The sequence below is a fragment of the Gopherus flavomarginatus genome, chromosome 19, assembly GCF_025201925.1.
Source record: "Gopherus flavomarginatus isolate rGopFla2 chromosome 19, rGopFla2.mat.asm, whole genome shotgun sequence".
Taxonomy (NCBI): domain Eukaryota; kingdom Metazoa; phylum Chordata; order Testudines; family Testudinidae; genus Gopherus; species Gopherus flavomarginatus.
In genome coordinates this window covers 23,393,747-23,676,616 of record NC_066635.1, presented here as the reverse complement: position 1 = coordinate 23,676,616, position 282,870 = coordinate 23,393,747, and the positions used below count along the sequence as shown (strand labels likewise).

At 55.0% G+C, this 282,870-nt stretch overlaps 4 protein-coding genes and 1 long non-coding RNA gene across 21 annotated transcripts; 3 read left to right on the top strand and 2 right to left on the bottom strand.

Annotated features, from left to right (window-relative positions):
• Window positions 1-25,693: 25,693 nt before the first annotated feature.
• PIPOX (pipecolic acid and sarcosine oxidase) lies at window positions 25,694-36,119 on the top strand. Its single transcript, XM_050929279.1, has 8 exons — window positions 25,694-25,819; window positions 26,768-26,916; window positions 31,939-32,152; window positions 32,597-32,779; window positions 33,606-33,749; window positions 34,080-34,238; window positions 34,765-34,840; window positions 35,656-36,119. Exons 1-8 carry the CDS (start codon window positions 25,694-25,696, stop codon window positions 35,784-35,786), a joined length of 1,182 nt encoding a protein of 393 aa, XP_050785236.1. The 3' UTR covers window positions 35,787-36,119.
• Window positions 36,120-45,716: 9,597 nt separating this feature from the next.
• On the bottom strand, window positions 45,717-181,197 carry MYO18A (myosin XVIIIA). 16 transcript variants are annotated; one of them, XM_050929238.1, is made up of 47 exons: window positions 169,345-169,618; window positions 164,408-165,515; window positions 115,857-116,582; window positions 112,448-112,525; window positions 110,403-110,438; window positions 105,044-105,106; window positions 103,803-103,890; window positions 103,156-103,265; window positions 102,822-102,998; window positions 102,000-102,210; window positions 101,415-101,557; window positions 100,150-100,250; window positions 99,618-99,681; window positions 98,843-98,987; window positions 96,530-96,541; window positions 95,155-95,328; window positions 93,843-93,933; window positions 93,141-93,333; window positions 91,692-91,778; window positions 88,825-88,966; window positions 87,818-87,977; window positions 86,433-86,619; window positions 85,222-85,459; window positions 82,662-82,771; window positions 81,114-81,179; window positions 78,444-78,572; window positions 77,535-77,678; window positions 77,054-77,143; window positions 76,725-76,844; window positions 76,323-76,434; window positions 75,845-75,972; window positions 73,432-73,586; window positions 71,816-71,939; window positions 71,516-71,716; window positions 70,064-70,174; window positions 68,650-68,754; window positions 67,878-68,024; window positions 67,480-67,593; window positions 66,816-66,932; window positions 65,966-66,049; window positions 65,236-65,373; window positions 63,473-63,658; window positions 62,792-62,931; window positions 61,675-61,719; window positions 56,826-56,948; window positions 54,165-55,564; window positions 47,107-47,199 (listed from the first exon to the last, which is right to left on the bottom strand). In XM_050929238.1, the coding sequence occupies exons 2-46, from the start codon at window positions 165,419-165,421 to the stop codon at window positions 54,169-54,171; spliced, it is 8,325 nt and encodes a 2,774-aa protein (XP_050785195.1). In that variant the 5' UTR covers window positions 165,422-165,515; window positions 169,345-169,618; the 3' UTR covers window positions 47,107-47,199; window positions 54,165-54,168. The 16 variants fall into 16 exon arrangements, with proteins under 16 accessions (XP_050785210.1, XP_050785209.1, XP_050785211.1 ...); XM_050929239.1 differs by lacking the exons at window positions 96,530-96,541; window positions 169,345-169,618 and adding an exon at window positions 181,156-181,197; XM_050929240.1 differs by lacking the exons at window positions 112,448-112,525; window positions 169,345-169,618 and adding an exon at window positions 181,156-181,197.
• An 18,055-nt stretch (window positions 181,198-199,252) lies between these two features.
• Window positions 199,253-211,376, top strand: CRYBA1 (crystallin beta A1). Its single transcript, XM_050929282.1, has 6 exons — window positions 199,253-199,283; window positions 203,612-203,676; window positions 204,828-204,946; window positions 207,923-208,064; window positions 210,195-210,337; window positions 211,229-211,376. Exons 1-6 carry the CDS (start codon window positions 199,253-199,255, stop codon window positions 211,374-211,376), a joined length of 648 nt encoding a protein of 215 aa, XP_050785239.1.
• An 8,410-nt stretch (window positions 211,377-219,786) lies between these two features.
• NUFIP2 (nuclear FMR1 interacting protein 2) lies at window positions 219,787-243,874 on the bottom strand. Of its 2 annotated transcripts, XM_050929269.1 has the most exons (5): window positions 243,659-243,874; window positions 234,460-236,178; window positions 224,289-224,321; window positions 222,885-222,939; window positions 219,787-222,597 (listed from the first exon to the last, which is right to left on the bottom strand). In XM_050929269.1, exons 1-4 carry the CDS (start codon window positions 243,861-243,863, stop codon window positions 222,887-222,889), a joined length of 2,010 nt encoding a protein of 669 aa, XP_050785226.1. In that variant the 5' UTR covers window positions 243,864-243,874; the 3' UTR covers window positions 219,787-222,597; window positions 222,885-222,886. The 2 variants fall into 2 exon arrangements, with proteins under 2 accessions (XP_050785226.1, XP_050785225.1); XM_050929268.1 differs by having other exon boundaries at window positions 219,787-222,939.
• On the top strand, window positions 243,680-266,833 carry LOC127037490 (uncharacterized). Its single transcript, XR_007770374.1, has 3 exons — window positions 243,680-243,767; window positions 244,591-244,637; window positions 264,159-266,833. It is a non-coding gene; the product is annotated as an uncharacterized LOC127037490 (long non-coding RNA).
• The last annotated feature ends 16,037 nt before the right edge of the window (window positions 266,834-282,870 follow it).

The window sequence follows — 282,870 nt, the reverse complement described above, 5'->3', positions numbered from 1 at the left end:
GGAGTCCCTGGAGGCATGAAGCCAGGAGCTCTTCTCAAGCCAGGAGGAAGGTAGCCAGTCGCAGCAGCCGGTACTTGGTGGAGGACAAGCAGAGGAGCGGGCTCCCGGTAAGCAGCTTTTATTTTCAGGATGGAAATGTTTCGGGAGAGGAGGGGGGGTTAGGGCTGCATGCATGCATGCCTAGATGTGGAATAGCCCATTGATGTGGTCTGTCACGTCGCGGTAATCGGCCTCGGTAATCTCTTCAAAAGTTTCAGCCAGAGCGCGGGCAATGTGCTTGCGCAAGTTTATTGGGAGAGCCACCGTAGTCCTTGTCCCGGTCAGGCTAACTCGTCCACACCACTGTGCCGCGAGGGGTGGGGGGACCATTGCTGCACACAGGCAAGCTGCATAGGGGCCAGGGCGGAATCTGCATTGCTGTAGAAGATCCTCCCGCTCTTCCTAGGTGACCCGCAGCAGTGAGATATCTTCCAGGATCAACTCCTGTGGAAAATGTTGGGAGACTGTTCAGCGTAGGTGCCCCCGGCTGCAGTTTGCTTTCCTCAACGCACAGAAACCCCAGAACAACCCAGAAGCAATCAGTCCCCCTTCCCAGGTGACCCGCAGCAGCGAGATATCTTCCAGGATCAACTCCTGTGGAAAATGTTGGGAGACTGTTCAGTGTAGATGCCCCCTGCAGCAGTTTGCTTTCCCCAGCGCACAGAAACCCCAGAACAACCCAGAAGCAATCAGTCCCCCTTCCCAGGTGACCCGCAGCAGCGAGATATCTTCCAGGATCAACTCCTGTGGAAAATGTTGGGAGAGTGTTCAGTGTAGGTGCCCCCTGCAGCTGTTTGCTTTCCCCAACGCACAGAAACCCCGAGGACAGTACAGCCTGAAGCAATCAGTCCCCCTTACCCACCATTTCGGGGCTCCTGTGGGTTATGTGCGCTCTCTTTGGTATGGGAAAATTATGCTATTGTGAAGAATGTTACTCCTTCACTGTATGGGAATAACTGTCTGAGATATAAACAGTGCTGCCTCTGTTAACTGTTGCCTTTTTTGCCTTTCCACAAGCAACCTTGAGTTCTTGGCTGTCCATGTTATCAACAGCTCAAAGACACCAAAACATCCGGAAGAAGCCGCGAAAAAGCACAAACGACCTGCTACAAGCAGTTAAGGATCACTCTGCCAGAGAGAATCAAAAACTGCAGGACTGGAGGGAAAGGGAAAGCAGGATCTGCCAGAGAAATGCAGCGGCCAGGAAGAAAAGCACAAAGCAGCTAATAAGCATCCTGGTGCGCCAAGCGGACTCTATCCAGGCGCTCGTAGCCATGCAGGCAGAGCACTACTGTGCCGGCCCCCTGCCGGCCCAAAGCTCTTTCCCTTGTGCCCCAATGTCAGCTCCACAACCCCTTCCACAGCATCCAGGTTCTTACCACCACCAGCTGCCCCCAACACCTGTACGTTTACCAACCAGCCCTGAGAACTACGACCCTTACCCTCTGCACTCAACCCCCATCACCATGCAGTATTTTCATCCTGAAGCGCAGCAGTCATTGCACAGCACTCCAGACAGGACATATTCAAACCTGTGACTGTACAGTTCCCCACCCGCACCCCCCTGCCCTTTTAGGTTCTCAAAATGTTGTGTGTCTGTCAAGAAAGTTATTTTCTTTTCAATAAATGAATTCTTGGCTTTGAAAACAGTCTTTATTATTGCAGAAAGTCAAAAGATACCGTAGCCCAGGAAAGAAACAGGCACTGCAAATCAGCTTAGGAAAAACAGATTCCTACTAACCACTGCACTTCACTCCCATGCAAGGCACCAAACACTACAGTTGGTTTTCAGCCTCAAATTCCTCCCTAATCCTTGAAGCCCTGTGCTGGGCCTCTCTAGTAGCCCTGCTCTCTGGCTGTGCAAATTCAGCCTCCAGGCGTTGAACCTCGGAGGTCCATTCCTGACTAAATGTTTCACCCTTCCCTTCATAAATATTATGGAGGGTACAGCACGCGGATATAACCGCAGGGATGCTGCTTTCCCCCAAGTCTAGCTTCCCACACAGAGATCTCCAGCGCCCCTTTAAATGGCCAAAAGCACACTCCACAGTCATTCAGCACCGGCTCAGCCTGTAGTTGAACCGGTCCTTGCTCCTGTCAAGCTTCCCTGTGTACGGTTTCATGAGCCAAGGCATTAACAGGTAAGCGGAGTCTCCAAGGATCACAATGGGCATTTCAACATCCCCTACTGTGATCTTCCGGTCTGGGAAAAAAGTCCCTGTCTGCAGCTTCCTGAACAGGCCAGTGTTCCGAAAGATGCGTGCATCATGCACCTTTCCAGGACAGCCTGTGTTAATGTCAATGAAACGCCCATGGTGATCCACAAGTGCCTGGAGAACCATAGAGAAATACCCCTTCCGATTAACATACTCAGATGCTAGGTGGGGTGGTGCCAGAATAGGAATATGTGTCCCATCTATCGCCCCTCCACAGTTAGGGAAACCCATTTGTGCAAAGCCATCCACAATGTCCTGTACGTTCCCCAGAGTCACGGTTCTTCTTAGCAGGATGTGATTAATGGCCCTGCAAACTTGCATCAAAATGATTCCAACGGTCGACTTTCCCACTCCAAACTAGTTCCCGACCGATCGGTAGCTGTCTGGAGTTGCCAGCTTCCAGACTGCAATAGCCACCTGCTTCTCCACTGGCAGGGCAGCTCTCAATCTTCTGTCCTTGCATCACAGGGTGGGGGCGAGCTCAGCACACAGTCCCATGAAAGTGGCTTTTCTCATCCAAATGTTCTGCAGCCACTGCTTGTCATCCCAGACTTCCATGATGATGTGATCCCACCACTCAGTGCTTGTTTCCCGAGCCCAAAAGCGGCGTTCCACGGTGCTGAGCATTTCCGTGAATGCCAGCAGCAATTTCTTGTCGTAAGCATCAGGCGACTCGCAATCATCGTCGGACTCCTCATCACTTTGGATCTTAAGGAATAGCTCAGCTGCCAAACGTGCTGTGCTGGTGAGACTCATCAGCATACTCCTCAGGAGTTCGGGCTCCATTTCCCACAGAAATCGCGCTGCACAGAAACCATTGAGAGAGTCAAGATGGCGCCAAACGTGGACGGAAAAAACAGGGATTGCTGGGATGTGAAGCGATGCATCACGGGGCGTTGGGACAGGAAGCAGAATGACCCGCACCCTCTGCCCCCTTCCCACAACCCACAGCACCAAAATGGGACGAGGTGATCTGTGGGATTGTGATGCAGTAAGGACTGTCTGTGTGGGGAGTGGGAGAGCAGGGGAGGACTTTAGGGGATGGACGATGCCAGGGCCTGTAACCTGAGCTAGGTAAGGGAGGGGAAAGATCAACACCTTTGCCGGGAAGGGGATAAAGGAAGGGAGTGGCAGGAGGGAAGCAGTTTGAGTTTGGGCTTGGGGCTGTGTGGGCGGAATTCAGGGTATCCTAGCTAGGATCCAAGCACCCTGAAAGCCCAGAAGGACTCGGTGGAGGGGTCCTGACTGTGCCTGCAAGCTCTGCTGTAACCTGTGTTCCTGTTGTCCAATAAACCTTCTGTTTTACTGGCTGGCTAAGAGTCACTGTGGGTCCCAGGAAGAGGGGTGCAGGGCCGGACTCCCCCACACTCCGTGACAGGGATAGCTGCCCATAATGCACCATTCCCAACAGCGCTGCAAATGCTGCAAATGTGGCCACACTGCAGCACTGGTAGCTGTCAGGATGGCCACACTGCAGCGCTTTCCCTACACAGCTGTACGAAGACAGCTGTAACTCCCAGCGCTGCACACCTGCAAGTGTCGCCAAGGCCTTAGTGGAATGTTTGTCAGTTGCTGGCACATTAACCTTTGCATCCCACGCTGCAAGGCAATACTGGAGCATTTGCATTGGAAGCGTCTGTGAGGGAGTAAATCACCAGCCAGGAGAGACCATTAACTAGTGTGAAGTGCTGGGCAGATAAGGAAGGGCCATTGACACCAGATGGACTAGAGCGAACATTAAAGAGAACAAAAGACTTTGTTGTCCCTCCCCTCCCCCGCACATGCAGAGGAGTGAATTCCTCTCATCAACCATGTCTGCTGCTCAGAGAAGAAGGGGGAAAGGGAATAAAAAAACCCTCTAACAAGGAGGAACTCAGGGCTTGTCTACATCAGAAAGTTGCAGCGCTGGTGAGGGGGTTACAGCGCTGCAACTTAGGAGGTGTACACATCTGCAGGGCACCACCAGCGCTGCAACTCCCTGTTTGCAGCGCTGGCCGTACTCCCGTTTTGTCTTGGGTGTAGAGGATCCAGCGCTGGTGATCAAGTATAGACACTTACCAGCGCTTTTCTTGACCTCCGTGGAATAAGCAGGTATCGCAGCATACCTGAGGAAGCCTCTGGTAATCAAGCTGGTCTCCTTCCCCGGCTTGCTCTCTCGTTCCCCGAACCCCGAGCAAGCAGGTCTCCTTCCCTGAGGTTTGCTGGGTGGTTCCGGGAACGCGAGAGCAAACCGCGGCGAAGCTGGTCTCCTTTCCCGGTTTGCTCTCTCGTTCCCCGAACCCCCGAGCAAGCAGGTCTCCTTCCCTGCGGTTTGCAGGGTGGTTCGGGGAACGCGAGAGCAAACCGCGGCGAAGCTGGTCTCCTTCCCCGGTTTGCTCTCGCGTTCCCCGAACCCCCGAACAAGCAGGTCTCCTTCCCTGCGGTTTGCAGGGTGGTTCGGGGAACGCGAGAGCAAACTGGGAAAGGAGACCAGCTTCGCCGCGGTTTGCTCTCGCGTTCCCCGAACAAGCAGGTCTCCTTCCCTGCGGTTTGCTGGGTGGTTCGGGGAACGCGAGAGCAAACCGCGGCGAAGCTGGTCTCCTTTCCCGGTTTGCTCTATCGTTCCCCGAACCCCCGAGCAAGCAGGTCTCCTTCCCTGCGGTTTGCAGGGTGGTTCGGGGAACGCGAGAGCAAACCGCGGCGAAGCTGGTCTCCTTTCCCGGTTTGCTCTCGCGTTCCCCGAACCCCCCTTGAAGCCACCCAACAGCGCTGCAGCGTGGCCACATCTAACACCACTTGCAGCGCTGGTTGCTGTAAGTGTGGCCACTCTGCAGCGCTGGCCCTATACAGCTGTACTAATACAGCTGTAACAACCAGCGCTGCAAAATTTTAGATGTAGACATGGCCTGAATCTTTATGCTGCCTGGACTCTGGGGAGCAAAGATTACTAGGAGTAAGCAAGGGATCCCCAGCGCTTAGCCTGGGTAAGCCCTAAAGGACACGTACAGCCTACTTATCATAGAAGCTTTAATTACCTTCTGAAACTTGAGATTGTGACCATTTGGGTCTGTACATTTCCCTGCTTTAACCTTGTCAATAACGCTCGTATTTCCTTTCCCTACATAATAAATCTGTCCACAGGTTTTTACAGGACTGGCTCCGCGCGTTGTCTTTGGCGTGAGAATGGAGGGCCATTGACCTGGGGTAATTGACTGGGCCCTTGGGGCTGGGAGTAACAGGAATATTGCTGTGATCCTTGGTGGAAGGGACCATCTATCACACAGGCAGGCTCAGATTGAAGAGCTCCGAAGGGACTATCTGTGGCTCCCTGCTGAGGCTGTTATCCTACCTGAGGTGTTCACACCTGATAACTAGTTGATGAAATCTACCTACAGAACTCACAGCCAACAGGAGTTGGGCTCTGGTTCCTAACAGTCTGCCCTGAGGTTGGAACTCACTTAGAGTCACTGCCGGACAGCTTGCCAGCTGTCATTTAAAAAGCCTTATAGTGTAAATCTCCTGATTTTGGGGGCCTGCCCCCTATCTGAGCACAGAGGGGCTGGGGCTGAGAACACAGCACCCAAATTCTATTGGTGGCTTGGCAAAGCCCAGCCCAAACCTTCGCCTAGAGCAAAGCCACCGGCATGGCCCCACCCACCCCACTGACAACTGGCACTGCTGCCAGTCACAGAATCATGGAATGGTAGGACTGGAAGGGCCCTCGAGAGGTCTCTAGTCCGGTCCCCTGCACTCATGGCAGGACTAAGTATTATCTAGCCCATCCCTGACAGGTATTTGTCCAGCCTGCTCTTAAAAACCTCCAATGATGGAGAATTCACAGCCACCCTAGGCAATTTGTTCCAGTGCTTAACCACCCTGACAGTTAGCAAGTTTTTCCTAATGTCCAACCTAAACCTCCCTTGCTGCAGTTTAACCTCATTGTTTCTTGTCCTGTCCTCAGTGATTAAGGAGAACAATTCATCACCCTCTTCTTTATAACGTTTTATATACTCGAAGACTGCTATCATGTCCCCCCTCGGGACTTGTCTACACAGAAAGCTTATGTCTCTCTGCGGTGTAAAAAATCTACACCCCTTAAAGTAGTTTTGTATCATCTGCAAATTTTGCCACCTCACTGTTTACCCCTTTTCCAGATCATAAATGAATAAGTGGGTATTCACCCACGAAAGCTCATGCTCCAAAACGTCTGTTAGTCTATAAGGTGCCACAGGATTCTTTGCTGCTTTTATAAATGAATATGTTGAACAAGACTGGGCCCAGTACAGACCCCTGGGGGACACCACTATTTACCTCTCTCCATTCTGAGAACTGACCATTTATTCTTACCCTTTTTTCCCCTGCCTTTTAACCAGTTACCAATCCATGAGAACCTTCCCTCTTATCCCATGACAGTTTACTTTGCCTAAGAGCCTTTGGTGAGGGGCCTTGTGAAAGGCTCTCTGAAAGTTTAAGTACACTCTATCCACTGGATCCCCCTTGTCCACATGTTTGTTGACCCCCTCAAAGAATTCTTGTAGATTGGTGAGGCCTGATTTCCCTTTACAAAAACCATGTTGGCTCTTCCCCAACAAATTATGTTCATGTATGTGTTTGACAATTTTGTTCTTGACTATAGTTTCAACAAGTTTGCCCGGTTCTGACATCAGGCCTACTGGCCTGTAACTGTCGGGATCACCTCTGGAGCCCTTTTTAAAAATTGGCATCACATCAGCTATCCTCCAGTCATTTGGAACAGAAGCTGATTTAAGTGATAGGTTACAAACTAGTTAGTAGTTCTGCAGTGTCACATTTGAGTTCCTTCAGAACTCTTGGCTGATACTATCTGGTCCTGGTGACTTATTACTGTTTAGTTTATCAATTTGTTCGGAAACCTCCTCTACTGACACCTCAATCTGGGACAGTTCCTCAGATTTGTCACCTAAAAAGAACAGCTCAAGTTTGGGAATCTCCCTCACATCCTCATCCGCAAAGGCCGATCCAAAAAATTCATTTCGTTTCTCCGCAATGGTCTTATCATCCTTGAGTGCTCCTTTAGCACCTCGACTGTCCAGTGCCCCACTGGTTGTTTAGGCTGGCTTCTAATGTACTTAAAACTGTTTTTTGCTATTACTTTTTAGTCTTTAACTAGCTGTTTTCAGATTCATTTTTGGCCTCCTAATTATATTTGTACACTTCATTTGCCAGAGTTTATGCTCCTTTCTATTTTCCTCACTAGGATTTAACTTCCACTTTTTAAAAGATGCCTTTTTGCCTCTCACTGCTTCTTTTACTTTGTTGTTTAGCCAGAGTGGCACTTCTATGGTTCTCTTACTATGTTTTTTAAATTGGGGGATACATTTAAGTTGAGCCTCTATTATGGTGTCTTTAAAAAGTTTCCATGCAGCTTGCAGGGATTTCACTTTTGGCGCTGCACCTTTTAACTCCTGTTTCACTAACCTCCTCATTGTTGTGTAGTTCCCCTTTCTGAAATGAAGTCCTACAGTGTTGGGCTGTTGTGGTGTTTTCCCCGCCACAGGGATGTTAAATTTAATTAGATTCTGGTCACTATTACCAAGAGATCCAGCTATAGTCACCTCTTGGACAGATCCTGCGCTGCACTTAGGACTAAATCAAGAATTGCCTATCCTCTGGTGGGTTCCAGGCCTAGCTGCTCCAAGAAGCAGTCATTTAAGGTGTCAAGAAACTTTATTTCTGTATCCCATCCTGAAGTGACATGTACCCAGTCAATATGCGGATAGTTGAAATCTCCCATTATTATTGAGTTTTTTATTTTAATAGCCTCTCTAACCTCCCTGAGCATTTCACAGTCACTATCACCATCCTGGTCAAGTGATCAGTAATACATTCCTACTGCTATATTCTTATTATTCGAGCATGGAATTACTGTCCACAGAGATTCTATGGTAGTTTGGTTCATTTAAGATTTGTACTTCACTTGATTCTACGCTTTCTTTCACAAATAGTGCCACCCGATATATTTTGTACCCTGGTATTACTGTGTCCCGTTGATTAACCTCACTCCAACAAGTTTCTGTAATGCCTATGATATCCATATCCTCATTTAATACCAGGCACTCTAGTTCACCCATCCTGTTATTTAGTCTTCTAGCACTGGTATATAAGCACTTTAAAAACTTGTCATTTTTTAGCTGTCTGCCATTACAGGATGTAATTGAATGAGACTTTTTTTCATTTGACTGTTTCTCATCAGATTCTACCTGTATTTTATCATCTTCCATCCTCTTCTCCTTACTAGGACATAGACAATCTCCATTAGCAGATCCTCTCTAAGGGATGTCTCTGTCCGAACCATGTGATCCTCCGTACCTGTTGTCTTTGCCCCTGCCCTTAGTTTAGAAGAGTTAAATGCTTGATCCTCAAAGGGGTGGCTGCTTGTGCATTTGATGAAGCTGCAAACTTCCCTGGAAGAAACGGTGGAGCATGAGCTCTGCTCAGAGAAAGTGTAACCCTGATCTGCAGAGCCCAGAGTAACTTCAGTAATGGACAAATAATGAAGCAATCAATCAATTTGCAAACACCTAGAGGACCATATAGTAACAGGCAGTGTGGAGGGTCCCTGACAGGTTTGTACTGGGGGTTGAGGCCTGGCCAGCTAGAGTGAAGCTAGCCCAGGTGTGGCTGCCTGCACGGCACTCACAGCAGCACTCTCTGTGCAGAGGTGCCCACAGTGCGAGGCCGGGCAGGGCCCCTTGCACACGGGAGGATTCCACCTGCACTCAAAGCTTCTCTTGCACATTTGCACCCGCTCTCATGGCTTCCCTCTTAGCTGCACACCAACTGCCTCCCCCTCCAGCCACTCGGCTCCTCCCCCTCCCCCACATCAACAGCCACTTGGGGGCAGTTTTCCAAAACACCAGATCTGTCAGAGAGCGGAGCACGGTTGTGAGCCCAGAGCCACTCTTCTCCTTTCTTTTAACCCTCTGAGCCTCGGCCGCAGTGCCTGCACCTCCAGGGAAGCCTTTGCTTACTCCAACTCTTCTGTAGTTCTATATTATTATTACTGTTATTTGCAAAATAAAAAAGAATCATTCACAAAGCAAACTGTTGACAGCTCCACGCTGGAGCCCTCTCTCTGGCGCAGGGGAATATGCTGGGGATCAAACACAGCTTGCAAAACCCTTAAAATGTATTATTCATCGCACCAATGAGATGCAATCTTTTCATTTTTTTAAATCAAAAAGAAAGAAAAACCCCACATGTACACTGCACAGATGCCAAAGCGCTTGGATTCAAGGACCTCCGGATTTGGGTGTCTGCAAAATTACACAGTTCTTACTGCCCCCCAAATTATAGAGAGTGTCATAGCTAACCACATAAAGTTACCTTAAACTCTGTAGGGCCCTAAATCAAACTGTTTGCTCCTGGAAGAAAAAAAAAAAAGACTACAAAAATATTTTATGGACGTAATAAATTGCAACCAAAAAAACCATTTCCCGTGAAACAAACTGCATGCTTTGCTAATCTGTAGACAAATGTGCTTTCATAGATAAAATGTGAGAGTTACAAGCAGCCCCTTGTAAGGGCCCTAACGAGAGCAGACAACAAAACAGTGGGAAGGGAAAGGGAAAATTTATTGGAAACAATTTTCCATTACATTTATACCACCCACTCACTCTAATCTTTCATTATTCTTTTCATCGCTAGATTATCACTCACCTTCCATTTGCAAGCTCACCCAGAGGGTTTTACCCCACCCATTCCCTTTGAATGCGACATAATTCAGGTGACAGAATAAGGCCAGAACTGAAGCACAAATGTGAGTGCTTTGAACATCGATTGCAAAGTTCTAGCCGCTGACACCAAACAAACAGAGAAATAAATGAACACGATACAAACAAAATAGCACCATTTCCCAGGCCAGGTACAAAATCAACTGGCCCAGTCTTTATCCCCATGGGAAAACAAGGGGCTTCTCAAAAAGCCCAGCAAGTTGGGACTTGCCCCAGCTGACCAGCATTTGCAAAGTGCCTTTAGGGTCCTTGCCCTCGTGCAGATGGTTAGCCCAAGGCCGGCGTGTCGGGCTGCCATCGTCCTGCAGAGACACGTGCGATTTCCGCATGCAGTGAACCAGGGCAAGGCTAGAGACGGAACGCAGGCATGCTGGCACCCAGCCCTGCCCTAGCCACGGAAAGCTAGTGCCCGGGAACTGTGGCACAGACTAGTCCAGCGGCCACCAGCACATCAAGTGACACAGAACCCAAAGCAAGCCTGTTCCTCCCCCGCCAATCGGGGACAGAGCAGAGCCGGGAGTGAGATGCCGGTGGACACAGCAGAGCACTGTAATCCCTGCCCTCGGTTAATGGGATGGAGGGCTGGGAGTGGCTGGGAGAGATGGCAGGCAATATGGTAGACGTGGAATCTTCCTGCTGCCCTTCTCAGCTCTGGACATGTCCAGCAGCAAAACCAGGCAGTGAGGTGCAGGGTCTGGGGCTGCAGCCTGGGGCTCGTGCTATGGGGCAAAAATACCTGTGTAGATGTTCAGGCTCGGGCTGGAGCTCAGGAGTGGGGTTTCAGAGCCCAATTTCCAGCCTGAGCCCGAACACCGACACAGCTCTTGTTAGTGTGAGCCTGGGGCTGGAGACTCATCGCTGCAGGCTTTCCTGCCGTGCAGATGTACCCTCTGCCACTAGCCCAGACATGGCCCTGGTGCAGCTCGTCCCCTCACACAGCAGCTCCTCGGACACACGGGGATGAGCCGTGGCCTGTGGCCTGAGCCCACAGCTGGGAACCAGGAGCGCCAAGCTGCCAACCTGGAGCCCCAGTGTGATGCCGGGGTGCGTAAACGAGGGAATTTCGGGTAGGAGCAGGGAGGTTATTTTAGCATGTGGCACTGCCGTACCCGCTGCCAGAATCCTGCGCCCAGTTCTGGTGCCCACGATTCCAGGGGGCCGTGGGTGAATTGGAGAGGGGTCGGCAAGAGCCACGAGAACGAGTGAAGGGTTAGTAGCCCTGCCTCATGGTGACAGACGCAGGGAGCTCACAGCAAAGGGCTATGATCCCAGGCTACAAGCGCCTACAGGGAGACAAACAGTTAATAACGGGCTCTTCAGTCCAGCAGAGACGGTTGGACCCGATCCAGCAGCTGGAACCAGACACTAGATAAATTCAGACTGGAACTTAGGTGTAAATTGTTAACAGCGAGGGTAGTTAACCCTTGCAATCTCCATCCCTGGCAAGCTTTAAATCCAGACGGACTGCTGTTCGAAGAGATCTGCTCTGGGAATTATCGCAGCCAGGTCGCTGTGCTACGCGGGAGCTCAGATGAGATGATCACAGTGGGCCCTTCTGGCCTTGGAATCCATGAATCTCAACACCCTCGGCAAGTAACTTGGTGTCTCCGTGCCTCAGTTTCCCTGGGTGTAACTGGGAGCGTGCTCCTTGCTGCGTGGAGGCTGGTGAGGAGAAGCCAGCAGCTGTTCGTGGTGTCCTCCGAATTAGATCTGAGCAGGGCAGTTGCATGGGGAAATGTGAGCTGCCCAAGACACGTTGCTGGCTCCCCAAGGGCTCCAAGGCTGGCTGAGAAGGGGCCTGCACTCAGATGCTTTAGGGCCACTGCACGTGCCTGGTCCTCTGGACAGCATGCCCCGTGGGTAGATGTTGATAGACGTTTGGCTGCATGTGTGTGTTCCTTCTGTGTGCCGCCCCAGCCCTGCGTAGACAGCTGGCACGGCAGACCTCAAGCAAACTACCCAATGACCACAAGATCTGTTAAGGGACGAAGGCACCCAGCCAGATTTATTGTCGACAAAGCACGGTACTGGTATCCCACAGACTTTGCTAGACCACTAATACCTGACCACTAATACCTGTATGCCCATGACAATGGACCAGCTCCATGAATGGCAGGATTTCCCATTCCTCCCTAAGGCCAAAGACACTCCCTGCGAAATACATCTTTACACCCTGGTACAAACAAGTTGGTACTGCCCCTCGGACATAGTTAGTTTACTGCCCTCTGATGTGGCTAGTTATCACCCATCATCTTGAACATCTTGGTTGGATCAAATTGGATCATCTCTATTACGTACTGTCATCCTGACCTTACCTTTTCGGAGGGGTCAGTGTGTTCGTTATCCTTGGGGGATGTTTTCGTACCATCCTTGGTAGCAGGATGTTTGCGTGAGTGCTCTGTGACTAGCACGGCTTAGGAGTGTGAAATTCTGCAATATCAGCCCTGTTCTTGCCAAACCCTGTGAACAGGGCCTGCCTCATACCAGTCTCCAGTACAAGGGCTTATGTCTCAGGCTCTCTTCTTACTACACCCGCCTCAGGCTGCTCAGTGTCAGGCACATTCAGCAAACCTCCCAGCGTGGGACCAGGGCCCCAGGCAGGTCCAGCACGGACTGCACCCAGGGGACACCAGTACCCGCGGTGCCACACTCCACAGTACTAACATGCACTCCTGGACCTATCCATCACAGCCGGTGTGGCTAGGCAACGCGCGTCCCTGTGCTGCAGACAGCCCATCCAGCTCACAGGGAGCAAAGAGCCTGCCAGAACGGGGGTGGGTGGCCCAATCAGTGGATATTTCCAGAGTCACCGGTTACCCCTCTGGCACCTCTTTGGATGCTACTTGGAGGGGCTGGAGAGCGGCAGCATTAGCTCCTCTGGGCTAGGGCAGAGCCAAGCTAAAAATACCACAGCTGCAAAGCGGGCGATGCAGAGGAAGGGCCAGAATGCCATTAGGCTCAAATCCGCTGCCTTGCCGAGGAGGGACCAGAGCTGCCTCGTTTGCAAGTGTCACTGCAAACCTTGGGGCAGGCAGAGGCAGGCAAAGAGCCAGCTTGAGGGGAGAGTCTTCAGCCTGTCGGCACCAAACACCCGGGCCAGGTGGCCCTGCATAGAGGAACAGAACGCCATGGCACACACACACACACACACAAAATATGGGTGCACCCCCATGCACGCACACGTCGCACACTCACACACATCTGCATGCACATCCATGCACACACACTCCACATATTCATACACATCCGCGTGCACACACACCCACACCCTCTCACTCACCTGTGCACACTCACCCACTCACATGCATGCCACACACCCACACCATCCATGCACACACCCACAAGTGCACACTCACACACATCTGCACACACTCACACACATGGGAGCCTGTCGCTCTCGCAACTGGAATTTCACCCTGAGCGTGGAGGAAGGGCCCAAGTGGGCCCAGCTCAGCTCACATCAAAGCAGAGAAAACTAGGGCTCAATTAGCTTTTCAGTTTCAATGGAGCAAAGAGAAAGCGGCAAGTACCCGTGGCTGACAGGCTCGGGAACCAGAACGTTGCCGCGGTCTGGGGCGGCTGGATCGGGGCCCATGGGGAATTCGTAGCCTCCGAGACCAGTGTAAATACAATCAGCGCAGGAAGGGAAGCGGTGCAAGGCAAGCTGAGGAAGGCTTTAGGGTGCCGAGTGGCCATGAAGAGGCTTCTGGGGGCAGAGCTGGGGCTCAACTTCTTCCTCCCCCAATAAGCGCCAGAGCCGCCGGCCTGCATCACAGCCCAGCTCCTGCAGAGCCGCACCAACACCCTGGCCCAGCTGTCACTCGGCTGCACATGCCCAGGGGGCTCAGCAGAACAGGCAGCTGCCCATGGAAGGGGAGGTGGGTGGCAGCCGGGAGTGCTGGGGGAAGAGACTTTGTGCACGGTTGTTTCCTGCAGCAGGCTGTGGATGATGACCTGGCAGAGCAGCTGTCAGGGTGTGTTATGGGGGCCAGCACAACACACAAGGCAGCACCCTCGCACCACACCCTTGGGTGCTCAGCCCCTCATTGTAGGCAGGGCAAGAACCCTCACTAAGGTGCACTGCCCCCCCCCCCGAGGATCGCTCCCACTGGCCTCACACTCCAGCATGCTGCTTGCACCTCCACTGCACCCCTCACAAACCTCTGTGTGTGTGTGTGTGTGTGAGATGTATACACTGCACCACACAACCAGTGAAACCTGCCCTCTGCGCTGGGCCAGCCCCAAGCACCATCAGGTTTCAGTCCCGCTTCAGCCCAGAGGGTGCACGGCCTGGGGAGCTTCTCAGATGCAAACGTCCTATCCTGAAATGTGCAGATTCACTCCCCCAAGACATGTGTTCTGGAGGCAGGCCTCAAAACCCCACACGATTAGCTAAGTATCAAGAGATTTAAGAAGTGAATGGGGGTGGGGTGTGAACTGTCTGCACCGTGGATGGGAGGGCAGGGGCTGACTTTAGGGGATGGACAGCACCTGGGCCTGTAACCTGAGCCAGGTGGGGGAGAGAGGGTCAGCACCTTTGCCCGGGAAGCTGGACAAAGGAATCTGCCGGCTGGAGGGAGTTAGTTCAGTTTCGGTTTTGGGCTGGGTGGTTGGAATTCAGGGAATCCCAAGCTGGGGACAAAGCTTCCTGAACCCCCAGAAGGGCTTGATTGAGGGGTCCTGGCTGCGCCTACAAGCTCTGCTGTAACCTGTGTTCCTGTTGTCCAATAAACCTTCTGTTTTACTGGCTGGCTGAGAGTCACTGTGAGTCCCAGGAAGAGGGGTGCCGGGCCGGACTCCCCCACACTCCGTGACGGAGGGGGGAGCTCTGCCATTGGCCTTGTCTCAGAGCCTCAGGTTACACCTGGGTCACATTTTGCAGCTTTTCTCAGCACCACCAGGGCTAGAAAGATGCCTTCAAACCAGCTGAGATGCTGATGTCAGTCACCTGAGACCAACAGGTGGGACTTTAAGAAAATACTGAGAGTCTCATGTTAAAAGTTTGGAGTTGGCGAGATGCCCGCGCCCCTCCCGGCATGCAGAGCGCTGCTCCAGGGAGATCAGGGGTCAGCACAAGTGCGAGGAGCCGGTGCCTTTGCACAGAGCAGAGCTCCCTCTCTCTCCTGGCAGCAATTAAACCTGCACATGTTCAGCAATACAAATTGGAAAATTACTTACAGGCGAAATTTTGTACCCAGTCAAACATCTCGCAAGCCAAGCCAGCGCGGGGTAAACAGCCGTTCCTTTGCTGTTCCATTGTGTTTCCGAGCTGGCTCCTCGGAACGGCTGGTTATTAAGATGTTGATGTGTAAACACAGAGAAGTTGACTTTCCTCACCCCTCCTCTTTCTTCCTACAATTAAACCACCGGGAACAAAATTAAAAGCTACTTGGCGATTTGCAGCATCTCCCCGGGGAGCCTGGCAGCCCCAGGGTGGCCAGGAGAAACTTGGGGAGAGCACAGCCTAACGCACAGCCTCTGCAGAGATCGGTCGCTCCCCAAGGGCTGCTCAGGTCCTCGTGCATGTCCTCGATGTGCAGCTTGCAGGAACTACAGCTCCCAGCATGCCCTGCTGCCAGGCTCAGTGCAGGGGCCTGGCAGGTTTGGAGGGGTCCCCCCAAGGAGACAGTGCAAGTGGTTCTCTGTGGTGCACATCCACAGGTGCCATCAAGTGCCCTGCAAGTTGGCAGCGAGGCCCCAGTGTCCCGCAGCCCCAGGGCACCCCATGGGTCGAGGACAGCAGCCAGAGCGAGGCTCTGTCTGCACTGAGCTGGGTGGGTCTCTGCTCCACCCAAAGGTGCTGCTGAGGGGCCCCTGGAGGGCGGCTTCAGCTGAGGGGCCATAGAGCCAGCCTGCGCCAGCCAGCGCTGTACCTGCTTGGTGGGGAGCCGAGTCTCCAGGGCGAGCGGTCGCTGGCCACTGCAGCCTCCCAGAGCTCACCTGTCCCCACGAGAGGTGGCGTCGTCGGGGCAGGAGACCCAGCTGCTGCTGTGACTCTCCATGGCATGGCGCCGGGCTCTTCCCTTTGGTCCCGATGATCGCCAGGCTGCAGCGCTCTGCCCCCCGCCCCCACTTTGTACCTCAGGAATCTGCTTCCCCAAAGCTTTGGTCGCACTCGCTGGTCAGCCTGGGTCTTCTGAGATGGATCCTCCTGGAGGCAGCTTGGCATAGCCGCCCAGTACCCTGCCCACCACGTACCCACAGCCCTTCTGCCAGAGCTGGCTGCAGGAGGCCACTGGCGGGCATTTCAGAGCCTCACGTAACCCACTGGCAAAGGCAGCAGGGGCTGCGTTCCAGAGTGTCAGCCACAGCTCCGGCTGTATCCGCCCCTCTGACCCGGCTGGAAGGACGCGGTTCCCTGCTTGCAGACCCCCCGCAGCTCCTGGAGCAAGGGGAGTCTGGCCCCAGGCCTGCACACTGCTGCCGTCAGCACAAATCCACTGAAATCAGAAGGTTCCCACGAGGCACCAGGTGCTGGGACTCCTTAATATAGCACCAGAAGGACCCCGGCTCCTCACCATCTGGAGCCTCTGGCTGAAAGCAGCTGGATCCCGGACAAGACGCAAGGCCAGGAACCGGAGGAACAACCTAGTGCCAGGCAGGGGGGAGTGGGGGAGAGAGCAGCAAATTAACATTTTTACAACCACCCAGCAAGTCACCTGCAGAAATTATCCTCCCCGGGTCTTTCATTTATCTCATTATCTGGTTCCTAATGTGCTTTCTCCCCCTTTTCTTTCCTCTCCACACTTCGGGCAGAATCTTATTAGCTGCTTTTCACAGGCCAGGGTTTCTCTCCCCCGCGCCCCCCTGCTCCATTTTTCATTAAATTCTCTAATAAAGGCAATCACAGTTATTACGTGTTCAGAAGCATTAAACGACCGCATGTGCCGGGCCAGCTCACCAGCATCACAGCGGAGCCGGCCCTGGGCCAGGCACAGAGCGAGGGTTAAGCCCAGTTATGGCGAGCGACCAGAACCTGGACATGGGATGGGGCAGCAGAACGTCAGCATGGGTCAGGAGTACCTGGGTGGAGCCGCAGAGTCAACCCGTTTCAACAGAGATTGGCTCCAGCCTCAGGAACTGCCCTGTTTGGGTGGCCACCAGGGCCCTGACTCCAGCCCTTTCTGGAGATTTACAGGACAATCATAGAATCATAGAATCTCAGGGTTGGAAGGGACCTTAGGAGCATCTAGTCCAACCACCTGCTCAAAGCAGGACCAGCCCCAACTAAATCATCCCAGCCAGGGCTTTGTCAGGCCGGGCCTTAAAAACCTCTAAGGATAGAGATTCTACTACTTCTCTAGGTAACCCATTCCAGTGCTTCACCACCCTCCCAGGGAAATAGTGTTTCCTAATATCCAGCCTAGACCTCCCCCACTGCAACTTGAGACCATTGCTCCTTGTTCTGTCATCTGCCACCACTGAGAATAGCCGAGCTCCATCCTCTTTGGAGCCCCTCTTCAGGTAGCTGAAAGTAGCTATCAAATCCCCCCTCACTCTTCTCTTCTGCGGACTAAATAAGGCCAGTTCCCTTGGCCTCTCCTCATAAGTCATGTGCTCCAGCCCCCTAATCATTTTCGTTGCCCTCCGTTGAATTGTCTCCAATTTGTCCACATCCTTTCTGTAGTGGGGAGCCCAAAACTGGATGCAATGCTCCAGCTGGAGGAGGGCGAGAAACCAGCCAGGACTCTTCAGACCTTGGCAGGAGTTTGGGGCTTGACTCCTGTTGGTATTGGTATCCCCGGCCGTGGACTCCCCTCAGGTGCCGGTCTCAGCCCCAGAAGCTGCGACACCAGGCCTGTTTGGGTGTGGAAGGAGCAGGGTTGATGGGCAGGCTCTGTCCGGGGCACATGGGAATTTCACTGGGGAGACAGACTCTGGCAAAGTCAGGCCACGTGGGCTTGTGATCTAGGCCAGAGAGCAGCAGCCTCCTGCCCAGTGTGGCACACCTCACTTGCTGGCACAACCCCAGCAGGCGAGGGCGGCAGGCGAGCTGTTGTATTTCTCTGGCACTCAGCACCACAGTATCAGAGCACCTCCCAAGACCCCTGTGAGGCAGAGCTGGGCTATCATCCCAATTGTACAGAGGGGAAACTGAGGCACTGAGAGGCTAAGTGACTAGCCCAAGGGTGCACAGGGAGCCTGTGGCAGAGCAGGGAATTGAAGCTAGGTCTCCCTAGGCTAATGCCCTAACCAGTGGGCCATGCTTTCTCCCCACTGGCCTGGCCTGGCCTGGGTAGCACAGCCTGCCCCCAGGGTGCCACACCCCACCCCGGCTGAGCAATGGGAAATTCACTGCAGCTGCATTTCACGCTCACTCGGCACAGGTGCAGTTGGCTACACACAGCAGGGACTCAGATCCACATGCTCTGCAGCTGCAAACCCCATTGCCCAGCGAGAAACGGGGTGTGGCAAGCCACGTGTTACCTGCTTCCACACTGGTGCTAGCAAGCTGCAGGCTGAGAGTCCAGCCCCACCGTGTGCTGGTCAGAAGTAACTCCCCAGGGCTCCAGTGGCTCCGTTTCCAGTCGCTGGAGGCTTGTGTCTCTTCCTTGCATCTCGGCGAGCCCGGCAGCGCTCGGGAGGGCACGGGACTGGATTCATTTCTTGCACAGTTACACTCAGCCGCCGGGGGGTTCTTTTAAATATAGTTCCCAACCTTTTCTCATAAATTTCCCTCTTGCTCTTGCTTGTTTAGGGTTTTTTCTGCCTTGGCTTTCATTTTCCCCCTGCTTTCCCACACATCCCGATGGTATCAGCGCCTATAAATCAAGACCAGGAGAAAACTTTATCTGCTGCTGAGGCTGGAGGAATCTCCTCAGCCAGGAATGGGAGCCGCCCCTGTAAGTTTCCATGCTGAGGTTTATAAATGCAGTGTATAATATAGGAGAGAGCTAAATAAATCAAATTGTTTCAGAGTACGAGCCCAGGCGGGCTGCCGGGGCTCATGTTAATTCCCTCCCCGCTATCCCAGGGCCCTGCATGGGACCCACTAGATTTCTTCATCTTCAACCTTCCACACCTCGCAGGCCATTGATGGTGCAAATCGAGAGTGACCCCGGGAGGCACCAACGCATATGGAAAGCGGAGGGAATTCCCACCTCACTCCCTGCCTGATGTGGTTCCCCACAATGGTGTGTCCATGCCTGGCCATCTTCTCAGCACATCAGTGAAGGGCATCGGGGGGGGGGGGGGGCTCTGCCGAAAGCTGAGAACTCGCTGAGCATCACAGTCATTGCCAGAGGTTTGTACTGGAAACAACTTTAGACCCATGGGACAGGCAGGTGGCTGTGGGGAATGAACCATGTCCCGTGAGCAGGGCAGTCTGTGAGCTGGCCTGGCCACCACCTCCCTGGCTGAGGCAGTCTGGAGTGGGCTGAGTGGCTCATTTACAAAGACAGAAGAACCCCAAGAAGAGTCGGAATAGAGCCAAGAGGCTGGAACCGTGCAAGGGGAAGGAAGGATCTGGTTCAGCGGGACAGGTCCCAGCTCTCTGGGCCGGACGAGGGCTGCCAGGACTGACCAGCGGGTAACAGAAGAACGTCACTTGGTCACAGGTATAGGCTGGAGATCGTGTCTGATGTTTTCCTTACCTGTGATGTCCAGATCTTTGGGCTGGCTTTTGTCTGACTCTTGAGTGCTGCTCCTCGAATCGGGCTGTCTGTCCTCTCGACTCGTCTAAGGACTCTGTGCCAAGGGCGGTAAGCTAAGGTACTGCCAGCGGTGGGGGGGCCCATCGGGGGGTGCAGAGGAGGACGGGGTCCCCAGGAGAGGGAGAGCAGGGCTCGCGGTGCATGTGTGATGGGAGCAGACCGGGCTCCCTCCTGCTGTGAGTGGATGGCAGGGATTCACCCCGGACACCTCGGTTCACCCCAAGAAGTGTCACAGCTGGGGCCCCCCTCACAGTCCGGCGCTAGCAGATCGGGCGCACAGCCTATAGCCCCACAGCGAGTCCCCGGGGCACTGGGGTGCAACACATCCCTGGAGCAAGGCAGCCCTTGGCAAAGGCAGGGGAGCCCTACTCTGCCAGACAGCGACGGCTAGGCCAGGCAAACCATCCGGGGCAGAGTGACGCCCTGGCTGCCCCCACAACTGACACAGAGCTGAGCACCAGCCCTGGTCATGCTGCCCTCGCTCCTGCCCCCTGTTCCGAGCCACGCTAGCGACGCTGGGGCCTCCGCAGCCATGGGGGCTGCATGCTGCTCCTGGCAGCGCTCGCCAGCCCTGCTCTGGCCAGCGGCGGTGCTGGTCACTGGGACCCTGGGGGCGTGGGAACGACACCCAGAGCCAGGTGCAGGCACAGCTCTGGTGCCACACTGGGGATCTGGCCCCTGCCGCGGTCCCGGGGTGCAAAGCAGATTGGTAGCAATTCCCCCTCTGTTTCGATGCAGACGCTTTCATGCCCCAGCTCTCCCCAGAGAGCAAGCATGTGTTCACCAGCTAAAGAGGGAAGAAGGATCTGAGGCAAGAAGTGACTTGGTGTCTCCAGGGAAAGTTGGGACCAGGATACGCAAACAAGCACCAGCCAGCTCCAGGCCAGGCCAGGCCAGCAGCAAGCCGGTGGGGCCAGGGCGGGGTCTCCAGGGGGCAGCTTTGCATTGGAGTTGGAAGCTGAGGGAGGGAGGGAGGGAGGTTGGACTTGGGGACTTGGCTTTGTCTCAGTTTCCTGTGCGTGACCTTGGTGGAGTCACTTCATCTCTCCGTGCCCCTTTCCCTCTGGGATGCGCTGCCCTGGGGAAAAGGTGACCAGCTGGGAGCTGGCAGCAACGGGACCCCAGCTAGACTGGAGATGCCCGGGCAGGATGGTCTGCGCCTGCTTTCCAAGCCCCAGAGCCTGAGATGGGACATGGTCCTGAGGAAGCCAGAGGGGCCAATCTAGGGGCTCTCCGCGGGAGCGGGCTGGGCAGGTGGGGAAGGGAGCCCTGCCCTGAGGAAGACGCCTGCGGGTGGGTATTATCCAGGAGCGCCTCAGGCGGAGACAGAGCTGGTACTGGGGGAGTGTCTTCCACACGCAGCCCCAGCGAAGAGATGCTGCAGCCTCCGGCTGTTGGCAGCACCCGAGAGAAAGGAATGAATAAAGTGGAGGGCTGAGAGCGTCGCCACACAGCAAGGCCCACTCTGCCTTTTCATCTCCCCCCCTCCGGCCTTTGATCATCTCCCCATTCCCCGCATCAGGGCTAGGGCTGCACAACACACAGCAATTAGCCTGAGCCCTGCTGGCTGCTCCACGCCAGGGGAAGGCAGAGCCCCAGCCAGACACACTCCAAGAGGGGCACTTGCTGAGAACGGCAGGAGTGGCCCCCTCACCAATGGGTCTTGCAGGCAGGCGGCGCTGGATTCATTTCTAATGGCAAGTGTGGAGTTGCTGGAAATCCACCTCCCCGTGGCGCAGTGACATCTGTCCAGAGGACTAATTGCAGCAAAGAGGTCTCAGTGCCCTGCTCTGGTGCATGTCCCCTCTGCAGCGGAGCTGGCTGTGCCCCCCAGCCAGGGAATATAAGCATCCCCAGCACCAACAGAAGCGTCCCTGGCTCAGCGCGCGTGGTGCGATCCCTATCTCTGCCCGGTTTAATGGCAGGAATACCAATGAGTGACGCTGGGAGCTGATCCCTCTCCCGCGCCTCGCTTTGTCTGTCCGTCGAGTGTCAGCCCCATTACAAGGGAGATGTGAACCTGCACTCGGCCTGCCTGCTCCCTTTGCCCCACATCGCTGTCAGCAAACACCAAACCCTTCCTCCTGCCTGGGCTGCGGCCGGAGAGCACAGGGTTTTGGTGGTAACGTGCTCCCGGAGCTGAGTGCTTCGCCCTTGAGGAAATAATGCCACACACTCCGTCTGGCTCCTGGCACAGTGCAGATGGGCACCGCCATGGCTTGGGGGGGTGGCACTTGGAATCACACCCCTAGTGCAGGCAGCATCTCCTCCCCCAGTTCTGTGCTTGCTCCAATCTGCCAGGACTCCAGTGCTCAGCTCCCCCAGATGCAGGGCCTGGGCCTGACCCACCCCGGGTTCAGCCCACTAACGGGGATACTGCTCCTGGGATACACGTCGCAGCAGAGGCCAGTTACTGAGAGCTCTGGTGTGGGGTTTGCTCTGCACCCCCTGAACCCGACAGTCACCGGATCGCTCCGTCCAGGCCCTAGTCTGCTGAGCACAGCTGGGGCCCTGGTGCAGACTGGCCCGGAGACGGGCCCTTCTCCTCGCGCCTGGGGAGGAATCATGAATCATTTGCTGTAGCTGCCGTAGGAAATACTCACTTGGGCTCATCCTGGAGACCCCACCCCAGAGGCTGCCTCCCGGCCCCGTGCCCCTCTCGGCCCAGGCCCGGCCTGCTTCGGCTCCGCGAGCCCTGCACCCCCAGCACAGCCGCCATGGGCTGGAGGGACGATGCTCTGGGCTGCACGCTAGAGCCTGCCGCAGGAGGTGAGGGGCCACCGCCAGCACAGGACATGCAAGGGGGCTAAGGGAAAGACAGGCTCCATTTGTGCCAACACTCCCAGGGAGGTGTTTGTGGCTCCTGCCCCCGCAGCTGCAGTCAGGTATGTGCAGCCCCCAGCTGATAGCAGAGCGAACAAATAGAACAGGGGGATTATGGAATGATCCGGCCCCTGGCGTTCAGGCCCAGCTTCAGGCAGTCAGAGGCTTAGGGACACCCAGAGCATGCGGTCGTGTCCCTGCCCAGCCTGGCTAATGGGCATTGATGGACCATCCTCCATGGACTCATCTCATCCTTTGCTGAACCCAGGTATACTGCTGGCCTGCACACCACCCCCTGGCAAGGAGTTCCACAGGCCGCTCATGGGAGACATACTTCCCGGTGCACGTTCTACACCTGCTGCCTATTCATGTCAGTGGGGGACCCCTGCTTTGTACGTTATGTGCCCCATTCACTTCCTTCACACCAGTCATGATTTCACAGACCTCAATCACCCCCCTTCGTCGTCTCTTTCCCAAGCTGAACAGTCCCAGTCTCTGAGCTCCCCTCAACTGGCCGCTGGGCCAGGCCTCTCATCACGTTTGTTGCCTTTCTCTGAACCTTCCCATCATTTCGGAGCTGGGAGGCCCAGCACTGCCTGCAGTATCCCAGAGGGAGGTGTTCCAGGGGGTTCTATTTACTGTCATATCTGTCCCTTTCCTAATGCTTGCAGCCCACGCTCCATGTGCACGGCCCCCCGGGCTGGCTCCAGCCCCTTAGCCCCTGCCCCGCAAGCAGAGACTGCAAGTGGTGGAGAGCGACCTCCAGAACTGCCCGGCTGCCCCCAGCTGACACTCAGGCAGGCCCCACTGACTGTGCGTTCTGGCCGTTTCCCAAGCCGTGCAGGCTATTTTCCGGGAGCGCTGGAGGGACCTCGCAGCGGCTTTGCTTAGCCGGGATCGGCAGTTACACAGATTTATGTATTTGACTGGCTCTCTCGGTTTCCCAGTGCTGGCGAGTTCGCCTCCTGCGCCAGCTCGGTGTGCTCAGCACTGCACTATTCCACAGCCAGCTCTCTCCTCGCCCGCACTCCTGCCCCAGGGCATAGACTGTGATTGCTGAGACATAAGTGCCGTGATGTGCAGATTTTTGTATTACTATTATTCATATCAAGAACTGATGTAAAAATGTAAATAGAAAAAACCCGCTATCTAGCTACACGCTCCTCTCCGCAGCCTCCTGCCAGGCTGAGCGGTGGGAGAGGGCGAACGGCTCAGAAGTCAGGTAGATTGGTTTCCTTCTACGCCGCTGAGGGCAAAGCGGCCTTTCTGCAGCGGTTGTTTGCAATGGAGTGCGCAGAAAAGGTGGGGTTGTTCCACGTACGTGTCCAAACAAAACTATTCAGATCTTCCCCCCTGATCCTGCTCACTTGTGGCTCATGACATGGTGTCACGGAGTTTGGGGGAGTCCAGCCCTGCACCCCTCTTCCTGGGACCCACAGTGACTCTCAGCCAGCCAGTAAAACAGAAGGTTTATTGGACAACAGGAACGCAGGTTACAGCAGAGCTTGGAGGCCCAACCAGGACCCCCCAATCGAGTTCTTCTCAGGGTTCAGGGGGCTTGGATCCCAGCATAGGATTCCCTGAATTCCCATCACCCAGCCCAAAACCGAAACTGAACTGCCCCTCCTCCAGCCAGCCAATTCCTTTGTCCAGCTTCCCGGGCCAAGGTGCTAACCCCCTCCCCCTTACCTGGCTCAGGTTACAGGCTTAAAGATCCTGTCCCTCACCTAAAGACATCCCCAGCTCTCCCATCCCCCACAGGAGCAGCCCCTACTGCATCACACATGGGACTCCGCTCGCTGCTCTGGAGCTGGGGGGCAGGGGGGACCAGGAGCCTCTGGCTCTCTAGGGCGAACTCCACCACCCGCAGAGAGGTTAGCACGGGGAGCAGAACACAGGCTTCATGGCTGGAGTGGTGGCAGGTCTCTCTGGACAGGGGGCAGGTTAGGGCTTTGCATCACCTGCTGCCCCCAGCAATCCCACACTCATCCAGCACCCGCCCGCGCACAAGGATTTCAAAGCACTTCCCAAACACTAAAGGCTGCCCACTACATGCCTGGGTGGGAATCATAGCAAAGTCAGAACTGCTTAGGATGCCCTACTTCCCGCCATGCCAGGGACAAAACCAGGGTGGACTGGTACTGAAAGCACAGTCCATGCCAGCTGAGGTAGTGGAAAATCACCACCAGCTACTAGCAGTACAGGGCCAATGACACAAAGTCAGGCAGTTCCAGTTCCGCTCAGGGGAGGACAGTGATGCACTCACAGCAAGCTCTGAGGCAGAGACAGCTTTGGTTGATGTGGGGCCAGAGCTCAGAAATAACGACCCTCAAAGGGCCCGTTACTAAACGTGGCCACTTCTACCCCAGTGAGATAACAGCACTTCTCTTCCAGACACAGTGTCTGTTCTACACAATCCCCCTTTTCTGGGGGCAGGGCAGGGGGGCTGCAGGTCGGGATTGAGGAGCACTGGCAGAGCAGGGAGGAACTGAGGGCTAGGATGTGGGGGCTGTGGGTCGGGATTGAGGGGCACTGGCAGAGCAGGGGGGAACTGGAGGCTGGGACGGGAGGCTGCAGGTCAGCATTGAGGGGCACTGGCAGAGCAGGAGGGATTCAGGGCTGGGATGGGGGGTGCAGGTCAGGATTGAGGGGCAGACCAGAGCTGGGGGGAGCTCAGGGCTGGTACAGGGGGGCTGTGGGTTGGGATTGAGGGGCAGGGCAGAGCAGTGCATGAGGGAAGTTTGCCCAGTGCTCCTCATCTTGCTCCCGGGGGCCCTGGATTCCCCCTATGCCCTTTGCTGATGGTGCCCCAGGGACTGAGCTGGCCGGGCGGGGGCCAGAGCTATTTGCATGGCATGGCTGTGAGGGAAGCAGGAGTCCTGCGGGTTCCAGCAGCTGAGCAGCGCCCGGGGACAGTCCCTGGCAGGACAGGCCTGGCAGAGGCCACATGATGCCCTGCTCAGGGATGGGGTGGGTGGGAAATGCCCAGTGCACTTACGCCCGCCGAGGGCTGGGCTGCTCCAGGTCCCGTGGCAGGGGAAGCAGCCAGGGCATATGCTGGGGAGACAGGAAGCCCCGGGCACTCAGATGCAGAAGGCTGGCGCTGGCTGCTGGAGTCAGTTCCACACAACTTCCTGCCTGACCATTCCAGGAGCCTGAACTTTGCTCCTGGCTCCCGTTCCAGGCCCCTGCAACAGCTGAAGGACTGAAGATGGCGGCTGCAGGCGAGCCCCACAGCTCCCTCTATGACACCATTGTGGTGGGGGCTGGGATCCAGGGGTCCTTCACTGCCTACCACCTGGCCAAGCGGGGCAGAGAGACCCTCCTGCTGGAACAGGTACCCCCCTTCCCAGGCACCCCCTCGGACACGCAGCTCCAGGGACACTGCAGGGCAGACAGCCCCGCAGGCTCCCGCTGCAGGCCCCGCTCCAGCACTGAGCCCACACAGGAGCGAGGCAGAATGCGCCCTCCGGCAGCTGGGCACCGGGACCCCGCAGACACCCAGCCAGAAGGACGGAAATCCCCCCAGACACAAACTGCACAGCACAGCTCCGCTGCAGGCTCCGGCCCAGCCCCCAGAGCTGGGGGAGCTAAGCCCCTGCTCCCCCCCTCCAGGTGGGGTCCCTGCAGCTGGGAGGCACACCCTCACCTGCCCCCCGACAGCACTTCAGGGGCAGCACCGCCCGTATGCCAGGGGCTCTCGGTAGCCAGGACCTGCCATCTGGGAGAGCAGCGGCTGGCGCTGTGTGACGCTGCTGCATGGGGGCCCTGCAGTGGAGATCAGTGACTGGAGCAACAAGATGACCCCACCTGGCACCTAGGACCCTGCATGGCTCAGCACTGGCCAGAGGTGCTGGGGTGAATCATTGCATTCCCGGCGGAGCGGGCAACACCTGGGCAGCCCTGGCCAACAGGCTGCAGCCCCCGCGAGCTATCACACCAGCCAGGCAGGGTCGTGTGGCACAGCCGTGCCCATGGGGTGCCCCACAGCCAGGGCAGAGAGCAGCTGGAACCCAGACACTCAGGAAGTGATGGCAAAGAGGGGGGAAGGTCTGGGTACCTCTGCCCACTGCGCCAGGGCAGCTGCTGCCCCCAGCTTCCCCTGCAGCATGGGGAGGGAGCAGAGCTCAGGGGGGCTGGCTCCAGCGCTGCCCTAGGATCCCCTGCCCCAGCCCAGGTGCAGGCTCCCAGCAGCACCGCAGACAGGGCTGGGAGAGGGAACCAGCATCCCCAGAGCAGGCTGGGATCCCTGGCTAACCCTCCCCATGTCCCCCCATCCTGGCAGTTCCCCCTGCCTCACTCCCGAGGCAGCTCCCATGGCCAGAGCCGGATAATCCGCCACGCCTACCCCCAGGAGCACTACTCGCAGATGATGGCAGAGAGCTACCACCTGTGGGAGCAGCTGGAAGCCGAGTCTGGTGTCTCACTGTACAGGTGAGGTGCCACGAGTGGGGGGTGCTGCCCCCCGGGGGCTGGGCTTCCTGGCAAAGGGATCTGCGGGAGGAATTCAGCCCTGACACCTCAGAGCTGGGGGCTGGGAGGCAGAGGGCCGGAGCTGCCGCACTCAGCACTTACTGGTGCTGCTGGGCCCCAGCAGAACAGCAGCCGGGCCGATGCCAAGCCAGCTGGCCCCACGGCCCACACTTAGCATCATGCTCCAGGCCTCGGCCCGGCTGTCAGAGCCGCAGGGGCAGCCAGCCTGGCATGGGGGCCTGGGGAAAGGGAGCCTGCCCCAGCTCCTGGCCCCCGCTGGGTTACTCCACCCCAGCTCTGGCCAGACACTGCAAGCAATGGAAAGGAACGGGCAGGCTGCCCGGAGTAGCTGACACCAGAGACCAAGCAGAGCATGAAGGGGTCGTTGGCAGAGCGGCTCAGCCCCTCGTCGGGGCAGGGGCAGGGGCAGGGGCAGGATTTTACTGCCCCAAGATTCAGCAGTGGCTCCGTTCGCTGCGGGGCCTGCCCGAATGAGAGCAGATTGAACCCCGCACTCCCAGGCCAGCCCCCCTTGGGCCTGGCCCGAGAACACAACAGGGCGCTGTGCCAGCCCACCAAGGCATGCCTCGAACAGCCCGCCCCCGGCCAGGAGGAGAGGCTAGCAATCCTGCCAGGCTTCGGCTGCTGTCAGCACAGGGAAGGGAACCGGGAGTGGGAGATGCAGGACTGTGTCCAGCCAGGATCCTGGAGCATGGAGGGGCCCATCCCCCACTGGTCAGGGTGCCCAGGCCAGCGAGCGCAAACGGGGCCCAGCAAAGAACAGCAGAAGGAGCAAAGTCCCTGGCACTGAGTATGAGCCACATCTGAGCAATAACAACCCCTGCCCTGGCCTGGGCCCTAGGCAGTGCGAACTGGTTTCTTCTGGCGACCGCCACAAACAGGTGGAGCCGGAGGCGGGGCCAAGCAATCCTGCTTGGCAGCGCTGCCCGGACGCAGGCTGGTGAAATGCAGGGAGGGTCTCGCTGCTCCTGCAGCCCCCAGCCCATGAGGATCTCCCGGGAGCGGTACAGAGCCGCTACTTGCCACGCTGCTCTGAACGGGGCGGGGCCCTGCCAGGGTCCTGCCAGCTCCCGGGATTCCGAAGTGTCCCCTAGGGCAGACCCTACAGCTCCTTACTCCCCTGTCACGGAGTCCCTGGGCGATGCTCTGGAACAGCTCCCCACAAAGCCAGGCAGGACTCTGGGGAGCCTCCTCTCCCTGGGAGCAGACTTGTTCAGGGCAAGAAGCTCACACGGCTTCACCTCCTGGGTCTCTCCTTGGAGCATTCAGCATCCTCTGCCCCTCCGTGCGCTTCCCACAGCAAGCCCGCCCCAGCCACAGGGTCCTGCCCCTCCACTTTGCAGTCAGACGTGACTCTCAGCCAGCCAGTAACACAGAGGTTTATTCGATGACAGGAACAGGGTCTAAAACAGAGCTTGTAGGTACAGCGAACCGGACCCCTTGGCCGGATCCATTCTGGGGGGCAGTGAGCCAGATCCCCACATCTGCACTTCACTCCTTGTCCCTAGCCAGCTCCAGACTCCAAAACCCCCTCCAGCCCCTCCTCTCTGCTCAGCTCCTTTCCCAGGCCAGGAGGTCACCTGATCTCTTTGTCTCCAACACCTTCAGTTGGCACCTTTGCAGAGAAGGGGCCCAGGCCATCAGTTGCTAGGAGACCGAGGGCCAGGCATTTAGGTGCACTGGCCCTTTGCTCTGTAGCAACCGTGTACCCTGATCCCACCGCCTAGACACTTAAGAACTGCCATGGGGACACTGAGGCACCAACACAGTATTCAGAGCAAACATTAAGAACATTCCCAGTTGGTCACATCCCCTGTGCCAGCCCACATTGCCAGCAGCCCCTGCGAGCCTCCTCAGCGCTGGGGAGCTGAGCACTGGAAGGGTCAGGGCGTGACCCGCTCCCAGAGGGGAAACCAGCAGCAGCTCCGTGCTAGGCCATGTTAACAGGCAGGGGAAAACAAATGATCAATTTCCATCCGTCCGGTCCTTGGCTGACTGCTCAGCTGCTATCAGAGAGATGGGGCCCCCCTCCATCCAGGCCACAGTCCCACAGCCCAGGGGGCTGGTAGGGGCTGCAGTGCAGGGCTGGGCATGGATGGAGAGCCCAGGAGGGAGGTTGCAGCCCACCTGTGAACATTGGCACGAGGCTGCCAGCAGCTCAGAAACCCCTTCCCTCACATGCCAGCATGCAGAGCTCCTGGGGCAGAGCTGCAGGGGACCAGGCCCACAGGGCGAGCACCTGCACCACTGCAAGAGGCCTCCGCATTAGGGGGGGTGTCCCAGACCTCGATACATCCTCCACTTCCAATCATGCCAGCAAGGGCCAGGCAGTGCCCGGGCACAGCAGCCCAGAGCGCACCCCCAGGAGCGAGCCAGCCAGCATGGCCCAGGCCTGGGCTGCAGCCCCCAGGAGCTCACAGCCCCTGGGCCACTGAGGCCCTGCAGGAACCATACCAGGACAGCCTGTGCTCAGCCTCCCGCTCATCTGCTCAGGAAGGGGCCTACTGCACTGGGTGCTAGGTGTTGGGTGGGGCCTTACTGGACTGGCTGCACTCCCACCTGGCCTGGGGTGCAGCCACAGACTCCGCCCCCAGCACACCTGGCCCAGAGCTGCCAGGATGTAGGGGAGGGGCAGGCAGCCAGAGCCTGCTCTCCAGGCCAGTGCCATGCTGAGCACAGCAGCGAGGCTGGGGGCAGCCCCTGCCGCCAGCCCTGGGAGGTTCTCGAAGTATCCTTAGGGCTCAGGGTGAGGCCCCCCCCCCCCAGCCCACCCATCATCATCCTAGCACCCTCCAGCCCCACTTGTCTTAGCCTTCCCTAGGCACTGCCCAGCCAGGGTGGGCCTGGGGGAGAGGCCGGGAGCAGGTCTGCTGGATGAGCCCGTGGACTCCCAGCCCGGCAGAGCTGCTGCTTGTGCCCCAGGAAGCGGGTGACTCTCACTGGCTCATGACTACCCCAAGTCAGCCTCAGCCAGACCCTGGCCTGACCCAGTGGGGGAAATAACCTGCAGCAGGGGGCCAGCGAGGCCTGTTCCCCCGGGCTCAGGGATGTCCAGTTGCCTTTAATTACCAGCTCCCACATGGCCCGTGAGCTGGCTTTAGACTTTGCCAGCCACCTGCAGCCACCTCTGGGGTGGGACATGGCAGCCACTGAACAGCATGCAGCAACACTGCCCACCTGACCCTGGGCTCCCCGTCTCCTACAGACAGTGTCCGCCCCCCCACCCCCGCCCAGCACAGGGCAAACTCATGGCATACTGAGACATACTCCACAAGGGAGCACAGGTCTCAGGCTGATACGTTACCGCACAAACTGACTGCTCACAGAGGCTCCAATCATGTGATCTACAGCACTCCTGCCATTCCAGACCCAGACCACCCCATTACCCCTGTTCTGCCGGTGCTCCACACTCCCGACCCACAGCCCCTGCTAGCCCAGTCCTCCCCCAGCCAGTTCTGCCGGTGCCCCTCACTTCCGACCCACAGCCCCTGCTAGCCCAGCCCTGCCCTCTCAGCTCTGCTGGTGCCCCTCACTCCCTACCCACAGCCCCCTGCTAGCCCAGCCCTGGGACATTCCTCACCCCTGCCCTGCCGGTGCCCCCTCACTCCCAGCTGGCAGCCCCCTGTTAGCCCAGCCTGGCTCCAGCTCCCCAGCTCTGCTGGTGCCCCCTACTCCCGACTCGCAGCCCCTGCTAGCCCAGCCTGGCTCCCCCAGCTCTGCCGGTGCCCCTCACTCCTGATCTGCAGCCCTGCACCCCCGACATACTTCAGCAGCACTCACCGCAGACAGGTGCAGTAGCAGCCAGGCAGCCTGAGAGCCCCAGACATTCTCCCTGGGCTCCAAATGAGGCTTTGAACTCCGTCCCGGACGCACATTTGGGACAGCAACTCGTGGGGCCACCCAGCCCTTGCCCTGGCTCTGGCCTGCCCTGGGGGCACTCAGCACTGTGGCCGGGGGCTGACTCCGAAGGCAGCAGGGCGCATGGCGGGTGAGACGGACGCCCAGTAATTTATCGACTCTATAAAGGACGAGCCATTAAGGAAATAAGCATATAAACGATTCCCCATCTAGCCAGGGTCAGAGCTAATGGAGCCATCCATCTCATTAGACGGGAGCCCGGCAGAAAGGCCCCTTCCGCTGTCCCTGGCTGACTGACTCCCAGATCCCTTGGCCTTGCCCCACAGGGCCCTGCCTGTTCTCCACACAGGGGCTGGGCTGGCCCGTGGGCTGGCAGGGCTCAGGGATCTCTCATGAGGGCGCGGCCTAGGGAGAGACTCAGACCCAGTCTCTTGTGGGGCAGCAGCAGCCGCGGTTCAGAGGGGAGATTCCCGCCCCCTCCCTGACTGCTGGGAGCAGGAATTAGCACTGCCCAGCCGCTGGGAAGGGCAGGAATCACCCCCATGGCATTTAGTGATAGGAGGGATCCAGGTCAAGCTCCCTGCATGGCCACAGGACAACCTGCCGCCGTGCAACCCCCAGCTCTGCCAGTGCCCCTCAGCCCCCTGTTACTCCAGCCCCGGCTCCCCCAGCTTACAGCTGGGCCCTGCAGGTTCCCCCCTCACTTGCGCTGAAGATGGCGGCTCAGGCAGCGCCTGGTGGGTGCCACGTGGCACCATCACAGCCTGGCCCCTTGGCCCCTAACCTTTGATTTTTTACCACGTCCGACTGCAGGGGTGGCAGCCTGCACCAAGCACCCGATACTGGAACATGGGCAGTGCTGCCTCTGCAGTCAGCTTCCCTGGCAGCGTGGTCCAGTGGGTAGGACTGGACCCTGCCACCCACCTGCTGGCGGCCCCTGTGCAAGTCACCGCCCCGCTCTCTGGCTCCACATCCCAGCCTGCCAGAGGGGGCTGGCAATGGAGGGGGCTCGTGGCAGATGGTGGCACACCACACACGGGGCCGGGACGTGGGCAGCGACTGCCCAGTGCCTTAACACTCTGCTCCCCCGGCCCATCTCCGTAGGCAGACGGGGCTGCTGGTTCTGGGGGCCAACACCAACCCCGAGTTCCAGCGCTGGTGTCGGACGCTGGTGAAGCACGACGTCCCTGGCGAGCTGTTCACCACAGAGTCACTGCATGAGCGCTTCCCTGGCATCCGGCCCTACCACGGGGAGGTGGGCGTGTCTGACCACACTGCAGGGGTACTCTCCGCGGACAGGGCACTCCGGGCTGTGCAGGTACCGGGCTAGGCCTGGGGCAGGCGGCTTCTCTGTGGCCAGGGACCGGGGACTCTGCCCCAGGAGATAGGGGTACCCACAGCATCACCTCCTGGGACAGGTCCGGCCGGGCCACAAGCCAGGCCAATGGCCACGGGATGGGGCTAAGCTGGAGTCCCTGCCCCGGTGGGGAACACCCAGGGGTGCTGCCACACGGTGCCCGGAGCTGCACTGCTTTGCCTGGCATTTCTCATCCCCAGCACGTGCCCTCTGCACGGCCCTGGGCAGCCAGCACCCCGCGTGGGGCCCCAGCACACACCCATGCTGAGCCCAGGAATGAAGGGTCCCCTGGCCAGGCTCACCCCCACTGACTGCAAGGGCTGAGCACCAAGCTGCACCGCTCGATCCCTCGGGCAGGGCCCCCCCGCCCCGCCCCGCCCCAGGCTGAGCCGGCTCCCTCCCCAGGACGGGTTCCAGCGGTGCGGGGGAGCCCTGCACGACGGTGAAAAGGTGACTGACATCAAGCCGGGGGTCGTGGTTACCGTGACAACCAGCAGAGGTGTGTACCAAGCCAACAGTCTGGTGATTACAGCTGGCCCCTGGGCCAATAAGCTCCTGGCCCCGCTGGGACTGCAGCTGCCTCTCCAGGTAAGGGTTGGCGCCAGCTGTGCCAGGGTGACGTGGGGCAGGGCCAGAGAGCACAGGATTGTTACCCAGTTCTCTGCTGCTCTGCACAGCTCACTTCCACCACGGCACCTGCCTGCAGCCGGGTCACCCACGCATGCACGTCCGTGGGTGGGCACGTGGGGCTCCGTGTCCCTGCCCTAGTTCACGCCTGGCTGGGCATGTGGGGCTCCGTGTCCCTGCCCTGGTTCACGCCTGGCTGGGCATGTGGGGCTCCGTGTCCCTGCCCTGGCTCACGCCTGGCTGGGCATGTGGGGCTCCGTGTCCCTGCCCTGGCTCACCCCTGGCTGAGCACGTGGGGCTCCGTGTCCCTGCCCTGGTTCACGCTTGGCTGGACCCGTGGGGCTCCGTGTCCCTGCATGTGCCTGAGGGCTGCATGCCTGTGCGGACAGGGCTGGGAGGCACTAGTGCACCTTGCCAGGGGTGGCTGTGTGGTTGGTCAGAGCCCTGCAGTCGCTGCCTGGAGCTGCTGTGACACGTGGCATGGGGGGCACTGGCCTAGGAGCTCAGCTGGGTCAGGGTAAGCAGATGGGCACAGGGCACCAGGCGCCAGCCAGGAGGAGACCTGGCTTCCCTCCCTGCCTGCCAGCCCTGCTGTCTGTGCTCGGCACATGGTAGTGGGTCCGGCTGGCCCCGAACCTCGCTCACTGCACTGCCACTCCCACATGCTCCCGCCTCCACGGGAGCCACATCGCTCTCGCCCACATCTCCCCGCACCCCAGGACCCCCTGGCAGGGAGGAGACAACTCACCACGGGTGGGCAGCAACCCATGTGCTCCCTGCCCCGCAGACGCTGCGCATCAACGTCTGCTACTGGGAGGAGAAGGTCCCCGGGGCTTACGGGGTCTCAGCGAACTTCCCCTGCTTCCTGGCCCTCTGCGCCCCCCACCACATCTACGGACTGCCCTCCAATGAGTACCCAGGACTGGTGAAGGTGAGACGGGGCAGCAGGGAGGGGGCCCAGCTCACACACGCACACACACGGGCACACACACACACCCTTGCACGCGTGTGCACACACACCTCCACACACTTTGTTGGAGGGCAGGCAGGATATGGGTGCTTCCCGGCCTGATGCAGCCCCACTGCTGCAGCCCTGAGCTTTGCCAGCCCTGCCCTTGCAGGGGTGGGGGCGGGTGCAGAGCTTCGGGGGGAGGGATCCTGGGGGCCCGGGCAGTGGGGGAGAGCCCAGCGCTGTGGTGCTCCACGGGGCTGCGCTGGGAAGGAGCAGGGCTGGCCTGACCCTCCCTCCTACCCCCCCCAGATCTGCTATCACTCTGGCAGCCTGGCAGACCCCGAGGAGCGTGACCGGCTGCCCGAGACCTCAGCCCTGCCCGACATCCAGATCCTCCAGGACTTCATCAGCAAATACCTGCCAGGCCTGGTGCCAGAGCCGGCCGTGGTGGAGCACTGCATGTACACGGTGAGGGGCAGACGCTGGGCCTGAGAACTCCCTCCCCACGCCTGCCAAACCACATGGTCACCCCCTGCCGGGAGCCAGGGCCAGAACCCAGGAGTCCTGGCTCCCGGTCCCCCTGTCCCCAACCTGCTAGCCCCAACTCCCGTGCCAGGCCAGAACCCAGGAGTCCTGGCTCCTGGTCCCCCTCTCCCCAACCTGCTAGCCCCAACTCCCGTGCCAGGGCCGAACCCAGGAGTCCTGGCTCCTGGTCCCCCTCTCCCCAACCTGCTAGCCCCAACTCCCGTGCCAGGGCCGAACCCAGGAGTCCTGGCTCCCAGGCAGCCTGGCCTCTGCTTAGGCGCCTGCTCCCAGTTCATGCCCCACATGGGTGGTGATGGACAGGCCAGGTGATGGCCTCCAAAGTCACTTGGTGCTCCCAGACCCTCCCCGCCCCAGCAGGAGCCAGGGCACCAGTGTCCCCGTCGCCCACCCTGGGGGGTGCTGAACTGGTGGGGCTCTGCCCTCCTTGACGCACACTGGCTCCCCACAGAACACCCCAGATGAAGACTTTGTTCTGGATCGGCACCCCAAGTTCCGCAACATCATCATTGGGGCAGGGTTCTCGGGTAAGTGGGGGTGGGGTGGGAGGGGGGTTCCTTGGGTAAGTGGGGGTAGGATGGCGGGGGGTTCTTGGGTAAGTGGGGGTGGGGTGTTGGGGGGGTCTGAGGTAAGCGGGGATGGGGTGGTGGTGGGGTCTCTGGTAAGCGGGGGTGGGGTGGCAGGAGAGGTCTCAGGTAAGCAGGGGTGGAATGGCAGGGGGTTCTCGGGGAAGTGGGGGTGGGGTGTCGGGGGGGTCTCAGGTAAGCAGAGATGGGGTGGTGGTGGGTTCTCTGGTAAGCGGGGGTGGGGTGTTGGGGGGGGTTCTCGGGTAAGCGGGGTGGGGTGTCGGGGGGTCTCAGATAAGCGGGGATGGGGTGGCAGGGGGAGTTCTTGGGTAAGCCCAGGTGGGGTGTTGGGGGGATTCTCTGGTAAGCGGGGGTGGGGTGTCGGGGAGTCTCAGATAAGCGGGGATGGAGTGACGGGGGGGGTCTCAGGTAAGCGGGTCAGGGGCTCAGTGCCTGCCCCCGGTGCCAGTTCAGTGCTGGGGATGGCTGCCTCGGGACCGGGGTGTTCCTCAAAGGGCTGGGATGGCCCAGCTGCCCCCTGTCCCCGCAGCTCCATCCCCAGGCCCCGTTCAATCTGCTGCCACAGCTCAGCCCTGCCCCAGTGCTGGTCCCACCCCACGGGGACAGGTGTGGTGCAGCCCCCCCCCAGCTGCAGGGTGGCCAAGGCCTGTGCCAGCCCGGGGGCAGGCGGGCGTGGGCAGTGCCCGTGGCACAGGGCTCGCTCTCGGGGCGGCTGTTCCCAGACGACTGGAGTCTCTGTGCTTCTGCCCACACAGGCCATGGGTTCAAGCTGGCGCCCGTGGTCGGGAAGCTCCTGTGCCAGCTCAGTGCAGGGGAGGAGCCGTCCTACGCCATGGAGCCGTTTCGCATCCGCCGCTTTCCAGCACTGCCTGCCGCTGCCCTGTAGCCTGCCCTGCGCCTGGGCCGCCCCGGGGCTGAGGAGACCAGGGGACAGCTGCCATCCACCCTCAGGTTTCACGGGCACGGCCATGCTGGAGCTGGGCCAGGCCCAGGGGCTTCTGCTACCAGCATCGCTGGCCCCAAGCTCTGCAGGCTGGCCGAGCCCAGGCAGAAACAGGGGGCCTGGCTGTGGGTCTGGGGGGGGTCAGGCCTCTGCCTGGGCTCTGTTCTCCGGTTTGTTTGGGTCTCAGCATCCCCCTGTGCCGGGCACACACAGACCGAGACAAGGGGAGCACAGGGCTCCCCCTCCTGTTCCAAGCAATAAATCCCTGGCAAGCCAGCCCCGTGTGCCAGCTCTCTCTCACCCCAGCTGGGGGGACCGCGGCTGGCGTGGAGGGGCTGGGGGCTCCCTGGGCCTCAGGAAACTGAACAAGCCCCACCATGCTGGGCGGGGGTGGCCCTGACGGGTGGGAGTGGGGCTGGACGGGTGGGGGTAGGTTGGACAGGTAGGGGTAGGTTGGCCGGGTAGGGGAAGGTTGGACGGTGGGGCCAGACAGGTGGGGGTGGAACCGGATGGGTGGGGGAAGGTTGGACAGGTGGGGGTAGGTTGGACGGTGGGGCCGGATGGGTGGGCGTAGGCTGGATGGGTGGGGCTGGAGCCGGACGGGTGGGGGTAGGCTGGATGGGTGAGGCCGGATGGGTTGGGGTAGGTTGGACAGGTGGGGGAAGGTTGGACGGTGGGGCCGGACGGGTGGGGGTGGAGCCGGATGGGTGGGGGTAGGCTGGATGGGTGAGGCTGGACGGGTGGCGGTAAGTTGGACGGGTGGGGGTGGGGGTGGGGGTGAGGGTGAGGCCGGACACATGGGGGTCCCTGGCTCACTCGGAGACCGACCGACGGCGCCGTGAGACCCCAAGCCCGGTCTTGGCCCCGCGTCGCTCCCTGGCCAGCCAGCGGTGAGGCCTGGGCGCGAGCTCTCGCTGGAAGGGAGCCTGAGCTGCCCCCGCCTGGCCCCACACACGAAACCGCCTCCTCAGCAGGCCCCCCCCAACACGTGTGCTTTGCAGCGGCACCACTGGGCACACGCTCCTCCCGGCGCGGCGTCAGGCTCAGGCCGATGAAGCTGTCTGAGCCGGAGACACACTCGCTTAGGGGGCAAGTGACTGTTTGAATGTTAAATGTGCCATTTTATTATCATTCGATTGCTCCCACTTAATGAAAGTGCATTAGTGCAGCGCAGGCTTTATGGCGCCGCGTGCCCAGCCTGCCCCATTCGTTTCCCGGCCCGGCTCCTGGCCTGGGCTCTGGAGCCGACGGCACCAGCATGGACGCAGCCCCGTGCGCCAGGGCCTGCCCCGCCCGTCTGCAAGGACCCGAGGCCCAGGCCAGGTCGTGCATGGGGCAGCCCAGCCTTGCCCTGGGTTTCTGGCGTAGGGTTAAGGGCAGCGCTGGGCGTGAGGAATCACTTCAGAGGGGGCTGCGGAGGTGCGAGGGCCCCGTGCCTGGGCAGGGGCAGCGTGTGGTGCACTCACCCCGCCCCGGTGGTTTGGTTCTCTGCTGCACTGATCCTGGTCCTGCCTGGCATGACAGGCTGAGCTGGGCATCTCCCACGGGGAGCGGGCGAATCCGTGCAGCAGGCACAGGTAAGGCACCTGCAGGTCCATCACCCAGGCTGAACTGGAGCTGGGCATGCTGGGTGGACGGTGCAGCCACCCTGCTGCCTGCTGCCAGAGCCGGAGCTGTGCAGCACCCCTGCTTCTTGTGGTGCAAGGAGCTCTCGCTGCCAATGGCCGAAGGGATCCGGGGACCCCTGGCTCCAAGGAACCTGCCTCACAAGAGTGCTCGGTCCAGGGACACTCGAGGAGCTCCGCGGAGATGTGGCAATCTCCAGGCCTGTTGGATCAGGCAGATCACTCAGAGGCAGCAAGCTGGGCGTGTGGCATTGTGTATCTCACACGTGGACCTGAAGCTGTGGTTGAGGGACCAAAAGCCAGAGAACCCGCGACATGCAGGGCGGCTGGCTGATGAGTTTGTGAAGAGCCGGTTGAGGGGTGGCAGGGAGGAGTCCCAAAGGAACAGGCCCACCGCGATGCAGAGAGAGAGTCATCCTGGGACCTCCCAAAGGGGGAATAGGGAGAACCCCCTCCCAAGGGGAACGCCCAGCGTCAGAGACAACCGACCGGTTCGAGGGGACCAACGGGACATGAGCTGCTATCAATGTGGCCAGAGGGGCCACATACGGTCCCAGTGCCCCAGGCTCAAGGACAGACTGAGCAGACCGACCCCACACCTGGTTAACTTGGTAGAGACCCAGCCAAATGAGGGGCAGCGTTCGCAGGAAAGGGGGGCTGGCCGCGTACCACCTGCGAAGGAGGGAGTAGGGCTCCAGGTCAGCTCCTCTGGGGGGCTGGATGCTCCAGGCTCTGAGTTTTTGGTTTACAGGGTGGGTGCAGGGCTGCCCCTCCAGAGAGAGTGCCTTGTTCCCCTGGGAGGAAGGTCACTGGGTATTGGGACACGGGCGCAGAGGTGACGCTGGCCCAGCCAGAGGTGGTGGCCTCAGATCAGATGGTGCCCAACATCTGTGTCTTAAGCCGGACCTGGGAGGACCACGTGTCCCAGGTTAAACAAGTGCTGGACTGACTCCGAAAGGCTGGGTTAACCATAAAAGCTGAGAACTGCAAGGTGGGGATGGCTGAAGTATCTTACCTGGGCCATCGGGTGGGGAGCGGCTGCCTGAAGCCGGAACCAGCCAAGGTGGAGGTGATCAGAGACTGGCCTGTCCCCTAAACCAAAAAGCAGGTCCAGGCCTTTATTGGGACGGCGGAGTACTATTGAAGGTTCGTGCCCCACTATAGCGCCATAGCCGCCCCCCTCACTGAGCTGTGCAAAAAGGGGAAGCCAGACAAGGTGATCTGGACTGAGCAGTGCCAGCAGGCTCTCCGGGCGCTGAAGGAGGCTCTGGTTAGTGGCCCAGTTCTAGCAAACCCAGATTTTGACAAACCCTTTACGGTGTTCACGGACGCCTCGGACACGGGACTGGGGGCGGTGTTAATGCAGGAGGATGAAAAGGGGGAGAGACACCCCATCGTGTACCTGAGCAAGAAGTTGCTACCCCGGGAACAGAACTACGCGGCCATCAAGAAGGAATGCCTGGCCATGGTGTGGGCCCTTAAGAAACTGGAGCCATATCTCTTCGGGCGACACTTCACCGTGTACACCGACCACTCTCCCCTGACCTAGCTGCACCAGATGAAAGGAGCCAACGCCAAGCTCCTGAGGTGGAGCCTGCTCCTGCAGGACCATGACATGGACGTGGTCCATGTGAAGGGAAGTGCCAACCTGATAGCGGACGCGTTGTCCCGGAAAGGGGGCCCTGAACTTCCCCAGGTCACTGGGCAGAGTGACCCCGCTCAGTTCAGTCTCGAAGGGGGGAGAGATGTTATGGAGTAGGGGCTGTCTGTGTGGGGCATGTCTTTAGGTGAGGGACAGGATCTTTAAGCCTGTAACCTGAGCCAGACAGGAGGGAGGGGGTTAGCACCTTGGCCCGGGAAGTCAGACAAAGGAGGGACAAAGGAAGGGGCCGGCTGGAGGGGGGTTAGTTTTAGTTTCGGTTTTGGGCTGGGTGGTTGGAATTCAGGGAATCCTAAGCTGGGATCCAAACACCCTGAACCCCCAGAAGGACTCGATTGGTGGGTCCTGGTTGGGCCTCCAGGCTCTGCTGTAACCTGCACTCCTGTTGTCCAATAAACCTTCTGTTTTACTGGCTGGCTGAGAGTCACTGTGAGTCCCAGGAAGAGGGGTGCAGGGCTGGACTCCCCCACACTCCGTGACACAGGTCCCCACATTTGCTCTTCACTCGCTGATTAGGATTCGGGGTGCCCCAGAGCAGACCAATGAGCCTGCAGCACAGAGCTCCCCTCGCAGCCCGGTAGCCAGTGAGCGAGTCCTGCTGCGCTGTCAGGAGGGCTGAGCAAAGGGCCGAGGCCTGGGGCAGGAAGGGGCTAGCGATCGGTGGGCGTACTGGCCCTGCTGCTGCAGCATGTGAAGGCACATCTACCCTGCAGCCCTGTCACCTTATATTAGGTCAACTTAATGGCTGCCATGGCCGATGGCCACATTCCCCTGCTCCAGGCGCAAGTGATCGCTTCCCCCACTGAAGGGGGACAGCATGGGGGGGTGGGGCAGGGCTCTGGGTCCATGCAGCTCCCCCTGGGAGCCCAGCTGCCCCCACGGGCTCTCGGCTCCCTTTTCCTGTCTGGGAGCGGCAGGGTGAGGGAGGAGGCCCGTAGAGCTGGGGGTGAGCCCCCGCCAGCTCCTGTGCACACACTCCCCCCAGCCCCTGCAAAGAGCCGCAGCAGCACAGGCGGTGATCCAAACACCCTGAACCCCCAGAAGGACTGGGCTGCCCCTTTGCAAACCTGCCTTGCCCCAGTCCGTACCCCTGGCCCTGGGTGCAGGCAGCCAGCACTGCTGGGACTACCTGCTGAGCTGGGATTCACCTCCAGCGCCTAGCATAGACGGAGCCTCCCTTACAGCCAGGGGCGGCTCCAGGCCCCAGCACGCCAAGCTCGTGCTTGGGGTGGCCTGCCGCGGGGGGCACTCTGCCAGTCGCCAAGAGGGCGGCAGGCAGGATGCCTTCGGCAGCATGCCTGCGGAGGATCCGCTGGTCCCGCGGCTCCACCGAAGCTGCGGGACCAGCGGACCCTCTGCAGGCACGCCTGCGGGAGGTCCACCGGAGCTGTGGGACCGGCAGAGCGCCCCCCGGGGCATGACGCCGTGCTTGGGGAGGCGAAATGTTTAGAGCCGCCCCTGCTTACAGGCCCTGGGTCATCCAGGGAGTCTGGGGCAGGGAAGGGAGATGAACCCGGGACTCCCCTGGCCCCAGCCGGCACCCCAACCCCAACCCCAACCCCAGGGCCAGCCTGCCTCGCAAACAGCACGTGGTGCAAGGAAAAGGGGCTGGAAACAGGACTCCTGGGCTCCTCTGCCTCGGTCGGTCTGTCTGCACAGCTCTGGGCAAGTCCCTTCCCTGGCTCTGTCCCTCTGGGGCACAGGGCGTGGGGCTCCGCACTCCCTGGCTGGGAGGAGGGGCTGGCATGGCCCCACTCCTTACTGCTGTGGGCAGAGGGCACGGTGTGCCCTGGGCAGCAGCTTCATGCCCAGCTGCCAACCACAGCAGCAGCAAAGTGGAACAAGGTGAATCTCCTGCCAAGGCGTGGGGGAGGCGCAGGGGCTGGCGTGCGCCTGGCACCTGACTGGGCACGCGTGGTGACAGATGGGTCAGCAAAGCCAGCATAGGAGGGATGGAGCAGTGACCCCCCATCTCCCCGGGGCATGAGGGGAGCCCTGGCAGGCAAGGGGGCTCCAGCTGCAGGGCCCTGGGGAAGGGGCAGGCAGGGAGCTCTGCCTCTCCCCGCTCGAAGGGCCCCAAGGGCTCTGGGACCCGTCTAAGCGCAGGGCAAGAGCTGGGGGGCAGGAAGTGAAGAGCGTCTGCACCCGGCAGTGGGGGGCTGCTGGTGGCCTGTGGGTGCCCTTCCCGGCCTAGCCAAAGGCTCTGGTGGCCCCCAGGGGCCTGCTGCTGCGGGCTGCACGGGCCCTCCAGCGGAAATGCTCAGGGAAGGGGCCAAGGCTGGGCCCGGCCTCCACTACCCAGCAGACACCAGGGCACCGGGCTGCAGAGATTATGAGTGCGATTATGCAAATAAGTGGCTCCTCCAAATTACCATAACTTAAAATAATTAACACCAGCCACTGAGGGCTCCTGGGCCCTGCTTCTCATCTGCATATTTATTGGGATTTATAAATGATTCAAACACCCTCCATGGAGGGCCGGGGGGGACATGCAGCCACAACCCCTGCCCCTGATCTGGGGGTGGGACACGGAAAGTGGAGCAGACCGGGAGCCAGGGGGAGCCAGACTGGGCCAGCCCCACTCCCCACCCCCATTGCACGGGGGCTCAGCTACCCTAGGCCATGGCCCAGGGCAGAGGGCGGGTGGGATCAGATCCAACAGTGCAGGGCCAGGCAGGGGTAGCGTGCTGGGAGGTGGAGGGGGGGTAGTTGAGCTGGGCAGTACAGGACCAGGCTGGAGGGCAGCATGCAGGGGGGGGGTCTGGGTAGTACAGGGCCAGGCCGGGGGCAGCGTGCTGGGGGGTGGCAGGGTTGGGATGGGCAGTGCAGGGCCAGGCCGTGCAGGGCAAGGCCAGGAGGCAGCGCACTGGCGGGTGAGAGAATTGGGCTGGGTAGTACAGGACCAGGCCAGGGGGGCAGCATGTGGGAGGAGGGGTCTGGGCAGTACAGGGCCAGGCTGAGGGCAGTGTGCTGGGAGGTGGAGGGGGGGTGGTTGAGCTGGGCAGTACAGGCGGGAGCGGGATGGTGGTCCTGAGCTGCCTCTGCGTAGCCCGTGCCAGAGTCCGAGCCCATGGGACAGAGCAGGCTGGGCTGGCCAGGACCCCCGGGATTCACCTGCATAGCCGGCAGGCTGGAGGGCAGCATGCGGGGGGGGTGGTCTGGGCAGTACAGGGCCAGGCCAGAGGGCAGCGTGTTGCGGGGGTGGGAGGGTTCGGCTGGGCAGTATAGGACCAGGCTGGGGAGCAGCATGCGGGGGGGGGTGTGTGTGTGTCTGGGCAGTACAAGGCCAGGCCAGGGGGCTGTGTGTTGGGGGGTGGGAGGGTTGGACTGGGCAGTGCAGGGCCAGGCCGGGGGCAGCGTGCTGGGGGGTGAGAGGGTTGGGCTGGGCAGCGTGCTGGGGGCTGGGCTCTGAGCCATGGCAAGGCAATGCCGGCTATGCAGGTGAATCCCGGGGGTCCTGGCCAGCCCAGCCTGCTCTGTCCCATGGGCTCGGACTCTGGCACGGGCTACGCAGAGGCAGCTCAGGACCACCATCCCGCTCCCGCCGGGCTGACAGCAATGAAGCCCTTGGCAGGCAGCTGCACTAATGCACCATGGCAGAGGCAATCGGGGAAGCGACAGCAGCAGCAAGTGCTGATGACAAGGGCGTCTCGGGGCCCTGCCTGTGTGGGGGGGGAGCCAGCCTGTCTCCATGCAGGGAGGTGGGAACGCCGACCCTGCACGCTACCCATGGGGAGTGCCTGAGCCAGCTTCCCACTATTCTGTGGGGCCAGGACCGGCTGCCTGCCGTCCCCTAGAGCTGGCAGAACCGGGCAGGGCGATGCAGCTGGGCTGGGCCTTAACGGGAGGAGCCCAGGTGGGTGTGTCCAGGAGCCCACGGGGGATGGAAACAGGGTGGGGGAAGCAGCAGGTGACATCAGCAAAAATCACCATGGGCAGCAGGGCAGGCAGGGGCCTGAGAGGGGATGAGACATGGGCAGGGGTGGGCGGCAGGGCAGTGGGGGCCCGGGAGGGGATGAGATGTGGGCAGGTGGGTGCCTGGGAGGAGATGAGGGGTGGGCAGGGGAGAGCAGTGGGTGAGTTCTGGGCCCCACAGGGCCCCAGGAGGACGGCCGTGCTGGGGTGAGTGAGGGCTGGCCAACTGGCCTGGAGCACAGCACTGGGGGCAAGCAGGCTGCCCCAGCTCAGGGTACCCCAGGCCTGCCCAGCCACCACCTCCCTCCCTCTGCCATGTGCCTGGCTGCTCCCCCCAGCTCCACATGCCCCTATCCTGCCCATTCCCCTGTGGGCCAGGAGGGAGCTATGCTTCTGGCTGAAGCACTGGGAGGGCAGGGGGCCTGCGGTGGAGCTGGCTTCCCTCGGCCAGCAGCTCTCGTGTGTCACGTAGCAAACATTCAGCACATTTTTTCTCCCAAGCATTCTGCAAAGGCACCAAGCCATAAATCAGGCGTGTGAGCGGCCGGGAGGGAACGTGCTGTGTGCCGTCTTCCTGGGGAGGATTCAGCCAATTACCCCTTTAAGATGCCCAAACTGACTCCAACCAGTGGCATGAGCCCTGCCCCGGCTAGTGAGCACAGACCAGCCCCCCTTGGCACTCCAGGGGCTCACCCCCACCGACAGACCAGAGGCCAAGCCCCATGTCTCCCTTCCCCGCTCTACCACCTTTCAGTCCTGAGTCATGGGACACAGCCCAGCTGGGGCCGGTGCCAGCCAGAGCCAGGGTTTGCCTGCACAGGCCTTGACATCCACCAACGGTGCTACCCAGGGACACCACAACACGCAGCAGGGGAAATGCAGCATGAAAAGAAACGGTTTCCTCACTCCCCTTGTTGCTGCCCACTGGGCGAGAAGGGTGCGGTTCCTAGGGCTAGGGCAGGAGGCACGAGGCAGCAGACAAGTCGTAGTGGGCTGAATGAACCATCAAGGCCTGCCCTTGGCGAGACAATGGGAGAGCAAGGACCAGGCACTACCTTAGGGGAGGCAGGAAATGGAACCGGAGCATGGCCGGCTGCGGCTGGCACAGAGACAAAGCAGGGGGCTAGGGCCGGGGGGAAGAGCTGGGCTGCCCATGCAGGGAGAAAGGTGGCCTTGCCCCGGTGCAGAGATGCTGCCGGCTGGGGCTCTTCCATTGTCATGCAAGGCCCCAGGGGTCCTGCATTCTTCGTGCTGCATCACTGCAAACGCCCAGCCCCCAACAGGAGCACGGGGATTATGGACTCACTGGAGGGTCACGGCAAAGCAGGGCCTGGCACATGGGCATTCAGGCCTGGCCCAGTGCTATTGTCTCTGCAGGGTGTTTGCCTGGTTCCCACATCAGCAGGGATAGACGGGAGTGAGGCCGCCCGTGCAGGGAATTGGTGCTGGTGCAGCCGGGGGTGGGACGGACCCGTTGTGTAGGTGAACTGAGGGGGGCAGAGAGGCAGGCAAGGACCAGAGCTGTGATGGTGAGAGGAGCACAAGGCCCTGACTAAGGGGCCGAACTCCTGGCCAAGTGGGCCTGGCTCGTGCACAGGCCAGAGGCTGGGGCTTCAGTGCTGCGACTCCTGGGTGGCTGAGCCACGCGGGCTGCTCACACTGGGACGTGTTTCTCTGGCTGATTACGCTCAGCAGCAGCCAGGTGGGTCAGCCCGCGGCACTCGAGCGCTTGGCATGCACCATCTGCTCCAAACAAGCTGAGATTTGTGGCAGAGATTTCCTGCCCATTCCTTGGGCATCTCTTCTCCTGCAGCACCTGGCACTTGAAACACAGTGAGCCCCACTCAGCCTGGCCCTGGCTCCTCTCCCCAGCGACAGCCAGCGGGCTGGGGATGCCAGCCCAGAGCAGGGCACAGCTGCACTAGCACCCGTAGGGGTTGGGGTGGCCCAGGCAGGTCCTGAACGAACAGAGGCAGGGCTCCAGCACGGGGCTGCTCTTCAGGACGGGCTAAGGGCCTCCGGGAATAGGAGTGAGTGGGAGGCAAAACTCCAGGACAGTCACAGCTCAGCTGGGCCTCAAAGCCCTGCCAGAGCCTCTGCTGCCCCTAGCCACCCACCCCCAGCCTCAGCAGCTCCCAGCCCACCCCAGGGAGCTCTAACAGCCAAGCGGCTCTGCCCCAGCTCGGGGGGGACTCCAGCCCCCTCTCTAGCTGCTGGGAGCGAACACGCCCGACCCTGCACTTAGCATCCGACTGCTGGGTGACCTGAGAACGAAGACACGAGCCTGCACCGCAACCAAGGCTCACCTCACAACGAAAGCCCAGGACCAGGCTGTGACGCTGCCTGGGGGTGCATGGGAGGGAGTGCGGAGCCATCACACAGGATGACAGCCCAGAGGTTGGTTCATGAACATCGCATTCTATTACAGGCGTAGGGGGGAAGATGCACTGCTGCCACGCTGGGTTAACTCAAATCACTGCACCCCCCCCCTCCCCAGATGCTTCGCCCCCACAGGCGCCACGCACCACGCAGCTTTCGCACGGCTGCCCCGCAGGAAAACCAACACTTCCTGTCCGAGTGCTGCCCCCGCACCCAGCACCCACCTCGCCTCCCTTCCCCCTGCTGGCAGCAGCAATCCTGTTGCAACAAATAACCCGAGGGGAGGAAGCGGCGTCACCAGCCATAAATGACATTTAATATTTAAACGGATAGGAAAAGACGCACAGCCAAACTAGTGCAAACCAGACAGGCAGGGCTGGGCAGCTCCAGTGTCCAGTCCAGCCGCTGAGAAGTTAGCAGAGATGACCGTACCCGTGGCTGGCTCTGGGGACTGAGTCCTGGAGGGAGATAAGCTGCTTCCTTGGCATTGACGAGGGCAGTGGAGTCAGTAAGGGGGGCAGCTGCGGAGACGAGCCCTGGCACACTCCCAGCTGAGCAGATGCAGTTATTCTGGACCTCCAGCCCCTTGTGATCAGAGGGGTGCTGTGGAGCTCCTGCCCACAGGCTCCACAGACAGGGCAGGTGTGAATGAATGTGCATGTGCTGTGCAGCGCCTGCCCACGTATACTCTCCAGACACCGTGCGCGTGCGTGGGCACATGCGTGTGGACAGGGGCAGGGGTACATCTTATTTCAAGGATACTTTAAACAAAACTGTGCTAGGCACCAGCCCCTGGAAAAAGAAATGACCCAAAATCAATTGCCATGCCTGGGAAAGAGAAAACCATGTGCAACGAAACCCCACATGCAGCAGCAGAGTGAGCATGAGTGTGCAAGATGAACACCCAAGCGTGCCTGGACTGTGCTGTCACACACAGTTCCCTGGGAAACCAGCTTCATTCTTCGCTTGGTTTTTAAGCCAGGTAAGAAAGCGTCCCCTTTGGCTCAGCTGAACGGGAAAGAGTGACGGTGGAAACGGGGGCTGCCAGGGCCGCTCCCGTCAGTGCCGGACACACACGGGCTGGGGAGGGGGGTTGAGTTATAACATAAAAAGACAGCAGGCACTGAGGAGGAAAAAAGCCCCTGAAGACCAGCTCAGCTTCCCCTCCACTGAGAATGGAGCAGTGCCCAGGCTGGAGCAGCATGGGGGTCGCACTGGGGGGCAGGGTGGCAAGCTGGCAGGACCTCGGGGAAAGAACACTGAACAGTCCCACAATGCACAGTCCAGTCTGGAGGTGCCAGCTCATCCCATCCTAGGGGACTGCAGCCGCTGCCGGCCAGCCTGGCTGGTGCTTCGCCCACGCAGACAGGCCTGCGTTCGCTCTGAGGGAGGGGTCGGAGAAGAGGACTTTAGATTAACATTTTCCACCATGCAGGAAACACTGGGTGCACACAAGACAATCTGTAGACGCAGCATTTCCCAGGCAAGGCGCTTGTCGAGGGGCCACCAGGAGCTCTCTGGAGGCCAGTCAGAGGGTCGCCGAGGTCTGGCATGGGCTGGCTCACGGATATACGAGCAGAGTATTTCTGAGGCTGTGGAAAATGCGTCCCTCCAGGCAGCCTCCCAGGGCTATGCTGAGGTCTCTGCTGGCTTGCTCTCTGGGTCGCTGTCACTCAGGTAGCCCCTGGAGGAGTACCTGGACCTGGGCATGCTTTCCAAAGGGGCTCGCTCCTCCTCTGATTTGTCGCAGGCGAACGCTCGGCGGTAGCCTGGGGGGCTGCACACAGGGAACAAGGCAGTTAGCAAACAGCCAGGGAAGAGCAGACATCACCTCAGGAGACGCAGGTCAGACCCAGCCTTGGGCAGCAGTGCACCCCCCATGGGGCTGGGCTCCCTCCCACGCCCACCCCAGGGCTCAGATCCAACCCCCCAAACCTCAGCGTGGGCAGCAGGGAGGCTGCCTGGCCATGCTGTGGGAAAGTGGGTTGGTGGGGTGGAGGCCAGTCTCCGCAGGCACATGAAGGCTCTTATCTTATCCCCCCCACTCACCCCCCATGCAGGCAGGCCTGCCAGCAGAGGGGGACAAAGGGGGCGATTGCCCAGGGGTCCGGGTGACTTAAAAGGTCCTGGGGGCCCCAGCTGCCACTGCTGCTGCAGTAGCCGTGGCTGGGCGCCCCGGGACATTTTAAATCATCCAGGCAAGCCGCAGGACTCGCTCTGCAGAAGTGGTGGGCTGGGGAAGTCGGTGGCTGCCACGCACCGCGCCTGCAGGGAAATGCCTCCTCTCCACTGCGGGCCCCAGCACCAGGTAGGTAGGGCTGAGTAGGGGCCCGGGGGATGTCACCACTCTGTGCTCCCAAACTTCAGCTCTTCTGCCCCCTAGGACTGTGCTGGGAGGGGGATCCCTGCTCTGTGACGGCTCAGTAGGGCTGGTGAGTGTGGCTAGGGGGCAGGGCATGGGTCTCTGTGGGGAGGTGCTGGGCTGTGAGGGGGAGGGGGCACTGGGGGGTCTGTGTGGGGTGCTGGGCATTGGTGGGACTGTGGGTGCTGGGTAGGGATGGGTGTGCAGGGCACTGGGCAGTGGTGGGGCTGTGGGGGTCAGCATAGCGGGTCTAGGGGAGGCTGAGCATAGGGAGTTGGAGGGTGTTGGGTGTGGGGGCTGTGTGACGCAGCATGGGTCCATCCCCAGAGAGGAAAGGGCCCTCTGGCAGCAGAGGGTTGGGCGGGTCAGTGTGTGTCTCCCGGCTCAGTGCGCTATTATCCTGTGCTGATGGCCAACCGAGTTCGCAGGCATCTGAACTCCCTGGCGCAGCTCTGCTCCTGTACGCAGCCTTCTGCACCGCCATCTCCTAGTGCCCCCTTCTCCCACCCGAGCGTGGGCCCCCAGGCACTGCAGTCAACCAGCCGGGAGAGCCGAGTGGGACGGTGCCCCGATGAGTGAGATAGCGAGGTGGCATGTCCATTGTGGGGAGAGCCCACTGGCACACCCTGCCCCCAGCCCTGGAGAACCCCCACCTTAGGAGATGGGCTGTCCTTTAGCGGTCCAAGCACAGGCTCTTGGGATTGGTCTCTGCCTCAGTTTCCCAGCTGCACTCAGGGGTACCAGCCATGGGGTGAGGAGTAGCTAACATTTGCAAAGGGCTTTAGACCTCAGATCAAAGGGACTCCAGGGAGACCAAGCCTTACTACTGCACCCCAACATTTACTGGGCACTGGGACCCACCTCGGAACAGCACCAGCAGCCCTGCCTTGGGCCCGGGAATGGCTGAGCAGTGCTGCCATCACATGTCCCTGTGAGCATCCTACAGAGACAATAGCAAATATGCCCAGGGATCTTGCACCGCTGGCACTGCCATCTCTCCTCCAGTACTCCGCACAGGACCGAGATACCACTAGTGCCATATCAGGGGCTACCCAGACCCTGCTCTGAGACAGGAGCCCGTTTTATAGATTGGGAAACGGGCAGAAAGGGGGGAATGGACTTGCAGCCAAGAGCTCTAGAAGAGCTGGCTGAGGAGCTTGCTGCGTTTTGGATTTTCAGAAAGTCCTGGAGCACTGGGGAAAGTGTCCAGAAAATGGAAGAAAGCAATTTTTTAAAAGAGTAAATGAGATGACCAGGGTCATTATAGGCCTGTCAACCTGACATCGATCCCAGGCAAGGTAATGGAGCCCCTGACACAGGACTTGATTAATGAAGAATTCAAGGAGGGTAATATAATTAATTATATGGAAAATAGGCCTACTCAAACTAATTGGATCTCTCTTTCTGACAGCGTACAAGCTTGGCTGATAAAGGTCATAGTGTTGACATCATATACGTAGATTCTCTAAGGTGTTTAGTTTGGTACTGCACTAGAAAGCTATCAAATTAAGATGGCACAGGTTACATAGATTAAAAGCTGGCTACCTGACAGGCCTCGAACTACAATTTGAAATGGGGAATCGTCATCGAGCGGGTGAGTTTTTAGTGGGGTCCTGTTGGGATCAGTTTTAGGCCTGTGCTGTTTAACATTTTTATCAATAGAGAACATAAAATCATCACTGATAAAGTTTGAAGATGACACAAAAATTGGAGGAGTGTAATGAGGAGGCCAGGTCACTGATTCAGAGCAATGTGGCTCACCTGGTAAGCTGGGTGCACGCAGATAATGGGCTGTACTCTAACTGTAAATGAATACACCTAGCAGCAAAGGTGGCAGGCCATATTTACAGGATGGGGGACTCGGAAAAGGACAATAGGGGCTGTGATGGAGAATCCGCTGGTTGTGGCCAAAACAGCTAATGCGACCCTTGGATATATGAAGAGGGGACTCTCTAGTAGGAGCAAAGAGGTTGTTTTACTGGACTCCCGTGGCCAGTTCTGGGGCCTGCAATTCCAGAAGGATGTTGATAAACGGGAGAAGGTTCAGAGAAGAAGCGCAGGAATGATGGAAGGATTAGAAATCCTGCCTTAGAATGCTGAGAGGAGCTCAGTCTATGTAGCTGGACATGGGTGACTTGTTTAATCTACAGGTGCCTACACGGGGAACAAACATTTGATACTGGGCTGTTAAACCGAGCAGAGGCAGGTCTAACAGGGTCCAGTGGCTGGAACTTGAAGCTAAACAAAAACTGGCAGTAAGGCATAAATTTGTACCGGTGAGAGGAATTAACCACTAGGACAATCTACCCAGGGGTGGAGCAGGGCTGGGGGTGGGGAGGAAGAATTCTCTATTCCTGACCATTTTAAAATCCCGACTGGATGTTTTTCTTGCGGCTCTGCCTTAGGAATCTCGTTGGGGCAGGTCAGACTACATGATCACAGCGCTCCCTTCTGGCCAGGGAATCCATGAACTGCCCAAGAACACCCAGCAGATCAGCAGCAGGAGTTCCTGGCTCCAGCTGGGCCTTCTGCTGGACAGGGATGGCCACTCCCATTGGAATGCAGGGGCAAGGAGGAGACTTTCCAAGTTTCTGTTGTTCCCAAAAGCTGGTTGTGTGTGGGGTGGGGGTGGGGGTGGGTAAAGTACTAGCATTCAGCTCTGGATAATTGGCAGAGCTGTGCATTTATATGGAGGCTGCATTCCCCCAGGACCGCCTCTGCCACAGCAGACTGTCAACCTGGCAGCTTTCTTTACGAGGGCTCATGATTCTTTTTTATTATTTTTAAGACATTTTCAGACCATTTGGAGAGATTTACTCTCCCCTGGAGTTAGCAGAGCTAAGCAAGTAATCTGCAACAAATCAGGCATTTGTTGAATTGCACCTCTATCTGCTCAGGAAGCGTTTGCGAGAAGACTGTGAAATTGCAGAATTTGTTCATTATTTAAAGTTTTGTGCCTATTTTTTCCCTGTGAAAAGAAATTACAAATGAGAAAATTCACTATTTGAATTTTGCACTTTGCGCTGGGTAGGCAGTTACTTAGGTCATGTGCAACAGTTTCAGTTTCCTGATTGGATAACTGTTACTAAGCAACAGCGCAAATTTTAAATAAGGACTTTGCCATCAGCAAATATTCACACTTGAAATTTGCTTCCGGTGAGCGTCTGTGCTAGAGAAACTCATCTGCTGGAGGGTCTGCGGGGCGAGCGCGCCGACAAATCCAACTTCACATTCCCATCCAACATCTACAGACACTTCCTGGCCTATTCGCCCAGCTCCAGGAGTCCAGCACAGCCACCCAGTCCAGGTGGCCTGGGGGAGCTCACAAGTGGATTTCACCTTTATTCAAGGAGCAGCAACAGGAAGGTGTGAGGCTACATTATCTGTCACTGCCTGTTAATCTGTGCTGCTCACCAGTCATCTAGTGTTCACAGCCCTTCCCCTCACCTCCACCAGCCTGCGCCTTCCCCTGCTTGCATCGCCTCTGAGCGCAGCCTTGGCCAGACAAGGGAAACGGCCCCCACTCTGGGAACCGCCGGCTCCATTGCTGTTATGGCAGCTCTGGCGTCACACACGTTACAAACAAGCAGCGTGGCAGCCCCAGCTGCAGGGGATTGTTCCAGCAATTGAACACTTTAAAAGAATTGTTTAAAAAGCTGCTTTCCTTCTCAGATAATTCTCCATTCAAAGCTGTCGGAAACAATTTAATACACAAATAAATTCCTGCTAGAAAAAAACCAGGCCCTGACCACAGTCGCTTCCCTTCCCCCTCTCTGCACTGCCTTCTCAGAGCTGCTGTTCCTGACTGGCCTCTCCTGCAGGTCTCTAACCCACCCCCGAGTGCTGTCCCCCGTGGGTTCCTGGGGCATGATCCTGGGACCATTCGGCACTCCCCATGCCCAGCCGCTTCCAGCTCATCCCTCCTCATCTCCCACACAACTGCCTGCTTAAGAAAGAACCAAAAAGTGACCAGAGCTACAGAACAAGGCCCTGGTTCCTCCAGGGAGCCCAGCCACAGTCAGCCAGAGCCTGACTGCCCCAGCTCAGAGCAGTGCCCTACTCCTACACCATGCCATATATACCTGTGCGGGGGGGGGGCTCTATTTCTAGGTAACTAGCTGCCCCATAAATCCCAGAGCGGTCAGGGCATGGGGATGGCATTGGGGGGCTACACAGAGGAGGGCGACGACCTCTAGCCCTCAGGGAATGCCCAGGACCCTATGGCACTGCTTGCTTTCTGTGCGCAGCACCACACCGGCTTTGCTCATGGGACGTCTGGGGAGAATCACATGGCCCCATCCCCAGCAGGAGGAATTCACGTAAAGTTTTCCATTTCCAGGGCAGGGCCTGGAGCCCAGCAACTCTCACCCCACCTCGCCCTTGGAGTGCCTCTGGCACAGGATCAGTGCCACTCACTAAGCTGCAGTCACACACGGCTGCTCCCACCCCCCTGCACAACACACAAAAACGGGCGTGTCAGTAACTCCAGCCTGTGCAGGGGACTCCCTGCATGCGCATGCCATTCTGCTGTAGGCTTCCGGTCCTCGTCCCCACCCTTCGCAAGCTCACAGTCCCCGCACAATCTAGCCCATCGTCCAGGGTGCTGGGAGGGAGGACAACCCCATCGGTGTGCACGAGTAATATCCCCGGCTCAGATGGAAACTCAGCAGCAGCAATCACATGGCGAGCACCCCTGGCCCACAGTGGGCCAAGGGGAGTCTCAAATCACCCCTCAGTAAACCACTCTGCCTGGAATCCCAAAAGTGGGGGAAAGAGTCTGCAAAAGGGGACTCCGATACAGGGCAGCCCAAGGGGGCTGGGAACCAGCCGGCGGAGCCACCTCCTCCTTACAGAGCTGAGATGACAGGCACCAGCTTGATTGGAGCAGCACTGCATGCTGGGATGCGTAGTTTCTGCTGGCCACTCTCCATATCGGAGCAGATGGTAGCTGTAGCTGGTTCTGCTTTACGCAGAGATGGCTCTGAACCAGCACCCTTGAGCTGAACACCCCTGAACTCTGGGAAGCCTGCACTGTCCCATCTTGGTAACAAGCAGTCTTGTCTCTCACCACGTGGTGGAGGCGCAGTGCATGACATTACACAGCACAGTCAGTGTGGGAGCTTGAGAGAACCACTGGCTCTGTGTCCAGCTGCCTCATCTCTAAGGGTGCCAAGGATCCCTCAGCTGGGGCCAGCGTGGGTGCTGCTGGCTCAGAGTTAAAGCACCCCAGAAGCAGCCAGTGTGCTCAGGGCTTCCGACAGGCCAGCAGGGAGAGAGCAAGAGGGCAGGGCGTGATGACATCTGATGATTTCCATGGCCTTTTAAAGTTTGCCCCTGAGAATGCAGAGGCTGTGCAGCAGTGGGGTGTGGGAGCTGTTCATGCCACGGCCGGTTTATTCTGGCAGCACATGCTCCTTGTTAGGGCCTTTTTAAATACAGACTGATGCTCCTCTTTCCCGCAGTAACTAATCCCCGGTCTGAACTGGGAGCGGGGGATCCTGCAATGCACTGTGACCCATTAATTTCTGCAGAAATAAATATAGCCGCATACTTAACAGTTTCTGAAAGGCCGGGAGGGATTAGTGCTTCTCAGTGTCCTGCGCGCGCCAGCCGCTAATCCTTGGAAGGGATACACTAGCAGAAAAAAGGCGCCTGCGTTGACAAACCCTTTGTGGCTATTGCCAGCGCTCTGCGCTCCTGCTGTCTTTGCCTGGGTTGCATTGTCACAGGAGTGTGCGAAAGCTAAAGGCAGGCCCCACACCTCACCCCACAGCAAGTTACATGGGGTTGAGCCCTACGCTGTAGCAGCTGGAGCTGCGTCCTTCTCCAGCAGGTTTCCAAACGGGCTGGTCACTGCCAAGCGGCAGCACCGGCCAATCCCCCCAGCAGTGATGTGGCCTCATGCTGAACATAGGCAGCTTCAATGCAGCAGTGGGGAGGAGGGGGCCCACGCCAGGCTCAGCCCTGGCAGGGTTAGTAATTCAGGGCCTACAAACCCAAGAGTGCTTTGCCAGCGTCTGCACTGCGGTGAGCCCCAATGCCTACTGGCACATCCCTCACTGAGCAGTGCCAGGCTGGCGGGATTACAGCCCCCCCTCCCCATGGTAAATCAGCAGCTGATCCCTCCTGCCCAAGGCCATTAGGGTTTCCCAGAGTGATTGATTTATCTGGAGTAGCCAGCTTAGCTGGGCTCTATCCCACAGAGTGGCTGGGCAGCTGGAGGGGCGGGGCAGAGAGTTCAGAGGCATTCCCCGAGCTGGAGACATGCTGCCTGGCCGGGCTGGGGTGAAGGGTTAGGGGCAGCAAGGAGTGCAGGGTGAGGGGGGTTAGTGGCACCCAGGCATGCTGGCATGCTGCACTGCACACCACTCAGCACCTACTGCCTTAGTCGCTCTCGGGCCGGTAGAGGTATTTCATCATCAGGCTGTCCACCTGCTTCTTTCGCTGCTTCTCCTCCTCCTTCAGGCGCTTGCTTGATTTCTCCGCGTCCCTCCCCTCCGTAGCTCCCTCCCCTTCGGAGGCTGGGCTCTTCTTGGGGCCCTTCTTGACGCTGGAGCTGCTGTGGTAGGAGCTGGACGAGGAGTCCGAGGAGGACTCCGAATCCAAAGGCAGTTGCTTCTTCTTGGACTTCTTCTTGGCCTTCTTCTTGGCGTGTTTCCTGGCGCTCTTCTTGCGCTTCTCCTCTGAAGAGTCCTCTTCGGAGCTGCTGCTGCTGCTCCTCGGGCCCCTGCTGCTGCGCGGCCGGGAGCAGTCCAAGGCTGAGGCGGAGCGGCGCAGGTTGCTGAAGGAGCGCTCCGAGCTCTCCGGTCGTGCAGCGCTCCTGGCGCTCCGCACGCTCCTCTTGTCCTCCTCCGAGTCCGGGTCGGGGTCCGGATCCAAGCTGGAGCGCTTGAACTTGATGGGCTTGTAGTTGAGGACCTCGTTGATGGCAGCCTCCAGGTCAGGGTCCAGGTAGGAGCAGTGGCTGACGGGCCGGATGTCCGAGTCCTCCAGCTGCATCTTGTCGGAGGCGGAGGTCCTGGGCCGAGGGGGCACGGAGAAGCTGCGCCCGAGCGAGTGCTGGCTGTACAGGGAGCGGGTGTCGCTCAAAGCCACACTAGACACGTCATCCAACTCCTCCAGCCGGCTCCTGCTCCGGCAGAGCCGGGAGTCAACCCGGCTGCCCAGGGTCGAGGTCTCCAGCCCCAGCTCTGCCCGGCGGCTCAGCTGGGGGCTGAGGGCGCCGGAGACGCCAGCCAGCGGCTCGCTGAGCCGGGATGTGCTGCGCCGCAAGCTGCCCGGGCTTGAAAGCGTGAAGCTCAGTGTAGACCTGGCGTCGGCCTCGTCAGCCTCCAGCCCGTGCCGGGAGGAGGCAGCCCGGCTGGCCGGGGCAGACAGGGCAGAGGCCTGATCAAAGTCAGCCGAAGTGACAGACCACCTCTTCTCCAGCCCCTTTCGGGCTCTGCTGCTGGCCTCTGAGAAGGCTTGTGAGATGACGGAGCCCCTGTCATCAGGGTCCTCGCTGCCCAGGGACTTCCTCCATGAGCTGACAGAGCCGGTCTCCTCCTGGCTGCTGGCTGCCGAGCTGCGCTTGGCCTTGCGGAAAGACCTTTCCGGGGAGGCCGGCCGCTCGCTCAGGGTGGAGAAAAGTGTCTCCGAGTCCCCCTGGCCACCAATAGAGTCCTTCAGGTTAAGCCGCTTCCTGTAGCTCAGGGAGCTTGTGACAGAGACCGGGCGCTCCTCGACCTCCTTGGGCTCTCTACCTTCCTTCCCCTCCTTGGGGGCCGAGTTCAGGGCCGGCCTGAGTGACCAGCCGACAGCAGCAAATGGGGAGGGAGAGGGGAGAGAAATAGCAGGTGAGGTCAGAGAGACACACTGGGCACAGGAGAGAGGGAGGCAGCAGAGCAAACCCAGCTACATAATTTGCGTCAGTGGAAAATAGCTTCCTGGGAAATGTCATGCAAATGAGGGAATTGTTCTATCCCATCACTTTCATCCCCCTTTCAAATGTTTCATTCAATTATTTCATTGTCAGCTACCTGGAGCCGCTGTCTTTGATAGCCAGCTGCCAAGAAGGTGGAATTATCCCCAACACGAAACACTCTACATCTGCACTACTGAAGAAATTAAACCAACTAAGAGAAAGAGCCTTGGCTCTGTGGAGGGAGGAGAAGCCCCTGGGATCCCTGAATCCATAGCAGGAAATTGGTTTGGTATAAAAGCAATCTGTACTCAGCAGGCAGCTCTTTCCCCAGGAGAGGCTGCTCCAATCTCCTTTCTCCTGGCCCCGGTACCACTCGAGGCGAGGGGTGCCAGGCCCGCCCAGCCCCGCGGATGCTCCCGAGGCACAGGGAAAAGCCACGGCCAAGGCCCTGCTCACAGCAATCCCACCTGCTGAGTGAACCAAGGGGCAGAGCAGTGGGAGCCGGGGGCTCGGTTGTGGCTCCAGCACTTCCAGCTCAGACGTCTTTGGTACCTTCCAATTTGTATTTTTGAAATTCAGTGCGCTTAGTTGCCATAGCAATGAGTGCTCTATCCAGAGATCAATACGCACTCTCCGTGGGGCCCCGGGGCTTGGCCTCTCAGGGGTACAAAGCAGGAGAAGCTGGATACTTCTACTGCTCTGCCCTCCAGCATCACGCCAGCCACCGGCCCCTGGCCCGGAACCCACGGCTCCTGGCCAGCTGTGGGAGCCATCACTGCAGGCCCAGCCCCGACGGGCCACTGTTCTCTGCGGGCAGCACGTGGCAGGGAGTGGTCTGTGCTTGGCTGCTGGGGTGCACCCTTCTGGATGGCACAGCTGCTCCGGAACAGGCCAGGCTGAGCCCAACGGCAGTGCAGCTCGACCCCGCCCCTCTTGTGCGGGGCTCTGCCTGGCAAGCGACAGCTCTGTCTCCTGCTTGAGTGATGGAGACCAGCTCCCTCCCCCACGGGGCTGCTGAGCCGGGGTCCCTGGAAGGGAGGCGCCGTGAGAGCTGCCTGGGTGACAGCCCCCGCCCGTTGCTATGGGGAGAAGTGATGGCAAGTGGCTGTTTCCCCGGGGACGCCGACCCCACACTGACCTGGAACTCTTCCAGCTGCCATCATCAGAGACTGCTTTGGAGGAGCCTTTGTTCCTGGAGAGCCATGATTTCACTCCATCCACCCGGTCCTCCAGCTCCGAGTCCACGTCTGAGTCCCCCTCACTGCCAGAGGGAGAGATCCGGGTGGGAGAGATTAGCGCCTGAGGCAGGCAGCCTGGCTCCCCATGCAGCTACGTGCTCCTGCCAAGCGGGGTCTGAGTGTGCTGCCCAACGCACCAGGACACACTGCAACGCAGGCTCACCTGGCATCTCACAGCCTCCCGCTGGCAGGCCCCCAGAGTCCCATCCCATTGCCCGGACAGCCTCTGCCCTGCAGCCCTTCGCGCCCCCAGAAGAACGTTCCCGCCTCAGCCTGGAAGGGGAAGGGGCAAACTTCTCACTGGGCTCCCAATCCCTCGAAGTGGGGCAGGAGGGCAGGACTTGGCAAACGTGCAGCTACCTCTTGGGGCAGGGATCCTGCCTCGGACCACGAGTCGATTGAATCACTCCTGGCAAAGCCCATCTCCCACACCTCCAGCCTGGCTGCGAGCTGGCCACGAGTGGGCAGTGCAAGCCACACTCCTCCCTGGCCACACTTGTGCTGTGCTACTCAGTGACGCAAGCCAGGCGGGGCCGGCTCGGCTCCCTTCAACAGGTTCTGCGGCTACGTTGTAAGGACAAGCCTGTGCGTGTAGGGAACAATGTCATGTGCCATGAATGGTGAGAACCAGGGCCCGGCTTCAGGGTACATTGGGGATTTACCCCCCAACTCGAGAGCACGCCCTCTGCTGGGGCGCCAGGACAAATGCCCTAGGCATGGGGCCTGGCTCTCAGGGACTGCCCCTTTCTCCCACACCACTGCAGCAGCATCCCCAGACCTAGGCAGCGGGGGCTCCACATTCACTTCCCCTGCCGGCCAGGCACAGCCCGAGCTGCCACGATGCTTCTGCATGGCTGGGGAAATGTTTTCATCGACTTCAGAGAGCTCCAATGGGCTGTGGATCTGCCCTGCCCACGTTGGAAACACACCCACAACGGCACCAACGCCGCAAGTCTCCCGGCGCCAGGCCCACTTCTTGTGGCGTGGGGCAGCGCCCAGACAGGGACTGAGTGGGTGACAGAGGGATGAACAGCACTCAGGAGTCCTGGCTCCCTCTCCTGTGCCCCACCCATGAGCAAGTGCTGCCTCTGCCCGCCTCAGAGCTGCGTCAGATGCTGGCTGAGGTCCCGTTCTGTTTTCATGGTGGGATGGTCAGGGCCTGGCGCAGGGAGACTGCAGGACGTGAGCCGGCCTTCCCAGCACTCTAGGAATGAACGCCCAAGCAGTAAGCCCAGCACTGCTCCCCCGACATTAACCGGCTCCGCAGACCTGCAACGCACCATCAAGGGGCCAATGGGATTCCCATTAGCAGGCAGCTCAGTGCGCTGGCTAACTGGCCATGAGGGCCCACATCTTGGACAGACACTTTTACTGACCAGTTCTCACTGCTTCAGCAATTTTACATCTCCACAACTGTGCTCTCAATTAGACACAGGAAGTCTGTGCAAAGGGCTCACGTTAGTTTCATTTAAATGCTGCTATATTATGAACCGGCTGTGCCCTTGGATCAATCAGAGCCCTGGGCTCAGAGCTAAGGTCCCCTCTAACGGGAGACAGGCAAAGGGAACTCTTCAAAACCCTTCCCAGAAGGCCCTTGGACCAGGCTGTGGGGCCGGGTGTGCAAAGTTTGCAGAGGAGATGCTTGGCGACACAGACATCACCCTGCCATTTGGAACACTGATCTCTGCTCCAGGCAGAGCCGGGAGCGAAACAGCAAGGGCTGCTGCAGGTCAACACTGTGATGCACCGGCAGAGCTGGGGGAGGGGGGCAGGCAGGAGCACAGGGCTGGGCTAGTGGGGAGGCTGTGGTTGGGATTGGGGGGCACTGGCAGAGCTGGGGGAGCCCAGGCTGGGATAGTGGGAACTGCAGACTGCATGCATGTGACAGAGAACACACACACACCCAGGCTACAATAGGGGATTGAGGGACACTCAATTTCTCCAAGGGCAGCCAAACTGTGCCTCTGTTCAACTGGACGTTGTGCAATTCTTCATGCCCTGGTGCGGCTGCCTGTGCACTGCCCATGGTCACTGCAGAAGCACATTGGTATGGCACCGGGACGGCTGCAACACGAGGCTCTGAATAAACCTGGGACACCTGAGCTGGTGGCTCCCGGAGCAGGGTCGCTAGGGCCAGCCAGCCAGGCAAGCCCTGTGTTTTTAAGGTGGAACGGTGACCCCAGCAGACTAGTCCTGGGCACAACAGGAGCCAGCCAGTGGGTTGTGCTCTGCACACAGCTTCCCCCAGCGATTACACTGAGAGTGGCCTGGGAGGCAGGCTGGGATGCTTTGTATAAATTTAGAAAAATATTGTTCACCACATCCCTCACTGTGGATCTGCTGGGCTTCCCCCCAACCCAGGGGATACATTTCCTTTCATCCATATCAGCAGAAGAGGCCCTTCTGTACAGAATTATGTCCCTGAATAAATAACAAAGGGGAGAAAGAAAAGCAAGAAAGAGGTGGCAGTTCTGGGAGCAAATGAAATTTCCAATCTGCAAAGAGCAGGGGGTTGGGAGGGAAATAAGTGGGCTCATTTAATAGGCCTCTGTCAAGTGCAAAATTACAGCAAGGAAGAGCGATGTTGATGTCTCTGGGTAAACAGGAGTTTAGCACACAGAACGGAAATGACTCTGGCAGGCTGGGTGCCCAAGTGTGGCGGGCAGATTTCCAGTGGCAGGTGAGCCCCTCCGTAACGACAGAGCCGCCTGATTTATACACACACACAAAGCAAGCCTATCTGGCTTAAAGCAGCCAATTTATAACCACCGTTCAGAACCCTATCGATTGCCTGTAGAAAGGTGCTGCTGTATGCACTGCAAAATCTCTCTCGCTGTGTTAGATGCAGTTCTGTATAAATCTCTGTTAATACATAACTGTTTACTACTTTCATTAGGGTTATAGCAATAACAACTGTATCTCTACGTAAATCGAAACATTATTTTCCTTCCCACCTCACTCGGCTCGATAACTCTGTCCTGGCTTCCCCCAGCATTAACTGGCTGATAAAAGGGAAGGAAGTCTCTCGGGAACCCCAGGGAACTTTGTTAGAATTGCAAGTGTGCCTGGGAACAGATATATAATGTGATCTTAAATGAGCATTTTATCTGCCTAGCCTTAGGGCCCTTCTCTGCCTGGGGAGCATGGGGCGGAATCGCACAGGGGACGGGCTATTACAGACCCAGACTATGAATTCTCCTTGTTACATTCAAAGCAATGGACTGTACTTGATCATACAAACGTCTCCCTCCTCTGCAATATAGCGCAGGCAACGCTTGGTTATTTTCCTTAAAAACAATAAGCCCCATAAACAAACTCTGGGGGCAGCTGAGATTTTAAATCGTCGGAATTAAACTTGATGTCAAACACAATTTATGTCCAGACTAGTGTGTCATTAGTTAACTGGGATCCAAATCACAAGGGAACAAACAAACGGAGACTGAGCTGCGGAGGATATTAATTGTGTGTGACAACAAGGCTCCAGTGGCCCTCTATCACTGTTACACACTATTACATTTATCATTAGCTGTTATAGATCCTTTCACAACCAACAGCCCCTCCTGGCTCAGGAAAGAGACCTCACTGGCAAAGCCAGTCCAGAGATACCCAAGCCTCGGGTTCCAGAGGACGGCACCTGACCCCTCGTGTTCAAACCTGGGGCATGTGAAACAGAGGAAGGCTCTGCAAGGCACACAGAGCCCGGCACAGCACAGAGCCCCCCGGGGACCCTTCCATCGGGGCAGGACAGCACCTAATGGCACTCCCTTCACATGCCTCCACACAAAGAGAATCACTCACTCTCACCCGCACGCAATTGCTCCACTGGCCAGGTGCATCATGGGGCTTTATACTTTCCTCGGAAGCATCAATTATCAGCCAGTGCCATGGGCAGGAGACCAGCCCAACCGCTCTGACCCAGCATGGTATCTGAAACCAGACGACCAATATCCACTCCCCACAAATCCCCACGCCCTCCCAGCTGCTGCACTGGGGCCTGCTTCCCCACTGGGGGCGCGGTTCTGGCTTTGGAGAGGTCAGGAGCCACTGAGACGGCAAAGAACTGGGGACCTTTTTTGCCATCTGTCTGTTCCCAGGCAGAACACACTGCTTCTCTGACAGGGCTTCAGGGATGGGGAGCCTGGGGGAGTGGTCACTCTGGGGGCAGGGGGCACTTATCCTAGGTGTGCACGGCTTTGCCTGCTGCCTTGTGAGGAGAAGGGATGAATTATTGTCTCATCATATTCCCAGGACATCCAGCTTTATAATTGATTTCCTCTCCGTTCCAGGAGCGGCTATGGAAGATGCTGCCGGGACTCCCGGGGGAGAGGCGCAGCCTGTCAGTTACGCTGGCAACGTTACCTGCGGAGCCTGGTGTGACGTGAACAGCTGCTCCAGGCATGGCTGAAGTGAGCCCGGCGGGCTGAACGCTCACAATGCAGCCCCTGGAGACTGCCAACACCGGCATGCAACGGGGCCAGCCAGGAGCTGTAGGGGCTCAGGGCACCCCCCCACTCGGTGACAGCCCCCCTCTAGCTATGGAACTGTGCGATGCGGCTCCAGCACTGGTCCCTCAGGGCACTGAGAGGCCCCCCACCGGCGGGGCAGGGGGGTTAGAGGGTTAGGGCTGTGCACATGCATGGAGAGCGCTGTGGGGGCAACATGCAGGGCCCAGCAGCGGGCTCCTTCCAGGCATGCTCAGGGTTAGGAACAAGGGGTTATTTAATTGGAGAGGAGAGCTGAGATCCTCACAGTTTATTCTTTCTTTTCTGATACTTTGTCACCACGTCCTGCAAACTGAGAAGGGAGGGGGGGGCAGGAGGACAAAGAAAATAAATGAACTTAAAGAGGCAAAATGGAAAAAACCACCACAGAAACGAACCAGGGCAAGCCAACGAGCACAGCCGGGAGGGGGTAACGAGGTGGGGTTGGTGGCCCCTAGCTCAGACAGCAGCCCACAAATGCACCACAGCTTATAGCACGCCAGGGCCAGGACCAGCCGCCAGGTCTGCTGAGTGCTAGTCCGGAGCCCTGGCCCGGCACTGGAGTCGCTCACGATGCTTTCTGACGGCGCACGGGTGGCTGCTTGTGGTGCAGCAGGCAGTCCTCAGCTGCTCCCCCTGCAGGCGTGTCCCATCATAACACCCAGCTCTTCGAGAGCGTTTTCCATCCACTGCTCTCCACACACTTTCCCAAGGTCAGTTTCAATACGCCCATTTAACAGATGGGGAAACTGAGGCATAGAGGTGAAATGACTTGCCTAGAGTTACCCAGCAAGCCAGTGGCAAAGTCCCAGTCCAGTGGTCTATCCACTAGCCCAACCCACCTCCCAGCCACTCTCGACAGGTGCGGACGCACTCAGCACCATAAACAAGTGCTTGGTTTGCAAGCAGCAATGTGAGGCCAAGGCGGGCTGGGCGGAATTTGTTGCGGTCAGAAAGCTGGGACTCCCCAGGGACACAGGAGCGCGCTGGCTCGTCTCATCATTTCCAAGTCTCTGGGAAACAGAAGCTGCTCTCCCATTTTATGGCAAGAGGAAGTGGGAGGGAAGAGCCTGAACTGGAGCAGGGGGAAGATAAGATCTGACCTGCCTGAATTGCTGCAAAGATCCAGCCCCACCAGGCACAGAGCAGCCCTGCACCCGACCCGCTGCTATCCAGGCACATTCAAACCCGGCCATGCAGAGATGCATCGGTGATGGTGCTTGGGGGAATGGGGGAAGGGAGGGGGCTGACTGCAGCATGCCCATGGGGGACCCACCAGCCTCGCCATGGGGCAGCCCTGCCTGGTCTGTTAGGAAGGACTGAGCAGGATGTGGGAGTTTCCCGGGCCCTGGCGGGTCTCCGGCAGGGAACCACACAGCTCCCACCTGTTGATGAGGTCCTCGTTGTCGTCGCTCTCCATCTCATCCTCAATGGCGGCCTGCAGGTCCCCGATCCGCTTGAATGCCAGCTTCAGGTCCGACTGCAGGCTCTGGTTGGCGGCCTCCAGGCTCTCCAGGTCCATTTCCTTGGGGAAAGCGAACCCAGTGAGCATCGGCTGCAGCCCCATGCCGCGGGGAGGCAGCCAGTGCCAGCCTGGAACTGCCATCTCACCCCACAAAGGACAAAGGACAGCCACAGCTGGAGCGCAGCATCCCGTCCCGTCCATAGGCAGGGACGGACCAGAGGTGTGCCCAGCATGTCACAGGGCAGTTACACCAGGGGCAGATTTGCCCCACCACCCTCGGGGCAGTTACACTGGGGCAAATTTGCCCCCTCTCCTCTCCAGGATAGTTACACCAGGGGTGGGTTTAGCCCATCTCCCGTTTCTAAAGGACTGTTCTCAAGATACCCAGCTCCCAGTTTCCCCTGCCAGGCTCTGTTTATGGGAAGGACCTATGCTAAGCAGCCTGGTTTCATAGCGATGTTTGGGGATCAGTGGCATGACCTGTCCCGGCTGCTCTCTGCTCCCAGCCCTGGGCACATCACCATCTCAGCTGACAGCTCAGTGGGGTGGGGGTGAGGTGGGGCTGGCTGCCCCGCCTCGCCCTCTGGCCAGGCTTCCTCACCAGCTCATGCTTCTTGCGGCTGGCCTCAGTCTCCTTCTTGGCCAGCTCGCCCATCTCCTCCTTGCTGTCGCGCAGCTGACGCTGCAGCCGCTTGTTCTGCTCCTTCTCCCGGTTCTCAGCGGCTGCGCGCTGGTCCCGCTCCTCCGTCAGCTTCTCCATGTTCTCCTTCAGGCGGCCGGCCAGGTTCTGGGGGCGCGGGGAACGGGCCACAGTCAGGCTGAGTTACCCCAATCCCCAGGCAGGGCAGGGAACAGAACCCAGGAATTCTGGCTCCTCTCAAGATCAGCAGGGACATTTGGGCCTTCCAGGACCAGGCCAGCTCAACAGCCACCCCAGGTGTGAGCCAGTCATCAAGGCCCTGCCAAGCCACAGCGGCTTCCGGGTGCCCTGCCCAGACCAGGGGTGGCTCAACCGAGGGCCGCTGAGTCCCCAGGCTGGCCCCCTCCCACGCCCACCTTCCCTCCCCGCAGCAGGTGACGGGAGACAGCAGCCCTGACAGAATCAATATTCACTCATCAAGAATAATCGCAGCGGAGAGCGGCAATTACCCAGCCCGGCTCGGGAGCGAGCGCCGCCCCGTCGCTCCCCACTGAGCACTAATGGAACAAACGAACCCAGCGCCATGCATTTACATGAGGGGGCTGGGGCGGGGGGGGGGGGGCGGAGGAGCCGCTTCCCCCAGGCAAGGGAGGGGGCAGAACAATCGCGGAGCTTTGGCGAATTGGAAAAATAGATTTAACTTTGTGTGAAGTAATTACAGCCTGTAACGCCGAGAAAAAATAGACTAGATCCTTCCCAGCAGCTGAGCCACCCGCTGCATATTTATGGCCCTGCCAGCGAGAGGGGAAGGGGAATAACGGCAGGAAAATACGGCGAGGGAGAGCTGAGCGCAGTGCCTCGCCTCCCGTGGCAGGAAGGGCCTGCGAATGCAGAATATAAAGCAGGCTGCGCTGGGAGTCTATAATTTCACTAAGTCAGTGCAGGCGAAGAGCAGCACTTTGCTGCACGCCGGCTGGACAGCGAATTATTGTTATCAGTGCCCGCCGATAACCAGCCCAGGCAGGCATGGAGCCAGGCGGCACGCGGCCGGGGGGGGCGGGGGACAGGGCCTACAGGGTGCTGACACAGGTAACAGGTCATGCGCAGCAGGAGACCCAGAGAGAGCTGCCTAGCCAGTGCCCCCAGTCCAGAGCTCTGCACAGGCCACTCTGGGGCGGCATCAGGAGCCCTCAGCATCCCCAGTGGCACCATCAAACCTGCCCAAACCCACAGCACCTGCTCTGAGACAGGAGGACCTTTCGGTCCAGGCTTTGCATGGACGGCATGTGCCGGGGTGACGACTGTGCCCCACTGGCTGCTTGATGGTGCCCAGTGGTTGGAGCTGCAGCTGCGCCTGCTGCACAGACTGGCCGAGAGGCTCTGTGGGCTCCCCTCACAGCCAGCCCCACAGAGTGAGTGGAGCAGCAGCTGCCAACCTCCCTCCATGGACACTCCTCCACGGGCGCTGGCTCCCAGCTGTGGCTGGGCTGGAAACGAGGGGTGGGCTCAGATCCCCAGATGCCCAGGGAGCTCTCAGCCAGAGTACAGGCCAGACTAGGAGCCACTGGCAGCCGACCTCCTCGTTGGGGAGCCTACTGCGCTGATGGGGCTGCCCTGCTCCCCGCCATGCAGGACTGGCATCAGAGTTGGCTCAGAGGAGTTCCGGCTCCCCTCCTCCCCCAACACTGCGACGTGCGGGGCCAGGACCATCCGGAGCTCCCTACCTCCAGACGTTTGACTTGGGTCCTCTCGAACTCTAGCCGTGTCTCCAACTCCCGGATCTTGGCTTCCTGTCGGCTGACCAGAGACTTGTCCACCATGGACTGTTCGAGGAACTCCAGCTGGCTCTGCAGCCCTTGCAGCTGGGGACAGGACAGGCAGCTGCTCAGGTCACGCCAAGAGAAAACCCAGGCTTGGCCCCGGTTCAGGAGAAGGGCCAGATGGGCCAGCCCATCCGGCAGCTCTCCAGCTCAGCCGCAGCCAGACACAGCCCCTGGGGGCCAGCGTAGTGCCATGAACCAGCACCCGGGTGCTCCCTTCTCTCCAGCTCCCTGGCAAACTGCAGGCTATGCACCCATTTGAGAGAGTGGCAGGTGCTGGTACCTTTGGGCAGTGCCACCCTTGCGGGGAGCCAAGGGAGGCAGGGGCTCTCTGGAGGCAGTGGCCATGCTGGGTGGCTGTCCCTGTGCTTGCTGCTGGGGTTGGACTCACGTGGTGCAGCGTGGGTGGCTGGGGCCAGCCATTTCCCCCGTCTGGCTCTTGCAGAGAGGGTCAGGCTAAACCTGGAGCAGCACGTGGGGCTCCGCAAACGGCCGGACTCACACTGCTCACGTCCCGCATTGCAGTGCAGGGGCCCAGCTCCTCCCAAACTCAAAGGCTGGGTTCTGGGCAGCAAGACCTGCCAGCACACTTTGCCCCCTCCCCCCCGCCGACGACTCAGGGCCACCCTGCTACCTTCTCCTGCAGCTCCTGCTTCTCTTTGTTGGCGTCTTCCAGCTGGGACTGGAGATCATTTATCTGGGCCAGATCCCGGGAGGCCTGTGGGCAGAGAGTGTCTGGGCTGCTCAGAATCCAGTGCCAGGCCAGCTGCCCTCTCCCAGCCCCAGGGCCATGGCTAAGGGCACATCGCCCCTAGGGCAGGCAGTGGGACTTGCCAGCCTCCGGGCAGCACCCCCAGCCAGCTCTCTGCGCAGGCTCACAGCAGAGGATCCAGCGGTGCCCTTTGGGTGCCAGGCCTGCTCTCCAGACGGGATGCCAGGGATGACCAGAGCTCAGCTGAGACTACAGAGCAGCTCACCTCACTTCCAGCCTCAACAGTGAGGTGCCTACGAGTGTCTGTGGGGCAAGGCTAGGCTAGCAGGGTGCGGACGGGGTGCCCGGGGGTGTGCATAGGGTGCCGGGGGAGGGGGCTGCCTGGGGGCTGGGCGGGGGGTGTGCATAGGGTGCTGGGGGAGGGGGGCGCCCGGGGGTTGGACCAGGGAACGTGCACAGGGTGCCAGGGAAGGGGGGCACCTGGGGGCTGAGCCGGGAGGCATGTACAGGGTTTCGGGGTGCCCAGGGGCTGGGTGGGGGGGGCGTGCCCAGAGTGCCGAGGGTGGTGGTGGTGAGGACGGGGTGCCCGGGGGCTGGGTGGGGGACATGCACAGGGTGCCGGGGGAGGGGGGGCCCGGGGGCTGGGCCAGGGGGCATGCACAGGGTGCCGAGGGGGGTGGTGGTGAGGATGGGTGCCCGGGGGCTGGGGATGCCAGGGGAAGGGGCGCCGGCAGCACACAGGACTGGTGGCGCTGGGCGCAGGTGGCATCACCTGGGCCACTGATGCTTTGTGCTTCTTCATCAGCTCGTTCATGTCCTCCTGGTCCTCCTCCAGGCGGCTCTGCACCTCGTTTTTCTCCCGCTGCAGCCGGCTCAGCTGCTCCTCCAGCTGGAGGGGGAGAGAGGAGAGGGAGGTGAGGCTGCCCAGCCCCACATACACCAAACCTCTGCCCCCAAACCTCTGCCCCCCAGGCTCCTCCCGCCCGCCTGGCACCAGCGGCAGGCACCTCTGAGCTCCTCCGTCCTGCCATAGCTGGGCACCAGACGGGTTCTGCCTGGGGCAGGCCAGAACCCATGACAATAATGGACCTTCCAGCGCACCAGACCGCCCAGCCTGAGCTGGACACAGGCCAGAGACGGACTGGATTTTGGGGGTGGGCTCAGGTGCTTTTCTCTTCATAAGGAAGATTGAAGCCGAGAGCCAGGAGGAATTAGCTTGAGGTGCTCACACCTGCAGGAAGCTGGTGCCCCCTTTGCCTGCCATAACCATAAGGCTCTATGATGGCCATGATCCATGGGGCTCGGAGCGGCCTGCACAAGCCTGCCGGGCACATTGCATCGGCAGAACGCTGGGGTGAGGGAAGGAGCCGCTCGGCATCTGGCTCGGCGCAGGGGAGCGGAGCCCCGTGGGCAGGGAACCGGGCTCAGGCACTCACAGCTGCCTTGGCTTTGGAGATGTCGTCGATCTGCAGGTGAAGATCCTCGATTTCCACCTCCATGGACTTGCGGGCTTTGACCGCAGCCGCGCAGGTGAATTCAGACTCCTCCAGCTGCAGAGAGAGCCCGACACGGGGATTGTCAGCACTGGGCACGGCATGGGCGAGGCAGGGGGCAGCAGCCGCAGTAGCCTGGTGTGCCCAGGAGCCGTTTCAGGAGTGGCAGGCGCGGAACGCAGTGCCAGACACGGCCAGCGCACACCGTGGGGAGCGGGATGGCAACCTAGAGCTCCCCCGGCTCTCCCTAGTTCAGAGTCACTGAGTGCCCAGGGCTGGGAACCCCCTTCAGGGGACACGGAGGACAAGTCTGGCCAGGGCAGGGCGCGGGCAGTGCACACCTGGTTTCTGAGCTGAGCGATTTCCCTCTTGCTGGGTGCGTTGTTCTTCAGGTGATCCAGCATGATCTGGGCATCCGCCAGCAGCGCCTTGGTTCTCTTCAGATCCTTGCGTAGCCGCTTCTCCGTCTCCAAGTCCCGCTGGCTGACCTGGGTGTGGGGAGGCCATGCAGGGGCTCGAGGGCATGCCCGCTCTACACGCTCCATCTCAGAGAGATGCCCCGCCGCCACAGCAACAGACACGGCTCCCCCTACAACCTGAGCGCCACAGCTGCGATGGCCAGAGCCCCAGCCCAAGGGCTCTGCCCCAGCCCGTGGGAGCTCAGCACTTGCAGGGGATGGTGCCACCTGGGCACAGAGTGAGCGCCGTACTCCCTCTGCTCCGCCTAGCCCGGCCTTTCACCCTGCATGACCAGGCACACTGCTTGCCAGCCTCGGCCTCTGAGCTCCCAGCCAAGAACCTGCGTGGTCCCCACAGCCCGCTCCACCGCAGACAGCGGCAGGCCAGAGGAGTGCTCCTGGGGCAGACGCAGTGGGGCCAGCTCTGGTTTAGGGACTAGCCAGCTGGGGTGCCCATGCCCCACTCTGCCACCCTGGCTCCAAGCCGGGCCAAGCCTCCTACTTCCGGCACTGTCCCCGGGATGAGAGTGCCCGGCAGGGCAGCCGCTGGAAGCCAGTGACTTTCGGCTCTGCCTGGGTTTAGTTCTGGCCATTAACCCCTGGGAGGCCCAGCTCCACACTGCACCCCCGACGGGGTCCCTGGCCCGGGCGGTACCTGGTCGCTAGCCGCAGCCAGCTTGCTCTCCAGTTCTCGCTTCTCTCTCAGCACCTTCTGCTTGTCCTCGTACTCCTCCTCCAGCTGCACTTCCATCTGCTTCAGCTGCGCCCGGCACCCCACACACAAGAGCAGGAGGGTTTCCATGAGGCACACTCGGGCGGGGGGGCTGAGTGAGCAGTGCTGGGGAATGATGGGGGGACAAGCGAGGGGTGTGCAGGACAAGGGAGGGCTGGGAGAGGGGTGCACGGGATGGGGGGTGGGAGCCCAGTGAACGGTGCTGGGGGGGCCGGGCGAGTGGTGCTGGGGGATGAGGGGAGGGGGCCCACGCGAGTGGTGCTGGGGGATGGGGGGGTGAGCGAGGGGTGCACGGAGCGAGGAGGGGCAAGGAGAGGGTTGCGCGGGGCGGCGGCGAGCGATGCTGGGGGATGGGAGGGATGAGTGAGCGGTGCTAGGGGACAAGGGGGGGATGAGCGAGGGGTGCTTGGGAAGAGGGGGGGCCGGGAGAGGGGTGCCGGGGGACAAGGAAGGGGATGAGCGAGGGGTGTGCAGGATGAGGGGAGGCCGGGAGAGGGCTGCCGGGGGACAAGGAAGGGGATGAGCGAGGGGCGTGCGGGATGAGGGGGGGCCGGGAGAGGGGTGCCGGGGGAGAAGGAAGGGGATGAGCGAGGGGTGTGCAGGATGGGGGGGGGCCAGGAGAGGGTTGCTGCGGGATGGGGGGGCCCAGCAAGTGGTGCTGGGGGACGAGGGGGGGCAGGACAGCGAGCACAGGGAAGGCCCTAACCTGTACTAGCCAGTCCCCTCCCAGCTGGGGGCCCCTCGGCAAGCCCTGGGTCCCTGTCCTAGGCAGGCCCCCCTGTCTGAGCTCCTGCAGATGTGATCCACGAGGCAATCTGGTGATACTGACTGTCCTGGCTCAGGAGAGACCCTAGGACTGGCATGCGTCGGGGGGCCATGAATCCGGATTGAGGGCACCGCAGTTACCCGGTCCCAGCCTTCTGGGAAGCGGGGAGATGGTGGCTCAGCCTGCCCCAAGTCCCTGGGCCATTGCGCTCGGTCGAGCGGAGAAAGCGCTGCCTGAGCCAGCTAACGCAGGCAGAGCGAGCAGATGGGGCGAGCGACTGGTTAAACTCGTCAGCCCAGGGGCCAAGCCAGCTGCCAGCTAAAATCTGCCTGGGAAGCCAGATTAACACAACCCACCTATTGCATCACGAGGCCCTCCCGCCAGCCCCACAGCACCGGTCTTAGGGCCTGGGGGGGCATTGTGCAGCAGGGCAGGGATATTATGGTGTGGAACAGGAGAGAGGGGATTAATCTCTGGGAAAGAGACCCCCCCTCTTGTGGGTACGTGGGTGCCAGTCGGCTCTCCACCAGCCCCTGCCCAGCAGCGAGGACAGCGATGCCCTGGCCTCACCTTCTTCTGGCATGACTGCCTGATCTCCTCCACCTCCTCATCGCGGCTTTCCACCTCCTTGGAGTGGGTCTGCCGCAGGCGCTCCATCTCCATCTCCAGACGCAGCTTGGCCTGCGGGCGGAAAGCAGCCCCGGTCAGCCCGACATGGGTGGCCTGGCTGCCTCCCTGCTGGCGGAGCGGCCCTCTGCTGATCACTTCCATCCCGCCCAGGCCGAGCGAGCGTGGGCCAGAGCACGGCCACTAGCCCTCGGGGCAGCACATGGACAGGGCCAGCCCAAGGCCGTCGGACCTTCCATAGCCCTCAATCCCCCTCACACCCCGCCCAACCACCCAGCACACTGTACAGCAGCTGTCTGCCCTGGTAACGCCAACGCCCTCTCGGCCGACACGGCACGGAGCAACCGGCCTGCACCCAGGGAGAGGTCCTGTGTTATCCCGGCTACGAACTGCCAGGGAGCGCAGGGATGGGGCGCCCTCATCCTGGGGAGCTGAGGTAACAAACACTCCCTGCCCGTCGCCAGGGCTCAGCGCCAGAGACCGGGGGCCCCCCCAGCTCCCTGTCCATCGCCGGGGCTCGGCGCTAGAGACGGGGGCCCCCCCCGCTCCCTGCTCGGCGCCAGAGACAGGGACCCTCACTCCCTGTCCGTCGCCGGGGCTCAGCGCCAGAGACGGGGCCCCCCCCGCTCCCTATCCGTCACCGGGGCTCAGCGCCAGAGACGGGGCCCCCCCCGCTCCCTATCCGTCACCGGGGCTCGGCACCAGAGACTGGCCCCCCCACTCCCCGTCCGTCGCTGGGGCTCGGCGCTAGAGACAGGCCCCCCCACTCCCTGTCCGTCGCTGGGGCTCAGCGCTACAGACGGCTCCCCCCGCTCTCTGCCCATCGCCGGGGCTCAGCGCTAGAGACGGGCCCCCCCACTCTCTGCCCATCGCCGGGGCTTGGCGCTAGAGACGGGGCCCCCCGCTCCCTGTCCGTTGCCAGGGCTTTTCACAACAGTGACATTCACAATGTCCCGAATCCAAGGCCCGTGCTGCTGCTCTGCCAGCCAGCATCTCTGTAGCCCTTGCAGGCCACTGCTCCATGACGGGAAGGCAGCGTTACTGTCTCTCCAAGCCCCCGGGGCAGGCCTGGCCCCACACACCAGCCGGCCGCCCCGCTCTCTAGTCCATTGGAGGGGGTTTCTGCAGCAGAGGGGAGCGTCCCACCCACACTGAACGCAGGCTCACCCAGAAAGCCGGCTGGCCAGAGCCATGCAGCCAGCATGACAAACCCACATGAAACCGGCACACCCAGAAACCAGCCCAGTCTCAGGCTCAGCCTGCCAGCCTGGGATGCCTGCCGCCCACTCGAGGAGGGAGCCGCACTCTGTTCCCTGCATCGAGCCAGAATTGAATCCAGTGGGTCACCCCCATCGCCCCGAGCTGAGTCTGGTCTGTGCCGGGCCCCCTCCGTACCTGCTCCAGCAGCTGTATGGTCCCGGCCTGCTCATCCAGCTCCTCCTCCTGGTCCTTGGCCTTCGCCTCTAGGTCCCGCAGCTGCTTCTTCACCTTGGCCAAGGAGGCCTCGTCCTTGGACTCCTGGGAGGAGACATCTTGGAGCTCGGCCTCCAGGGCTTCCACCTTCTGGGTGAAGCTCATGATGTCAGAGTCTTTGTCCTGGAAGAGAGTGCAGGGAGAGCCTGCTGAGCCAGCCGCACCGAGCGCCTAGCCGCGGCCCCACCGACGAGGGGCAGGGAACGGGGTGGCTCTGCTCACCTCCAGCTGCTGCTTGAGGCTGAAGACCTCTGCGATGAGCATGTCCTTCTCCCGACTCAGCTTCTCCCGCAGCAGCTTCTCTCGCTGGGCTTCTTCATGAGCCTGAGCGAGCTCGCTGTCAAACCTGCGAGACACCCACGGCCAGGCCATCAGCTGTCCACACGCCAGCTCAGCTCAGGCACCAAACCCCAGCACTCTGCTACGAAGGTGCTGTACGCCCAGCATCTGCCCCGTCACTGCCCGAGGCAGGATCCGGGCGGGACGAAGACGAGACTGGCTGGGGCAGCAGCTCCGGCTGAGAAGGTGCACTTGGCTCCAGCCCAGAAGGGCATGCATCTTTCCCTGCCCCCCAGCCTGGACCCCCCAGGTGAGTCCTGTCCGGCACTGAAGCCCTGGGGAGCAGGGGCTGATCAGCACCAGGCCGTTGTCCCTGTGGACAGGCAGCTAAGCACCTCCCTCCTGGGAAGAAGACCATAGTGCTAACGCAGCCAGGACAGAGTCATGACAGCCTGAGGCTGCACAGCGTGGGAGGCAGGTGCAGCATCACCTCCTTCCTGCTCAGCTCTGTCCTGTCACTGTCTAGTCTGCTGGCAAACCAGATTCCTGGAGCTGTGCAAGGAGCCGGCCTGCACCGGACAGCCAGGAGAGCCCTGGGTGACAGCAGATGCCCTGTGGAGCAGGACAGTGTCCTGGCCTGATGCACAGGGCCAGGAAAAGAGGGAAATGCCTCTGCAGGGTGTGTGGACCCTGGGACTGGGGGTGAGTCCCAGCTCGAGATGACCCTGCGCTACCTCTCGGCGAGTAGCAGGAGGGGACACTGCCGAGCATGCGCCTAGTGTCTCTGACGGGCACATACTCGGGGCAGCCTGCACCTCCCTCTGCCACGGCGCCGCTCTCTCTAACTCGTCCAGGTGCTGATCCTGGCCACCGCAGGCAGCACAGAGAGCAGATCCCTAGGGGCAGGGGAGCCGGCTTGGTGAGCACGTCACCCCCTGGGAACAGCTCCTGCTGACTGGCCGGATGGGGCCCGACGCTGGGAGAAGATAAGAGACGATCGGTTTCTCATTGCTGGGCCCTCATCCCCGCAGTACCGTCAGGGGAACTGTTTCAAAATCGGCACAGTGACTCAGAGGACGTCTACACTGGAGCTGCAGGTGATTCCCCACTGGGGCAGCTGTACAGGTGCTAGGTCCGATCCAGCGCGATGTGCCTGGGGTGTTGGACAGGAGCGTGCCGAGCCCACCTGGACACCTGTAGCGCGCCTGTTTCATTGGAGCTACTGCGGGTACGGCTGCCCAGACTGGGAATCACCCTCAGCTCCCCAGAGACATTCCCGCAGGAGCCCAAGGCTGAAAACGGACGTAGGCTCCTAAGTCCCTCGGGCCCTTCAGAAAAGGTCACTCCAAAGACAGACGGCGAGTCCACGGCTGAGCCGGGAACTGAGCCCGGGTCTCTCTCACTAGAGGCCACTGGGCTTCCTCATGCCCACCTGCTGGCTCTGCCTCTGGGGCTGGCACTGGCCTGGCAACATGGCACATTCAACCAGCCCCCTGCATTGTGCTCTCCAACGGGGCCAGGGAGGGAGGAGTGCCCACTTCATGCCCCACACTCCTCACCTTCGCTGCTTCTTCTCCAGCTCATGGTTGCGCCCCTGCTGCCCCTCCAGGTGCAGCTTGGTGTCCTGCAGCTCTGCTGTCAGGCGCTGACACTTCTTCTTCAGCTGCTGCAGGGCACGCTGGCACTCCTCGTTATCAGCCTGCAGATCTGCCAGCTGCGGGTGGGGCATGGATTAGGGCTCTGCAGGGGGACGAGGCTGGGTATCCCATCGCTGCCACTCAACCTCCCGACTCAGCCACAGAGCCTTTGGGGTGAGCCCCTTCCCACTCCCCAGCCTTCCCTGGGTGTGTGGGAGGGGAGGGTGAGCAGACAGACTCTGTCCGGCTCGGGCTCTAGGCGTGTGACGTTATGAGTGTAATTAGTATCTCATTGAAAGGTGGCATAGGGCCAGAAAGAGTTAATTAACTCACCTACTGACCTGACCCAGGGCCCAACTTTCAAGACTTGTTAGGAAGAGATATAAATGCACAGAGCTTTGAAATGCAGCCTGCATTGTGAGCGAGAGAAAGGGAGCTGTTTGCTCACGTCTTGGGATGTAAGCAAACAAGTCTTGTCTATTGCTATAGTTTTAATTCAAAAATCAAAACGGAAGTATTAGCATTTATGATGACACTTGAGTGAAATAGTATTATTGTCTATGTGTCTCTTTGAAGGTTGTGGTAACCTGTATCTGAACTGTTTAATGGATAAATTACACTGTGCTAATCGCCAGGATGTTTGGGAGACAGAAGATTAAGCTTATTCTCTCAGGCCAAGAGGTTGCTGGAAAATGCATAAAACCCTGGGACACCAGCCTGTTTGATCTCAGATCTGGTTTGGGTTTCAAGAGGGGGAAACCTTAGGTCACAAGAATTGAGATCCTCAGTCACTGACTGGAGTCACCTTGAGTATGGACATTGGGCTATAACCTACGGACTATTCCTAAGAGGACTTTTGGCAACTACAAGCTCATCTCTACTATGTATCTGAACCTCAAGAACTGAATTCAAGTCTGTGTGTATATTGATCTTTTAATCAACACTCTCTCTTTTCTTTTTTAATAAATTTTAGTTTAGTTAACAAGAATTGACTATAGGGTGTATTTGGGGAAAGATCTAAGTTATAATTGGACCCGGGTGTGTGGCTGATCCTTTGGGGTGAGAAGAACCTTTTCTTTTATATTGGGGGAGGGATATCTCACTGATTTGAGCATTGGCCTGCTAAACCCAGGCTTGTGAGTTCATCCTTGAGGGAGCCATTTAGGAATCTGGGGCAAAAATCTGTCTGGGGATTGGTCCTGCTTTGAGCAGGGGGTTGGAGGAGATACCTCCTGAGATCCCTCCCAACCCTAGTATTCTATGATTCTATATGATGAGATAAGATTTTCAGGAATCATCATCATATCTGACGTGTGTCTGGATGGAGGCCTGGGGCTGGGCACTTTAAGGGAACTGCATTATTTGGACTTTGGAGCAACCAGTGCGGTAACATAGAAGCTATTTTGGGCTGGCTTGGTAAATCTAAGTACACCTCTACCCCGATATAACACTGTCCTTGGGAGCCAAAAAATCTTACTGCATTATAGGTGAAACCACGTTATATCAAACTTGCTTTGATCCGCCGGAGAGCTGCTTTACCGCATTCTATCCGAATTCGTGTGATATCGGGTCACGGTATATTGGGGGAGAGGTGTATTGGAATATCCACCAGCTTAGTGGTTTGTCTGCCCCGTTCTCTTTGCCATTCACCCTGAGTGACCTCAGCTAGCTCCTGTGGGCAACATCATCAGAAGGCGCTGGACTGGGGTGAATGGAGCCAGAAGAGCTGGCACAGAGAGGCTGAGTTCTGAGTACCCCAGTGAAGGAGATGCTCTGCAGTGTGCAGCCTGGGCACCCTCGCTGCCAGCCTGCCAGGGCCCCGGGCCGCACAGCATGTGGAGACGACAGGTGTCCTCAGCTCATACAGGGCAGGGCCTGCTGGGAACTGTCGGCTCAGCAAGATGTACACACTCCTTTAACAGTAAGGGCGGCGCAGGCCGCCATGTCGGCCACCGGGAAGCTAAATAACCGGGCACCTGGTGGGCTTGCAGGGAGGTGGTGTCACTGGTGCACGCGGGGGGGGGGGGGGGGAGCCTCACTGGTGCATGCGGGTGGGGGAAGAGGAGGTCACTGGTGCACCTAGGGGGTCACCAGCGTATACAGGAGGGAAGGCAAAGGTCAACGGTGCGTGCAGGAGGGAGGCAGGAGGTCACTGGTGCACATGGGGGAGAGGATGTCACTGGTGCACGTGGAACGGGGAAGAAGAGGTCACTGGTGCACACGGGGGGAAAGGGAGGTCACCAGTGCACACAGGGGGAAGGAGAGTCACCGGTGTACGCAGGGGAAAGGAGGGTCACCAGTGCACGTGTCACACACCCCGGCTAGGCACACTCACTCTTCTCTCCTGCTGCCTCTTGCTCTGCTGCTCCAACTCCAGCTTATCCTCAAACTCCTGCTGCATGCGCTTCTTGGTGAAATCTACCTCGCGGATGGCTCGCTCGTACTTCAGCCGCCACTCACCGCCTGCGGGAGGGAACCAGAGCCCCGGGCTGAGGATCTTTCATGAGCAGACCCCAGACTGGGCTTGTGGAGCACATAGAACAGGGTAGGGGGAAGCAGAGGTCTCGCTGCTGCTGCCGCCACATGTGCTGAAGGCGGATAGTGAGAACGCCCCAGGGGGCAGGGGGTGACCCCACTGATCAGTAACCACGATGCCCTGAATGCAGGGCGAAACCGAGGCATGGCTCAGGAAAGTCACCTGCCCAGGGCGCAGAGTGAGATGGGTAATGTGTGTGGAGAAGGAGGGGAGCGGACGGCAGGGAACTAGAGGGGCTCCAAGGGGTCTCGGGGGGCTGCCTAGTGCAGGCTAGCACCTGAGTCATCGTCATCGAGGTCTCCATTGAGCTCGGCCGCCCGGATGAGCCGCGCCTCCATCACCTCCATTTCCATGGAATCCATCTGCTTCTTCAGCGCCTCGTACTTGATCTGGGAGGGGAAAACAAGGCCCAGGTCGATGCCGAGAGGCAGAGCAGGGATTTGTGGGTAGGCACAGGGGGCATTCCCAGACCGGGGGTGGAGCCCAGGGCAGGGAGAGAAGGCGGCTGGTGTTCAGGCACAGGGGGCAGTGCCAGACCAGGGGGAGCAAGGGGCACTGCCAGTGTGCGGCTGAGTGTCCTGCTCCAGGCTCCCACAGCCCCAGTGAAAGGAGGCTGCTCACGGAGGGAACAATGGAGTGTGCCGGCCGCCAGCCCCCCTTGGACACAAGAGACCCTCACCTGCAAATCCTTCATCTCCTTCTCTGCCCGCAGCCGCTCGGCCGTCTCCGCATCCAGCAGCTGGGAGGCCGACTCGCCTGTGTGCCGCTCGTCCGTCAGCTCCGCCGTGAGCTCTGCCACCTGGGGAGCATCAGAGCCAGGATGAGCAGGCGCCACGGCCGGGGTGGGGGGAAGGGGCAGTGCCCAGGGATCGCAGCGAGGCGGGGCCTGGCCACGGGGCCAGCACAGGGACCAGGAAAGGAAACCACCCCTTTGCCCTGCACCCCCGGGTCACGCAGTGAGCCTGGGAAAGCAGCTGGCACCGCGCCCACGTGCCCAGCCGGACGTACCCTGCTCTCCAGCCGGTCGCTGCCCAGCCGCAGCTCGTTGCGCTCTCTCTCCACCTTCTCGAGCCTGCCCTTCAGCTGCTGGATCTCCTCCTGGAGCAGAGACGCAATGAGGGGAGGAGCCCATGGCTGGGACAGCAGGCCCCTCAAGGCATCACCAGTCTGGGCAGCAGGGAGCCCAGGGCTGGGATAGCAGAGTCCCCCCAGGCAGCAGGAACTGAGCTGTTAGTACCTGATGCCAGTTTGGGGGTCTGAGCCCCCCACGTCAGTAGGACTGGAGCCCCCCCAGCACTGGGAGGGGCACGCAGGGGGCTGGGGGTCTCCACGCGGCCTTCCCCGCAGCCTGGTCTATGACAGGATGTCGCTTTCAAACCCAACCTTGGAATGCAACCCACCGACCCCCTCGCCTCCCCGTCGGGGATGGGGCAAGGCCAGTTTCCCATTTGCACTCCTCTCCCCCGAGCGGCTGCAAGATCCTACGCACGTCTTTGCCGCGGATCTGGTCCTCTGTCAGCTGCACCTCGATTAGGGGCCGCACCGTGGTGAAGAGCTTCCACCAGGGCCAGTCCTTCACCCCCTTGTTCTTCTGGATGTTCTTCTGCACGCAGCGGATAGCCAGCTCCTGGATCTGGGGAGAGCAGCCAGGGTCAGGGCAGGCCCACCCTGCACCAAGTGTCTCCAGCCGGGGGAGCCCAGCGCCCAGCTTTGCCAGGAGCAATCCCCAGGCAGTACACCGAGACCTGGGGCCCTGGGCCAGCGGGGAGGCATTGCCTGCCAGGGGCCTGGCGGAGCAGAGCCCCCGCCTTCCTGCACAGCCACTCCTGTCCCCCTCCTTCCAACAACTGCACCTGGATGAATCCAAGCACCCACGCCTCATGTAGCCACCAAAGCTACTCCTGCTGACAGCCCCGCGAGCTCTGCTTTAATAATACAAACAAGAGCTGACACAGCTACTTAATCTTAACGGAAGAGCCGCTGCCCCGCAGGCCGCACACAGCCCCCTTGCAGTGCAGGGGTGCCAGCTTCTGGGCAGTGCCTCTGTACCCGAAACGTCGGCTCCCGGCTCCGGCGGGCTGCAGCCTGGAGTGCACAGAAACCAGCAGGAGATACCTCCTCCTCTCCAGCCCCCACGCAGGCCTGCTGCACAGCTCCTCACGAGGGGGTGGCTGCCGGCACGCTGGGACTGCACCAGAAAGCAGGGGAGAGCAGAGGCAGCTCCGTCTCCTCTGCGGCGGGTGCCCCGCAGGCAAGATCCCCCCTTCCTCCCCCGGGGGGAACCCAGCTCGGAGGGGGCGGCGCTGGAGGCAGAGCTGCCCATTTTAGGCGAAGTCATGCAGCTGTAAACGGGCAGGGGAACGTGGGGGGGCGGCAGGCGGGCTGCCCTGCTGAATACCTTTCTCTTCTTGAACTGCTGGCGTGCCAGGAAGCCCCTGCACGCAGCCTGGAAGTGCGCAATGTTCTTGCTCGTTTGCTTGTCTCGCTGCTCCTCAAGCTTGGCCAGGGTCCCTGCCCGGAAAAACACCTGGGGGGAAGAGAGCAGTGAGCAGAGCCCGGGGGGCAGATAGGGCAGTACAGCTCAGTGCCTCTTTCCTCACAGGCACCCGGCATCGGCCACTCTCCGAGCCAGCCTGGCCCACTTAGGGGAGCAAGCAGCCCTCAGGCAGGGCAGGCTAAGGAGGTGCGTGTACAGAGGGGCCCAAGCGTGGGTGGGGGAGCCGGAGCGGATCTGCACAGCTGTCAGTACCAGGCAGAGCCGCCACGGTGACAGCACGGCCTCCCCACTGCTCCCTGCAGCACACTGCCAGCTGCACCGCAGACAGGCAGCTCCCTCTGTCTCTCTGGCTAGCACTGCTCCCCTAAGCTCACCTCACCGAGAGCAGACTGCCCTGGGTTGCGCCCCTACCCCCCACAGCACTGGAGTCCAGAGGCCCAGCCCTGCAAAGTTGGAGCCAAGCAGGGGTCCGGGAGGCAGAGGTATAGGAGTGACCCCCACTGGGCTGGCCTCATGGACAGAACAGCTCCCCTGTCAGCTTGCTGCCTTCACAGGCAGCCTCTGTCACTGCCCGGGGCTACAGTGCAACCTGCCGTGCTGGGGCACAACGTGCAGCCAGAGCACCCTCAGCCCTGCTCCCGCTGGGGCCGCGCCCTGGAGATGGGCTGTGACTAACAGCACCACCCGTTACACAAGATGGGTGCAAATGCCACAGCTGGAGCCTGATCGGGACCTGTGTGCTCTGGACCAGATGCTGCTGTGGCTGGGAAGCAGACAGATGAGGGGGACGGACGGACAGCTGGGGAGCAGATGGGGAGATAACCCGCCCCAGGGGCCGTGTAGAAGGCTAGTCTGCCAGGCCGGGCAGAGGTGGTGCAGTCGGCACTCCTTGGCCCTCGCTCCACCGCAGTGCCTCCCATCACCTCCTTGCTCTGGGGGGCCCCTGGCTCAGGCCCCAGACACCTCCAGGTAACAATAACCCAGAGGAGTCACTGCAGAGTGAACCAGTCTGTCTGACAGCAATGGCTGCGATGTCCCGTCTGCAGACCTGGGATGGGGGGTCCCTGGTGCTGGGCTGGGAGAACGTGAGACGTTCACTTCCACCCCCACATTCTCTGAGGCCCCGGCTGTCTTCTCACACGAGCCACGCGGCCCAGAGTGGCCTAGCCTCTTTCAGGAGACTAGCTGGCCCTGGGGGTCTGCTGTGCGGCCCCAGACCAGGGAGAGGTGCCCGTCCCTGACAGAGGCCCCCGCAGCGTGAAATGCCAGTTGCACCCCGCAGTCAGTGCCATGGAACAGGCCTCAATACCACGTGGTCCTAGTGCTCAGCTCTCCAGCATCCCCCACTCCTGAGCAGGAGACCCTTTATGGCCCCTGTGGCGATACTGGCCTGGACGGGGGTGGGGTGGGGTGGGGAGCAGGCACTGCGGCCGGGCGGAGCTCGCCTTCGGCCCCCTGGAATTCCGCAGGCGGGATGCACAGACCCAGCTCCTCCTGTTCCAGTACCCAGCGCGGGGAAGCCCGACGCCCGGAAAGACAAGGAAGCCTTTGTCTCCTGGAGCTGCCTGACCTCCCAGCCCCCTTTCCACGCTGCACTCAGCCAGCCTGACCACGCTCCCACTAGACTTCATCTGCTCCAGGCTCTGCCCAGAGCAATGCACCCCGAGAATCCCCTGCTCCCCCTGCCTGCACTGACCTAATGGGTCTGGGGAGGTGGGCCCAGGCCGCCTAGTGCCAGGGACTCGAAGCAGGACAGGGGAGAGGTCTGCTAGGCTCCGGGGGGGGCTCGCAGGTGTCTGAGCTGCCGCTGTGAATGCTGGGCCTGAGATCTTGCACGACTCGGCTCTGGGGTGAGATGGCTGCTTTGTGGCACACTCCGCCCCACCCCCCCGATCGCCATACTCAGCCACTCAGAGCTGGGGGTGCCAGTGAGCAGCACCCCACGCCCCCAGGGCCAAGCAGAGATCCTCTGCTGCTCTCAGTATGCTGCAACCCAACTCACATGCTCCTCCGGTGCTACTTCCAGAGCAAGGGAGGGTGGACAAAGTCCCAGGGCCAAGCAGGCCTTCCCACAATCCCAGCCCTATGCTGGGAGCCACCGACAGGACATGGGTGAGAGACACAGATGCCTCATGGCTGCAGCCTGTGCCCCCAGCAAGGTGCCCGACGGCCCAGCTAGCACACGAGGTTCCAGGAAGCAGCCTGGGCTGAGTGGCCAGGAGGAGGCGCAGCGAGTCGGCCTGCCTGAGCGAGGCTTTGCAGAGGGAGCACCGCTGTTTGTGCTGGTGCCATGTGTCCACAGGGACTCAGCCCAGTCTGCTGGGAGTGTGACTGGCTCTGAAGGGCCGTCAGCCTGGCCCCTGCTCTGCTGCGTTCCCCTAGTACGCAGCATGGCCAGGGGGCCCAGGGAGCATGGTGCATTATACAGCGTGTTTGTGACTGGCTTCACCTCCCCGAGGGGCCTCGCTGGGGTGCCGAGGCTGCCAGCCCGCTAGAGTGAGGGACTGTGCAGAGCCCGGGACAGGTCCCCAAGGGGCTGGCTGGGAATGGCAGGACCGCCAGGAGGCTTACCCGGCTCAGGCCCATGTGGGAACTGCTCTTCTCGAGGTCCAGCGATTCCAGGAGCTCTTCCACAGCCTGCAGGGAAAGGGGGGAGTCACCGCTGTGGCAGGGCGGCGTGGCAGGAGTGCATGGCTCGAGCTCGGCACTGCTACCGAACCCCGCTGAGAGGAAAGGGGCACCGAACGCAGCAGAGTACAGACACACCCCTATCCCCCCCAGCAGGGCACGTGCCCTCTGCACTCAGGGGACTCCCTCTCCCATGCCCAGGCAGCGTGCCACACGGGCTGTCTCCAGGGAGAGCTGCTTGCTCCCATGTCCCCCGCTGCCCAAGCAGACACGTGCTGCCAGCTCTGAGGTGCAGCAAGTGCTGTCCCAGCCCCAGGTCCCACGTGCTCTTCTAGAGGGAGGAGGAGGAGGTCACGGCTAGTCAAGGAAGCCTTTGTCTCCTCAAGCTGCCTGGCCTCCCGGTCCCCTTCCCACGCTGCCCTCAGCGCATCACTCAGCTTTCCCGCTGCCCACGCAGCCAGTGCCCAGCCACCAGCCAGCCTGCCACGGGACACACTAGACGGTAGGCAAGGCTAGAGAGGGGCCGCCCACCTGCCCCACTGGGATGTGCCGGCCCCCCCTTCTGCAACCTGCGTACGTAGTCCTGGGAGGCCGCCTGCTGGGTTCAACCCTCTTCCAGTGCTAAGCGGTGAAGCAGGGATCACGGCCCTCACTGGGGACCAGGGTGCAGCAGCCCGAGCAGAGGCTTCCTGCGGCTCCGTCCTGCATTCCCGTCACAGGCTAGAGCCCTCTCACACCCGGGCGTTCACAATGCTGACAGCTAGACCCCGCTGCGAGAGCGGAAGGTCTTTGCCAGGCTGCATGGCTGGGCTCAGGCCAACGGGGAGCCCTCAGTAAAACCCAGCCCGTGGGATCAGTCCTCTCCCCTGCAGAGCTCAACCAGCACAAGTGCCCAGCACAGAAGAGCCAGCTCCCCACTCTGTGAAACGTACTGCGCTGCGCCCCGGGGGTCTCTGCCAGGGGCTCTGGGACAGCAAAGCCGCACGGTGCAGAAGGCCCTGCCTGGTCTCACAAACCCCTGGAATCTGCCGGTCAGCACCATAAGCCCCCAGGCCACACCACTCCCTTTCCATCCTCGGCTGTAGCACTGTACCCAGCCTGTCCCCCTTTCACAGCCACTAACAGCTCCTTGGGGGGCTCCGGCCCTCCCCACATCCCCATCCAGCACCGAGCACAGGAGCCATGACAAACTGCATGCCACTTGCCGGGAACAGAGAGGAGTAGGGGCACACGCCAGCTGCAGGTGGTCTTCAAAGAGGAGGGTCAGCAGCAGCAGGCTGAAGGGAAGGCGCCTTGGCTACAGTAGGCTCCGGGGGCACTCTTCTCACCATTCACTTCTGGGGGCAGCCTGGCCCGGGCAGAGAGCACTGCCCATCTCAGTCTTCATTCCTCCACCCACCCCATGTCTGCAGCGAGCTCTTGGGAGCAGGCAGCACCTGGCACAGTGACTGGGCATTGCCATCATGCGGCCTGCCCGGCTCCGATACGCACCCGTTTCTCGTCCGTGACGATGTAATTCCGCCCGTGTTTCTTGGTCAGGTGAGGGGCCAGAACGTCGAAGCGCCGCCGGAACTCCGAGAAGACCATGTGATCCGGGTAACCTGGGGGCAGAGCACAGGAGAGTGGGCATGTAGAGACTCGAGTCTGCAGGAAGGAGCTGGGTGGCAGTGGTGCACAGGCTGCCCCTCCCAGCCCCAGCCTGCAGAGCCATGCCAGGACAGCAGAAGCCCAAGGTGGTGAGCAGCCCCACCTGGAGCCCCTGAGCATGGAAAGCAGTCCCCATGCCCCGCTGCCACAAGGCACGGGGGGCAGCCAGCTGGGCTATGAAGCCCAGGGGAAGATCCTGCCTGCCTGATACGTGGCCTTGAAGCCCTCGCCCTCCAGCAGCTCTGGGCTTGCCCCTCCCCAGGTCTCGCAGTGCAGGGACAGTTGGGCAGGACGCTGCAGATGCAGAGACCCCTCCATGCCCAGCGTGGAGGGCCACCCACCCAGGACATCCACACACTGGCTCTCCAGGCTGCACCTCTCACCCAGCCCTCCGCCAGCCAAGACTCAGCCACACAGCTGCCACGGGCACTGGCTTTTGGGAGCACCCTGCCACACACCCCAGTGCAAGGGGAGCGCCCTGCCTGGAGCCCGCCAGGCACAGCAGCAGGCGTGATGTGGCCCAAAGGGCTCATTCCCTGCGGAAAGGCCAGCAGCAGGGAGTGGAACGGAGGGTTAAACTACAGATAGCCACTGAAGTGCAGCCACCTCTGGAGTGGGACCTAGCAGCTGTTTCAGAGCAGCACTGGGTGCCCAGAGCCACCCAGGCAATTCCCTGCTGTTGCGGAGGGTGAGGTGAGGGCAAGAGGGCAGGGGAGCGCCTGGAGATGCAGCCTCTCCTGCCATGACTCCATCAGCTCGTTCAAGTCCCACGAGGCGAGGCAGGGCCGGCACTGGGGAGGGAGGCCCCATTCCCGAGTCACCGGACAGAGCCCAGCCTAGTGGCAGGGCTGACGTGGCACATAGCACGTTGCCCCTGCGGAGAGCACTGGCATCTCGAACAGCATGCAGGTGAACATGTCCACGCCCAGCCTCTCGGCAGGGGCAGGCACCGGCCAACCATGCCACCCTCAACAGCTGCCAGAGCCTGGCTGTTTCTCAAAGGTGATTTTACGCAGACCTTGCTTGGCAACATTGGCTGTGGCTTTCTGCTGGCTCCAGAGAGAAACCAGCCAAGCGTCTGACTTGGGGAGAGGGTTGGGGCGAGTGTGTGTAACTGGATCAAGTGACCAGGGATCTTACGAACAGACCCTGCTCCGGACTGCAATTAAATCTATGCGCAAAGATAGCAGAATTGATGCTTCACATCTTAATTCATCCTCAGCGCTATCGATGGGGCGTGGAGCCCAGCACACTGAGCCAGGTGGCCACGGGCCATCGATCCCAGGCTGTGCGAGCCACATTGATTTTGGTTCTGAGCAGTCATCTGCTTCCTAAATAATAAACCCCAAGTCCAGGGCAGGATGTCTGTGCTGATAAACAGGTCTCGTTCTCTCCCCCGCCGAGCAGGGAGCGGCCCACCTGCAGAGTTAACACCGACCAGTTGTAGCCCATTTGTAACTAGGGAAAGGGGCGGAGCGCCATGGAGAGCAAAGGCCTCTCCCCACAAAGCAGGCACAGCCAGGGGAGCAGTGCTGGCTCACCCGCACTCCCCTTCTGACCACGCAACCCTGCCGAGGGCCCCGCACCGGGACCTCAGAGGTCTCTTGTGCTCTCCTGCTTTGGGAGGCAGGAGCAGGCACTGCTCTGCAGTCCGAGCTCTCCGGGAGCGAGGCTCAGCCCCCCAGGCCTGCCTGCGGCAAAGGGCAGGTGGGCTGTTCGCCCGGAGGTAGCTCTCATGGCAGCTCACAGGCACCCGGCTGACGAGGGCCAGCTCAGAGCCCAGAACCATGAGCGTGACCTGCTGTCTCCAGTGATAAAAAGGAGCTCGTTCTCCAGGAGCCAGGTCCGTTCTTAGCGCCTCTGCCAAGTCTGCCCCCTGGCATTAACTGGTCCCCTGCTGTGATGTGCCCCCCTCCCCCCCAGAACTGAGCTGGGCCCCACCTCTCTCCATTGGGGGCCTGGCTTACAAGCAATGTGACAGCCACGTGCCTCCTTCCTGGGGGGAGGAAGGAACGCCCCAGTATTTACCTTGGAATCCAGTTAAGGGATTTGCCACCTCTTCATTGTCCACAGCTCAGAAAATTCCCATCTGGCTTCCCTGGTCCCTGAGGGCAGCGCCCGCCCTAGCAGAGCTGCACTGGTGCTAGCAATGGGCAGAGGTGGGACTCACCACGTGCCAGTACCCACTACCTGCAGTGCTGGAGAATCAGTCCCTGGGCCCCGCTCTGCATCCCACAGTCACAGGGTCCCTGCTCGCGTCTCTGGCCCTCCCATGCATACCGCAGTGACGTCCAGCACGCTTGTTAGGTTCTGGGTGCTGGGGCTGCCTGTGCAGCCAGGACCTGGCACCCCACGGCTCCCGCAGAACAGCCCTGGGCCCACCGCCCTGGAGGAGAGCACAAACCTTGTCGGTACATGCGCAGAGCGTCGAGGAGCCGAGAGCCCCTGACCTGGGCCCTCAGCAGGGGCACGTCAAGCTGCATGAGCCCCGCCTCACAGTGCTCCCCGTGCAGGTCCAGCTCACTGCTGCTGATCCGCCGGGCCGCCAGCCCCTTGGGGTCCCCGCTCCAGCCCTCTGCTTTAGGCAGGAGGCAGTGCACAAAGTGGATCTTCGACTTCTTGATGGTGTCAACCAGAGCATCCTGGGGGTAGGGAGAGAATGGCTCAGCCTGGGCGTGCCGGGGGCTCAGGCACAGCCTTCACCCAGTGTGGCAGAAGCTGGGATGAGTGACCTTGGGGCAAAAGGAGAAACTGCCCCTAGGATCAGTCATGATCTTGCAGCTTTGTCTGGGGAAAGCTAAGCCCCTGAAGCTGGAGTTTGCTGCAGAGCGCATGGTGCCGTCATGCTAGGGGGGCAGGGTCACTCTAACCCCACCGGGGGCATTACCCAGCAGCCGGGAGCGTGGGCTGGGCTGTAGGAGGCTGCCCGAGCATGGAGTGCTGCACCCAGCAAGCTCCCAGCAGGTCAGATCCCCCAGCTCCCACATCTCTGCACTGGGGCTGACCAGCCAGTCGCTCGCTTTCTAACCCTGCGCACACAGCGTGAACGGCAGATGCTGGTTCCAGCCCAGCACCGGGTGGCAGCGGCAGCTCCTGCAGGAACCCCGGTACCTGCTGCCAAGGTTACTGGGCACGGAACAGAGGCTGTCCCAGCGAATGTGAATGGACCAGATGGCAGAGGGGACCACCACCTCTCCAGGCACACGGCTCCTCCAGGGCCCGCGGGCACAGGGGTGCAGTGAGGGGGTGATGGGACAAGGGGAGACCTGCAAGCAGGAGAAGGGGGAGATGGGCACCCATGGCCTGGCTATTTGGGCAGATAACTTCAGCATTGACTCCTGCAGCCAGGCCCACGAGCAATGCCTGTGACCGGTGCAAAACAACGATGTGTGCACAAGCGACAGTTTGACCCACAGAGCCCATATAAAGCAGCGGGGCAGGGAAATGGGTGGGCCAGTGCTTAAGGCCATCGGCTGGGTGCAGGGATTCCCATGGGCTCCTAGCTCCATCCCTGGCTGTTGCCTGCCTGTGGGAGAATGGGGCCGGGGCCCTGGCCCCTGGGAGGGGTCATTGGCGCTGGCTCTGCTGTGCTCAGGCTGCAGCTCACCCACTCACCACTTGCAGCTTGATCTGAATGCACAGCGACTTCTTCTTCACCGCTGCCACCCCTGTGGTGAAAGTCTTGCGCATGCTGGTAGCCCTGCGCAGGGCCAGCTGGGATCCGCCTTCCAAGCCGGCGATGGACCCCGACAGCACCATGGCCGTACCCGCCCGGCCCATAAACAGGCTGCTGATGATTTTCCTGCCACCAGAGAGAGAAGGTGACCAGCCGCCCCACGCCTTTCCCTGCCATGGCCCAAGGAGGTGATGCAAATCCAGCTACACAGGCTGAGTGTGGCCATTCCCGGGCACCGCACAGGACTCAGTGCCAGGTCTCACCTGCCCTGGGGAGTGAGGGAATGCGTGTGTGTAGCTGCTGTCAGTGTACGAGCTCCTGTTTGTTTTAGGTCGGCCAAGGGAGTGCACGTTATCACCCATAACCCCCGGCCCCAGCTGAGCGGAATGCCTGGGACGCACGTGAGCAGAACTGGGCAGCTGGAGTCCCACCACGCACTCAGCGGGCAGGCAGCAGCAACCCCATTGGGAAAGGCACAAAGCCAGCAGAGAGGCATCTGCACGGGCACTCGGAAGGGGGGCTGACGAAGCCCAGTGCTCCCAGCCAGCCCAGCAGGACACCTCTGGAAGATTTAAACATGGCACCCCCCTGCGCTGACGATGCAGAGAAACCCCCCTGCAGCTCAGACACCGGACAGGGCTGGAAGCACAGGCTTCGGCCGCGGTAGCACTGCACACACCTCTCATGGGAGAGATGGCTCAGGCATGCTAACTCTTCTAGCCGTCCCTGGCACAATCATATCACTGCTCTCACTGCTGGCTCAGCTCCACAGACCCCGAGGTGAGCGGCGCGGCAGTGGGACATTACAGGCATGGATGCCCGAGGGGGATGGGAACACAGGGGTCCCCAGCCCTGAGGCAAAGATGAGTAATTTACAGGTTTGCAGTGAAACCAGGACTCACTTTCCAGAGAGCCTCTTGGGGCCCTTTAAACCAGCTCTGTGGAGAGCAGCGTGGCTCAGGACCACAGCCCATGTGCCACACCACGTGCAGTCTGTGGCGAAAGGCCATACGCAGCCAGCAGCGTGACCCAGCCAGGGGGGCAGAATGGTGGAATGGGGTCTGAGAGGTCACCCAGCCACTGCAACCACGTTGCTCAAAAGAAAGAGGCTGTTTCTCCCCTGCCCGGCTGCCAGCGCCCAGCCACCCCTGCTCAGCAGCTGCTCCTGGGGGACTGAAAATTAAGATTTTGCCTTTCAAAGAGCGTGAACCACCCTGGCAGAGCGGCCACGCCAGCCTCCCCACTCCCTGGGGCCGTGTCTTGTGCCCACTGACCCCAGGCCCTCCCCCCAGCCAGAGCCTCTTACTGCATAGTTGCTGCTTACTTCTGAGAGTCCTGCAGGAGAGCCACGGCATTCTGAGACGCTGGGTTCTGCCGGACGTAATGCAGCCAGCCTGTGGCGTCGTACTCCACCCAGTTGGTGCCGTAGCTGTGACCCAGGAAGAAGTGGCGGGGCTTGTCGCTTCGGAGTAACGGGCTGTGGCCTGTAGGAACAGAAACTCCATTAGTGAACCGGTCCCCAGTGGGGCTAGAGTGTCCCCCGGCCCCGCAGGCCAGGTACCAAGAGGGAATCCCTATCCTGGGCCAAGAAGGCACAAGAGCAGTGCTCCCTCGAATCTGTCCCACCCATGTGAGGAATGAATTTTGTTATGTGCACCAATATAGAGGCCACAGGATTTCTGGGCCGGCAGGATAGGATAGGGAGCAGGTCTGGGCCAGGGAACGGCTGCTCCGGCCACACTACCCCGGCAGGTCCAGGCCCCAGGTTGAGTTGGGGCTAGGGGAGGAGCAGGTTAGGGGCTGGATTAGGTGGGGGCTAGGGGAGTGGCAAAGTCCTGGCAAAGCTCACACACAAGGAAACAGAGGCTAAAACTCTGTGCCAGCGAGTCTCGGAGCCCAGGTCAACTGTTTCGGACTCAAGCTGCGGGGCGCAGAAGTGTCCGCTCGGGCTCTGGGCCTCCTGCCTGAGCCCGTACATCCAGTTGGCTATTGCTAGCCCTGCAGCACAAGCCTGGGGTGAACAGCACCGACCACTCCAGCAGCCAGAGCTGCCAGAACTGGAGAGCAGCCCTATGCACAGGACAGGAGCCTTCCCTCCCCCATCTCCTGCCCAGGTGCCCCACCCTCCCCTGGAGGGGTGCATGGCCCTGCCCCTGAGCCTGCGGGGCCCCTGGGCCACGGCTCCTGGCACGCACAGGCCACATGCGTTGTACATTTCCTGCACGAAGGACACAACTGGACTGAAAGCCTCACTTCGGCGCGAGCCCGGAGTGGGGAGGGGAAGAGCGTAGAGGGCCTGGCTAGGCCTGCGGAGGGCTGGCTCCCTCCTACCTTTCTTATCTCCCTCCTGGGGCCCGTAGTAGGCGAAGAGCCGTTCCAGCAGTGTGTCCTCGTTCCCCGCAGGCTGCAAAGCCTCCTCCTCAAGCAGCCACAGGAGCCCACGGGCCTCATCCGTGCGGGCCAAGGAGCGCACCTGCAGAGACGGTCCCAACCGCATGCATCACCTGAAGCGTGTCTGCTCCCCACCTGCTGGGCACGTGGGGACTGGCAGCATGCGCCCTGCTTGCCCTGGGCTGAGAGCCCCCGGAGAGGGAGAGAGGTGCCGAGGGTGGCTATGTATCTGTCCTAGTCCCAGCCCTCGGGAGTCTGGGACACGTTCCCTGGGACCAGTCAGAGCGAGCGGCAACGCCTCGCGCTGAGTAACACTTAATGGATTCTTTGCAGAGAAAGAATCAATACTTCATACCCGAGCCAGTAAAACACACATCAGCCAGGAGCGTTTGCACTCAGCCGCTGACACGCGCCACATCCAGAGACAGGCCAAACCACTGTGCAGAGCTCAGAGAGATGCACCCACCACATCTCAGGCCCACGCTCTCCCACTCTGCCGCTGGCTGCTCCCCAGCAGGCCTCCCTGCTCCAACTATCTGAGCTGTCAATCTCTGCACGCACAGGCCTGGGCACAGAGCGGAGCCACTCCGGTTACTCCAGGAAGGCAATTCCTGCCCTGCAGGCCGGGGGTGCTCGGCTCCCGTGGTCTCAGTGTTACTCGATGGCATGCGCCCCTGGCTGGCTCACTGCCCTGGGCCTGCACTCGTTTCATTCCTTTACCACTTCGTGGCATTTACTACCGAGCCTGTGGCAAGATCTCTGTGCAGGGAGAGTCGCGTCCCCAAGTGCCTGCTGGGCCGGCGGACAGGGCTGCTAACGCAGCTGACCCCTCTGCCGCCTGGCGCTCCCTGCACTGCAAATCAGGCTCCATGGTAAGGTCCCCCTGCCACTGCCACCCTGAGGATCAGCCTGGCTGCCTTCGTCCCTCCCATCCTGGCCCCATGGCGCCAGCGCGCCCCAGGCAGACGGCTCCTTCCCACTGTGCCAAGCCCTGGTCCTGCCCATTGAAGCCCTGCTGGGGAAGCTCTTAGAGCCGGAAATGCCACTGGGCCTCCCTAAGCTCCCTGACATGCCAATAGGCCACAGGACCCTTTGCTTTCCAGTGCTGTTGCGCTGTGCTGTTCAAGTGCTACTCAGTCCTGCCCCAGAGACAGCTGCCTTTCAGTGCCGGGGGAAGTGACCCTACGCAGTCAGGAGGGCAGGCCCCCATGTGTCTCCCACACTCAGCCCAGCAGCTCCTGGCAATGGTGCCCATTTCCCAGGGAGCTTCCAGAGCCCCACGGGCAACAGATACCCAGCAGCACTCTCCAGCACTGCCTGGTGATCAGGGCAGGGCCTCCCCCTGCCGTAGTCACCACTGCTAGCAGGGAGGAAAAGGGCCCTGGCAGCGTTGGTCTGATTCCGAAAGCTCCATGAACGACAGCAATGGATTGGTGCTGAACGCAGCCCCTCCGTCGCCAGGGGAAGTGGCAGCAGTAGCTCTCAAGCCTGCTGTTCTCCTGCTTCTTCATTGGCCGAGGAGTTAACGGGAGACGTAATTACTGGTGACATGGCCCCACCGCCCCAATCTCCCCCCGCTTGCCTTGAGCCATCTGCCCAGCCCCATCGCCCTCCCCAGCACGCCGAGCAAAGCCACCCGCGCTGCTGCCCCATGGCAAGCCCCAGCTCGGCAGCACTGTGGTCAGGTGCATGGCTGGGCTCCAAGGGAAGCAGGGCCATTCCCAAGCTTGGGCACAGAGCGCTGGGTGGGACGGGGCTGAGAGAGGTCTGGAGTCTGGCATATGGAAGTGCAGCAGACAGCAAAGCAAGGGGGGCTCAGATCACCTCTCTTCCCCCCGACACTCCCAGCAGAGAGCTTCCCTCAGGGTGACCCTCAGCCGCCCACCCCGCAGAGCCGCCAGCAGGATGCAGGGAACCAACAGGGGAAATGGAAACAGTCCTCCCACCTGAGAGCTGGGCAGTCTGGAGACGAGTGAGGGGAATGCCAGCCCCACGAGCTGACGCAGAGGCCATGGCTCACCCCAGAGAAGAGGTCAGACTGGGAAGGGACGGCTGTTCCTCCCAGGAGGGGAAGAGACAGACTGCCTCCCCGCTGAGCCCTCCTGCCCCAGCATGGGGAGGGCCACCTTCCCTGACAGCTCTGTAGACATCAGGACTAACTGCATTGCCCTGAACTGGCTCTGCCAGCACGTGGGCAGATCAACGCCACCCGGAGCAGATCAGAGCAAGCCCCTGCTAACAGCAGCCTCCTCACCCAGAGCCAGAAGCCTCTCGCTGTTAGCGCCAGGTAACCAGCTAGATGAGTGCTGCTGCTACCAGGCAGCTCCCAGCACAGCTGCAATCCCAGCTTGCTTCGCGTGTGACACTGGAGTTAACTTGGCATCTCCCCACCAATGAAACCCCAGGAGTGCATCTGCCAGGGGACTGAGGGGGTCTCCTTTGCATGCAAGCAAAGGCAGCTGAACCCCCTGCAGGCTTCTGGGTGCTGGTGACTGGCTGGGATCCTCTGGCTGTGTTTCTACTGGGTGTAGCTAGGAACAGGGAAACACCCTGCTTTGGAGGGGAGCCTGGAGCCATGGAGTCTCCCCTCACCCTGTCTGCACACAAGATACCTCCCAGGTTCCCCTGCCCAGCCCTGTCAAGATCCGGCCCAGAGCAAAGTGCAGCTCCCTGCTCACTGCTTAGACAGGGGGCCCTGCAAAGCTGCAGGCTCAGGAGCAGGTGGTGCTCTGGGCCTGGAAAGCAGCTTTCGACACGGAGGGGAGAGAGGAGAGAAATTCTTGCCATGAAAGCGGGCGTGTGCTTACCAGTGCTTGGTGTGAGGCTTGGTCTACAGTGGCTACAGAGCCAGAGGTACTGGGCTCTATGTCATCTAATGCAAGCTCTATGCTTTCCTAGAGAGGACGGACAGACGAAGGGTTAGTGCCTGTGTGACTAAAGATCACAGTTACGGGACCCAGCGAGGGTCAGTCAGTACATTAGTCTGAATAGAATCTACAGGCCAGTTAGACCACAGGGGTTTCCCTGGAGATCCCCAGCCTCCCTCCCGGTGCACAGGGGAAGGGTTCGGTCAGCCCACCGCCCCGGGCTGCTCAGCTCCGGAAGGGGAGTCCCTGGGGCAGGGGAGTGAGGTCACGGCCCTGGCCAACGTGCACTATTCAGGGGTGAGCGGAGGGGACCGGGCTGGGCTGTAATCACACCCGGGGAGCACTGCCGTGTCCCCCAACAGGGAAGGCAGAGCAGTAACCAGACAGCGTGCCAGGTGCGAAAGGAGTCGGCCCCCTGGGCAGTGCAGGAGGCAGAGCAGGAGCTCCCAAGGCTGGGTCACTCCTCCAGGGCTACGGCAGAGCAGCTGCCGCTGGGGTGTTTGTTAGGGGCTGGGAGAGGGCCCATGGTCCCCAGTGAAGTGAGGATGTGGGGGGGCCACTGGGCAAAGCGTCCCTGGGGAGCCATCTCAAACAGACGGGGGAACTTGGCCTCCAGGGTCTAGCCAGTCCTGGAGTCATCACCAAAGGGTGGTGCCTGGGTCACAGACACCAGCACCCCAAGGAGCTGGGCTGAGACCCAGAGCCAGGGCCAGGAGCAATGACCACCCTGGGCTGGCTTCGCACCAGGCCCTCGCTCCCAGAGAGCCCTCCCCAGCCTGGGAGTTCAGGGTTAGCTGGGCCGTGCACACAGGCAGCGCAGCAGAATGGGTGCACCTTTCCCATGTGGACACAGAACCTGCCCAGCCATGAGCAAAGGAGGCTGGGCCCAATTAGCCCGACCTGACTGGTGCACATGGCTCCCCTCCCACCCTGGGGCGTTTGCCAGGAGCCACCCCTCCATCGCTGCCAGAGGTGACTGCAATGCACAGGGATGCTAGCAAAGCCACCAGTGCCCAGGGCAGGATCAATGGCAAACGGCCTGTTCCCGGGGAAACCCCTGCTTCAAGAAGAACCAGATTCAGAGCTACTGATTAGCTGAGTCCTGTCTAGGCGTGACTGCCCGAGTCACCTACAGGGTTAGAAATCAGCTGGAATCTAGTAGATGCTAGAGCAGAGAGGAGACAGCAACATAACTAAGGAAACAGCCTCCGCTGCCCCTTCCACACGCCCTGTACAGCCCAGAGCCACCGTGCCCTGGGCAAGGTCAGCGCCTGCAGGCTTCTCCGCAGCGGGGGGGCTCTCCAGTCCCTCGCTGGGCTCCTGCCGTGTCTGCTCCAGCTGGGGAGCAGGTCTTTGCCACGGGCCAAGACAGGGATCCTCAGGCAATACCTCCTTGTATCTCTCCAGCTCTTGAGTGAAGGTGCGCTCATGGAACAGCATCTGCAGCCGCTCCTGGGCGTAGTTGTGGCACAGCTCCTCAAAGCTGGCCCCGCGGCTCTGGTTTGCCAGCTCGGGGTTCTGGAAGCCTGGGGTGTCCACAAGCATCATGGAGCACAGGGAGTGCTGGCTGGACTTGAGAGCCCTGCACATGGGGGGAGAGAGGGGCTAGGGCACACAGGGCTCCATGCAGGGCCTTGTCAGGAGCAACGCCTGCAGCTCCAGAGGAAGACAAATGACCCAGAATGCCATGGCTACATGTGTGAGGTGAACCACTTCCCCCAGCAATTACAGCTGGGCAGGAGGGCCCCTTTCCTAGCACCCAGATGCCCTAGGGTAGCGCTCTCTGCTGTCCTTATGCCTTGCCTGGGCCTCGCTCCCGGCCCCGGAGCACACAGTGGGACGGCTGCAGGGGCCGGGACGGAGAGCATGCCAGATGAGGTCCCTTCCCCTAAGGGGAGCCTACACGGGCTGGAGCACGGAGAGGCAGGGCGGGATGCTGAGCTCCAGCAGCAGGACAGCTTGGTGCTTCGGGCTTGGCCAACGCACACGGGGCCAGGACGGCTCCTCCCAGCAGGTGGAGCGAGGCTCCTGCCCTACACCCCCTCTCCCCCTGCACTGGGTGCTTGGCTTGGCCTCGGTGCAGGTGCGTACCGGTTCAGCAGCGAGATGAGCAGCGTGAAGAGCTCTGAATACAAGCCGGAGGCCAGGCCTTCCAAGCACTCCAGAGCAGTCAGCTTGGAGCCTGGGGGGAGAAATGGTTCCAGAGTGAAGGCGACTGCACCCTCTCCCAGCGAACACCCCCTCATATGCTGTGCAGTTCAGGGCCAAGGCAGGGCTTGGGAAGCTAATCCAGGGGCTCTGGGGGGCAAGATCTAGAGCGCGGGGGGGACTGGGAATGGCTGCACGTCAGTGCTACACCGGCTCCCCGGCTGACACCCTCTCTGGGCCTCTGTCCTTGCCTGTCAAGAGAGGGTGGCGACTCGCAAGGGCCTGGATCCCTTGACCTCAGTGGGAGAAGCTGGAAGAGGGCAGCAAGCAGTGGCTGTTTTGAAGGAGGAACCTGGGGTAGGACTGGGGCCCATCAGAAAAGGGGGTGGGATTCAGGGCCCTCTGTTTTCTGGACTCAGACTGTCCTGTGTTCTTGTCCACAGCTTGGGCGGCTCCGTGCTGGGCGGGGGGAGAAGGGGAAACCCAGGGTTCAGCATCTCCAGTGAGCAGAGCCAGGTAGCCTGGGCAGCAGCTCCCACATCACCACCCTCCTTGCAACCCAAAAGCAACGTGCTTCCAAAGTGACCCCTGGTAACAGCAGGCACCCCCAGAATGCCAGGGCACGGAAAGGAAGGGCAGCTCACTGCTTTGGGCGCTAGCCTGGAACTCAGGGGATGGGGCCCGATCCCCGCTCTGCCAGAGACAGGCTGCATGGCCTGGGGTAGTCACAGCCTCCCTGAGCCTCGGCTTCCCTCGGTACCAGGGGAACAGCCGAGCCCTGTCTCTCCCGGGGCTGGGTGGCTACACACACTGAGGACTGTGACATGCTCAGACAATGGGACCCAGCTCAATACCATTCAGAGATTCATGGCAAGGAGATGAACGGGTCCAGGGGAATCACCTTGTTTGAGGTGCCTCACAATCTTATGTGTTCATAGGGCACTGCTATTACCCCCCATGGGAACAGACCCCAGGGAGGCAAAGTGACATGCCCAAGGTCGCACAGGCAGTCTGTGGTGGAGCAGGGAGTTGGAAGAATCCAGGTCTCTCAAACTCCAGGGCAAAGTCCTACCCACTGGCCCATGCTCCTCTCCCACTTGGCTAGCAACAGACCCAGGAGGGCGTTAGCTGCAAAGGAAGGCAGATGGGCGGGGGAGGGAAGACAGGCTCCGTGCACCTGTAGGAAGTGCCATCACCTTGCTCGATGCTATCGGCTGATACCACCCGCGCTTCATGTGCGGCAGCAACCCAGTACCTGAGCCATCTCCCAAGCCGGCTTCCTCGGGCCCCTGGCGGAAGGACGTGGATCGCTGCAGGCTCCCTTTGGGCTGGTGCTTGAAGACAGATGAAGACAGCTCCTCCAGGCTGCAGCCCAGCAGGTAAGCAGCCTTCTGGGCCCACTCGTGCCGAGCAAACTGCTTCCTCCCAGCTAGCAGGGAGGGAGAGAGTATTAGTGCTGGGAATGCAGCCAGTTCCCCGAGGGGCTGTGGCTCTTCGAGGGACTGGGGGCTGTGTAGCGTCAGGGGCATCCCAACCCAGGCACGGGGCCGGCGGCAGGTGTCCTCAAAGAACAGCAACGCCGGGGAAAGAGATTCAGTGCTAGACAAAGCAGCAGCTAGGAGTGGCTAGGGAGCGCGGGAAGGGACGCAGTAGTGTCAGGGCTCGGCGCAGCCAACTCCGCTGTCCAGCCTGGCCACTATTCACTCACGCAGCTCGAAGAGCTCGGTGGGAGCGGGGCAGACTGGGCCGTAAGGAACACGGAGTCAGGAGTTTGAGGAGAGGAGATTGGTGCTCAGTGGCGGAGGCCGATGGCTGAGACATGCCGCCATGCTGGGATAGCAGAAAGGCGCTCTCGTGTTCCCAGCCCAGCCACAGAGCAGCCACCCGGCAGTGCCCCAAAGCCAGGGCTCCACACAGCACCCACCTGGGACGGAGGATCCACCTCGGCAGTGGGGGGATGAGCTCGCTTCAGTGCAGGGCAACGCAGTGCACGTCCCGCCCCCCACCCCCGTGTCAGGGAGCTGCCCTGGATCCTGGCTGGGCTGCGTCTTAGGGGCCTCTTGAAAAAGCGGGAGGAGTCGAACTCCCAGCAAGGCGCTGGGCAGAGCTCTCGCTGCAGCTCTTCCTCCAACCACCGCCCCCAGCTGCCCTGGGGTACGGGAAACGCAGGGGCACCTGAACCCGAATACCTCCGGCTGCCCCGGGGGAGGGGAAACGCGGGGACACCCGAACCCGAACGCCCCCGGCCGCCCCAGGGGAGGGGAAACGCGGGGACACCCGAACCCGAACGCCCCCAGCCGCCCCAGGGGAGGGGAAACGCGGGGACGCCCGAACCCGAACGCCCCCGGCCGCCCCGGGGGAGGGGAAACGCGGGGACGCCCGAACCCGAACGCCCCCGGCCGCCCCGGGGGAGGGGAAACGCAGGGACACCTGAACCCGAACGCCCCTGGCTGCCCTGGGGGAGGGGGAACGCGGGGACGCCCGAACCCGAACGCCCCCAGCTGCCCTGGAGGAGGGGAAACACGGGATGCCTGGCACCAGGGAAGGAGCCGGGGACACACAGGGAGAGGGAGTTAATGGGTAACACGTGGAACACAGCCGTGGGGAAGCAGAGAGAAAGGAGGCTTTACCTTTGTCGGTGTCTGCATTGCCAAGGGACGGCATGCACCATGCAAACAAAAACAGGGGGTTAGAATGCAGCGGTGACAGCTGCTGCCAGCATACACCTGCACTGGGTGGACGGGCCACCCCTGGGGTCAAGCGTGGTAAGCCAACGCACACTGGCACACACACACAGACAGACAGACACGGACGTGTCACCCCCTGCCGGGACCCCTCCTCGGAGCCAGGCAGCCACAGAAGGCACACGCCAGCCCCCAATTCAAGGCCTGGCCCCCATCTTTCCACTCACCCCTCTGCCCCCCATGTCAATCCGCTGCCTGCTCTCACCAACCCCAACCTGGGGCAGGTTTGGGCCCGCACAGCCCCATGCGAGGTGGCACTGGGGCCCCACACAGAGTCGTCAGGCTCCGCGGAGTCAGCGAAGACCACCGTGCTGGGAGCCTCCCATCAACAGGGCAGCCAGTGGGCCACGCTCGCAGACAGACGTGCTTTGCGGGCCCCACGGCTCAGGAAGCCCTGAGCTTCTCTGGGGCCATCCTGGGACCTTTCCACCTGGCCCCGCTCAGCGTGGATCAAAGACAGCCCCTCCTTCAAGCAACTGCCCATGGAGCTGCTGGAACGCGGAGGGCAGCATATCTAACCCCAGCTCCAGGGCAGAGCGGGGGCAAGGTTGGGCCTGGATTGAGGGCTGGCCCGTGTCCCGAGGGTCTGTGAACCAACCTCATGGACTGCCCTGGCTGCCAGTGGGGCAGGGGCAGTCACGCCACAGGGGATGGTGGGGACACCGTAACATGGGCCCTTCTCCCCCTCTCCAGCAGGGCCTCTCTCTGCTTAGTGACACACCGCACAGATAAAGATCACCTTCACGTCCCCGAGCAAGGTACCTGGCAGAGCAGGATCTGCAGCATGCAGACCCTGACTCCACTCCAGCCCCCTCCCTCGCCACCAGTGCCACACTGCCCTCTAGCTATTAACTAACACCAATGCCGGGGGGCTAGTCTCTCCCCAGGTCCCCTCCAGCTGTGGGATGTTATGACATCACCTTCCCCTGCCCCTTGCACCCACTGCAAAACTGCCCCTGTGGTGCAATGGTCTGAGGGGCCTTGCCCGGCGGTGCTCTCTGGGCTGTAAAATCCAAGCCCTTCTAGTCACAGCAAGAACCTCTGGGACACCCGTCTCAAAAGGGAAATCCCAGGGCGCCAGCGTGACCCACCACCCTCTGACACTGCTGGGGGGACGGGGCGAGAGCGTGGACAGACAGACTTCCACAGAATTCCACCTCGCATAGAGAAGCTGTTGCAGACGCGACCCAAGCCCTGGAATCTATTCTGGCCTCCCCCATCCTGGTATCTGACATGGCCCAAGGCACGGGAGAACCCCAGCTCAGAGAGAGCCGCGCGACCTCCCAGATCACGGCCCCTGCTAACCCAGCAGCTCTGCGTCTCTTCACATGGAGCCCGTGGCCCTGCACTTGCACCTGGGGCTCTGCCTCTCTAGGCATTCTCCCAGCTCGAGAACTGGGCCTTCCAGCCAGTGCCGAGACACAGACCTGGCCAGAGAACCTGCCGCATGCCCTGCCAGGACAGACACAACACACCGGGCCTATGACCACACCAGCCTGGAGGGGCTCCTCAGAACTAAGGTCTGTGCAGGACAGTAGCAATCACCCCTGTGGCCACTAAGGCTTTCCCCGAGCCAAGGGCTGGAAACCCAAATATCTTCCCAGCACTGCTGCCTCAACTCAGGACAGGCCTCAGGTCTGCTCTGCTTAGCCTCAGCCCCAGCCCACGTTTCTCTCATGCAGCAACCCAGCATCAGCAGTAGCATGCCCGTGCTGGGGCTTCCCTGCTCCCTCCCATTTTGGGAGGGAGGGAGGAAGCTGGGGAACACTAGGGCTGGAGCCAGAGCCATGCAGCGTCTCCTCCCGCTCCCAGTGTGTGCACAGCCTTGCACAAGGCTGAGGCCAGTGCTGAGCTGGTGATTTCCCTTGTGAATGACGGGGTGAAAGCTGGGTGGACCAAGCACTGGGGATGATCCTGGCCTCAGAACATGCCCAACGGGCACCTGACCCACTGAGTGCAGCCAGGCAGCACCAGGTCTCAGAGCACACAGGGCTGCCGAGAGGGAAGTAAGGAAGTTCTACTCAGGGCTCACTAACCCCCAGGAGTAGTTCTGAAAGCACCTCCCCTGGGCACTGACCCGCCCTGTGAGGATAGGCCTTTCAGTGACCTCTCGGGAAACAGCAGCGCACTGAAAGGCAGTTCAGACCAGCAAACCTCGGCTTATTGAAGTGCCCAGGGAAGTTCTGAAGAGTTCGTTACCTTTGGTGGCTCCTGCGGCCCCCAGATGATAGATGGACCCCAGGACAAGCCAGAACGCCTTCTGCTCATCGCTGGAGATGCCCAGCACCTTCATGGCAGCCTGGAGCTTGCTGAATTGCTGGGCTGCCTTCTGCTTTTCTTCTGGCTGGAGAAGGAGGGAACACGGTGCCACTGCCTCAGCCAAAGGGCTGGCTTTTCTCACTGCTGGCTAACAGCCACCTGCTCTGGGCCAGAGCTCCAGGCCCTGCCCTGCTCCCCTCGCCCCAAGGCCAGGTCTGCATGGATCTCAGCCGCCAGGGGTGCCCTGGAGAGTACCTAGGCCAGGGCAAAGCAGGTGCCCCTGCAGAGGTCACGCTGCCCCCGTGAAGGACAGAGCGGGGTGTCGGGCACGTGCAGGGAAGTCTTTAGTTAAGCTTTTAATTAAAAATCTACATCAAAGGCTAATCCTGGGCTCAGGCAGAGAGCAGAAGAGTAAACAGATGGAGCCCAGGGGACACAGGGTCCCTCTCTCTGGGAAAGTCACTGTGCTGCATCGCTTCCTGGGAGCTAGCAGGCAGCAGCAGCCCTCAGTGGACAGCCCAGGCCCCCAGGTCTCTGCACCTGTTCCAGCAGCCCTGAGGTGACTGTCAGCCTTGGACGTTGGTCCGAGGGCCCCCCTGCTCAGCCAGGCCCCCAGGGCCCAGCCCATGCTGGGTCAGACCTGGGGAGGTGAGCCCTGCCCATGCAGAACTGCACCCTTGTAACACCAGCCCCGCCCGGCTCTGCCCTGAGTCACCTTGGATAGTGGCACAATCCCAAACACGCTGGCCTCTGCTAAGTGGTTGAAGTGAAGCTCGGTTCTGTGGGGATAAAACACAGCATTACAGGGCTACGCTGACAGGCCCCACGCCAGGGCCGGGTTCCCCCGAGGCCTGATTCAACTCGGCCACGCAGGCTGATCTCAACACACCAAGCCCTGCCACAGGGCACTGAGGCAGCTTCTGGGACCCTGGTCTCTCTCTCTGACCCCTGCAGGCTATGTGCCTGATAGGGCAGCCAGCCCACACCATGCCAGCTGCACTGCAGGCCCCGCTCTGGCCCCTGCCATCTCCATGACCTCACAGAGACACCCATAGGCTTGCAGCCCTGTACCCACAGGGCTGAGGCTGGCTCTCAGGCATGGGCGAAGCAATTCTTGGCAGGGGAATGGCTGGAGCAGAGCTTAGAGACCCACCAGTGTTCAGACCGTCACCACAGCTGGGTGCAATGGACACCATTGCCAGGGGAGGGCAAGAGGCAGTGATGGGGGCAGGTGGCACAGGGCTCACCTGAGGGCATTGTCCGTGCCAGCCAGCAGGTAGTAGAAGACATTGAAGGTGGCCTCGTTGGTCGGCCGCTTGGTGACCCTCAGCTTCTCCAGCAGCATCGTCTGGGGACCAGAATGGAGACATTTGGGGCAGGGCTGTGGCACACTGCCAGCTGCCCACCGGCCAGGCAGCACCAGTGCAGGCCCAGCTCTGCTCACCAGGGCTGGGCCTGCTGCAACGGCAGCCCTATGCACCAGGCTCTGCTGGCCCCTTTCCCGCCCACCCTTACTCCCCAGCTTTGTGTTTTCTGACTCGTGGGCAGGCTGGGACCATCTCTGGGCTGCCTGTGTCTGCCTGTGCCTGGCATAATGGGGCCCAAGGCCCTTCAATGTTATCCCAACAGATGCAATCAATTACACCCAGCCTGTCTCTAGCAGGAGCCTTCCAGCTGCCTCAGTGGGAGGTAAAATCCCAGTCACACGCTGGGTGCCAAGCCTTTCCTGGGAGCTGAGCTATTCCTGCCTGCCCGCCAGCGGCTGCCTCTGCCCCATGCTCATGGTGACACTGCAACGCCCCTACCCCGTCTAACCCCAGGCCAGGGTCGCTCTCCATAGGCAACAGCTAATGATGTCAATACAAACACTGGGAAAGCGACAGACTCTTTGAAGCCTCCTCAGCCTCCCTGAACCAGCTGATCAGCAGCTCTTGTTACACAGGTGTACAGAGGCTGCGCTCTCCCTACCACGCTGGTGCCAGCTTTTATGGGTGGCGGAAGGGAGAGAGACGCCTTGTTACTGGAGACTAACTAAAGGAAATCAAGGCCATCTGCGAGGGGCCTTGCCACTAGCTGTGCAGTGCTCCAGATGTGAAGGAAGAGGAGCACCAGCAAACAAGGCCAGTCATCCCGCAGTGCAGCTGCTGAGCGTGGGGGTGAGTACACAGCTCCTTTTCCAGAGAGAGCCCAGGCAGGCAGCCTGCCAGCACCAGGCTAGCCTCATGCTGAGACCAGCAGGGGCAGCTTCAGCTCTGATCTGGAAGGAGGGAAGTGCAATTTCCAGCCCCACTGGGTCCCTGGCTTCCTGCTGAGACTGCCAAAGGCAAGTCCTCATTTGGGGCTGGTGGGACAGGCCACAGGTCCTGTTAGGAGTCACATGCCAGGGACAGCCCCAAGCTCTGAGCTAGGTACCAGGTCCCTGTTCTGTGGTCACTGCCCAGAGGCATTCAGGCCCCCCCAGCCATACACTCAGCACACCCCGTGTGTGTTCTTCCCCCGAGCCCCTTCGCACCTGTATGGAGGCTGAAGCCACCTGGCCAGCCTGATCGAAGTCCAGCGAGATGATCTGGGAGAAACGAGTGGCATTGCCATTCATACTGGTGCTGCTGTTGCCAAAAGCCTCCAGGATGGTGTAGAGCGCCTGCCACTTCTCCACTGTGGGGACACAAGCAAGAGGGCGTGTGCACGGCCAGCCCCATGGCCCAGAGGGCTGTGTGAGTTACAGAGCAAGTGCCTCTGTGCCCACGGTGCACAGACAGAATGGGCAGTAGCAGGGCAACCTCGCCACCCAGGGACCCCAGCGCCACACTAGAGGGAGCAGGTGCCCTTGGCCCGAGCTGTGTTCCCCAGCTCACGCCCGTGGCCAGGGACCCAGAAAGCAACCCCCCAAGTAATGGGGGGCTGGCAGGAGTCAGCAGTACTGCAAAGGAGCCTTCTAGCTGCCCCAGGAGCAGTGCAGACGGGTTCCAGAGAGCTGCTAATAACCCGCCTGGGCCAGTCCTTGGCGAAAGCAGTGAAGGGCCCATCCAGACTGCAGATCTTGGCAGGTCAGCACGCTCTTATCGCCACGGCCCGGCCAGCACTGCTGGGCACTCACCGGAGAAGACCTTCCCTGTGCTGCCAGCTATGGTGGCCAGGTACTGGATCAGGTGCTGGCAGCAGGTGGTCTTGCCACTGCCGCTGCTCCCCAGCAGGACGATTGACTGATCCTGGCGGCTCATCAGCATGTCGCGGTAGGCAGCTTGGGCCACGGCGTAGATGTGTGGAGACGTGTCTTCCCGGCGGCACCCTTTGAACATGTGCATCACCTAGGGAGAGTGCAGGAGGCTGGGGGACCTAGCGCAGCACTGGGCGGCCAGGCCACTCCCCCCCAGCCATCCTTGGCAGGGCCCTCAGCCCACGTGCCAGCGTGATGCATGCAAATCACTCCTTCCCCCGCTCCAAGGCTCCCGCAGGCAGGAGCAGCAGGCGGAAGACGGATGGGACAGCGTGCCCACCTGCTGGCACTGTCCAGCCACAAGTCCAGCAGGACCTCTCCTCAACACAGGCAATGCAGCCAGGAGAGACCACAGCTAATAACTGCACCTGGGGCTGAACCTGCCCCCACACCCGCAGGAGAGTCTGCCCTCGCCCCTGGACCGGGAGCACAGACCTCCCCTGTGAGAGCCAGGAGCTGTCTGCTGTGCCTGAGAGGCAGGGCAGCACTACCATCGCTGTTACAGACTGGCAAGCGGGAGAGCCTGGCGTTGCCCAAGGCACTGTCGCAGAGCTGGGAACACAGCGCATACTGGCTCCCAGCCCTGGGCTCTGTGCCCCGGCCACTCTTCTAGCCTGCTGCCGGTGGAGTGGGACCCCCGTGGATGGAGTGCAGAAGCTGCGACAAGGGTTCATGCAGCCAGGCCCTGAGCTGCAGCATTACCTTCTCAGAGTACATGGAGGGGGAGCTGAGCGGGTTGACGACTAGCATGGTGGGCCCTGCGTAGGTGTGGATCAGGTTACCGCCATAGCGCTGGCGCACCGTGTGCAGCACGCTGGATTCATTGAGATAGACAAGGTTGGCCAGGTCCTCCACCCGGTCACAGGACGGCGGGTTTGCCTGGGGACACAGAGGAGACAGGCAGCATCAGGCAGGGAATCCCAGCCCCCACCCCACACAGCCCCTGCCACCGCAGGCCCAGATCCACTTCTCATCCACCCCACTGCCCTGCTCCTGCCCTGCCCCCCCAGCCAGAGTCAGGGCCCAGGACTCCCACCTTCTCCACGTCATCCTCGTCCACTTCCAGCACGGCCCCATCGTGGTCCAGTTTCACCTTCACCTTCCCTTCAGGCAGGAGGCTCGTTTCATCTGCTCGCAGCTGGCTCGCTGTGAAGGGAACACGCCATGCATGGGCAGGCTCTCCCGGCACCATAGCCCCTCGTGTCCCCCCCTCCATCTCTTCCCGTGCCCAGGGACACACTGACACCTAGTGGTGGAGCTCTGGCACTGAGGCTAGACTGCTCCTGCACACCAGGCTCCACTTCTTCCAGACAGCAGGACCGGGCACTCCCCTGGCCGCGTCTCCCCACGCCGGCTGGAACCCAGCTGGGCAGCACATGACAGGTAGGTGCCAGGGACCTGGCTGGTTACCACTTGCCTCCCTGAGCCGTGGCACGGGCATAGAGGCTCAGGAGAAGGCACCCTGCTCTCACGCTGCAAGGGCGCACTAGTGATACCTTCTGGAGTCTCTGCTCTTCTGCCTGTCACCTGGCAGGTCAGAGCCAGGCTATAGCTCTGCCTCGCGCCGTTAGCGGGCGAGCAATGCTCTGGAGAGCAGCAAGGGGGGCTGTGGTCTAGCCCCACTGCATGGCACTGCCCCAAGGACGCCAGGGCTCCCCATGGAAGGTGAAGGACAACACTCACCCAAGGAGAAGCCATCCTTGTGGACCAGCCACACCTTGTCCGTCTCATACCAGGCCTCCTCAGCAGTGATCTGCTCCTCCGTCTTCGCCTGCCAGAGTGAGAAGAAAGGGGAAGAGGTCACGGCTTAGGCTGGGGGGACTGGACCAGCGTAGGCCATCAGAGACTCCAGCACCACCTCTCATCCTGCTGCCCTCCCCTCTCCCCACCCAGGCGCCCCGATCACCAGGACAGCGAGCCCAGCCCTGTGCTAGGGCTCCCCCCAGGGAAGAGCTCAGACCCCAGGGAGCTCGGCGGTGACCCAGAGGTGGGAAAGCTGGTCCCTGCTGTTCCACATGACAGATCCTGGCTCTGGCCATCAAAGGGAGCATGGCAGCACCCCTGTGCCGCTAACAGCCAGAGTGGTCTGCGCGACACTAGCTCTCAGAGCAGCCATCCTGCTCAAGCCAGCCTCACATCGGGTCCTGGACCAACACAACCAAGTCACTCGCCCAGGTGCAGCTGGACAAGCTGAGTGTGCGACCCCCTCGCAGCAGAATCCACACCCCAGAAAGGAAGAGCAGAGCAGGGCAGTGAGGAACACGGTGCATCCTGCAGAGCAGAATTAACACAGGCCATGTGGACATAGGGAGAGTGCAGAGAAGGGACAGCCCTAAACCTCCAAGCCAAGTGAACAATGTATGCAGCCTCTGCCCCCCTGCACAGGGCATGGAGAGCACAACGGGCAACTCTGCAAACTGAGACCACACTAACGACACCTGGAGTCTCACAAAGCAACACCCCACAGCTGTGCAAACAGGGCCCTGCACAGACAGCTCTGCAAACCAGGCACAGCTCTCGGGGGCTCGCGGGACAGGAGAACTGCTGAGGGTGGGCCACAGGGGAGAACCAGGGTCAGGCTATTGGCAAAGCTGCCCAAGAGCAGGCTCTGCTGGGTGGAGGAGTCGTCCCGAGGGCAGGCCCTGAACCCTGGAGTCACTGAACAGGGCCATGTTCCTCCAGGGAGCAAGCCCAGGCTGGCTTGTGGAGAGTAGATTGGCTGGGCCCAGGGGCTTTTCCAGCTGTCCTGGCTAAGACCCTGCCCCACCAACGACCTCATGCAAACATGCAGGGCAAAGGCCTCGTGCAAACACAAAGAGGAGGAGCAACACACCAGCACACAAACAAGGCAGTGCCCCCACTCCCCAGCATCAAGCAAATTCACAGACACTCCCGGAAACGTTCGTGTGCTCAAGCAGCCAAACCTGAGGCAGGGATGCAGCAGAGGCTGGGCCAAACGTGGCTGCTGGGGCATCGTCCGCCTGTCCCTATTGAGGCCGATGGGGAAGCAAGGTGTAAAGGGTTAATGTCCTCTCCCCCAGAGGAAGGCGCAGAGAGCAGAGGAAGCTACTATGAGAAGCAATGGAAGTGAATGGGACAAAACCTGCTGACCATGCAACGAGGGGCCAGTGGCACAGCGTCGTTCCCGACCCTTAGGCATGCTGTCAGCATTGCCCCAAGCACCCCCTGCCACGCTGCAGAAGGGGCGGCTGCACCTGAAGGAGAGTTTCTGGTGCCCACACTGCGCTCAGGGTAGGGCTGTGGGCAGGGTGGCAGTGTCCGGCAGCCCCCATCCACAGCTCCCCTGCTCCTGGGCTGTTCTGAGGGTCACAACAGTGCCCTGCGTTTCCCAGCACGCCCCCCCAAGTGCTTTGCAGAGCGGGGCCTCTGGTGAGAGGCCACTGACCTGCCCACCGTCACCCAAGGAGTAAGTGGTAGACCTGGAGCGCGTCTCCCAGGCCTGGGCCTTGACCTCAATGCTCTGCCCCACCACACGGGAGGCTTGGGGGCAAGCCCCTCTGCCTGCCTTGCTGTGCCCCACAGATATCCAATCCACAAGCAGCTGGGAAAACCAGGAGCCAGTGGGAAGGCGGGTCCCACCTAGGCTAACAGGCAGGCAGGCGTCGGGCAGGAAGTGATAAAACCGGCATGTTCTCCAGCACGTGGAGGAACCCTCACCCCCTGCTCAGAAGGGTGAATGGGACCCCACAGCATTGCAGATTCTTGCTCCCCAAACGCAGCTGCGTGCGTGTCTGGGAGCGAGTGACACGGAGAGTCCAGCTTGGCGGCTGAAACGGGCAAGAGGACAACGCTCCAAAAGACGCCCAGCCACAGCCCAGCGCCCTGCGAAGCCCGCCTATCCACGGGTGATTGCCCAGCCAGGAACAGACCAGAGCCCACCGGGGCTGGGCGATGGATCGATCCCACCTCCCCCTAGAGCCCAGGAGGGGATGCAGCTTTCACTGCTGACCAGCAGGGGGAGACAGCGACTGCACCCGAGGCAAGAGGCTCTGGGTTACCCATTTACCTGCCTGGCTGGGTCCCTCGCCCGTCTACAGCCGCTGGGCTCGTCAGACCAGCCCTGGCTGGGTCCCTCGTCCGTCTATACCCGCCGCTGGGCTCGTCGGACCAGCCCCGGCTGGGGTCCCTCGCCCGCCTACAGCCGCCGCTGGGCTCGTCAGAACAGCCCCGGCTGGGGTCCCTCGCCCGCCTACAGCCGCCGCCGGGCTCGTCAGACCAGCCCTGGCTGGGGTCCCTCGCCCGTCTATACCCGTCGCTGGGCTCGTCAGACCAGCCCCGGCTGGGGTCCCTCACCTGCCTACAGCCGCCGCTGAGCTCGTCGGACCAGCCCCGGCTGGGGTCCCTCGCCCGCCTACAGCCGCCGCTGGGCTCATCAGACCAGCCCTGGCTGGGTCCCTCGCCCGCCTACAGCCGCCGCTGGGCTCGTCAGACCAGCCCTGGCTGGGGTCCCTCGCCCGCCTACAGCCGCCGCTGGGCTCGTCGGACCAGCCCTGGCTGGGTCCCTCGCCCGCCTACAGCCGCCGCCGGGCTCGTCAGACCAGCCCCGGCTGGGTCCCTCGCCCGTCTATACCCGCCGCTGGGCTCGTCAGACCAGCCCCGGCTGGGGTCCCTCGCCCGCCTACAGCCGCCGCTGGGCTCGTCAGACCAGCCCTGGCTGGGGTCCCTCGCCCGCCTACAGCCGCCGCTGGGCTCGTCGGACCAGCCCTGGCTGGGTCCCTCGCCCGTCTATACCCGCCGCTGGGCTCGTCAGACCAGCCCTGGCTGGGGTCCCTCGCCCGCCTACAGCTGCCGCTGGGCTCGTCAGCCCAGCCCCGGCTGGGTCCCTCGCCCGTCTATACCCGCCGCTGGGCTCGTCAGACCAGCCCTGGCTGGGGTCCCTCGCCCGCCTACAGCCGCCGCTGGGCTCGTCAGACCAGCCCTGGCTGGGGTCCCTCGCCCGCCTACAGCCGCCGCTGGGCTCGTCAGAACAGCCCCGGCTGGGGTCCCTCGCCCGCCTACAGCCGCCGCCGGGCTCGTCAGACCAGCCCTGGCTGGGGTCCCTCGCCCATCTATACCCGTCGCTGGGCTCGTCAGCCCAGCCCTGGCTGGGGTCCCTCGCCCGTCTATACCCGTCGCTGGGCTCGTCAGACCAGCCCCGGCTGGGGTCCCTCACCTGCCTACAGCCGCCGCTGGGCTCGTCGGACCAGCCCCGGCTGGGGTCCCTCGCCCGCCTACAGCCGCCGCTGGGCTCGTCAGACCAGCCCTGGCTGGGGTCCCTCGCCCGCCTACAGCCGCCGCTGGGCTCGTCGGACCAGCCCTGGCTGGGTCCCTCGCCCGCCTACAGCTGCCACTTGGCTCGTCAGCCCAGCCCCGGCTGGGTCCCTCGCCCATCTATACCTGCCGCTGGGCTCGTCAGACCAGCCCCGGCTCGGGAACCTCGCCCGCCTATACCCGCCGCCAGGCTCGTCAGACCAGCCCCGGCTGGGGTCCCTCGCCCGTCTACAGCCGCCGCTGGGCTCGTCAGACCAGCCCTGGCTGGGGTCCCTCACCCGCCTACAGCAGCCGCTGGGTTCATCAGAACAGCCCTGGCTGGGGTCCCTCGCCCGCCTACAGCCGCCGCTGGGCTCGTCGGACCAGCCCCGGCTAGGGTCCCTCGCCCGCCTACAGCCGCCGCTGGGCTCGTCGGACCAGCCCCGGCTAGGGTCCCTCGCCCGCCTACAGCCGCCGCTGGGTTCATCAGAACAGCCCTGGCTGGGGTCCCTCGCCCGCCTACAGCCGCCGCTGGGCTCGTCAGACCAGCCCTGGCTCGGGAACCTCGCCCGCCTATACCCGCCGCTGGGCTCGTCAGACCAGCCCTGGCTGGGGTCCCTCACCCGCCTACAGCCGCCGCTGGGCTCGTCAGACCAGCCCCGGCTCGGGAACCTCACCCGTCTATACCCGCCGCTGGGCTCATCAGACCAGCCCCGGCTGGGGTCCCTCGTCCGTCTACAGCCACCGCTGGGCTCGTCAGACCAGCCCTGGTTGGGGAACCTCACCCGTCTATACCCGCCGCTGGGCTCGTCAGATCAGCCCCGGCTGGGGTCCCTCGCCCGCCTACAGCCGCCGCTGGGCTCGTCAGACCAGCCCTGGCTGGGGTCCCTCGCCTGCCTACAGCCGCCACTGGGCTTGTCAGACCAGCCCTGGCTGGGGTCCCTCGCCTGCCTACAGCCGCCGCTGGGCTCGTCAGACCAGCCCCGGCTGGGGTCCCTCGCCCGTCTATACCCGCCGCTGGGCTCGTCAGACCAGCCCTGGCTGGGTCCCTCGCCCGCCTACAGCTGCCGCTGGGCTCGTCGGACCAGCCCCGGCTGGGGTCCCTCGCCCGCCTACAGCCGCCGCTGGGCTCGTCAGAACAGCCCCGGCTGGGGTCCCTCGTCCACGCTCAGGTGTTTGCAGCCTTGGGGACCCAAGAGCTGACGCAAGTCCCCACTGGGGTCTAGGGGAGTTTACTGCCTGTACCATTCTGCTGCTCAGCCTGGCCCTTCACCTTAGGGCGCTTCGTCCAAGGAGCAGGCCAAGTGGTGGTGCCCGTACAGTCGAGAGGCAGCCTACCCAGTACACAGGGCCTACAGCTGGGAGTCAGGACTCCTGGGTTCTCGTCAGGTATTTATACCTTGCCATCTAGCCACCAACACCGCCGTAGCTTCCTCCCTCTCCTCCTCTGTTGTTAGTTTTAACCCTGTCGGTTATATGATGTTACGTGATCAAGTGCTGTTTCAATCCCTTGCTATTGAAATGCTTGCTAATACTACGGCCAAAGGCCTCTCCTTAGTTAATCAGCAGTTAAATTCCCTTGTTCAGTATAGTATTCAAAATAGATTAATGATTCAATATTTCTTACAATCTCCCTCATTTTGTACTAAATTTGCTGAAGTATATCCCGAGTTTGCTGATAAATGTTGTGTTTCTTTGCCTTCTATTTCTCCTAATTTGTCCTCAATTGTTAAAGACCTGCAAACGTTGAGCTCTACTGTCAAAGAGTCACGAGAGTCCTTCCAGTTTTGGTCATGGCTTGATTGGTTTGGCCTTGCGCCCTACAAATCCTATTTCCAATCCCTGTTTGTGTCCCTTCTGGTTGGGCTCGCTCTTCTCTGTCTCGGATGTGCCTTCATTAAAGCCTGCATTCACAACTTTGTTGCCTCGGCCTAAACCGCTTCCACTCCCGAAGCGCATCCCCTCGTAGGTGGGAATGAGGAGTCAGACTCAGAAGTTTAGGTTTTCGGTCAAACTATTTCGGCCAGGGCACGGGGGCATGTTAAGATAAGTTCCTGTCTGCATCCTAAAAGACTTGCCCATACCGGTATTGCCCTGGCCTCTTCCTTTGTCAGTCAGTGCTAAAGGCATTCTGAACTATATGCATTTCCTCACCTTTTGGGGGCGAAGCCAGACTTTCAGGCACCTGCTCCCCTACTTGGTGTAAACTTTGCTTGTACCAATCAGAAACGAACACACACAGTTTTTGGGCCCCGTCCCCTATGACACTTCTATGATGTCATAGTGGGTATTTTAGGCTGGTCTGCCATGTGCAGGCAGAAGAGGAGAAAGAAAAACGAATCCTGTGTACCTTGTGCACACCCGTAACCGAGCCTGATCACCTCGAAGCCTCTCTCAGCTCACGTGTTTTAAGCAGAGTTTCAACGTTTGCCAGTCGTTATGAGTTGGTTTGTATTCGTAAGTATTGGTTATTACTAAATGCTGTATCTGTGTTTATAAATATTGTTTACTGCATCTTTGTTTATAAATATTGTTTAATAGTAAATACTTTAGCCATTGTATGTTTTAAGTTCCATTAACCCTATTAGCTAATCATATGCTGCTCCCCTACCCCTTGTAACTATCCCCAATAAAACTTTTAATCAATTAATTTTAGTTGTGTGCGTGCCTGCAGTTTGCATCGTGACCCAGACCCTCCTTGCATCCCTTACCTATACAGTCTATTGCCACGTGCAGCCTGGTAAATAACAGCTCTGCATTTTTCTTTCGCCCCTAAAGGATGTGGCAATCTACAATTAATAACGCACAAGCCCTTGCCCGCAGGTGGGGAGACTTGGGACTACTAGAGAATGGCTCCAGAGCAGGTCTAGCTAGCACGATGGCAGGAATGAGCAGGGCAGAGAACCAGACAGGTGAAGAAAGCCTTACACTCCAGCATGAGGCGCGTGCACAGACACCAGCCCAGAGGCAGACAGACGACGGTGGAAGGTCACCGGTGGAAGCAGAGAGCTTCTGTGGGCAGGGGTACAGTACCTGACTCTGTGCTGACGGGGAGGCCACAGGCTCCAGCTAATGGCAGCAAAGCAAGAAGGGGAAAAAGGAGAAGAAAGAGGGTGAGATAAGCAGAGACGTGAAGGAAACGCACTCCGGCCAGCGACCCCAAACAGAGCAGACGTGCAACTGCCCAGGCCAAAACCCCACATCCACACCCAACCACACACTGCTCAAACCAACCACTTTCCCATGGCTCAGGGGACAACCACCACCCTTGTCAGGCCAGTGGTGCCTCACTCGACCAGCAAGGCCAGGTCCCAGAGCCAGCCAGTTTCTGCCTGGCACCTCTCACAGGCTTCGGCGTAGGCAAAGGAACTGCACAGCTGTCTCTCAACAGAGCCTGGCCTCCAAATCAGAGCAGGAGTCACAGCAGCTGGCTCTGCTCCCTGCCGAGAAAACCCCTCGGTCGAATTGCTAATTGCCTGGTACAGCCATGAGTGAGCCAACAAGGATGTGACCTGGGCTGGGTCCACAGTGGATGGGTCTGATCCCAGGGACTGCAGCCTGCATCACAGAGCAACCCTGCCCAGGCCCTTTAAACCCCCCCGCCCCCTCCCCGCAGGGTACAATCCACTGCCTGACAGCTGTCTGAGCCTTCCCCTACTGCAGGCCAGATTGGATTTCCAAGAGCCAGTGTTACAGAGTGGACCCAACAAAGCGAAGCCCACCTCTGACTCCAGCCAGCTACCAGCCTCACTGCTGGGCGGCCCAAAGCTCTCTCTCCTGGAGGAGGAGGGTGGAGGAAGCAGGTCACCCCACTGGTAATCAATGGCCCTGCTACGAATGGAACCACTCCTGGTGCTGACCATGGCCAGCCCCAAGCGGAGGCCCAGGGAGCTCGCAGAAAGCTGGCAGCACTGGCCTTTCCACAGACGGCTGCTCCCCAGGGTCAGTACAAACAGGGACAAGTTTAACTCTCTACAGACCTGGCCGACTCCGGGCTGCACCCACGGGCTGCACTGCTCGCTGGCCAGCAGCCCAAATGCCCCCCTGGCATAAACCCAAGTGAGTAACTGTGGCTGCTGCTGTCCTCCTCAGCGAGTGCAGCCGGCCTCGAGGCCCCAGCGTGCCATTCGCTCACCCGCCAGGAGCGGAGAGACCAGTAGGCCATTGGTGGCAGCAGGCGTGGGCTGCCCCTTGGCACAGGAGGGGTGGCACGCTTCCTTCTCCAGGCTGCAGAGGCCAGCAGCCTCACCCCAGCGTTACTCTTCCACATGTGGAGCAAGTCCGCCTGGCCATGGCCTCTCCCTGATGCTCAGCTAACTCCCGCCCCAGGGAGTCAGAGGACAGGGTCCACACAAGGGACCCGTGTCGGGACATCCCCTGCTGTGCTCTGGGACACTTGCCCCACCCCCCACAGGTGCAGCAGTTAGTCGGTGGCAAGCAGCTGAGGCATTGGAAAGAAAGCGCAGGCCTCTCCTGCGTGGGCAGTGCCAGGATGAAAGGGAACGGCAGGCCCCCGAGCCGCACACATCCTCCTACGGGCAGTAATACTGGCAAGGGATAGAAGAGGGACACCCTCAGACAACAAAGCACAGCTCCTACCCTGCCTGCTAGCCAAGCACCCCGAACCCCTGGGCTGTGTGCCCCTGGACTTGTTAGTGTAGGAAGCTGGTGCTGACACATATTTTAAACACTGAGGAAAATGGTTTTTGTGGAAGAGAATCCTGTGACCTCTGCAGCCAGATGTGGGGGGTAAGAGGGGATTTGATCAAATCAGGGAGCTCCAGCACACGACACTCTGTGCCTCGAAATTTGAGAGCCGAGGCTTTTCACCAGACGTAGCCACACAGGTTAGAAGCTCCTGATGGCTCCCAAATGTAGAGGGGAGGTCTGAGGTGCCTCCCGGCAGCTCCCAGGCACACAGAAAAGCCAAGGGAGCAATGGGAGCACACCAGCCCAGTCCCGGAGGCACTTCGAGTCAGAGCTGCCACATGCATGGAGCACAAGCAGCGGGGAGCCATAGCACGCTGGCGGGGAGAGCTGAGCAGGTGCATGTACACAGGAATAAGTCCGTGAATTACAGCAGCCATGAAGATCCTCTCCAGCCTTCTGTGAGCTTCCTCCACTGGGGTCAGCTGGGAACCGGGGCCGGCTGCAGCCTAAAGGTCAAACCAGCATTAGCATCACCCTTCGTGCCACTCCCAGCCCTGAGCAAAGGAGGCAGCTGGAGAACTGGCTGCTGGCAAACTACTGGGGTGCTTTGCCAAAGGCAGGAGGAAGCTGGCCTCCTTGAGCCCTCAGAGCTGGTGACAAATGCAGAGGGACTGTGTGTTTGCCCCCTCAGTCGCCTGCTGCTGCACAGCATGGGAGTTCGCATGCCCTGCACACTGCAGGGAGAGGGCTGGGGCAAGGCTCCCTCAGGCAGGTCTCAGCTCCAAGCAGAAACCGCCTCCCAAAGCCCCTTCTCCAGGCCTTCTTCCTCTGGGCACAGCCTGCAGCCAGCACTCCAGAGGGGGATGAAGGCACACAGCATTCCCAGCTCCCATGGCACAGGCCTCACCGTCGGTCCGGGCATGGCACACTGGCCCAGCTGCCCACACAGGGCACCGAGGGGTCAGCACTTGTAACGCACTCCACCTACACTCCGAACTAGCTGGGGGTTAGCCCTGCTGAGCTCACACGCTCACCATGCGGCCTGGGGGTCAGCGGGGAAGGGCTCCATGGTCCTGAGTCACTGCGCGGGGATCCAAGCTGCTGGCTGCGCAGAGGGGATGCTGGACGGCCCCTCACTAGAAGAGGCGGGAGCTTGCTGCAGTGCTTGGCAGCCACTAAGGGCAAGGAGGAAAGGAGGGGGCCGATCCAGTGCTCCCAAGCTAGAGCGTTGAGGTGTGCGCCCAGCACGAGGGGCCCGTGGGGGAAGGGTACGGCCAGCCACACTGGAGAACCAGTGAGCAGCATCCAGAAGAGGAGGGGGCTTGGGGAGGGGGTTCTTTAATGCCACCAGCTCCACTGGTTGCTGTACCAAGACAGACCTGAACCGGGTTAGCGGCTCCCAGGCCAACGCACAGGGCGGCTCAGGGCTACATTTAATGAAGCATAGCAAAGGCTTCCTCATCTGCCCACAAAGTCCGCGTGCGCTCGAGGGCAGCGATACGAGAGCCAAAGGACTGCGCTCGCAAGCAGCGACCCTTCCGCACAGCCTGACCAGGCAGGCCGGGGCCGGCAAACTTCCCTCTGGGGGAGAGGCTGGAGCCAGGCACAAGAGCTGCCGTGCAGGCAGAGCTGCCAGCCAAAGACCTTGGCTCTCTGGCCACATTTCTGGAACACACGACACCAAAGCAACTGTCCCAGGAACACCCTAGTTACCGGGGGTAGCTCGGATCCTACGGTGCAAAGGATGGCATGCCCCACACTTGAGTGCGCCCTGGGAAAACCAGCAGCACCCACCTGCTAGCAGAGCACTCACAGGAGCAGGCCGCTTCTCAGCCATTCACAAGGAGTGTTTGATTCCCCACTGACGCCAGCCCCTTGCCCCCTCCACCCCCAGCTGCCCCTGAAGTCAGAGAAGTGCCCTTTTACACACACGGCCAGGCACGGCCACCTCCAGGTGTGTTCTACCAGCCAGGCTGGCACGCTCTGCACAACTGGGGCACAGTTCTGTACTCCTGAACTAAGAGCTTCGCCAGCTACCGTCTCAGTGACAATGCCCAATGGGATCACAGGCCTTTCACAACCACCAACAGCACTGGCCTCCCCTGTCCCCAGCTCCCCCACTCAGCAGCTCACCATGCACGCCTGCTGGGGGGATCCCTCTGCAGCTCCTGGGGGAGGCAGCTGCTTCTCTGCTGGCTGGGGTTCCTCCATGGAGCAAGCCAGGTCAGAGAGAGACAGGGACGCTGAGTGACTGGGATTTGTCCTTAGGAATCCCGATAAGGAGACCAGGCGAGGTTCCACCTCACATGCTGGGCCAGGCCAACGCTCAACCTCACATACGCTGCACAGCACACGTCAGGCCTGCAGACTAACGAACATTTCACACAGCACCGGGCTAGCACCACAGGGGCCGGGAAGGAGCATGTGGTTAGGATGCTGTGCTGGCATGCAGGAGACACAGGTCAGGCTCCGGGGGCAGAGGGCTCATGGTGGCACGAACACCAGGGCCAAGCACTCAATGCCTTGGCCAGGAAGGAACACCTGGCTCTGCAGTGTCCCCTCCTGTCACTCCAGGAGTGGCAACGATGGCTCAGAGAGGGACCTGCGGAACCGATCCCCAGACCTTGAGAAATGAACAGCATCAGCAAGAGGTTCCCAGGAAGCCCTGGGGGTGGCAGGGGTGTGCTTTTCCGTCCCTGGTTTGGAGCAGCCAGGGCAGGGCACCAGCGTCTGGCACAAGGACCTGGCTCCCCCAGGCAGATCCCAGAGGCTCTGCCCATTGGAGGAAGGGGGCAAAGCCTGCACCCAGCGTGGAAGCCTGCTCTGCGAGCCCCCACTAATGCAGTGCTCTGAGCAGGCTGCTTGGCCATGGTGGAATGAGCTCTGTCCCTAAAACACAATCCCAAAAAAAGTTCTTTGGAGACTCGCTACCTGTGATGCAGTAGGGACTGTCTGTGTGGGGAGTGGGAGAGCAGGGGAGGACTTTAGGAGATGGACGATGCCAGAGCCTGTAACCTGAGCTAGGTAAGGGAGGGGAAAGGTCAACACCTTTGCCCGGGAAGGGGACAAAGGAAGGGAGTGGCAGGAGGGAAGCAGTTTGAGTTTGGGCTTGGGGCTGTGTGGGCGGAATTCAGGGTATCCTAGCTAGGATCCAAGCACCCTGAAAGCCCAGAAGGACTCGGTGGAGGGGTCCTGACTGTGCCTGCAAGCTCTGCTGTAACCTGTGTTCCTGTTGTCCAATAAACCTTCTGTTTTACTGGCTGGCCGAGAGTCACTGTGGGTCCCAGGAAGAGGGGTGCAGGGCCGGACTCCCCCACACTCCGTGACACTACCAAACAGAACTGGGAGGGGAAAGGTCACAGCTGACCGCTGCTGGACCCACCCCTCTCCTTATGACATCTCCGGAGCTCTACAAGGGGAACCAACAGCCAAAGGGGCTCCCGTTGCTGAGCAGCTGCAGGGCTCCTCCTCCAGCCCTGGCTCGCAGGGTAACAGTAGCAAGCACACACATTGGGATAGGTCCGATAACAGGCCCCGTGCACTGACCTGGGAGGAGCAGCACCAGCACGGGGCTAGGAACACGCAGTAAGTTACAGTGAGCAGCTCACACCACGCACCTGTCACCAAACGGATTGAACGGCATGTCCTAGCACTCCTGTGAGGAAAAGCCATGCACTCCTTCAGCCAGGCACCGCACGTGTGCACAGACACACACCCAGACCCTGGATGTGTGCTGGCAGTGATCACCACATCAGCCCCACGGCACTCACAAGCAGTGCCCAGACCACACACCGGTGCCATGCATCACCAGTCTAGACTGCACACACTTGTGCATACCTTGGCTTGCCCCAGGGCAGCTGCATTCAGAGGTGCAACTTGTACTGGCTCCACTTTGGCTCCTGAGGGTTGCACAGTCTGCTCTTGCTTTGCTCTGGGGCCTGGGGTGGCTACTGGCCCTTCCTCCTGTGCAGGAGACGGGGAGCCAGGCTTCTCGGGTTCCTTCCCCACTGGGGGTGTTTTCAGCTCGGGAGGTTTCTCCTCCTCCTGCTTCTCCGCCAGCCTAAGGCGAGGCCTGTGCTGTTTGGTTTTGCCTCGGGACATCAGGCTTCTCAGACCCACCGAGATCTCATCCTTGGGGCCAGTCTCCTTGGGCTCTGGCTTCAGGGAGGACGCAGGCAATGGAGGTGAAGACATCATCCTGGGTGGCGCCTTCTCTTCCTTCTTGGCTGGGGAAGCTGGCTCAGGAGACTTCCCATCCCTCCCCAGCTCCTTGGTGCTGCCAGAGTCCTCGCCAGGCAGGACTTTGCGCACCACCTTCCGCACCACCCTCACCACTCTCTTCCTGGACAGGCCCTGGCTCTCCTCTCCCAGGGGCTCGGGCTGGGCCAGCGAGCCAGCCCTGGATCCTTGCAGGCCATTCATGCTCCGGGCAGGTGCCTGGGAGGGCGGCTGGTTCTCGCCGTTGAGCAGAGGCTCTGGGCTCTTCACTCTCTCTGGACACTCTGGAGGCTCTGGGCTTCGAGAAGCGGGTGGATCGTCTTTCCCTGCATTTGGATTTTCTGACTACAGTTACAAATACATGAGCACATTACAGGAGGGCATCCCCTTACCACAACACACACACACGCACACAGAGACCTCGCTTCAGTAGATAACCCAGCCTCAGCCTCCCCTGCCAACCCTCCAGTGCATCCACATGGCAGTTGACACAGAGAGAGGAGAAGAGTGTTCTGGTCTCCATCCTGTGCCCACTGCCAGCAGCAGCAGTTCTGCCATCGGCTGCAATGGGCACAGGACTGGGCCTTGGAGCTACAGACACTTTGTTTAGTGTTCACGATTTTCCCAGGCCAGGACAAGCTTGTTCTGAGACCTCGCCATGTGACACAGCTTACGAAGAGCACCAGTAACAAAGCTGCACCCCTCACAGAGTCCAGACCAGCCACTGCTCTGCAGGATGCTCCCCAAGGGTTTGGAAAAGGAGCCGCGGTGGATGGCTCTTTCTGGAGAGGGCCTTCTCCATGCCGCTGCTGCTTTGAGCTCTAGTGCCAGGGCTAACAGAAACACTCCCAGAAAGTTTCACTACATCTCCAGGTGCAGGCAGGAGAAGATGATGTCAATGTGCGACCCTACCTGCTGGAGCGTCTACCACCACAATGTTGGGGGACACCTAAACTTGCAGATGCAGGCTCCACCTCCCTCCAACGGGGGAGAGGGGCACCTGCAGCACAAGGGATGGAGGACAGTTGGTCCCCACCTCCTGCAAGGGCCAGTCTGGTGGGTGATGGGGGAGAAACCTCTCTCTGCACTTTAACTGGACGAGACAACCTGCAGACGCCTAGACCAGCAGAGCTCCCCCCACTCTGGGCTCAGCTGCTCAAAGCACGTACAGATGGCTGGGGCTCCTGCCTCCGCCATGACAATACCAGGACGCACACAAGAGTCCTGCACGGGTTGGGGGACTCCTCTCACAGGTTTATGTTGCTGCCAGACTCCAGTGGGACCAGCCCAAGACGTGGGCATTTGAGCCGAACATAATTAATTCAAGGCCTCCGCTGAGACTTTCCATGGTGAAGGGGGCAGCAGGGGTGGGTTCCACCCTGCCCTCACTGTCTGCAGAGAGGCAGGTGGATAAGGAACCTAGGAACTGCCAATTCCTTGGCAAGAAGGATAAACAAAGGGTTTTGAACTAACGCCTGGAGCCAAGCCCCGTGGTGTCTGCTCTGCATCATGTCGCTAGCGGTGGCTGCAGCAGGAAAACCAAATTACTGAGAAATACCCCTAGGCCCAGATGTCTGCTCTTCCCACCCTGCCAGGAACGAGTGGCTCCCACCCACCCTCCCATGATCCAGGCAGGGAGAGACGCAAGAGCCTGGGCCAGCACAGATCCCGCTGGGTGTCTCAGGCTGCTGCCCCTAGTCCCTCTCTGTATGTGGCTCATTTGGTGACCCAGCTTGTCCTGACCATGCCCCTCACCTGTCCCTCATATGCACCTGCCAAGACCTTTGTCACTCAGCTCTGGGCTTCTCTCCCTGTGAATTATTTACTGCCCTGGTGATAGCGAAACGGATCCCACTAGCATGGCACTGCCGGTGCTGCCTTCACCAGGCAGTCCCTGTTTGATCTCCAGGTCTCCAGGCAGAGGTAGGAACGAAGCCAGCTAGACTCTGCATTCGGGCTGGTTCCATGCAGGCAGCATCTCCCAATCCCACTGCAATTTTCTGTTCCCTAAATGCTGCCAATAATGCCCCACCATTCAAAGCTGAGCGCTCAGAACAGCCTCCCCAGCCTCGTGCAGGAAGCTGCACGCTCCATTTAGCTTTCTGTTTCAGAAGAGGAGGCTGGGGGAAATCAACCTGGGCGGCAGGTTTGGAACAGCAGCAGGGGTTCTGCAAACAGGGCACGCCTTGGAATTTCCTTCCCAGCTCTTTTACCATCGCGTATGACGTTATTCCTGATGCAAACCACACAAAAACCTTTTATCGCCCCCCAGACAACCCCACCCCCCAATGCTCCAATTAAAGCCAACACAGGAAAGAAGAGATGTGCTGAAGGTGGAGAGAGACCAGCAAGCAGCAGAGTGCCCATCTGAGTGAGCAGCCAAGCCACCAACGGGTTAACCTTGCACAGCAGGTGGTGACAAAAATCCAGGTTAAAGAGACCCTGTTTGTGTCACTGCTCCTAGCCAGAGCGGGTCGCATGCCGGTGAGATCTGAGGCAGGGACAATACCTTAGACTTGAATCCAGCCTCCTAACAGACTGCACTGCAGCACAGCCTGGCTTGGGAAGTACGCTGCAGCAAGTAGACTGGGAAGGCAAAGCATTCACAAAAACAGCCTCTCCGGGGTGCCCACCCTGCACTTCACTCCCCACCGCTAGGGCACTGCCCCAGGCCCCTGCAGACAGGACAGGGTCCCACAGCAGAAGGCATTCAGAGGGAACGGGGCTTGTGACTGGCAGGTGAAGGACCCTTGCTCTCTTGTGCACCATGCAGCTCTGGGGAGCAGCTCCCAAGAAAGCCAGCTCAGCTCTGTGCCTATGGGAAATGCTGTGGCAGTCGCTTCAGGCTGGGCAAATACCTTATGGGCAAAGTCCTCTCTGGCGAGGGACAGGGATCCCCTGGAAAGGCGAGCCACGTCCCACAGCCCCTGGACCCGGTGGCGAGCGGGTGGCCGGTCTGTGTCGAGTGGCTGCCAGCCAGCCCTCTTGTCAGCTGGGGAGGAGCTCTCAAAGGGTCAGCCGGCAGCAACCCACATGGGATCAACGTTCCCAGCGCCAGGGACCTGCCTGCTGATACCGCATCAATCGAGATGTGGCTGATTAATGCCACTGAAGTGAGAAGTGACACTGCTGGGTGTCAGAGGGGCAGCATCTCCACAGCTCCGCTATCGCACCCTGCGCTCTGTCTGAGCAGCAGGATAGCTCTCTGGACACGGGACTGGAGGAGAGGAGGCTGCACCCAGCCCAATCTGCCAGTCATGCAGATTAGTGCTGATGCTGTATGTATCTTTCTGTAAGGTCACTTCCATAGCGATACAGTCCCAGCAAGATGAGCTGGGACTTTGGTAAGATTACCACTTTACCAGCACCGTTTGTCATTTCTTTCCTCCAGAGGGGTCCCACACAGCTTTGCTAATCACCAATATCCAGGAATCACTTGATCCACCTCTAGAATTCAGCCACCTTTGGGGAGGAGCCAAGCAGCTCATGCCCACAACAAAGGAAAGAAAGGAAAGTTTGGTGTGGGGACAGGAGACACAGGGACACTGATAGAACATGTCCCAGGACCTTTACTAGCCCTGCATAGCAGAGTAAGCTTGGGCTCCTAAGGGTGCATGTGAAAGACCATCCCAATAACCTGCCACCACTCCATGGATCGGCCTGGTGAGGAGCACAGAGCAACCCTGCTGGGACATGAACCACCTCTTCCAGCGGCTCTGCATCTGAGCCTTAGCACAACAACCAGCCATCCCCTCTCAGATCAGCTGATGCCCTCTCCTTCGGCTCCACCCTCATTAGCACAGAGGGATCTGCCCCCAGTCTCTGGGCTACAGGCACTATGTGAATGCAGAATGACACGCCAACCTGCTCGGCGACCACTTCTACCTGCAGCTCATGCTCAGCCAATCAAATCCCCATTCGACTTCCATCCCGTCTCCAAGGTAACAACCCTGCAGCCACAGAATCACACTCCCTGACCCCCAATAAGCGAGGCACTAGGCAAGGGATGCAGGCTGGCCTGATGGCTCAAAGCAGCACATGGCAGAGGCAGCCTGGGCACTGCCACATGGGATTCACCCCGGAACCTCTACAGGCCTCTGTGACCTACCGAGGGGTGTGACCAGCTGCCTCCAGAGAGAGCCGCACCCAGCCCACTGCGCCTGGGGAGAGCAGCTTCTCCTCACTGGATAAATCCCACCCTCAGAAAGGAAAAGCAGCAGCAGCTTTGCTGAACCAGTTGCTCACCACCTTGGACGGGTAACGTTACAGACCCCAGAGCCAGAAGCAGCACACCACCCTGGGTCCAACTCTTTGTCACCAGCAGTGCTAGTACCAGCCCAAAGACTGGGCTGCCCGTCAAGCAGAGTCGGTCTGGTACCTGCCGTTAATGGCCTTTGGGTCTCAAAGGAGGTTGTCTGGGCCTGTGAGTTAGCACGAGCTGGATGCAGCACTCAAAGCTAGCCCCCTTGATCCCACAGACACTTACTGCCCCATCCTCTTTCCCAGTTTTTTTCACAGATAAAACTTTGTCCTCGTCCTTAACCTGGGGGATAAACAGAGAAGAGGGGCACATTTCAGTCAGAGCTCTCCAAGGGACTTCCAGAGTTTCTCTTGCACACACTTTGCACTAGCACGTTCTGAGCACACAAGCGTGGCCAAGATCAGAGCTGTGGGGGTGAAGCTGCTTCCAGAGACTTTGGCTCTTGTGCAATTCACTGCTGCGACCACAAGAGTCAAAGCAGAAGCAGGACCTCTGCAACTCACCGCTGCAGGACGCTGGGGCAAACAGCTTAGTAAGGTTCAAGGATGACAACAGTTATGAGAGCAAGAGTAGCATTTGCAGCTATATTAGCATGGAGAAAGTTACAAGGCCTGCTGATACTCATGCTTCAGAGCAAAGAGCGGCTGCTTGTGGGGCTCAGGAGGCAACAGCCGCCCAAGAGATGCCACTACACAATAGAGTGTGTTGGGGGGGGGTTGTGCCTTCCTCTGAAGCATAGGCTGTGGCAAAGCCAGGGACCTTGACAGTGCATTCAGTACACAGTAAAGCTTATGGCTTCCCTGACATTCACGAGCATTGGAGATGAGTGCAAAAATGTTTCCCAATTATTTCAAAATCAAAAACCACACCGGGCCTGCTGCGGGGGAGAAAGCAGAGATGACACTGAAACACTCCTGCTGTGTGGCTTTGTAACACCACTCGGCTGCCCTTGGTCAGTGACGTGCCGACATGCTCCATAGTTCACAGCAGCTAAGCTCCGTCGAAAGGGACGGACTGTATTTGCAGTTGGTGACGTGGCTGGCACATAAAGCCCCATTTCCCCTCCCCAGGAGGGTTTCTGGCTTTCTGCTTGTTACTCAGTTTAGCTGTGACAAGGGAGCTAAACTGAGTAACAAGTGAAAAGCCAAGTGCTCAGATAAGGAAGGTGAGCTGGCTTGGGGCAAGCTGCCCCTGCTCTTACCACATCAGATGCCGTATTGCAAGTTAAACGTCATCAGCTAATCTCTCCAGCAGCCATCCCTTTGGAAGCACCGGCGAACACAAGCATACGCCTCTGCCTGCCCTGGAAAACTCCAGGGAAGGCACACAGTGACCAGGGCTGCTTTAAACCCAGCAGTGCTCTGAAAAGGCCTCTCTACAGTAGAGGATAGACAATACGGAGGAAACTTTCCTTGGCCTGTGTGACTGTGCCCCGCGCTGTTTTAGCAACAAGGGGTCGCTGGCAGCAGGAAGGACAGCAACTCCCCCAATCAACAGCTGATCTCTAGTCAGGGTAAGCCACCGCCCAAGGTGTGCCATCTTAACGGGGACAGCCCAATTACGGGCCTGAGCCAAAGCTCACTGAAAACCGTGGAACACTTCCATGGACTTCACTGGTTCTAGGATCAGACCCTAAGAGAGGCCATTAAAACAGAAAGCAGCGTGAAAAGCCTTACCATGAAACACATTACTGGAGTTACAGAGGCTGTTTCTCCTTGAAGCCTACCGAACCCCTGTGCCCCAGCTGAACGCACCCCCAGGAAGTGGGATTTCAGCTATTCCCATCCCTGTGGAGCAGCATTCACGGCTGACTGCTCTCCCCCAGCTTCAGCTGAGGAAAATACAGTGTCCACCCCCGCACAAGGCAAGTGGCAAAGGTTGCAATTAAACGTGGTGAGGAACATCTTCCATGAAAGGTCAGTGACGAGCGGGCCACTGGCGGCATTAGTAAGTCACCCACTCAGGCCATGCATTAGTAACCCCTCCTTGGGGTAATCCCCCTGATACCGTGGTACAAGGGGGAACTCCGCTCCCACCCCACATGCACAGCTACTGTAAAACTTGGGTTCCAGGATGTAACAGGCTTCAGTGTCTCACCATTTCACTGCTTCCCGTGCACCCAGCCTCTCAGCCAGCGAAGCCACGGCTCCCGCACGGCACTTGGCCCCCAGAGCCCGGTGCTCTCCGGATCAGGAGCTAGCAGAACACCTTGGGAAGCTTCTCCGGAGCATTTAAACACCCCCCAAGGACATCCCCCCCCCAGAGCTTAGTGACTGCGTTCAGAGTCAGCCTGACTCATGGTACCGAAGAAGTCTCACAAGGTGAGGTCAGTGCACAGAAGGGAACCCTTCCTCACCAGCTTGGGTTACTGCTGGCACCGGCGAGCACAGCTCAGCCCCGCTACCCCAAGAATGGCTCCTATGGCTTGGGCATTGCTCCTGCACATTCCACTCCAGAGCGGCCAAGTCCCTTCATTTGCAAGAGTGACTGACCGCACAGCAGCTGTGGGCTCTCCGCTTTCCTCCCTGCACAGACCCCAAAGCCAAGGTTACAGTCATGTTCTTACAGCACAGCTGGACTAGGAGGCCAGATGTTAGTGCTGCTTAACATGGGTTTAGAAGACACAGAGTATTTACCAGGCACAGGTTAGTGATGGGGGGAGCAGCTCCCAGTTTGCTCAGTTCACGGGGAGGAATTTTGTCCTGGTGCAGAGGACATCACTGAAATCCCACGTCAGGCCTTGTGCTGGCCTGCTGCACTGGGGGGACTGCACTCAAGGTGAGCGGCACATCGCACCAGGCGGAAGCTCACAGCAGCTGTTTAAAACGAAGTGCCTGAAGGACATGCTGCGTTGCTGTGCCCGCCCTCCCAGGCCCCACCACGACTCCTCTCCTGGCAAGCTCCCCGAACTGGGCAAACTAGGGGCAGCTTCCTGGTAACATGCTGTCTGCTGGGCACACAAACTGCACAAAGGCCGAGCACGGCAGGGACGGCAAACACAAAAGAGACTTCCCTTTTGTTCCCAGAATGCAAAGCGTGAAGAAAAGGCCATGGCGATGTCACGTGGAGCTGGAACCGGGACAGCTACCCTGACTGGGAGGAAGAAAGGGGAAGGTGAAACTTACGTTAAAGCGATGACCTTGCTTCTTCCATTCAGCAAACGTGCTGGGCCATGCCTGGGATGCACACGGGGGCAAGGCAGGGAATGGGGGAAGCCCTCCAAGGACATTTACAATAATCAGTTCTGTAAAACGAGAGGTATTACACTAGGAAGGCATGAGAGCAGAGTTGGACTGAACACTCTGCACACGGGGAGAACAGCCAGGCAGAGAACCAAACTCCAGCCATGTCTCCAGACAGCAGCTTGGGCACAGAGTACTGGGAGATACATTTTCTTCTGTTTTCCTGTTAATTAGCTAAAAGCTCTCCTGCCCTTGCTGTTCTCAGCACCACCGTTACAGGAGAACAGCAGCACAAGACAAGCAGCCAGCTAGTAAAACAGACAGACACAGCCCCAGTCAGGGCTCAGCTGCTGGTATGTCCCCAGCAGGAACCCCAGCACTCACAGGCATATCTACCATGAGGAGTTACTGGAATTTAAGCAGCAGCTATAAGTAAAACGCAAACACAATACAGATCTATACTAAGTGCCCCAATTACGCCCTCTAGGACTAGGGCAGGGTCACTCCCCTCCTGACCTGTCCTGTACTGAGGGGAGAGGCACACACCCTGCCAGCTCTGACATACAGCTCTGGCCTTTGGCTAAGAGGAGAAATTGTGCAGTGTAAAATAGAGATCTCAGCATTTCCACTGGCTACACAGCGGTAAGGCAAATTACCGAAGAGACAACTCAGCCCAAAGTCCAGCAGCTCAAGGAAGTCTGGCTGCTCCAGTGCCTGGAGAAGAAACGAGCTTCCTAGCTAAACGCGCCCCTTCCATGTCATCGCTAACATGTGGCACCGTAAGCATGCACAGTGCTACGCCTGCCCCAGAGAGCTCCCAGCCCTGGAAGTGCAACACCCAGCAACACAACGGAGCGAACACACACACACACACACACACACACACAGTGTCACTGCAGCCGATAACGTGCAGCCACGCCGTTACCGCACTGGCGACTCCCGGGAGCTACACAAGTCCTGACAAGGAAACCTCTACAGCACACCTCTCCAGTCACACCACAAGAACGAAAACCAACAATGGAGTGAACTAGTGCCGGCTTTCTGCTCCATGTGCCCAATTACGTCTGCGCTGCAGGTGTGGCTAGAAGCTGAAAGGCTCAGCCAGCCTGCCTGAGGGATGGAGACGCGAGAAGTGCTGAGCTCCAGCAGGGACCACATCGCATGGATCAGTGGAGGGCTTGGTTGGACCTGCACGTGGTGGAATTGTTAGAGCACTGAGCGAGGCTCAGAGCCCAGCATGGCAGGAGCACACAAGTGACAGCCCTGCACCAGCAGAAACCTGGTGAACTGAATACAGAGACCTCCTGGCAACTGCCACAGCCTCCATTGGCACGAACTGTCCTAAGCTGCCCATCATCATGGCACCAGTCAGCCAGAGCCAGGCTGTACAGAACTTAGCTCTCGGGAGGACAGGTGGGGTGCTGGCCTGTCCCGTAGGCGTTCTCAGCTTCTCTAGCCTGGGAGAACCCAAGTGAGTGCAGAACTAGTGAAAGTAAAGGGGACGCTCCAGCCACCACGAGGGAAAGGGGCTTTCCCAGGTTTAGCAGAGAGAGCAAACCCTCCTGTTTAATGCCAGTGCCCCAGGCCCTCCGGAGAATGGATTTCACCACCCCCCATCCCTTAAGCTGAGGAACCCTCTAGCAGCAGCAGCAGGCTGCACGCACCCCACTTTTAAAAGCACAAACCAAGTAGATTTCTTAAGTTTTCCAGCCGTTCCATACCCTCTCCTCAGGCCTCAAGCCGCTAGAGAGAGCGAGCTAGGCAGAGCGGAGGGCACCCTGTTGGGCAACGGTGCCTTCGCCCCATCCCCCAGGAGCGTGCTACACTTGGCTCCCCCCAGCGGATTCAGAGAACAGCCTTGCCTCCAGCACGCCCTGTGGGATATGCAGTCACCCTCCTGCCCGTGATAGGAGAGGCCAGGCAGACAGGAAGGTCCTGAAGATCGCTTCCCCCAAACAAATCCAGAGAGCCCCACAGGATCCTGTCTGAGCTGCGCTCTGGCCACTGTCACCCAGAGAAACAGAACAGGGCTCTCACCCTGCTAGTGTGCCAGCGACTCGGGGGCTCAACAGGGTGTACGCCAGGAGGGAGGTTTAAATCCATTCAAACCCAAACGCTGGGCTGGCACCAGTTGGGGGGCCACCCTGCCCCAGCGCCCTGCAGGGGGAACCTTTTCCAGGGGCTGGGGGCCACCCTGCCCCAGCGCCCTGCAGGGGGAACCTTTTCCAGGGGCTGGGGGGCCACCCTGCCCCAGCGCCCTGCAGGGGGAGCCCTTCCCAGTCGAAGCTCTCCGGCGCCGGGGCTGAAGATAGCACTGAAATCCCCGTGGAAAGTGCGTTTCACAGGCACTCTCACTCATTCTGAGCCAGAGTGAATGGAACGGCCCCACAGCAACAATGGACCCCTGGCCCTGCCCCAGGCTGCTCTGTGCCCCCCAGCAAGCCCAGTGGGTCCCCTCCCCAGGGGAATGTAGCGCTGGGGGAGGCTGCCAGACAGCTCTGGAGACGTGCAGCCAGAAAACTGGCACAGCCTGGGCCGCAGCAGGACAAGCTCCCCACCCCAGCCTGCCTCAACCCTGCCCTGCAGCAAAGCCTCCGGAGTGAGGGGACCGGTCCCTGGCCCCCCTCTGCCGAGAAGAGACACAACGGGTCATTACAATGAGTTGCCTGGGACACTGTGGTGTCAGGGGCACTGGCCCACTCAGGCACCCACCAGAGGGCAGCTGACGTCAGATAACGATATCCTGTGGTCACTGTCGGATCTGGACTGCGTCAGCCTGTGGCATGAGCTAGCAAACTCCAGTGGGGCAAGGTCCCTCCTCCCTGGGCGCCCCTCCCGTCTCCAGCCAGCCCCAGAGCCGGCACTCACCATTGACTCTGAGACGCTGGCTGCGTGCCAGTGCTGCTGGCTGCCAACCACCAGGGCCCCAGGATTTCAGTGAGCCCAAACAGGGCGATGAGTGGCTTGGGGACAGCTCCTGGCCAACGACTGTATGAGGGCTGTGGCAGGCTGGCCAGGCAGGGACGATCCGCCCAGACCCCTGTACATGGGGCTCAGATCGGGCGGTGGGAGGGAATCCCTTTGGGGAAGTGAGCTGCTCCCTCCCCTCCCCAGAATCTGAACTTGTTATACTTGTCAAAACTCTGACCACAAATTTGGAGGCAGAGGCATCTGTCTGGTTTCCTGCTTCCGGCTCTGTCAGACAGTCCCTATCTGAGACCAGCCCTGTTCCAGAGAGGAGCCTCCCCGCAGAACTCCAGCCAAGCACCGAGTTATCCAGGGGGTCTCCCTCTCACAAGAACAGCATACCCCAGCTTCACTACTCAACCAACCCGGCAGCAGGGACCAAAGGGTCAGAGCTGTGTAGTCACAGCTGGCGATGGGGACACCAGCAGGCTGCGTCCTGGCTCCTGGCTGGCCCGTGGCTGCCGTTAGCCTTGTGCCAATGCTGGGCAGCCCCACTCCACAGCCTTGGTTGGCCAGCAGCAGCTCCCACACAGCCCCAGAGCAGCAGGGCTACATGCAGGGAGGTACCGCTGCTGCCCCTCAGCACTGCCAGGGTCCCTGCTAATGCATCCGCCTTGGAAACCGTTTTCCTTATACACAACGGTGTAAGCCAGAGATGCTGACAGGCTTTACAATCCAGAGCTCGTGCCACAGAAAACTGGCTCCTCTAAGTAGCATTTTATCCTCCTGCGTTCAACTGGTCTCCAGTTCTCCTACCTCTCCTTTTATTTGTACCTGATGATTTGTTCTGTTCCACTTTGCTTTGCTTTTGCCAGTGCTCAGCCTGCTCTGGTTAGCTCCCCCAGACACAGCAAGCAAAGGCTTCTGCATGGGTCTGCTCTGTAACGAGAATGATCACGCAGGCACCAGACTGCGCCTGATGAGGTGGAAAAGGCTCCAGGCTGGTCCTTTACCAAGCAAAGCTTTAAGCCAGAGTAGTCAGCAGGTGGACCCGGGCCAAAGCCAGACCTCCAGACACTTTTGAACCGACTGCAAAATCTTTTTATTTACTTTTATTATTATTATTATTTTCTCTGGAGTCTGGACCTTGACCAAGAAATGTGGACCTTGACAAAAGATAACTGCTTCCCCCTAGCTTAAGCCAATGCTGCAATCCAGAGGGGAACCCAGCGACGCCCAAGAATGAACTCCCCAGCCCCCAGACACCACGGTGGTGGGCACACAGCAACGCCCCAGGCTGAGGAAATCCCTGCCGTGGGAGCAGTTGTACTCAGCCCCCTCACTCACTGCCACCGCAGGCCCTGTCTCAGCCTGGACCCTGACAGCCCAGGGATTAGGAGATGGCCCTTTTCACAGCAAACATCACCATTCCAAGGCTCTGACTCCTCCCCACACCTGCCTGCACTACAGCCCTTTCCGGCCCTGAAAAGCTACTCCAGCACGGCCCCTCTGACAAATAAAAGGGCTTGGAGAAATAAATCTGCAGCCAGCACATCTCAAGGGCAGGACCTGCAAGCAGAAATCTCCAGCTGTCCCAGCACTACAATGCAGGAGCTGGTGCCAAGGCTGAGCAGGCTCAGTGAAATGCGCCTTCCAAAGGAGAGCCTTCCCTGGAGCCCAAGAGGCTGCCCCGAGAGCCCTCCCAGCTCGGGGGGTTTGCTCAGGCGCCAGCGAACTCACCATGATGGTTCTCTAGACATTAGCAAGTCTGTGTTAGAGTCACCAGGATGGTTAACCAGGGCTCTCCTACGGGGACCACACTCCCCGTTCAGCGGGCAGGAGCTGGCCGCACTCTCAGCAGGCCACAAGGGAAATCACACCTTGTCCCACGTGTTGCAAACTTCCCCAAGGGCACCTGCAAAGCCTGAATGCCCGTTAGACTGAGCCACGGCAAGGCAAATGACTGGGAAACATCAGCACGTCTCCAATACACCCTGGGAAGGGTCTAAAAATAGGCCAGCCTTACAATGGTGGCCTGCTGGCCCCCAGAGAGCCGACAGAGCTCCACCTCTGAGCTGTGGGCCCGTCCCAGGCACTCATAGCAAGGGGAGGGAGCCCTTACCTGGAGAGCCTACCACCTTACCAGTGAGTTGGGGCTGGGGCCCTGGCAGCACCCGAGAGGAGAGTGCCGAGCAGGCAGCCGGGCAGGGTGTCCGTGCAAAGAGAGCGAGTGTAATGCGATAGGTAAGCCAAGTGTCAGTTCCCCAGGGCTGCAGCCGGAGGCACAGGGACAGCTGGGCTGATACAGCCACCCTAAAAATAGCCGAAGAATGCAAGGCAGAGCGCAAGCCTGCCCCGCTCCCTGTCACCAGCCCCCATCCCCAGTCCCCACTCGCCTTTGCCTGGCCTTTGAATGCACACATGGGAAGAGCTGCACCGCCAGGGTAAAGGGCCTCGCTGCAGGGAGAGGAAGTGATGTGGGCGTCTGGCAGCCGGGCTGCTAAACGCTGCTCTGCGGAAGGAAACCCTCCTCCAAGGGGAGCGTGGCCGCTGCGAGCCCCTCACCCACCACGCCGCCAGCTACACAGGGGAACCAGGACTGGACCGCACCTGGCCCTGCAGAAGAGCAGCTCTGGCTGGGGAGCCTTTGGACACAGGGAAACCAGCATGAACAGGGGAAAGATAACCCCCACACAAGAGGGGCCAGAGTCCTCCTGAGCTGAGCTCACCGGCTCGGGCTGCGACAGCCCCACTGGTTTCCACATGCTGTGCCCGTGCCAGTGACTGCGTCCTGCTCCGGCCCTGTGCCATGGCAGGGTGGTGGAAGGAAGAAGTAACTGCAGCTTTTCCAGAAGCAGCAGGAGGAGGAGCCTGGTGTGCAGGCCCGACACAGGCGACAGGGAGCACACAGAGCACAAATAATGCCTCCGGGGAGCAGGCAGGAAACAGGACGGGGGGAGCAGCAGAAATGCAGCCACGCTCCCCAGGCGGCCGCTTGCTCTGCTGGCAGCCAGAGCTCCTGGGGAGCAGGGGCAGCGTGTGTGACGTGTGTGATGAAGAGCTCCTGGGATCCAGCGGCTCAGGGAAGGGATTACCCTCTGTGTGTCTGCTCCAGATTCAGGGGAAGAGTGTGCCCCATGCAGCCAGGTTGGGTTCCTTCTTAAAACGCTTCCCTTGGCTGCAGCTTTGCCAGTGACAGAGCTAGATTTTAACCACCACATCCTCTAACTGCTCAGCCTGGGGGGCAGTGATCAGAGCCTGTGTTAGCACCACCACCAGGGAGACATTCCCGCACACACGGCCAGCGTCTTTCACACTATGGCATTACCCTATGGATTCACACATACTCCTGGGGCTCCAAGTGCTAAACACTGGTGTCCCCCAGCCTGGCTCACTGGGGTACCCGCAAGCAAGGCTTCCAGATCCAGCCAGCTCACAGGGTCTGCGGCTCTCTGGCTGCCTTTCCCAAGTGGATGCCCACACATATTCCAGCCTAAATCTGGAGGGGTCCATATGTAGGACTGTCCCAGAGAAACCCAGTTCAGGCCCAACATTTGGTCTGCATTGGTAAAACATTTGACAAAGCCTCATACGAACGGAAACAATGCCCTGACATTTTACATATGCGGTGAAACACAGGGTGGGAGAGGATGGGGGAAGTTAACTCTTGTCCTCCCTGAATCCAATCCCAAGAACACAGGAACCGGCCATGGAAACTATGGCGGAATGGCCTGGTTGGTATGTATGGCCCGAGAAGGCAGTAGCCAGGGGGAGAAGCCAACCAGAGCCGCTCTACTCTGCTCTCCCAGTGGGGCTGGGAGCAAATGGAGGACCCCACGTCTCAGTGCTAGGGGTACATGTCACGGAGTCACCGGGCGATGCTCTGGAACTGCTCCCCACAAAGCCAGGCAGGACTTTGGGGAGCCTCCTCTCCCTTGGAGCAGACTTGTTCAGGGCAAGACGCTCACACAGCTTCACCTCCTGCGTCTCTCCTTGGAGCATTCAGCATCCTTTGCCCCTCCGTGCACTTCCCACAGCGAGCCCACCCAGGCGGGGTCCTGGGGGGGCCACAGGGTCCTGCACCCCTACTTTGCAGTCAGACGTGACTCTCAGCCAGCCAGTAAAACAGAGGTTTATTCGATGACAGGAACAGGGTCTAAAACAGAGCTTGTAGGTACAGCGAACCGGACCACTCAGCCGGGTCCATTCTGGGGGGCAGTGAGCCAGACCCCCACGTCTGCCCCCACTCCTCGTCCCCAGCCAGCTCCAGACTAACAACCCCCCCAGCCCCTCCTCTCTGCTCAGCTCCTTTCCTGGGACAGGAGGTCACCTGGCCTCTTTGTCTCCAACACCTTCAGTTGGCGCCTTTGCAGAGGAGGGGCCCAGGCCATCAGTTGCTAGGAGACAGAGCGTCAGGCATTTAGGTGCACTGGCCCTTTGCTCTGTAGCAACCGTGTACCCTGATCCCAGCGCCTAGACACTTAAGAACTGCATAGGGGACACTGAGGCACCAACACAGTATTCAGAGAAAACATTAAGAACAGTCCCAGTTCACCACAGTACAACAGGACCCTCTCCTCACCAACAGGCACCTGGCGAGAGTCCAATAAGCCCATGGTGTTTGCCAGGGAGACAGCCTGGGTGTTTGGGACCAGCCAAGGAGAGGGGGCCAGGATCAGAGAGTCCCAGCAGGGGAGAGAAGGTGGCAGCACTAATCTATCCGGCATGGGTGGGAGGAACATGGTGCAGCAGCTCCCGAGTGTGCAAGTACCCCCGTGAGCACAGCCAGCACGTGGAGGGCAGCGCACACGAAGGCACAAAAACAATCCCCCACTTTTTAAGTCTGCCTTAGCCTTTCAAAACCCACTGTGCCCAGCAGATGGCGCAGGCCTCCCACCCCCAGCTGGCTGCGCTCTGCACGCGCACCCTTCGCCAGCCGAGCCGTGACAGGTTTGTGCAAGGCTCACAGATTTGCCATGGTGAGGACACCACCCATTCCTGGAGAAGCAGAGGAGCCCGGCTCTGGAGCACTTCCCTCAGGGAGACGGGGTGTGGGGGACACAGGTTGCTGTGAAAGCAAAGCCACTAGAGCTGAACTGTGCAGCTGAGCCCTGGTGCTGACACAGACAAGCACAGTCCTGACGGCTCAGTCACTAACGACCCCCTGGCCCTTTCCCCACAGGGGTGCCAGCCCCCAGCACTCTGGCCAAAGCCCAGTCGGAGCAACTGCATCCAGCCATGCTGCAGCTTCACGTCCTGCTCAGAGCTGTTGTGTAACGCTCCGTGTTAAACATCTACTGCATTTCGCTTTCAGAGGTGGCTGCTGTCAGTAGCAGATGCAATACTGCGTAGCCGGCTTAGCCGAAACTCCACTCCAGCCAAGTGGGCCAGAGGTCACAGGTCCAGACACAGAGCTTGCAGAGAGCTTCAGGATCCTCCTGGAGGAAATGTCACGTATGAGCATGTTATCACTACAGAAACCAGGAGGCCATCAGAAAACACCCAGAGAATGCTCCTGTCTGCTCCAGGACACATCAGGCTGTCTCTAGGGGACACCAATACCCCCGGGGCCATTCCTAATCCTGCAGTATCCTCATTCTAGTCCTGGGCCCTCACCCAGCTTTGCCAATGCCCCATATTTGCTGGCATGTCCCCAGATTACACAGTCTTTGAAAGGGGCTCCACTCAGTGAGCCCTGAGCTTGGTGGCACGTCTCCTGTATAACATTGGGGGGGGGCAGTCCATGAAGAACCGCAGCCCGCAACGCCTGAGGCCGTGACACCCAAAACAAGAAAGCCTGTGAGAAGAGTGATCTGTCTGGGAGAGCAAAGCATGAGTTAATGACCTACAGTGAATTGCCCTGTGTCCCAGGCCAGTTTTACACACCCCTGCTGCAGCCAGCAGGCCTCCATTGTCATTTGTTCCTAACGAGCGCTAATTACCAGTAGCTGGGTTAGTTGCATGTTCCACAGGCAGCCACTACTCCCCCAGCCCCAGACATCAGGGTGGCAGGGAGAGGTCAGCACTGGGGTGCTGGGACAGAGAGGGACCAGCACTTCCCACTGTGCCACCTACTCACTTGGGTGGAGAAGGAGGGGCGTGGTGCTGCATTCTCCCACCAGGCACCTCCCCACGTTCCCTTGTGCCCCCCTCAAGGCCACAAGCTCATGCTGGGATCCTTAGGGTCTCAGCAGCAGAGGGGAGGGCAGGACAGGCTATGCTGCAGAACCCCAGGGGTTACACTTGGCCCCCCCATCCTAGAGGGGAAGAGCAGAGAAGGGAGCATCAGGGCGGGTCCATGGTGCCTTAGCAGCATTCCCTCCAGCCCTCAGAGGGAAGGTGCCTCGGGGATTAGGGGCTCCCCGGCCCCAGGTTCAGAAATATGCCTGAACTGCAGCCCAGAGCTGGGCCCACAAAGCCAGGTCATTCTCGCTGGCTCTCTCCCCACCCACACCAGCCAAATTGACAGTAAAGCAGCTTTTGCTGCAAAACTTGGTAGTGAACGTACAACCGTGTCCATGGCAACAGACGGGAATAGAGCCCTGGGAAGGTGAATGAGAACCGGGGGGTTCCTCCCACCTACTCCAACGCTTGCCAGAAGGGGGCAGGACAAACCATGGCACACGAATGGCACAGGCCAGGAGATGGGGTAGCCCTGGGCAAATTCTCAGCCCACAGGCAACAATGCTCTGGGGTGTCTCGTGCAACCCCACTGCTGAGGATGGGCCACCAGAATGCCAAACTGTCCAGCCTGCCATGCAGGGCCCATGGCAGCTCTAAGGGGTCTCGCTGGATCCCTGCTGAGACCTGCCTTCGCCCAGGGCCTAGGGAGAGTCCCCCTCTCACGCACGCCCTCAGGCAGCACACTGCAGGTTCCTGCCACCCCTGCAGGCAGCATGGCCCAGGTTCTATATGAGGGACCCGCTCGCATGTGGCACAGCAATAAGTTCAATACTTGCCATAAAAATAAGACACCCAGGGCAGGGAAGCCTGTCAAGGTGCAGGGTCAGGCCTGGGATGGCTGCAAAGGCAGAGCCCATCTCCCTGGGAACGGCAGAGGGAGCCGCCTCCCTCCCCCTTCCAAGCCCCCAGTGCAGTGGCCAGCAGTGGAGTCAGGCTCCGCTCGCTCGGGAGGGTGGCTGGAGGACACTGCAGTCGGGTTTTTGCTTTCCAGTCAGAGGCAGCCTGAAGTCCCCCAAAGGAGCATTTCAAAAGGGCACGTACGTCACCACCCAGCCCCACACACGCAGTGTGCCCCATTCTGCTGGTCCTAAGGGACACTGCAGCATGGAGTCAGGGGACCCAGCAGCCTAGGGGTTAACAGGCCAGCTACAGCTGGCAGCAATGACTGCAGCGATGCACTTGCTTCCCAGGGAAGGAACCAGTTCTGCTCAGATGCCAGGAGACAGAAGAAGCTAGTAGCCGGTTAGACCTGTTTCCAGGCAGGTAGTGTGCAGTCCTGGGAGATCCTGGCTCACCAGGCCACACTGGCTTCCCATGGCCAGGATCCACGGGCACCAGGCTGAGGTGAAGAGACAGGGCTGGGGGTTTCAAAGCAATACCCACGCCTTCTCCATCCCCCCTCTCCACCAGCGCAAGAGATGTGCACAGAGCTTGAGAAATACAGCAGGCCCCGGTAGCCCAGATCACAAAGAAACATGCTTGGGTTGGCACAACAAACAGGCCAGAAAGGAGCAGCTGCCCCACCTGCGCAGCTGCAGTGGTTAGCTGCAGTCCACACCAATACACCAAGAGTGGGGAGGAGACTCTTCCTCGTGCTGGACAGCACACACCAGCCCTGCAGCTGGCACTAAGCCACCTGCTCATTTCTCCCCCCCGGAGCCTCCGCTGCTGATTGCACCTTCCATTGAGAGCATGTCCTGTTCCCAGGCAATCTGAGGGGCTGCCCGAGAGGCCTGCACTGCCCTTCGTCCCTTCAGCACACAAGCAGCTGCCAGGGAGACCAGTGGTGGCTGGCAGCTCCCTACTCTCAGGGCAGGCCCAGCCCTGGTGGCAGCGAAGCGAAATTCCCCTGTGCTCCCTGGCCTGCAGCCCCACAGGTTGGACTGTGAGCCCAGAGGGACAGCTAAGCTCACACTCACAAACACAGCAGCCACTGAATCAGAACCAAGACATTGGCCCACTTCACCCAGCCACCTGCCTCCAGCACCGATTCCTACATGGATGCTTCAGAGACAGGAGCGCCCCTGGTCATTGCACACTGGTGTTCACAGGGCGAGGAGCGGGTTCCCTCCTGACCCCTGCAGGGGCAAAGTGGGGCACTGAAGCAGGAGCTTTGACCACCTTTATCCTTAGCCCGGTAGCTGAAAAGCTCCAAGTACTGTTAATGCTCACAGCAGGGAATGAAAGCCTCCCCCACGGCACCAGGCTAACAAGGAGCTGCAAGGCCAAGTGCCCCTGTGCCCAGGGGTGAGGGTGGGCTCCAGAGCTGGATAGGAACAGACTGAGGTTTTCCTTGACGTCGGGTAAAGGCTGGCACCCGCTGCCGAATGGGGTGCTCCAATCCCTGAAAGGCACCGGGCCAGCACTGCCAGGCATCTCCCTCCGGTGCTTATGGGAACGAGCTCTGTGTTGCAGGTTTGTCCTTGCGAACCAGGCACTTCCCTGCCACGGGAGAGCCACGTGTGCTGCAAAGCGGAGAGGGAGGCACAGAAGACAAGTAAGTGGCTCAGTGCCCCGGGGGGCTGCGGAAGGGAACAAGCAAGCCCCCCCGGCCAGAGTCACAAGAAGGGGCAGACGGGGGAACAGGCAGACACAGACCAGAGGAAAGGCTCTTAGATACCACGGTGAGGGGCCCCTGGAGAATGAGGGGGACAGGAGAGGTGTGAGGGCAGAGTGACGGCAGGAGTAGGGGAAGGGAGGTTGGACAGTCTCCAGAGAGCAACCAACAGCCCCATCCCAGAGCTCCTCCCTCCAAAGGAGCCAGCTCCCCACTCCAGTCCTTGCCCTCACAACTTCCTCTCCCTCCAGCTGAGATCTCTTCCTGCTGCTCAGAAGTCCTGGCAGGGCAAATTCCCCACACTCAGACATTCCAGATGGCGGGCAGAGGGACAAGCACCCCGAGAGGCTGCATTCCAGACCCCCAGGACTTGAGACAATGTGTGCACAGATTCCTGCTCAGTCCCCAGGGAGGGACAGAGGGGGCAAGTCACTCATCAGCATAGGCAAAGGCCAAGCGCTCGGGGTTTCCTGGAAAGCAGGGATTGGGGGACGATGGCAGAGGCTGGGGAGCAGCATGCAATGTTGGGGGCCAGGCCTTACACCCAGGGCTGTTCATGTCACAAGGTAGCAGCCAGGACACTGGGGAGCGAGGCAGAGCCCTGGAGGGGGGGCTGCATCACCAACACCCCCCACAAAGCAGAGTCCTAGTGTGTCCCAAGGCCCTGAGGAGTAACAGTGGGGCCCACACACTCCCAGTAAAGCCCTGCATACCTGGAGAAAGTCACCAACTCCCCCATCTGGGCCTCTCCTGGGGACAAAACACACACCTAGATGGGGACAATCCCTCATCTGTGCCCACCAATGTACCAGCAAGCAGAGCACCCCTCCCATGGAAGGTGCCCTTTGAGACCCAGCTGTTCCTGCCACACATCCCCTCACTGGGGCAGCACCCAAGGAGTCTGCCAGCCCCACCTGCTGACCTGGACAGGGTGGGGAGCTGTGACCTGCCTCGCTCAGCACAACCCACCAGCTGCTGGTGCAGAGCCCAGGGGACTCAGCTCCCACACACAGGAAGGAACTCAGAGCAAGGTCCTGTTCTGGTGACTCCCCCATGGCTTGATTCCCTGCGATAAAAGGAAACAGGGAGAGAGCCCCAGGCCTCTTGGGGCAGCGGGTTCATGAGACTCTCCCACATGGAGAGGACGATAAACCAGGAACACCTGCAGCCCAACAGGGAAAACAAGCTGCCCTGTTAATCCAACTACCTGCCTGCCTGTGCAGCCCTGGGAGGGGCAGGCTGTATTGCAGAACAATCCCAGCGGGAGAGCCCTGATTCCCCAGGCTCCCTCCTGGGAATTATGTTGGCAGCCACATGCAGCAGACTGGGTTCTGACAGAGCCGAGCAGCCCTGGTCAAGCACCTGCAACCACAGTGCTGCATCTCCTGCTATGCCCCAAAGGTGCTGCTACAGACAGAAACACACAGCCACGCATGAGAACGGGCGGAGGCTGGGGACAGACGCTTTCCCAGCCCCTCGGAATTCACTCGGACATGTCTTGCTGGGAGAACAGGGTTTGCTATGTGGAGAACTATCCCACTGGGCTGAAATCCGCAAACTCATTCCACTTGGCCCCCCAAGGAGGTGCCTGGTAGTGAGAACAGTCTAGCCCGTGGTCTAGAGTCCAAAGCTCCTTATCACTCCAGTTATCGCTTTGTTACATGATAGTTTTTTAGTCTGAGACCTCATCAGCCGCAGCCTGTCTGTTCCCCAGCGTGACGAAGTGGGACTGTTCTTAATGTTTCCTCTGAATACTGTGTGGGTGCCTCAGTTTCTGGCTGACACTCTGTCTCCTGGCAACTAATGGCCAGGGCCCTACCCCCCTGCAAGGGGATGCTAAAGGTGTGGTAGACAGAGAGATCAGGTGACGTCCTGGCCCGGGAAAGAGACAAAGGCTAGAAAGGAGGGGCTGGGGGGGGTCAGTCTGGAGCTGACTGGGGACGGGGAGTGAGGGCAGACGGGGCTGTCTGGCTCGCTGGGCCCCAGAATGGACCCGGCTGAGGGGTCCTGTTCTCTGTACGTACAAGCTCCGTTTTAGACTGTTCCTGTCATCAAATAAACCTCTGTTTTACTGGCTGGCTAAGAGTTACGTCTGAGTGCGAAGTGGGGGTGCAGGATCCTCTGGCTTCCCCAGAACCCCACCTGGGCGAACTCGCTGTGGGAAGCGCACGGAGGGGCAGAGGATGCTGAATGCTCCAAGGAGAGACCCAGGAGGTGAAGCCGGGTGAGCTTCTTGCCCTGAAGACAGTCTGCTCCGAGGGAGAGGAGGCTCCCCAGAGTCCTGACTGGCTTTGTGGGGAGCAGTTCCAGGGCATCGCCCAGTGACTCTGTGACACCCAGCAATTCAGGAAGCTCTCTGCCTGGCTCCCTCAGCCAGCCACGGCTCAAGGGAAACAGGACAGGGACCTAAAAGCGAGAGGAAGCAGTTCCTTCCTTGGGCATCATCATTGGCACTTCCTACCACACCAGCCTGGCAATTCTTCAACTGCAATACAAGCAATTCTCTCTCTTCCCTCCCGCAGCACATGTGTGCAGCCACCAGCTGCCCCCTGGGTAGGCCTGGACACCAGTGCACGTAAGCATGCCAGACATCTATCCATGTCTGCAAGTAAGTTATTGCATCAGACATTTTCTCAGCATAGCCAAATCCCCTGGGAGGGTCTGGCCAGTCACTGGGCTGGAAGTACTCTTTGGACCAAGCTCCAGCAGAGCTGCGATGGAAGGAAACACGCCAGACTCAAGCTCTGTGCAGGGTCTTTCCCTGGAGTTCAGTGCACTGGGGGAAGACAAGGCCAATGTTCGGAGCTCTGCTTTGCCAAAATTTCATCAGCCCTATGAGGACACTGGCCTGTTTTGCTCCACCCTTGGCTGCTGCTCTCGTTAGAGAATGAGCCGTTTTCTACAGCAGTGAATGGTGGAGACACGCTCCATGCGGCACTGTGAAGCACTGGGACTGGACAATACCCCTGAACATTTCTGAGGGTCTTTGGCAAAGATTCATCATCTGAGTGACACCAAATTCCCTTAAAGAGCAAGAAAGGGTGTGTGTCCCCAGCTCAGAGGACATCTGACTGCCATTGGAGCACAGGGCCCTGAGATCAGCTTGACTGCTGCAGTTCATCCCAACTCTTCCCGTGTCTAGGTCTTTAGCTCATTTACCATGCAATGACGCTGGCCATAACATTCCCAGAGCCTGTGGCCCAAGAGTTCAAGACATTTCATATTCTCCTGACTGGCTCAGGATTTCTCTCTGCAGCTGGTTGGCTGCTGACCAGAAACCCCAAGGGACAAATTACGGGTGACCACAGACGACTGTGGAGGAGAATACCCTGAAACCAGCCCTCTGCCATTTGCTGACCAATATTAATACTAGGATTTGCCAGAGTCTTCCAAAGAGCCGCCTTTACCCGTACTCTGCTCAGCAGGAGAGTTTGTTCTAAGCTGGTGAGAAAGGTGCCCTCCTCGACCTGTGTGCAATAGGGCCTGGCCCCAAGCAATGGGACAATGCACAAATCTCAGGCTCCTGGCTACAAACATTCCCTCCCATGTCCTCTTCCTCGGGACCAGCATGCCAGGTGGTAGGGCAGTGAAGGCTGGGCTCTGGCCTAGGCAGAGAGAAACATGACCCAGCCCCAGATCTGAACTCCCCTAAGCTCTGGGGAAGGTCACAGCCAGAAGCCCAGCAGGCATGACAGAGCTAGGGCTCCCCACTCCTAGGCCCCCAGACCTTCGCAAGGAAGGAATCTCTCGCACCTAGCCCTGGAATAAGCCAGGTCCATGCCTCCTTGGCTGGAGGGAGAGTGACCACGACATGGGCAGGTAGTGGTGGAAATCCAGGGCACTGCAGGAGAAGTTTCCCAGATCGGAAAGGGCTGGGAGGACATGTTGAGATGAGTTATTAGCAGAAAGATCAAGACCATTTGGTGTCCATTGGGGAGCACTAGACTAGCCAGGATATGGTCAATGCACAGGAATTTCTGCACATAAACATTTCCATGTCCCAGCCGGTGGGCATACCTCCCTCTGCCAAGGGGAGGAGACAGGCCAGGACTGAGCAGCCACAGAGCAGGGCTCTCCAAATCCTACACCCACAGAGCAGGGGGCAGCAGACTCACACGGCCTGAATGTTGGAAAGTGATGCACGGCTCAGGAATGTGGGGGCGGCTGCAGCCGGGAGGTGCCTAGGGCGATGGGAGCCAGGGCAGGCAGACTGAGCAGAGTCTGGTGTGCCAATCCCATCTGCACGGATGACACTGGTGACTCTGCGGAGCTCAGACACGCCCTGGGTTGCAGGCCATGAGCCCTGATCTCCCACTGGAGCAGGGGAGACTGGAAGTGGGTCCATCCTCCCCTTGTTCAGTCACTGGGGAATCCCATCAGCTACTGCAGGGAGACAGTTCTCCCCCTCCGCAGCGAGCAGAACAGTGCTCAGACAATGACTGCCCAGCCCAAAGGTGGGGGGGGGTCTCTGCCACACAGAACACCACAGCCTGCTCTGGGCAGCTCAATGGGCCCCTGGCCAGGCTGACAGAAAGCAGGAAGTTTTCCGGATGGCAGCTGCTGGGACACGCTGTTTTTCAGAGGATTAGCTCGGAGGCCAATGGTGCTGACAACAGCTCTGTAGCCCCCACAGCAGGACACCCTGCTCGACTCCAGACGCACACTGCCTTCCCCTGCCATGTTCCACCAAGGCTTCCCACGCAGCCCATCTTACTGGGGGGCTGCGGAGGGGGTTTGCTCTGCAACTTGAGGAATCCTCCACTGATCGCCCAGCATCTCCAGGGCCGTACAGCACTGACGAGGGCAGGAAAGCGGCCCCGGGGGTCCCTCATCAGACAGGACTCACCTATTGGAGCAGGATCAAGCTGCCACCTGAACTCTGCACTGCAGAACCAGAGCCCCAGGGAGTCCCCCACAGGATCCATCCACCTCATTCAGGTCTCGTCACTCCACTCGGGGCCCTGCACAGAGCCAAAGTCACAGCAATCCCAGACAAAGCTTCCTCTCTCCTCATTAAAGTGTTCTGTTCCTTCACACTCCAGAGGGCGGGGATGGCAAACGGCAGCTGGCACGGTGCGGTCAGGGGTGACGTGGGTCTCAGCCTGTAGCATTTGGACTCACCCTTGTGCCACACTCCCTTAGGGCAATTCCCTCCGTTCTTTGTAAACAGGAGCAGCCCTGAGGCCCCTGCTACCTTGGCGCGGCTAACTGCGCCTGGTCCTGCATTACAGATTCAACTGCACCCCAACATGGGCTTCAATCCACTAGGGACAGAGCAGGCTAAGAGAAGCGCTGGCTGGATCAATCGCCTTCCCCGCAGGCATGGCAGAGACACGTTGCTTCCATGCCAGGGCGTGCGTCAGGCAGATGGAGCTCTGCATCCAGTGTCCTTGCTACAAATACAAGGCAATTCACTCCCGCGATCAAGTCAGCAGGCTACAGATGCTGCAGCAGAAGACGCAAATGCCAGGGTGGTGGAATCAATTTCTCCTCAACACATTGGTTCCTGACTCTGCCGTGGTGCCACAGCACCTCCCGCTGCCCAGGCAGAGAGGGGAGCGGGGAGCAGTGGGGCAGGGGGCTGAGGATGCTCAGAAGGCTATTGGGGACACAGATGGGTGCCACAAGGGCAGGAGTGACCCTCGCTGCTGTGGAGACACTGGAGCAGCAGAGGCGGCTGGCAGGGATCAAGGGACGCCTGCAAGGTTTAGGTGGAGGCAGCTGGGAAGACAACATAAGCGTGCCGGAGCGCAACAGAGCAGGGGGACAGTCTGGGAAAGAGAAAAACCAAGCGGGGTGGGGCAGCCACGTTCCCGGCTGCGATGTGAAGAGAGATGCAGCGGGACAGGGAGGCTGTTACCTCCTCCCAGGCACTGTACAGGAGCCCAGCATACGCACTGCTCAATCCTTTGGCACCTCTCCACTCCACCAGGGCTCAGAGGGCCGACAGCCCAGCCTGCCCACGCAGCAAGGCACGGCAGGTTAGCCACAGAGGGTTGCCAGGAGGCAGAGAATGGCTCCGACCCAGCCGGGCATCAGGGGACGCTGGCAACAAGCAGAGGGCTGCAGAGAGACTGGATCCCCCCCACCACTCTGATTCTGTGCTCCAGAATGCCACTCTCAGCAGCTCAGCCTCTCCCTTGGGCCCGAGCTGCTCACAATCAGGATTTCTGCTCCACCAGCAGATTCCTCTCATTCCTCCTCAGAGCCTTACAGAGCAACTGCAGCAGATACCACCCAAGCCCAGCAGCTAGAGACAGCTCCCTACTCTTCCTCAGCACCACCTGCCACCCCTCGCCCCAAAGCCCCCAGCCCAGTGGGCTGCAGCCCTGACCTCACCCCACCAACGCCCAAGGCCTCTCACAAGTCTATTCAATCCTGGGTGGGGCGCATGGTCTAGGTAGGGAACTGGGGCTTGGGAGTGGCTCTGTTTCACTAGGAAGCTGGAGCACTTACTGGGAAGCAGCCGGTGCTGCTGGGCCAGCCGGAAGCAGGCTAGGGAACTGGCCCAATCACATTGGGAATGAGACACTGGCCTATAGGATATCATTGCCACAGAGCCCTGAATGCATTGGACCACTCCATCCCACCAGCCTGCTCCCTTTCATGGGACAGGGGGGATCCATAACCCATTGCAGACCCTCTCAGAAGGTATGAGAACCATTTCCCTAAGGGAGACCGTGACCTTACCCCATGGCTTGGGACACTTCCAGCTAGGCAGAGACAGGATGAGCAGGGCAGGGGGGGACAATCCTGTCCTGGCTCCCACGAGCTGGCCTGGAGGGACAGAGCAGGGCTTTTCCCCTCTCCTCTGGAGACCCACATTCAGACCTGCTCAGTTATCACCAGGATGAGGCCCCTCCTCCCATCACTCCTCACCTGCTGCTCCTAAAACATACCAGAGCAGCCACTCCACCACCTGCCCCTTCCTTCGCTGCCATCTCCAGCAAGGCTCCCCTGCTCCACACCCAGCAACGTGGGATCCAGGCAGCTCGAATGGTGGCTGAACAGGGAGAGACATTACAAACTTTCCTTGGAGAAATACGAAAAAACCCAAAAAGTATCTCCAGGATAATAGGAGCCAGGGAAAAATCCAGAGTATTTCCTGTGTCTCCTGCAACCTCCATTTCAATACAGCAATACGGGCCAAGCCAAGGGCTACAAGTGGGGTCTCCAGCGAGCACTGTAATCAGAGAAAGCCCCCTCCGACCAGCCCTTCGCTTAGCTCCTAACAGCCTCAGCTCTGGGGTTGTGTGTTCAACAAGCCACATCAGACCCAGACATTCCTTGCCTAATGCTGAGATGTGGTCCCTGTGGGCCAGCACTTGGCACCGGGAAGACAGGGAAGTCAGTAGGCTCTCAAGGAGAGAGTATCTGAGCCACTATTTGGCACCTTTGGCCAGCTAATGCACAGCCAGACTCTACAGTGATATGTTTCACAGTGCAGAGACAGGAAATCTCAGCAGTGCACCCCCAGAAGGTAGGAAGAGAGGGGCTCCCAGAAATCTTCCTCTGGAGTGGGAGATGGCTGATCCGACCACTGAGCAGTGCACAAGCACCATGTGCACATCTGATGGTGCAGTGAGAGATGACTCCAGAGATAGCGATTTGTGGGGGCACTCAGGGCTCTGCTGGCGCAAACACTGAATATTTGTGGTCTCTCTGAAGTGCTATAGTGCTCTGGGGCGCCTCTGGAATATTTCTGCCCCTGCCAGAAGAGAACTGCGCATACCTGCTACTTACCAGAAGAATTTAAATGGTAAATAAACAAATACAAAGTTGGAGCAGAGCCAGCCCGGCAGAAGAGGTCAGGGGTGAACTTTGGGTGCGAGGGGGCTCTCTGCTCAGAGGCCCCGGTGCATTGCATTGCAGCACCCAAAAGGGCATATTCCTTCCAGCAGCAAAGAATCCTGTGGCACTTATAGACTAACAGACATTTTGGAGCATGAGCCTTCATGGGTGAATATCCACTTCGTCAGACGCAAATAGTGGAAATTTCCAGGGGTAGATATATATATATGCAAGCGAGCTAGAGATAACGAGGTTAGTTCAATCAGGGAGGATGAGGCCCTGTTCTAGCAGCTGAGGTGTGAAAACCAAGGGAGGAGAAACTAGTTCTGTAATTGGCAAGCCATTCACAGTCTTTGTTTAATCCTGAGCTGATGGTGTCAAATTTGCAGATGAACTGAAGCTCAGCAGTTTCTCTTTGAAGTCTGGTCCTGAAGTTTTTTTGCTGCAGGATGGCCCCCTTAAGGTCTGCTATAGTGTGGCCAGGGAGGTTGAAGTGTTCTCCTACAGGTTTTTGTATACTGCCATTCCTAATATCTGATTTGTGTCCATTGATCCTTTTCCGTAGAGACTGTCCAATTTGGCCGATGTACATAGCAGAGGGGCATTGCTGGCATATGATGGCGTATATTACATTGGTGGATGTGTAGGTGAATGAACCGGTGATGGTGTGGCTGATCTGGTCAGGTCCTGTGATGGTGTCGCTGGTGTAGATATGTGGGCAGAGTTGGCATCGAGGTTTGTTGCATGGATTGGTTCCTGAGCTAGAGTTATTATGGTGCAGTGTGCAGTTACTGGTGAGAATATGTTTCAGGTTGGCAGGTTGTCTGTGGGCGAGGACTGGCCTGCCACCCAAGGCATGTGAAAGTGTGGGATCATTGTCCAGGATGGGTTGTAGATCCCTGATGATGCGTTGGAGGGGTTTTAGCTGGAGACTGTATGTGATGGCCAGTGGAGTCCTGTTGGTTTCTTTCTTGGGTTTGTCTTGCAGTAGGAGGCTTCTGGGTACACGTCTGGCTCTGTTGATCTGTTTCCTTATTTCCTCGTGCGGGTATTGTAGTTTTGAGAATGCTTGGTGGAGATTTTGTAGGTGTTGGTCTCTGTCTGAGGGGTTAGAGCAGATGCAGTTGTACCTCAGTGCTTGGCTGTAGATAATGGATGGTGTGATGTGCCCGGGATGGAAGCTGGAGACATGAAGGTAGGCATAGCGGTTGGTAGGTTCTCAGTATAGGGTGGTGTTAATGTAACCATCACTTATTTGCACCGTGGTGTCTAGGAAGTGGACCTCCCGTGTAGATTGATCCAGGCTGAGGTTGATGGTGGGGTGGAAGCTGTTGAAATCGTGGTGGAATTTTTTCAGAGTCTCCTTCCCATGGGTCCAGATGATGAAGATGTCATCAATGTAGCATAGGCAGAGAAGGGGCGTGAGTGGACGAGAGCCGAGGAAGCGTTGTTCCAGGTCGGCCATAAAAATATTGGCATATTGTGGGGCCATGCGGGTGCCCATAGCGGTGCCACTGATCTGGAGATATATATTGTCATCAAATTTGAAATAGTTGTGTGTGAGGATAAAGGCACAGAGCTCAGCAGCCAGTTGTGCTGTGGCATCATCAGGGATACTGTTCCTGACAGCTTGTATTCCATCTGTGTGTGGGATGTTTGTGTAGAGAGCCTCTACATCCATGGTGGCTAGGATGGTGTTTTCTGGAAGGTCACCAATGCATTGTAGTTTCCTCAGGAAATCAGTGGTGTCACGGAGATAGCTGGGAGTGCTGGTGGCATGGGGTCTGAGTAGAGAGTCCACATATCCAGACAGTCCTTCAATGAGAGTGCCAATGCCCGAGATGATGGGGTGTCCAGGATTTCCAGGTTTGTGGATCTTGGGTAGTAGATAGAATAACCCTGGTCGGGGCTCTAAGGGTATGTTGATTTGTTCCGGTGTTAGTGTAGGAAGTGTCCTGAGTAGATGGTGCAGTTTCTTAGTGTATTCCTCAGTGGGATCTGAGGGAAGTGGCCTGTAGAATTTGGTATTGGAGAGTTGTCTGGTGGCCTCCTTTTGGTAGTCAGACCTGTTCATGATGACAACAGCACCTCCTTTATCCGCCTCTTTGACGATAATGTCAGGGTGATTTCTGAGGCTGTGGATGGCATTGTGTTCTGCACGACTTAGGTTATGAGGCAAGTGATGTTGTTTTTCCACAATTTCTGCCTATGCACGTCGGCGGAAGCATTCAATATGTAGGTCCAGACTGTCATTTCGACCCTCAGGAGGAGTCCATGTGGAGTTCTTCTTGTGCTGTTGGTGGGAGGGTACCTGTGTATCACTGCGCTGTTCAGTGTTGTCCTGAAAATATTCTTTGAGTCGGAGACGGCGAAAGTAGGCTTCCAGATCGCCGCAGAACTGTATCATGTTGGTGGGGGTGGCAGGGCAGAAAGAGAGTCCCCGAGATAGGACAGACTTTTCTTCTGGGCTGAGTGTGTAGTTGGATAGATTGACGATATTGCTGGGTGGGTTGGGGGTACCACGGATGTGGCCTCATGTGGCAGGTAGGAGTTTAGACAGCTTACAGTCCTTTTTCCTTTGTAGAGAGGTGAAGTGAGTAATGTAGATCTCCTGTCTTATTTTAGTGAAGTCGGTTTGTATGGAAGTTTGGTTATTAATGAGAGTCTCCAGCTTGGAGACCTCTTTCTTGATGTTTTCTTATTTGCTGTATAGGATGCTGATCAGGTGGTTCCTCAGCTTCTTTGATAGAGTATGGCATAATCTCTCATTGTGATCTGTGTAGTATGTAGATAGCAGTGGATTTTTTACCTTTAGTCCATTTGGTATGATGTCCATCCGTTTGCATTTGGAAAGGAAGATGATATCCTCATCCTCCCTGATTGAACTAGCCTCGTTATCTCTAGTTCGCTTGCTTATATATATACCTGCCCCTGGAAATTTCCACTACTTGCATCTGACGAAGTGGGTATTCACCCACGAAAGCTCATGCTCCAAAACATCTGTTAGTCTATAAGGTGCCACAGGATTCTTTGCTGCTTTTACAGATCCAGACTAACATGGCTACCCCTTTGATACTTGATTCCTTCCAGCGACGCAGACACATGCCCTGCTCTGCCGCCAGTTGCTCTCGTTAGCGCTGTAAACAGGGTTGCCCCGGAAGTCAGGCTGACACTCACTGCAGCATCCACATGACACAGATGGGATGGAGGACATGGGGACAGTGCAGCTGGGCACCTATCGTCACAGGTCAGAGCGACAGGAAGTTGCTCCCCACGGCGGCTGTTCAACGTGTGGGTTCTCAGTCCAGTTCCCAACAGACATCACAAAATACCACAGTCAGCACTAACTAACCTTCACTGAAAAGGCAGGGAATGAATGGGCCCCAGAAACTGAACTTGGAGGTATTGCCAATACAGAGAAGGACCAGGATATCATACAGGACGATCTGGATGAACTTGTAAACTGGAGTAATAGTAATAGGATGACATTTAATAGTGAACAATGCAAGGTCATGCATTTAGGGATTAATAACAAGAATTTTTGTTATAAGATGGGGAGGCATCAATTGGAAGTAACAGAGGAGGAGAAGGACCTTGGAGTATTGGTTGATCACAGGATGACTATGAGCTGCCAATGTGATATGGCCATGGAAAAAGGTAATGCGGTCTTGGGATGCATCAGGCGAGGTATTTCCAGTAGAGATAAGGTGGTGTTAGTACCGTTATACAAGGCACTGGTGAGACCTTATCTGGAATAGTGTGTGTAGTTCTGGTCTCCCACGTTTAAGAAGGATGAATTCAAACTGGAACAGATACAGAGAAGGGCTACTAGGATGATCTGAGGGATGGATCATGTCTTATGAAAGGAGACTCAAAGAGCTTGGTTTGTTTAGCCTAACCAAAAGAAGGCTGAGGGGAGAGATGATTGCTCTCTATAAATATAGCAGAAGAATAAATACCAGGGAGGGAGAGGAATTATTTACGCTCAGTACCAACGTGGACACAAGAACAAATGGATATAAACTGGCCATCAGGAAGTTTAGACTTGAAATTAGACGAAGGTTTCTAACCATTAGAGGAATGAAATTCTGGAACAGCCTTCCAAAGGGAGCAGTGGAGGCAAAAGACATATCTGGCTTCAAGACTTAGCTTAATAAGTTTATGGAGGGGATGGTATGCTGGGATAGCCTAATTTTGGCAATTAATTGATCTTTGATGGGACGTTAGATGGGGTGGGATCTGAGTTACTACAGAGAATTCTTTTCTGGGTGTCTGGTTGGTGAGTCTTGTCCATATGCTCAGGGTTTAGCTGATCGCCATATTTGGGGTCGGGAAGGAATTTTCCTCCAGGGCAGACTGGCAGACACCCTAGGGGTTTTCCACCTTCCTCTGCAACATGGGGCACAGGTCACTTGCTGGAGGATTCTCTGCAACTTGAAGTGTTTAAACCATGATTTGAGGACTTCAAGAGCTCAGAGACGGGTTAGGGGTTTGATACAGGAGTGAGTGGGTGAGATTCTGGGGCCTGCGTTGTGCAGGAGGTCAGACTAGACGATCATAATGGTCTCTTCTAACCTTAAAGTCTATGACCCTATGGACTCTCTTCTCAGTGCAGGCAGGAGGGGCACCAAGGTAACAGACTAGCAGGCTGGGGGGGAAGAGGCATTGCCACAGAGCCTGTGTGCTCCCCTATGGCCCAGATGCCTCTCTGAACAGATCCAAGTCCACATGCCAGGCTGGCAGTCCTGTAGGAACAGGCTCCCACAGGAGGGGTCAGAGCCTGCAGAGGGGCCTCTTGGGGACGTTTAACCCTTCCGCTTCCCGGAAACGGGAGTGAAACACAATTAACATTGCCCCTTTCTGACCCAGGCGGCGAGTCAGAGTCTGGGGCTCAGGGGCCCTTCCAGCTGGGAGCATGATTTGGTGGTCGTCAGGTATTGCTCAGAGACAAGAACGTACCAAGTCTGGTCCCTCTGTAGGGAAGATCAAACAGCAAGACAGAGCTTCCTTTGCTCACAGGACCCAGAGTGCTCTGTTCAACCTGTGGCCCCACCCAGCTTTCTCCAAGGATGACGCGGAACTTTCCAGCTGCCCAGAGGGTTCCAAGCCCCAGCTCCTGCCCAAGCCACAACTTCAGAGCGCTGTCTCCACAGCTATTTTGAGAGCCCTGGTGCAACCCCCGTTAGTCAAGCCTGTCAACTCAGTGCTGTGTAAACATTTCCCATGTGGCCCCTCAAGTGCCTCCTAACCATGTCAGTGAAGGGTGTGTTCACATGTCCATGTCAACGAGGTGTGAACCCCACCCATAACAAGGCTGAATCCAGCTCATCACAAGACAGTCACCCAGCTTTCCCAACCCTCCGAAGACTCCACTGGCGGCCAGGGAGAAGGGTCCGGTGGGGTCTGATTGTAGCTGAGCCGCGGCAGAGACCCCAAACTTTCAGCCCTAGATGCCAGGCATTGGCAGCTCTCCGGCTCAGCTGGACTAGAAGAGTCACTGGTGTCATGCAACACCCTGCTTTATAGAATGAGGAAATCTCAGGAGCACCCACAATGCCAGAACAGCATTGAGGTGCAAGTCCCCAGCTCCCGTCCCTTGGGCCTTTCCCAAAGGAGGCAGCCTCAGCACTGGGGGGCCTCTATTTACAGCGTGAAATGAACATACCCACACCCTATACAGCCGTGCGGGGGCACTACGGGCCTGCCTGGTATTATGGCATCTCTCAGAAATCACAAGCATCTGAGAGAACAATTGTTCAGGTCTGTAAAATATTCTCTCTTCCAACATTGCTCCTGCCCGGCTCTCACTTCCCAGAAGAAACACAAGACTTCATATCAAAAAGAAGTGGGCTCCAGGTGGGGCTGGCCACACGGCCACGTGTGCTCAGGGAGTGCCCAGGATCAACGCTTACAGAGACTCTAAGCAGCTCACCTCTCAGACACCCCACAACTGATCAGCTGCTGCCACTAATGCCAAGCGCCGGAACTCAACCATAACTCTTCAACAGCATTGTAAATGAGGGGCCTGAGGCCCGTGGCATCCCGCTCCACACAGAGGCATGCTTCCCCACTGCAAAACAAGGAGGTTTCTAAAGCAATGGCCAAAATATGTATATCATTTCCTGTTTCCAAAAAATGGATCATTTTTATTTAAATTAAGAACAGAAACATTCCTTGCAGCTTTGCAGGGCCTTGGGGAGAGCACGGGCCTCTCTGCAGCAGGGCTGCACCTTGAGCAGCTCCAGCAGAGCATTCAGACATGAGCAGCTGTCACAGAGTCCCCGGGAGATGCTCTGGAACAGCTCCCCACAAAGCCAACCAGGACTCTGGGGAGCCTCCTCTCCCTTGGAGCAGACTGTCTTCAGGGCAAGAAGCTCACACGGCTTCACCTCCTGGGTCTCTCCTTGGAGCATTCAGCATATGCCCCTCTGTGCGCTTCCCACAGTAAGTTCGCCCTGGCAGGGTCCTGGGGAAGCCACAGGGTCCTGCACTCCCACTTCGCAGTCAGACGTGACTCTCAGCCAGCCAGTAACACAGAGGTTTATTCGATGACAGAAACACGATATAAAACAGAGCTTGTAGGTACAGAGAACCGGACCCTTGAGCTGGGTCCATTTTGGGACCCAGTGAGCCAGACAACCCCGTCTGGCCTCACTTCTCATCCCCAGCCAGCTCCAGACTGAAACTTTCCCAGCCCCCCCTTTCTGGCCTCTCTCCTCCCTTGGTGTTCATACCTCAACTGCTAGAAGAGGGGGCCTCACCCTCCCTGACTGAACTAACCTCCTTATCTCCAGACTGATTCTTGCCTCCATATTTATACCTGCCTCTGGAAATTTCCATTACATGCATCCGACGAAGTGGGTTTTCACCCACGAAAGCTCATGCTCCAATACATCTGTTAGTCTGTAAGGTGCCACAGGACTCTTTGCTGCTTTTCTGGCCTTCGTCTCTTTCCCGGGCCAGGAGGTCACCTGATCTCTTTGTTCACCTTTAGCTATTCCCTTGCAGGGGGAAGGGTCCCAGCCATTTGTTGCCAGGAGACAGAATGTCGGCCATTTATGCACGCTGGAGACTTAAGAAATGCATAGGGGAAACTGAGGCACCCACACAGTATTCAGAGGAAACATTAAGAACAGTCCCCCTACATCACAGCAGGGCTCTGGGGTTTCTCCCTGGAGAGCGTCACAGAGCCGCTCCGCCCCAGGAGGGGCTGCAACAAGCCAGCAGTGTTTCACTGTAATCAGGCTGAACACGCTCACCTTCACCCTGATTTCACAAGAGCCACTCCACTCGCTTTCCACTCCGGAGGCAAAATCCTCTCCCCAGCACAGGGTCTTTCTCAAAAGCAGCAAAGGCACAAGCTTTACTGGAGCACGGTCCTTAGTGCGAGCAGGTAACCCAGCCTCCACAGCCCGATCGCTTCATTCCTGTAAGGTGTCACAGCTACCAACACAGCCCTCACGCCCCATGCAGGAACCAGTGAGCCAGCACTGCCTTGCGAGTCACCGGCTCTGTGCTCCCAAATACTCTGGCTTGCAGTGGATTCTATTCACAGCACTGTCTACAGGGGGAGAGCTGCTACATCCTCTTTAGGCCAGAAATGCCTGAGTACCCAGATTTAAAGGCGCTCTTTACAGCAACTCCCCTCAAAGCACTTCTGCACGGCAAGGCCACATCCAGGCGTGGCAAGTCCCCCATGGAACCCCCCAGTGTCTGGAGCAGAAGACAGGAGTGGGCTATCTACTTCCACCCTCCACCCTCCAGTGCAAGCAGGAGGAAGACTGAGGGCCTGGGACACTGCTCACGTGGAGCAGAGCACAGCAGGCAGGCAGTGAAGGTCTCAGCTGTTCCCCCTCTTCCTTTTCTGTCATTAAACTCGCTATTCTGTACCCCAGCTATGGAAAGCCAACAATCAGCACACGCTTGTACATATCCTATCTCCTCTTACATGGCCCCCATCACCCCAGCACCTGAGCACATCTATCCTCCCAGCACCCCCGGAGTAAGGGAGTGCTATTAACCCCACATGGGGAACTGAGGCATAGAGAGGAAGAGACAGACTTGCCCAAGTAACCTAGGGAGGAGGGGACTGAACCCAGCACCCCCAAGTCCCAGGCCAGCACCCTAACCCTGGACCATCCTGCCTCTCCTATTGAGCTAGTCTACGGGTAACCATACGCTAACCCGTGAGCATTAGTGAATGATCAGGGTGCACACACTGGGAACGAACTAGGCCATAATTCTGACAGCTGCTCATTGGCGTCAGGTTTGCTCTGCAGAAGTGTTCAGCACCCCTGGAGCTCACCGCATGTTGATATTTCCACCACTGGGGAACCCACTCCCTGTCTCACGCATGGCAGCTTTCAGCTGTCCTGAGCTTTCACGTGCAGACTGTGTGTGTCACAGGGAAAGCGGCAGCAACAACCAACCCTGCTGCTAACAAGCTGTCTCCCGAAGGATCACAACATTCTGTTACTGCATTCCCTCAGAGGAGCCCACAGAGCGAAGGAGGCCCCAGACCCCTGCTGCCAGGTCCCTCAGGGCATGGTGCTAAGCCTTATCCTCTCTCACAGCTCCAACTCCCAGCCCTGCACTGACAGCTCCCACCCATCCTGAGCGTTGTCCCTCTGTTCACTCCCACACACCTGACATCTCCTCACAGAATCACAGCATATCAGGGTTGGAACATCTAGTCCAACCCCCTGAATACTCAAACCCCAAATTCCTCGTCCCAGCTGGAAGCACCATCATCCTGCCAGCGCCTCCTGCCCAACTCCGCTCTCCCCTTCACTCCTCACACACAGTCACTAAATTCCACCTCCTCTTCCTCCAGAGCATCGCCACAGACCCCTCCCCTAGGCCATGCGACTCCCTCCCCTAGGCCATGCACCTTTATTTACCTAGTGTGAGTGTCCTAAACTGACTGCCACACAGGCCGGCCACTGAAGACTGCCTGAAGCTTCCCCCTTCTGGAAAAGGGCCACTCCACCAAGCCCAGGGAGAGGTTTCCGCTTTCGGGATGGAGGGCAAGGAATAATAGAATAATCGACCCAGCAGGGCCTTCCAAGGGAAGCATAAAACTCACCCACCACTAACACTGGGGCTGGGGGAGTTCCTCCTTGTTCTCCTCTCAGCCCTTTAACACTGAAGGCTGGCCTTACACAGGACAGGTCTGTCGCAGCCAGCGGGACCCACCAAAACAGGGAAGTCGGTAAGAGACAAAGGGTAAGCGTTCAAAGCACAGTGTCAGCCAAACCCTGGGCTGCACATGCCTACCATGAGGAATGCAATATGCCCAGTCTATAAATATATCAGAAAGATAAATACCAGGGAGGGAGAGGAATTATTTACGCTCAGTACCAATGTGGACACAAGAACAAATGGATATAAACTGGCCATCAGGAAGTTTAGACTTGAAATTAGACGAAGGTTTCTAACCATCAGAGGAGTGAAGCTCTGGAACAGCCTTCCAAGGGGAGCAATGGAGGCAAAAGACATGTCTGGCTTCAAGATTAAGCTTGATAAGTTTATGGAAGGAATGGTATGATGGGATAGCCTAATTTTGGCAATTAATTGATCTTTGATTATTAGCAGTAAATATGCCCAACGGCCTGTGATGGGATGTTAGATGGGGTGGGATCTGAGTTACTACAGAGAATTCTTTCCTGGGTGCTGGCTGGTGAGTCTTGCCCACACGCTCAGGGTTTAGGCTGATCACCACACTCAGGGGTCGGGAAGGAATTTTCCTCCAGGGCAGATTGGCAGACGCCCTGGGGGTTTTCCACCTTCCTCTGCAGCATGGGGCACGGGTCACTTGCTGGGGGATTCTCTGCACCTTGAAGTGTTTAAACCACGATTTAAGGACTTCAATAGCTCACACATAGGTGTGACGAAGTGGGACTGTTCTTAATGTTTCCTCTGAATGCTGCAGGGGTGCCTCAGTTTCCCCTATACATTTCTTAAGCCTCTAGGTGCTGGGATAAAGGGGAGTAATTGTTGCAGAGCAAAGGGCTGGTGCACTTAAATGGCTGACACTCTGTCTCCACATGAGTGTGTGGGTGAGATTCTGTGGCCTGCGTTGGGCAGGAGGTCAGACTAGATCAGTGGTCCCCAACGTGGTGCCCGCCGGGGCATTTATGTGTGCCCGCCTAGTGCCCAGCAGGGGAGAGAAGCTGCGGCCCAGCGTCTGAGGAGACAGAGGACTCAGGCTGCAGGCACCGGTGCTCTCTGTCCCTGGTGCTCTCTGTCCCTGGCAGGCGCGGGGCTGAAACTTTTCTCCGGCTTCTCCGGGACTGCAGGCACCGGCGTTCTCTGTCCCTGGCAGGCATGGGGCTGTGGCTTCTCTTCGGCTTCTCTGGGGCTGCAGGCTGTGGGCGCTGGTGTTCTCTGTGCCCAGCAGGCGCAAGGCCGCAGCTTAAGCCAGAGAAACTGCAGCCCCACGCCTGCCGGGGACAGAGAACTCCGGGCTGCAGGCTGCGGGCGCCAGCGTTCTCTATCCCTGGCAGGTGCGGGACTGCAGCTTCAAAGTCGGAGAGAAGCTGCAGCCCTGCCCCTGCCGGGGACACAGAACTCCAGGGCTGTAGGCTTCATTCTATGTTAAAGTAAGAATAATAAATATATTTGGACCAGCAGTTCAACAATGTTTTACTTTCTTTGAAATAAATAACATGAGAACTGTTCATGATATTTATTTTGTAAAATTTTTTGTAGATAAAAAAGAGCAAATTCAAATGGTAAGATGAAAGGGTAATTGCCAAATAATTTAATTAATACCTTTTACATGTAAAATTACCCTTTTTATCTTATGGACTCATATATTATGTAATATTAAATATGATGTTTTTCGTATTATTTAATGTACAAACAGAAAATAAGCCTTGAAAAATTGTTGGCGCCCGCCACTCCTGAAAACATGATTATGCTACTGGCCACAAAAAGGTTGGGGACCACTGGACTAGATGATCATGATGGTCCCCTCTGACCTTGAAGTCTATGACTCTATGACAGTCTGTTTGCTTTGGCAGCCTGTCTATTGCTGGGAGATCCTGCAGGCAGTCCTGAACAGCCGAGCATAGTTCAGAGCTGAACCCTGATGCCCATCTCACTGCGGGGCGTGGAGGAGAGCGGGGAATCCATCACTTCATCTGGGTGAAACATTCTGAGCGGGTGGGGTGATGAATAAGACGTAATCCCCTCTTCCAGGGAAAACCCCTCCCTCTGCTGACCTCATTATATGGGGTGGGGGGAATATCTTTCATTGGACCAGCTTCTGCTGTTGAGAGAGACAAGCTTTCAAGCTACACACAGAGCTCTTCTGCAGGGCTGGGAAATGTGCTCGGAGTGTCTCAGCTAAATACAAGGTGCACAAATCGTTTAGCATAAGTAGCAACACCCTGGCTACATTTCCCAGGCCTGCAGAAGAGCTCTGTGTAGCTGGAAGGCTCATCTCGTACACCAGCAGAAGCAGGTTCAATGAGAGATATTCCCTCACCCCTGTCTCTCTCTATCCTGGTACTGACATACCTACCACACTCCCCAGCACAACAAGCAGGAATTGGGAATGGAGAATGGAGTCCCCCAAAGCACTTTCACACACTTGCGATTGCCATGGAAGCTATGGGATGCAGCAAGGAGCTCTGAAACGCCACCTCTCTCCTCTCACTTCCAGGCCCAGAGTATCAAACCCCCCCGCATGCTGCCCCCCCGCTACAGCCAGGGATCCTTACACCACTAGTTCTCTCCGGTGCTCCGGGCAAAGCACCCTAACCCTAACCCCAGATCCTCTCCCGTTGCTCCCCAGTTTCCACATGGCATTGGCTCTCCCATTTCTTGGACATGCCTTCCAGCCCCTTAAGAGTGCAGAGCTGGGGCCCCTGCTCCAGAAACTCTCTGGTGAGACACTCCACGCTCCTGAAGACTGGGTGCAATCAGGCGTTCAAACAAATAGGTGCCACAAGACCCTTGCTGCCCAAAGGAGCTCTCCCAGCATGAGCAGTCACCTTCACCATCTCGGCTTCCTCAGCCTAAGAACCAACGAGATCCATTCCAAGGGTTTATTTGGGGCACCAGCCATGGATTCCGAGCTCTCCTCTCTCACGCGGGCAGGAGAGATTCCAGCCCACCACAGGTCTGTTCAGACCCAGCCAACAAAGCCAGTTAAAAACAGCAGCTGACACTGTATTCTAGTGACTATTAATCAACGAACCTGCACAAAACAAGGGCTTCCGCCCTCTCCGGAGGCGGGACACACATTCCGAACTACAAAGGGAATGAAAACCTCAGACCTAAGCTGCCTTCACTCTCAATAGAAACAGCAACAAAGAGTTATGAAAACACCAGAGTTACAAACTGACCAGTCAACCACGCACCTAATTTGGAACCACAAGTACGCAATCAGGCAGCAGCAGAGACAAAAATAAAAGCAAATATAGTACAGTACTGTGCTAAACGTAAATAAACGGAAAGTTTAAAAAAAGATTTAACAAGGTAAGGAAACTTTCTGTGCTTGTTTCATTTAAATTATGATGATTAAAAGTGGCATTTTTCTTCTGCATAGTAAAGGAAAATAGAAAGGAACATAAACTCTGGCAAATGAAGTGTACAAATATAATTAATAAACCAAAAACGAATTTGAAGAACAGCTAGTTAAAGACTAAAAAGTAATAGCAAAAAACAGTTTTAAGTACATTAGAAGCCAGCTTAAACAACCAGTGGGGCACTGGACAGTCGAGGTGCTAAAGGAGCACTCAAGGATGATAAGACTATTGCGGAGAAACTAAATGAATTTTTTGGATCGGCCTTTGTGGATGAGGATGTGAGGGAGATTCCCAAACCTGAGCCATTCTTTTTAGGTGACAAATCTGAGGAACTGCCCCAGATTGAGGTGTCAGTAGAGGAGGTTTTGGAACAAACTGATAAACTAAACAGTAATAAGTCACCAGGACCAGATAGTATCAGCCAAGAGTTCTGAAGGAACTCAAATGTGACACTGCAGAACTACTAACTGTAGTTTGTAACCTATCACTTAAATCAGCTTCTGTTCCAAATGACTGGAGGATAGCTGATGTGATGCCAATTTTTAAAAAGGGCTCCAGAGGTGATCCCGACAGTTACAGGCCAGTAGGCCTGACGTCAGTACCGGGCAAACTGGTTGAAACTATAGTCAAGAACAAAATTGTCAAACACATACATGAACATAATTTGTTGGGGAAGAGCCAACATGGTTTTGGAAAGGGAAATCAGGCCTCACCAATCTACAAGAATTCTTTGAAGGGGTCAACAAACATGTGGACAAGGGGGGATCCAGTGGATAGAGTGTACTTAAACTTTCAGAGAGCCTTTCACAAGGCCCCTCACCAAAGGCTCTTAGGCAAAGTAAACTGTCATGGGATAAGAGGGAAGGTTCTCTCATGGATTGGTAACTGGTTAAAAGACAGGGGAAAAAAGGGTAAGAATAAATGGTCAGTTCTCAGAATGGAGAGAGGTAAATAGTGGTGTCCCCCAGGGGTCTGTACTGGGCCCAGTCCTATTCAACATATTCGTAAATGATCTGGGAAAAGGGGTAAACAGTGAGGAGGCAAAATTTATCAGAGAGGTGGCCATGTTAGTCTGGATTTGTAAAAGCAACCAAGAGTCCTGTGGCATCTTACAGACTAACAGACGTATTGGAGAATGAGCTTTCGTGGGTGAATACCCACTTTGTCGGTGGCAAAATTGGCAGATAATACAAAACTACTCAAGATAGTTAAGTCCCAGGCAGACTGCGAAGAGCTCCAAAAGGATCTCTCAGAACTGGGTGACTGCTCAACAAAATGGCAGATGAAATTCAATGTTGATAAATGCAAAGTAATGCACACTGGAAAACATCATCTCAACTAGACATATAAAATGTGGGGTCTAATTTAGCTGTTACCACTCAAGAAAGAGATCTTGGAGTCACTGTGGAGAGTTCTCTGAAAACATCCACCCAAGGTGCAGCGGCGGTCAAAAAAGATATATATACACATACAGAGAACACGAAACAATGGGTGTTCCCATACACACTATAAGGAGAGTGATCATTAAGGTGTGTATATAGTGTGTATGGGAACACCCATTGTTTCATGTTCTCTGTGTGTATATCTTCCTACTGTATTTTCCACTCCATGCATCTGATGAAGTGGGCTGTAGCCCACAAAAGCTTATGCTCAAATAAATGTGTTGGTCTCTAAGGTGCCACAAATACTCCTGTTCTTTTTGCGGATGCAGACTAACACGGCTGCTACTCTGAAATCTGTCATAAGGAAAAAAGTCATTCAAATTTCAGGCCTGCCAAATCAAGAGGGTTCTTTATGGGCCTTTCCACACTGGACTTTTAACTTCATTTGAACGCTTGACATTTGCACTTGGCTTTAGCTCAGTTCCAGTTCAACAGGGTTGAAACAGGGTTTGGGTGGGCAGCATAAACCAGACCAAACTGCTTAGCGCCATTGCCAAGGTGGGAACACAAAACACCGCAGGGAGCTGTCCTCAGCTAGGCACTTACAGACAGAGAGACAACTCTGCAGCATTTCGGCAATGGAGGTCCTAGTTTCCAGCCTACCTCAAACAAGGATACCCATAGGAAAGGCACACACACCGCAAGCAGATGCAAAGGGTCTCATCACACCTTAGGTTTCACTGTATGTTACATTCTGAACTTACATGTTCAGCATTTGCTTTCTAACTTTTTATTGGAAAGCTACATCAAGATGCTCATGCCATGTGAGCGCAGCTCAAAGCTCTATTGCTGGGCAATTTCTCTCAGCAACCACAAATCTCTACACACCTTTAGCAGGCTAGGACCATGACTTGGAGCAAAACGCAAAGTAAGTGGGAAGAACAGCGTAACAGAGACAGGAAGAGCTACTAAGGCTTGCTCTCCACCCCCAACCTCTCCAAAGAGGAGATGGAGACATTTTGACGCAGAAAGGTAATAGCTGTGATTCAGGGCTGGCTCTGGAAAATGCCTAGGCTCCCTGGGTGTTAGAAGCCAAACTGTCAGACACAAAGCCCTAATGCACTGGCCACTTGCAGAGCTGCTGGAGGTGCTCCCAGAGTTGGAGACAGCTCGACAGACTCTATGCTCCAGTGGAAATCTCGGCCATCTCATGGCTGCCACAGACCAGCCACTTTCCACCTGCAGCAGGCGTTGTGCGTTCAGATTCAGAATGCTCCACGACACAGACAAGCCACAGCTGCATACGAAAGAGCAGGAATTGCTCCTGCCAGCAATGAGTAGGTCAAATCTGCTCATCTACCCTACAAACCCTTCTCTCAGGACATGGCCAGCAAAGTGTCATCAGCACAGAAGGCAGCTATCCACAGCGCAGCAAACTGCTCCCCAAGACGCACGCTACATCAGCATCACCACCCATCCTGACGTTGCCTCTTTCATAATCAAACATGCACCTCTGGCTACAATGATTTGAAAGATTCCAATCAGCTTTCTTATGATTTTGAGAAGAGGTCAACATACCGAGAGAGAGAGCTGGGGGGCAGGGGAAAGGTGTCCGCAACCATCAGAACTTTCCTGCAGCCTAAATACACCGGAGCCACAGGAGAGGAGGGAAAGGAAGCTAGACTCAGTCAGGGGGACTGCAGGCACATGTGGGTACATGCTACTGGCTTCTCAACAACTGCAGCTCCAGCTGCTCTGACAGTACCTGAGTCTCTCTTTATTTTCCAATTCAGCATAACTCTAGCAAAATCAGCCTGAGTGCCTGGGCTGGTCTCCACAGGCTGACCAGGAGGCTTCTGCAAGCATCACATTCAGCAAATACCTGCCAAACAACACAACTGTATCACAACGTGCACTACAGCATAACCCACAAACACAAGCAATGAGGTCCAAGCTCAGTAGTCACTCGGGGTGGAATTCGCCCCTCTGTGCACAAGGCCAGCACAACGCCTATGCTCCACAGGGCCTAGCTAGCAATGCTCTGAGGCCTGAAGTAGGATCCAAGTAGTAGTTAGGCCTTATGCTGACCCTCACTCCCTAAATCGGCCCATTGGGGCAGCCCACATAGACTGTAGCTTAATGCACCAATTTCTGCACTGCCTCCTAGGCCCCAGGTGGAGGTGCTGCCTTAACTCAGAATCTCTCTGCTTGTATGTCAGCCATGAAGTACACTGTTAAAGCTCTCAGACAAAGCATAAATCCATCCACCTGAAGGCCAGAGTGTCTGGCTGGACCCATCTGCTCAGCAAAGCTGTGTGTGTTAAACCAGGGCCTTGCTCCTTCCCATCTCTTCTTCTCTGCCTGCTTGATCCTGCAGCGAAGGGATGGCATTTCATTCATGTCCACTGCAGCAGGCTCTCCAGTCACAAACGTTATCTAAGACTCTGCTGTAGGATGAAGCAGAAGAAACCAAGCTGAGGGGTGGAGGCAAGTGCTAATTCAAAACACAAATATCTGCCAAGTGGTTGCACAGAACATGCCTGGCCCAGGCAGCTGATACTTGCATGTCCCATTGTGCTGACTCCATGAGAAGGGCTGCCTGCAGTTAGTTTATCGCTTGTGGGAAGGAATATCTCCATTTTTGAAAAAGGGGAGAGTGGAGGGAGGGTTAGTTGGTTGTTAATTATTCCAGAGCTATGTACCAAAAAGCTATGCTTCCTGTAGGGCCTACCCAATCAAAGCAACAGGCACTACAAGAGTGTACACAGTACATGCTCCCAGAGTTTTCCTGCTGCCATCTCTTCCGAGGCCCAGGTTACAATGCTGACATCTGTTCTCATTTAACTAAGGAGTGATTCTGAACAGATTTAGCTAAATTGATGCAATTTTGTGTGTGGACATTCTGATTTAAACCTGGTTGATTATGGTTGCAAGTTAACTCACCACAACCAGTTTTAAACCAACGGAAGGGTCTGCACCAATGTAACTCCTCCTGTTCAGTATGGATATAGACAAGCCCTGCGGAACAAATGGCAGCAAGTGCATCTGGGACCCTTCCCGCCAGGTGACACATGGGTCTCCGCCAGAGATGCCCATAAGCTGTCATCCTGCACTGAAGACACTGCCTGTACCTCGTGATATCACCCGCTGCACGCAGACCTTTGGCTCACCCTTTGGATCCTGAAACCATTTTGTTGTTCCCCTGGCAAGGCAAAGACCCCAGCAAAACCTTGGCCCACCCAGATGCTCAGAACTCCAGTGCAAAACGAAAGGCAAGGCCCTTTGCTGATATTTGCTATGAGGATGATTTGCATTACAGAGAGCTCCCTGTCTGACAAGACACAGCAGGTCTCCTGCAGCCCAGATCTCCCCCCCAAGCTGGTCTGAAAGCCACCAGGATAAGAGTAACATTGGGAGCCCAGGCCACTTCCACATGAGCTGAGGGTCAGGTGCTGAGAAATGCATGCATGGCCCAGAGACCGGCTGCCTTTCCTCCCCACTCTAACTCAGTACCAGGCAAACATAGCCGTTTGGCTTTTACTTGGAGAGTTTCCTTGAACACACTCTCCACTGAAAGAGACTTCTTAGATTTTGTCGGTTTCTATTATGCTGCACATTTCCTTAGGACTTCCTACTCGTTTCTGCACCATAAACATCTGGCAGGTCATTTAGCAGCTGATCCTACACGGCTGGCTGCATGCTTTACAATACACATCCCTTTGGCAGAAGTCTGAAACAAGGCCAATCTTTTATTCTTTTTAGACGTAAAAGGGTATTCTTGTACAGGCAGTTGGAGGTAAAATGTAAGTGCATCTCTCCGTGTCAGAGGCTGGCTTAACTCTTCAGGTCCTCGCATTCTGGGGGGCTCTGCCCAAACTTAAAATGACCCTGTCAGAACGAGAAGCTGTTAGTCAACAAGCCAATTTAGAGTGTAGCTGGGTGGCCACTGTACCAGGAAGCAGGATATGGGCCACCAAGGCATCACATTATCGTCTACACAGCACCACAGTGCACTTGGTACATCATAAACGATGCATTGCGATTTATAAAACACACCTGTCCCACCCTGTGGTATACATACGACACTACTTCAATAATCCCCCCTTGGGAGACACCTCCATATACCCAGAGCGGCTCAATGTGGCTACACTAAAGCACCCTTTCTGCAAGGCAGGACTATGGGGATGCCGCTGGCGGTCAGCAGCAAAGCTTATTTCCCTCTAGGATCAGACTACTATATGCAGAAACATTCCCCACTGAAACTACAGGAGACATCTAGACCTGGAGCCACCACACACACATATGGCTCACAGCTGCAGAACAGGCTCTGAGCCAGGCGCCTGACACTCCAAAACCTCAGCACCTGCCAAGCTCCCCGGCTCTCTGCAGCAGCAGACACGCTTTGGTTTGTTGTGTATCTCCTCCAAACCAGCTTCAGGAAACTCATCAGAACCTCCCTGTCCCACCAGCCTCATTCCACTCCCCTCCACTGCTCATGTGAGCAGAGCAAAGCCAGACTCTGGAAAGGGATTCTGCTGCGCAAAACCAGTCCTGCCCCACACTGCTAGCACCTTCCTGGGTTGTTGAACCCTGACCCTCATTTAGCTTCCCACCAGGGATGCTGTTTGTTTTCTTTATACACGTCCCTCCCTGGGAACAATAAAACCAAACTAGTCAGCTTCACTTTTGTTCACACACAGGTTCTCATGCCCCAGCCCCGCAATGCCAACACACTGGCAGAGGAAGGGTTAAATCCAAGCAAGAACACTGCTTTCATTACACTCTAAACAGGAAAATGCCAGGATTTGATTTCATTTATTTATTTTTACACAAAGCTACACACTGGACTTAAACCACTAGATCATGTCCCTTTAAATAGCTTATCCTGTTTTGCAGGGCTAATTACCCAGGAGGCTCTCAGCTCTCCGGGGTCACCAGGAGCCGGAATTAGTGAACCAGGCACAGAGCACAGCCACTCTGGAAGCAGCACAGAATGTTATGGCAAAACTAACCCTTTGCAGGTGGCATTTTCTATCAACCAAACAATAGGTTCTATCAACCATGCCATAAGCATTTGCTCCTCTTCATCAGGGATGTAAAAGGTTAACTGGTATGCAATAGTCTTACCGGTTAACCTGCCTTAACTGTTAACCCCGGGTCGGCCGGCCGACCCTAGCTCCGCCGGCAGGATCGGCCCCAGCCTCTTAATTGGTTAACTGCTTAAATGACATATTTTTAATCGTTTAAATGGTTAATTTTTTAGATGGTATTTACATGAAAGCCTGTCAGTATTTAGTATCTGGATGACCTGAACAGCCAGAACAGCAAGTGAGCAATCTTTTCACTTTCCTTTAAACAGCAACAAGACACTCAGTTATCTGGTACGTACAGCAATCCACTCCCTTGTTCAAGGGATTCAAAGGCATTACAGAGCTGGGCTTTCCAAGACTGCTTCCTGCAACACAAAGTGCTACTGGACCCTGCAGAGCTACCAGGAAAATTTACTGTTCTCCGGAAGAAACAAAAAATCTATTGGCCTCCATTCCACAACCAAGATTCTAGTGAAAAAACTAGGGATTTTACTTGCTTCCCCCAGTGAGCGGGCAAGAGGAATTTTGCATGGTTGTGCTAGAAGGACACAATGTTTTCTTAAGGGCATGTTTACACTAGAAAATCTCATTTCAGTTTACACCTGCCCTGGCAATGTCAAACATGGCTTAGCACTCAGTGTAGACAAGGACCATTCTGCTGAAAGTCATGTCAGCTGGTTGCAAACCAGCTGAAGTGCAATGTTAACTATGACACATCTCTGCCCACACAATGAGTGAAACCTGGCTAGGCCCTGGCAGGTAGCAAAGCTAACAACTGTAGCCAGGGCAGCTCTGTTCCCATCTGACCAGCACCTTATATCCTCCCAGTCCTTCACACCACAGGCAAGGTATTTCCAAGGCCCGACTCCAACATGTAATACCTCCCCAGGGGGAAGAAGAGAATTCAAATAGGTCAAGAGATCCAGATCTCAGCTACTGCAATGGATCCAAGTCTGGGTCCTACTGGCCTGTGGGAATGAAGAACAGCCTTTAACTGAGGGAACCTCTGACCATATTCTCCAGTTCCCCTCCCCTGGCTCTCTGCACATCAGAGTATATGAGCTAAGAGACTACATGTGTCACCACAGAGAAAATGGGTATGAACCCTGTGGTTCTATTTCCCCACAATCCACATACAGCTAAGTAGCTGGCTCACTCCACAGGCCTGAATCAGGCCCCAGGAGCAGTCCAGGATGTTACATTTATAATGCAGGCATAAGGAGCACCAAGAACAGTGTCTATATAGAGATCTACCCCAGGGAGCCCAGGCAGACCCTGCAGGCTGCTGTGATGACTTGCCAGGAGTCCAGGGCACCAGTCTGTGGAACACACAGCTGACCACAGAAACTATCATCAATATGATAAAAAGAAATGCCTGCACGAGGTGCCAGCAGACACACCAGGACCAGAAGGCTCTCTCCCACCAACAGCTGTGTCACAGAGTGTGGGGGAGACAAGGCCCTGCACCCCCGGCTTCCTGCAATTCACCGGGACTCTCAGCCAGCCAGTAAAACAGAAGGTTTATGGGGGGGGGGGGGGGCGGAGAGAGAGGCCAGTGCCCTGTTGGGAGGCCAGAACCTCATCTGGACTCCCCTCCCTTTTCCCAGCGAGCTCCAAACTGAAACTCCCTCCAGCCTCTCACTCAGCCTCCCCCCGGCTCCTCCCCCAGCCTTTGTCCAGTTTCCCAGGCAGAGGTGTCACCTGGCCTCCAACCCTCGTCCTGGGTTCTCATGTTATGTGCTCAGGTATCCTCCCTCAAGGAAAGTCTCCCATCCCCAGTGCAGACAGTCCCAGCAAAACTCCCCTGCAACCTTCCCAGGCCAACACTCCCCACTCAGCATTCAAAGACCACACTAAGAACATTCCCACTTCGTCACAAGCTGCTCCGAGTTCTCTTTTCAAGGGGCACCTCTCAAACCTGTGAAGGGCGGCGGTGACTGGCCCAAACACACACATCCGCTCCCCAAAAGTCTCCAGCAACACCAAGCAAAGACTTTCAAGCTGCTATTACATTAAATTGCCAAACCTAAGCTACGCTGGGGGCCATACACTGACACCATCTCCCAGAATCCACTGCTCCTCGCTCCCTATTCCTTTCAGATGGGAAGAGCTTAGGGCACTGCCCCCTCCCTAGTCACAAACCAGTGCCCATGTGCGCCATCCCCCAACCTCAGAGCTGCCAGGGGAGCAGAGCTGGCTACCCCCAGGGCTGGTCAGCACTGCACGAACCAAAGAGACGGACACGCTTTAGCAACGAGCAACAGCAATGGTGGCTACTCACATCCAAGGCCGCTCTGCGCAGCCCCTCGCTGCTCCTCAGCCAGCAGCGGCTCAGCTCGCTCAGCTCCAGGATGGGCTGCACTTTCAGCCGCACAGTCTCCCCTGACTGCCGGATCATCTCCACTATCTCGTCTCGAGATTTGTTCTCCACATTCCGGCCGTTGATTTCCACCAGCCGGTCCCCCGGCACCAACCCCAATGCCAGGTCCTTGGTGCCAGCACCCGGCTCCGCAAAGTGTACCACCCGTCTGTACACTTGCCCATCAGGGGCCCGGTCCAGCATGGTCGTGCGACGCAGAGAGAATCCAAAGTCACCAGTGTTACGCCGCTGCAGCTCCAGCTCCCGGGGAACTGGGGGCTGGGGCGGCACCACGATGGGAAGCCTCAGCTCAGCAGCAAAACTTTTGCTGACCACCTCAGGCACCCTGGCTCGCAGCGCCGATGATGAGGGGGCCCTCAGGTGGCCCATGGGTGCTCCCTGCTTGCTGAGCTGAGTCTCCAGCATGCGCACCTCCACCTGCGGGGAAGGGGCTGCAGAGTGCTCGGAGGGCGTGGAGGTCTCCGAAGCACTCTCGTCCCGGCTCTTCTGGGAGAAGGAGAACCTCTTGACAATCATTTGGGAGTTCTGTTTGGCCAGGGAGCCGAACTTGGCCGCCCGCTGCAGGACTGAGCCCTTGAAGTTGGTGTCGTCCACCTTGAGGTCATCACTGGAGCTGGCTGTGCTGAGATGGCCCGAGTCCAGGATCACGCTGCCTCGGTTGCTGTCTGAGTCTATGTCAGTGAGGTGCAGGTCTGAGCCACTGGCCACCTTGATGGGAATGGGGTTGGAGATCTCCAGCCGGGACTTGGACTCTCTCTTGGAGGTGCGGCTGAGGTTGAAGAAGCCCCTGCGCAGGCTCATCTCCTCCAGGCTCTTGAGCTCGGCTGCAGACATCCGCTCCTTTTTCTCCTTCTTGTCCTTCTTGTCCTTCCTCAACCCATCTTTGTCTTTGTCCTTTTTCTTCAAGTTAAACATGTTGGAAGGGCTTCAAAGGGCAGAAGGCCGCTGAGGGCTAGCGGCAGCCGCTCTACAGCCCTGGATCCTGCTGCCTTTTTTGCTGGGTCTCCTGCTGCACAAGCAAAGAACAAAAACAAAACATCTTGTTAGCCAGAGGAGCTCACGCAACTGGCACCTCCCAACTCCCCAGCCTGGACCTATGGCCCAGCCCCCCAAACCCAGACTCTGCTGCTCTCTGGCTCACGCTGCCCACTCCCCACCAGGGCACATACCAGGCTATCAGCCCACGGCTCCTCTGATGGCAACAGGAGCTGCACACATGGGTCGAGGTGTGACGAAGTGGGACTGCTCTTAATGTTTTCTCTGAAAACTGTTGGGGTGCCTCAGTTTCCCCTTCGCATTTCTTAAGTCTCTAGGTGGTGGGATAAAGTCCAGTGTGCATAAATGGCCAACACTCTGTCTCCTGGCAACTAATGGCCCAGGCCCTTCCCCCCTGCAAGGGGATGCTAAAGGTGGGGGAGAACAAAGAGATCAGGTGACCTCCTGGCCCGGGAAAGAGACAAAGGCCAGAAAGAAGGGTCTGGATGGGGTTTTGAGTTGGGAACTGGCTGGGAATGAGGAGTGAGTACAGACGTGAGTGTCTGGCTCACTGCCCCCCAGAATGGACCCGGCCGAGGGGTCCTGTTCTCTGTACCTACAAGCTCTGTTTTAGACTGTTCCTGTCATCTAATAAACCTGTTTTACTGGCTGGCTAACAGTCACATCTGACTGTGAAGTGGGGGTGCAGGACCCTCTGGCTTCCCCAGGACCTCGCCTGGGCAGACTCACTGTGGGAAGCGCACGGAGGGGCACATGCTGAGTGCTCCAAGGAGAGACCCAGGAGGTGAAGCCGGGTGAGCTTGCCCTGAAGTCAGTCTGCTCACAGACAGGAGACTTCACCAGAGTCCTAACTGGCTTTGTAGGGAACAGTTCTAGAGCATCGCCCGGGGGACTCCGTGACACAAGGGCACAGGGCAGCCCACCTTTTCCTGTGGCCTTTGAGATAGACATGCCAGCGAAGCCATCCCAGGGATGGGATTCCAAACACCTCAGTCCTAGGAGGCCTGGTGTTAAGCAAGCTACCGTAAGCGTTCCATGGGCTCACAGACAGCCGCAAGTGGACAAGGTCCCATGACACAAGATACATCGTTCGCTCCCTATGGCCTGACCCTGGGAGGCAGCGAGCATCTGCATCTCCATTGGACTCAGGCCCCGATTAACAACCCCAACTGAGACGCCAAGGAACAAACGAGCCACTGGGACCAAACACCCCTCACCCCAACAACAACTGGATGAAACAGCATTCCACACACCACCCCTTGCCTCCTCGCCCCGGTGCACAGGCGGGGCTGAGGAGCATGGGTGGAAGAGGCAGAAAAAGCTCATCTCCATGGCTGTCAATCTAGCAGCCTCAACAGCACTGAAGATTCTTCCCAGTAAGGAGAGGATGCGGGTGTCCTGCAGAGCTTTGTGTGCAGCCCACCCACACTCCTCCTGGATGCCCGAACACAGCAAATGACCCTCTGCCAGAGAGAGAAAACATCAGGACAGGGTTAACAGAAGGCTCCTGCATACAAGCTTTTCTGCCCTCCCCTCCCACTCAAAGGTAACAGTACTGGGAGACCCAGCATGGCGCATCACAGGCAGAAGAAGTTGGACGTCAGAGGCGGACAGAAAAGCTTCTTCCAAAGACAATTTCAGATCCCAAATCAGCTCAGGTCACATGGGCACATCTTGAAACAAAATCCCCTTCTTCTGCCCCCATCCCTCTACCTGTCAAGACCTGAATTTCCTCCCCTGCTCCCTCACAATGGATAGCACCACTAACCTCTAAAGGAGAATTTCCCATGCATCCACCCCTGCTGTGACTTAGGCAGGGCAGGCCAGCAGCTGCAGGGGCATGCAGGTCTCGCCAAGTAAAAGAAATTGCTTTTCAGAGGTCTGATTTTACTTGCAGGTTTAAGCCCGCACAGAGATTCCCTCCTTGATACAGGACTGCATACAGCCCATTCTTGCTTTGCTGTAGCTGTAAGAGTCTCTTGCTCTCTCACTCAAAAAGCCCCTTGTTAAAATAAACAGAGGCTTTGTTAGGATGGGGAAAGCCCTGCCCTAGGCTTCTGTCCTGCGCCTTTCAAAAAGCAGCAGTGCCTCTTTCCCTCTGTCACAAAACCCCTGAGCACTGAGGCCCCTCCCCTGGCAGTGACCCAGAAGAAAGGGGATCTGGGCTGACAGCAGCAGCTAGTTGTCCCTGCCTGGAGGAAGGGAAGCTTCCTGCAGGGAGCACGGAAAACATAGCCCTTACTAGTCATTTTTAATTTTTATTATTATTATAATAATAATAAACAGGATCCCGGAAACTCACAGCCCTCTGAGACAGTGATAAGTGTCTAAAATTAGCCTCTGCAACACAGAACCCGTGATGCTGCCAGGCGACCTCTAGGAACAGTCGCTCTTTCATTCGGCTGCATCTCCCTGACTTTCAGGGAGGTATCCAGCCTGCTGCAAAGACGTAACAGACACATGAACATCCTGGCTCACTCCTTAGCGAATCAGTCCCAGCTAGAAGCAAAAGTCCCTTCCAGGGCTACTGCTTCAACTGCCTTCTCCAGGGCTGCCACAGCCACAACCACAGCCACAGCCAAAGAGGAATTGCTGCATTACTCATATAGGGAGGGTTATTTCTCCTCCTCTTTTATGGGGGTTTTAGACAGCACCCTGATAATAGCATACATCCAAAATCAGTGGGCCAACAGGTTTGAGCTATTCTATGTGCCCAGAGCCAAAAGGAAGTCCAGACAACACCAGAGGTGCACGCTCTGTGGCGTCACAAAACCCTACCCTGTGATCACACCCTTCGCTGTCAGGTAAGAGACATGGCTCTCTCAAGACAATTCTTTCCTCTTCAATATTGCACACACAGATTCTGCCCAATTACACGCCAAACTCCACTGTGTGATTTGTTTACAAAAACAAGACAAAATCAAATAGCTGTATGGAAAAAAATGGGCGATATAGACCAACAACTACATGTAAATGTAGCAGGAAGTCACACAGTTAAAGAAATTACCCTTACAACAATGTATCTGATGGGCGAATACTCCAGATTGTAAATATCTGCTTTCAGAGCTGTCAGTTCATGTGCTCTGAAAAACAGAAGCAATTTACATAGCGCGCGCACACACACACACACACACACACTCCCCATTGTGCTGGGTTCCTGAGCTTCCCCTTCTGGCTGTACAACAGCTATAAGGTGAATCCTGGCTGCATTGCGCTGCACTGACACCAAGGACAACGCACGCACAAGGCAGGACAAAGAGCAAGATTATTTCAGCCCCATTTCAAGGCACAGCTAACACACAAAACCAAAACTCTGAGCTTGCCAAACACAAGAGACACATCAGGAGGCCCAGGGATGTCAATTAATGCTGGGTCAACACTGGAGAGCACCAGCAGCAGCATTTTGTCCCTCCAGAGTGCCTTCCATGCCTCCTACTAGCTACTACCATTAATCTGCACTGCCTTCCTGTGGGCAGGAATTGTTAGACCCATTTCACAGATGGGAACACTGAGGCACTGAGCAGAGATGGGAATTGCCCAAAGTGGCAAAGCTAGAATGGAAGCCAGGAGTGCCGAATCTCACTCCACCACTAGACCAACACTGCCTTCCTTTTGTTTAAGTATTCATTAGTTAAGCTTTGAGCAGGGGATTGGACTAGATATCTCCTGAGGTCTCTTCCAACCCTGATATTCTATGATTCTTGGAATTCTATGATTCTAAGTACTGAGCACCTTTCCTCTGACTCCTGAAACCAGCAATAGAGTAAGGCCTTGTCCACACTTGGAGTTATTCAGCAATATCTACTGCATTTTAAATAACACCCTCCCTTAATCCAAATTACCTTTCAAATGTAGACAAGCCAAAGAGCAATTCCAGCCTGCGAGTCTCTTGTTTAGGCACAGCAATGGCATGCTCCCTGCTGGGCAGTCAAATGAAGAGCCACAGTCCCTGCCTCAAGGACCAGCTATCCATGTACAAAGTGCTTTTCCTTTGACCCCTCACCCTTTAACAGACCCTTCGGCCTGGCAAGTACAGAGCTCAAGGGTGAGGGGAATCTGGATTCCCAGCTGGCAACGGCCAGGACAAGGCAAGAGAAAGAGAAGCAGCTTGTCGATGGTAAGCTCCGGCCCCCAGGCTCTGCCGCCAAGTGCTGCCAGGGGAGGAGCTGGTGAAACATGTCTCCTCCCAGTACCGACCAGCCACATGGTCACACGCCCACACAGACAGACACAAGGAGCCCGGGACACCCGCCCACAGCACATGCAGCATGGCAAATACCTCTGAGAACTCTTGTCACACGCTGAGAGGGTTACAAGGCCAAAAACCACAGTTTGGCTTCACCACTGTGTTCACCTGCCCCCAGCATCCTGCTAACTGCCACAACATTGGAGCCTTCATCGGCCTCCTCCTGCAGTGCCCGCCCTAGGTCTGTGCAGCGGGGGGATCATTTAAGGTTTATTCTCTGTGCTGGATTTGACACCAGAACAGCAACTCTGCACATGTGTGCAGAGCACACAACTGCTCCCTCTCCTACTTCTGCCTCCTGGCAAGAGAGCCAGCGAGGCACGCTGGAACCCGTCACCTACGCCAGCCACACCTCTGCTCTGACGATGAGAGCGGCTGCAATTTGCTCTTTTTATGATAACTAGGTGCAGCCCTGGAGCACCAAGAGAGCTGCCAGCCTGGCTCTCAGCTGTGCACACAGGGCATATACCACAGTGACGCAAGCAGCAGGGTGACTGGCCAGTCAGCAGAGCTGCAGAATGAGGGCAGATTACACACCAAGGGGCTACAGCACGAGAAACAACAATCTGCAGGGCGTGAGAATAAGCAGACCTGCCCTCTGCATGCTTTAATCGATCCTCCCCCATTGGTCTCCCCCTTATTACACTCCCTGAGCAGCTACACAGCTGTGAACCCTCACCTACACCTCGCTCACCCTCCGTTCCCACCACCCAGACCGCAGGGGAGACGCGTCTGCTTGCTCCAGACTGAACCAGGCCACATGTCAGAGCAAAGCACCCAGCAATTCCAAAGGGGCCCACGAGACCACCCTCTTTCCTCATCTCCTCAGGCACCTCCTGTCTCCAGGCCAGGCTTGTGCAGCACTGGCACATTGCACCTGGCTCAGGCAGACCAGGGGGCAGATCACAAACCCCCGTTCTTATCCCACCCCAAGGGTAAGATGGGCAGAGAGTACAGGAGTCCAAGCAAGGTGCTGCTGGTTACACAATGTGACCCCGAGCACACAGCCCACGGGGGCAAAGCCTCTGGCAAAGAAATGAATGAAAAATGGAAGCAGCAGTGGATGCCAGCAAGGCCCCAGCCAGGCCCTGCGTTTACAATAGCAACATGGAATCTCCTGTCACTGGCACAGGCTGCTTTGGGAAGGGCTCTCACTCACCCCCAGGGAGCGGTTCTCCTCACACACCCCAGCCAAAGGCACAGCGATCTCCTGGAACCCTTCCGAGAAGCATGACTAAGCCACCTGCCCAGGCTGAGTGTGTGGCCTGGGCAGGAACACACAGGCCAAGGAAGGAGAACTGACACTTGAGATTGTTCACAGCACAGTCTGAAGAGCACGTGTATTTCCTTTGCTCGTCTGAAGCTGTACCCGGGCCATGCCGGCTCTGTACTGAACACGGCAATGTCATTAGTCCGTTGACGTCTGCATTCTTCCAGTGTGTGGAGCACGAGAGTCCCTTGTCTCTCTCACCAACAGAAGTTGGTCCAAAAAAAGCTATTCCCTCCCCTGCCTTGTCTCTCCATTGGTCCATGGACACCTTTCATTTATCAATGTTCATAACCTTTAACACAACATTTGGAAACATCCCACACTAGAGCCTCAACCTGCCCTGTAATGCACACTGAGCACTCCTATGCGAGAGAAGAGAAACAAACAGTCACAAAGGTCAGACACCCTCCTGCTTTTTGGGCATGAATCACCACTAAGTAATGGGGTCAAGAGGGAATGCCCCAGAGGCAAGTTATTCCAGGACTATCCACTGTGGGCTTCCAAGACATCTGGTACTGTCCCCTGCAGTAGGTGGATCACGAGTCCAACCCACTGTGGCAATTCCCATGTTCCTGTGCTATCACTTTCTATCTTCCGTAACTAACTAATCCACACCAGGTACGTCTATGCTGCATTAGACACCCACGGCTGGCCCATGCCAGCTGACTCAAGGGAAGAGATTCAGACTAGGGGGTTGTTTAATTGCATGTAGACATTCAGGCTCAGGCTGGAGCCTGGGCTCTTGGACTCAGCGAGGTGGGAGAGTCCCAAAGCTCCAGCTGCAGTCCCACCCAAATGTCTACATTGCAATTAAACAGCCCCTTAGAGCCAGCCCATCAGCGCCACAGGCCAGCCACGGGTGTCTATCTGCAGTGTAGACATACCCTGTGGTCTCTGTGCGGCAGGGCAGCATTACCTGACCCTCCTTTGCAGAGGAAGAAGCTGCGGCACAGGAAAAGGAAGTGACTTGCCCAGGCAGCAGGTCAGTAGCAGAGCTGGGTACAGAACCCAGCAGTTCCTGACTCCAACCCACGTCCCTCTCACCCAGCACCCCAATGTCTTGTGGCCCACACGCAGCTCGTCTGAAACACAACAGTGGAGAGCTCATGCTCTTTCTCTACGTCCTCCACGTTACCAGACGCTCGCACCACCTAGCAGTCACTTGCCTGCTTCACTTCCATTCCCACAGCCAGCCACAGCCCAGGAAGTCTGTACTGCGCTGCAGGACACTCCTCACAACCCCTAAAAGGGGAACATATCAAGTCTGCCCCCCCCCCCACACCAACTCCTTCCTTCTCGGCTTCAAGTCCTGAATTCTGCAGCAACTGACCTGACCCTTGACCCTGCCCTGCATTCTTCCCCCTCCTTAGACTGAGCAGATGCCTTTCAAGAGGAGCCCTCAGGCTAAGCAGCCAGGAACGGAAGGGGGGAAGCCGCCAGGCTCAGCACAGCCACAGTAGAACTCAGGCAGGACAGAGAGACAGGGATACTGACAGAAGGCACCGTCTCTCCAGGCACTCGGGGGTCTCAGCCCAACCTCAGGCCAGGTGGGCCCTTCCTCGCACAGGGCGTGAAACTTGGAGGACTTTCAGGCTGCCAATCAGGCAGGAGTGAGTACACTGCTCTGCCCTAGGGGCTCTAGGCCTCCACTCACACAGAGCCACAGGGAGCTAATAAGATGCTGAACTTCCCCACGTGATTCCCACCCCACTCTCCAGCTATAGCTCATCTCAGCAGAGCAGCCCCTGCCTGCACAGCAGCCAGCACACTGATGGAGCTATTCTACACACAGAGTTGTGACACTGCACAGCACAACAGCAAAAACCCACTTGAGCACTATAGTTACTGCTCCAGTCCAGAAGGGTCCCAGCCCCCAGCAAGGCCGGGTGGTTATCAGCCGACAATATTACCACTATCAGTTTAGCCTGACATGGCAGAGGTGCTGCCCCAAGGCTTTAGAGGGGATGCAGCCAGGAGCGGGGATAGCGAGGCTCACACAGAAGAGAGAGACTAGCCGACGGGTCTGATCACACTGAACAGCCACCACCTACCAGCCCCACATCTCCAAAACGTTTACTGCAGGGGTGACTGCAGTGGCCCCAGAAGGAAAAAGGCTCCTGATATCAGCAAGGCTAATGAGAAATCTTCCGGAGGGCTCCAGCACATTTTCTCAGGGACCAATTGCGCTCCCAGCACTTCCAGTGTCTCAGACCCACACCAGTGGGAAGGAAGGACAGGAGAGGTGATGCCAGGGAAAGCACAGAGGTTTCTTCCACAGAGGGCCAGGTTCCAAGTGAATCAAAGCAATGGAGATCTCAGCTCAAACCACCAGGACGCAATTGCAATGCTAAGACTCTGAGCATCTCAGCCACAGATCTCACACAACTACTATCATTAGCCCCATAATCCTCCTCCGGGAACCATGCCATCCTCAGAGCCTGCCTTTCTATGGGGGAGGGCTGGAGGCTGGCAGTTTCCTGCACAACCAGCACTCAAAGCCAACACACCTGGATGGACGTGCCACCTGAGACATCAGGGATTTGAGGGGTCTGGCAGGAACACAGAGAGAGTGGACACATGGGTAAGCATGCTGGGCCTCACTCTGCTCCTGAAGTGCGGCCTCTGGTATTTTGAAAGGTTTGAACCCCATTCATGCTAGAAAGGCACCAGTCAGATCTTGGCACAAGGGTCATTCAGCACTCTGCCGTGGGTCAGGACTGCTTCCCTTGCACCAGGCAGAGTCACACACGCAGAACAGAATATGACAAGGAACGATGGGATCCCAGCCTGGGACCATCGTCACCAGCTCCTATGAACCACAGATAGTGATCAAGATACCACTGCTATCATCACACCGCAGTGCGACTCACTCCCGACCTCAAGTCCCTCGAAGGGCAAAAAACATCCTTCCTAAAGCAACCCTCTCCCTCCCTTCCCTTCTCCCCATCCACACACTCCAGCCTAGTCTTTGTATTCCCCCAACAGATGGGGAAGTAAGTGTTACAATTTGCATTGCTAATCAGCCAGCATTGCCAATTCATAGCACAAGCTACATGCTCCCAACTTAAAGCCCACTCCATTATTCACAGCAGGGCAGTAGCAAGGCAGGGCGCTGGGGGCCTGGAGAGCCAGCCAGGTTCCTTAGCTGGATTCCACGGACAGCAACAAGAATGCAGAGGGATGGGGTACAGCACAGGGCAGGAACATCTCCTGTACATGGCCTTTTCAATGAGATACAGCACTTGGGCAGCCTGGCCAAAGGGCAACCCAGGACAATGCAGCCCAGTGGTACCCTCCTCTATCACATGGTGGGGGAGCCCATAGGACTACAAGTCCCACCATGCACTGGGCCCTTCTGATGCCATGCTGGGCCCTGCTGAACCTCTGGGAGGAAGAGAAGAGCAACAGTAATTTGTTCCTTTTGATATAAACGGGGTGCAGCCCTCAGGCTTCTGGCAAACTGCCAACAGGGCCCCTGTTGGAGCCAGGTTTGGGGGGCGCCTGTTCTAAGCAAACATCCCTGGCTGTTACAGCCTTTCTGCTAGAAACACCAAAGGCTGTTGGGCTCTTAGCTGAGGAGGAAGATACACTCGTTCCAAAGGGAAACTGTGTCATCAGCTGCTTATGAAGTCAGGCTGAAGAACACCCGTCATACTGGTGTAGAGAGAGGACGGTACCTTGAAAGGCAGCCCTCTCCCAATGCCCCAGCTGCTGAGCAGAGATCTCCGGCAGAGCCGATTTTCATGGGTCTCGTGCGCTCTATACCCCCAGTGAAAGCCCAGAAGAGAAATGATCCTTTCCTGCTGAATTGCACGCTCTGAGCTTCAAGTGCATCTCTCTCACTGACTCACTCTTGTGTCACATGGAGCTTATCTGGCCCTAGGTATGTTCAGAGCAACTGCATACTTCAGGCATGATCTCGTGGAGTGAGCCAAGGAGAAGACGGAAGGAGAGGAGATGGCAAGCCAGAGGCCTTGCTGGAGGGTGAAGGGGCCTATTCAGAAAGGACAAACTCTCCAGGGTGCAAGGGACGGAGGGGAAGAACACAACGACACTTCACACAACAGCATGCTCACGCTCCAGTCACCTTATCCAAGGTATCAGAATGCCCATGGGTGATGCAGTAGGGACTGTCTGTGTGGGGAGTGGGAGAGCAGGGGAGGACTTTAGGGGATGGACGATGCCAGGGCCTGTAACCTGAGCTAGGTAAGGGAGGGGAAAGGTCAACACCTTTGCCCGGGAAGGGGACGGCAGGAGGGAAGCAGTTTGAGTTTGGGCTTGGGGCTGGATGGGCGGAATTCAGGGTATCCTAGCTAGGATCCAAGCACCCTGAAAGCCCAGAAGGACTCGGTGGAGGGGTCCTGACTGTGCCTGCAAGCTCTGCTGTAACCTGTGTTCCTGTTGTCCAATAAACCTTCTGTTTTACTGGCTGGCTAAGAGTCACTGTGGGTCCCAGGAAGAGGGGTGCAGGACTGGACTCCCCCACACTCCGTGACACCATGTTACAGAGAGAGAGCCTGAGGCACATGGCAAGGAAACCATTTGCCCAAGCTCCCCGGAATCAGAGCACAGCCTGGAGCAGACTCCAGAAGTCCTGATCCCAGCCAAGTGTAACACAGGATTGGGGGGGGGGGGTGTATCTATACACAGAGTTAAAATACTCAGCCACTTCTCCCTTGTGCAAGTTGTCAGACTAAAATATGGCAACAGTGTCTGCACAGCCCAGCTTGGCACTACCCAGCTCCTGCCTCACCCTGCCACTCACCAACTCCACTGCTTGCTTTCTACCCTCAGCCGCCCAATTAACAAACGTTTCTCCGGAGCACTCATTAAACACTCCCAAACCTGCGCCGTATCCTAGCCACTCCCTTCCCCACGTTTGTGCTCCGAGGGGTGTCCTGGAAGGGGCTGCTTTCGCCATTTGTGGCAGGGCACCCATTCTTTGACACATCTTCCCTACAGCCCCGAGTGCCTTTACATCTCGGAATTGACATTGGCTTCTGGCACATCCTTTGGGCTGGCTCTCTCTCCCTGGGGGTGCCCCAAACAAAAGTGAATTCAGTGCTGCCCTGGCAAGCCTGGAGACTGAATCTTCTCTATCCACAGAGCAAGTCCACCAGCAGACTGAACTCCCCTAGGCACCACTGCCTCATCCCCGCCCTGCAGGGACCACCCATCAGTCCTTGATCTCTCCACCCAGACCACTAATACAGGCGCCAACGACAGTAGCAGGTTTTGTGACGTGGACACCTGTCTCACTAGGAAACAAAACGAGACCCACCAACTTGTTTCACAAGGACTACAGAACAGCTGTCTGATGGGAATGGCTCCCAGACACAAGTCAGCCTGGCCCTCTGAGGTGAAATTCTCCATACAAACCAACCCCAACTCACCCAGTCCCCCCACCACCACCTTCGCATTCTGGATAAAATAATGAAAATGACAATCTGCTGCTTAACACTGAAAAATCAAAAAGCCTTTAGACCTTCTGGGGGAAGCACCTAAACCGAGACTCTCACTAGGCAACTCCTCTCGAACAGAGTACATTCTTGTTCAATGCAGTGGTAACAAAACGACCTTGAAGCACCAATTTGTTGCCAGTCTCTTTCTTTCGGGCTCAGTAACATAAAGGTTCAAGCCCTCTGTTCTGAACATTGGTTGCACTTCTGCTCTCATCATACAGAAGTTTTGGCACACAGGAAAACTGTCTTTCAGGCCCTGTCTAGCCTGTCCTGGGAAGTTGTTGTAGCACCTCTTGAGCAAACCATGCTAAGGGCTCATCTATAAGCAAAGCAGCACTGGTTTAACAAGAGGTGTGACACTGAGGGTATGGCTACACTTGCAGGTGTGCAGCGCTGGGAGTTACAGCTGTCTTCGTACAGCTGTGTAGGGAAAACGCTGCAGTGTGGCGACATTTGCAGCGCTGCTGAGAGTGGCTGAACAAGCATTCTGATACCTCCGAATACATCTGGAGGCCAATTACAGCGCTTTCGGTGGCCACACTAGCGGAGCAGCGCTGCATCACCAGAGCTGCAATCGTTATACCCCAGGCAGAGCAGAGTACAGCCAGCGCTGCAGCCAGGGAGATGCAGCGCTGTATGTGCCTTGCAAGTGTGGACGGCGAATAAGTTGCAGCGCTGTAAACCCACCACCAGCGCTGCAACTCTCCAGTGTAGCCACGCCCTGATTTTGTTAAACCAGTGCAAAAGGCTACATGGAATCTCTCTTAAAACGATATAAACCTGGTTTATATCAATTTAGCAGAAGCAGATTAGAATCGGGTTTTACGCTAAAGAGAAATAAGCTACTATGAAACCAAAACTGAAGTGTCTACACAGGGGTTTGCACAGATTTAACTAAATTGGTTTTAAAATCAATTTAAGTTAAATTGGTGCATCTTGTGCATGGACCCATGCTGACTAGGATTCTTACCAGTATGGTGCTAATGCTGTTTCCATGAGCAGTCCAGACAGAAGGCCCTTGTCAGAGGTTATACTGCATATTTAGATGGGACCTTGCGTTACTTGCACCAGCATAAAGGATGGGTTGAGAGCACTCAGGATCCACCAGCAGTAGCGTTCATTGACTACTCTGAGGAAATCTGAATTTAGTGTTTCCCTGTAATAAGGAAGATTAATTATAAAACACTCTTTCCCAGTGTCCATAGCAGATCTCAAGGAGTAACTCAGTGTCTGCCTAACCTTATGCATATGCCAAGATGCACCTGAATGAGACAGATTCCTTTCCACCTAATTCCCACACAGGAGCTGCCCTTCTCTGAGACAGTTTTTGATGTATTTTGCAATGGCCACGGCCCTGTGGTGAGCTCACCCTCCAGTAGACAACATGGGGGCAGTGAAGGAAACAGCCCAGCTGATTAATTTGTTCCTTTCCGCTGCTGTTGCTGCAGATAAACACTCCCCAGCTCTGGTTAAGGAGGCTAAAACAAACAAGCACAACTGTCGACAGTCTGAAGTGTCACTCTCTGAACTGGTGACACAGTCTGGAAGGATTTCCATAGTATTTGCACATTAGCACTCCACCCTCCTCTGAGAACCCTATACAAGGCCATAACCCTGTCCGCTACACCCAGGTCTTGTTTGCAATACCTGCTTCAGCACAAACAGGGGCAGTTTTGTAATAAAAGCGGCTATAAACAAAGATTGAATACTAATTACAAAATGTACATTGCAGAGAAATTATTCACCACAGGGTTAGCTTTTGGGTGGGAGAGAAATTGCAAGCAAATATTCAACAGCATTTAACACAGTACAACCTGGAAAGGTTGGGGGAAAATGCAGGTTAGAGGTTACAAGGAAGTAGACCATTCTCCACACCAGTTTCAGTTCTTCTCCCACAAGAGGAACTGTGACTCAGACCCTTCTTGCCAGTTGCCACAATGCAAGGTCTGCACCTAGGATACATTTCTGACACTTTAAGCTTCAGGGGTGAGCAAATGCAGCTCTTTTCTGCAACAGCAAACAGAATCAACGTGGCAAACAAAGGTAAAGCGAGGAGTTGATTATTGTTCAAAGTTCAATGCTTTGTTTGAATTAGACCCTACAAATACAGAAGTTTCTTTTCATATGTTGTTTCCAGCCAGAGAAACATCTGATCTGTATCATACAGCTATTTCAGAAGTTAGATTGTACAGATCCATGGCTAGCCATGGCTAAGAAAATTTCCTGTACATTTTTTTTAAACGCACCCACCAGGCTTGGAGCGCCTCAGCTCCATTTGATAGAGGGAATTCTGAGTCCCACTCCATCACGCATGCAAGTATTGTTTAAGTTTAGTTCCTTGTTGACCAGCTAATTTACATCTCACATAATTGCCTGAAACCACAGAGTTTTTGAGCCCCTCAGCAGACGTTTGCTACTCTATATATTCCTACCGAAGTAAGTCAATTTACAGCAGGGGTAGGCAACCTATGGCACACGTGCCAAAGGCAGCACACGAACTGATTTTCAGTGGCACTCACACTGCCCGGGTCCTGGCCACTGCTCTGGGGGGCTCTGCATTTTAATTTTAAATGAAGCTTCATCAACATTTTAAAAACCTTATTTACTTTACATACAACAATAGTTTAGTTATATATTATAGACTTATAGAAAGAGACCTTCTAAACATGTTAAAATGACTGGCACGCGAAACCTTACATTAGAGTGAATAACTGAAGACTCGGCACAGCACTTCTGAAAGGTTGCCGACCTCTGATTTACAGTCACCCCGTGGGCAGGAGGCAGGCAGCTCAAACCTCAGCTATCCCCAATGATACTCTTGGCTGCTTTCTAGCTATTAGGCCAAAAGTCACAACCCGGCAGCACAAGGGCTACAGGCAACTGAACAGGTTCCCCTTATCCCCATCAGCCTTACCCAGCCTAGGCAAGCCCACTCCAGTTCTCACTGGCGACAGCCCTGCAGCAGTGAGACCAGCACTACAAATCAGTGCCATGTGACCCAGCCCTGGGGAGGAACGAAGGAAGCCCTACACTGGTGGGAAATTGCTCATTACGCACGAGGAGGATTTCCCTACCTTGGAAACGTGAGCTAAACAGCAGGCAAAGGACAAGCAGTAACCGCAGCACAAGGAACCTGGAATAGGTTTGCATTTCCAGTCCCCAACTATCAAGTATTCCCCAGGATCAGCCCAATTAGCCCCCTCCACATCTTGCTGCAATGTAGCAAAGCAACTCAGCGGCCTGAGAGGCAAAGCAGCAGCTCCTTCCTTCTCCCCCCCCCCCCCGCATTGTTTTGTCCACAGAGAGAGAAAGGGGGACCAGGTGCCAGACAGCTGCTGCTCTTCGAGCAGGCGGGGAAGGCAGGCCATCTCCAGCAGCCAGAGAGTTAATGGCACGCTGAGATAATGGGTTCCCATGCAAAGCCTTGTGCGGCTGCCACCCAGCACACACCGCCTGACCCAGTGCTGAATTTGTCAGGAAAGAGGGGCTGGGGCTCAAGCAATATTTTTATATTCATAAGTAATGCAGCAGGCCCGGAGGAGCCCGGGGCTCGGAACCGCCAGGCCCGGAGGCACCCGGGGCTCGGCTGTGGCACAAATTAAGTCTTGCCCAGAGCCCCACGCTCCTGGAGACCACAGGACCTGCCCTGCTCTAAGGGCACAGCAACGGTGACCCCATCCCTCACCACCTTGCTGCCAGCACCCAGCCCCCCAGCGTCCCACAGCTGCCATGCACAGCCCCCCAGCACCCAGCCCCCCAGGGTCAGGGCACAGCCTCAACCCCCACTCACAAATGAGGGGGTGGCACAGCTGGCCAGGTACTGGCACCACCATGGACCGCGAAACCAGAGCAGGTGACACCCCCTACATCCCCCACACGGAGGGGCACACACGGGGTCACACACCCCTACATCCCTCACACACAGGGGGTCACACACACCCTAAAATCCCCACCACACAGGGACACATACACACACACGGGGTCACACACCCGTACATCCCCACACACACAAAGGAGGGCACACACCTACACACACACGCGGGGGGCACACACCCCTACATGCCCCGCACACACAGGGGGGTCACACACACACACAGAGGGGATCATACATACACACACGAGGGTGTCACACACGGGGGCACACCCCTACATGCCCCACACACACGCTGGGGGCACACACCCCTACATGCTCCACACACATGTGGGGGGCACACACACACACACACACAGAGGGGATCATACACACATGCGGAGGGGGACACCTACCCACACACACGGGGGTGTCACACACACAGGGTCACACATGGGGACACACACGGGGTCACACACTCCTACATGCCCCACACACACGGGGGGGTCACACACACACACAGAGGGGATCATACACACATGCGGAGGGGGACACCTACCCACACACACGGGGGTATCACACACACAGGGTCACACATGGGGACACACACACGGGGACACACACCCCTACATGTCCCCCACACACGCGGGGGGGCACACCCCCACCGGAGACACACGGGGGGGGACACACGGACCCGCCCGGCGCGGCGCTCCCCGCCCTCCATGTCGGCTGGGCCCGGGCCCGGGCCGCCTCTCCCGGTACCTGGCGCCGCGTCTGCCCGGCTCCGCCGCCGCCCGCAGCCCGGCCGCGCCCGCCCGCACTTACCGGCCGCCGGAGCTCGCGGCGCGCGGCCGAGACGGGCCCGGGCCGGGGGCGGGGCGGGGAGCGGGGCCCAGCCCGGATCGGCCCGGAGCCGGCACGCGGCGGGGGAGGGGCCCGGCCCGGCCCGGCCCAGCGCTACCCCGGCACACGCGCCGCCTGCACACCCAGCCCCCCCCAGCCCTGCACACCCACCGCCGTGCACACCCACAACCCTGCACACTCACCCCCCTGCCGCCCTGCACACCCAGCCCCCAGCCGCCCTGCACACCCACCGCCCTGCACACTCACCCCCCGGCCGCCCTGCACACCCAGCCCCCCCCCAGCCCTGCACACCCAGCCCCCAGCCGCCCTGCACACCCAGCCCCCCCAGCCCTGCACACCCACCGCCGTGCACACCCACAACCCTGCACACTCACCCCCCGGCCGCCCTGCACACCCAGCCCCCCCAGCCCTGCACACCCCCAACCCTGCACACTCACCCCCCGGCCGCCCTGCACACCCAGCCCCCCCAGCCCTGCACACCCACCGCCCTGCACACCCAGCCCCCCCAGCCCTGCACACCCAGCCCTCCTGCCGCCCTGCACACCCAGCCCCCCCAGCCCTGCACACCCAGCCCCCCTGCCGCCCCGCACACCCAGCCGCCCCCAGCCCTGCACACCCAGCCCCCCCCCAGCCGCCCTGCACACCCAGCCCCCCCCAGCCCTGCACACCCACCGCCGTGCACACCCCCAGCCCTGCACACTCACGCCCCGGCCGCCCTGCACACCCAGCCCCCACAGCCCTGCACACCCACAGCCCTGCACACCCAGCCCCCCTGCCGCCCCGCACACCCAGCCGCCCCCAGCCCTGCACACCCAGCCCCCCCCAGCCCTGCACACCCAGCCCCCAGCCGCCCTGCACACCCAGCCCCCCCCAGCCCTGCACACCCACCGCCGTGCACACCCACCGCCGTGCACACTCACGCCCCGGCCGCCCTGCACACCCAGCCCCCACAGCCCTGCACACCCACAGCCCTGCACACCCAGCCCTCCTGCCGCCCTGCACACCCAGCCCTGCACACCCAGCCCCCCTGCACACCCACAGCCCTGCACACCCAGCCCCCCTGCGGCCCCGCACACCCAGCCGCCCCCAGCCCTGCACACCCACCGCCCTGCACACTCACGCCCCGGCCGCCGTGCACACCCACCCCCCTGCCACCCTGCACACTCAGCCCCCCCCGGCCGCTGTGCACACCCAGCCCCCTGCACACCCACCCCCCCACCGCTGTGCACACCCACCCAGGGCCAGTGCTTCCCTTTAGGCGACCGCCTAGGGCACCAGGATTTGGGGAGGCAGCATTTTGCCACCCCTGGCGGCAATTTGGCGGTGGGGGATCCTTCCACGCTCTGGGTCGGCAGCGGCAATTCTGCAGTGGGTCCTTCGCTCACTCCGGGACCTGCCGCCGAAGTGCCCCGAAGACCCGGAGCGCAGAAGGACCCCCGCCTAGGGCGCCAAAAACCCTGGCGCTGCTCCTGCATCCGCTGCCCTGCACACCCACCCACCCCTGTGCATATCCAGCGCCATGCACACTCAGTCCCCCACCGCTTTCCACAACCACAGCCCTGCACACCCAGCACTCCCCACAGCATTGCACACACAGACACCACTTACACATTCTGCCTTGCCATTCGCTTGCACACACCAGCCAGCCTTACACGCTCATGCACACAGAGGCACCAACTAGCCTTAGACATCACACACACAGTGGTCTTGCAAACTCACTCTCCAGCTATTCTTACACACACTCTCACATACAGTGGAAAGCTACACACACACACCCCATATAGTATCACACAGCCCCGTACTGGCCAGCATGACACACAGAGACATGGACATGCACACTGGCTCTCATAACTTGCTGCCGATACAAACACATACCTGCACATGCACACACAAATGGAAGGCAAGAAGAGGGCTGGGTAGATCATCGTTGGGATTCAGGGCCTGCCACAGAGCCCACGAGATCAGGGTACACTCTCCAGCTGTCCCACAGCCTGGCCACAGGGCAACTCACTTCATTTCTCTGGCTTTTCAGTTCCCAGTATTCATAGATTATTAGGGTTGGAAGGGACCTCAGGAGATCATCTAGTCCAACCCCCTGCTCAAAGGGGGACTAATCCCCAAATCCCTAAATGGCCCCCTCAGGGATTGAACTCATAACTCTGGGTTTAGCAGGCTAATGCTCAAACCACTGAGCTATCCGTCCCCTGCAGTATTTCCCTGCCTCCTGGGGGCTCATGAAAATAATTCCCCTAATGTGCTCAGATACGACACAGATGGGCCACACAGAAACCCCAGCGCAGGACAGGTAAGGTAACAAATACAATCATTTGTAGTTTCAGTTAGATACAGTGTTTATTTTTTATGTCTTGTCATAAAGAGCTGCTGTGGTCTTCCCCAGAGGTGGCTGCAGTCCAGGGCTGAGGCCACTGAGCTCTGTAAAGCACACCCAGGTCTATCTGGCTAGAATTGCACAGCATAACAAAACCAGTCTGATCTTAGAACAAAGGAAACATGCCAAGGCTCCTGTGATGGGGACGGAGTGTCTCTGGAGTGATGTACAGACACTGGATGTTGGGATGGTCCCGGTGTGAATATATTGGGTTGGGCTCCTAGAGGGCTGTAAGGAAAAGCCCATAGGAAGTGAAAGACTAGCTCAAGATACGGCAGCCACCTCTCAGCAAACACCTGAGAGTTGTTAAGGGACAATTGTAGAGCCACTGGCTCTGACGGCTCTGACTCCATCTCCTGCTGAGCTCGGGCATAAGGGCCGCAGCCCAGGAACACAGACGAGCAAGCAGGAGGACTCTAGCAGCTCAAAAAGGACAACTTGCAAGAGTGGGAGAGTTGTTTGGGGGAGTCCGCTGATGGAATGAACTAGTCCAAAGGAAGAAAATATTCTTTCCACACCAGCAGAAGAAGCTACTGCTGTTAAAAGTGAGATCATCACTTCAACAATCTCTGAATCCAAGTACTTAAGTGACTTCCACCAGTTCGCTGGTGTGACTTTCTTTAAAGCATCATCAGCAAACATATATTTCTTGAATGGTTCTTATTCCCAAACTGGGTCTCTCTTACGGCCTGCTGCCATTATAGGTTTTCCCTTCTAGTGGGAGAAGGGTATGGTAGATCTCAAATCAATGAAGGCCACACTCAGAAAGACCTCAAGACTTCTGGAATGTGCTGCTCAAACAGTTTCGCTTTTGTTTCTACTGCCTGTCCCTCCCTTCTCACATTTATCTCCAGACTTCTTCTCCTTGTCCAGATCTATTCCACCCCCAACAGTCTTCTATTTATTGGACTTTTTGAAACTTTGCGCTTTTAGAGAGAGGTAAGAGATTGACTCCACGTACATAAATTTGCAGAGGGACAATAGGGTTGAGGTCTGTTATTTCTCACCTCCATGTATTATTTAGTTATTTAAAAACATTTTTGCTGTTAGCAAGCATGTTATCTCTGGAGACACAAATCCGCAGTCTGAGAACTGCAAAACTTAGCATCTCTGATGGTATTGTGTAGACTGACCACCGAGTCCCATTGGGTAGATAGAAAGATTGACCTAAATAATTTATACATGGGTCCCTAATCCATGAACTATTGGAACTCATTTACAAAACTTTTCTTAAACATTACATTAATATATTGTCTTATATTATAGAATTAGAATTTACAATCCCTAGTCCATGATGAGATATCTTTGAGCTATAATGTATCTTCATTAAAAGTATCTTTAGATAGTTTTTTCCTCTAAAAGCATTTTATTAAAAAAATCCGATTTAAATAAAAAAATTCGATTTTTTTTTTAAATCATTGATTTTTATCCACCCTGGTCGTGGTGCTCCACTGGGCACAGACTCCTGAAGGGTGAACCAGAACTCAGCCAGGCCTCCAGGTAAGCATGGTGGATGCCACAACTAGTCTGGGAGTGGGAGAATTGTGGAATCTGACCCCAGGATAGGTAAAGACACATGGCCTGATACTTGGGCAGTGGAGCAGGTAGCCCTGCAACTGGGATATCTCCCATGTAGATGAAGCGGCTTATTGGGCACAGCTGCGCACCTTCAGGGACTGATACAGCCCTGCCATGGTCAGAAACACCCTTGAGAAGTGGGGCAATGCAAACTGGAAATAGCTGCAGAAACCTAAGGGCCAGGGCTGGGCTTTCCAAAGGAGCATAAGGGAGGTAGAGGCCCAGGTCCCAGTGCAGTAGCGTAGCTAGCGGGGTTCAGTAGAAGCAGCTGCTTCCCCTCAGGGCGGCAGGCGCTGCCCACAGCACAGACGGAGGAGCTGTGGGGTGGCAGGCGCAGAAGCAGTGCCTGCCGGAGGAGCCATGCGGGGGCAGCAGATGCAGCCGGAGGAGCGAGGGGGCTGGCTCCTCGGCTCAGGGCTTGGCAGCCAAGCTCTCCCCGCCCCTTGCTAATGCGGCGGGGGGTGTGGAGGCGAAAGGGGCCCTGTGCCTTTCAGGCCGCCTGGCTGGCGAGCCCTGCCTGGAGTGCGCCGAGCACTGGGAGCAGGCCGGGGACAGGCGGTGGTGCGGAAGGGAAGGTGAGCGGCGGGGCGGGGGCTCCGGTCAGGGAGTGTGGCCAGAGGAGGAGCCAAGGGAGGGCGCCTTTTTTATGTTTGGTCCCCTACACTGAAAACCTGGCTACACCACTGTCCCAGTGCCTCCTGTCAGATTTAAAATCCCTGCTACCCGAAGCAGCACAGACCTCTGCTCCTGGCAGCAAGCCTGTTCTGCAAAGTCGGTCAAAGTAGCTGGAGAACTCTGGGAACTGAATTTAGGGGCAGAGTTTTAAATGGGACTCTGGGCTTTTTCAGTGGGTGATCAAGACTGTTAACTGCACGCCTCTGAGACAGGAGCATCTAGCTCAAGGTGGCCTGAGGGATTTGGCCACCTAACGTGGTTAAAGCAGTCATTTAAATGACCCTTGTGGTGCGTGTAGCAATTAGTTCTGTAGCGTAGCTGTTACCCAAGTCTGTTGTACGCGTGTATTTCTATTGTGTGTTTGCAATGGCCATTGCCAATGTAACCACAGGCCAATAAATCCACAGATCATGGTATGTTCTAAAGCCAGGGAGTTCTAGCCCCGTTTCCAGACTTGCATTTGACGTCGGGCTTTTCTTTGGGGAAGCATCGCCGGGATCATTTCTGAAGGAGACTGTGGTTTAAAGAGAGTTCTCTCCTGAGGCAGCATCAAGGAGGCCTGCAAGATGGAGCCCATCAGCGGCAGGAGAAGGGGCTCTGGTCTGCAGTTCTAGCCTCCTGCCTGGTGAGTTTTTGCATCACCTATTCCCGATTCTTGGATGCTGCTTTGCCCTCAGGCCAAACATTAGGTCCTTGACTGAGGTCACACTTCCCCTGCAATTGCTCACTGGCCACCAGACTTTGCAGAAGCTCAAGGACACGGACTCCCTCCAACTCCACCCTTTTGTCCGTGGCAATCTGGCAGAGCACGGACGGGGGGGAGACCAAGGCAGTCGGAAAGGTGCAGAATCACAGGCGGTGCAACCATGAAACTGCCACAGCTAACGGTGCAGCTAAATTGAGACCATCAGCGCCGTCACCAGCAACTCCCACCAAGTTGACCAGAAGGCTTCGGAGAAAGAGAAGTGTCATTAGCCATTTCTTCCCGCTGGCAGGGGCATGGTGCTGGGCTGCCATAAACAGCTGACCCAGAGCTGACCGGTGCCTACGTGGGAGCCGGTGGGGAACCAGTGAAGATGCGGAAAACCGACAAGTTCACAAAGCCAGTTAGCAACTCATTCATGTCCCTGGTGCTCCCTCCGTCCCTGAGGTACCCATGAGCTGATGCTGTAGAACACAGGACCTTGAGGATTTTGCCGGGATCCATCTAACAGGAGGTGAAATGGGCTCTGTGATGGCAGCATTATCACAAACGTGTTCCAGCTGCAATGGCAGTTAATCCATTGTTACACACATTTCACAATGCTGCGGCCTCTGGACATTTGGACCCAGATCCCGTGCTGGTGAGCTAATTACAAATATTCAGACTGTTAAGATCTGTTTGTCTGTCCTTTCTTTGCTCTTCACCCAGTTCTTATACAGCCCTGTGAAGTGACCTGGGTCTCCAATTCTGCCCAGTTCCGTCCAGGAAGAAATAATTTACCACCAACCTGGTTGGGGCCAAAGCAAAGAAACACACTTTGCTTAGCACATCTAGATGTGAAGGGTCAATACACTTTGATCGGACAAAGCCCAAGGCAGGAACGCTGGGAAACTGATTGTGGAGCGACATGCAGCTGCAGGAGGGACTTTCCTTGGAGAGAGCTGGATTCCTGCAGTTCAGATGCTCAGAAAGAATCATGCGGGGTACCACTGATTTAGAGACAAAGGCTGCAGCGCTAATTCAGGCAAAATCCTTGTTGTACTCAAGCAGTTATGGCAGCGATTGGGTCCTGGCTGAGCCTTCACATGAACAGACAATGTAGTCCCTGAGGCCCATCCCCGTAATGTCCGTGCATGTCCATTTATGCCATGCAGTTAATGCCGACTCCATGAGCAGGACCAGTAGGGATGTAATTGACTCTAGCTTCACATGCAGCCTGTGCTCAATAAGGATTTTAGTCTGTATTTTATCTGCTGCCAAGCCACTAAAACAGCTTTGGGTGGCTCATGCATGAAAAAACACGCATTCAGTATTGCAGGACTGGCTGAAGCAGCACAGCCAGGTGAAGGGATAACCCTTAGGAGCCATGCTGAGACAGACATAGAGGAACCCCCTTTCAGAGCAGGGGCGGGGCTGGCAGTGCCCTGCTGAGAAGGGTCTGTTCTCTGGAGTGGAATGTGAAATAAAGCTGAAAGGTGCAGCTTACCTAAGGCTCTGTTGTATTGCTCCCCTGGCCAGGAGGCGAGGCTTGGGGAACAGGCCGAGCAGGTCACTAAATGGCCTCAAACTTTCATTGTCAGTGGTTGGCAGAGGACGAAAAGGGCCAGTTTTTGCAGACACGAAAGTACAATGGGGATCAGCCCTTCTGTTCAGCTAGGCAGCCGCTAGAATCCACCAGAACAGCAAACTCCCTGGCCTAGTGCTGGCAGCGCAGAACGCTCTCTGATGGGAGGAGGGGCACTGGCCAGACTAACAGCGTGCCGGACAGGCTGCGTCACTGCTAATAGCACTAGGGTGACCCGATATTAGGGGCTTTGTTTTATATATGCAACTAGACCCCTCCATCCCCCCAAAAAGTGTCCCGATTTCTCACACTTGCTATCTGGTCACCCTAGAGAGCACCGGTGACGGGCAGCACTCTCCTGCGCCAGTAAAGTGGGAAGGAGGCACCACCCCAGCTGTGCTAAATGGACATCCCGCATGGGCATCGAAGGATCTCAAAGCTCATTGACCTAGATGGACACAGATGTGAGGAGCCAGCGCCATTCCTGACATTGAGGGAGTAACAGCTGTGGGAATGTGGTGATATCCTACCTGCTCTTCAGGCGGCTGTGAAAGGAATAACCTCTGCCTAACAAACACCCCAGGCTGATCCAAACCCAGGGCCGGGTTGAGAAACTGGAAGCCAACTCAAGGAGGCAGGAGCCCCTGCAGAGAACAAGACTGGGATTGCTTTGGGGTTATTGTCTTTCAGGTTTTGGAGGAACCAGGAATTCCACTCCCCTGCACATGTGTCTGTCTGTGGCCAGCGAGGGCCCAGCTCTCACAGAATGGCTGTTGCCACTTGTGCTTGCATCTGAATTTCAATTTGCAGAGAAGTGTGGAACTGACCTGGTGCAGTGTGAACTGACAGGGGACTTTGCTCCTGCACGGCATTACCAGCCAGGTGTGGAAATGAAAAATACACACCAGCCATCATCTTCCCACTGGGGCCCCTGCCACACCAGTGCCTAGAGCACTCCTCCGGGCTCCTGTCACCTCCTGTTCCATTGCGTGTGCTCTCACCAGCACAGAAGCTGAGGCTGCTCCAGCCGCTTCCCCCATGAACTTGCCCAGCCTAGCTCTGTTGCGATCAGAGTACACAGCGCTGAATGGGAGGCATAGCCCTCAGTCTTGCATTTCTCACCTGGGCATTTCTGCAGCACGCACCCACCCTGCAGAATGAAAGTGCCCTCGGGGGCAGTTACCCCGAACAACAGGAAGCTGTTGCTCTTGAGTGGCTTCCTGCCTTGTGTTGTGCACCCCTGAATTTGCAGTAGCATAATGAGGCACTGAGTGCACACCCATCCGGCGTAGGTGCTCAGAAGGGACATGCACACCCAGGGCCGGCTTTAGGCCAATTCGCCCGATTCCTGGGAATCAGGCCCCGCGCCGAAGAGGGCCCCACGCTTTAGGCGCCTTTTAAATTTTTTTACTTACCCTGGCTGCGGTCTGCTCTGGGGTCTTCCATGGCCCCGCTCCCCTGACCAAAGCGCCGGGGGAGCACGGCTGCCCCACAGCCCTGCTCTCTCAGCTGGAGCTCCGGCTGGAGCGCAACAAGCCCCGCGGCCCCGCTCTCTCAGCTGGAGCTCTGGCCGGAGCGCGACAAGCCCCATGGCCCCGGCTGGAGCTCCGGCCGGAGAGCGACAAGCCCCGCGGCCCCGGCTGGAGCTCCGGCCGGAGAGCGACAAGCCCCACGGCCCTGGCTGGAGCTCTGGCTGGAGCGCGACAAGCCCCATGGCCCCAGCTGGAGCTCTGGCCAGAGCTCGACAAGCCCTGCTGCCCCGCTCTCTTGGCTGGAGCTCCAGGCCCTTTAAATAGCCCCTAGAGCCCTGGGTAGCAGGGGCCTCTGGGGGCTATTTAAAGGGCCAGGGCTCCAGCTGCCTCTGCCACCCCGGTCCTTTAAATAGCCGCCGGAGCCCCGCCGCCCCCATGCATTCCCCAGGGCTCCCATGGCTATTTAAAAGGTCCGGGGTGGGGTAGAAGCAGGGGAGCCCCGGGCCCTTTAAATAGCCCCCAGAGCCCTGGGATAGCGGGGGGCTTGGGGGCTTTTTAAAGGGCCGGGGCTCCAGCTGCCTCTGCTGCACCCCCTGCCCTGCCCGCATCAGCCCCGCCCCCCCTGCCTGCAGCCAGCTCTGCACCCCCTGCCCACAGCCAGCCCCTACCAAACCCTCTGCCCTGTCTCCAGCCAACCCATGCCACACACCCCTGCCCGCACCAGCCCTGCACTGTCCATCCTGCCCTGTCTCCAGCCAACCCCTGCTGCACCCCCCTGCAGTGAAGCCAGCCAGTCCCATACTCCTGTCTCCAGCCCTGCCAACCCCTGCTGCACCCCTCTGTGGCCCTGCCTGAAACCAGCCTGCCCCACACTCTCCTGTCTCCAGCCAGCCCCGCACCCCTTGCCCTGCCTGCAGCCAGACCCTACCTCCAGTCAGCCCCTGCCCTGCCTCCAGCCAGCCCCGTGTCCACTGCTGCCCTGCAGTTCCCAGGCCCGTAACCTGCACACCTGCTTCAATGAGGGGGGCAGGAAGCAGCAGGAACCCACACATGTACACGCCCCCAGGGAGTGGCGAGGACCCACACATGTGAAACGGCAGTCATTAATAACCAATCAACAGCATATATGATGCAATGTACATAATATACAATTTTATTATTTATATAGTTATGGAAAGTAAATAATACATGGAAGAAATGGAAGGCTTTTTTTTACACTTTTTTCTTTTTAAGACATCCCTGCCAGGGCCCCGCCGAAAGTGTTCGAATTGGGCCCCGCACTTCCTAAAGCCGGCCCTGTGCATGCCCTTGGAATACTCTCTGTCCAGCCCGAGGTCTCGTTAGAAATCCCTCCCGCCCCCAGACACAGCTGCAGAGAGCAATGGGCCCTGTTTCAATGCTCTCAGCCTCTGAATGCAGGGAAGAGTGGAGAGACCAAGGAAGGTAATTTCTGTGTAATATATTAACCAAGGGCCCCGGTGCTGCTGAGACCAGGGCCATGGGCTCTGCCAGGCTGCTCCCAGCAGTGAAGTGCAGCCCCAGGAGAGAGGCAAGTTCCATCTGTACAATCCCAGCATTGACCCCCTCGGATTCACACCCAGCTCTCAGGGCAGTGCATTCCCTCCGCAGGCCGCTGCCCCACCTCGGTTTCACCTGTTCCCTCCGCCTGGTAAAGAAAGAGAGAGCCATGCAGCAAGTGCCCAGACAATAGATTGTTCCACCGCACCACGGCAGCCCAGCAAGGAGCAGGGAGTTAATGGGCATCACCAGAGAGCCAGCAGCACACCCTGGGCCGCTCCACCAGATGGGCTCTGGCCGACAGGCCCAGCATTGAATAGGCAGATTAGACACAGGCCTTGCAGTGGGGGAGGGGACTGTGACGCAGCAGCCTGCCTTTGTCAGCGTTGCATGTTATGCTTTCCTTTTGCCTTGGACACGTGGGGCTGAGACGTCCAGGAGCCACCTGTCCAGCTGGAGGTGCAGCTCCTCAGGGGCTGGGGCTGGGGCTGGCCAGGAGAGCAGGGTGCCTGGCTGCTTTCCAGTGAAGGCACAGTAGCTGGTTATGCTGCTGCAGGTTTTCCCCTTGCCTGAATGGGAAGGTGTCACGGATTCCCCGGGCGATGCTCTGGAACAGCTCCCCACAAAGCCAGGCAGGATTTTGGAGAGGCTTCTCTCCCTTGGAGCAGACTTGTTCAGGGTAAGAAGCTCACACGTCTTCACCTCCTGCGTCTCTCCTTGGAGCATTCAGCATCCTCTGCCCCTCCGTGCGCTTCCCACAGCGAGCCCACCCAGGCGGGGTCCTGGGGAAGCCACAGGGTCCTGCACCCCCACTTCGCAGTCAGACGTGACTCTCAGCCAGCCAGTAACACAGAGGTTTATTCGATGACAGGAACAGGGTCTAAAACAGAGCTTGTAGGTACAGAGAACCGGACCCCTCGGCCGGGTCCATTCTGGAGGGCAGTGAGCCAGACCCCCATGTCTGCACTTCACTCCTTGTCCCCAGCCAGCTCCAGTCTAACAACCCCCTCCAGCCCCTCCTCTCTGCTCAGCCCCTTTCCCGGGCCAGGAGATCACCTGACCTCTTTGTCTCCAACACCTTCAGCTGGCACCTTTGCAGAGGAGGGGCCCAGGCCATCAGTTGCTAGGAGACAGAGGGCCAGGCATTTAGGTGCACTGGCCCTTTGCTCTGCCAGATACTTAAGAACTGCCATGGGGACACTGAGGCCCCAACACAGTATTCAGAGCAAACATTAAGAACATTCCTAGTTCATCACAGAAAGGCACATGCCTTGGGGTGCAATCAGATTTCTCCATCCACGGGTATCGGATGGGGGAAGCAGCCCTGCATGCCAAACTGACGGGTAACCCAAGCTTGCTCCCAGTCTCCGGTCAGCCTAGCAATGGGTCACCGTTTGTTTGTGGCAGCTCACACCAGGCAGGCTGCCGTTTGGCTGAAATCAGTGGCAGTATCCCAGCTGAGCAGTAGCCGTGGCCCTTGGGTAAGGAATGGGGATGGCTGTGCACTGTTGCAGCTCCTGCCTTTTAGCTCTCTGCGCTGGCTTCCCATAGCATGCTGCATCTCGGGTCTGATCTTAGAGGTGCTCAGCGGCCAGGGCTCATCGTCTCTAGAGGGGCCTTTGGCTCCGGGCTGGGGACCGAGGTCTGTAACTCCAGCCCTCGGGCCCGTGGAACTTTGCACCACCAGGGCAGAGCCCAGCTGGGCAGCAAACAGAGCATCCCACGGGCCAGTCCCAGACCGCGGAGCAAACCCCCAGGAACTCGGAGCCACCCCAGACTCCCCAGGGGCCCTGCTCCCACCTGTCTCTGACCCAAACCCGGAGCAGTGCGTATGTTAAAGAGAAAAAAAACTTCCAAAACAAACCACTCTGCTGCACGCACAATCCTCCCCCTGGGGAGAGGACAATAGCAAAGCACAGGTGAGAGGTGCATTGCTTAGTGCTCTGCTGGACGGTGTTCAGATACCGTAGTGGTCGGGGGTATGAGAACCTGTAGAGACTAGAACAGGAGGGAATTCATTCTGTGGTGGTAAAAGGTTTCTCCTTTTGGGGATCCCGAGGATCTAGAAAAGCCAGTTGCCCTGGGCTCCAGCTGGATCTGACAGCACGATCCTTATGTGAGTCCCATGCAGCCTTCGGCAAACCCCAGCCCATCTGAGGTGTATCCTCAGCTCCAGCCCAAGAACTTAGATCTGGCCCATGGGGAACCTGCCTTTGCAAGGGGCTGGCTCCTCTCAGGCTGGGATATTGCATCAGGCTTCAGCACAGAAGGGAGGAGAGCTGAGCTTTTAGGAGAAAGTCCCCCAGACTCCTGTGCTAGCAGAGCCTCTTGCAGGAGCCGAGACGGCTTACAGGCCCTTTGGGGAGCCCTTGCAGACAGTGGCATTCCCAAGGCAGAAAAGGCACCTCTCTCGCCTCTCTGAAGTGGGGAAAGCTGTGGGGTGGGTGGGAGGGACACGTGTAGGCCCTGTTCTTCCTGACCGACCTGAGGTGAACTCAAATGACCAGAAATTCAACCAAATGGCCAGCAAATGTACACAGTGAACGGGCAAGCTGACAACAGAGGGTGTGACTGCTTCTGGGGCTGTGCTGGCTAGGGGAGAGCAGGGCGGGCAGGGAATTCCCATGCTCGGGCTGTGGGGTTCAAGGGACAAGCGTGTGCCCTGTACCCGCCAGATGGGCACATGGCTCCTGCAGGGGGTGTGGTGGAGGCAGTAACCTGGAACCATAGAGGGAGCTGATATCAGCGGCAGGGATAGAAGCCGGGGTGGGCTAGGCACAGCTGTATTGGTGTGGAGACATCCAAATGGTCCAGCCCCCAGCATGGAGCCGGTTCTCCTGGGCTACAGGGGCTGAGACCAGGGCAACTGATTCCTGCCCGTCTCCATCGTAAACATTATGGTTCAGCCCAGCCCGCAGGGCTCAGCTCCCAGTATTCCACACGACCACCACTGCGTCGGGTTTGCCTTTGCCGTTCCTGGCTGTTCGTTACTATTTGTATTGTGCTGGTGCAGATCAGGCCCTGGTGCGCTGGGCGCTGGACCAGCACAGAGCACAAGGACAGCCCCTTTCCCAGGCGTAAGGGGAGGGGCAGCTGGTGGAGGCTGATGGACGGGGAGCACAAGGCACATGAGGATCACAGGGAGATGCTCTATGCCTGCTCCCCATTAACAGCCTCTGCCTTTGGCTCCAAAAGTAACTAAACCAGCAGCTGGAGCACAACAGCGGCTTTACAAAGAGCATTTCATTGGTGCGGACGAGCCCACGTCAATCTGCCCAGCCTGGGTCCCTCTGCACCTCCCTGCTCGAGGCTGAAGAACCAGCATCCCCTCTCACCCCCGCCCCAGACGAGACAATCAGGGAAAGTTTCTGCTCTCCCCCCCCACCCCCCAGGCTCTCATTGTGTCTGGCTGGCGGGTGCCTGGGTGGCTCGTGTAGGGGACAACACTCTGCAGCCAGCAGGGCCACAGGCCACCTGGGTGCATATGTCCACTGCCAGGCCTGGGCACAGACGGACCAGCTCACTTCTTGTGACTCGCTCTCCCTCCAGTGGCCAGAAGCAGTACGGCAACTCCAGGGGGCCCGATTCTGCACTCTCTGTATCCCCCTTCCCGTGTTTCTGTCAGAAAAGGGAGCAAGCAGCGCTTGCACACCTGCTGCTGACTAGGTGTATCACACGGGACTTCTCCAAGTCTGCTGGCACATATAGGCCACCTGAAGTTGCAGCTTAATTAGCCACAGCCTGTGGCTGTAATTAAGGGAAGCTGCGTTGCTGGTTGAACTACAGGACAGAGGTGGTAGGAAAGGGACAGAGTCTGGAACTGTTACTCACACTGAGTAGTGCTTTACTCCCCCAGGGTACTTGCAGGGTGAGGTGCTACTTACCATGAGTAGGGACGGCAGAGTCTGGCCTGAGATGACTTCAGTGCACACTGTCCGTATCTCAAGTAGAGGAGAAGGTCTCTAGAGCACGTGTATGTCCATAGATCTGCTGGGCCTTCCATGCTCTGAAGAGCACCTGAGCACCAAAGGAGGGCAGCGATCTCACACATATCTAAGGCAGCGAGGAGATTGTTCAGACAGGATGCTGACAAACTGGAACTGGTTCAAAAATGGGTTTATTGCTAGGAGAAGGACTCAGGGTCTGGGAACTTGCTTTAGAGTGAGAGACTAAAGACATTATCTCATCCAAGAGAAGGCTGAGAAGTAATTTGATCATGGTCTATAAGGACCTACCTGGGGAAGTGATTTTTGATTGTAGGCAGCTCTTTATACTAGCAGCAAAAAGCAGAACAAGATCTAATGGCTGGAAGCTGAAATTCAGACTGGAACTAACTAGAGCTAAGGCACAATTTTCTAGCAGGGAGGGGAATTAACCATTAACAACTCACCAGGAGTTCTGGGGGGTTCTCTGTCACATGACAGCTTTAAATCCAGACCCGAGGAATTGTGGAAGGAAATGGATCTGGGCTCAATGCAAGAATCCCTGGGTGAAGCTCTTCTGGCCTTCAAACTCAGTGAGAGGATGTGATTGTCTGTCAGGCGTTGCATGTTCCTTATTGTTCTTGTTGAAGACAGTTTAAGACCAAGCAACTCTGGGATGGTGCATCAGCACAGATTCCTCTCCCTCCTCATCTACTGGGGGCAGACTTTCTCCAGGTTAGTAATATGCAGTTTGTAAAAGCCATTCTGAGTGCAAAGCCCTGAACCAGGGGAGTGCAGGAGCTGTACTGCCCCAGGAGTGTGCCTCAGACGAGACCCTCCAGGCCAGGGCCGCCCAGGGAGGGGGCAAGTGGGGCAATTTGCCCCAGGCCCCAGGTCCTGCAGGGGCCCCCACAAGAATATAGTATTCTATAGTATTGCAACTCTTTTTTTAAGGAAGGGGCCCCCAAAATTGCTTTGCCCCAGAACCCCTGAATCCTCTGGGTGGCCCTGCTCCAGGCACACTCAAGGAGGGCAGGACCATGCCCCTTGCAAGCTCAGCTGTGCCGGCTGGTGTTTTAGGGGTCAGAGCCCGGTCTCCACCCAATTCCCACTTGCCCCAGTGCACTGTGTAGCCCACATGTGGGCATGATGAAGGGTTTAGTCCCCTGCGTGGGCTTGTGGCCCAAGTCACCATCAAGCCCTAGTTCTGCGACAGTAAGAGCAATAACCCGCTTTGAGGCTGGCTTCTTCCTCCAAGCCTTCATTGGTTCTCCGTGCTGGCGTGCTCCTCAGCCCCGCCTGCTTCCCATCCCTGGGGGACGGTACGCAGCCCTCGGCCCTTAGGGCAGGCACTGGGCAGTCACACTGCTGCTTGGCATTTTCCTCCCCAGCGGTACTGAGACCTGCTGTGCCCTAACTGGGACTTCAGGCTCCCCCATTTCCCCTCCACACGCCCAGAGCATAGAGCTGCCTCCTGTTGCATCAGAGCTTGCTGGATTTTGGAATCTCCCATCCCCAACCTGCTGCATCCTAGATATTTATTCCTGGCCCTAGGGTCCCTTGGGGGCGTGCTTTAGGGGCTCAAACCCTGCAGGGAAACAGCGCAGGGGGCAGTCTGAGGGGCAGACACCACACTGGGGGCTGAGGAGATGGGGGAGTTTGAGGGCAGGCACCCTGGGAGGACATTTAGAGGGGTGGGAACAGACACCATAGAGGAGGCTTGGGGCACTGGGGGCAGACACCCCAGGGGAGGCTTTCTTGTTGAAAAGACGGCTGTATGCTCCCCCCGCCCCAGGAATGTTCCTGCGGGGTGAGGGCCCCTCCCTCAGCCCAGAGCCCTGTGGCAATGGTGGCTCCAGGCGAAGGGCGCTGGGGAGAGCCAGGTCCCCTGTGTGCCTCTTGGCTGGGGCTGGGGAGGGAGCCCAGCCTCCAGAGCCCTGCGAGGACAATAACCAGGCACAGGTGGAGCTGATGGGGCGCTTTGTCCCCTCGCACTGCTTAGTGCCAAACAAAAGGGGCAGTCAGACGTCACAGCGGCCGCATTGTGCCGCAGGGAGCAAAGCGCTGAGCCGGCAGCCTGCGCATGACCTCACTTGTTTGGAGAGTGCTGCAGGGCACGCAGCCACCTCGGTGCAGTCAACGCCAAGGCCCCAGGCCCTGGCAGCCTCACAGCAAACGGGGCTGGCCTGGCATGTCCTGGCCCAGGGCCTGGCCACAAGGAGCCCTGCCCGTCCAGCCTAGGGGACTCATGGCCTGCAGGGATCAGCAGTTGAAACCCGCTCACACCAGGCCACGTGGGATAACCCCAGGGCAGGGATGGGACAGAGAGAGATCTGGTTACTATGGTTACCAGAGAGTGCCGGGGCAGGCAGGATCAGGGCCTGGGCCCAGTCATGGCGTGTGAGGCCACCAGTCTAGGCTGGAGCTGGGCTTCTGGTGAGATGCTTTCTGCAGGACTCTGGTAGCTAGCAGGAGAGTATTTAACAGGGTGCCCTGGCTCCCAAGCACAGAGCAGGGCCTTGCTGTGCTAGGCCCCGCATCCACACAGGAGAGACAGCCCCTGCCCAGAGAGCTCACAGGCCGGGGCTCTGCAAAGACACAGCAGGTCTCCTGCAGCCCACAAACATCCTCCGAGCTGGTCTGCAGGGCACCAAGAGAAGGAGTCTCCTCCGGCACACACTGAACCATCTGCCCGGCTTGTATTTTAGCTCAAAGGCTCCTGTTACCCTCCCCATAGGGGAAGCAGAGCTCTGTGAAGCTCAGAAGCCTGTAGCTTCCACACCAGAAGTTGGTCCAATAAAAGATATTCCCTCACCTCCCTTGTCTCCACCAGGACAAGGGTCATTCTGAGAGCCTGCACCCACCCCGGTTAGCTGAAGGTCAGGTGCTGAGAAGAGCATGTGTGGCCCAGAGACCAGCTGCAGATTCCTTTCCTCCCCTTGACTCAGCATTGCCCTGAGCAGCTGGGCGTTGGCCTGCAGAGCTCCTGGGAGGCCCTCTGTGCTGCAGGATGTTACGCACCCTGGAGAGACCCCTCTGCTCAGCACCAACTGCTGTGAGCCAATGGCCCTGGAGAGCCGGGCTGGGGAACTACTGAGCAGGGCCTTGGCACATGGCCTGACATTCACACTGCACCAGGCCTGCACTCAATGGTATGGACCTGGGGTGATGCACTTTATTGTCTCTGTCAGTGTCCAGTGGCTGCCTCTGTCTCGGAGCCTGCAGCTGGAGCCCATCCCAAGCTGGTCTCAGACAGCAAACCTCCAGGAAGCCCCAGCTCACCCCTGGGAGGGAGGTTAATTAACACAGAAATCAAAACCCAGGTAACATTCAGCTCTGATGCCTTTACCCGGTTGGGGCTCCCAGAGAGGAAGGACAGCCCAGGGGTCAGGGTGCCTGCCTGGGGCCTGGGAGACCAGTCTTCAGTTCCTGGTTCTGCTACTGATTCCTGCGTGGCCTTGGTCTAGACACTTAGCCTTTGTTGGCTTCAGTTCCCCATCGAACCCATGGGGATAATTCCACTTCTGGGATAATCTGACGGGTAAATCCATTAAAGATGGTGAGGTTCTCAGATACTAGAGTGATGGGGGCCGTCTGAGTACTAATATAGATTGAGACAGGTCCTCCTGCAGGGTCACTCAGCTCACACCCTAAATCTTCTCTGCCCAGAGAGCTGCTCCCCTTCCTTTACATGCATGTGGGGTAACAAGCCCTCTGGCTTGGTCGGGCAGCAGGGCTCACCCCTTTCCAAGCAGCTGCTAGCAGGGTGGGGTGCTTCAGGCTGGGTATCATCCCTCCTTTGCTCTTGGTCTCTTTTTCTTCTCTTGCTAGGGAGAATCTTTGTCCCATTCTGCAAGGCTCGTCTCTGAAAACAGTCAAAACACTGGTCTGAAAAAGCAAATACCAAGAACCTTTCTGAGCAACCGTGGGGGGTGTCCTGGCAGGGGAGGGGGGAGGGGACAGAGACAGAACCCCAAGCTTGTCTCATGACAGAATGATGCTGCCAGGCTGGAAGGTACCAGAGCAACGAAGCTGTTGAGTCATTTGTGACCAAGATTAGCCGTGCAAACAGCCGATCCGTGGCTCAGACTATGGGGCTGAGCTGCTGGAATCTCTGAGGCTCAGCAGAAAGGATCTCAGAGAAAGCATAGTGCTGACTGCTCTACAAATGCTGGCCTGGGGTCCCGGCCAGCCGTCTGCTATATAACCAGAGGCGCTGGAGCAGGCAGATATTACATGGAGGAAGCAGCAGTGCAGGCTGAGCTAGGTGAGTCCTGGGGCTGAATTTTCAACTTTTCCTATCACCTCATCCATTCTCTCTCCTTTTCCAAGAGCCAGGCAGACACAGCCTCCTTCCTGCCTAGTGCCAGGAGCTGAAATCAAACTGCCCGGAAGTGAGACAGATTCATACACCACAGCTCTCAACTTGGGCCTTTAAACCCGTGACCAAGTGTCTCAGGTCACACATAGGGTGTGACAGCCAGAGACACGGACAAGGTAGCTTGGGAGGTTTCAGGTTAATACCCCTGCCCAGGAGCCTGGGGATCAACCTCCTTCGTGCTCTGCCATTTTCAGTAGCAATGATTTCCTCACCTCAACCATCTGTTGAGGGGCAAAGTAGTCAAGTCTCTAGCGGATGTGTGGACGGAGCAGGGAATCCGTGCCTGGAGGATGCAGCAGAGCATAGCTGGGTATGCAGGTGATGTCTCTGTTATACCTGGGCTGCGCTGTCTGAAGATAAGCTGTCACTTGTAGCGTTTAATATCTATATCGTGGTAACACTCCCATGCCCCACTCACTCCAGTAGGTGCTGTGCAAACACTTAGGAAGACGTCTTCCCTACCCCACAGATCTTCGCACACCCAGACATGGAATACACCAATTCACACCCACTCAGACATGGAATATGCCCACACACGCACACACCCGGACAGGGAATACACACACACACACAGACCCATACACCTCCCCACTTAAACACCTGCTCATACATACACACAAATTATAAGCTCTTCCTCCTACAGTCTCGGAAGGAAAAGAGAGAGAACTTGTTTGGGTTCTGGTTCTGCATCGGGCGGTGCGCCAATCCTGCTGTGATGGGGGCATATGGGGGGGAGGTAGTAGTCAGAATTTCTCAATGACAACGTTAAAAACGAAATTGTGTGAGACAGACTCACAGAAACAACAGCCAAGCCAGGAGTACAGCTGGACTGAGGCACTCGTCAAGGTTTTAGTATTTGCCATTTGCCAGCATTTCTGCTGTCAATTAACAGTGCTGCCAAGCAGGGGGATAACACCACGTCCCCTTGGGGAGGAGGTATCTTGTAGCCATCCCTGGTGGGTGTTATTACTTGTGCAGAGGTGCAGGCCAGGGAAGGGGTGATGTGACTGATCTCATACACCACAACCCCCAAATCCCTGCCATTTGGGGGGGATGCTCATTGCCAGCAGATCTGGCTGGAAGATCTGATTCTACTCGCAGGAACTAACCCTGCCCAGGCTAGCAGGAGGCTCCTGGCCACAGCAGGTGTCTGGTCTCCGCTGAGAGATAGCCCTGTTTGTTTAACAGATAAAAGAGCCTTGAATGAATCAGCAAATAAACAGGGTCTCTGGTCTCCGCTGCGTGAATTCCCGTCGGCTGCAGACCCAGGGGCAGGTGGGAAAAGGAGGTTTTCAGGTGGAGAGTCTTCTTTGGAAAGAAACCTCCTCTTCCAAGGGGCACTCCAGGCTCAGGGGACCATCTCTGGGCACCAGTAAGAAGAAAATCAGCTGCTAACATAACCCAGGGCAGGCTTCCTACAGAGCAGGGGGTACGAGCAACCAGAGCACTTCCTTGGTGAAAGCCAACCCGGGAGTGGGGCGGGGGATGATCTCCATATGGCATCTCGAGCCCACACAAACCCCTAAGCCACCAGCTCAGAACCTGGCTGGTCTTGCAAGAACCTCTACCCTAACACGCTGTGTGTGTGTGTATATATACCTGTACCCTAACACGCTGTGTGTGTGTGTATATACCTGTACCCTATCATGCTGGTGTGAGGGTGTGGGTGTGTACCTGTACCCTATCGTGCTGTGTGTGTGTGTATATACCTGTACCCTATCGTGCTGTGTGTGTGTGTATATACCTGTACCCTATCGTGCTGTGTGTGTGTGTGTGTGTGTGTGTGTGTATACCTGTACCCTATCGTGCTGTGTGTGTGTGTGTATATATACCTGTACTCTATCGTGCTCTGTGTGTGTGTTTATACCTGTACCCTATCACGCTCTGTGTGTGTGTGTGTGTACCTGTACCCTAACACGCTGTGTGTGTGTGTATATACCTGTACCCTATCGCTCTGTGTGTGTGTATATATACCTGTACCCTATCGCTCTGTGTGTGTGTATACCTGTACCCTAACACGCAGGTGTGAGGGTGTGGTGTGTACCTGTACCCTATCACACTGTGTGTGTGTGTGTATATACCTGTACCCTATCGCACTGTGTGTGTGTGTGTGTGTGTGTGTATACCTGTACCCTATCATGCAGGTGTCTGGGTGTGGGCGTGTACCTGTACCCTATCACGCAGGTGTGAGGGTGTGGGTGTGTACCTGTACCCTATCGCGCTGTGTGTGTGTGTGTATACCTGTACCCTATCGCGCAAGTGTGAGGGTGTGAGTGTGTACCTGTACCCTATCGCGCTGTGTGTGTGTGTATACCTGTACCCTATCGCTCTGTGTGTGTGTGTATATACCTGTACCCTAACATGCTGGTGTGTGGGTGTGGGTGTGTACCTGTACCCTATCGCGCTGTGTGTGTGTGTGTATATACCTGTACCCTAAAACGCTGTGTGTGTGTGTGTGTATATACCTGTACCCTAACACGCTGGTATGTGGGTGTGGGTGTGTACCTGTACCCTATCGCGCTGTGTGTGGGTGTGTATATACCTCCACCCTAACACACTGTGTGTGTGTGTATATACCTGTACCCTATCGCACTGTGTGTGTGTGTATATACCTGTACCCTAACACGCTGGTGTCTGTGTATGGGTGTGTACCTGTACCCTATCGCGCTGTGTGTGTGTGTATACCTGTACCCTATCGCGCTGTGTGTGGGTGTATATACCTGTACCCTATCACACTGTGTGTGTGTGTGTATATACCTGTACCCTAACACGCTGGTGTCTGTGTGTGGGTGTGTACCTGTACCCTATCGCGCTGTATGTGTGTGTATACCTGTACCCTATCGCGCTGTGTGTGGGTGTATATACCTGTACCCTATCACACTGTGTGTGTGTGTGTATATACCTGTACCCTAACACGCTGGTGTCTGTGTGTGGGTGTGTACCTGTACCCTATCGCGCTGTATGTGTGTGTATACCTGTACCCTATCGTGCTGTGTGTGTGTGTGTGTGTGTGTGTGTGTGTGTGTATACCTGTACCCTATCGCGCTCTGTGTGTGTGTGTGTGTGTGTGTGTATACCTGTACCCTATCGCGCAGGTGTCTGGGTGTGTACCTGTACCCTATCACGCAGGTGTGTGGGTGTGGGTGTGTATCTGTACCCTATTGCACTGTGTGTGTGTGTGTGTATATACCTGTACCCTATCACACAGGTGTGTGGGTGTGGGTGTGTATCTGTACCCTATCGCACTGTGTGTGTGTGTGTGTATATATACCTGTACCCTATCACGCAGGTGTGAGGGTGTGGGTGTGTATCTGTACCCTATCGCGCTGTGTGTGTGTGTGTGTGTGTATATACCTGTACCCTATCATGCAGGTGTGTGGGTGTGGGTGTGTATATACCTGTACCCTATCGCAGTCTGTATGTGTATATACCTGTACCCTATCACGCTGGTGTCTGTGTGTGGGTGTGTGTATACCTGTACGCTATCATACTGGTGTGTGTGTGTGTGTGTGTTTTTATACCTGTACCTTATCACACTGTGTGTGTGGGGGTGTGTATAGCTGTACCCTATTGTGCTGGTGTGTGTGTGTGTGTGTGTGTGTGTGTGTGTTTATAGCTATACCCTATCACGCTGTGTGTGTGTGTTTATACGTATAACCTATCGCCCTGGGGTGTGTATGTGTGTGCATGTATATACCTGTACCATCTCCAACCACAGTGGGGTGTGAGGGAGTGTGTGTATCTGTACCCAGCCACACTGGTGGGTGGGTCTGTGTGGGTGTGTACGTGCACACGCCCACCTCTACCCAACCCCACTGCTCTGTGTGTGTGTGTTGGGGAGGGGGTTCTGGGTGTATGCTAGTACCTGTGCCAAACGTGTTGGGGTGTGTGGATGTGTCTCTACCTGTCCCCAGTCACCTCACAAGGTTGCAGCTGTCCAGGAATAGTCTCGGCCCCGACCTGCTGCCAGGTGCGTTTTCTTTCACTTGAATTCATGTCAGACATGCTCAGTGGTGGCCACTGAGAACAGCGCCACCCTCTGCGAGGGACACCGGGGAGTGCATGGGGTCGGCAGTGAATGAAGGGGTGACCCAACGAAGGACAGGATGTGGGCGCCAGCAAGCGCCTGCCAAAAAGCTTTTTCAGAGCAGCCTGTTTGGCTCTGCACCAGTGTCATTGTGATGCGAATTGTGCTTTTCCCTCCTCCTTTTCAGGCACCGGCCCTGCAGCAAAGATGGCTCAGACCAACCCTCTGCCTGGTCCCACGGGCCCGTGGATGGTACGTCCCAGCTGTACTGCACGTTATAAATTGTATCATGTAGGGTCTCGAGGCCCTTGCTGAGTGTGCGCCGGGCACTGCCCACACAGGGGCACTGCACATACAGGGCACTGCCCACACATTAGATGCAACCAACAGGGAGGGGAGAGGAAAGAAGAACAAAAAATGACTTGGCCAAAGTGACCCACCGGTGGCAAGAGCCCAGTGCCAGCCTGCTGGACCACGATGAGTGCAGCCCGTGCTCTTTGCACAGAAGGCAGGTGGCAGGAATTCCCTGCCCTGGGTAAGGAGTGGACGCACACTGCTTGTTTGGATGCTCACGTGCAGTCCTTTGCTGGGAAGGCATGTGCCTGTCAAGCGCAGCAGCCCACTGGTGGAGGTGTGAAGGTGAGGGGAGCAAGGATGGTTGGAGCAAAGCCGGCTGAGGTCTGACAGAGCTGCCACCAAGGGGGCTTGCTAGCGTATTTGCCGGGGAGCAGCTGTGGTTCTGGCTTGCTGGTTTGGAGAGTGAGAAGGAAGAAGAGAGGCAGGTGTGTAAATCTAGGATGTGGATGAAGAAGCTGCTGCCACAGATACTGCTGTGGGGAGTTGATGATCCTGTGCACCAGCCCAGGGCACTGGGAAAGTCCCTGCTCTTCCTTTCTCCACCTAACCCTCTTTGCACTGGAGAATTTGGAGCAGAACTAGCGTGAGTTCTAAGCGCAGCCCTAGGGCTGTCGACTCTGCAGCCTGCCTGGCATCAGCATGTCTCCGTGCACTCAGCGGAGTGTGGTTGCTTCCATACCCCTCAAGGGAATGCCTCAGCCGAGTCCGGAGCTCGTCACCAGAGCCCAGCAGCCTATGTGGTTCAGGAGAGTGTGCCGTAGGGGAGGGGAGAAAGAACACATCCATGTGGCCAAGGCGGTTCTGACCACCCATGCACCTGAGTGCTACAAGTCCCAGCTGGGTGACAAAGCCCCATAGCTGGAATAACAGGGCGCTGGGGGCCAGCATTGAGGGGCACAGATGCAGCCCACGCAGTGTCCAGCTGTAGCCGGGGCATTAACCTTAATTCTTGGTCAATGAGCACCTAGTTCACCAGGACTGTTAACGTGCACCACACCCTTCCCCTGCTTCAGTGACACTCATGAGGAGACAACTCTTCCTTTCAGATCACAGCCTACGATCGAGAAAACTTCCAGGGAAAGAAGATGGAGTTCACCTCAGCCTGCCCCACCATCATCGAGTGCGGTTTCCAGAACATCCGCTCCCTGAAAGTGGAAAGTGGCGCGTAAGTACCTCAAGCTCTGTCCAGCTCCTCCCATGTGGCTTGGGGGAGCTAGATGGAGCATGGCTGGGCCGGGTTGTCATCTTACCTCAGGAGAAGGAGTTTGGCTGTTATGCTAAACCACAAGGCCTACTAACCAGGTGGCTCCTGGGCTCCACTTACCTGGGGGAGTGGGGGTGGAAACTAGTGTCCCATTTCGGGTCTTGCAGCGCACGACTGTGCCTGGTGTGGGATGGAGCAGAGCGCGGATAACACCAACATGAAAAAATAGGTAATTAAAGCGAGCAGCAGGGACAGCATCAGCCGTGGCAGGCTTGTTTCTGGAGAAGGAGGGGGCGGGCGAGGGGCAGGGAGGAATAGGGGCAGATTTTGGACAGTTGAGCCTGTCACACACCCCTTGGCTGAGATGGGGGTTAAGCCCATTACTTCACTTTGAGAGCGGATCTGAAGCTGCAGCCAGGGCCTGCAGTCTATGGTCACCTACAACACATCAAATCAACAGCTGGAGTGTGGGTTAGTGTGATCCCATTCCCAATCAGCATGAGCTAACCCCGCAAGCCCAGCTAGTGCCCACCCAGGGCTCTGCACCAGATTAACCACGTCATTTTGAAATTGCTTAACCCAGTGCAGCTTCCTCATGCAGGCAGGCCTGCCAGGTCCAACACGTACTCAAGGCAACCACCAGTGGAGAACAGAGGGCCCTGCACACAGGCATCTCCCCTTCCCAGCATCCCCACAGACAGCATGACCCCGTTTGCACCAAAGCCCCCTCCAGCTCTGCGGCTAGTGCTCCACATGGCTAAGTGGAACCTCCCGGCTTAGCAAGCCCTGCACTGAACAGTTCTCTCAACCCAGGAGAGCCAGTCTAGTCCTGACCTGCCTGCAGAGTGACTGTTGGCCTGGGGCCCATGACTGCTTGGGATCCCATCAGTCAATGACATCGGCTTGGCCTGTCCGCTGCCGAACAGGAGAGTTGGCCCCAGTCACCAGGATGCGTCGCACAGCACTGCGCTGGTCACATGCTCTGCCTAGTAGCAGCATGCCTGCCACCATTCAGCAACACAGCCAGCTAGGTAAGCAGCAGCACGGAGAACGCTGAAGAGACGCCTGCCCCATTGCTTTGCCTGGAAAGGTGGGGTCCACAAGATGGGGTGCACAGCAGAAAAACGTGGAGACACTCAGGGCTCCAGGAGTGATAGGAGCCCCTCTCCACCAACCAAAATGGGGAATCTGCTGCACAGCAGAGGGACAATTTCTCTGCCACTTCTAGCCCCTTAATGCTGAGAACAGGCCTTGCAGTGAGAACCCCGCTGCAGTTAGGGTTGGGGAAGAGGTGGAGAGAGGCTGACACTGCTAATGGGATTAAGGCAGGAGGCACACCCTAACCAGGCAGCATGTTACTAACTGGTCCACCTGCCCGAGGCTGCAGCCAGGATGCCCACACAGCTCATGCCACTCAGCCCTCAAACCCCCGTGCAAGCTCTGGCGAGCTCATTTTCCCTCAAACCCTCCCTGTGCCCAGCAACCCGCCTCCACAAATTATATCCAGCTGAAGTGGGGAAGCCCTGTTAGAGATTCTAATACACAGAGGACAGGAGGGGACTGTGGGTGGCCCAGCACCAGCGCAACCTGACAATGCACCAAGGGGCATCTCTTCCCCATCACACCTGCCAGCTGAGTCATTGCTCTCCTAGGCAGACACGTGCAGGGACGCAGGGTGGGTTGGGGGTTTTAGAGGCTCAGGTTCTCGCTCCTGAAGGAGCAGAAAGGAAGAGAAATTCATCCGGCCTCTAACTGCAGAACAGAGATGGGCAGAAGCAGCTGTCCCTAGTCACAGCCGTGCTGTCTGCCGGGTGCTGTGCAGGCCTCCGGTGGGCAGCGTGGGTACTGGCCTCACACAGACTCGCCTGCTGCGTGCGCTGTAGACACATGGGCACAAGAGGCAACTGGGGAAGCACCTCTCAGAGTGGGGCGATGCTGGAGTGGTGGAGAGAGGCAGGCGCGAGTGGTTGGGAGAACTGGGGCAAGGGGGGGCGACGTTTCTGACATTAGGAATTCAGCCCGTCGATGCCTCTGGAGTGCCTGGGGAACTAGCCCCATGACAGCTTTGCAAGAGAGCGAAACCTGAGCAACTGAGGAGTGGAGCCAACATCTTGTGTGTTAGTCGCCCATAACTCCTATGCCTAAAGAACGTGCTGGCGCCTCTTGGGAAGATTAAACCTCCCCCAGCTCTTTGGTGCAGGGTTCGCTATAGGCAGCAGAGACCTAGGGCCTCCTCTCGAAACATCTGGGAGCAGCAGCATGTGACAGGCCCCACATTTCCACAGTAAAAAACCAGGTGAAGAAAATCTCCCTTGCGGACCCTTGTAGAGAAGCGAAGGAGGGTGGAGCTGTCAGAACCGGCGCAGGTCACCTGTCACCCAGGGAAAGTGGGGACTCCATTCCCTGGAGCCTCCCCCTGCTCTGGCTTGGCAAACGCTGCAGCCTGTGTGCTGAAGACACCCAGGCATGTGTAATGAGCCTGGCCAATCCCTGGCCCAACCAGCAGCAACGTACCCGGGGCAGGCACTAGCCCCTGAGCTAGCCGTGGCACCAACTCAGCCAGCTTGGTGCCATACCGCCTCCAGCTCACATGACTATTAGAGCAGGGCCTGTTCTAACCCTGGGCACAGCTAGCAGCCCTGGGTGCCATGCACGCGCCATTCCCCTCGGGCACTCAGCCCAGGAGAAGCAGCAGCTCGCAGCCAGCCAGACCGACCTGACAGCACAGCGGGAGATGGCTGGGGCCATGCCTGGCCTCATCTCTCTTCTGGCAGGGAGGGAGCCCATAGGGATTTTCTGGGCCCCTTCTCCCTGAGTGACACACACAATGGTGGAGCCAGCTGGGGCAGGCCTGCCTGCTTCCCCCCATGCTTGTGTCTGGGACATGGACTCCAGGCCCAGAGCTGCCCTAGGAGGACCTATGCTCTGTCGTTGCAGCTGGATCGGTTATGAGCACACTAGCTTCTGTGGGCAGCAGTTTATCTTGGAAAGGGGACAATACCCACAGTGGGATGCCTGGAGTGGGAGCAACGCCTACCACACCGAGCGTCTGATGTCCTTCCGCCCCATCTGCTGTGCTGTAAGTGCGAGTCCTGGCCTCTTCAACCCTGTCACATTTCCCAGCAGCAAAGGTTTCCAGCATCCCGCTGCCTTCATGCCAAGTGTAGTGATGTAGAAAGCACACCTCCAAAAAGGTGCTTCCTGGGCTCAGGGCTGGCGGATGGGGAGGGGAGGGTTCACATCTCTTTTAGAATGAAATAGCCTAAAACTTTTAAGAGCTGCTGCAAATTAGCCTGACAGTCGCCTACTCTTCCCTTTGCTGGATGCGTCTGGGGGGCCTGGCCGAGAGACAGGGAGACCATCACGCTGGTGTTAAAGAGAGTCAACAGATTACTAACGGCAGCTGGAGAGTGAGCAAATACAGCCACTCTGATTAAAAACTTGTCAGTCACTCCAGTGAGTAGAATGGTAGGACTGGAAGGGACCTCGAGAGGTCTCTAGTCTAGTTGCCTGCATTCATGGCAGGACTAAGTATTATCTAGACCAGGGATCGGCAACCTGTGCCGAGTCTTCATCTATTCACTCTAATTTAAGGTTTCACGTACCAGTAACACATTTAACATTTTTAGAAGGTCTCTTTCTACAAGTCTATAATATATAACTAAACTATTGTTGTAGGTAAAGTAAATAAGGTTTGAAAATGTTTAAGCAGCTTCATTTAAGATTAAATTAAAATGCAGAGCCCCCCAGGGCAGTGGCCAGGACCTGGGCAGTGTGAGTGCCACTGAAAATCAGTTTGTGTGCCACCTTTGGCACCCATAGCACAGGTTGCCTACCCCTGATCTAAACCATCCCTGACAGGTGTTTGTCCAACCTGCTCTTAAAAGCCTCCAATGATGGAGATTCCACAACCTCCCTAGGCAATTTATTCCAACGCTTAACCACCCTGACAGTCAGGAAGCTTTTCCTAAACCTCCCTTGCTGCAATTTAAGCCCATTGCTTCTTGTCCTGTCCTCAGAGGTTAAGAACAACAATTCTTCTCCCTCCTCTTTGTAACAACCTTTTATGTACTTGAAAACCGTTCTCATATCCCCCCCTCAGTCTTCTCTTCTCCAGACTAAACAAATCCAGTTTTTTCCATCTTCCCTCATAGCTCATGTTTTCTAGACCATTAATCATTTGTGTTGCTCTTCTCTGGACCTTCTCCAAATGTGGTGCCCAGAACTGGACACAAATACTCCAGGTGAGGCCTAATCAGCGTGGAGTACAGCAGAATTACTGCTCATGTCTTGCTGACGACACTCCGGCTAATACAGCCCAGAATGATGTTCGCTTCTACTTCGCCTCACCTCCAGCAACAGTGTTACACTATTGACTCATACTTAGCTTGTGATCCACTCTGACCCCCCACATCCCTTTTCGCAGTGCTCCTTCCTAAGCAGCCATTTCCCATTTTGTGTGTGCACAACAGATTGTTCCTGCCTAAACCGAGTCCTCCAAAGCACTTGCAACTCCTCTGAGCTTGGTATCGTCCACAAACTTCTGAAGTGTCCTCTCTGTGCTGTGTAGAGCACAGGGAAGTGTGGTGCTGGATGAGCCCACTGGCCTACCTCTCAGGAGTGCATGCAGCACCAGCGCTGGCAGGGCCAAGCTCATGATGGGCTGTAAGCATAGGGTAAAGCAAGGAGGCTCAATGGAACAGTTCTCCTGGCTATTTGCCACCAGTCGTGTGATTATGCAGCAGGGCTAAGCCTTCAAGGCAAGTAAGGCACCACCAAGTGGGTTTCAGATGCACTCAGATCCCCTCCCCCCACCTGGCTCTAAAATTAGCTGGGTTGTTTTTTGTAGAGGTGTAAGGCAAGCTACAGCCAGGGGTTGCTGAAGTCTGATGTGATTGGGAAGGGAAGTGCAGAACCATGGGCTGTCCATCGCTGCAGTATCTGAGTCCCCACACAATAGGGCAGAGGACGTAGATGGCCATACCTCCCTTGCTTTAGCATAAATGTTTTCGTCCCTTCTGCTTCAGACATGGATTTCTGATCCTGGTTAATAGATAGGAGACAGCCGGTCCATGGGGGTCAGCAGCCACGGCGAGGCTCTGGAGCGAGGGGCCCATCATTAGGAGCTGCATCTGTTTCCCACCACACAAATCTGTTTGAAAGATGCTGCTAGCTTCCTTCTCCTGTCTGCTCTATTCTTGTGGCCCAGAATCACAAAGAGTCCAAGATGACAGTCTTTGAGAAGGAGAACTTCATGGGACGCCAGTGGGAACTATTGGACGACTACCCCTCCCTGGAAGCAATGGGCTGGGGAAACAACGAAGTGGGCTCCATGAAGGTGCAGTGTGGCGCGTAAGTGAGACACGCGGGCTTAGCGCACCAGGAGGCTGGCTGTAAAGCCCAGTGCTCGGCTAGGGGTGGGTGAAGATTCCCAGGCACGGCAGGGCATCCTAAAGGGACAGGCCTAAGGAAAGCTCTCCCCCGCTGAGGGAGCCCAGCTCCACCACTGGCACAAGACCTGCTGGAGATGTTCTGAGCCAAGTGCAGAAAGTGAAGATAACTTGGGTTTGGTACTGGACTAGGTACACCCCATTTTTCTGCCAGTGCTGTGTCTGCATCAGGGGCTTGCTCTAGTTTAACTCCATCGACTTGGAAATTCTCTTAATATAGGCAGAGCCAAGGCTATCCAAGCAAGGACCATCTCCATTGTTGAAATGGAACATGCAGAATTCAGCCTACAAGCCACAATGCAGTTCTACCCTTTCCTTAGTACCTCAGCATGTGGGAATGGGCAGCCAAGGGGTTTAAGGTGAGGACAGCTCTACATATTTTTCAGAGGAATGCAACCTTAAAAAATAGCAGATCTAGTAGGAATTCTGCAGCAGCCAGAACGCTGGTTGCACTCCAGAAAGCACCACAAGCTGCAGTCCTGTTGGACACAGCCGCACATGGGTTCACATCTGAGCACAGTGACAAACTCCTGAGTGTTTGCAAATGGCTTACCCACAATAAAGCTGGAAACTAACTTCAGTTTGACAAGAAAAGAGTATTTTCTTCTTTAGTGCCATGTAGGGCCTTTTCCTCTCCTGGTTTTCTAGGTGCAGATGATCTGGCTCTATTTCTCTTTCTGGGTTTGGGTGAGCAATTCACCAAGATACACCTAGGACAGTTCTAGATTTGTAGGCCAGGGGATTTCTCCCCTTTCCAAGTCCAACAGCTTTCTGACTCTTCTGTTTGTTCCAGCTGGGTTTGCTATCAGTATCCTGGTTACCGTGGCTACCAGTACATTTTGGAGAGTGACCATCACAGTGGAGATTACAAGCACTGGAGAGAGTGGGGCTCACACGCCCAGACCTTCCAGGTCCAGTCTATTCGGCGTGTCCAGCAGTAGATGTTTGTGTTCACAGGCTCTCCTCTTCCAAGAGCGTCTTCACTGGATTTCTAAAGCACACTGATCCCTATGGTGCTAACACTTCCCCTTCCAAAACAGATTCCTTTCTTGTACTGTGACTGCTGTTGGGACATCACTTCTTCATGGTACTAATTGCTGCAATTACCAATAAATGTCACTGAAAGAAAATGCTACCGTTTGTTTGCAGCTTTCCTTGCTGGACAGTTTGAACTCTGTCACTCCAGTGTTCAGAATTAACAAAGAGTATTGAAACTTGCACTAGGTCATCTCAAATTCACATCACAACTAGCCAAGACATTGGGCCCAATTCTCCTTCCTTTCAAAGACTTTACACATAGGTAAGTCCATTGACTTCAGTGGAGTGTCAGAATTAGGCAGATCTTCTCACAAGCACGCTACTGCGGCCATTAGTCTGTCAGTGGGCAGGTCGTCAGCACACCTGGCTCCTTGCAAAACCAACCCAATATAGGTCTATGGTGGAAAAGGGCTGCAGTGAAAACAGGGAGACAACATTGCTACATCATCAGAAGCCCTCAGTGTTCAAACCACGTGGAGCAGATATGGTCTCCTGGCCACTGACCTGCAGACAGATGTTCTCCTCCAGTTATTAGCGGTTCTCTCTAAGATGGGCAGATCCACTCATCGCAGCCCTACAGCTACAAAATGTTTGACTTTTTTCTCTGCCCCTCTCCCCTGAAGTGACAGACCCCAGAGCTCTGTCCTCCTTCCCTTGCACTGCAAAAGGCACAGCACCACAGTGAGGGAGGCTGAGCTGAGTCCACATGCCTCCTCAAACCTGTTACCAGTGCTGCATTAGTTGGCAATTAGGCATTACTGACCAGCATTGCTATCGGGGGGCATGCTCCCAGTGGGATCCTGCAGGGACTGGCTCTTAGCACTATACTATTTAGCATTTTATCAGTGACCTTGAAGAAAACGACACAAAAATGTGAGGAGTGGTACACAATGGAAAGGACAATAGGTCATTACCAGAGAATGAGCTGGATCACTCAATAAACTGGGCACAAGCACAGAGCGTGTGTTTTAATACAGCTACATGTGCACATCTAGGAACAAAGAAGGCAGGCCATACTTACAGCATGGGGAATTCTATCCTGGGCATCAGTGACCATAAGCTCCCAAGTGCGATGCTGTGGCCAAAAGAGCTAATGTGATATTTGGATGCATAAATGGGGAAATAGTGTAGGAGCAGAGAAGTTATTTTACCTCTGGCACAGATGCAGCCACTACTGGGATCCTTTGCCCAGTTCTGGTGTCCACCATTCCAGAAGGATGGCGATACACTGGAGAGAGTTCAGAGAGGAGCCATGAGAATGAGTAAAAGGATTAGAAAACACGCCTTAGAGCAAGATTCAAAGAGATCAAGCTATTAACTTAAAGAGAAGGTTCAGGGTGACTTGATTCCAGTCTTAAGTACTGACTTGGGCAACAGATAGTCAATACTAGGCTCTGCAGTCTAGCAAAGAGCAGTATAACAGTCCAATGTCTAGAAGCTGAAGCAAGAAATTCAGACTGGAAATAAGGTGAAGATTTTTAACAGTGAGGAATTAACCGTTGGATGAATTTACCAAGGGTGCTCCATCACTGACAATGAAGTCAAGATTGGATGTTTTTCTAAAAGCTCTGCTCTAGGAATTATGTTTAGGACGTTCTCTGGCTTGTGCTATACAGGAAGGCAGACTGGATGAGCACAGTGGTTCCTTCTGACCTTGGTATCTCTGAATCGATATTATTTGGGTAGCAGCTGGATACACTTGCACTAACCCACCAGGGCAGCTCTGTAATGGACAACTCTATACTCTGTTCTGTGCTTACATCCACAGACCCACTATCTTCATGCCAAGGGCTCTCTAATAAAGGGTTATGAACATTGCTGCAATGTTGCATTTTGTCACTGCCTGATAATGCACAAGAGTAAAACTCAACTAACCAGCCCCAGAAGTTTTGTAAAAAGAAACTCTGTAAGAGAGAATGAGAAAAACACGTAGACAGCTACAAATTTTAAAATTTTTATTCAACAATTTACATCACTTATTGTCTGTCAATGTATTTGAGCTACACAATTTTCTGTTTTCTTCCTGATAAAGTAGTAAATTTGGGTAACTTTTGAAGACCAGTTGGTGCAATATAGAATAAATGAAATTAAGGTAACTTTTTAAACATTTAAAGTGTAAAGTATGACATCTTCAGTAAAGATCTATTCTGCCATTACAGCTCATGGACAGTATCTAGCCTTACATTCCGTGACATCACTCTGTAACAGCCTGCACTAGATACAGCTACAGCAGGTATTTACACATTACACTAAATGCTCTAGCCACCCTTCCCACAGTCTGGAAAATGTCTATGTTTGTAACTGGGTACACAATAGTTTAGCCTATTTCAAATTATTGGGAAGGGGACAAGAAAACAACTCTCTTTAACATTATGTGTGGTAGTATGTAGCTACCCCACCGGTAACAGAGAGGGGCTACCCCTCTTAGACATGACGAGGTGATTCAGCTCCTGAGCAGCTAAGACAGGATCTGCTGTGATTTTAATACACATACCAGGAAACTGAAAAGAAATGAGAACGATTGGCAGATATACGCGCACAGGCTGTTATCCATGCAAGACACCGCCTGCTGTGCTCCTGCAGTTCTGCCACGAGAGACCACATGTATGAGCCCAACTGTCTGGCTCTGTAGTATGCAGCTGAGTTTCAAAGTGCCATTAACACTGAAAGAGTCAGGAGGGATTGTGGTTTTATATTCCCTTAAGTAAACATGTTGAGAGCCTCCAAGCCACTTGGTGCCTGAGCCACTGAAGGCAGTAAGTACACGTGTGACAGATAGAAAAGCAGCCCTGTTCTGTACAGAAAAAAAGCTCCTGTAAAATGAGTACGAATTTCAGCCACAGCTAAGGGAGCACATGGAAGAAAGGTGTTTGGGATACGGTCTCTAACATGAAATCCAGCCACTCCTACACACCAAGGGCTTGGGCAGGATCACAGAAGAGTTTTCAAGGATGGTTCAATCAAACCAATGTAGCGCAGCCACACATCTGCATAAACAAAAGTAAAGACACAGGGCAAACATCTTGGCTTCCTGGAGATCAAAGGGATTTTTGCCATCAGCCTCAATGTGGCCAATGTCCCCCATTTACTGCAGGCATTCTGCAGCAATCAGAAGAGCTGAGCATGTCTCTAGCCTTGCACTATGGGCAAAGACTAAAGGGGTTGAAGTTGTTTCCCCTCTACATAGCTTACAATTAGCCCACCCTACACTTGTCTAAGCAAATGGGTTGTTCAACTAGTTTCAAGTTAACATCCCACAATCAGAGCAGTCCTTTCAAATGGGATTGAAAAGCAGCAAGTGTAAGCCTTCCCCCACGCTGCAACTTCTCAGCTAGTCTGAAGGTAACAGCTCCAGTCATGTCTAACAGAATGGACACACTTGCTCAATGATATCAAGGGATATATCCAGCAAAATGACACACCACACCCTTCTCCCTCCTACTTAAATCTCTAAATTAGGCTTTTAAACAACCCCTTCCCCCCCTTCAGGCTACTAAAAGAAGCACCAGTTTTCTGCTAGTGGACTGATAGCACAGAACTGCCATCATATGTCACACCCTCAGAGAGATGGGAAAGCCAAGGTATGCAATGATAGCACAGGAATGCAAACAAGAACAGATAAGTCACTTCTGGTAATGAGACACAAATTAAACTTTCAAAACATGTGCATAGCTTTATTCATCTGCTTAGGACTAACCTTTCCACGGAGCTTCGGTGAAACCCGAGTGTGCAAAATGCATTTCTAAAAAGTAACGCAAGCAAGCTTTCACATTTACAGTGGCAGAAATACAGAGAGGCTTAAAACAGAAAAAAAATCACTTTGGGGAGATTGAATCTAGAGAGCTGCAGAAATGGAGAAAACAAGAATTGCACAGTTTAATATTCTGAGTCAATGGTTGCAAACAAGCATTTCTTTTTATTTTAAGCAAGGTGCATTTTCTTTATTCCTTTACAAAACTTAAGGGGGGAAAAAAAACGGGAGGAAAATCCTGCCCAGTAAATGGAATTTTCAGCTTCTGCAGAAAACCTGCATTCCAGAGTGTAGTTGATTCCAGACCTTCCAGTTCTGCAGACAAAGCATTACAACACCTTCTTTTGGTAACAGGGGAAGAACAGCAAGCCAGGGTTCCTTTAAACACACACAAATATGGGTCACGTTCAGATAGAAAAGGTGCCATATCATAGGATTTGAATTTCTCCCCAAGCCTGTAAAACAGCCACTATTCAGAGTCAATTTAAGATTATGCCCTTGTTTTGACAGCTGATCCAGCTCGTTACTGAGAACTATAGCCAATCCCAGATTGCGGAAGGGAGAGTTCGTTATGTCATACAAGAGGGTGAGAAGCCCAGAATTACCAATGCAAAGCTCCACAACAAATCACTGGTGAGTTTGACTTTTTTTTTTTTTTTTAATTAAATAGGCATGCAAGGCACGTTATGTTAACCGGTTAACAAAAAATACACTGCTGAGAAGCTAATGAAGACAGAAGACTGCTCTATATTTACCTACCATATTGCAGTTTGACTTGTTTCAGAAGCATGATCACATACATTTCAGACCCCTCAATTCTTCCCTCACCCTACAAAAATTTCTACCCACTTTTTTTTAAAAAAAAGGTTTTCTACAACAGAAAGATCAAGTAAATTCCCTTTTGTTCCTCCAGCAGTCTCTCACTTAACGGCATGCAAGCTCTCCTGCAGAACAGGAGTGCATGGCTTGTGAGTGATCTGGCTGAGAACCACAAAGGTGAATAGCTCTGGTGCGTCTGTCAAATGAGCCAGTGCCATTATACCAGAGACACGATCCTTCTCACTAACCCGTATGCCTTCATTTATTTGTAATCCTTCACATTTTTGTTCTGTAGCTAAATAAAGCAGAGACCCCAATCTCAAGGTCTCACTGCACTAGTGGAACATGGGAAAAGACAGCAAACCTCAGATGCCAGCTAGGCTCCCCCCATCAGCCTGAGAGCAGCCAGAGAAGACACCAGGCAAAAATAAGAGTGTTTCACAACTTTGGGAAAGCAGAGCTGCCATTGGCTAGGAAGGTCAGATGATTCAATACTGCTGGTTAATCCTCGCCAGAAATTTCACATTGAGATTAAGCATTAAAAATATTATTTTGCAGCCATCAGCATTTTCCTTCCGAAGATCTACATGGCTAAAAAACAGAACATGCTTCAGCTAGATTTCTTTGACCTAAGGTTGCCCTTAGCTGTATTCCCTGTTTCAGCCAAAAAGGAAGAGAAAGTGACATCTCAGGCATTTGCACCACTTTTCCAATAGCAGTCTGAGGGAGGGATGATGCACAGTGTTCTTTGAAGTTAACAGTTTTCTTTCGCTTGCATTGCATAGTAATCCTAATAGATGGTTCAGCACCAAAATTAGTTACGCTCATCTTCCAAACCCTGTTATTTCAGTTCCTAGGTTACCCTCAGAATTAGTGGCTGTGTTACAGGAGGGGTCAAACCGTCCTTAGAAGAACTATATGGTCATGTAAAAAGTGCATCACATTCTTGATTTTCAGAGTTAATGATAGCAGCAGTAGCATTAATCCAAGACGTGAACAATTGTAGATTCATTCTTAAACGCAACACTTAATGAAATGTCTTCAAGGTCACAAGAAAGTCCTTCTCAAAAGGATAAAGGAGACTAACATAGGCCCAAATGAGATAAAACCAAACCAAAGAGGCATATTCTTATTTACATATTAAAATAAAAACATTCTTGTTAAAATACTGAATCTTTATAACACCTAAGCAAAAAAAAATAGGTATTTTAGGAATAAAGCAGAAACTCCTAAAGCAGTATCAATTTTTTTGGAACCCTTATTTAGCACCTGAGGAAAGACTGCATGGAAAGCAGACAGTTTTTAAGGAAAAACTGCAAGTTTGAGATTTGCTGAATGTTCATATGTTCGCAGTATACAATGCTCATACCACAGAAAGAAATTGAAAAATTTTTTTTTTAAAGAAGCTACTAAACTTATTAATAAGGCTGTAGAAAAGGGATACTACTATGTTACAAAATGGCTTTAGAACTCTGGACACAAGTGAAGTTTTCTGATTAACAGTCAGTGATAAATACAACTCAGTATCCCCCAGTGAAAGCAAAGCTATGACTTCTGTTCCTTTAATGAGATTTCCATTTCACAACAGCAACTCAACAATCCTAGCAGCGCATCACCGAGGAATTATTACACTCTGAACACAAGGTCACGCAATACAACACTCCTGTGCTGCCTCAGACATCCACTACCTCTAGTGTCATGGTGCTAAGTTATACAACTTCGAGGACTTTAGACAGGATATAAGGAAGTCAGCTTTACCCTGGTGATATAATACGAATTGGGCAAATTTCTGAAGCTCTGTAATGCAACGTGTCTGTAGAGGAGCCGGAGATCTTCCAATCCTTTGCATCAGTCCAGATTCATGGTTCTCAACTGGTTTCACGTTTTCACATGGGTAGGCATACTTCCATTAACCCTATAGTGCCAAAAGCCAGGATTTCTATCCACTCCCCCACCATTCCCTGCTTCAGCCACATCACACCGGTTAGCGAAGTTCTTGCAACCATCAAGTGAATCTTGCCTTGTGCACAAAAACTCTTGTAGCAGCTTGAATCATATTTAGCCTTGCTCTATCCTCTCCTAATGCCGCTCACCTCCTCCCTTGTAAACAGCCTCGGTAATGAAAGTGAACACTACACATGTACAAAAACATCCCAGTGATAGGATTACTGAAAGCACCAGACACTGGAGTGAGTTATTGAAAATGCTGTTACCAGAAAGAGCGAGACCTTAACACACAGAGACACTATTAGCCACGTACAAGTTGTCCTGCAATAATTATGCATGTAACAACTTTCTGCCATGCTACCATCAAGAAATGTTTCTACTACCACCACCACCACCACCTTTTAGCAGCTGTTAACGAGGAAGGTGCATTTGCATCAAAATCCTGGTCTTTGAAAGGAGTGGTAGAAAAACACTAATTGCCTATGAAAGTTAGAGAGGACAATTTCCATCTCTCTGAAGTTATTTTCTCAAAGCAGAAAGTGATTTTGGTTTTGATTGTAATGGCCGGCTCTCTCTAGTCCCCTTCCCCAGCCGTTGAGTACATGACAGTTCCATTTTGCGGTTAAGATTGTCTTTTCCATATTGAAAAGACGTTTGTAGCAATTAAAGGCGTCAAACAGTCAGATTTATGGTTCAAAATGGGTTAGTGACAAACCAGAAGCCATCTACACTACACAGGTAGTTCTCAAAAGGTGCACACCAGATCTGCTAGGCAACTGGCTTCTGCAGCTGTAATCAGGGTCCCCAAGTGACTGAGCTGGAACTTTTTTTTTTTAAATCAAATACAAAATCAAAAACTTGAGAGTAACCACAGCTGTCAGTCTGATGGGATACCAGATGAGGACAGCACAGAGGCCAGTGCCAATGAATGAAAGGACTGACATTTCCATCACAGGAGGGAAGAGGGAACACAGGGCAACTGTTAAGCCATTCCTTGGCGTGGGCAAAAAACACACCTCAGTCCACCAAAGAGAAATAGCCACGGGTTTATTTTGGTACACATTCAGGTTTCATTTGTGCAAGACACATTACAGCTAATACCCCAACGAAACCTGCCACTAGAGGGATGAGGAAAGGAGAGAGGTGGTGGTGGGGTTCAGATTTTAGTCAGGAGGAAGGAAGAGGACACATGTGCGCACGCATGCACCCCCCACCCCCTTGTGCTGGAATAGTCAAATAAATATAAAACTTCACTTGGTAAGGGAAGGGGGAGGGGTAAGGAGTAGGTTGACTCATAGGGCCTACAATCAAAAGAGAAAGTTAAAAGAAGCCTTTAACCTGAATTAGTATCTTCATAGCTATTAAAAAAAATAGATCATGATTTCATTCTTAGTGCCACTTCCCAATACTACATGTACTTTAGGGTTTTGTTTTAAACTTATTTTACTCAGTGTAATAAAAACAAATGGCACAAAAATAAATACAAAGTTCGTTCTCCAAACAGGAATAAAACGCTTGCACACACACACACACACACACACACACACACACACACTCAGTTCCTAGTCTTCATGTCCCACCTCCCTGCATGCACCCCCACACTGTGTTCAGTCCCCAGAACGGGAGACGGTGGCACCTTTTCTAGGCTGTATTTGGTTTATGCTACAGTACTAATACTCTGAGTCCAAGGAAAATTCAAGGGATCTCTCAGTAACACAATAGCATTGTAAATGGACTAAGTTAGTCACAGCTGAATTTGTTTTTATAAATTTACACAAAAATAATCAGAAAACAGATTAACTCTTAAGATTTTTTTTAATAAGTGCTCAGTAAAGAATTGTGTGAGGACTTAAGGAGAAAGACTGCAGACACAGAGAGGGTTAAGTGTTACAAAACAGCACAAAGGAAGTTTATTCCATGGTCCTGCCTGTCCCTAGGCAATAAAGTTTATCCAAAGTTTCTGTTGCCCAGAAATACTGCCTTTGTTAGCAAGCTGGAACTACAGGGCTCTCAGAAAGAGAATTTCCTAACTGCTTAAAGCCAATGGTACAACCAATGGAGCTTTTGAGTGGAGGAGGCAGATGGTGAAATATTTTAAGAAATGAGATGCTCAGAAACACAATGGAGAGAGCTGTAGAAGGTGTTTCTGCGTCAAATACCAATGGGCCTAGGGAAGGGGCAAGATGTGAGTAAAAGCCGGAGGAACAAAAACATTTAGAGATTATTTTATTCTGTTTCGGTTGAGAACTTATTTCATTATTTGAAAGATGCACTGGATCAGCTAAGGTGAGTTTCCTCAATACTCATCAAAACTAAGACACATTTCTAAACTCTAAGGGTCAGATTCCATTTCAAAGATATTGCTGTTCTGCTCTTGCGTCACACCAGCCCCAAAAGCAGATGTTGTGGGGAGCACAGCTTTATACCCCATGCAGGCAAAACGGCTTTTTTATATGGAATCCAGCCCTTAAGCTGGCAAGTGATTACACAAGGCAAATAAATATACAGCGGAACTTTAAAGCCTGTAAAACAAACTAGAGACTTTGCTATTGACCTGAAAGATTTAAAAAAAAAAAAACAAAAAACATTTTTCGCCTCAACTTTTAAGTCATATTTTCCAGTTTGTTCAACACTTTAAAGCTCAAGAATGCATCATCAGTTCTCTTTCACAGAGAAACCAACAGCGATTCCAACTTTTGGCAAGCAGTCAGGAGACTTAACAGAATTAAAAAATAGGAACGTGGGAGGACTAGATGCAGGGCACATCTGTAAACATATTGTACATCTGAAAGTTACAAACACCTGTAAAGGTGATACAGTTTATAGGTGAAATAGAACTATTCCGCAACTGGCCAACCACAAGTTTCTGAACCTGGACTGATACAGTAAGTTATTACTATATATATAGTATATATAGTATAGTACTATATATATAGTATAATACATAAAATGGAGTAGGCAATCCACAGTTATACTTTTAAAACTAAGCATGGCAGAAAGCGAACAATTTTAAAAAGGTACAGGAAAAATTAAAGTTTCTTTGTCCCACTATGAACCTGAGAGCTTCATTCAGGAACAACCTCAATAAAAGCATGAAACAATTAAAAAAACGCATGCTACATACCTAATTATTTTCATTTAAAAAAAATAAAGAGTAGATACATCTAAGCACAAAGAGTAGGCAAAAGTAATGGGGTTATTTCTGTCCCCATATACCTCATGGGGTCCAGTCTGATTTTACCAGATGCTAACTCCTGTCAATCTAAATGCCCAAATATTGTAGCCAACACTCAGCTGTGAACATACAAGAATATTTAAAAGTTGTGTCTGTATGGAATTTGGACAGGCCAGAAAACTTGTTTTGTTTCACTAATGATTAACTGATCAGTCTTACATTGGACCCCAGGAATTTTGCACCAAAAAACAGAACAAAAAAAACCCCACACACAAACCAAAAAAACCAACCCCAACACATTTTTAACATGCTTCACACAAGCTGCAGCGCGACAGGATGGGTTACACAATTGGAGCCTGCACTCTTCTGCCTTCTCTGCTATTGCCAGAAAGCTTTCCTTTGTTTTGAATTTTTTTTTAATTTTCATTCCTCCCCCACCCCCCATTTTGCTCTTGTAATAAAATATATTTTAATAGAGCTATAATGAGAAGCAGCAAAAGAGCTCAGAAATACACAGACTGCATTAAAATATAAAAGACTATTTCCAATGGCCGGGACAGTATTCCCTCACCCATTGCTTTCAGGGACAAATGGAAAAGAGTTACGATTCCCATAGGTTTTTTCTCTTTTTTTCCTTTTTCTTTTTTTTTTCCTTTTTTTTTTTTTTTCCTTTTTTTAGAACTTATTTCTAAAGAGAAAAAAATAATTGAAGAAGGGTGAAAGTTAGCAGAACACAATTTCTCTTCAGGTTTTCAGTGAAAACAGGAAAAAAGCACATTTAGTGTTGAGACAGACAGAGCAAATATGAAGCACCTACATTTTGATAGCAGGAGATATATATATGTATATATATATTTTTTTTGCTCCCAGTGATACAATGGCATAAAAGTGTGGGAACAGGGTTTTTTCCATATTAAATGCCTAAACCAATTGCTTGTTTTGCATGTTGTCTTTTAAAATGACACTCATGAAAGAGCGCTTCAGTTGTAATAGTCCAAAATGTAACCGGAGTTGTCAACTCTGTATCCCAGAACTGCAGAATTACAATCTTTCCCCCCAGAAGAACGATGCTTTAAGACAATTTTCTCAGCACCTGATGGGCTGGTTGACTCCTGGCAAGACATGCAGATTATATTCTCTGGAAAAAAGGAAACCCTGCAAACTTCAAGGCGTTTCTCCAGCATTCGCACAGGGTTCAAAGTGAAACAAACTAAAACGAAAAGGAGGTGGAGGGGAAGGGGAGATGAAGGATGGTGAAACATCCCAATTTCCCTGTCATTAGTGTATCACTACAGTCACAGAACAAGAAACAGAAACCTTGTAAAGTGGAAATGCCTCTCCAACAGTCACTGTTGCCCACGTTGATGACAGCAGGAACTTTAGAACCAGGCTTGTGAACTGAGTCTGTATTCGTTAATCATTTGCATTCGCTCTTTAAACAAAAACAAAAAACAAAACTAAAAAAACCTATTCAGTACCGGAGATTAAATAATCACGTGTGAAGTCTGTTGAAATAAATTTTCAGATTCCTTAAGAAGTCTAATTACTTTCAGTCGCCATTTTTTAAATAACTATATATAATTTGTATATATTATCCTGTGATTCTAGTTATGGTTCCTCTGCTGCACTGAAGATTTAGAAGGCGCATAAAAGCCTTTTGTCCCCTGTGAACAGCATCAGGCTGCAGAAAGGTTGAAACAGGTAGTCTTGTCCTGCTACCTTCATTGATCTGGACATTCCATGGCTTCATCGTAAGTGATTATCCTTTTGGGATCTGAAAAGAAAAATTAAATTCTGCTTTAAACAAATTAAACAAATGGTGTTCAGGTTCTGAAGCAGAAAATATTTGTGACCCAGAGACCCAAAAACCAGCAAAACACTTAGCCAATTGTTAAAACCCTCTTTTTTTCCCCCTCACTGAACTGCCACAATTTAAAAGGCAGTTTCCTCTTTGCTGACAGGTCAGTGATCTACTTCCTCTCTACAAAAGAGCTGTGCAGCGTTCCAGTGGACTCCCAGCAACAGCGCCTCCAGCCAATGTATTCAAGGGCCTGTCTGGAGTCAGTTAGATGAGTGCTCGCACCCGCATTAGATCAGTGCAGTAATACAGCAAAAAATACAAAGATCTTCCTTTAGCGTTCTCCCCACAAATGAAAAGAAACTTCCTTTTCACAGCTGAAATCTGGATACCCAGGAAAGTTTAAGGTTGATATTTGGGTGAAGTTTGACAGCAGCAATTACAAAATTACAGGTGTTATCAGACCTAGCCTAATTTTTGTTTTTTACATTTCACGATAGGGCTTACAGTCCTGATTGTCACTTCTGAGCACCCAAGTCTTCAGCTAGTGTCATGGGGAGCTGACAGCGGTCAGCATCTTTAGAAGACAAGCCCCAGACACCTCCCTCACCGCCTGCTTTTGTTCAGGACACTGCTTCACCATGCTAAGCTCTTAAGCTCTCTTGGTTCAATGTAACATCTCACTGTTTCTAGAATGATGTGGGGAAGGAGATGAAAGAAAAGTCTTCCATGAAACGTAAACTTCCTTTTACTGTTAGTCCATCCAGAAATGGAGATCGAAATTCAGACACGGAGAAAGAAGGCCCAGAGAAGAAGAAAATGAAAAAGGAAGCTGGAAGTAAGAAGTCGACTCCAGTTAGCATTCTTTTTGGTTATCCGCTTTCGGAGCGCAAACAGATGGCCCTTCTTATGCAGATGACAGCTAGAGACAACAGTCCAGATTCCAACCTGCATCAGCCTTTACAGACAACACCAACACAAAAGAAAACACCGAGCTCCTCATCAAGACCAAAAGACAAAGTTAATAAAAGAAATGAAAGAGGAGAAACTCCTTTACATATGGCAGCCATCCGAGGGGATGTTAAACAAGTTAAAGAATTAATCAGCCTAGGCGCAAATGTGAATGTAAAAGATTTTGCAGGTTGGACTCCACTTCATGAAGCTTGTAATGTTGGTTATTATGATGTTGCTAAGGTTCTGATAGCAGCAGGAGCAGATGTGAACACACAAGGACTGGATGATGATACTCCACTTCATGATTCTGCTAGCAGTGGGCATAGAGATATTGTTACTAGTGTCACCATTTCATTTTTTGAAACTCTTACCTTGCTTTTGCAAATTCCAAACAGATTCCATTTCTGTGAAGGCAAAAGAGACAAAGAGAGTTAGCGTTCTGCAGCACTACGGTACAGTCAGTGAAAGTTCAGGACATGCTTTCCTTTTCAGGCTTAGCACTACACTATAACTGCTGTACTGAATTAAAGGGGCAATTTAGGTTGCACTGGTGCAACAGAGGGGAATCAGGCCTGAATGATGTGGTAATAAGAGCCTAGAAGCAGCTGCACTACAGCCTCAGAAATCAGACAGCCAACTCTGCATCAGAAACGAAATGTGTCACTTGCCACTTCCCAGCCTTACAAACCACTACCCAGCTCAAGATGACTGGAATACCCCTTAGAAGCCACTATTTCAACCGTTACAAGTAGCCTGAAGTGCTGATTTTTATGAGTAGATAGTTATAGCATGTGAAATTAAAACTGCCTGAAAAAGTAAGTGTCTCCTGGTTCATAGCACAGACCTGCTGAAGCATGGCATACATAATGGTATTGGACTAAGAAGCATTTCTGCAATATAGGAAACCCACCTGCCTGAGAAGTGGGCGCTAAGTGGCTGGAAGAACTCTTCTGTTGACCTAGCACTGTCTACACTGGGGGCTAGATTGGTTTAACTATGCTACTCAGGGGTGTGGCTTTTTCCACACCTCTAAACAATATAGTTAAGATGCCTCCATTTTCTAGTGAAGACCAGGCCTGAGAGACAAAAGTATGCACAGAAACACCAAAGAGATTGCCAAGCTACTTGCTCAACATATATAGCTTGTGTTATAAAAGCATCCTGGAGCCAATTTAAACAAATGCTCACTAACCGAACGCACATTTTCTATTTACCTAACCCCAACAAAAGACATATGGTGACGGTGCTTTTAAATGAGTTTCCCCTACACAAGTTCTCATGCAGGGTACCAACAGGAACACAAAATGCGACTTCTCTAAGGAAGCCAAACTATTTCATAACAGATCTTGAGTCCTCTTGAAAAGAAACAGGGTTATTCACTTAACAGATCTTTATTGTATGGCTTAAAATATTTAAGGAGGGTTTATTTGTGTCTTAATATTGGAAATGTGGCTTATACTTGTGGAGAAGGAGCAGATATTCTACAAAATAAAAATGAATCAGAGTTAAGAATTCCTTTCTGAGAGCGAAGCCAGTGCCTGTGCTAAGCAGGACGTGGACAGGAAGTGGGCAGGAACGGAGAATAGCTGCGGGTGAACAGCAATACTATTACCAAGGATGGGAGTGGGGCCCACTAACACTGGAACTAGGCAATAAGGAAATTAGGCAGCATGGAAAGGGGGAGCAGCAGAAGGAGAATATCTACAAAATTAACAGATTTAACCAGGTACGTGCCAAATGCCACCTCAATCATTTGTACAGTGGTTTCCCCATCAATTGTTTGCTGACATGGGCAAGCTCTGTGGGCAAGAAGTTGTATATTGATACACGCAGTGAGAACCTGGGATAGCGTTTAGGCCTTTTGTAACAAAGCCAGTCACAAAATTTTATTAAGCCTGTTATTTTCATGTCACGATAACAATACTCTGCGCTCAGATGACACAAAGTGCTTTACAAAACATGAACTAATCCTCACAACTGCCTGAGAGAAGTCGGTGCAAGTGAACACTCCTCATCGGTGCAACGCAGCCTTCTAGGAGGTGAAATGAAGCATTTATTGGAAGTGCAAAGCGGCATTACACTTGCTCATTCAAAATGACACAGTGCATGCACCATTTCCTAGCTGCTAAAAAATATCACTGTTACAAACAGTCTTGTCCAACGGGGTGGGAAAGAAAAAAGGAAGAGACAACTGGAAACCATGAGCCCTCTTTCTAGCTACAGAACAATTAACAAGTTACTATCAAACACTGTCATCATTCAAATCAGTTACTATAGAATAAAGATGAGGAGGAGTTCAAACCCCTTACACCACCACTCTTTCATGCAAAATAAAATAAACTAAACAAAACACACACAACAGGAAAAGTTCTTGGCTTCTGTGCTTTCGTTTGGTCCTAACTACATCAGATGCCACGAGCATGGAAGCTGTGCTACATCAGAGCATGTCCGACACCGAAAGACAGACTCCGACAGAACTAAAATGAGAACGGACAACTTTTTCCCTGATGTTTGTAATCTAAAGCCTGGTCTACACTACAGAGGTCAGTCAACGCAAGGTAGCTTATCTCAACCTAACTATGGAAGGGTCTACACTACAATTTTGCTCCTGTCAACATAGCTACCACGTGCTACTGACTTAACTCCCCCTGCACAAGCAGCACAGAGTCATGGTCAATGTAGTGTCAGTGCAAACACAGAGTTGCTTACGTTGACTGTCACTGTCTTTCAGAAGCAATCCCACACTTTCTCACACTGAGGGTACAATCAGTACAAGAGCTCATAGTGAGGACAAACATCGCCGACACACGGAGTGGAACTTAGGTTGATGTAATTCTGTGGTACAGACATGCCTGAAGAGGAAAGAACGTAAAAGGAACGCAGCTTCCTTAAGCTATGTCTGAACTTAAAATGCTGCAGCACATCAGCATACACCTCTTCTACATCCAAGGGAGGGGTTCTCCTCTCACTGTGAGTACTCCACCTCTGAGAAGTGAATGTTGGAAGAATTCTTCCATCAATCTAGCATTACCAACACAAGGGGTTAAACTGGCTTAAGTTGGTCTCTCAAGGATGCGTATTTCACACCCGAGAGACATAGCTGTGCCAATGTAACTTGGGGTAGACTAGCCTTTAGCCTCCAAATGTGATCTTCCTTTTTCTTCCAAGAAGGACAGGTAGAAGGGAAGAGGGCGATGGGAGCAAAGTGTCCTGTAATTCCTGGCTATCTTGAAGCATACGGTCTGACAAATCCTGAAGAATTAACAAAATTTATGAGCTCATCACATTAGTCTGAGATAGACTGCAATAAACCCAGCATTAACTATTCTGCTATGGAATGGGTTTAAATGCTAAATAAGAACAAATGCATACATGTTCCTCTCCTCTGACTGAGCTGTAACACTGAAATGCAGTCACTCCATACTATCTTAACATCCTATTTACCTGCTGAAACTCTTTCATGAAGGAAAAATACTTCTCTCCCCATTGGCTCTCTTCAGCCTATTACAATAGAGAACTAATGAGCTTAAAAACTTCCATTAATCTTAATGCTGGATTCTTTGTTCAATGCTTTTCCTAAAATCAATCTGAGTTTTCCCCATAGTTCTGGATTATCTCAGTGCCTCACTCATTGGCCCTTCATATCTGGCAGCTCAACAAATTGATTACTGCAGAAAACCCCTTTACATTCATCAGGACAATGACCAGGGGTGAAGGACAAAGAAAAAGGAAAGTTGCATAATTTGGAACAATTAGTAGAAGACGGTTTAGAATTGTAGGCTAAGCCCCTTCGATCTGTGAGCTGATTTCCCAGCTTCCTATTCTCTGTTTTGGGATCAGTTTTTATATACTGATGCTGGTGAAGTTTCTGGTCTCTGGACGTTTAAAACCCTCCTAGCCTCCCTCTTTTTTCAGACAATAATATGAACTGCAACTTCTCCATGCTCCCCAAAGGATTTACAGCAGCGACACAGCTCCAAGAAGATCCTTTTATTTCCACAATAGCCTTTCCCTAGAAGAGGTTTCCGTAACCCCCAGAAATACAAAGGAGAACTTAACCAGGAATCGAATAACCCATTCCTTAAAAGCAAGATGAGCGCCTCCCCACCCCCCACCCCCCCAAAAAATCTGCAGTATGTTCCTGCTCCAGGACCTCAACTCAAAGACTGTAAAGCCTCAAGAACTGGTGAAACGTTCAGGGAGAGATGCTGGATTTTCGGGAACAATGACAAGTGAAATGGTGCATCTTCTCTCCAGAGACCTGCAAACCCCGAAAGATTTCACTAGCAAACCCTTCCAAGACAATAGGGATGAGATTCAGTGGGTCTGGTCCCCTTCCCATGAGGGCTTCCAAACCCTGGGCTCTCCAGGTCCATGCTTTATGAAGCTCTTAAATTTCATTGGACCAGGGCTCAGCTCTGGCAGGCAGAAGCTCCATCTTCCTGGTGATCTCAGGAGATGTCTGGGACAAGGCGTTCCAGCAGTGTCCAGACATACAGCTTGAGATTATGGAATTACTACTGTGACAGGGTCAGGGCAGATGGCTACAGGAGAGTGCTGGAAGGCAGATATATTAGTCTCCGATTAAGTAGATCCCTTTTCCCTGGGTAAGGTAACAGGGACAGTTTCAGAACAAGTAGGAACTTGCTGGAACCAATTAAGGCAGACAGGCTAATTACAAGCTGGCTAATCAGGGCACCTGAGTTTTAAAAAGGACCTCACTTCTGTTTGTAGCGTGCATGTGAGGAGCTGAGAGTGAGAAGACATTGCTGGAAGACTGAGGAGTACAAGCATGATCAGACATCAGGAGGAAGGTTCTGTGGTCAGGATAAAGAAGGTGTTTGGAGGAGGCCATGGGGAAGTAGCCCAGGGAGTTGTAGCTGTCGTGCAGCTGTACACTCTAGACAGCTGCAGTCCGCAGGGCCCTGGGCTGGAACCCGGAGTAGAGAGGGGGCCCGGGTTCCCCCCAAACCTCCCAACTCCTGATCAGACACAGGAGGAATTGACCTAGACTGTGGCTTCTACCAGAGGGGAAGGTCTCTGGGCTGTTTCCTGATCCACATGGTGAATCTCTGAGGTAAGCAAATCCACCAGTAAGCGGAGGACTCATCAAGGCAGAGAGGAACTTTGTCACACTACTTATCTAGGAAATCAGGAATCCTGTTATCTAAGGCCTCAATCTTACAATGGGACCTGTGTGGAGACACCTGCATGGAGCCCTATGGATTCAATGGGGTTCCCAAGTCCCACACAGATGGCTCTGACAATACAAGAGGGGCCTAATCTAATGGGGGACAGAAGCCTGCTATGATTCTATATAAAGATGGATACTTAACTGCCATAAAATCTCCCCCTCCAGAGAGCCTGCCAGCGGCCAAGAGGTTACAAATTTCAGTAGGGCCATGGGCTAGATGTTTGTTTTCAATTTACTATGTCAACTGTAAATATCCTGCTCAAAACAGAAAACTAGAAAGGAAGCTAGGGAGAGGGAGGCCTTTAATACCAGCTTCCCCACGGTCTGAGTTGTGTCCCTACTTGCTGGTCGGAGGGATTAGGCTATGTTCTGGTTTTGTACAGGAAAATGCATAAGGCTAAAACGGTGTACAGATCTTCAGTAACTCTGTACCACAATTCTAGCCACTAAATAATGGATCCTGATCAGCAGGAAAAACAAAGACAAAAGGGGGAGGGGGAGATTGGGGATGGACAGAATTCTTACATTCAGGACCCACAAAATCGAAGTGTCAGAGACTTAACCTCTTTCACCCAACAAAAGGAAAACTAGGTTCTCTTCTCCCTCCCTCCCCCCAAGAGAGAAAATTTCTGAATTCACAGCTCTGCTATTTTTTTGACCCGGTTCATCATTCCAGTGAAAGCCACTAGTGGCTGCTTGCTCTACTTTCCATGCCACTAGTGTTTCTTCATGGGGTACAGCAGAGAAGCCAAGGAGGAACTAAGCAGAGGCACTGGGAAAAACTCATGGGCAGGAAACAGCAGTAGATATAACTTTAGCTTTCTCTCTCCACCTCATCTGGGGTCTTTACTACTTTGTAATGAGTCCTAAATCCTTCTTCACTTAGCAGACAATATTCTTACTACATAGCTTCCTCCTTCACCCCCTGCCCCTCCAAAAAGCCCCACATCATATAGAGGAATCCTTGAAATGCAGCCACCTCTGACCTACAACATGGCATCTCTTTTAAACTCAAAGGCTACAATACATGACCATTTAGGATATGAAATGTGTTTTTAAAAAGGGAGCATTTAAGCAATCCGAAAGCAGTTACTTCAGCTAAAGTATAGCTGGGACAAATATACCGTACTCTTGTTTAAAAAACAAGGTACCCCCAGAACTGGTAAAAACCAGTTTTATCTCAACAAAGATGACACTTCAATAGCCCCTACTGCATTGACATGACTGTGTCAGTGCTGATCCAGAGGGAAGTGAAGCCCCCTGTATAGTCACCACCTCCTTCTGCAGGTCTGGGGTTTTTTCAAACTCCCACCCAAAATGGCCACCCAATCTCCAACAATGTAGCAACCAGAACCCAATATTTAGCTAGTAGATCTCATTTAGCACATACACCTCTACCCCGATATAACATGGCCCAATAAAACATGAATTCAGATATAACATGGTAAAGCAGCGCTCGGGTGGGGATGGGATGCAAGCTCTGGTGGATCAAAGCAAGTTCGATATAATGCAGTTTCACCTATAATGCGGTAAGATTTTTTTAGCTCTCGAGGACAGTGTTCTATCCGGGTAGAGGTGTAGTTGATTCCTTTTACAGCACTGCAGTACATAGTGGAGACATACGAGTTACCAGCAAAGAGACAGGTTGTTTAGCTCAAGCAGAAGTTATGGGTTTGTTACAGAAATTACTAGTTGAAATTCTAGGACCAGTGCTATGCAGGAGATCAGACTAGATCATAATAGCCCCTTTTGGCCTTAATCAATGGAACCCTGGAGGCAAAGCAGGAAGGAAGACTTGTGAAACTAACTTTCAGAGCATCCAAAAAACAAACAAAGGTGCACAAGCAAGCACTGCCAGACTTTCAGCATGTTTCCAGGGCCCAACATGCATGTGCCCAGCAAACTGATGATGGCAAAAGCACACTGGGTACACGTCTTCACAGGTACAAGCATTCCACTCCAAGAATTCCCATATCCAGCAATACACCTTATAGCAAAGCATATCCTGTCTGGAAAGACAATGCTGTCCAGTGCCTAGAGCACAGGACTATCACTCAAATGCTATTCCCAGCTGCCTCTATGATTGTACTGCCATGTGCCTCAGCAACACCTTTCCATGAGAAGCTGAGACTGTTACATTTTGTAAAGCACTTTCAACTTGTGGATGGAAGAACATACACGTACAGAAAGTAGCAACAGAACCATCCTGTGTTTTAGTTTGAGAGGACTCAACTATGAGTGTTACCAGATTAAGATGGAGGACAGATCTGAGAAGCGAGCCAGCAACACCTCTTTCCAAGTTGATTAGCAGCTTTTGAGGAGCAATTCCCCCCCACCCCCAATGAAATCTAAACACACTAACTGTCCAGTCTGCACAAATCTCCCCCAAACTATAACAGCTAGAAAACAAGTCAGGCTTTCAGCTTCTCACCATTGGAGATAGTATAGAACGATTTGTCAGGCTTACTTCACAGGAACATGGCAGTTATTTACCAGGGACACTGGGAAACTGCACAAGACAAACAGTGGCAGAACCGTGGGGAACTTATTTTGCTATTCTACATATTCTGAAGCTCTGTTAGACATTTTATTAGAGCTGTTTGCTTCAGTGCTGTGGTCTGACTGCAGGCCAACAGAACATAAGCAGAAAATGGTACTGGTATTTTCATCCACACATATAGATCACTGACTAGGGCCCATGTCCTGTAACTGGATGTGGGCAGACAGACCCTTGCACCAGTGTCAAGTTCACCAATTTCAATTGGGCTCTGCCTGGTCACCCACCAGGATTTGATTGCAGGATCATGGCCTTAATGAGTAATTACTTTCTGCAGCTGTCTTTGAGGATGAGCAGTATGTCTCACACCACAGATCCATAAAATGGCACTTCAGAAAATATGCTCCAAATCATGCTGGAACCCTTTCAGAACAAATGCCAACATACAGATGAACCAGAAAGCAGAAAAATGGGAAGACACTCAAATTTGGACTTTGGGTTCCACTCCCCAAGCCAGGAAAGGCATTTAACGAGCACTGACTCGTATGAAGCAAACTCAGGTTCTTCCCAGCAACCCATGTCACATGATCTGTATGGCAATTACCAGAGACATCCACCCACTATCTTCTAGGCTGAAGACAAGATGTCATCTGGAAATTGGTATAGGAGAAAGCAAATTGAGAAATATAGAAGGCACCTGAGAAGGATGTTGGGGCAGAGAATTCCCAGAATCATATGATGACTGGAGTTACTGCTCTGGATGGGCCAAAATAGAAGAAGTGTGTGTACAGGTGTGGGTAGAGGGGTGGCCGGCAAAGGAAAGGGAAGAGCTAGTTTGGAAGTGCTTTCATTCCCATTAAGCGTTTTATTTCTACCATTGACAAAAATTAGCTCCTTCGCAGAACGCAGGAGGGGGATTATTCATCACCTCCACTGTAGCTACTACTGTTTAGGTGGAGACTGTCTTGCCCAGCTGACTGAAGAAGAGAAGAGATCTAAAGAATAGTGGTAACAGAATGGCTACTTCGTTTCTTTAAAAAATAAATGTAAGGTGAGCAAAAACAAAATAAAAATCCAAGTTTGCAACTGTTGCAGAAATCTCCAGACATGGCAGGATTAGGCTTGCCTGGAACTTTAATTCCCAGCGTCCCTGGTTTTCTCTGAAAGGCTGGCTGAGAGTCAAGACTCAACAGGTGCAAGGAACACAAAACAGTAAAGCTCTGCTTCATGACTAAAAGAAATCCTGAAATGTAGATAAAAATAAAATTGATGAACACTAGGCTGTTATTCCCAATGAGAAAACTAGAGCATAAAGGGTTATAAAATTACAGTGTGATGACCTAGGACAATTTTTGAGTTGCTCAATGGCAAAACAAAGCCACCAAGATTTCTATGCTTTACCTGAATGAACTGTGAAGGCCTTGGAGAGGTAATTTTGCACTCTCTCTGCAATGGGTCATAAGGCATTAAATTTCCCACTTAGGCCATTAAAGAAATCTTGTCCCCCACTTCTGAGCGGCTATCATTCAGCTCTCCCCTGAAAGGAATACTTCATGGAAGGCTGCCTGGAGCATCTTCCTTTTTTTTTTTTTTCTGGGGAGGGGGAGGGGGAGGAGAGAAGAAATAGCAAAAAATAAAATAAAAGAGAACTGCCCAAAAAGTAGATAAGCAACACGAAGTCAAGCGAGCACCTAGCTCAGAGGTGGGCAAGCTATAGCCCGCAGGACCCTCCTGCCCGGCCCCTGAGCTCCCGGCCCCTCCCCTGCTGTTCCCCCTTCCCCACAGCCTCAGCTCACTGCGCTGCTGGCACAATGATCTCGGTGGCGGGGCTGCAAGCTCCTGGGGCAGCACAGCTCGGTGCAGTGCGGTGGCACGACTGGCTCCAGCTAGGTGGTGCAGCTGTAGTGCCACCAGCGCTCCAGGCAACGCAGCAAGGGGATGGAGGGGAGGGTTGGATAAAGGGCAGGGGAATTCGGGGTGAGGAACGGGGGGTTGAATGGGGGGCAGTCAGGGGACAGGGAGAAGGGGTGGCTGTATGGGGCAGCAGGTGGCAATCAGGGGACAGGGAGTGGTGGATGGGGCAGGAGTCGGTGGGAAGAGAGAAATAGGACATTGGGGGTAAGAAGCGGGTGGGGGGGGTCAGATAGGGGCCACGCCTGGCTGTTTGGGGAGGCACAGCCCCCCCAACCGGCCCGCCACACAGTTTTGGAAACCCGATGTGGCCCTCAGGCCAAAAAGTTTGCCCGCCCCTGACCTAGCTAACTGAACTGCAGAGCTGGCAAGAAGAGGCAGAGAGCTTGTGAACATGCAAAAACGTCTGAGCCACACAAGAATGAGGGGTAATTTGAGTCATTTTAGTCTATTGGCTCCTAGCTGGAAATATCCATGCCACGTCTCAGACACCCAGCTTGTTTTTTTAAAGAGAAATCCCTGGAGCGTTGTCTGTGACAGACAGCCTTAGAACAAGAGGAACAGACCAGGTGAACCAGTGGGTCCATTGCTGAGCTTTCACCCTCTTCAGCGTCAGGACGTTTTCGAAGATCTACTCACCGTACATGAGTTTAAACACACACAAACAGGCACCGAAGGTAAAACAGCTGCTAATTATTACCTCTATCAAATCACACACACTTACCCACATGAATAGAAAAGTGAGCACCTCTAACATAGCTTGAATGAAATCAAGTGACTACCAGAGTATTTTAAAAACAAAATTCTTATACTGCTATGGCCATCAAAGACCAGGAGCACCAAGGCCGTTCTTAAGATCAAAGCATGCAACCTTTATAGGATTGGATTTTCCCAAACCAATTAAGAGAGAGCTCCATTAGGAAACAAGTAGAACCATTACCTTTAGTGTGATATACAATAGCAGCCCTCAGGTCAAAAGAACCCCAGCTATCTTTCCTTTCTAGGCCTCTCTGGTACCTCTGATCTTTGGCGGAGGCTAACAAATTGTTCGTAGGAGAGGCCAAGGGATTCTCTAGTTCATAGTCCTTTGAGAGGAATACTAAAGCACCTTGGCTACTGATGTCTGCCATTTGCAGATCACCTATGTGATGTGGCTCCAAAGACAAGACTCCAATCTCACTAGCAGTCCCAGGCTTTATAATACCACTAAGTATTTGAGGGCTAGTCCGTTTTTCCAGCTCATAAGCCTTAGGAAACACAGGTTGTTCAGTCCCTGAGGGAATGATTTCAGCACCCTGTGAAACCAAAGTGGCAGGATATTCCCCTTGAAATGTCACTTCCATTATTTTATTATCCACTGATTTCCCAAGAACAGTCTCAGGCCCAGCACTGGGCTCATTTATAAATGATAAACCCCACTGGTTCTGGAAGATATCCACCAGGTTCTGCTGATTTGTCTGAGATGGCAGATCTACCTGTGCTGCACCCAAAAGCACAGATTGCATATTTGAAGGGTAGATAAAAAGGCTAGACTTCTTTTGTTCAACGGCTGTTGAAGTTGTACTTATGTCCTGGTGTACGGACTCAGACGAGGTTGATGTTAAAGTACTAGCAGCAGTTGTGAGCAGTGGCTGGGTCCCTGGAGAATATACATTTCCATCAGTCCCTGCTAAAATGGGCCCATTCGAAAAGCTAGCAGAAGTAACAGACTTCATAGCAGACATGGGGACTTGGGACAGTCGACTCGGCATTTGGGCCTGCGTTTCTCCAGTAGAGGAAGATGATGACGATGAAGACGACAGAGACGAAGATGGGTTTTGAGCTGCTTTGTTGAGGTTTTCTTTAACTTTGCTTGCATAACTTATTTTAGGAACTATTTTAGCACTGCTGTTGTCCACTGGGAAAACTGGGGGTGGTTTAAACAGGGTCCACGAGTCCTCTCTTGACGCAGCCGCTGACGCATGCTTCCCCTTGGCCCGGTCATCAAACTTTTTGCCGCTAATCCCAGGTTTGGCATCAGAGTTTTTTCGTTGTACCTCCCCAGCCCCCGCTTTCCCACGACCTGCTCCTCCAGGCCCAGCTTCATACTTCCAAATAGGTTTAGTATTGTCAACTCTGTTTCCTTTTTGTTCACTACAGTCAGTCTTGAAACTCTCGAGTTCCTGTTTTAGGGATGGGGCATTGACCTCCTGTTGCATTATTCTGTCCTGCACTAGGCTCAGGTTCTCACAGCCCTTGGCACTGTTACGCCTGCCTTTCCGTTTCTTAGGTGTGGTGTAGCCACTCTCCGACCCACTACCATCATTATCTGCCCCTTTGCCTACATAGCCATTAGTGATATAACCAGAACTATTTGTTACAACACCATTTGGAATAGATACTGCCTCTGGCTTGTCTGAGGATTGATTTTCTCTCAGTTTATTCTCATAAATTTTTTCATTCTTTTTGTCCATACTGTTTTTCTGAATGAAGTTCTTGGGTTTGATTCCAGCTTTCCCAAAGGTGCTTGCCTTAACAGTCTGCTTTGGGTTTACATTAGTGTCTACAAGTTGCTGGCTGCCATTCGGTACCCTGGAAGATGGGTTGGTTGTTTCATCAGCACACAGGCCCTTTAATGATACTTCTCTTTCTCCTGCGTTACCATTTAGCTCTCCATAGCCTAAAAACAGGCAAAGACAACAAAAAGGCAAGAATTAAAAATGTGAAATGTTAAACTTCTGATTGAAAAAAACCCCAAAAACTATAATTAAACCCCTAAGCATAACCATCTTCCTCAAATAGGCTTTTTAAAAGCGTAAAAAGTGTCCATCCTTTGATATGTGAAAGCAGTGCCTCACCGCTTAACGTCAAAAGAAAGGTACGGTCTCACCTCAATGATGAGAGTTAAGCACATAAATCCACTATAAGGAAATACTTCTCTATGGCCTCTAACATGCAATAGAGCATTTGGCAGGCCTTTGGGCTCTTGTTTTTTTTTTTTTTTTTAAAGACTATATCCTTTTGCATATAGCAAGCAATCAGGCTATTCACAATGCTGAAGAGAACTGAAACATTATTGTGGATTTTCAGATCAAGGAAGAGGAAAATTCACTCCCAAGAAGCTACAACTGGGCAGCTGGATCTTCCACCTTTGCTAAGTCAATTTCTTAAAACCCAGCATATTATGAACAAAGGGCCAATTTTTATTAGCTCCTGCCATGTTTAAGGTCTGTATTTAGAACTGACTGCCACGCAAAGCTGAAGTGCACAAATATCTGTGATAGATACCGCTGTGTTAGTTGGCAGGAAATTAGTTAACCATAACCAAATTCCACCTCTTTGTTATGTGACTGAATTTTTGGTGTGAAGATGAATGAAGAAATTATGCTATTTTCCTAGTAAAATTCTTATTCACTGAAAGAGATATGATAATACAGTTTGATTCTGGTAAGTTTAAGAATACTTAGGACGTTGCTACAAGCTACGTCAAAGTCCCTGTTGATCAACAGGACTTCATCCAATTCATACACTCATAACATTTCCACCTTGTCATTGTTTCTCAAACACTACTTTTTGCACCCAGGACAGTGAGAGACAAATAGCCCTAAATCTCACTTCATCCTCTCCCTAAGTACCATCTGTGAGCCAAATTTTCCAGTGCTCATCAGCTTTGGAAATGCTTTTAGAAAATTTCCCATTGTAACGTTCCCTCAGAATAGTGTTAAAAGTGATAAGCGTCCCACTGCTTCCCTGCATGAGTTATTAGCTTTAAAAAGATAACGACTGGAAAGAAATAATCTATTCTTTAGGTGAACTTTCCATCAGTGTGAGGCCAAGCCATTGGAAAACTACAGTATTACAAGGGTATCCTGGGGAAAACTGAAGTATTGGCAGATCTGGATTTAGGTACAGGAAACACAGACCCTTACCTACATTCCCACCTCATTGAACCATGTGATTATATCAGAATCTTAGCTTACATCAAAAGAAAAAGTAGTTTTCTAGCCCTTGTGGTTGCAAAGAGAAATTCAAAAACATGACTAGGTGCAGATGATGCACTGATGTTTACAGAAAAGCATGAGCTGTCCCATGCACATCAATGGTGCGCAACTCCAAGACCTACCGCTCTGGAGGGCCCCACCATCACTACATCAGAGGACTGTATTTGTGACAGGGCTCAGTTCACCCACCATAAACAAGTAAATAACGGAGTTCCCTGCTGCTACCCCCTTGGAGGGGGAGGGCCCTGCTGAAGCTCTTGGGACAAAGAAGGAGATCCATGGTGGTGCCCCCAACTCCCTCTTTTTTTTTTGGGGGGGGGGAGAGTGATCACTAATGTCACTTCAAGGGCAGGTGGGGCCAGAAGGCGCCCCCTCCCCATGTCCTGGCATCTCTGGGGCCTCAAATTACCTTAATATGGTTTGAGCACATTGAACTTTTCCAGATGCAAGAAAACTCATGTGTTCTCCTCAACAGAAAACATGTTGGGCCTGATTCAGTTACACTGTTGTAAAAATGGTGTAATGCAGGTTACCCCCTGGTCTAGCAAGTTCAGAATGAATATTTTCCAAAAAGAAATTTTATTATTCTTCAACTGCTATACTAAAAACTTTCACTCTCAAAATTAAGGGATCTTGCATCCTAAACACTCCTGCCTGGTCTACAACTAAAACTAAGGTCAACTTAGCTACCTCGCTCAGGGCTGTGAAAAAGTTCAGGCTCTGTGCAACACAGATGGTCAACTTAACCCACAATGCAGACAGTTAGGTCAGTGGATTTGCTACTGCTTCAGAAAAACCCCTTTTATTGCTGTAGTGTCTACACTACACCGCAGAGCTGCAGCTGGGTTTCTGTAGTACTTATAGTGCAGGCATCCGAGGGTAAGTGGTCACATCTTGTGGAACTCTGAACCATGGAGATTCCTACAAGAACCCCATTGCTCAGCTTGTTGAGGGAGGTTAAACAAAGACAGACAGTGTGGAACTATCAGCAACTGCTACAAGTTTTCCAGTAATGTAATGGTGTTAATATTGTTGACCATAAATACTTCAAGCCAATGAAGCACAGATTGATGGAATTCAGATAGCTGAGCCAAGGATTGAAAATTAGTTTCAGGATGACATGCAGAGAGCAAGTCAAGTCTTTTCAAGGATAAGATACTGTATAAGGCCTTTTGTAACTCAGATTTCTGACATCACTATTTAACAAAACAAAATAAAGAGAATGATCATAAGACTATGCATCAGGAGTGAGAAAAACTAATGGATTTTGCTTTTGACTTCATTAAGAGTGTCAGTTTCAAGTTCCAGTTTTCAGGTATTTACATGAACTGCGTAAATTCTCTCCAAGCTAATGCTTGGAATACAAGGTCTTGGCTTGACAGCTGTAAAAGTGCACTTCAAATAGAGAAGCTTATTCTGCCACTGTCAAGTTTTAGAAACACAGAAGTATGTTTCCAGATGTTTTGTTTGGCCATGAGACCCCAAAAAAGACCGCAGAAGGGCATTTTTAAACTGGAATTTGACAGGCATTAGTCCAAAGGCACACTACCGCCTTTGGATATATTGGAAATTTAATTTAAGTATTATTTTTGTTCAGTTATTTTGCTTAATAACTTGTTTCAGCATATACTTAGTCAGTCCCCTATTACACTCACCTGCAGATGATTGTGCAAGACTTATTAGCATGCACGTTTGGGGCACCTTGACATCTATTTTTGATACAGTGCAGGTCCCTAATAGCCTTTTGGGTAGCCAGCAAAAGAACATTTTAAAAGACTAAATGCACGTGGCATTCTAAAAGCTTTCTGAACTTTACTATAACATACCATTAAGTGTTCAAAAAAAAAAAAATAAAAAAAAAGCAAGCCACACGGGCATCAGTAATATAAGTTGTAAAAACAAAGTCCTGGCCGCACTGAGATTTGAAACCACGGCCCCGATCCTGCAATGTGATCTGGGTGGGTATGGAGGGGACTCTGTGTGGGTGGGGATCAGTCTGCTTTAGCTACCACTTTTCTGGAGAACCACGTTTAAACACTGTTCTTGGTAGAAAGATGCTAACACAATTCCAAATTTCTGTGCTGATGGTCTTATTTACCCAACATACAAATAACCTTCTCTAACAGGGAAATAGGTAAGTTTTAGGATTTTTTATTTTTCTGTCATTAAACTGGTTTGTGGGCCAGAGAAGTTACTGGAGATTCTTCCCTTCAGCTCCTTGAGAATAGCATTTAGGAATCCCAGCCCCCTGCAGAGTCTAACGAAGTCAACAGAAAAACTCCAGAGTGACTTCAATGGGTTTAGGATCAGATCCTTACCCACAGTTTAGTTTTCAATGAATGGAAGTGAGGTATTTGGAATGAATTCTCTGAAGGACCTTCTGGACTGCCAGTTATAAAATCACTGAAAGACCAGTCTCACACCATGGAAGGCAATGGGAGTTTTTCCATGGGCTTCCTTGGAAGCAGAATCAAGCCCCCAGAGAAGTTGCTGGGATCTCTATTTTTGAATACAGCCTTTCTTCCACTAATACAAAAGCTAGGATTTTACTTAGGTATTGAAAGGAAGATGTCGTAGAGCAGTTGCGACATATACCTAATTCACAGGCAATGTAAGAAAACCAGAGAGGAATGGTTTTCTAATCACAAAGAGACAATGTGTTGTCACTCTCCCAAGAAGCTTTATGAAGTTTAAAATACTGATGCTGAATTGTGTGGAGAATAGATGTGTGGTATTATTTGTTGTCTTATATCACATTTTATAATTGGACCAGTTTTTGTTACAGACAAGCACTAACAGATTTATTTTTCCAATACACTATCTAGACAAAATAATGCCAGGACAAGGGAGAGATTGGCCAGCACTTGGCACTACCATTTACACCCATGTACCAAAATCAGTGCTGGTATCATGGCAGCAGGCCCGCCACTGTCAAATGCGATATCAATGCCTGTTTTTCCATGCTGAAAGCCCACATCCTGAAGGCAGAAGTGAAGGTTATTAACCACTCTTGTGCTGGGGGTAAGAGCAGAATTGGTTTTAAGCATACATTCTAATCCACACTTGAACTGTTCAGAGTGAACATTTTTCTTATATATTATAGGACCATTGTGGGAATTTATGGTTCATTTAGTTTTAATTCTACAAGAAAAAAAAATTCCTCTGTGCACACAGTCATATCACAGTACCAACCAATAGTGTTACTAAGATTTTTAAAAAGAACAAGAGTACTTGAGGCACCTTAGAGACTAATAAATTAGTCTCTAAGGTGCCACAAGTACTCTTGTTCTTTTTGCGGATACAGACTAACATGGCTGCTACTCTGAAACCTGTCATTATGCTAGGATTTTTAGTAGCACAACTATACTACCTCAGCCTGTGCTCTCACAAACCAAGGGTATGTCCACACTACAAGTGCTACAGAGGCACACCTGCAACTACATCACTGTCGTTTAATACTTGCTACAGAAGTGGAAGGCTGGTTTTGGTTTCTGTAGTAAATCTACCCTCTCGAGAGGTGGTCGTTAGGCCCAGAGAAATTATTTCATCAACATAGCTGCACCTACACTGAGGGTTACATTGGCCTATGTTGCACAGCTGTGAAATTTTTCACATCCCTGAGTGATGTAGGTAGGTTGACCTAAATTTTAGGTGTAGACGAGGCCAAGGAATGATGGCATTGGTCTGCAGTGGTAGGTGCATATCCTACTTCTAAGGTGCTGATGATTGAATAAGCCATTCAGCAGTGGAGGTGTTAATTCAGCACACGCCAGGATAATGCTGGGAGGTGAGACACACTGCACTGGCTGGAATTGCCATCTATGGCATAAGATGAAAACCTAAGGTCCTGACCTCTTATGTTATTAATGATACCCTAGCCCCGGTGAAGAATGTACAGTGTATCATGGCCAAATTCAAATGCGTCTAAGGTCTCACCCATAGTTTCAAATGGATATGGGATTCTTGACTTTGCAGCCTGAAACTGTTATGTAGGGTTTCTGTGTTATTTGTTAAATAACTACTGCACCCAAGAAGTTGCTGCTTTTCAGTGGTAGATAAAACAATCCCTCAATATACCCAAAAAGCACTTGAGGATCTGCGAGACTGAAAATCCACATATTGTACATAGAGTTTTATTTCTCAGGTCCTAAGCCTGCAACCAGATTTGAGCAGGCAGGCCCATATCCCCATGTGAAGTCCTATTAATTGTGATGAAAATCCAAATGAGTCTAAGATTCCACTCACAGAATCAGGGCCTTAGAAATCTATTGCCATTCCATTGTTAGCAGAGTAATTTCTTTTGATCCTTCAGCAAATCCAGAACACCAGCTAACTTCTCTCATAGCGTCTAAAGAATTCCCCCATTTCTCCAGACATTGAAGCAACGCTTCCATTGCCTGCATTTGAAGGGCACAAAAGGTTTCCTGAGGAGTGGTGTTTGAAGGCACACTGCACTGAAATTTTGTATTTCAGTGTGATGTTCTAGAAACTGTCACAAACATGGAGCCCTAATAAAATCAATTTAAGTTTAATCCTGTTTACTGAAGGCTGACTCCAGAGAAGCTAGGCACTTCCCTCCAATCTCTAACCTACAACCCAATGTTTGTCTTCACTTACAGTGGGGAGCTTTGGGACATTTACATTAAACAAACCTAAGGTAAACCCTGTAAATCTCCCCTTCCCACCCCCTCCAACCTATCACCAGGCACTATTGGAGGGGGAAAGGGACCAGTTTATACTCCGCTCACACAAAGGACCGGGGGAGAAGGCTAAGCATAGCCATCTTCGCAGCACAGACGAGCACCTCCATTAATAAAACAACCTCCACTGCCCTGTGCCCCTCGCTGCCCAGGGCTGGGGGCAGGCAGCTGGCCATGCCGCCCAAGTGTTTCAAGCCCGGGCGCTGTGTGGGGGCTGAGCGGGGTTCACCCCAACGTGCCACCCCCCGCGCCCGCCCCGGGCCATGTGCTGCTACTGCCAGGGGGCGGCCTGGCCTCCCCGCAGCCCCCGCCCGGAGCGCCAGGCCCAGCCCCCCCAGCGCCCCTGCCCACCCGCCGCCTCCTTCGCCACAACCGCGGGCCCCCGGCACGGCCACGCCCGCCCCCGGCCCCCGCCGCCCCCGCAGCTCCCTCCCCCCCGCCCGGCCCAGGCCCCCGCCGCCCCCCCCAGCTCCCTTCCCGGCCCCGGCCCCCCAGCTCCCACCCCCCCGCCAGGCCCCGGCCGACCCCTCAGCTCCCACCCCGCCGCCAGGCCCAAACCCAGGCCCCGCCCGACCCCCCAGCTCCCACCCCGCCCAGCCGGGGAGCGGGAAACGCGCCCGCGGAGCCGAGCCCCGCGCCGAGATGCTGGCCCCACAGAGCCGCCCCCGCCCAGGCCCACGCAGGGGCCGCTGTGGCGGGAGGCGGGCCCGGGTGGGGCCGGCGCGGGGGGGTCCCAGCCCCAGGCCCGGCCAGCGGCTCCCCGCGCCGGGCCCGGCTCCCAACATGGCGGACAGGAAGCGGCCCGAGAGCCGCGGAGAATGTTCCAGCCGGGCCGGGGGAGGGGGCCGCGGCCGAAGCCCCGCCCGAGGGCCCAGCGCAGGGCCGGGGAGCCGGGCCGCCCCGCAGCCGGGAAGGTCACGCCGGCCGGGCCGCTCCCGGGGCAGGCCTGACACACACGGCAGGGGCCGCTCCCATCCTCCCCCGTCACCGCCACCCGCCGAGCCTCCCGGGACCCCTGCCCGCCCCGCCCCGCTCCCGGGCCTCTCCCGCCCCAGCCCAGCCCCGTCCCGCCCGACCCCTGCCCCCAGGCCTCCCCCGGCCCGAGTTCCAGCGCAGCCCAGCCCCGTCCCGCTCGACCCCCGCCCCCAGGCCTCCCCCGGCTCGAGTTCCAGCGCAGCCCCAGCCCGGTCCTGCCCGACCCCCGCCCCGCTCCCGGGCCTCCCCCGCCCCAGCCCAGCCCCGTCCCGTCCCGCCCGACCCCTGCCCCAGCTCCCGCCCCCAGGCCTCCCCCAGCCCGAGTTCTAGCCCAGCCCAGCCCCGTCCCGCCCGACCCCTGCCCCAGCCCCCCCCCAGGCCTCAGCCGGCCCGAGTTCCAGCCCCGGCCCGGTCCCGCCCGACCCCTGCCCCCGGGCCTCCCCCCCCGGCCCGAGGCCCAGCCCCGCTCTCCGGCCTCCCGAACCTGTTTTCTTCTTCGGCGTGTCCTGGGGCTGCGGGCCCGCGTGCTTGTGCTCATGTTTCAGCGGCGGCTTCGGCGGGGCCTTGGGGCCGGGCTCGGCCGCGTGCTGCAGGTAGGGGCTCTGCTGGAGGTGGTGCTGGTGGTGGTTGTGGTTGTAGTAGTAGTAATGGTGGTGGTGGTGGTGGTGCTGGCCGGGCTGCTCCTCCATTGAAAGGGGCTGGGGCTGGGGCTGGGGCTCGGGCTCGCTGCACCGTCCGGGCGTGGGTCTGCGGGCCGGGCGCGGGGCTCTCACTCCGGCTGGGGGAGACGAGCAGTGTGGCTCCTCACTAGCGCTCCGCTTGGCTGGGGGAGCCGGGCAGACTGGCAGCTGCGCTCCAGCAATCAGGAAGCTTCCAGGGCCGCTTTCCCCGCCCCCCCTTCTCCATCGCCAGCCAGCGCCGGACCATTTACCCTCTGCAACCTCCCCAGGGCTGGGCCTCCAACGTCAGCACTATGGTCTCTGCCTGCCCGCCTGCTTCGCGCTGCTGTCCGCGAGCAGCACTTTCCACACGCGCTGCGAGCAGGCAGATTCCGGTTCGGGCGCAATCCGATTGCTACTTTTACTTTGATTTCCCTCTGCAGCGACTCCGTTTCCTCCCCTCCCCCCGGCCTCTTTTGCAAACGGCACATTCGCTCGTTATTTTACTTTTCTAAGGAAGGAGGGGAGCTGAAGCACAAGGAAAATGCCACCAACCCAGCTGAACAGTAATTCAAATAAATAATGCAAACGTTTAAAGAAGCCTGCAAATCATTTTGTATTCTGGATTCATTCTGCATTGCATTCAGATGCTAATCTCTTTCTTTCCATGGAGGGATTATAAAGCTCCACAGGGCAGTGTCTGTGTAATTTTCTAAAAGGGCACGGTGCCGTTTTAACCAATTTTTCCTTTGTACAGGGAAGAATCAACATTTAAAGTTTCCGAAAGGAAATGAAACACGGCAGGTAAGATCATTTTTGCTGCTAAGAGAAAGTTCTGATTTAGGATTAGTTTAAATGAAAGGGGGCGGGGTGGGGGATATTTTGCCGTGTTTTTTTCTAATAATAGTTAAATTAGGGGAAAAGAACTCATCCAAAAACAGTGTACTTGGCCAGTCATTTTTTGTATTCCCATTGCTATTATTTCAGCCTTTAAGGGTTGAATAAAAGCTTTTTCCATCTTGATTGTGCAGAAAAGTCTGTGATAATTCTGTTTTGAAACTTTACAATCTCACATTCTGGAAATTAATGTTATGTCCTGATTCAGATTCTGACTTCACTGCAGGATCAAATTAGAGGAAGGTTGGGGAGAAGCAAATACTCATTTAAACATAAATGAGTCAAATCCTGCCATCACTTTCCAGGCAACCCTATTTAAATCAGTGAGGTTGCTTGGGTGTATGTTTTAAGCAGAGTTTAGTTTAAATAACTTTCAAAATGAGCAAACTGAAATTGATTGAGCCAGGGATTTAAATTAGCAAATGATAAATTATTGTATTTGCACTAACCTTTATTTAAGATGTCAGAGTCATGGGTGCTGTGGGTGTTGCCACACCTCCTTGGCTTGACGAGGTTTCCATTATATGCCGGGTTTACGTTTGGTTCAATTGCTCTCCAGCACCCCTGGTCAGAGTCAGAAAGAAACTGAATTCAACTGCAGGAGTAGTCTGAGAGAGCTGGAACATACTGTCTTCTTCGAGAACTCCAGTAGCAGATTATCAGATGAAAGCACACTCAACCAGTTAAACAAAATAGAAGTGATGGAGTCTCACACTCATGTCCATATACAAGGATTCAGCAAACACTGTAAGTGAACCTGCTAGATCAGACCATTTCAAGAACCACAAACATGGTTACGTGTGGGACAGACAAGATTCTCCATGACCTTTGCAGGATGTTGTATCCTTGCTTTGCACCATTCACAACAAGGTATCAATAACACATCGCTCAAACACTCAGAGACCCTGTTATCTACATCTCATCACTTAAGTACCTGTGCAACTCTTCAATCACGTACAACACAAAATTTGGCAAAACAAAGTAGGAAAATAACTACAAAGTGAGTATCTTTAGTGAGAAAAGTTTCCGCATAGTAGGAAACATCTATCCCTTGTTATTACCAGTACTAGTAAGGAAAAAAATAAGTGTTATTTATGCACTGTCTTAGAATTATTTTGTTGACATAGACTCTTAGAAATGTCAGGGCTGGAAGGGACCTCAAGAGATCATCTAGTCCAGCCCCCTGCGCTGAGGCAGGACCTGGTAGGGATGGTCTACGCATATTGTCTAACCTGTTCTTAAAATCCTCCAGCATTGGGATTCCACAACCTCCGTTGGAAGCCTGTTCCAGAGCTTAACTATCCTTATAGTTAGAAAGATTTTCCTACTATCTAACCTAAATCTCGCTTCCTGCAGATTAACCCCATTACTCTTTTTCCTACCTTCAGTGGATGGGAGAACAATTGTTCACCATTCTCCTTATAAAAGTCCTTATCATATTTGAAGACTGTTATCAGGACATGTCTCAGACTCCTTTTTCCAACACTAAGCATACCTATTTTTTAAACCTTTCCTTGTAGGTCAGGGTTTCTGAACCTTTTATCATTTTTATTGCTCTCCTCTGAACATTCCAATTTGTCTACATCACTCCCAGTGTTTGACACCCATAACTGGACACAGTACTCCAGCTGATGCCTCACCGGTGCTGAACAGATCAGGACAATTACCTCCTGTCTTACCCCCTGCCCCAGCCCAGGGCCCGCAACCCACACCCAGCTCTGTCCCAGAGCCCAAACCCCTCCTGCATGCCAAACTCCGTCCCAGAGTCTTAGGGGGGGGTGGGGGGCGGGAGGGCAGGACTTGGACCTGTTCTGGGTACCACCAAAAATTATACAAACCTGTCACTATTCTCTTTTCACCCTTAAATAGCATATCTTAGGGACAGCCTTCCAAAATAAAAAGTGTTCTAATGCCATTTATGTCATATCTTATGTTGACTATTCTATATGAAGTATTTGGGCTGAATTTGATACCCAGATAAGTTGGAAGCCTATAGTTTTGCCTAGAAGCATGGTACGCCCACATCTCGAATACTGTGTACCGATGTGGTCTCTTTACCTCCAAAAAAATATACTGGCACTAGAAAAGGTTCAGAAAAGGGCAACTAAAATTATTAGGAGTTTGGAGAGGGTCCTATATGAGGAAAGATTAAAGAGGCTAGGCCTCTTCAGCTTGGAAAAGAGGAGACTAAGGGGGAATATGATAGAGGTATATAAAATCATGAGTGATGTGGAGAAAGTGGATAAGGAAAAGTTATTTACTTGTTCCCATAATACAAGAACTAGGGGCCACCAAATGAAATTAATAGGGCAGCAGGTTTAAAACAGATAAAAGGAAGTTCTTCACGCTGCGCACAGTCAACTTGTGGAACTCCTTGCCTGAGGAGGTTGTGAAGGCTGGGACTATAACAGCGTTTAAAAGAGAACTGGATAAATTCATGAAGGTTAAGTCCATAAATGGCTATTAGCCAGGATGGGTAAGGAATGGTGTCTCTAGCCTCTGTTTGTCAGAGGATGGAGATGGATGGCAGGAGAGAGGTCACTTGATCATTGACTGTTAGGTTCCCTCCCTCTGAGGCACCTGGCATTGGCCACTGTCAGTAGACAGATACTGGGCTGGATGGACCTTTGGTCTGATCTGGTACGGCCGTTCTTATGTTCTTATGTTAAGCAAAACAACACTGACATGTTTATGCTCAGAGCTCTGTCAGTGAATGCACATGCTGTTCCAGGTTACACTTGTCTGTCATGCCAACTTTTATGTTGCTTTTAATCAGAACTTTACCTGAATGGTTTCATTGCACGGCACCTAGAACCTGTTCTGTGGAGAAATGGAGGTCTTCAGTCCTCATGGATGTTAGTCAGCATTTTTCATCAGCACTAAAATTAACTAAAAATGTGAAGTACAAAAAATATATCTTACTCAGAATTATTCTTTATCATTTTTGAAATTATATTAGTAAGATGTAGCTGCAGGAGTATTTTTAGGTGACAGAGCTTCTTAAATAAGAGACTCTTCAACCCTCAAGTATAAAACCAGTAATATGCATATGTTCTTTATATTTTTAGGTTGTCATTAAAATATACTTTCAAATGTGTTTGATATTGAAATTGTGAATTCTTATTATTCCAGTATTGTATTTGTGTTTAGTGCCTTTTAGGATCTAATCCGAAAATTATTAGTATTACACAGGAAGCAGGCAGCAACACCTATAATTAAGGTTGCCTAACACTTTCTGCTGTAAGAAAGACACTGTTTTCATTTCCTTGTATTTTGCCAAATTTTAACTGTTTGGGCTGACATTTTCCATGCTGGTGTCTGCTTCAGGCTAAATTTTTCTGGAACACTTCAGCAAAAATGATTCTGTCATTTCTGAGAACACGGTTAGAGGAAAATAGGTTGTTTTGCCAAGGTTAAAAAAATTCTTATAGTGGTTTTGTTGAAAAATTGTAGCAGATCTTTGCAGGAGGGACTTTGAAATTTGACTGGAGCAGAGGTGTCATTCTGGAGTTAGAAAGCTGCTTTTTGCTGCATTATGAACATATGGCAGAATTGCAACTCTCTGGAAATCACCACATACACATGCTCAGAAGAGGCTTGTTAGAGTTTAGCAGCTATATTCTCCAAACATCGCATCTCTCTTGGGAGTGCTCCAGGTCAGGGCTCCAGGGGTTAGCACTACTTTCCCTGCAATTGCTATTTGTGGGCCTCAGGAGCCACTGTGATACTAGAACTTAGAGCAGGGAGACTGTCTCTCCTTTTCTCTTCAAATGCTCCCTGGTGGTGTACAGGCAGCATGGAGAAGAAGAAAGAAGCACCTTAACTTGAATGCAGAGGGGTGAGGAGCAGAGACAGGAGCAGGGTGGGGAAGGACAGAAGCAGAGGAGGACAAGGCAGACTGGGGAGGACAGGAACAGAGGGAGATAAGGCAGGATGGGTTTTTTCATAAATTCTAAGCCCAGAAGAGAGCGTTGTGATCATCTAGTCTGATGTCCTGTATAACACAGGCCAGAGAATTTCCCTCAAATAATTCCTAGGGCAGATCTTTTAGAAAAATATCCAATTGTGATTTAAAAATCATCAGTGATGGAGAATCCACCCTGACCCTTGATAAATTGTTCCAATGGTTAATTACTCTCGCTGTTAAAAAATTATGCCTTATTTCCATTATGGGGGCAGGCGGAGCTGTCCCTTGGGTATGGCAAACCGGGGCAACCGCCCTGGGCCCCGCGCGTCGATACAGTCGTGGGGAGGTGAGTGGCAGGTGGGGGGGAGGAGGCAGGTGGAGGGGTAGACAGCGAGGAGGAGAGCGGTAGGTGGAGGAAGGATGAGGAGGTGAGCGGCAGCCACCAGCAGTCCACCTACCAGAACCTCCCCTTCCCCCCAGCACCTCCTGCCTGCTGGTGGGCCCCACTGATCAGTGCCTTCCCCTCCTTCTCAGCACCTACCGCCTGCCGTGGATCAGCTGTTACATGGCACCAGGAGGTGCTGGGGAGAGGAGCAAAGGCACAGCACACTCGGGGGAGGGGTGGAATTGGGGAGGGAAGAGGTGTGGTGGGGGTGGAGTTGGGGATGGGAAGAAGCAGTGCGGGGTGGGGCCTGGAGGGAAGGGTCTGGGCGGAGGTGGGGGGAGCACCCCCCAGCAGATTAGAAACTCTGCGCCTATGTCCTGGGCCTTCCCTCCCCTTGGGATGGCCCTGCACCAGACGCTGGGTCCCCCCGACCCCTGCATGGGCAGGGAGCGGCAGGGATCCTTCTTGCTACGCACAGCAGCCGGGAGCAGTGGGCGTCCCCCTTGCCGCCCACGGTGGCTGGGAGCAGTGGATACCCCCTGCTGCCCATGGTGGCTGGGAGCAGTGGCAGGGAGCTGCGGGGCTACCCTGTAGCTCCCAGCTGGCGCTGGCTGAAGTCACGGACGTCTTCTGAAGTCATGGATTCCGTGACCTCCATGACTAAATTGCAGGCTTAATCATAAGACCGACACACAAGGGGGTTGAATTAACCTTTCACAGACAACTGTAAAACTGACATTAGCTAACTTTTGAGAGCTTGACTTTGCAACCTTAACCATTACAATTATGTATATTATAATTCAGTAGTGCGCGGAGATCCCAATCAGAATCAGGGCCTCATTGTGCTGGGCGCTGTTCAAAGACAGTCCCTGCCCCACAGAGTTTACAGATTACAAATGTTATTTACACAAAGTATAGTTGACAGTTTACAAATCAAACAGCAGGGGGCATTTTTGTTGTGTAGGTGGTAAAGCTTCTCCCACCATAATTTTAACTCCCACACCTACATTTTTTGCTTGTTAGAGATTTGAGGAATCTGAAACATAATGAGATCTTTGCTAAACCTCCACACTATCTGAGTTTCTTTTAACACTTTACAAGGTACACAGCAGCTTACCACTTGGTTTAAAAAAAAGGTTTTGATTTTTTTTTTTAATCTGTAGTTTCTGTGGACTGTCTGTCCATATTAAAGGTAGTTGCAATTTGTTCTTTTTAGGGGCTGTGACACCAGCAGATCATGGCCAGTTCATGCCAAGGTCCCCATGTCTCAGTTGAATCCTGACAAATACAGAGCTGGCTCACCTGTGTGTTAGTGTTGTTATAACAGGTATTAGAATGATAAGAATGTGTTTCAGGTTTAGACTTTATTGAATGCTTGTGAGCTGCTGCCTGTGTTAATCTCACTTGTAACATCTGTATCCCAGGTAATATCTGAGCCGTTGTGTTGTGAGTCTTTGTGACTGTGTAGATCACCAGACAAGAGAGACAAGTTAGTGTGAAGGGCTGCTCTTCAACAGAAAATATTACACCCTTTCCAAAAGGAAAGGTCCATTGATACCAGCCCAAGTATTGTGGGACATTGCAGCCAGAATCTCCTTGCATATTGTCAGAAACAGGACACAAGACTTCTGTTGTTCGGCTCTCCTCTTCCTCCTTAAGGTGAGTCATGCAAGTGGACTCTCTCCATCTCCTCTTCCCACCAGCTAAGTTTGCAGCTCAGAGTACAGGGCAGGAGGGAGATAAAAACCCCAAACAAAAGGAATTCGGTATCTCTGTGCTGCTTGGACTCTGAGGGGCAAAGTGTTTGTAGGCATGAGCAAGAGATCCGCAGCTGCTTAGCCTGGGTTAGCCCTAAAGGACATACAGAGCTTGTTGATTATAGAAGCTTAAGATTGTAGCCCATTTGTGTATCTATGTTTACCTCCTTAAACCTTGTAAATAACTCTCTGGTTTTATTTTCCTATTTAATGAATCTGTAGGTAGTTTATTATAGGATTGGCTGCAAACATTGTCTTTGGTGTGTGATCTGAGGTGCAATTGACCTGGGGTAAGTGACTAGTCCTTTGGGACTGGGAGTAACCTGAATATTGCTGTGATCCTTGGTGTCAGGGACCGTCTATCACAAAGATAGGCTCATGTGGGTGCGAGATAGATGCAAGTACCCAAGGGGGGAGGGGAGGACTGTTTGTGACTCCATGTTAAGTCTGTTATAGTGTCTGAAGAGTTTGCACACGATCATTGGTTGGTGGAGTTTAAATATTGAACTCACCACCTATTTGAGGTTTGTGCCCTGCTTCCTAACAGTCTGCCCAGAGGTTGGCACTCACACCCTCCACCACTGCATTCAGTGTTACAGGGGCATTCCCTGCAGTCTGTAGCAAATTCCCCATTCAGCCCTCAGTCTGGCAAAATGTCTGTGACCCAGGAATAAGGGCCAGGCCAGGCTCCCATTGACTCCGTTGAAGCTGTATTAAGCCCCAAATCAATAATATGAATGCTGTTGTGCTTGTTAGACAATGTGTTAAACTTACTTAGAGACAGGGACTGCATTCTCCAAAGCTCCTCAGGAGGGAAATGGTAAGTTCAGCTCCTCCTGCCCCCTCTACTCCCATGTTTTCCCATCTTGCAGCTGCTCCTGCTGACGTCTGTGTGTGACCAGTCTGCTAGGCCTCATGCACAGGGAAGAGGGCATCGTCCCCAAATTCCACATCCACTCCATGTGACAAATAATCCCGCCACCAGGCCCAGAGCTTGGGCACAGTCAGTGTCACTATTAGCTCTTTCATTCAGAGCTGGCTCATACCTTATATGTCTTTAAAATACACTGCTTCTCTGAGAATCCACTGTCCAAAAATGTGCAAATTGAGATCAGTAAGGACTGAATCAGCTGTTTCAAGTGGAATCAAGGATATAACAAAGTTGAATTATGGAGATGGTGGCCTTGGTTCCATATGGTGGAATTTTGCTTTAAATAATGCTGGGGATTAATTCCAGGGATTTTTTTCTAAGAACAACAAAATATTTCTTTCCAAACTCTCACCACTCTGTGAAACGTCTAGAAAAATTTCTGTGAACATTTTAAATTTATTTTATTGATTAAATTACAAGTTAGGAGCATTTAAAATTAACCAATTTTAATTTTTTTTACTGGCTTTATAATATTTTGTGTGTCTCTGGTTCAACATTTTTAAAAATTGGAACATCAGATTTGCTGTGTGTCTAAATATTGATCATGGCCTTAGCACAGAATTGAATTCAATATCAATATTTCACCAAGATCTTGAACCTGCAAATCAGTGAGCCCTTTGACCCCAACCCAACACAGCACGTAAGCATGTGTTTAAGTTTGAGCACGTGCATAGTCCTATTGGGTTTCTGGATCAGGGTCAGACTGCTCAGCACCTTGCAGGATTGATCCCTTGATGATGAATGCATTGTACTGCAGGTGGAGAGGCATTGCACAGCACAGAGCTGGACCGATTCAGCTATGCTGATGTAAGATCTCTTGTGTAGCCAGGAGAGAGCTCTCCTGTCAATATAATTAAACCACCCCCAATGAACAGCAGTAGCTATGTCGGTGGGAGAAGCTCCCTGAGCAACATAAGTTTTGCCAACATAAGTGGTAGTGTAGACATGGCCTAAGGGTTGCAGCCAGGATTGACAGGTCCTCAATTAAGATGTCAGAACACCCTCTGCAGCGGGTGCCTCTATCATCACCCCTGCAGTCTTCTATCCTCCTGAAGGGCTCACCACTTCCTTGTTTCTCCTCAAGTCCCATCCAGCCAGTCTGTCTCAATTCAATACATTTTAATTGAGTACAGAAATACCTTATTGGCAGGACAATTGCTGTTAATATGCAAGAGTCATGGAATACTCAGATCTTTGTCAGAGACCAGTATAACCTGCCCAGGACACAGTCATGCAATGGGGACCAGATTGCTTTGCAGCCTTTCATCTCGAAGATAAGGGTGCATATATTCTCACTGGGTTCAGTTACTACATTAACAAGAGAACATAACGTTGCATCTAACCTGGAGTTATGTTTCCTAATAGTCTTGTCCATGTTAGGTAAAGTGGAGTCTATCATTGAAGTTGTCACGGAGTGTGGGGGAGTCCGGCCCTGCACCCCTCTTCCTGGGACCCACGGTGACTCTTAGCCAGCCAGTAAAACAGAAGGTTTATTGGACAACAGGAACACAGGTTACAGCAGGGCTTGCAGGCACAGTCAGGACCCCTCCACCGAGTCCTTCTGGGCTTTCAGGGTGCTTGGTTCCTAGCTAGGATACCCTGAATTCCACCCACACAGCCCCAAGCCCAAACTCCAACTGCTTCCCTCCTGCCACTCCCTTCCTTTGTTCCCCTTCCCGGGCAAAGGTGTTTGACCTTTCCCCTCCCTTACCTAGCTCAGGTTACAGGCCCTGGCATCGTCCATCCCCTAAAGTCCTCCCCTGCTCTCCCACTCCCCACACAGACAGTCCCTACTGCATCACAGAAGTGTCTTTCTTTGGGGCCACAACGGCCCCAAAGAAAGACAACGTGAAGGATCTTGTGTATGGAGTCTGGGACTGAACTCACCCAAAGAGGTCTGGCAGAGGTAAAAGAGAACGTGAGCTCTTTTGGCTGGTAGGAATGGACATGTTGGGCACTTATATTTCTTTCTCTCTCCTGTCTAGCAGTTTAAACATGCCCATTTAACAGTATGTACTTTATCAAATCTTTTGTCAACCACATTCAAGATGTATCCTCGTGGCCACTGTGTTGTCAATTCTTTGTTTACTCTCCAAAACAACTCCGACATCAAAAACTGTATTTCTGGAGAGCTTTTTAGCTTTTATCCATAAATTAGGGTTCTTCAAAAACCTTAGAAGTCGTTTCCTCTTTCACACATAATGACAGTATCAATCATCATTTCACAGGGTCATATTGGTATGAAATACCTGATTTTTCTAGGCCTCAGGCCACAATGGTGTGAATGGGCCTTAATGTAACAGGATCAGACCCAGGGTGTTATGTGTAGGTATTAGGCGGCATTTGTTTCTGGTGGCTAGATCCATGTTTTAGTAGGACTGGATCTGAGGAATGTCCCGTCTTATAAACACATTCTTGTGATCACACAGAAATGGGTAACATCTGCTCCCTGTGTCTGCCTGAAACACGAAACTTGTTTCTTAAAGTGTGACCAAGTAAGTTGGAGGCGGGTTCTTGGATGCAATAGGGAAGCCATGCATGAGGCAGGCTGGCAGGTCAGCCTTAGCCAAGCCTGCCTTTGAGCTTCTGCCGTGGTTATTTGTCCAGGATTTCACAGAGACTTGGATTTATATCTCCGCCCAGGCTCCCACCGCCTTGGATCATGCAGGGACCTGGTATACTCCACATGAATCCCACTCTGCAGGCTGCAGACAATGCCACAGGACTACTGCAGCAGGGCCCCAGAGCAGCAGCAACCAAGGCAGGCTTGCTGTCTCTCTGGGCAGGGCACGTACCAGTGGCTGCTTGCAGGGAACTCTGATCTCTGGAAGACAGGACAAATACTTTGTGTCTGTTCCAACACAACAGTTATAAGGTCATTCATTCACCACTTCATTTCATTTCATTCACTGTTGGACATGCCACGTTTCTTTCGTGCAGGGACTTGTGTGTGTAAAGCAGAGTGATTAGCACAGGAGGGCACAATCCTGGGTTAGGTGTCTCTCAGTGCTACCACAGTACAAATACATATTACTAATACCATTGATTTTTGTAATTATTTATTTTATTATTATTGTTTTATTCATATAGCAGAATTCCAGGGGGCTCAGATATGGCTGACTAGAATGACTGAGGCATAGGGAAGCTCTCATTTGAAGAGAGATTGAAATAAATAGAACTGTTTGCCTTAGAGAGGAGATGCATAAGGAGACAGAGTAAAGGTACACCTCTACCCCGATAGAGCACTATCCTCGGGAGCCAAAAAATCTTACCATGTTATAGGTGAAACTGCGTTATATCAAACTTGCTTTGATCTGTCGAGAGCGCAGCCCCTGGCCCCACCCCCCCCGGAGCGCTGCTCTACCACGTTATATCCAAATTCATGTTATATTGGATCATGTTATATTGGGGTAGAGATGGTATACAAGATTATGAATGGTCTAGAGAAGGTAGATTAGAACTTTGAATAAAAAATCCCCAACGGCCAGAGGTGGGACACTAAAGGGGGAGGGCTCTGAGTTACTACAGAGAATTCTTTCCCAGGTATCTGCTTGGTGGGTCTTGCTCACATGCCCAGGGTCACTGATTGCCGATCTGGGATCGGGACGGAATCTTCTCCTGTGTCAGTTTAGCAGATTTTTTGCCTTCCTCTGCAGCACGGGGCACAGGTCACTTGCAGGCTTAAACTAGTGTAAATGGTGAATTCTTTGTAACTTGAGGACTTTAAACCATGATTTGAGGACTTCAGTAATTCAGTCAGAGGTTAGGAGTCTATTACACGAGTGGGTGGGTGAGGTTCTATGGCCTGTGATGTGCAGGAAGTCAGACTAGATGATCATGATGGTCTCTTCTGACCTTAAAGTCTATGAGTCTAGGAGAACACAAGAACAAGGGCACATTCAGTGAAACTGAAAAGTAGGAAATTCAAACCTGATAAATTTAATGATTTTTCACACATTGCACTATTGGTATGTGGAACTCCTTGCCACAAGATATAATTGAGGGCAAGACTGTAGCATGATTCCAAAAAGGGTGGCAGTTTATGCGGCTAACAAGAATATCCAGAGTTGTTATAGTAAATATTAATGTATAAACCAGGATGTGGGCAGGGTGACGAAGTAGGAGAGTTTAAGGCATAAACCAGCTTCTGACTGCTGGTGATTCAGTTACTGGTATTGCAGTAGTGCCTGAGGACCCAGTCAGGGATCAGTACCAGGGACTAGACACATGTAACAAAAAGACCATGCCTGGTCCAAAGAGCTTATAATCAGAGTGTAAAACAAGAACCAATAGTAGGAGACATACAGACAAGGTGGGAAGCATAAAGCAACAATAAAACAATTACGAACAGCATGCTAAGCAGTGGTCATAGCATATCCGCTCTCCACAAACACCTACTACAGGGTTTTTGCACTTTCCTCTGAAGCATCAGATGCTGGCCATGGTAGGAAACGGGATACTAGATGAGCCCTGAATTCGATTCAGTATTGCAATTCCTGTATTGTAGGAATTATTTAGCACTTGTTAAGCACAGGCACTGTACAAGACACGAATTAAAGCTGATCCCTGCCAAGTTGCTTACAATTTTAAGGCCCAATCCTGGAATCAGAGCCACGCAGTCAGACACATGCACATGGCCTCCCATTGGCTTCAGGGGGGCCCTAACCATGTGGATCTGATAGCAGGATTGGGGCCCAAAAGACAGACACAGAAAAGACAGGAGGCACTGGGATGGCCAGAGAATGAATAGCCTGGGGTGTTTTTTATGGAAATGACTCATTTCTTGTACGCAAAAGTGGAAAAGGGAAGGTCTTTAGGTGGGATCTGGAAGTTGGCACAGGCCTTGTCCACACTACACAGTTTTGTCGACAAAAGTCAGGTTTCATTGACAAAACAGTGGAAGTGTACACACTGCACTGCTCCTTCTGCCAGCAAAACTCTTCTGCTTGGTTATGTCACTGTAAATGGCCTCCAGAAAGTATCCCACTGTGCCCATCCTGACCGCTCTGGTCAGCAGTTTGAACTCCACTGTCCTGTACCCAATTACACAGGCATCTGCCCCTTCCCTTTAAAGGCCTGGGAATTTTTGATATTCCACTTGGTTTGCTCGGTGTGGAGAGCTCTCATTGCATCTTCCCAGCTGACTGTGGCAGCCCCACATAGCAAACAGTCACCGCTTGGACCACAGATGAGTTGTTGGATCTGCTGGCACTGTAGGGAGAGGAGGCTGTGCAGTTCAAGATTCACTGCAGCCATAGGAAATTCCATACATATGGTCATATTTCTCGTGCCATGTTGGTTAAGGGCTACGAATGGGACACACATCAGTGCTGTGCGAAACGAAAGGAGCTGAGGCAAGCGTACCAGAAGGCAAGGGAGGCAAACCGTAGCTCTGGTGCTGCACCAAAGACCTGCCACTTCTGTAAGGAGCTGGATGCATCTTCCATCGCCAAGAGACCCATGGATACTTCGGCAGGGCTGGAGGTGGCAGACAATGGACTCAACCCCAAGGACATAGTCGTGAATGAGGCGGTCGAGTTGGAGGATGATATGGAGCACATGGCAGGGTCGTCTGGTGGTGCAGCAAGTCAGGACCTCTTTTCCACTCCGGAGGAGTCTAGCCAGTCCCAGCAGTCCATCTAGTGCATATGATGCAGGAGAGGAGAGCCGTGGTAAGTGATCTTTTTGAGTTGATGCTGCTCGGTTTTATGAGGTAGAACTATCCTTTGCTCTGTATATTCTAGAAGTAGATGAAGGGATTGGACAAGACTAGCTGACTACAAATCCCGATCAGGAATCATCACAATGGTCATGCAAGGTGACAAGTTACCAAAGCGTGATAGAGTGCTGTATAGAAAAACACATTACTGGTTCTCATCGTCAAAATGTTGCCTCAAAGCTTCGCTGATTTGAATAGCGCCCCCCCACCCCTTGTGCCCCTCTATTATCCCTGGTGTCTGGCTCCTCAAATTCAGCAGCAGGACAATCCACCTCTGTGATCCACCCTGGGGGAAGCTTTTCACCTTTAGCCTCATAAATATTATGGAGCGTGCAGCAGGCTATGACCACAGGAGTATCTTCCTCATTTAGGTCTAACCTGCCATAAAGGCAGCACCAGCACACTTTTAATCTATCAAAGTCACATTCTACAGTCATTCTGCACTTGCTCAGCCTATTGTTGAAGTACTCTTTGCTGCTATCCAGGTTTCCCATGTAAGGCTTCACAAGCCATGGGAGTAAGGGGTACGCTGGTCTCCCAGGATTACTATGGGTATTTTAACATCCCCCACTGGAATCTTCTGGTCTGGAAATAAAGTCCCTACTTGGAACTTTCTGTACAGGTCAGTGTTCCTGAAGATGCATGCGTCATGTACCTTTCTGTACCATCCCGCATTGTTGGTGAAATGCCCACGGTGACCCACAAGTGCCTGCAATACCATAGAGGTACCCCTTTCTGTTGATGTACTCCATCACAAGATGGTCCAGGGCCAAACTTGGAATATATGTGCCATCTATGGCACCGCCGCAGTTAGGAAATCCCATTGCTGCAAAGCCATCATAGAATCATAGACTTTAAGGTCAGAAGGGACCATTATGATCATCTAGTCTGACCTCCTGCACAATGGAGGCCACAGAATCTCACCCACTCACTCCTGTATCAAACCTGTGTCTGAGCCATTGAAGTCTTCAAATCATGGTTTAAAGACTTAAAGATGCAGAGAACCTTCCAGCAAGTGACCCATGCCCCCCGCTGTAGAGGAAGGCAAACCCCCCCCCAGGGCGTCTGCCGATCTGCCCTGGAGGAAAATTCCTTCCCGACCCCAAATATGGCAATCAGCTAAACCCTGAGCATGTGGACAAGACTCACCAGCCAGACACCTAGGAAAGAATTCTCTGTAGTAACTCAATTTCACCACATCTAACATCTCCCCATTGGGCATATTTACCGCTAGTAGTCAAAGATGAATTAATTGCCAAAATTAGGCTATCCCATTATACCATTATTTCACGCACATTGCCAAGAGTCACAGTCCTTTGTAGCAGAATGCGATTAATAGCCTTGCATACTTGTGTTAATGTAGCCCCATGGTCAACTTCCCAACTCCAGACTGATTTGTGATTGACCAGTAGCAGTCTGGAGTCACCAGCTTCCACACAGCGATTGCCATGCACTTCTCCATCAAGAAGACAGCTCTCATTTTGATGTCCTTGTACCGCAGTGCTGGGGCAAGCTCTGCACGCACTGACTGAAAGGTGGCTTTCCACATCCAAAAGTTCTGCATCCACTGCTCGTCATCCAGTCCTGCATAACGATGCAATCCCACCACTCAGTGCTTGTTTCCAGAGCCTTAAAGCTATGGTCCACCGAGTTCAGCTGCTCCGGGAATGCCAAAAGTAGTCTGGTGTTGTATGTTTCCATGGCACACAACAGGTCAGGCAACTGTGATTCCTGTTAAGAGTCTGAGCTCGTGATATATTGCATGACCATCCTCAATGTGTTGATAACAGTGACCTCAACAGTAAAGCGCACTGCAGGATCCAAGCTTTCAGATGGAGATGACGGGCGCATATTAAACTGGGACTGTTGAAAAATGCTACGAAATCCAGTTGGAAACCCATGGAATGATGGGATAAAAAAACTGCATCATGGGACATTGAGCCCATGTGGACCCATGATGTGCTGCAATCCATTCCGCCTTCCCACAACTCCTGGCTGCAGAAGGGGGCGAGGAACACAATGGGATAGCTACCCCCAGGGCACTGCTCTCTCTGTCGATGCTAGACCACCAACTGTGGACACACTCCACCGACAGAAGGAGCATTGTGTGAACACACACAAGCAATGTAATTATACTGGTTTTTGATCATCAGCATATCATGCAAAATTACCATGGGACTTCTCTGAGTGCCATTAAATATTAATATGATTGATTATCGATAAGCATCTTTAGACTGGTAGACACTGTCCTGGTCCTGGAAGCGTACACAATGCAATCCTTAACCTCTTGGGTCCAACTCAACAAGGAGACCACACAAAAATCATTCTTACCATAAACAATCCAGAGGTTTGTCTCATTGGCACTTTATCTAATGGCTGCTAAGATATAGAAATAGTAGAAGGAGAAAACTGAAACAAGAAAGAGCAGCATTACATTGCTATGGCAACTGGAATTTTCAATCTAAATCTCTTTTTGGAAAAGAGGTTTAATATCCAGAGTTCTGCAAAACGCTTGCCAAACAGATTCATTCATATTGTGTCAGCTACTGTTACCCTCCTAGGCCCCGATCCTGCAACTGGATCCACACAGACCCTTTGTGAGCACACAAATGTGCAAGGATCTGCCCCAATAGGCCAGGGCAATTCTATTTGTCAAACACTGCACCGCAGAATACCCCTGGCTCTGCACAGTCACCGTAGGATTGCTTTTTAAGGGATTGATCGGTCACCAGTGGGGTTTTGGGGATCACCTCTCCTTTCTCTCTGGTCTCTGATCAGTAAAATCACAAGTGATTCCAGAACCTTTGGTGAGGGCCAACACTGGCTTTGTGGTGGCATCCCCCTTTCCTGCAGGCTGTACCAATGCCCAATGTCTGCAGTGTCTTTGCTTAGACATGCTGTTATTTTAAGTGCCATCAGATCAGGGATTATAGAAATTAAATTCTCTTTGCCCAGATTCTGGTCCCCATACTCACCCCAAGGAGCATCCTGCCTAGCGGATAGCCCCAGTGAAGGTACCATTCAATGTGAGTAAGAGGATGAGCATCTGGTCCTTTGGCAATCTATTGCAGCTTCTGTCTGTGCCATTTTGGGGGAGGGAGACAACGGGTTACATCTCTCCCAGCTGTGCCTGGCCAGGAAAGAGATTGCTTCTCTTAGGCTCAAATGTACCTGCATTCCACACACACACACACACACACATTGTGGGGTGTGAGTGGTTATTGCTGACTCAGGGCACAGAGGTGTTGGGAAACGCAGTACATATTAAAGCAGTGAAGCCCTGGTGTTTGCTGCTCCTTCCTTTGGTTTCTGTGCCTGTCTTAACTGGGTGCAGCCAAAATGGGTTTCGTTTCCTGTGAGAGGCAGAGACAAAGCGCCTGTTTCCTACAGATAGGCTTCCAGAAGCATTTGAGCTATCTGACAGCCAGTAACTCTGTATGCAGGAGGGGGAACCCCTAGTGTTTGTGAACCATAGGTCATGGACCAGAGAGATAGAAGTGAGGGTGCAAAGCATAGCTCAGTGGTTTGAGTACTGGCCTGCTAAACCCAGGGTTGTGAGTTCAATCCTTGAGGGGATCTGGGGCAAAATCAGTACTTGGTCCTGCTAGTGAAGATGGGGGCTGGACTCAGTGATTTTTCAGAGTCCCTTCCAGTTCTGAAATTGGTATATCTCCAGATGGGGCCACCTCAGGTAACATTGTTTTCTTCAGTACAGTTTCTAACACCTTGTCAAGTCTCATTTTCAGTGCCCTCCCGCCATCCCTTGGGAGGCTAGTCCATAATCTCAGTCTTGGCTACCTTGGGATTAGCTGCAATTTGTGCCAACAGCGTAGCTGCACCAATGCTGAAAGGTAAAGCCACTGTTTGCACCAGCAGGGCTTTCCCCTGCTTGAAATGGAGGGGTGCAGATTGTGGCTTAGAGCAGCTTCCCCTGTCTGTGCTGGGGTCCGCACCAGGGGTGGGTGCAGGTGACTGGGTTGGGGCAAATGCCCACGAAGGCCAGGCTCTAGGGCTTTCACTGTCAGGAAGCTTTGCCTGCTACCCAGACTCCCGTTTCCTTTGCTGAATTCTACCCCATTGGCCAGGTAGTGGGAAGTGAGGCAGCATGTTTACGAGAACAGCAGCTTTTCACATCTGCTCTGCCCAGGGCTCCAGGAGGCCGAAGGCAGTGGGATGCTTTACGTCTGCCTGGGGTGGGGAAGGAGGTGGGTTGCTGAGTTGCTACTGCCTCCCATTATCCACACAGCTTTTGGAAAGGAGCAGAGGCTGATGAGTGGCAGGCGCGGGTGAGTGGGGAGTAGTCCCACTGAGTAGTGGGAGTGGGCCGTGGGGAGAGCTATATTATCATGTTCACTTCACTGGCCTTGCTAACATTCAGCTTCCCAGGCTCTCTGGATGAAGTGAGCTAAAGCTGTGTACATTAGCTTCCAACAAGGTCAGAAAACATGCAAACAAAACAAAGTCTCCTTCCACTGTGTGGCAAACAGCGCTTCAAGAGAGCCAGTTGCCTGTCCTGAGTGCACCTGCACTCCCGAGAGCTTCTTGCTACGGCAGGCTGCAATGGTGGCCCCCAGCCCTCTCCTCACTAAGCCTTGCACCGGACACCTGCAGTTTCTTTCTGTCATGTGGTTTGAGTGAGAGTTCATTGGTGCCTTCAGGGCGCTCTGGCAACAGCCTGTGCCCAGTGCAACCAGCATGGAATAAACACACCCTCCCATGGAGTCTCTAGTGCCCCCCAGGAAAAAGGGTGAGACATTGGGCTCTCCCTGGCAAAGCTGATCCCCCTGGGGGCACCGTGAGCTTGGTTCACCATGTGACCTCTTGTGCCATGTCCCTAAAGCTATCCTGGCATAAGCCCCTGTCGCAGTTTCTATCTGGAAGAGGGCACTACACACGGAATGACTGTGTCCCCAGGGCTTTGCACATTAGACAGTCCTGTGTCACACCAGCCCAGACCACAGGGCCCAGCATAAAAGATGAGGAGGTGGTGTTGGCCAGTGGACAGGTCTTGGAGCTAGGACACCTGGGTTCTTTCCCAGTTCTGGCCCTGAGCTGCTGGGTGACCTTGGATAAGTCACATCCTCCCTGTGCCTCGGTCTTTCCTCCTGTAAAGCACTTAGAGCTCTGTGCAAGAGAAGAGCTGAGTGTCTCTGCACAACCAGAACACCTGCATGCATGGATATTTGCACCTGCATTGATAGTGTTTGGAGAAAGTCCAGAGAAGAATAACAAAAATGATTAAAGGTCTAGAAAACATGAGCTATGAGGGAAGATTGAAAAAATTGGGTTTATTCATTCTGGAGAAGAGAAGACTGAGAGGGGACATGAGAACAGTTTCCAAGTACATAAAAGGTTGTTACAAGGAGGAGAGAGAAGAATTGTTCTTGTTAACCTCTGAGGATAAGACAAGAAGCAATGGGCTTAAATTGCAGGAAGGGAGGCTTAGGCTGGACATTAGGAAGAACTTCCTAACTGTCAGGGTGGTTAAGCACTGGAATAAATTGCCTAGGGAGGGTGAGGAATCTCCCTCATTGGGGATTTTTAAGAGCAGGTTAGACAAACACCTGTCAGGGATGGTCTAGAATAGATCATACTTCGTCCTGCCTTGAGTGCAGGGGACTGGATTAGAAGACCTCTCGAGGTCTCTTCCAGTCCTATGATACTATGGAGCTGGTGGGAGGTGAAAGTTCTGCAGAGACTGGGTGGAAGCTACGCAGGGAATGGGGCAACTGATGATCAAGAAGCTGTCAAGTCCTGCCACGCACAGTGAGTTAGCATAGTATCATTGAGAAGTGGCCTTTGTTATTAAACAAAGTGTTGACATGGCTGCAAGCTTCCTCCCTGTGTCCTCCTTTTACTAGGGCTGTTCGGTTTAAAGAAGATACACTGAGCCTCAGGGAGTACACACCATGAATGTTAAAGCTCTTGGAGCCATGGGCACATGCTATGGAAGAGCTCAAGCAGTGCAACATGGTGTGCAGACGCTCTGACATCAGGTTAAACCTGTTTACATTGGTTTCGCTTGCACCAGGGTACAGCGGGCCCAGGAAACATCTTTTCACCCAATGAATAAGGGGAGCAACCAGTTGTTCACTGAGCATTGCAATGGCCTGTAAGTTTGTGCGTACACATGCAATGTCCTGCACACAGACTGTATGCATGGATCCCACAGCCATGTACTCTAGCTGGGGTTCCACCCTGCTGGGTGGTCATACAGGCAATTAACCCTCCATATAAGCACAGTGCATTTCAAAGCTGCAGCCTGACACTGTGGGGCAAAAAGGCATTTCCTCCCTACTTGACCTAAATTTGAGATGTTTGTGCCACCCTGGAGGATGTGGGAGAGGCCCACCAGGACTGGGCCCCTCCTGCCAGCTCAGGCAGGCTGGCAATGCATTCCCCCATGCACAGAGAAGTCCTTTCACCTTCCTGGGCTCAAAAGCAGGGGGATTTCTTTAATGCCAGCAGTCCTGCAGAGAATGCAAGAGACAGTCTAGTGTGCTGCAATTTACAGCCAAGGCCAGTTATGTAATGTGCTTTTCTCCTGTTTCCAGCTTGTTAGCAGAGGAGATGGCCCCTGAAATGGTTCCACCACTGCATCTGATACTGGTTTATTGTGCAGGGCAGAGCAGGCATTCCCAGGGTCTTGTGACGCTCTACTGGGAAAGCACATTGTTTTTGCGGAGCTGGTCTCACACATCAGCCTGAGCCTTTTCTACTTCCTTTCAGACGATGGGTAAGAAAGCCCGCTGAGACCCAACTCCTAATAGTGCAAACCTACCTTCAGCTGGGATCCAGAGGTGCCAATATCTCAAGAATTATTGCAATAGGAATGGTCCTGGGACAGCAGAACCAGCTAGCAGACTGAAGCCCATGCACCACAGCCACCAGCAGCGGGACCTATGCACCAAGCAGACCCACTCCCTCACAACATCAGTGTGAGGTAAGAATGCCCAGAGCTGTGGACATCAGCATCCCCATCACACGTGCTGTCTCCAGGGGCTTGGAAAGGTGGCCAGGTCAGTGTGCTCTGGGGTAAAGCTCAGTGGGCTGGGTCTCAGCTCAAAGGGCCCTGGAGAGTTTTAACCAGATTAAAAAACTAAAAACCAGTTCAAACTGATCAGCTGCGCAGTAGGGCGTAAGTGAGCATCAGCTTCCATGGGAGTCGGACCCATTTATTTCAGGCCCTCAGCCTGGACTTTAACTCATTAGCAGAATCCTTTACATCCAGGGCCCAGACTTGCATTGGGTGTGGTCTGGTCCTTACGTAGCACCGCAGCCAAGACCCAAACCAGGACCCTGATGGCCTGGAGTCTGCAGCTCCCCAAGGTGAACCAGTCAGGAATTCTCGCCTGGACCAAGCTGATAAGAACTCCCTTGAACTGCTCTTGTCTGCAGTCATCGCCCTGGCTAGGCTTCTAGGGTCTGCACGGGGCCAGTCTCAGCTAGAAGCTGCCACCCCCTTGTCCAAGCTAGCAGAAGCTCTAGGGGGCTGCTCGTGGCTGGAAGCCCCTTGCTGTTTGTCAAGGCAGTTGGAGCTGTGCTCAGCTGGGGGTCACCTCCTTCTGCATGGTATGGGAGCCGTTTTGTATTGGCCATAGCTGCAGATGGCTCTTCGCAGGTCCTGCAAGGGCCTTTCACAAGCTGTTCAAGTGAAAGTAACTAACACTTGCCCCAGTTATGGCACTTAGTGAAAAGCAGCCTTGGTTGACCACGCAGTGCTTGGCAAGCAAACGATCCTGAAGGAGTCCAGTTGCATAGGCTAGTTTGGTGAAAGAAATGCGTAAAATAGCCAGGAAATAGGACACTTTTGAAAAACGGCTGCTTCTTCTGACTGTGACCCCAGCAGGAAGTATGTTCAAACCCCACTCTGTGACTGGCTCCATCTCGCACCCTCTGTGTTGTCGCCCAGAGCCCCACACCACGCCGGAGGGTGGAGTCACAGAGCTGACGTGTTCGCTGGCTGGGAATGAAGGGCTTTACCCTGACAGATGGCTTGCATGCTGCCCCACCCACGCACACTGATGCTGGCCACTGCCCTAGAGGGGAGCCTGTAAAGTGCTGCCCGTCAAAGCATCACAGAAATCAAATCCCCAGAAATCAAATCCCAAGAGGAAAAGGCTTGCAGTGAAAACACTCCATCTTAGCTGGTGACACAACCCGGGAGGGGGCTTGGTCTGCCCCACATCTTGCCTGTCTGTGTCCCTCTCTCCTGCTGCACTCTCCCTGTCTCTCTCTGCCATGGTTCAGCATTTCTCGTTCCTAAATCCCGCTCAGCTGGTTAACATGCAGACCTTTCCCCTGGGTTTACCTGGCTCCTCTGACCATGCCAACATGCATGCTCCAGCTGATGTCCCAGCTACCTTTCAGAAGGAGGCTGACCTGCGAGCTATTCTTAGCTGTGCTGTAAAATCCTGGCGCTATTTTGATCCCATCTCTGTACTGTAAGCTGCAGGCTGCTGACAGGCTCTGCACCACCATGTGTGACAAACACCTTAGTTGTGAACAAGGCTGGATTGTGACCTTGTGCCTGGGCTTGTCTGCCTTGCCCAGGGCTGCAGGCTCTCCACACCAGGATCTGGTTTATGGGCATTTCAGGAATGAGCACCACATGGCTTGGGAATGACAGAAGCTGGCCGGGGCTCCTGCCATGCTGTCCTTTGGCCTGCACCGCTTCTGGGACTGCAGAGGGTGCTGCAGATCCACTGGCCCCATGCCGAGAGAAGGGTGTTACATGGAACTCTGTGCAGGATGGGAGAGGAGAGCCTTGCACATAGGCTCATGCTGGTCTGATGGAACTCTGGTGCCTGGGAGATCCAGCAGGAAGTGTGCCAGGCAGAGGGCTGGCTGGCCTGAACACTTGTCTCTGAAGGAGGAAGCCTGGTGGGGCTGTGCAGCAAATGTGGAGCATGAGCAATCTGAGTAGGAGTCGGGGGGAGGGGAGAAGCAAGTGGGACTGTATTTAGCAGAACCACAAGCCAGGAGGATAGGGGAGATGAGCTGGCTGAATGGGGAGCAAAGGAACCCCCTGAATCAGTGAGAGTGAGTGAGTCAGATGGGAGGGGAGGAAGCGTGAGGCAGGGAGTGCGGGTCACCCCAAACAACTGCCCCTCCAATAAGCCCAGGAGGGCCTCATCTCACCTTTGCTGTTTGCAGGGGACCCTATAGCCATTCCACTTTATATGGCAGGGATAGTCAACCTACGGTGGCACAGAAGGTGATTTTCAGTGGCACTCACACTGCCCAGGTTCTGGCCACCGGTCTGGGGGGCTCTGCATGTCAATTTAATTTTAAGTGAAGTTTCTTAAACATTTAAAAACCTTAGTTACTTTACAGACAACAATAGTTAGTTCTATATTACAGACTTATAGAAAGAGACCTTCTAAAAACATTAAAATGTATTACCGGCACGGCACTTCTGAAAGGTTGCCGACCCCTGTTATGTGGGGTTAGGTAGCCCCCTCCCCACAGCTTCAAGGTGACTAGGGGCCTTGCATCTACAAGGCTGTTTAGGTGACTGTCCCCTGCCCCCCACCACTAGGATTTCTGGGGGACAGAATGAAGATCCCAGAGGGGAGCAGGAGCATGGAAAACTCTTTCCCTCTCACTGCAGCTGCTCAGGCCAGAAGGATCTTATATTCTCTAGCCCGGCAGCGGGGAGCCTGCAGAGGGTGTTAAGGATCATGAAACACCTCTAGCTCTAGTCCTATTTACAGCTGCAGTGGGGGGTTTGCTTGCCAACCCTTGCTGCCCTATTCCTGAATCTAAAGTGAGATGGGACCTACAGGGCTTGTTGGGAGGCTGGGGAGAGCTGAATGGACCCACAAGGGTGAGACTTTCCCTTTCGACCTAGAGCAACGTGGAGCTGTTGGTCCACTCCTGTCCCCCTGTGAAGTAAGCTGCAGGGCTCAGACTAAAAGCTCCATGAGGAAGCAGGCCCCAAAGGGGAGTCATTCCAGCTCTGGGTGTGGGTCAGACTCCTGTTGTCCTGACCTGATTGCTCCTGCAGAGCTCCTGCCCTCTGGACTTTCCCACAAAAGCTTGCTGCTGCCCCTACCCAATGCTCCTAACAAGCTGCATTTCCACGGTGTTGTGCTTCAGAAACTCCAGCATAGCACCACTTGTACATTGCCCGAGCAGGTTGTGAGTAACAGGACCCTGTCAGCTGTCCAAATGGTGCCTGTGCCCTGCCCATCTGTACCTCCAACTCTCCTGGCACCATGTCATGCTTGCTCCACACAGCGCTGTGACATGGACCATCTAAGCAACACAGCATCTGACACAGCTTTGGGGGTGATGTCAGTGGGCATTAGGCTCTAGGTCGGGGCTGGGGCTTGAGGGGCCCTTTGGGTATAAAGCAAATTTCCAGGAAAAAAACTGGTTTGGATAGAAGCTGGTCCTCACCAAAGCCCTAATGGCAGCTGCTCATTCCATTAGCAGCACCTGCCTCCTGAACACTAGAATCAGCAACATCAGGCTGGAAGGGACCTCAGGAGGTCAGCTAGTCCAGCCCCCTGCGCTGAGCCTGGACCAAGTAAACCTAGACCAGCCCTGACCCATGTGTGTCCGACATGTTCTTAAAACTTCCAGTGATGGGGATTCCACAGCCTCCCTGGGAAGCCTGTTCCAGAGCTTCACTACCCGGAGAGAAAGTATTTTCCTAATATCACAAAAACAATGGGGAGTCCGGTGGCACCTTGAAGACTGACAGATTTATTTGGACAAAAGCTTTCGTGGGTAAAAAACCCACTTCTTCAGATGCATGAAGTGAAAATTACAGATACAGGCATAGATAGATATTGGCACGTGAAGAGAAGAGAGTTACCTTACAAGTGGAGAACCAATGCTGAAGGCCAATTCAGTCAGGGTGGATGTGGTCTACCCCCAATAATTGATGAGGAGGTGTCAATACCAAGAGAGGGAAAAGTGCTTTTGTAGTGAGCCAGACACTCCCAGTCCCTATTCAAGTCCAAATGAATGGTGTTAAATTTGCAAATGAATTGTAGCTCAGCAGTTTCTCTTTGAAGTCTGTTTTTGAAGTTTTTTTGTAGAAGGATGGCTACTTTTAAATCTGTTATTGAGTATCCAGGGAGATTGAAGTGTTCTACTGGCTTTTGTATGTTACCTTGCCTGATTTGTGGCTATTTCTTATAAACCTATTATCCTCTGGGTGCTTACAAGCTGATTGTTTAATAATTTGCTCCAGTATCTTTCCAGGTATCGCTTAGTTTGAGGCTCGGGAAGGTTTTATATGCTCAGTTTTACTGGGTCTGTTTCCTATTGAATCACCCCTCTTGGTAGCCAGGGAAGGCTCAAGTAACAATGTGAGCAGGTGTTGTTCCTGTCCTGCTCTCAGATACAGTCCACATGCTCTGTAGAGCCCAGACTCCCCCCGCCTGGAGATTTGTTGGAATAAACACAGATATAAACAATCAGGTAACAACGTTCAGCTCAGACTTTCTGCCCAGACTCGGTTGGTCGGACGGGGTCTCCCTCAGGAATGCTCAGCCCATGTCCTGGAGATCTCGTTTCTAAGACAGCCACTCCCATCTCCTTTCTCTCTGGCTGGGACAACAAGCCGCCTGCCTTAGGGAGTCTCCAGGACCCCTGTACCCACTTCCAGTAGGAGCAGCTCCTGATAACAGGATAGACTGTTTCAGGGAAGTACTGCCAATCTGTTAGAGGCAGATTCATTCCCTTATCTGGGGTTTTCTTTATTTTGAGTGATGCTGTATTTTGTTGGGTGTTTCAGCTTGCTGCAGAGGTTGCTTTAGCTGGTCTCCCTTTTCCGCAGGCCTGATCTATGTTACATATGGCGCAACCTTCATGGTAGTGAAATCAATCAGCCATTGGAGCGTATCTTGTTCAGGACTGTCAGATCAGGTTAGTCGGAACATTTTGTTGGTTGGTTGTTTTGATGCCAACCAGATGGTCTGATGGCTAGGATAATATTTTTGTTTTAATGTATCGTTTTTTGGAACGGAATGGACCAGAACTGGGGTGGGTCTGTGTGATGCAATAGGGACTATCTGTGGGGGGGATGGGAGAGCCGGGAATGTCTTTAGGTGAGGGACAGGATTTAAGCCTGTAACCTGAGCCAGGTAGGGGGGGAGGGGGTCAGCACCTTTGCCTGGGAAGCTGGAAAAAGGAATCGGCCGGCTGGAGGGAGTTAGTTGAGTTTCGGTTTTGGGTTGGGTGGTTGGAATTCAGAGTATCCCAAGCTCGGATCCAAGCACCCTGAACCCCCAGAAGGACTCGATTGAGGGGTACTGGCTGTGCATACAAGCTCTGCTGTAACCTGTGTTCCTGTTGTCCAATAAACCTTCTGTTTTACTGGCTGGCTGAGAGTCACTGAGAGTCCCAGGAAGAGGGAAGCCGGGCCGGACTCCCCCACACTCTGTGACAACTGGTGGCAGCGGCAGGAGCTACTGCACCCCATGGATGGCGCTTCCTGCAGTAAGTGGCTGGGGAGCAGTAAAACGAAGGGACGACTTCAGGGGTGATTAACCCCTGGGATTGTGTGCCCAGTGAGAAGGACTTTGCAGTAACAGGGTCCCCCAGGGGATCACAGCGAGTGGTCCCAGGTGTGGAGGAGTCTGCAGCTCGACCCTGGCAGAGAGGTGCTGACCTCAAGAAGGGCTGGTGCACTAGGGGTCCCGCTGGAAACCGTGGGGAGCAGCGAGCACCCGTCCTATGAGTGGCCAGCAGGAAGATGGATGCTAAGCGCCGTAAGTGCGACCTGGTGGAGCTGTGCAAGCAGAGGGGGCTGCGCAGAGGGAGGCTCACCGAAGACCAGCTGATTGCCTGGCTGGAGGAGGGAGACCGCTTGAATGAACGGAGCCCTGTCTCTGAGGGAAGCAGCCTGGCAGATGCAGCGCAGGCACCAGTGTCTGTCCCAGCTGGGAGTGGTCAGCCGGCGGCTGAGGGCTTCCCGAGACCCCCCCTTCCTATGCCTAGGGGAAGGGCGGGGAGGAGCCCAGCGAATGCCGAGGTCACTGTGACTCCCCCGACTAGCAGGGGATCGTCCCGGCGGTGCTCGGCATCTGTGGAGCGGAAGCGGCTGGAATGTGAGAGAGAGGTAAAAATGAGAGAGCTGGAGGATCGTGAGAGACAGAGAGAACATGACCGGGAGGAGAAGGAGAGACTGCGTCAGCATGAGCTGGAACTGGTGAGGCTGAGGGGCAGCGGGCCCCCGGCTGCGGTGAGTGAGGGGGGGCCCAGGACTGCGCGGAGCTTTGATAAGTGCATCCTGGCCCAGCGTAAGGAGGGGGAGGACATGGATGGCTTCCTGGATGCCTTTGAGACGGCCTGCGAGCTGCACCAGGTTGATCCTGCAGACGGGCTCCGGGTTCTCACCCCCTTACTGGACCCCAAGGCCGTGGCATTAAACCGCCAGCTGGGAGAGGAGGAGAAAGGGAACTACGAACTATTCAAGCAGGCCCTGCTGCGCGAGTTTGGGCTGAATCCTGAGATGTACCGGGAAAGATTCCGGAGTCAGTATAAAACCCCTGAGGTCTCATATCTGCAACTAGCCGTCCGCATGGAGGGATACGCCAGCAAGTGGGCAGACAGGGCCTGGACAAAGGAGGACCTGGTTAAACTGATCATACTAGAACTGTCTGAGCGGTGCCCATCCGACCTGAGGCTGTAGTTGAGGGACCAAAAGCCAGAGAACCCGCGACATGCAGGGCAGCTGGCCGATGAGTTTGTGAAGTGCCGGTCGGGGGGTGGCAGGGAGGAGTCCCAAAGGAACAGGCCCACCACGATGCAGAGAGAGAGTCATCCTGGGACCTCCCAAAGGGGGAATAGGGAGAACCCCCTCCCAAGGAGAACGCCCAGCATCAGGGACAACTGACCGGTTCGAGGGGACCAACGGGACATGAGCTGCTATCAGTGTGGCCAGAGGGGCCACATACGGTCCCAGTGCCCCAGGCTCAAGGACAGACTGAGCAGACCGACCCCACACCGGGTTAACTTGGTAGAGATCCAGCTGGACGAGGGGCAGCGTTTGCAGGAAAGGGGGGCTGGCCACCGCCTGCGAAGGAGGGAGGAAGGCCCCAAGTCAGCTCCTCTGGGGGACTGGATGCTCCAGGCTCTGACTTTTTGGTTTACAGGGTGGGCACGGGGCTGCCCCTCTGGAGAGAGTGCCTTGTTTCCCCTGGAGGTAGATGGGAGGAACATCACTGGGTACTGGGACACGGGCGCAGAGGTGACACTGGCCCGACCTGAGGTGGTGGTCTCAGATCGGATGGTGCCCAACACCTACCTGACCCTGATAGGCGTGGGCGGGACCCCATTCAAGGTGCCCATGGCGAGGGTACACCTGAAGTGGGGGGCCAAGGAGGGTGCCAAGGACATGGGAGTACACCCACACATGCCCATGAAGGTGTTAATGGGGGGGACCTGGAGGTCTGGCCAAGCAACGCCTGGGGTGCCCTGGTCATGACCCGTAGTCAGAGTCGGCGCAGGGCACTGCACCCTGACAATGGGGAAGGTACTCTGTCCGAGGCGCAGGACCCTAACCTGGTTGGGAGGGAACGCCCAGGGACACGGCTCAGAGAGGCTGCGGCCTCAGACCTAGCTGACGAGAGAGAGCCAGTCCCCATCCCTGTCCCAGCTACTGAGTTCCAGGCCAAGTTGCAGAAAGATCCCTCCTTGCGGAGGCCAAGGGACCTGGCTGACCTCAGTGCGGTACAGTCCATGAGGAGAGGTTGCAAGGAGAGGTTCCTGCGGGAGAAGGGGTTCCCGTACCGAGAATGGGGTCCCCCAGGGGAAGTGGAGTCATGGGGGATCAGGAGGCAGCTGGTGGTTCCCCAGAAGTTTTGCCACAAGCTACTGTACCTGGCCCATGACATCCCTCTCGCAGGGCACCAGGGAATCCGGCGCACCAGGCAGAGGCTGCTAGAGAACTTTTACTGGCCTGGGGTCTTTACCCAGGTCCGACAGTACTGCCAATCCTGTGACCCCTGCCAGAAGGTGGGGAAGGCCCGGGACAAGGGAAAAGCGGCTTTGAGGCCTTTACCCATCATAGAAGAACCTTTCCAGAAGATGGCCATGGACATAGTGGGACCACTCAGCAAGACGACCCGGTTGGGGAAGAAATACATCCTGGTGGTGGTAGATTTCGCCACCCGCTACGCCGAGGCGGTGGCCTTCTCCTTCATCGAAGCAGACACCGTGGCAGATGCGCTGCTGACCATTTTCAGCCAGGTGGGGTTCCCCAAGGAAGTCTTAACGGACCAGGGGTCCAGCTTCATGTCGACCCTGCTCCGGTGCTTGTGGGAGAAATGTGGGGTCCGGCACAACTGGGCCTCAGCATATCACCCCCAGTCCAATGGGCTGGTGGAAAGGTTCAACGAGACGCTAAAGATGATGCTAAAAACATTTATGAACCAGCACCCGCAGGACTGGGACAAGTACTTACCTCACCTGCTGTTTGTGTACAGGGAGGTACCCCAGGAATCTACTGGGTTTTCACCTTTCGAACTGTTATATGGAAGGCGGGTAAGGGGGCCCCTGGACCTGATGAGGGACGAATGGGAGGGGAAGCCACTCCCGATGTAGAGTTGGTGGTGGAGTATGTCCTGACCTTCCGGGAAAGACTTGCCGAGCTCATGGGCCTGGGCAGGGAGAATCTGGCCCGAGCCCAGAGGAAGCAGAAGGTCTGGTATGACCGCATGGCGCAGGCCCGCACCTTCGCCACCGGAGATCAAGTGATGGTTCTTATCCCCGTGAGGAAAAACAAACTCCAGGCTGCCTGGGAAGGGCCCTTCAAGGTTATCAAGCAACTAAATAAGGTAAACTATGTGGTGGAGCTGTCTAACCGGGCTCATCACCGCTGGGTGTACCATGTGAATATGATGAAGCCATACTATGACAAGGGGAATGTGGTGTTGGCTGTGTGTGGACATTGGGAGGAGCAGGGAGATGACCCTTTAGTGGATCAATTCCCTGGGACAAAAGCTGGTTCCCCCCTGGAGACAATTCCCCTCTCTGATCAGCTGACCCTGGCCCAGCATGCTGAGATCAGAGGGGTGCTGCATCTGTACTGACAGCTGTTTTCCAAACAGCCTGGGCGCACTAATTTGACTGTCCCCCTATAAGATGTTCCCCTTTTGGGTCACTGGGAAAACTGCCCAGGACCTAGAAAGAGAGGTCAGGGACATGCTGGCTTAGGGGATGATCTAGCCGTCTTCCAGCCCTTGGGCCTCGCCAGTGGTGCTGGTCCCCAAAAGGGATGGGTCGATCTGGTTCTGTGTAGACTATCGAAAGCTCAATGCCATCACCGTATCTGATGCCTATATCTGATGCCTACCCCATGCCCAGGCCTGATGAGCTCCTAGACAAGCTGGGAGGTGCTCGGTACCTCACCACCATGGATCTTACAAAGGCTACTGGCAAGTGCCACTGGATGCAGATGCCAGGCTGAAATTGGCCTTTATCACCTCTCTGGGGCTCTATGAGTTTCTGACCCTGCCCTTCGGCCTCAAGGGAGCACCAGCCACCTCCCAGCGCCTGGTGGATCAGCTACTGAGGGGGAATGGAGAGTTATGCCGTGGCGTATATTGATGACATCTGTGTCTTTAGCCAGACCTGGGAGGACCATGTGTCCCAGGTTAAACAAGTGCTGGACCAACTCCGGGAGGCTGGGTTAACCGTAAAGGCTGAGAAGTGCAAGGTGGGGATGGCTGAAGTATCTTACCTGGGCCATTGGGTGGGGAGCGGCTGCCTAAAGCCAGAACCAGCCAAGGTGGAGGTGATCAGAGACTGGCCTGCCCCCAAACCAAAAAGCAGGTCCAGGCCTTTATTGGGATGGCGGGGTACTATCTAAGGTTCGTGCCCCACCTTAGCGCCATAGCCACCCCCATCACTGAGCTGTGCAAGAAGGGGAAGCCAGACAAGGTGGTCTGGACCGAGCAGTGCCAGCAGGCTCTCCGGGCGCTGAAGGAGGCTCGGGTTAGTGGCCCAGTTCTAGCAAACCCAGATTTTGACAAACCCTTTACGGTGTTCATGGACGCCTCGGACACGGGACTGGGGGCGGTGTTAATGCAGGAGGATGAAAAGGGGGAGAGACACCCCATCGTGTACCTGAGCAAGAAGTTGCTACCCTGGGAACAGAACTATGCGGCCATCGAGAAGGAATGGCTGGCCATGGTGTGGGCCCTTAAGAAACTGGAGCCATATCTCTTCGGGCAATACTTCACCGTGTACACCGACCACTCTCCCCTGACCTGGCTGCACCAGGTGAAAGGAGCCAACGCCAAGCTCCTGAGGTGGAGCCTGTTCCTGCAGGACTATGACATGGACGTGGTCCATGTGAAGGGAAGTGCCAACCTGATAGCGGACGCGTTGTCCCGGAGAGGGGGCCCTGAACTTCCCCAGGTCACTGGGCAGAGTGATCCCGCTCAGTTCAGTGTCGAAGGGGGGAGAGATGTGATGGAGTAGGGGCTGTCTGTGTGGGGGATGGGAGAGCCGGGGATGTCTTTAGGTGAGGGACAGGATTTAAGCCTGTAACCTGAGCCAGGTGGGGGGGAGGGGGTCAGCACCTTTGCCCGGGAAGCTGGACAAAGAAATCTGCCGGCTGGAGGGAGTTACTTCAGTTTCGGTTTTGGGCTGGGTGGTTGGAATTCAGGGAATCCCAAGCTGGGGACAGAGCTTCCTGAACCCCCAGAAGGGCTTGATTGAGGGGTCCTGGCTGCGCCTACAAGTTCTGCTGTAACCTGTGTTCCTGTTGTCCAATAAACCTTCTGTTTTACTGGCTGGCTGAGAGTCACTGTGAGTCCCAGGAAGAGGGGTGCCGGGCTGGACTCCCCCACACTCCGTGACAGTCTGCTAGGGACAGTGAACGCACTTGAGACTGATATATTACCAGTAACATTGTGTCAGGACTAGGAGTCTTTGGATCCAATGGGCATTCAATGGCCCTTCCTTTCCACAGGAGCTGTGCACAGCACCAGTACTAAGCATTGTATGGTGCAAATACTTGACTAAGACTGAATAGTCGAGCATTCTTTGTTGCATGTTTTCCATCCCGCACTTCAGCAGCCTTGCTTAGGGATTTTACCTACACAGGACAATAAACATTGTGGAGAGAACGGGTAAGCTGTCAGTTCATGCAAAGCACCAGGTTTTCCTCATAGCAGGGCTTGACAGACATAGATTAGATTAGTGCTACTATCTATCTCTAGGTCCTTATGCTTCACCCATCGTTGCACCTGTTATCTGAGTCCCTCTATTAAAGCACTACTGAAATCAGGTTATCACTTGTCTTCAACAGTTATGTAAAACATCAGATTTCCACTCCTACACGGCAGGCATTTTACTAGATAATACAATGGAGTTTGTTTTTCAGAAGGAATCTCCCAATATGGACAGTTGTCTGCATGGAAAGACATCAGCACGTACAGTGACGAAGTACATCAGCTCGCCTCACAGACAATAATAATAACAATAAGTCTCCCGTCAGTTGTGCAGACTCAGACAAGTGCACAGAATATGCTTTTCTTGCCATTCTCCTGCGTCACCTCTAGAGAGTGCAGTTGTAAAGGAAGAAATAAAAACTGCAGCACAAACTCCGACTGGTAATCTGTGACTCAGGCTATTCAAACAGACAGGAAAGATGTCTGCCTGTTTTCAGCTGTGCCTGGATAGCAGCATTGAAAGAAAACCTCCCTAAGGCACTGAGATCAGGATGTAAATCACGTGAGTACACTTCATGTGCTGTCAAGTTAAATGAGTGACTCAGCAGATCCGCAGTGCAGTTAAAGGTGGGCAGCCCACAGAGTGAGCCTTCCATCTCCTTACCACCACCACATCATGCCAGTGTACCTCAACCCTGTCTTGGAGGTATTACCTCTTGGGGTGAAGGGAGGTCAGTCTCCAGAAGCCATGCGGTTCTTGGTTTGTCTGCCAAGAATGCCTACAAGGGGACCAGTATATGTCATCAGTGTTTGTGGTGTTTGTATCTACTGTGACAGACCCAGGCCAGTGGGGTACAGGAGTCTGGTAGAGGGCAAATATACTGGTCACTGGGTGAGTAGTTTTCTGTTCCCTGAGTGACCAGAGCAGGGGCTGCACTAGAGTAATTAGGAACTTGCTAGAACCAATTAAGGCAGCCAGGCTGATTAGAACACCTACAGCCAATCAAGGCAGGCTAATCAGGGCACCTGGGTTTAAAAAGGAGCTCACTCCAGTCAGGGAGGGGGGAGCCAGAGGAGAGGAAGTGCGTGTGAGGAGCTGGGAGCAAGAGGCACAAGGAGCTGAGAGTGAGAGGGTGTGCTGCTGGAAGATTAAGGAGTACAAGCATTCTCAGACACCAGGAGGAAGGTCCTGTGCTGAGGATAAAGAAGGTGTTTGGAGGAGGCCATGGGGAAGTAGCCCAGGGAGTTGTAACAGCTGCAAGACAGCTACAAGAGGCACTCTAGACAGCTGCAATCCACAGGGCCCTGGGCTGGAACCCAGAGTAGAGGGCAGGCCCGAGTTCCCCCCAAACCTCCCAACTCCTGATCAGACACAGGAGGAGTTGATCCAGACTGTGGGGAAGATCACTGAGGTGAGGAAACCTGCCAATAAGCGCAGGACCCACCAAGGTAGAGGAGGAACTTTGTCACACTACATACCTGGCTGCTAGGAACTGGACTGAGATCACCAGTTCCTTTCACACAGGGTCCACTGAATGGCTGTCAGCTTTTGGTCACTGGAGCCAGTGACACAGAGTTGAAAGGCTGCATATCACCTCCATTATGTATCCCTTGAGCATTTCCCAGCTCTTTAAACCTCTGACCTGAGCTCCTAGCCCTGTCCCTTGCCTGGAAAAGGCATTAAGTCTTGGAATTAATCCTTTGGGATGATGGTCTCCACTGTGGAAGATGATGCTCCCAACCTCCAGAAGAAATGGAGGAGGGGTGAAAAGAATAGTACCCTATGCCTAAGGGGAAAGATGCCATCAGAAAAGGAAGAGAAGATCTCAGCAATATGTGCTATGCTTCACCCCAGAGGGTAGAAAAGTGACCAGGACTCCGTCAGATCTGGAACGGTTCTTGGCTTCTTTATCTAGTAAGACTATATTGCACTTCCCTAGCTGATGTCCCTGGTGCTCCAGATGTGGCCGTGCAGCAAAGAGGGCTTGCTCTTCTCGCCATGCCCCAGAAACAAGTACCTTCCCAAGTGAACACTCCACAAAAGGCTGCTGCAGTTGGAATTTTTTGTTTGCGTGCTCAGGCATTCATGTGCCCTCAAGCTTCCTGTTCTGGAGACAGGGAGACAGGCACCAGGATTGTTATTGGTAGGCCATTCAGAGCCAATGGGAAGTGAGCATCTTTGAAGGAGGGCTGCCATTGGGACGCTACTAGGGAATAGACTGTTGCTGCCTATGGATGAAGCTGCAAATCTGGCACAGTGAGCACCGCACAGATAGACACCATCTAGATGAAAATGGGAACACACATGCACATCTGTAAAGAGCAGCAGTGGTGCTGGAAATGGGGGTGCTGCTGCACCCCCTGGCTTGAAGTGATTTCCATTATACACAGGGTTTACAATCTGGTCCCCCCACTATGCAAATTTTTCCAGCCCCCTGAAGAGCAGTGCTCAGTTCAGGGGCCATTGGTTGCCACTTGTGACCCCACATGTGCTTCCCTTTCCACGTGGCAGCTGGTCCCTGTGGGAGAAAGATAGCCTTTTGCGTTTAGAGTCTAGGCGTCCCCTTTGTGCACCGAGCAAGGGAGCCATGTTATGGTCCCTGCTGTGCTGTTTACGCTTCACAAGGCATGGTGGGCACTGGGGATGAAATGCCAAAGCTAGCTCCCTTTAGTCTGAGGGTGTCACCACTGTCTAGTGATCCACAGGAGCCACTGGGAAGGTGTGTGAGCTCCTATGTGTAAACTGCAGATTTGACTCAACGGCAGTAGCTGAAGAGAGCACCACGTCATTTATAGCACTTATTGTCTCTCACCTGAGGGCTCTTACCACCTTATTGATCTGAGATGCACAGATACTGTGCCACAAGCTCACTCACCCACCTTTCCTCATAGTTTGTCCTTACTTATGCTCCCCCACCCCCTTCAGCTGGTATCCCAGAAACCTCCCCTGCCCAAACAGGAAAAACACTGGGGCAAAGATTTGCTCAGCCAGTGAGGGCTACATTAAAAGAAGGGACCAACACCCTTTCCTTGCATCTATACAGGAAGGGGTCTCAAACCTCTATAGCTTGTTCTGCCCTGCCTGGGTCCCCTCTCCTCTAGCCTCTGATATTGCTGCTTCAGTAATCACAAATGCTTTCAGATAGATAGGAGGCAAGGAGAGGGAAGTTTAGTACTAAGAGATTCTGAGAACATCTGGGACACTGTCCTTTTCAGTGCAGTATCTGGTGAAGACACGGAGTTGCTACATTCAGTTGGGTGTTGGTGATGTGCATTCCCCCAGTCTCAGCTCCCCAGGTCCTTCACTTCTGTCTGGGGTCTCTGCATTCCACTACAGCCCATCTCAGATCTGTAGGTGGTGGAGCCTTCAGCAAGGTCACAGCAAGCACTGACAGGCACTGATGGGTGAGTCATGCTGCAGAAGCCAGGGTTGTTACCAACAGGTTTGTTGATCAGTGTGCAGTCTAACTCCTGGTCTGGAGTCTCGTTTAAGAGCAGAGCGCAATGTGTCACAGATTTGTTGTGCAGGGCTGTGGAGGAGCAAGGGCCATATTTTCAGTACCGGTGCTTGTTTATCTAGAGCATAGTGAGATTCATCTAGAGGCATGTTTCAAACCATGTGACATTGCATGTTTTCTTCAAAAATAAAATTAAAATGGGAGATCCGGATTGGGTTGTTGGGGAGAGCTGTTCATTGTAGCTCCAGTCTGGCAGACCAGCAGCACCACTCAGGGAGTGAAAGTGGGGGCAGAAAAGCTGACCTGGATTGAAAACAGAGATGCAGGGGTTAGTGAGGGTACAAAGGGCTTTTCCTCTTTATTATCTAAACTGCCAGTCAGGTAAACGCAGTCCACGGGTGTTCAGGGTAAATTATGGCTGGGAAGAGTTCTGTACAGAAAAGAGGGGAGTTAAGGAAGTGCCCCGAGAAGTTACTGCAAGTGGCTGTTTTAGTCTCATTGCGATGATGTTCTGTTCAACGTGCCAAGGAAGAGTTTCTGTGCCCATGTATTCCTCCTAACGCCCACTTCCTTTCAGAGTGCCACACTGGCAGCCGTTCCCACTAGTGCTCAGCTAATGCAAGCTGTCTTATTGACTTGTCTTATAAGGGAAAGAAAACATCATGGCAGTTGGATAACTATAGCGAGTAACATATCCTCCCAGGATCATTGTATTAGTCACCTTTGGCCCTTCTCAGCCAAAGGCCTCTGGAGAACAGCCCCTGTGCACCTGTCTATCCAGCCATCTCATCTGCCTGATGACCTGATATACGGCAAAGGCTTCTTCTGTGCTGGGGCTTCTTACCATCTGCTCCATCTTTTCTCAGCCCTGCTGCAGGGTAAAGGCCTCTCCAGCAATGTCCCTCCCCATCCATCCCAGCTCAGTGAGTGCCTCTTCAGCACTGATCACAGGTCTGAATGGACACAGATTTGGATGGCCCCTCACCATGCTTGTTCCCAATCCAAAGTGTTTTCTTTTGTTTTTTAAAGAGGATTCAGGGATACCCTGAGCTGTGACTATGTTTATCAGACACTCAGTTACCTCTAACATCTGATCTAATTTATCTCAGGGTGACATATACTGTTGGTCTGTATCTGTCATAACACATTGTGAAGGGCCGCGATATGGCAAGAGTGGTGCAGCTCAGCATGGCACGTCCTAACATACAACTGCCAGCTAGGACATTTATGGAGATCCCAACAAAACAGTATACATACAGTTAGAGTGTGGGGCGGGGAGACTGAACAGCCCTAAGCAAGGGATCACTGACAGTCAGAGGACCACGGACACTGCACGCACCGCTAGAGTGACCGTGTCCGTACAATAACTCACTTCCATACTCTTTGTATAGACATGATGGCTAATTGAGTCAGCATTTAATGGTTCTAAAAATGGTGAATGTTTTACTGGACTTTACTCTGCTATTATCATAGGTTCCATGTAAGAGAATAAATACAATGAAATGGACTGATCACAGTGGAGGGCAAGGTGGAGAAAGTCATGTTATGTAGAGGTTTACCAGGGACTTGCATGGAGACCAAGTTGGATAAGTTGAGAGAGAAAATCAGGAATACATTTGCTGTTTTTTTATGTTGTGTTTTTCCTGATTACAGTCCTTGAAGCACAGAGTGTTCAGTCAAAGGCCCTGATCATGCATTCTGATCCACAGCAGACCCATGCAAGGCTCCACACAGGGGCAGGAGTCCACCTGCCTGGGTCAGCTTGCAAGATCAGGACCTAAGAATCGCCTCAGGGAGAAATCCAATCACCACATATGTCTTAATCTACATGGGTGAAGACATCTCTGAGAAACTACAACCCAGTGTGGTTCTCCCATAGAGTGGGAGACCATGCTCAAGTATCACCAAGGCCTGGTCTACAGTACAAAGTTATGTTGACAGAAGCTGCCTTGCGGCAACCTCATTGTGCCTATGTCTACACTTAAATTTGTTTCCCATGGATGTAAGCATCCCATTACAGCGACATAGTAACACCACTTCCCTGAGCAGTGTTGAGCCACAGTTGATGGACTGTGGTAGATACAGTCTGACTCTAGATATTGCATTACTTATGTTGACCCTAACTGTCCATCAACTGTCACACAACACCTGGCACTGACTGCTCTGGTCACAATTGTGAACTTCACTGCTTAAGGTAACAGAGACTGGAAGGTCCCTTCCCTTTGAAAGCCCTGACGATTTTTGAAATGCCTTTTCCTGACTGTCCAGCTTGGCAAGCACCCCTCGCAGGTCTCCATTGTTGTGTGCACTTCCCCAGGTGACTATGATGGCTGCATGCTCCTGTGCTTTGGTATGATTGGCCACCAGCAGTGCTGCATGAAAGGGGAGGAACTGCGTCAGCCCCATCAAAAGGCCAAGGAGGTGAACAGTCAATCTGGTGCCAAGCTGCAGACCTGCTGCTTTTATACAGAGGTGCATGCCATACTTGGTGGAAACCCCACCACCACCCTGCACACCACTGTGGATACCTCTGAGAAGCCCGGGTCACAGGCCCTTGGCATGAACAGAAAGAGCAAGGAGGAGGTGGAGGAGGAGGATGGGGGACATGTGACTGGGGGATCCAGCTATGCCATGAGCCAGGACCTGTTTGTGACTGTACCACAGTCCAGTCCTTCCCAGCAGTTGAGCACAGGAAAGCTCGATGCAGGACAAGGAACCTCAGCTACTTTTCCCCTTTTGCTTCACAGATATTACGGAGTACCCAGCATATAGCCATAACCATTGAGATTTTTTTTCACTCAGAGCCAATCTTGTGAGTAAATAACGCCAGTGTCCCTTCAATCTACCAAAGGCACATTCTACTGTAATCCTGCACCTGCTGAGCCAGAAGTTGAATCTTTCCTTGATGCTATTGAGGTGGCTTGTGTATGGCTTCCTGAGCCAGGGGAGCAAGGGGTAGGCTGGGTTCCCCATGATCATGACTGGCAATTCAACATCACCAATGGTGATCCGCTGGTTGGGCAAGAAAGTCCCTGCTTGTAGCTTTCTTAACAGTCCTGTGTTCTTAAAGATACAAGGATCATGCACCTTCCCTGACCAGCCAACACTAATATTGATCAACCATCCCCGGTGATCCACCAGCACTTGCATAACCATAGGAAAGTAGGCTTTTCTGTTGATGTACTCCATGGCATGGTGGTCTGGTGCCAAAATAGGGATATGCTTGCTGTCTATTGCTCCAGCACAGTTTGGAAACCCCATTGCTGCAAATTTATCCACTATGTCCTGCACATTGCCAATAGTTACAGTCCTGCATAGCAGGAGACAATCAATGGCCCTGCACACTTGCATGATCCCACAATGGATTTTCCAACTTCGAAATGTATTTTCCACTGACCAGTAGCAGTCCAGCATTGCAAGTTTCCATAGTGTGATCACCACTCACTTCTCCACTGTGAGTGCAGCTCTTGTCCCTGCAGTGGAAGACTAGGGCAATCTCAGCACACAGATCCAGGGATGTGGCCTTGTGCATGTAGAACTGATTGATTAATTGTTTTTAATTGTTTACTTTATTAATGTAACTTAATAAGTAACTTTTTATGAATTAAACAACATTCATTCATAAAACTGGTTATCCCAATAACTGGCTAATTGACAATTAAGATGCTTGTTAAGAGCCACAGCCTTCAGCCAGTTGCCCTTGTAAATTTCACTGTCAATCCAATTCCTGCTTAAATCACTGAGACTTGCACTGTTTCAGTATTGTAACTTTTGTTCACTGTTTGCCATTCACTACACTTGTCTACTTCTGTTCACGGTTTGCCATATTGTAATTCAAACCTC

What these genes read in the sequence shown, in the direction of transcription:
- PIPOX (XM_050929279.1), top strand. Translation starts at nt 25,694, where the DNA reads ATGGCGGCTGCAGGCGAGCCCCACAGCTCCCTCTATGACACCATTGTG. An exon ending in AGTACCCAGGACTGGTGAAG is followed by an intron (nt 33,750 to 34,079) that starts GTGAGACGGGGC and finishes TACCCCCCCCAG; the next exon opens with ATCTGCTATCACTCTGGCAG. An exon ending in CATTGGGGCAGGGTTCTCGG is followed by an intron (nt 34,841 to 35,655) that starts GTAAGTGGGGGT and finishes CTGCCCACACAG; the next exon opens with GCCATGGGTTCAAGCTGGCG.
- MYO18A (XM_050929238.1), bottom strand. Translation starts at nt 165,421, where the DNA reads ATGTTTAACTTGAAGAAAAAGGACAAAGACAAAGATGGGTTGAGGAAG. An exon ending in CCCACATGGGCCTGAGCCGG is followed by an intron (nt 78,573 to 81,113) that starts GTAAGCCTCCTG and finishes TCTTCCCCCCAG; the next exon opens with GTGTTTTTCCGGGCAGGGAC. An exon ending in GCCTCAAGCAGCAGCTGGAG is followed by an intron (nt 71,717 to 71,815) that starts GTGAGCAGAGCC and finishes ACTCTCTTCCAG; the next exon opens with GACAAAGACTCTGACATCAT.
- CRYBA1 (XM_050929282.1), top strand. Translation starts at nt 199,253, where the DNA reads ATGGAGGAAGCAGCAGTGCAGGCTGAGCTAG. An exon ending in AGCAGTGCAGGCTGAGCTAG is followed by an intron (nt 199,284 to 203,611) that starts GTGAGTCCTGGG and finishes CCTCCTTTTCAG; the next exon opens with GCACCGGCCCTGCAGCAAAG. An exon ending in TCCGCCCCATCTGCTGTGCT is followed by an intron (nt 208,065 to 210,194) that starts GTAAGTGCGAGT and finishes CTTGTGGCCCAG; the next exon opens with AATCACAAAGAGTCCAAGAT.
- NUFIP2 (XM_050929268.1), bottom strand. Translation starts at nt 243,863, where the DNA reads ATGGAGGAGCAGCCCGGCCAGCACCACCACCACCACCACCATTACTAC. An exon ending in CACGCCGAAGAAGAAAACAG is followed by an intron (nt 236,179 to 243,658) that starts GTTCGGGAGGCC and finishes GCCTGTTTTTAG; the next exon opens with GCTATGGAGAGCTAAATGGT. An exon ending in TATTGTATATCACACTAAAG is followed by an intron (nt 224,322 to 234,459) that starts GTAATGGTTCTA and finishes TTGCCTTCACAG; the next exon opens with AAATGGAATCTGTTTGGAAT.